Source organism: Camelus dromedarius, chromosome 5, assembly GCF_036321535.1.
Source record: "Camelus dromedarius isolate mCamDro1 chromosome 5, mCamDro1.pat, whole genome shotgun sequence".
In the NCBI taxonomy this organism is placed as follows: domain Eukaryota; kingdom Metazoa; phylum Chordata; class Mammalia; order Artiodactyla; family Camelidae; genus Camelus; species Camelus dromedarius.
The window spans coordinates 91,043,154-91,286,946 of record NC_087440.1 but is presented as its reverse complement, the minus strand read 5'-3'; the positions used below and the strand labels follow the sequence as shown (position 1 = coordinate 91,286,946).

The following is a 243,793-nucleotide window of genomic DNA, read 5'->3' as shown; positions in this document are numbered from 1 at the left end:
CAGAAGTTGCTGGACACTGCAGCTTCTCCCCGGTTTCAGGACAGGAGACAAGGGAGGCCCGGCTAAGGACACAGCAGACTCTGGGCTGCACCAGAGCTGAAGTGTCTCCTGATGCCCCCAGGGAATGGGGTGTGTGTGGTTCCTCAAACCCCGTCACCAGACACGCGCCACTGCACCCCAGCTCCAAGGACAACTTCTGCACCTCTGCCACGGTGGGGGGGGCTAGTCACAGGGACGTCTGACAAGCAAGGAAAGCGAGGGGCACCATCACAGCCCACCTGCTGGAAAGCCAACCAAACGCACCTGGGTGGGGAGGGTGTCCTCGCGATGACGGAGGGGCTTTATTCTGGGCCCGCTCTCAGTGACCCTGCGCTAACAGTGTAGGTGAGGATCGCACGCTGCCCAGTAAGGGGGTGGATCAACCAGGATTCCAAACTCCTATTCTCAGAGCCCATGTTCGTACGACTTTAATGTCTCTCCAAGAGCAATTTTAGGCACCACAGTTAGGGCTCAAATAATTCCACTTCTATGTACTGTATTCTGCTTCACACTTGCCTACTTGCAAAACGAGAGGCGGCTGAGGGGAGCGGTAGAGCGCGTGCTTGGCATTCACGGGGTCCTGGGTTCACCCCAGTACCTCCATTAAATAAACAAACAAACAAACAAACAAAAAAAACCTAATTCCCCCTCCAAAAAAAAGTAAATAAAAAAAGAGAGGTGGTCGATAACAAGTCACCTCTCCTGTCCCCATCAGAGGAGTGGACAGGGAGCTTGTGGGAGGCTCCGGAGAGACCTCGCCGGAGTGGGCAGCCCAGTGGGCGCCCGGCCTGGGTCAAGTAAGGGACGCGTGCCCCCGGCCAGTGCCCCTGGCGTGGCTGCCCTGCCCCTGACTGTCACCTGCTAACGGTCAGGACCAGCTTGCCCGACATCATGGCTACATTTAGTGTCATGATGCGCAATAAAATTCACAGGTTCTTTATTTAGTCTGTATAATACACCATCTTTAGAGATTTTTTTTTAAATTAGATAAAAGAGCATATTAAATGGCAAGTGTATGAAGTTTCTCTTCATAAACAATGTGTCAAAACAAAAAGTTCTGAATTACAAAATGTTAAAAAATACGTCGGTACTTAACATTTCACTAAAGCATCAGGTTACAGATATTTTCTAAAGAAAAATAATTATGCCACTTACCTATTTTTGCTGTTTCTATGAACTTTTTTTTATTCTGTACATAGGACATTTTGTACAAAATATGAAGTCTACATTTTTATTATTCATTACCATAAAACAAAGATACAATGTATGTACAATATTAAAAGGAAACCATACTGAAGCCGCACTAAAAAGACACTCGGAATAGTGACGTTTCTGATGTACAGATACATTTCGGAAAGAGTGAAGATGCCAAATGCAGAACTTTATGAAGAAAAACAGTCACCAGTTTATTTTCCATGTAGTACTTCTGAAATCAGTTTGGTGCAGAATAAACAGTGTATCTATATAATAATACGCAAGTTGGACAGTTAGCGCAGGGACTCCGAGTACTGACTGGGAGCCTGTAAAAGGCCAAAATAGTAAACAGTGTCTCTTGTCAAAGAAAATTAGTTTCTCTCAAAACTTTCCCCCTCCTTTTTTGGTGAATGTTTGTCTTCAACAAAGAGCATAAGTAAGACCTAGACAAAAAGATGTTCTTATACGTTGAGCTTTACACATCACCCAAAGAGCGACAATTTGCTTTTTCCCCGGGGCCAAAGGAGAGGCTTCCCAGAAACCTCGCTCCCAAATACGCTGAGCATCCAAGTCAAGGATCTTTGAGAATCTATCAGCTAAAGACGGAAGTTCAAACAATGGTATATCAAAATACGTAAGACACTGCTTTATACAATAAAAAGCACCCTTTTTCCCTCAAAAGGAGAAGGCATCTAAACTTCTTTTAAATGATAAATTTCATAATGGTAAAGTGGACAGGTGCTTGTCAAGTTTCTCAGGAAGTGCTTCTCACCTGGCGGGCTTCTCTGCTTTCTGCCGGGGCAGCCTTTTCGTCAACTGCTTGCTCTTAACACAAGAAATCCACCCCCTCCCGCCCAAAATGGTTTTCCTCCAAGACACAAAGAAATAAACATTGTCAGCGGATTTCAGTGAAACCACCGGGCGGCAGGCACCATGGCTGCGCCGGGAACCACGTCTGCTTTTCACAACGTTTCAGTGGCTTCCCGAGACCTCGACTGAAAAACAGATCCTAAAAGAAGCCACGTTTTATCTTTGATGCATCAAGACATTTAACGTGAAGTTATAGCATCTTATGCCGGAGACAGAGGGAACTAGACCCACATGGTTAGAGGAGTGGTGCACATCTCAGCTCGCTTCCAAGCAGGAGAAAGAAGTCAAAACATTGGCCACCCTGAGAGAAATACAGAACACACCGAGCGCTGAGTTTAGAGATTCTTCTCCTAGTGCTGTCCCGTCAAAAACGAAAAACTCCATACATGTAGGGAAGTCTGAAATACACAGCAGCATCTGAAAACTGGTGAGAACTCAGACACTGTGTTTCCTGTCTGAGGTGTCTGTAACGTGTGCTCTTTTCAACAGAAAGAGACTCGTTTGAAGCCACCCCCGCGGCTGCCGCCTCTGAGCTTGGGGAGCCCGGCTGCGGCGAGGGGTCGGGGCAGTGCCGTCTCTCCGTCTTTCCGCCCACTGGGACCAGGAATGGCCTCGCTCAAAATGATCTCCTCCTAACTTTTACAAAGTGTGGGATTCTCAGAGAAGATAATTTTTACTAATCCAAGAGCCTGGTTCAAGGGCAATGACATGTGAGCGGAGAGAAAAAAAAATTCTGCAAGCAAAACCAGGAAAACATCACTGAAAGACTCCAATTCCAGGCAAGAGAAAGCTCTTTTTAAAGCAGATTTCTCCTGTGAGCTTGCTCCTGGGGTCCGGGCGCGGGACCCCAGACGTGGGGATATGGCTTTAGCTCTACCAGGAGGAGGACGTGGTGCAGAGCGACCCGAGCCAGGGAGCAGCGGCGGAGGTGGCCGCGCCACCGTCCCCGTGAGCTGTGTCAGAAACATGGCAGCAAAGAACCACTTCAATGAGATTAAAAAAGAAAAAAACCAAAAAAACCAAAAAAAGCCCCAAACCCAAACAAAACTCCCCCCCCCCCCAAAACCCAGAAAGAAACGGCTGGCGTGACAACCACTGGGATGCAGTCTCAAAGGCTGTAAAGTCTTTAAAAACACGTAATACTTTTTAAAAGTGTTCCTTTGATTCGAAGAACAGGGGTATTACAGCACAGGGCCGCCTGTCTGGGATGATGACCAATTCCGTTTGGGAAGATGCTGAGCTGGGCACTTTCCTTAGCTCTGCCTTGGGGACACATCTTATCTGGGGCCGTGCAGGGTCGCGGGGCCCTGGGTCAGCCCCGGGAGGTCACCATTGTTTGAACTCCTAGTCTCGAGCTGAGGCGGAGGGACGTTATTGCGCACAGAACAGGGTCGGGGAAAGCCTGGACTTTGAGTGTGACTGATCGGTATGGCACGAAGAGCCTGGGGTTCTACGGAACCGGAGCCGCGGCGGGGGCTAGCGCCCGTCCTGGGGCACCAGGTCCTCGGCTCGGCTGTGGGCCTCCAGGGCGCTCTTGGTGTGTAGGTCCTCGGGCAGCTCGGACTTGCGGCGCACCAGGGGCCGGTCCTTCTTCAGGTCCTTGTGTGCCTGGAATGAAAACGCAGCGGTGTTGGCTACTGACCTCGGGACACGCACTCGCTCTGCCTGAGCCCCGCGGTGCACACGGCCCCGGTACCTCTTACCATCCCGTCAAGCAGGCAAGTTTGTCTTGTCCGTGAGAAGCCACCTGCTGACTCGTGGGAAGGGTGGTGTGCACAATACTGGCATTTTGCTCTCCTAAAGTGTGTAGCTTTGTACAGGGCACTGGCTGCCTCTACTTGGCACATTCACCAGTTCTGATAAATCCCATAAACAGTAAAACCTTCCTATTTCATAAAATGTTACCGAAGCCACTGTATGGCTATGTCCATTAGGGAGGCATTTCAGGAAGTTGAAATTTTCCTTGGAGGTAAATAAAAAAGAATAAATGACAAACATATTTAAACTGCGTTCAAAGCCAATAACAGTCCTAAAACTTCTATCAAATTTGAAAAAAGATACTAAAAATGAAAAGTATTAAATGGGTCGTGCAGGAAAATAAACCCTCTGGAACTCAGAAAAACTATATTTGATTATTTACATAAAATTTCCTAATATTAAGGGTAAGAAATAAAAGACTCCCCTCTCAAGCCCATTTTCTTCTTAAAGTTTGGACATTTTGGTTTTACTTAAAAAAAATTAAATGAATCCCCTGTTGTATGAAGATTTAGTGAACTGTGTCTGCAAAGAAAGGAGGGGCCTGATAAGGGGCATTTATACCCCGGAAGTGCCCATTTCCATGAATAACTGTGAAACAAGCTGCTCAGTTTTGAAGTAGGACCACCACATTAACACCAGTATCCCTGAAACAAAACAACAGGCCCTCTGAGCCACCAACACACAGCGTGCGACCAGAAGATGCCAGGTCGTGAGGACCTGCAACCAGACCACGTCCTCCTTTCTGCTTGGTGTCTCCAGCAGAAGAGAGACAACGTTCAAAGAGAGGAAGGCTTCCCTGGTGGTCCTCCAACGTCTACTGGAAAGAACTCGCACTAAGTCAATTGCTCGGCAATAAGAACACGTCCCCACCGACTGCCCCGCGCGTCCGACGTCCTCGGTGTGATGTGCACAGCGCACCTCTCTTTGCTTTAATGAAAAGTCCAAGGACCTGCAGAAGCCCTACGCAACAAAGCCCACACTTCCGCAGAGTTAATATTTCTCAGGGTCCTTTGCAGATTTATCTAAGAAAACCGCAACAATGTCAAGGTTTGGAAAGAATTTTGGGTGTCATCATTTGAGGATTATTACCAGAAATGTTACTTGAACATTAACGGTCACTCCTGGTAAAGGCAGGAATTCTCTGATTTTTCCCCCCTGGGAACCAGCATAACATGGCTTCAGGACAACCGCCCCGACGGGAGACTGCGGAGGACGACCCTGAGGGGCAGGCTGTCAGGGTCACAGTCCCTGCAAGAGCCCTCTCATCTCCGAGCCACGAGAAACTCAGAGGGAAAATCTGCCCTGAGTTTTACGTCTGCCCCATTCTGAGCTTTAGAACAAGCAAAGCAAAGCAGAAAAAAACCCAAGGCTTTCATGTGCCCGAGGCATTTCAGCACTGCCACAACAGGTGCTCCAAAGAGAGACATTCTGATAGAAAAAGGCAAAAGCAGCAACCTAGGAGCTGGAACCAACAGACACAGATTGAGAAAGCAGACGTGACCCCGGAAGCTTCCGAAGGGCAGAATGTGATGAACCCGCCTGAGCATCTGTGTAGCCGTTTCAAAGCGGTGTGCAAAGCAGAGAGCAATTTCACAGACCACAAGAGAGATCAGGAAAACAGGAGGCAGGAGAGAGAGAGACGGGTGTGAGGGGGCACCCCGAGTGAGTGACTCTTGGCGGAGGGCCGTGCGGGCAGACAAGCAGTAGACGGTGGGGCACACAAGACAGACGGAAACGATGCCCCAGACGTCTGGGCGGGGATGCGAGCAGGGGCGCCTCGGCCTCCGCCTGCAGCGCGGTGGCAGCTCCCAACGGCTGAATCCACATGGCAAGCGGGAAACCGCCACCAGGGCTGGGGCGTGTGTAAGACCGCACGCTTTCACTGCTTAATTCAGGACAGAACTCATGAACATCTCTTGAGGGGCCAGATGTCTTTGTCTTCACCACCACAGGCTGGAGTGACAGGGGAAAAAAGGGAGAATGCTTCATGTACATAACACCGTCAGCTCTTTCCCAAAACATAAAAGCCTAAATACATGCCTGCGTATTGAGTGAGGAATACCTTCACTTCCCCCTTCCTCATCTGCGTGGCTGATGGTGTTTCCCCCGAACGACTGTTAAAAATGAGGAATGCAAACACTTCCAGTGTCTCTGATTTAAATGTCATTCACATGAAATGCACTACAGTTTTTTTTTGGAGGGTCTACGTAAGGTTACATGGTTCTCAAAAGAAACCCAAATTATGGTTCTGACAGGTAAATACATAGTTGAGTTTCTTCCACAAAATTCCTACCACTGACATTCTACCAGAATTAGGGTCTCCTCTGCCAGCTTCTCCTGTAAGACTGTCATTTACCTCACATGTGTCCTGAGCCAATGTTTGAACCATTTCAAAGAAATGTGGAATTATTTCTGAAAAATAAAATTAGTTGAAAATAAAGGGGCATCGAAAATGTTCACATTACTAAATATAAAAGCTGAAAAGCCCACTTTTTAGCTATAACTTATGTCAATTTGGTCTCCATATGATGCACATAAATTTTCCCTGCATCTCAGTACCTTCTTTTTGCTTTAACAGTGTTTTTGAGAGTTTCAGGGAATGACTCCAAATGTCTTCAAGTTAAGAAGAGTCTGTCATATCAAATATTGTACCTCAGAGACTGTGCTATAAATATCTTCGTCTAGAGGGGTGGATATTTGGGGCTCTTGGCCTCCTGACTTTATTTTCTCTCAGTTGTTTCGGCTATTCTAGGTCCTCTGCATTTCCATGTGAGTTTTAGGATCAGCTAACTTATTAAAAAAAGAAAAAGCCTGCTGGGGATTCTGACTGGATTGAGTTAATCTCGAGGAGAAGTGGTATCTTAACAGTGTGGTGGTCTTCCGACCCAGAAACGTCGGCCGCAGAAATCCAAAGGTAAGTCTGGGGGAACAACTGTTGTGAGAATGTCAGGGACACAGAAAACTCAGTTAGAGGATCTAATTTCAAGGGTCATGGAAACACTGTGGAGGTGGTTTCATAGGTGTGTACATCTATCACAACTCATCCAATCGCACATTTGACACATGCGTAGTTTACTGTGCAGAAACCATACCACAATAAAGCTGTTAAAAAAAAGTCATGAGAACAAACCAGCAAGCTGTAAGAGTTCTCCAGAAACATCCTGTCTGCATGTCGTGGCTCAGAACCAGCGAGGAGGTGACCACAGAGACTGCTTCCTTCGTCACACGTTCCCCCCCTCCTCCACGGGCTGCTGGAGGCTCCCCGGCAGTGGCCACCACGTGCACACTAGAGCCGACTTTCAAAGGCAGTTCTACTTAAGACGAGAACACTGTTTGGACTTGTGCTCTCGGTGCCCCAGAGCAGGTCCTGAATCACTGACACGTCCACAGACCACGTAATTGTGTAATATTTTCATTGCCCTTTTGGGCATAGTTTATTCTTTTCCTGTCTTTAATGATCAAGTCAAAGTCTGTACCAAAAAGAAAATCCTTCAGCACTGAATTATTTACTGTGTAAGGACTGGCTTGAAAACCACCGATTTCCTTTTCTTCTCCGTATGGCCTGAGCGACTTAAAGACTGACGTGTGGTTACAAGCTCACAGGCAGACCTGCTGGGAGGAGGGACACTGGTTTTGAGCTCCTCTGTCTGCAGTAATGAGGCTGGCGTTCATGTCCAGCACATTTGAAGCCATAAAATCAAAATGTTAATCAAAGAGGTGACCTCAAATTCTTTCCCAAGTTAAATAAAAATCAAGAAGTGGGAACAGTAACACCCCTATAAGCAGAAGAATGAAAAACAAAGATTGTCATGTTTTTGATCCAATCAGTTCATTGCTAAGACTATTAGTTGTGAGGACATTACGGAATCAACTGGATTAAGTAAGAAGCGAGACACTGATGTTTTCCCACTGCATTTTTAGTGTTTGCATCCACCTGTCTCTGCTTTAACTTAAGACCAAGAACTAGCTGGGTGGGGACAGCCACGGATGAGTCCGGGCAGCCTCTCCTGCACGAAGGGTGCCTGGACCAGTGCGGTCCGGCTGGAAAACAAGGCCAGCAGGGGGTGTGATTCTAAACTTTCTAGTCAGCCACGTTAAAAGAGTGAAAAGCAACAGGAGAAATTTACTTTAAGAATGTTTTTCATTCAACCTGGCATATCCAAAACAGCACTGACACATTATCACGAGCAGAAGAGCACGCAGGAGGCGTTCCCGGGGTCTCCTCCTCACACAGGCTGGGCTGTGTCCCGTGTGCCCTGGGCAACGCCGTCTGCATGGTCTAGACCACGGGCTCTTGGCAACGCCTGAACCTGTCTGATCAGGTGGGGGATACAGTTTACTTGAATTAAAAACAGACAAGACAAATGTCTTTCTCAGCATCTGCACATCTTCAAACAAAGGCCCATCTGTGTCCACTGCCACCTCTCTCTGTTTAACTGAGCTCAGAACGACGCGACCATCTATGACCCCTCTGCACTCAACCTGCAGCAGGACTCTGGCCTCTCTAACCTGTTACATTTCGGGGCTGTAGCGCTGGACGTCTTTCAGAACCTTTCCACAGCTCAAAGGGGATTAAAGTTTCAGAGTCAGAAAGGGCCACGTCCCCAAATCCAGCCAGCACTACACAGTCTGCGTGGACTGAGAACGGGTGCGCTCAGGGGCGCACAGCACAAGGGTCCTCCCTTGGGCAGAGCTCCGTACACTACCCTCTGTGAAGCCTAAATCGAATACATTCCCAGTTTAGTGACAGGAGACTTTCTTTAGATCAGTGGTGATCCTAATGTGTATTTCCACAAAGGGGAAACAAGGAGGGTCCTGACAGAGCCCTGGCCCTACCACAGTGCGAGAGGCTGCGCGACCCAGCTGTGGGCAGGGCCAGGGCTCTGCCTGGGGTCCTGGGGCCTGGGACTGGCAGTCAGTCACCCTGTGGAGTAGAAGGGCCAGAGCAGAAGTCAGAGGGGTGCAGAGGGGCCCAGAGGGAAGACGCAGCTGCAAACCTGAGTTTTTGCTCTGGCTAACATGTCAGGAACAGTTAAGACCTGGGGCCGCTGCTGTGAAAATAACCGAAGAGACACCTGCAGGCACACACTTCATCCTTAAAACCTGTTCCTACTGATGTGGTCCCTAAGATGCATGGATAGCACTTCCTGGCAGGTGACCGTACGTCTTCGCTGTGGCTGACACGGAGGCATGGTGTCTGTCATCACTGGAGCCACACGCATGTCTTAAGCAAACCTCTATGGGGCCCCGTGGGCCCCAAGGGGCTGTGTGCACGGTTACCTGGCGAGACTCTTCGTTCACTGTCTTTCTCAGCATCTGCACATCTTCAAACAAAGGCCCATCTGTGTCCATTGCCACGGGCACGCTCACGGTGCTGGCCTGGCTATACACCGCGTACTGCAATGCAAAGCGCGGAGTCACTCTTGGTCAGCGCCCGGGGCTCAGCTCCAGGGCTTGTCCTGGCCGGCAGGGGTCCCCACCAACGCCCTCCCCGGGGCCCCTCCTGAAGAAAGCCTGTGATGGGAAAGGTGCTGGCCTACATCGTGGGCCCTGTGGTCTCCAGACAACCAGAGCCCTGGGCCCTCGGGCAGGGACAGCAGGGCTGGCCTCTCAGCAGGCAACACCCCGCCCTTGATTTGGTCACAGGGTCTGCTCCCCGTGGAAACTGCCACCTCCCACCTTGGCGCACAGCCTTTCCCTCTCCTCCACTCCACCACTCGCTCCTGCTCTCCACTTTGAGACTTGCTTAAACCGCATCACCCATTACACCCTTCATCTACACTCTCTTTGCTCTCATCCCAAACTGCTCACATCCCAAACTGCTGGCCCATCTGGGGAACTGATGCGCCCACAAGTCGGTGGGGTCCCCTCTGCTCCCCACTCCCCGGGGCCAGTCAGGTTCTGCGTGAGCAGGAGAGATTTCTGGCTTTGTTCTCCCCAAGGTGACACCGGGAGATCACTTCAGAGGCAGCTGTGATGGTTAAAATGGGCTAAGGTGCACGTGGTGGCCTGACAGCCTGCGGTGCTCAGCATCCACTCCATGCCTGCCACCAGCCGGCCACTATTCCAAGTACTCCACACATCTTGCAACCAACCTATAAAGTGTGTGCTATGACTGCACTCGACCAACAGGAGGACTGAGGCACAGACGGGTCAGGCACCTAATGGGCTCCCAGACGAGGCCCCAGGCCAGGAACGGGATAGATGGGACTCAGAGCTGGCAGCCTCGTCCCCCCTCCCCCACCGCCACTGACCCCACATGCCTCCCTGGTACCCTCCTGCCTCAGTGGGAGGGTGTCCTGTCCACTGTGACCCCCTCCACCAGGCAAGCGTCCAGGAAGAGCAGCTGTCTCCTCCCAACCTCTTGGCTCGTCACCGCCTGCTTCGGGCTCTGGCCTCTATGTGGGACCGCGGGCACCAGGCTATGACCTCTCAGTTGCTAAGCTGTTTTGGGTCTCATCCTCCTGGACCTCTCCTGCACCATGGAGTGAACACAACTGTCCCCAAGCTGCACCGTCCCCAGCCTCTGTGATGCTGGCCTCTCCTGGCTCCTCCCCCACCTCCTGCCATCCTGGCTCCTCTCCCCTCTGCCACCCTCTCCTGTGGGTCCCCGACCCTAGCCCAGACTCTTCACCGTCCTCAGAAATGGGCTGATCACTTGCGGGAGCCGCACCCCTGACTCAGCATGGATAGGCACCCAGCTCCCCTGGCGCCCTCCGCCTACCTTTTCCATCAGCCCTGCCTGGCAGCAGGTTTCCCTATGTTTCTACAAGAAACGGGCGGGCCCCGAAGAGCTTACCCGAAATGCACGACGGGGCCACTGCTCTGGGTGATGCTGTACACCCGTATGGTTTTGGGAGTAAAGTCCATGTCTCCACTCTCTCCCCAGCTTCCCTCTAACACCACACCCAGCCCCCAGGACTGAGACTCTCTCCCCAACAGCCCGGCCTCCCTTCTCCCTTCTCTGCCCCAACCCCCTGGCTGGTTAGCCCCCCACAGTGGAGACTGCAGGGGCGGCCCCTCAACAGGTCCCGGTGAGTGGCGATACCTCGCCAAGGCCAGCCCACAGCCCCAGCGCTCCTTCCCGTGACTCTAAAGGCAGGACCCGGCCTCCCGCCAGCACATCCCTCGAGTGTGTGCCGTCACCTGACTGTGTGGATTGAATTCTCTTGGCCTCCACCTGGCTCCCCTCCTGGACGGCCAGCTCCCTGAGGCCGGGGGCTGTGCCTCATCTCTGAATCCTGGGAAAGTTCCAAGATCGGGACCCATCTGCCCAGAGGCGTGGCTGCCCGCTGAACACAGGGAGCTGGGGGCGTGCACGGCGCCTCGTCCTCAGGGGCTCAGCCAGGGTCGGGAGGGGCAGACAGAGGCACCATCACCGCAGCTCTCATAAGGTGGTGCAGGGGTGGCTTCAACCAGCCTGCCAGCTTTTGGCCACGCCAAGAGAAAACCAAGCTCTCCATAGAACCCACCGGGCTGAGAGTGGCCGGGGCTTTAGTCCCTGCTGGGGCTCCGGGCAAAGGAAGCACGAACGAGGATGGTACAAAGTGTCTGCGGGACATCACGTTGCCAACAGCCCGGGCAGCGGAGTCAGACCAGGAGTAAAAACCTTCTTGGAGGCTGAGTTCACAGCAGGTGAAGGAGCACCCACTTCCTTCCCCAGCGAGGCTCCCCTCCTGGGGGAGGTGGTGGCCGGACTCTGTGCCCTGGGCCGCCTACGGTGTTGTCTCGTCACTGCAAGGGGACAGAAACGCTGAGCCAGGGCCACACGTCAAGTACGCAGTGGTGCCTAGTCTTCACGTGGTCCCCATGGAGGGAGACGGGAGTGGAAGTGTCACATGGCTCCTTTGGTGGACCAGGAAACACACAGTTACGTTAGAAATCCTCAGTGTCTCACGACTTAGAAACACTAAATCATGCCTGACATTAAAAAAGCCCAACCGTCGCGGCCAGAGCTGCTGAAGTGCGCACGCGGACTCCTGAAGGGCCGGAGCGCGCCGGGCCCCAGCAGGCGGCGCGGGCCGACCCTCCCGTCCCCCAGGGCGAAAGCCCTGGGGTGTGGGGCCGGAGGGCTGTCGGCAGGAGGGCCTCCAGCCACACGCCGGTGAACAGGAGTGAGGCCCTGGAACCCACCTGAAAGAAGGAAGCTACCTAATCATCTCTCACGAAGGCGAATCTGACGCGGAGAACCAAGCCTCCAAAGTCCAACTGCGTGTTTTCGTTACAGAAACAGGAAGCAAACGGTATCACCCACAGGATTATTCACCTTTTGCTGCTGTAAGTGGCAAGCAGTGACTAGAATTCAGAAAAGTTTCCCTGGAGAGAACGGACGGCAAGTACCAAGGCCCTAAGTTCCAGCCCCAAGACGGCAGCCCAGGAAGTGTTTTCTGTCCCGGCCAGCGCACCGCAGCCGGGCGGGCGGCCGGGACCCGCTGGGGTTGAGTCACAGGTGGTTTCGACACAGACATGAGGGACCCGAGCAGCGCACACAACGCAGGGGCACGCGCAGGCAGGACCCACCCACCTGCGCCGCCACTCGAGACCCGGGAAACAGAACAGCCAAAGCAACAAGGACGGGATGTAAGAACGTGCAGGAAAAGTTCAGAAGAGGGGAGGCAAGGGCGATGTGTACTGGAAGGAACGTCTGCTGCAGCGCAGCACACAGCAGTGAGGCCAGGCCACGCCTGCCAGAACCACCAGCCAGCCCTTCTTTGTTTGCAGTGTAAAGTTTGATGCCATGTTCCACAACGTTGTTCCCACGTTCTAGTAAAATAGATAAAATCAGGCCCTCTGGTCTGGGTATGTTTTACAGACTTCTCAAGGGAGCTGACTTTGCGGGGGGGGGGGGGGGGGGTGACGGGGCCCCTGGCACGGCCACCAGGACAGAACAAGACAGCCTGGGCCCAAGGCAGCCCATCTGCCCACAGCGCCCCAGATGGACGGTTTCACTGCGTTTTCCAACAAACGTCTGTATTTTCACCTCACTTTCAACGTGAATTCTGTTCTTGAAAGTATATACCCACAGCTCTCTACGTAAATTAACTACTACAGTTTCACAGTGATCTTAAAATACCACTTGTATGTAAGAGCGTGGAATAAAAAGGACTAGAGAAATGCCAGTTACTTGTTTCAGGAGAAATTGAGGACATACACTTAAGGATGTCAGTTTCCCACACTTTGTCTCGAGTGTAGTTTTATCAAAGGGAACACATACCGATATGTTATCATGCAGGTGAAACACGTACTTTCAACTCTGTGCTCATGATCGGTTTTTATTAAATGCCAGAGAGACCGGAAGCCTGTGGGGCAGCTGAGATGATGACGCACAACACCTCTCAGCGAGGGAAATCGACAGCCGCTCGTGATCTGGCTTGCGCTGCTCAACCTCAGGGAGTAAAATCTCTTCTGGGGAGCTGAGGACAGCCTGAGAGTTCTTAGTGTGGCAAAGACTCACAAAGACGGTTCTCAGCGACGCTCAGACGGGCCCACAGCACCAGAGAACGTCTGCCTGGACTAGGCTCCAACCACGCAGCCCCGCGAGACCGCAGCTCAAAGCCCCCGGGCCCTGGCCGCCTGTTATGCGGCCCCCTACCCCGCTGCTCGCAGCTCCAGGGGACACGGCCTCGCGCCCACCTGCTGGGCGGCCCGGGATGGGGTAGGGGGGAAGTCAGGTGCTAACAGGGCAGGGGTCAGTTTTTAGTGACAAAAGGCGCGGCCCACAGAGTCCTCGTTTTAGGACAGAGGACATCCACTTCATCCTTAATCTATTCCAGATCTCACTGCTTTCCTTTTAGAAGTAATTTGATATGAAAAAAAAGGAAAACATCGTTTGAGCTAGAGCAGCTATGACATTCGAGAGAGAGAGACAGAGACAGAGAGCGAGCGAGTGAGAGAGCAAACGACCATCTTGGCCCACACCAGAGGCTGCGTCCTGGCGGTCTTTTTACCACAGCACGTTCGTAAGGTTCATATCTCACTTAAAAAGCAGAAAAACGATGTCAATTCTTGGTAAAAACTGTGTGGGGCAAAGGAAGCACTTGTACAAAAGCTGGGAAGTGTTTTATTGCAGGTGTTTTCATTCACAACGTCAGTGAGGCCAACCCTCCCCGGCCACGAGGGGGCCACATCCTGTCTCATAAACCAGTCAAGTCACACCCCAGACGTGTTCACATTACTCTCTTTTTTAGTACCTGGGGGTTCGCTTTGGCTAGATTTTCTATTTTAACCCATGCTTCTTCTCGTTCTTTCATTTTTAGCTTCTCTCTGAAAAATAGTAAAATGTTGTTGGTGTTAGAGAAACAAATCAAATTCAGGAAAACATTTGGGGGGAAACACGGACATGGCCAGCAACGCAACCCTGATTTTTCCTCTGTCACTGTCTGGTCTGTTCCATGCAGGTCACAGCGGTGGTCACAAGGTACGCATTAGGGGCTGGGGGTTAACAGATACACACTACTGCGTCTAAGATAGATAAACAAGGACCGACTGTACAGCACAGGGAACTACATTCGACTTCTTGTCATAACCTGTAACAGAAAAGGACCTGAATGTGTATACGTGTGTATGTCTATGTAAAACTGAATCGCTATGCTGTATGCCGAAACTAACATTGTTAATCAACTAAGCATCAATAAAAAATTAAAAAAAAAACAACAAAAAAGCAAGGTATGTAACAGGAAAAAAAAAAAGAAAAAAAGCAGCCAGGACTTAGAGAAAAGAGTTAAAAATATAAAGATGGCAAGACTGCGGCCGGCCCAGGAATCTGTTCTCAGGAGCACCAGAACGAGTGCGTCTCTGTCCCCTCCTCCCTCGTTTTCCTGCTTTGTCACAGGACGCACATCACCTGGACGGGAAGGCTGCGCGTCCAGGGAAAGTGAGCCGACTCCGCAGTGGGAAGGGACCAGGGGAACAGAAGTCCCGGCGCTGGCATCTGGACAAGGCGCAGCCCACGGGGCCCGGCTGTCAGAGCCTCGCCAGTGAGGCACGTGACCTGCAGTGACTCACTTATCATGGACCCAACTCTTTTTTTTAAAATCCAGAAGTGCAAATGATCTTTAAGGTCCCTTTCAGAGTGTGATGTTCCATGAGGGAGGTCCTGCCATCAGAAAGGCCCGGTGGTCACTGCCTCATGTCTGAACCCTGCAGTTGGCGGGGGCGGTAACGGGCCAGGCCACCGGCAGGTGGAATGAGGTCACCGAGCGGCTCCGACGCCCCCGCTCTAGACCTGCCGTGGTCTCTCACACTCTCCTTGTCACCCATGCTTCACTGTATCAGCTCTCCATGCTGCCTAGAATGTCAGCCCCATGAGTGCAAGGATTTCTGTTTGTTTGTTGTGTTGCCAGAACCTAAAACGGGCCTGGCATCTAGGTCAGCACATGCTGTGTAAGGAATGGGCATGGCCCTCGTCACACATGTGCTGTGACCTGACCTACATCGTGTGGCTCGTCCACCCCAGGCAGCTTCAAGTGACCAGCACAGAATCGACTCTGTGTAGTCCATATGGACCCTGAGGGCGTGATTCTGATCATTAATGAGTCACACGGCTCAGCACAGCCCAGGGTCAGTCATCTAGAAGGATCCCGCACAGCCTGAAAGCAGGGCCCTGATTTTGTGCAGGACTCGGGTGCCAGACTCTGGAGGAGGCCTGTCTTCATGGAGATGGACAAATGAGAACAGTGAAGCCACGCTGGATGGAGACTCCTGCTCTCTCATAGGAACCTTACAGGACAAATCCAAATTCCTGCCTTATCGACATGAAACATGACTACACATTATTGCCTTTAAGTATCCTGAGGTGCAAAAAGCCTGAAAGTTCAATTCCTGACAACACATGCGCCTTCTGCAGCGCTGACGAAGCCAGCAGCACCATGGAGAGAAGCGCTGACTTGGAACACGTGCTCTTTGAAAATAAGTTCTCGTCACAAAGGTTCCATTGGCTTTCCAAGTATGGAAGGGCTGATTTTGCTTTAAAGTGAAGAATTAGTTTTTAGGGCAAACCGATGGGAGAGCTTTATTCAGGACTCAGGGGGAAAAAATCCTTGAAAGAATAACTTCTGAAAGGAGCGACTCACTTCAGTTTCTCTGCTTTGAACTGCTGGGTGCAGTCATCGAACAGCTTCTGGTTCATCTCCATGAAGAGTTTCAGTGCGTTGTATATCAAGCCGTGTATCGTCCTGAAACGGAAGCTCTGTGTTGACACCTCCCCACCGGCTCCTGACCCTCCTGGCCGCAGCTGCTCCCCCTCCAAGCCCATCGGGCTGTTTCAACAGCCTGCCTGCACCTCGCGAGCCTCCCGAGCCTTAGAGGTAACGCCTGTTACTTCTGACTCGTTCGTTTTCCTAGAGACGGCCACACCGTCCGCCGAGCCCAGCGCTGGCGGGCTGGCTGTGGCAGCCCAAAGCCACCCTACTCAGAAAACGAATAAAAAATGCTGAGACTCGAATGAACACGGTTAAGGCAAACTTGATTACATAGCGGACAACAACGGAAACCTTTTCTTCCTACAAATGTCAGCTTCCTCTCACTCTTCCTCACTGAGCCCCGAGGACGTGCGGTGACCTTCCACGACTCTGGAGGGAACTTAAGAGGGGCCGGGGCCAGGATTTGGGAGTGAGGCAACATGCCCAGAGCGGCCTGACCCAGGTGAGGAGGCAAACAAGAGGCCAAGACACAATGCACACTCCTGCCTGACTGCAGCCCACGGAGAAGTCAGTGCTCTAACTGACATCCAGACTCACACTCAGCCCTAACCGGCGCACCAGCAGAACATGGCAAGCCCCTGAGTGCACAGCCCGACGCGGCTGCTGGGCCTTACTTGTTCCAGTGGGTCTTGGAGTTGCGGTACAGGGACGGGAACATGATGGGCAGGATCCGGGCTGCATTGTCGCTGATCAGGCTCATGATGTACTCGTTGTTCCAGTAGTACAGTGCGCGCTCCGCCACCTGGGGACAGCACCCGCCTGCGTGTGACGCCTGCGTGCCCGGCCAGCGCCCGCCACACGCACACGCGGGAGGGGGCAACGAACTGCACTGGACTGGAAAATCATTATTATTTTTACAGATTCAAAGTACCCTAGACTGTAACCTTGAAGGGTCTTCAGCAAAGAGGCAGATGACCTCTTGTGTGTCAAGATCACGATCACTCATTTATCCACGACTCCAGCAAACATCTCTGCTGGACGTGGGCTGGATGCCGAGGGACAAGCCAGATGAGCTCACCCGCCCCTGCCGCAAGCTATCCTCCCCAACCATCCCCCACCTGCCTGTTAGGTGTCTACACCACAGGCAGTGCCGCCTGGCCGAGGGTTCCGCAGTGAACCAGGAGAGGCAGACCTCCATGTCTCTGTGGAGCTTACACTCCATGGCTACCCAAGTGATGGGCGGGCTGTTTGACTTGTAAGTGCTAAGTCCTGTGGCGAACAGCAGCAGGGTAGGGAGGGAGTGTGTGGAAACGTGGCTTTGATTTAAAACTGGTGGTACGGGGAGGGGATAGCTCAGTGGTAGAGCACATGCTTAGCATGCAGGAGGTCCTGGGTTCCATCCCTAGCACTGCCATTAATAATGATAATAATAAAACAAAATAGTCAGTGGTGGTGGAGCATGTCTGCGCAGAGGGTCCCCGGGGAGGGGCGTGAGATGACAGCAGAGTGAGTAACCCGGGGGCAGCGGAGGCCGCCAGGTTACACAGGAAGCAACACAGGACCAGCCACACACTGTGACCCACCCCCTCCAAAGGGACCCCCGAGGCGAGCCCCCGGCCCGGCCCGTACCTGGAAGTGGGGGCTGGAGACGCACTTGGCCAGCTGCCGGAAGAGGGGCTCCATGATCTTCACAAACTCCGACGGCTCGATGACGTCCAGGATCTCCTCCAGCTCATTCAGGAACATGACCTCCTTTGGACTGTGAGTCTTGGGCCAGTACTTGAGAAGCGCCATGACCACCTGCGGGAGGGACAGCAGAGCGTGAGGCCGCGCCTTTGCTGAGGGGTCCTCTCGGCAAGGACAGGGGAAGTGGAGCTTTTTCCTTGCAGAAGGAACAGTGACTCAGTAATTAGGACGTGGGTTTGGGTTTTTTTTTAATTAGAGAGGTAGGCCTAATACTGTGTGCTTCAGAACCACAATTTTAATTTACGTGATCCCCTCTGACGAACCACAATTTCAGTGAGAGTCAGTTTCTTTAAAAAAAAAAAAAAAAGACAGGAAAAAGGCAGCTAGGCGAGCTCGGAGAGAACAGGACGAGCGGAGAGACACAGAGGTGAGGGTCCACATGCGCCCCGGCGCGGGCTGGCTCTGCGGCGCGGGCTGGCGGCACACGCGCACCGCACACTCTGCTTCTCTCTCAGGCTAACCGGCCGCTCAGGTGTGTTCACACACCCACACACACAGAGTGTGTGTGCACACAGTGCTTTCAATTGTGCTAAAACACACCCAAAAGAGAGACGTAAAGCCAACTGATGTTGGTGGCAAACCCCCTGTGCGTGGCGTGGCTGGTGCCCCCGAGCCCTCCTCAAAGAGGGGCTGCCGAGAAGACACTGTTACTAAACCCATGCAGGGGCCTGAGGAGAGCCAGCCGGCAGTGAGTGGGTGGCAGCCCGGCCCCAGCTAGGACCCCCCATCCCTGTGAGGCACGTCCAGCCGGGCGGCCACAGCTCCTAGGGGTGAGCGCCGGGCGTCCTGTTCCTGGCCCGTCACACCGCAGACCATGAGTCTCTGCCTTTCTTTACCATGTTCCTGCAGCCCCCAGACTTCCTCCCACAACCAAATCAGTAAAGGCTGTTCACCCCAAACACCAGATTTGGAATGCAGATTAGAACTTCTCCTAGACTGGAGCTACCTTAAGTCTAAGCCAGCACAACGATCCAAACACTTCTGTGCGGGTACGTAAAGCACACACACACTTGCACACGTAACCACAACGGCCACCTGGCACTCAGAGCAGCCGCTGAGCCTTGTCGCAGCGATGTCTGGAACCACCACCGGCCAAGCAGCAGGACTGCGGCACACGTCACCGCGAACTCCCGACTCTTGGGTGGGCTGGTGGTCCCCACTCGGTGGTCGCCTCCAGCCCCGCAGATCACACCACTCTGCTTACAGGCCGGCCTGTTAGCCCTCACGTGGTTAAAAACAAGGGGCTTTTGAACAATATCTGTTTATAGCAAACTGCTTTTGATGCTTTTGGTCTTTAGGCTCCTGGATAATCTTTTATGATATTATTACACTTTATAAAACTCCAAAATTTATTTAAAAAGTGCTCTGAGTTTGGAAGTATGATGTAAAAATTTAAAACACAAATGTCTTTAAAAAGGAATTATTTTAAAAAATGCATCATTTAATGATTTTCCTCCTACTTTTTGCTAAAATCATGTAACAGACACGAGTGTCTACTATACTCTGCGTTCTGAAACCACTGCTAAGAGAGAGCAGAGGCAAATCGCTTCACAGGTCTCTCATTCCTTGTCATTTGGCAAATGGAGTTTTATTAGAAGAAATACGTTAACTTGTGAGCTACAGGACCAACTGATGCAGCTGTTCGTGTCTCTGGAAAGGGATTACTTCCGGTATCGGTGTCACGTGCTGGGCTAACTCTGCATGCTGTCTGGAGTGACCTATGACCAATCCCCAACCGTCTCAGGCTTCTGTGGGTGACAGAGGCATTTTGCACAAGTGGGTGTCTGCTGGGGGTGCTCATCTGAGCCAACCACGTTGCTGGCTGCTGGGGGCACGACCCTGAGCTTTCCTGGGGGAACTCAATGGGCTGCCCGCCCCCTGGAGAGGGCTGGGGAGGGCAGGCAGCCCCGCCAGGCACCCTGGGGAGCCCCGCTCCATCCTGGAGGTCTTGGAATACCAGGGAAAAGAGCTCCCACCAGGCCACGGGTGAAACTCCGTCCCCTTAACAAGACAGGTGGGCCGGAGCGGAAGATGATTTTACCTCCCTCTGCTCTTTGATGAGCTTCTGACCCTCTTATAACAACAGTGCACATGCTCCCCATGACCAGAAAGCACTGTACAGGTTTCAAATAAAAATATTAATCACAGATTATAAATGGGAGCAACAAACGTCTCTTAAATGGAGCAGACTTTAAAATCTCCTGAGCCTGAGGGAAGGATATAGCTCCACGGTAGAGCGTGGGCTCAGCATGCTCCAGGTCTTGGGTTCAACCCCCAGTACCTCCATTAAGAAAAAAAAATACATAAATAAAACAAAAACTCCAGAGCCAAACACGCACTGACTCGGGGGCGCCATGGGTGCAGAGCTGCGGGACACACGCGGACGCTGAGCTCCCTCCCTGGTGTTTACACCACTGTCTCACGCGACATGTGCTCTACGCCCAAGTGAGACAAACTGGCCGTTGAATTTTCATGGTACGTGAATTTCAAAGGAAGGGATTTACTGAGGCCAGGGTCTGAATATTTTTAATGCACAGAAAATGAAATCCTCCTGTGGTCAAGAGTCCTAGTGTATTATCTGGGTTACAGGAAACTAAGAAACGAAGCGGTTCTGGGTGGAAATACTGAGGATGGGTGTGTGGGGGCTTGAAGCAGCTTTTTGCTCGTGCGAAGTCAGAGACCTCTGCCTACTATTTCAGCCAGAAGGGCCCAAGCAAAGCCAGTACACCGTCTCCTGCCTTCTTTCAGACAACTGCAGTTAGAGGCTCTCGCTCCTGCAAAGCTGTATTAGCTGCATGAATGCGGATTCATATGCTTTATCAGCCTTCAGGCCACTTTCAGCTGAAAGAGAGGAGCTGGGCTCGCTCCTGGGCCAGGCCGGAGCGGCACTAGGACGAGGCTCCCAAGGACACGGCGGGGACAGGGACGCGCAGGGGTGGCCGGCGGGAGGAGCCCTAGTCTGTGGCGAAGGCAGAGTGATGCTCGGCGAACTCTCCAGCCTCTGGAGAGTATGAGAAATACGCACAGAGAAAAATCGTGGAAGAAAACCGCACACTCCTCTTTCTGTATTTTTCTCCCCCTTTTTATTATTGAAGCAGGAAAAGGGCGGCGTGCGTGTTAGGATTTCTTCACATGGTACTTTCTCCAGTGAAAACTCTCACCCTTCCGCTTGGAGAAGGCCTTCAAATACAGATAGGACTCAGGACATGTCACCACTGGAGAGATGCTCAAAAGGCTTTTTGTTTCTTATCCGTGCCACGTCATTTTTCTTTCCCTATCTGAATGTGTCTTCAGTTTAGTCAAGGAGGATAAAATAACATACCCTCACCCCAGGCTGGAGTAAACACTGTGTGTGACCCTGAGGTCTGAAGACGTGGTGCATCTCCTTGGGGGATTCCAGAATGCTGGACAGGAGGAGACCCCAGGGAGGGTGCAGGGCAGCCCCGGTCACCTCCATGGCAGTAGCTGAGGGATGGGACCAGGGGCTTTCAGGCTTTCCCTGAATTTGTGGGTGAGATGGGGAGACCCACATGGAGAATTTAAAAGCTCAAAAGAAAGCAGAGATCAGAAGCAGTTTAATTCAAGAATACAATATTAAGAATTTCTTTTTTTTTTACTATAAAAATTACCATCTCACAAGAAAACTGTGAAAAACTATGAAGGGGAGGGAAGACTCAGGAATTAACAGTATTTACCTTTTCTAGTCCAACAACGACTTTTAAAAGAGTGTTCAAACATTTAAACTGGCACCTAATACTTTTTGCTTTGTTACTGGCTCTGTTTTTACTTGATTAAAGAAAACTCAATTAAAAAATGAATTTAAAGATATTTCTCCAAAGAAGAAACACAAATGGCTGACACACACATGTACAGATGCCCAACACCACCAGTGACTGGGGAACTGCAAGTCAAAACCCACAGGGAGTGGCCACTCCACACTCACTAGCACAGCCGTCGCCAGACACATGGAAAACAGCAAGTGCCGGCGAGGGTGGGGGCGCTGGAAGCCCTGTGCACCGCGGCTGCGGGTGCGAGGTGCTGCGGCTGCTGCGGGAACCCGTCCGCACTTCCTCGAAAAGCTAGCACAGAGCTACCACACACACGACTCGGCAGTCCCACTCCTGGGTACACACCCAAAGGAACGGAGAGCAGGGACATAAAGGAACATCTGCACACACGTGCTCATACAGTACCACTCAGGACAGCCCAAATGGGGCCCCGCACGATGGGATACTGTTCAGTCATAGCAAGAAACGACGTTCCGGCACACGGGGCGAAACGCGTGGACCCTGAGGACGTTGTGCTGAGTGAAATGAGCCAGTCACAAAAAGGACAGATCGTGTAGATCCCACTCACGTAGGTCCCCGGTAAGATTCAGAGACAGAAAGGACCTGAGAGGCCACTGGTGGGCAGGCAGGGGGGCAGGGGGGGCTAGAACTTAACAGAGACAGAGTTGCTGTTCGGGGCAATGACCAAGTCTTAGAAACAGTGGGGACAGCTGCATGTTATGAATGTAATTAATGCTGATGAATCGTACACTTAAAACAGTAAAGCTTACGTTACACAGGATATTTCACCACATTTAAGCAGCAGCATGATACACCCAAAGCCACGCAGTGGTACGTGTTAAGTGGGTGTGTTACGTGGCACGTAAGGCACATCTCACGAAAGCTGTTAACAGAGAGCGCATTCAGCGCTTCACCCGGCACCTGACACGGCCGACTTCGTAAATCTGGGCTACAGCAGCCTTTCTGTTCTTAGTAAAGATAAAATGACAAGCAACTTAGAAATCTAAGCACTGACTGGTAGCACTCTAATGTTCATTTATGATGCAATGACCAGACAATAGTTACACTCTAGCTTGGAAGGAATTTTCAAGACAGTAAAACCTCTTTAGTGTAAGTGCTTGAGTCCTCACTACAGAAAATACGCTGCGAAACCAAGCACCAGGGACACATTAACCCGCATGTGCCTCAGCAGCCTCTCTGCTCAAGGAGTAAAACGCAGGAGGGGGCGAGATGGCATCTTGTTACCTAAAATACTCACTGCAACGATGAACTTGACACTGAAATGACTGTAGCTTAAGCCGTTGTGACACAGGAATGAGCTGGGCCTGGATTTTTAGTGTTACAACAGCTACTTGTCCAAGCAGTCAGACCGTGACCCTGACACCCAGGGAGATACACTCCCCACCCCAGGGCCCGGGCAGAGAGGGCGCACTTACTGGTTCAGTGAGGGTGCTGTCCTTTTCTAGAAACTGCACGACACAGTACGCCAGCTACGGGAAGAGGAGACAGAGCATTAATGTTCCATTTTAACAAGGAAATGCTGGGTCGCTGGTAGATGCCGTCCTTCGAGGAGACAGGGCCAGATGTGTGTGCCCCCCGCGAGGTGGGCGTGAGTTCCCCCACAGGCCCTGCGGAGGCCCTGCGTGTGACTCAGGAGGACCCCAGGACCAGCGTGCACAGACCATCTGTAGAGGGAACACGGGAAAGCTGGAAAACCAAGGGACAGTCCTTTAGACCAACACAACAGGTCAGCCGGGCGGGTGGGGACTTCTCTGGCCTTTGTGGAGATGGTAATAGACAAGTAATGCAACTGCTGGGAAAAAACAAATTAAAATCGGTTTCTATCTTATATCCCTAAACTCTTAATTTCTAAGATAGAACAACTAACAGATAACAAACTGGCTGAATGTAAAGATGTTATCAGCTCACAGCAGTCAGAGCAAAATCTCTAAGCAAAACAGCTTCCAGGAAGCCAGTGTCCTCAGAATCACGTAAAGAACACGCGTTCTGTTGCTGACCCCACAGGCAGACTCCCCGAGGGGGCTTCCTGGTTCGTGGATCCGGACACGGGCTGGTGCCCGGCCCGCGAGCACTGACGAGAGAAGCGACACCCGCCCGCAGTGAAGGGGGCCGTCTCCCTAAACCTTCTCTGTGTTGCCGTCAGTGCAGCGTCAGTCCTGTCTACGCAGAAGGCAGAAGAGTAAGAGGAAGGAAGGACCAGATCTCCTTGGTAAACGTGGCTGACCAACCGGCTAGAAACCACTTACGGACAAGTTTCCAGTATAACTGTAAACAGATTTTCACAGAGTTAAAAACGCCCACAGCTTAAAAAACAAAACAAAACTTTTTCTTAAGCCTGTTATTGGCCACAGACATACAGACTTTTTCTCTAATGCCCTAGATTTTAAATTACACTACAGGGGACTTTCCTGAGAAGTCTTCCTTGACTCCTTCATCGAGTTGGCCATTCCCTTCCTGATGCTTAAAAGTAACTTCGAAATTTTCCGTTCCTGAGATTTTTGATTTTTCTTAAAAGGCATCTCCCTTTAACTCTTCTTCCTTTCATCATCACCAGAACCCTGACACCTCAGTCCACCATGTGACGTAAGAAAGCAAACACCCCCTACTAAGGGGCTGGTGTTCAGCGTCTCAGCGTCTCAGCTCACTGATGTCCAAGCAGAGATGACCGAGCTCCCCCTGCCCGACATCACGAGAGGAGCCCCTACTTACCTGAGGATGGTAGACGCTCAGAGACTTCACTTTGTGCAAAGGTAATAACACCTTCAGTAAGAAAATCTTGTGCTCTTCTTTTAGTGGTAAGGCAAATCCATTAATTATACTGTGAAAACAGAATTGATTCAAAGTTTATTCAAACTATTTACAAATTCCAGATTAAAAAATCTATCTTGCTGTTTTTCGTTCAGTTTTTGTTTTTAGCATGAAACCCAGCAAGCAAACGATGTGTGTCAGAAAAAAGGAGGGAGGACATCAGGAGAAAGTAAGAGGTCGTTAAATACTTTTGAGGAAGCAGCATCATTTTTATCTTTGTAACTACAGGGTAATTTTTAAAGTTCTGAGTTTACAGGGCGCTGTCCGGAACTGCAGGAGTCTCTGGGGGCAAACCTCCTTCCTTGGACGGAGACACGGAGACCAGATGGCTTGGCTGGGACGTCAGCATCTTCTCCATCTCTGGGGACTCCCACTTCCCCAAACAAAACATCGTATCTTGGGTTGGTGCTGTTTCCCTGTCAAAGATTTCAGTCTTTCCAGGTTTGCACGCAGACTGAAGCACCTCAGATGCCGGGATGTGTACCGGCACCCTCACGGATTATGTCCAAGCCCCTGTTTAAGTGCTGTCATGGAAGAGAGGAATGCTGCCCCAGTACTCTCCTGCCAGCAGAACGGTCTGAGTGGGCAGAATGGACACTGTTTCAAAATCAACAAGAAACTGGGTCCCCTACTCCGAACCTCCAAACTGAAGTTCTGTCTGTAACATCAGGTAGTTGATCTATTTGGATTTATACTCAGGCAAGTTCCCGAGAGCCACAGAGGCAATCAGAGTGATTTCTAAACTGGTCCCGCACTGCTCAATCGCGGGCGTGTGGCGCTGCAGGCAGGGTTAGTCTACGTGGCCATCGGGGACCACGTGGGGGTAAAACAGTCTGTCCTGGGAGTGGAGGACCACGGAGCCCCTGTGCCCAGAGTGGCAGGCTGTCCGGACCCTTTACTCAGCTCGCCCTGGCCTGGCAACTACCTCGGACGCGAGTGTGATTATCGTCCCACTTTACAGCGAGGGAAACGGAAGGTGAGGGTGGTTAAGGCCGTACAGGGAAGCAGGGAAGGCTCCTACTCCAGCACTCACTACGTCCTGCTGGGAGACAGAAACCCAGAGTGCACGGAGACCGGTCCGGTTCTCCACGCAGACTGACGGTCGTTGGACATGGCGGCTGACTCAGCGAGGAGAGTCTGAACTCCTGGACCACACGTCCACCAGATGACGACAGATTCCTTTGAAAAGCTGACTGTGCTCAAACCGTCCTGGGAGTTGCCAGGTCAGATGAGAGTACAGTCTCCTTCCCACAGGGCCCCTCAGATCCTTTAGCTACTAAGGTGCACTGAACCCCAAGCAAGGTGTTGGGGAAAAATCACTTCCAAGCTCATTCAGCCGTGGAGCCTCAGGGAACTCTGGGAACCAGGAGTCAGGAGGTCTGATATAAAACCTACAGGTCATCGATTAAAAAAAATGATAGCAGGTCCTGGGTTCAACCCCTAGTCCCTCCACTAAAAAATAAATAAGTTAACAAAAACCTAATTACCCCCCCAAAATTTTTTAAAAATTAAAAAAATGATAGTAAGAACTCTATTTCTATTAAGATGAGATTTTTGAAATTATTATTATTTTATAAATATACATAAGAAAAATGTATAAAATCAAAGTGATTTGAAATATTAGCACTTAATACCCAAAGGTACAATAAACGATCTATTCTTTTAAGTGTCAAACATAAACCTTTTTAATGTAACTATTTTTAACACTGCTCTTGAGGAAATAATTGAAATTGTTTCCATAGTAATGCTACTGAGGTATAAGAAAGAGAATCTACACATGGAATCACGAACCGGAGAGACTTGTTAGTTAGCATGTTCTGAGTCAAGAGCTGGCACTAAGTGAGCTCTTATTTAAGGTCTTTTTGAGAACGGTTTAAACTGCCTTCCTTTGGGGAGGGGTGGGTTGAACACAACAAGCTGGATCATTTCAGCATAAATTCCATCTAAGGCCACTCACTACCAGCAAAGAGAGATGACTTACCTTCCCAATATTTCCAGTAATTCTGCTATGCCATTGTGATGCTCTGTTTCATAAATAAATCTAGAAAAAGCAATTTGTCACTTAGAATTAGACACTGAAATAATGACTCGAAAAGACTAGAAAACACGCAGCTGGGCAACACCAAGCTCTTCCTCTGTGAAAACTGGTCCTGGGGACCCCGCCGATCATCACCGAAGAGAGTCCGCACAGCCTGGATGCGCAGACACTCGGAGGGACGGGAGGGTGGGCATGCTCGAGTCTCTCCCGAATGTTTTATGTTCAAAGTTTCAAATGCAGAAACGTGGAAAGATTTTTACAGCTGAGCACTGCATTCAACCTCCCAGATCTGCGGGCGGACAGTGTGCCGTGTGCTTTATGACACACACACCCTCCATCCACCCCAACCGATCTGCTGCTTTGCCCAGTCCCACCTGCGCTGACTTCGTACTCACTTCTGAAGCCTCCAATATTGGCGCAGTCTGCAGAGGGACAAGCTCCCTCCCTCTCCCTGGCCCCAGGCTCTCCCTGCACTGTCTCCAGGGCGGTCCTCTTAGCACTACTACCCCCGCCTTGGGGCTCAAGGCCTTGGGGCTCGATGCGCGTCCCCCAGAAGCTGCCCCCCCACCCCTCGCGTGCCCCCTGGGGCTCCCAGCACCCGCAGCCGTGTCATCTGAGGATGGGGACGAGGACTCATCATCACCGTATCCTGGGCGCTAGGACTGCCCCTGGCATCTGTCCAATACCTGAAACACATCTGCTGACTAAACTAGGGCCGCGAGAGGGAACAGGAACAGGGAACAGGGAAGGTCTGCTCTGCAAGGGCCCCTGGGGACCAGCGGCTCCCACCCCACCTTGTGTGCTCTGCCTGACCCAGAGGCTTCCGACAAGGGTCCTGCCTATCAGATGAACTACTGGTTTAGAGACAGTTCTGAGCCGAAAATTAGAGTTTGTGATGATTAAAAAACTTCACTGCCCTTGTCTGACACGAATAGATTAGTGCCCGTAAGGTCAAATGCCCAGGTGTGAGAAATTGACAACATTGTAAACTGACTGAAAAAAAAAAAGCCTAGTGTGAAGCCGGGATAGGGCCCGGTTTCCACATTCTCCAATGACCCAGCCCTAAAGGAGGTTTTGACAAATTGTTAAAAACGAGGGCAGGGGGCTGGAGGGGGAGAGAACAAAGGCCTGTGACCTGGCGCAGGTGGCTCGCAGGCTGGCGGGCAAGGTGGACGCGAGGCTTGGACACCAGCTTAGGCCAATTCGATTCGAGCTGACAGGCATCAGGGGTCAGAAGCCCCAGAAGCAAAACACGGTGACCACGCACAGAGCCGAGGCAGGGAGGTGCCATGACGATCACGGCTGCTGGGGTGGCAGGAACAAGGGCATGGGCCCCGCTGCGGGTGGGGCAGCCCCATGCCAGCCCGGGACCCGGGCGCCTGCCGCTGCCCTTGCCCTGAGATGGAGAGCTGGCCTGGTTGGGGGGGGGGGGTCCGGCCCCTACGGGGTCAACACATTAGTTTACAAAATTCAGCCTGAGGTTCCCTCTGCTCCCCTCGTTTTATCTAAAATATGGCACCTGGAGGGCTGTGCGGCAGCAGGTGGGGGCTCCTGCAGGCATGGGCTGTACCCCCCACCCCACACCACCTGTGATCTCTTCCACCAGCTCTGACGCTTAAAAGAAGGATGACCTTTAGCTAGAATCAACTTTGTTTTCCTAAACCAACATCACTAAATTCTTACCGATAAATTCTTAGTTTCTGATTATTCTAACACCATTTGAAGTAGGCAGAGAAAAGAGAAAGCAAGTGTAATTCCTCTTCTTCCTTCTCCGGGGGCAACAAGAAAGCTGGTGCAGGACGAGAGGGCGCCACAAAGATCCAGACATAGGAGGACACCAGTCTCCCTCTCGAGGACTCTCCACAACCTGAGCGGGAACCTGCCGCCCGTCATGGACGGTCTCCTGAACGACACCACCAACTCCTCCCTCCCCGAGGCTGTGTCCTGCGCCCGCCACGAAGAGGCAGAAGCCACCCCGCCTGGAGCTGGGCTGCCCTCAGCACCGGGACTCGTTCTGACCGATACAGAGGGAAGGAGTCAGGCTGCCCAGGCCTGGGCCCTCCTGGACCCGCATGGCACCAACAGTCCCTGGAGCCTGGGGCAGGTCACAGGATGTGAGACATAACAAGGTGGATTTAAGCCCCCAAGCCATGGGGGGAGGGGGGCTGCGGCAGAGAGAAGGAAGCCCGGCTCCACCCGCCCCGCACCGCCAGGCAGGCCCCACTGCTGGCCAGAGCGCCGCTCAGCTCACCCACGGGGAAGCTGACCAGGTGAGAGGCCACAGAAAACAGCAGCATTCACACCGACAGTGCCAGCAGGGTGAACCAAACGCGCCTGAAGCACAGTCTTAAAGACGCAGCCGCACGCCGCGGAGCACACGGGAGTGCCGCTCCTGAGGCCCTTCTCAGCTCTCCTCACTGAGCTGGAGGGGGCGGTGCCAAAGGCGGAGGCCCAGGCCGGCCGTGGGAGCCACAGAACCCGCTTCCTTCTGGCCGTGTATATCAGGACGAGTTGTTACGGAGAAGACCACTGAGAACAGAGGGCAACAGCACACACTCTGGCCCTGAGAGCTCAGCGGGGGCCCAGCCAGACTCTGTGATAACTTCTGAACGAAACCTGTTGAGGTATTTCAGCTATGAAGTCATACTTCCTCAAGGTACGAGGCATCTCCATCTTTCAGCCGTGCTGGCTGGCGGTTCGGAACAAGGCCTCGTGTGCGGGAGTGCGCCTGCCTCAGGCAGGGCCCTGACTCTGGCCTTGGAGACGGGAACTAAGGGCCCCATTCTCTGCTGAGTGAACGGTGTGCTGTGTTTGGACAGCGAGAACATCAGTCTGGGGACGGGCTTGTTAGAATGGGGACACCCAGGAAACATGACGCCGCCCCCATGGTGGTGTGTCCAGCCAGGGCTCGTCAGGCGAGCAGCATGTGGGGAGCTTGGGGGGAGCTGAAGGGACGCCACGCCCTAGCCGGATGGCTCTGGGGGCTCTGGCCTGAGATGCTGCACGGAGTGCAGGGGGAGGGTAGGCGCTGGGCCCTGACGGCTGTGGGTGGGTACCCCCAGGGCGGGATGTCTGTTGGCCTCAGCTGTAGAACCCCATTTACTGTCCACCCTCTTCTTTTCCCTGCTTGGTCATGGCAACTAAGATGGCTCCTGCTGGGCCTGCCCACAGTGCCCTGGTGATGCTTCCGGGCCACCCTCTCCCCGCTGCAGGCACCTGCACCATCACCTGCCCCTTCCCTGCGGGGATCAGTCATTGACAGAGAAGGCCTGGAGTCGGGGGTCTTTGAGGCAAGCTGTCCTGAGATGCTGAAACTCAGAGGACACTGCTCAGCATTAAGCTTTGCAGGGATGGAAAGAAATGACACTGACCACTGCATCTCCTGACATCCTGGGAGGCTGGGTGGGGGCTGTGTGACAACCCTCGAGCTGGGGCGGAGAGCAGCCGGGCTGATGGAGAAGCAGTGAGGATGGTCCAGGCTAGGCTGAGTGTGGGGGGAGCCCAGAGCACAAGGGGCCCCCGAGGGTTCGCCCAGTCGCAGGTGTTCAGACCATGAGACTCAGAGAGGGGTTGAGGGCGCAAGGGACCATGGGGCTGGCTGGCAGGGGACATTCTTCCATGAGCCCTGGGCGCCATCCTCCTCCACCGGGACTGCTGGAAGCCCTGCCGCCTCACCCGCCACGGCCAGCGGGTGCACGGTGACTGCTCAGCGGGCATCTCCAAACCTCCATGAAAGTTCCAGGTCTTCTCAAGATGCCCCGCTTCACTCCTCCCTCCTCCCTCCTTCCGTGGAGACTCCGAGGGGAACAAGGAGCAGCATGCGGGGCAGGGAACCTGCTGGCTCTGACTGACCGACTGACCGACTCCTCCACACCCATAGGGACCACACTCAGCATGAGTGGGCATTTGGCAGGGGGAGGGGGAGCCAAAACCAGGGCAGGGTGCGCGAGGCACGGAGTGCGGGCACCCGCAGTGACAAGCAGGCTGCTCAGAAATGGCCGCACCCCCTCGGTCACTTTGCCAAAGGAAGGGGTGGGGGGAGCGTGAAGTGTGAGCACGATTACCACCTGCAGAAAGCAAGGCGTCCCCCCACACTGACTTACCTATAAAATATATTATTTATCTGTTTTCTGATGTAAGCTCTTAAGCCTAAGAATTTCCCATAGATTCTGTGAAGGGTGGTTTTAAGAAAATCTCTCTCTCTCGGATCTTCACTGTCGAACAGTTCTAGAAGCTTCAAGAAGAAAAAGACACTCAGTGACTCAGTATTGTCCCTCTGCAGACTAGAGCTTTTCAGCTACTTTGTCCCTTACCTGCAATACAAACTTCTGATCAATATATTTCTTCGCTATATTAGGCTGGAAATCTGGAGACTCTAAAAATCTTAAGAAAAATTCATAAACAAGCTAGGAGGAAAGAAAAAAACACAATGAGTCAAATAACATGTTTATTAAGTGGAGATTAAAAATATACCATAAGTTGAATCTTTGTCTGCAAATATTAGCCTTAAAAAGTAAGAGCATGTATCTATAGAAATTATGCCAAATTACAAAGCTTTATTATAACTGATGACAGCAATTGTTGTATTTAGCTAAGAACCACAGACTATACCCTTAAATGGCATTTAAAAAATGACTTCCATGGCTGACGTCACCAGTGCTTGGAGGCCACAGTGCACAGCAGCCACCAGCCTGGCTGGGACCAAATTCCAGGTGGGTTTGCAGCCTGTCACCTTCCAGTGTCCTGGCAGAAAGCCAGGTAGCTAGGAAGGTGGGCCTGCCTGGTGAGCGGATCACAGACATAGTCACCGGGGCTGGGACGTCCCTCCCCCTTCACGAGTGGGCTGCAGGCTGCCATGGTCACAACAGCGTCCCAGACGCCGTGGGAGGGCTGCTCTGCTGCTGAGGTGGCCCCTCCATCTGCTCCCCCTCCAGGTCCTCCCCAGGCTTCCCACCTCCCCGTCTCCCCTCCTTCAGCAGATCTGGACTGTCCGATCGAGCACATGGTCTCAGTGCCTCTTGGGTGTCCTGCCCAATCTCCCTTTCCCCTTACAAATGCACCAGAAGAAGGCTTCAGTCAGCAGGTGAGCCTTGGGGCGCAGAGTGGGCACCCAGTAAGTCTAAGCACTAAAACTGAGAATGTCTGCATGCGTCCTCCAACCTCAATTCAACGGTCGTTTCCACTGAAAACACAGAGACAATTCCATATCTTTGTAGTTTATGTCAAGTGTCCAAACAAACAACCATCAAATGTTCTCTCTTCTGCTGGAACACTTTTCTCGTACGTACAGGTCTGCCAGGTCTATGACACCAGAGCTCAGAGGCCCGTGTGCGACCAGCAGAGAGGCCCAGGCCCAGCACACCTGCTCTGGGGAAGAGCTCCGCGCCCCCTCCCGCCCTCTGCCTCTGACCCGCTCCCAGTCCAGTACCTGGAGGTGAGGCCAGGCTGCTTCTAACGTTGGCTCGTCTTCCTCTGGGTCAAATTCTGCTCCCGTTGGGTTGGAGGAAGGTGGTAACGTTCGAAACATGTTAACTGCAAACTGAAATCCACATATTCTATAATTACAACCGGACGTTACCGTATTTACAGAGAACACTTAAAATTATCTTAATTGTAATGATAGCTGTTTCCAGTGCTCTGGCTGGTTCTTATTCTCAAAATTCAGACGAAAGGTGGGTCCCGAGAGCTTAGGTCAAAGCCGTGGCCAGACCCCCAGCTGTGGACAGGGGACATGGAGGCTCCTGCCGGGCTCTTCAGACAAACTAGGGCTGGCAGATGCCGGTGGGCAGGGAGGCCCCCCAAGGCCTTGCTGTGTGTGGTTAGTGCAGAGCAAGGAGAGAGGTCAAAGGGGAGACAGCAAGAACTGCAGGGTCACCGAGGAAACGGCAGAGGCCACACCGTGTCCTCTGCAGGGTCAGGGATGGGGACAGTGACGAGGATGGCCACAGCCAAGACACAGTGGCTTCTGGGTGGGCGGCGAGAGGGTCATTTCCAGAGAAAGAGTGCATGTTAGAGAGGAGAGGGGTCATCATGTTGCAGGACATCCCAGCCCCGTACAGCCAGGGACTGGCCAAGACCTACAGAGAGGGGACACGTGGAGATGACACTCCTCTGGGGTCTGGACAATTCCCCTGCAGGACTCAAGACCTCTTCTCTACTCCCCCTACTACCACCCCTACCCCAGGCTCCGGTAATTTTGATTTCATAAAAATCAGTGTGTTTTAACAGATGTTTTCTGTATAAAATCTGTAATTCTTTGGAACGCAGGTACATTTTACTGCCTGTGTAGTTCATATTGATAAAGCACAACATATGTGGACAGGTTCCTGATAAAAACGCAGCAGTTTCGTTTTCCTGTTTCTTCAATTTACAGTCACCTATCTCTTTGCCAGTCAGTTTACGATCAGTTGTATCGCTGAATCTCTGAACCTGCCACACGCGGTTACAGAACTAGTGATCAAAAAAGAAAGAAATCATGCCGTTCGCAGCAGCATGGATGGGCCCAGAGATTATCAAGCTAAGCAAAATAAGCCAGAGAAAGAAAGGCAAGTGCCATATGACATCACTTACACGTGGAATCTAAAAAAATGGCACAGATGAACTTATTTACGAAACAGAAACAGACTCACAGACATAGAAAACAAACTTATGGTTACCAGAGGGGAAAGGGGGTCAGGGATAAATTAGGGGTCTGGGATTAGCAGGTACAAACTACTATATACAAAATAGATAAGGATTAAGGTCCTACCATATAGCACAGGGAACTATATTCAATATCTTGTAATAACTTACAATGAAAAAGAATACACATATGTATAACTGAGTCACTATGCTGTACACCAGAAACCAGCACAACGCTGTAAATCAAATACACGTCAATTTAAAAAAAAGCCCTCTGCCCCTCCAGCCCAGAAGCAGAGAACCAAAATGTGCGACACACCAGACAGAATCTTTGTCCACGATGACAGGGAGGGTCGGCAGAGAGCCCGGGCAGACCCGGCTGCTCAGTGTCAGTCTCGTAAAGACCAAACTGAGACTCTGCGTCACCTGTCTTGCCTCCTTTTGTCCATTATTAATACTGAACCACTATTTTCCGTGAAGAATAACACCCCGTCCCCAAGCCCTAGAAGTCCCGGGCACCAAATGTTTGCTCCCTGCCTCGTGTGAGAGCGCTGGACACGGACAGTCCAGGAATGGGAGGGACCAGAATGGCTGGAACAAGTAGCTGAAAAAAATCTTCCAGTAAAAATACAAGAAATGGTCCTAAGATGAAAGTAGAAAGAAGCAGAGGTCCGGGACCTGTGAACGCGGTGTGTGCTCAGGGCCCGCGAAGAGGCCTCCCAGATCACAGGTAACTGGACAGGAGAGGCTGGGATGGGTGTTGCCAGGCAGAAGGGGCACGTCCTCTGCTGCTGCCCCCAGGCCCCTGACCCCAAAGCCCACAGAACAGAGCAAGGGGATACTAGGAGCCCACCCACTCAGGAAAGGCCACACCCAGGTGGCCACTGTCTCCTCCTGGCTTGCAGGGGGCAGATGGGGGAGAGCAGCAGAACCAGCCCAGTTACCACCGGCCACCCCCTCCTCCCTGGGCTGTGCAGTGGGGAGGAGAGGGTCAGAAAGGAGCCTGGAACCTTTGTCGAGGTGTGGCATCCCTGAGCTGGGCTGTCCTATCAAAGTCAAGTATTCAGGGGGCACCAAAAGAATCACCCAGAGATAGGGGGCCACTTAAAGAGAGGGAGGGGTACATGCTGTCCTTGGGGATCAGGACTGCAGGGGCACAGGCACGGGTCCCTGAAGGTGAAGGCATTGAGCACGGGCTGTGCTGCTGCCCTGGGAGACCTGCTGGAGCGCCCATGATGGCGAGTTGCAGTGTACCTGGAGGGAAGCACACAGGCCGCCTCCTGTGAGGTTCCCGTGGCTGTAGGCGAGGGACACAGAGGCCAGAGCGGGGAGCAGGAGCAGTGGGCGCCTAGGAACAGCCAAGGAGCAGTCAGCGCCCCTCCAGGAGAGGAGCTGGAGGCTGGGAAGTATGGGGACATAGCTGCCCCTCAGGGAGGGTCTTCTGTGAAGCTGAGCACAGATGCCCCCCAGGAGGGGCTGCCACGGGGCAGAGGCACAGGGGGCCCCGCCAACCCTTGGTCCCTCTTTGCCCCCGTCAGGTCCCCCACTGGCCACACTGCCCTCGGGGACAAGGCGACAGATGAGGTTCTGAGTCTGGGACTGAAGCGTTAAATCAAGTGACCAGTTGTAATGAGAGGGGCACGAAAGGGAGATAATGGTTAAAGGCAATGGTTGAAAAAGACCTGTGTGACAGCTTAGTCTTAGAGCATCCACGATTTAACCCAGTCATCTGAGCATCACCGTGAAGGCATTTAGTAATTATGGTCACATCTATGATCAGCTGACTTTAGGTAAAGGCGATGGCCCTCCAGAATGAGAGTGGGCCTCATCCAATCAGTTGAAAAGTCTTCTAAGAGCAAAACTGCTTTACCGGAGGAAGAAGCAATTCCACTGTGGACAGCAGTGTCAGCACCTGCTCCATGGAGTTTGGATTTGCCCCGTCTGACTTTGCAAGGCATGAGACCGTTCCTCAAAAATCCATCGATTGATCCATCCATCCATCCATCCATCCATCCATCCATCCATCCATCCATCCCCTTCTCTCTCTGTTTCTGTCTCTATCCTACTGGTTCTGTTTCTCTGGAAGATTCTGATCTACCTGGTCAGCTAAGATTCCTCAAGGATCTGCTGTAGTGAAGCTACTGATTCCAGTCTTGAGTTGAAGCCCCACTGCCCAGAGCTCCGTCAGCCACACAGCCCGTCCCCAGTGTGGCACAGTCACCAAATCCCTGGTGCTGAGTTAGGGGCCTGCAAGGGGACACAGATGAACTTGCTTTCAATGCTAAGGTCCCCCTGTTAGTGTTCCACAAGAGTTTTACTACTGGCCAACTCTAACTGATAAACTTATTAAAAATTATTTCTTTCATGCAACAACAAAAATCTCACACCATAATTTCTACCCTCCTTTCCAACTACATCACATCACATTAACTTGATGCTTATCTCCAGAAAAGGCCAAGACACTAAAACTAATAAGGAGACGAAAGTGAGTAAGGCGAAGCGCAGGCCGCCTCACACTGCTCCTGGCTTCCCACCCACCACCGCTTCTAAGCACAAGAGCTTTGGGGGGCAAATGAGCGGCGCACGTGGTGCTGACGTCAGTGTCCTCGACAGCGGGGTTCAGTCTGAGGGCCACGGAAGGCGGTGGTCATCACCACCATGCCACGGAAACCAAAGGGACCCTGCTTGGACTGTAGGTCCAGGCAGCCTCAGGTCTGGTGAGGGTCACCCAGATCCACTACAACATTTACGTTTCAGCTGAGACACTGGTTCAGAGTCCCCCCCAGTCCGTGGACACAGAACTAGAATCAGGTCTCCCACAGAGGGAGGCAGGGTGGCCTCGTGGGGACAGCCTTCTTGGGCCCTCTCCTTACCCAGAGCAGGACCCGAGACCGAAAAACTGCTCAAGCCTCGCCCTTCTCCCTGGCTGAAGGAGGGTAAATCTGTCCTCCGCACTGGGCCCGTGGGAAGCGGAGACGTCACCGCGGATGCAGGCCCACATGTGTGTGGCCACGCGCCCGAGTGTGGCGTGGACTGACTGTGCCGTTAGGAAGCACCTGCTTTTACAGCTTTCTTGATGTTTCTACTCTCAGTATGCAAATCACCCTGTACATGTTCTTCCAATTGCTAAATTTATTGAACAAATGCAAACTGAAATGGCTCGAGAAACAACTATGAAAAACTCTCACAATTCAGCAATAACATACTGTCTTTCTATACCTGTACCAGGGGGTGAAGTAATAAAATATTCACGCAGTACCGGAGAACACATACAGGTTTAAGACAGGAAGGGATACACTCCAAAGGAAAGCACTGATAATCCAATTTCAGAGACGAGGAAAGAAAGGTTGATTATTCACCTCTCTGCTTAAAACCACATGGGTTATTCTGCTATGTGATGGTTCTGCTTTACTCACGTGAGTAGGATTTATAAAGGTGAGTCCACCAAAGGCCAAATCACAGCTCCTCCTCCTGCAAGGGGAGCGCCGGCTTCTGAGGGTCATCCTCCTCCTGCAAGAGGAGCGCCGGCTTCTGAGGGTCACCCTCTTCCTGTAAGAGGAGCGCTGGCTTCTGAGGGTCATATCGCTAAGAGACACATTTCAGGGGGAGGCAGGGAGGGGTCCATCCACACTGTATTTTAAATAGAAAGCTGTTTTTTGGTTCCAAATGGTATAATGTATCTGGGAAAACCAAGAGACAACAGTCAGACCATCAGAGCTGGGCCACCGATACAAAAACCAAAAATACCAACCCCACAGCAACCCCCTCTCCACTAGCGACAGGCGACCAGGAAGCAGCACTGGCAGAAGGACCCCAGGCACGCGGCCACAAAATGACAACGGGCCTAGAGACTCACGGCCCAGTCACAAGGCCTCAGCGAGCACATGGAAGCCTCAAGAAAGGCACTGATGATGACCTGAGCAAGGAGGGACCTTCCCTGCTCCAGCGAGGTACGTCACGTCACTAAGATGCAACTCCTCCACAAAGCAATTTATACCTTGAAAGCAATCTTAAACTCTCATTGGATTTCTGATGAACTCAATGAATGTGATTTAAAATTCAGGTGGATAATAAAAATCCTAGTAGCAACGTTAAAGGGAGAACCTGTCCGTTTCCTCCCTCGTGAAGTCAGGTCACTCTGGCTTCACGGCAGATTCAGGCGTCACCTGGGGAACACTCCCTCGGCGACCTGCTCACTGCTGAATCTCCAGCACCTGTCGCAGAGCCCAGCACCTAGCAGGTCCTCAAAGAGGACATTCTTATACATTTGCTTTATTACATATTCTGATTTTTTTTTTTTTTTGCAGACAACTGTGAGAAAGTTTAGGAATTCTCTAGAATTCTGCATCCTACAGGGCAGTAATAAACTAAAAAGGGAAGCTGAGAGCAAGTGTATCCTTTGGGAAAGGCACCATCAGTCACCTCACTGGCTGCAACACCAAGAAGTTACCCTGAAAACTGTGAAAACCTCCTGATTAACCCCAGCTCTCAGTTGCGGTGTAGCTGGAAACGGAGTCTCCCTGACCCAGCTCCAGGCAGTCCCTGATTTCAAGCTCTTCCAGCAACCTGACCACTTCCTTTGTGATCTCTGCCTCAAATATAACTGGATGGTCAGGTAATTCCTGGTTTAAGGTCCTCCCCTTCCTGCCGGTGCCACCTCCCCAGGGCCTATCACACCACTGGGCACAGAGCAAGCACTTAATAAAGACACCAGGTGAGCAAAGCTGGGTCTCCTGTTCCACGAATCAGCATCGCTGCTTTCTCTAAGGCCAGAGGTGCTTTCAAAGAATGCAGCTTTACCTCCCAACAGATGCCCAGAGAAAGAACTACAAGCTAAATTCTTACTCTGAATAGCTTGCTATTTTTAAGCTCAAATATGTTCTTAATAAAAGTTAAAGATATGAGAGCTTCTTTTTTTTTTGGGTGGGGGGTAATTAAGTTTTTATTTATTTATCTTTGATAGAGGTACTGGAGATTGAACCCCGGACCCTGTGCATTTTAAGCGCACACTCTACCACTGAGCTATACCCTCCCTCGCCAAAAGTTAAAGATATGGAAATAAAAACCTATAAATTTTTGTAGAACGTTTAGTAAAGGAAACTCAAAATTTCAAACAATGGATGTTTTAGTTTTATGACTATTTCACTACCATCTTCAAATGAAAATATACTTGTCATTTATAATTATGCATGAGTTTATTCTTTAATTTTTATTTTTGAGTTTGAGAATAGAAAATTTACTTACACAAGACAACCAATATTTTGTAATACTTATGATTCAATTCAGTTAGTGTCCCTTAAAGATTACACTGGGTCTGGAAGTCTCTCTTAAGTTATTTACTCTGGGCCAAAGGTGAGTTTTACACAGTTTCTGAATAATGTATTCCCCAATATCTTGTTATGAAATACCTCAATGCAAAAAAATGGAATTTTATAGTCAATAACCATATAGCCACCAACCAGATTTACCATTAATATTCTTATACATTTGCTTTATTACATATTCTGGTTTTTTTTTTTTTTTTTTGCAGACAATTGTGAGAAAGTTTCGGGATGCTCTGTATTCTGCATCCTACATGGCAGTAATAAGCTGGAAAGGGAAGCTTCACAGCTCAAGTGCTTGTCATTTCCTGGTCACGTGTACAGTCAACCGTTTTCTTGCTATGCCCCTCCCCCATCACACAGTTACAGAATTATAAATTATGCAAATAACCTTTGATCAGTACTTCTTTTAGAACGTACTGGATCACCCATGTGGATGGAGTGAAGTATTGTGTATCTACTGTAAATGGAGCAGAGACTTACACTTCTGGACAAGACAGACTAACAGGAATGGGATTTACCCTACTTCTTGAAACAATCAAAAAAACCAGGGAAAAATATATAGAATTACAGTTTGCAAGACATGGACTTCGGACAGTGAAAGACAAACATCCTTGAGAAATGGGAAACAACTGAGTTGAGCCCTACCGCTGCCCAGTTTTCTGCCTCCACACAGTGTCCAGGTGGCAGCACAGGGAGGAAGAACCCAGGTGAGCCCAGCAGACACAGCTGGTTAGAATCTGCAAGGCAAAGTCCCAGAGAGGAGAGAGCTGCACAGAGAACTATCAAACAGAGCACTGATCAGCATATTTGTGTGAGAAAACTACTGGAGGCTGCATGAAAGAACCACAAAGAGATCAGACATACCCAGTACTCGCCCAGGGCTGGGACAGTGCCTCTTCCCACCAACCAGACTGGAAAACTCGTAATCCATGGAGCGCGGGGCGCATAATCAGAAGAGTCTGGTCTCAGCAATGGGTGATAATTAGCCATAAAATGACTATGACTCTGGTCCTTCCTCAGACATTTTAAAAGCAAGAACCAAAAGGATCAAACTGTTTCCAAGTAACTTAACTGCATCCCCAAACAATTCTCAACAACATCAACAGAAGTAAGTATGCAGCACTCAATCAAGGCAAAATTCACAGTGTCAGGCATCCGACAAAAAATGACCAGACATGCAAAGTGGCATGAAAATATCATTTATAATGAGAAGAAAAACCAATCAATTGAACTGATCTGGAACTGACATAATGGTGGAATTAACAGACAAGGCTAAGACTTACTCTGTCCAAAAAGTTAGGTGGAGGAGACGTGAAGATATAAACAAGACAAACTACACGTGATGAAAACTACAATGTGTGAGACGAAAAATTTACTGCACGGGAATTTACACAAGATGAGACATTGCAGAAGGATGAATGAACTTGAGGATGGCAAAGGAAGTCACCAAATGAAACGCACAAAGGAAAGGACTGCAGAGAGTAAAGCACCAGTGAGCCGCGGGACAACTGTCAGAAGCCTACACACATGTCTCTGGAGCCTCTGGGGGGCATGGGGCAGGGACAGAAACAAGCATTAGAGGAGCTCATGGCCAAATACTCTCCCCAGTTGGATAAAAGCTATAAACGAACTCCAAACACAAGAGAAAGAAGGAAACTACAACGAGGCACGCCATCATCATATTAAAAAGAACAAAATAAAAACTCTTAAAGGTAGTCAGAGGGAAACCAGACACGCTCTGCCTGGACGAACAGACAGAGGAATGGCAGCCGATTTCTCATCAGAAACAATGCGAGCAGGAAGCTGGGGAGCAGAATTTTTAAGGGATAAAACTTCGACCTGTCGCTCTGTACCTAGCAAGCACAGGCACACCCTGGGGTGTTGTGGGTTCTGTTTAAGACCACTGCAATGTAAGTGAGTACCACAATAAAGCAAGTCACATGAAGCTTTTGGTTTCCCAGTGCATATAAAAGTTATGTTTACACTATACTGTAACCTATTGTATGCAACAGCATTATGTTTAAAAAAAAAAAGTATATACCTCAGTTAAAAAATACTTTATTGCTAAAAAATGCTAACCATCATCTGAGCCTTCAGTAAATCAAGATCTTCTTTCTGGTAGAGGGTTTGAAATATTTCGAGACTAGCCAATATGTGACACAAAGACACAAAGTGAGCAAATGATGTCAGAAAAATGGTGTCGACAGACTTGCTCGATGCAGGCTTGCCGCAGACCTTCAATGTGTGAAAACACAGTATCTGCAAAGTGCATTACAGTGAAGCATGATAAAACCAGGTGTGCCTGCAGAGCTCTCAAAGCAGAAGAGAGACAAAAGCTAAAAGAAGTCATCACCAGTAGACCTGCACTACGGGAGATATTAAGGAAAGGCCTTCAGGTAGAAGGAAACTGGAGTGGCTCTTAATATCGTGCAAAGCAGATTCAGAGGAAATAATATTACCAGTGACAAAAGGAGCATCTTACAGTTATAAAGGAGTCCATCTGACTAATTTTTATTAAGTTATTATTTTACTGAAATGTATCACTGAGTAGCATGAAGCATTTGGTAAAACTGCAAGAAACAGACAATAAACAAATAGAAACAGAAAATAAAAAACCTCAATTACAATAGCACCAAAAAATCAAATACTTATTTATGAGACTAAAAAAATACATCTGGGATCACCATGCTGAAAACTACAAAGCAAAGATGATCAAAACGGGGAGAAACACTGTGTTCACGGCTTGAAAGGGTCAATATCGTTAAGATATCAATTCTCTCCAAATGCATATATTCAATAAAATTCCAATCAAAACCCCTGAAGGATGCTTTGTAGACCACGACAAGCTGATCCCACAATTTATATGGAAAGGTAAATTACCTAGAAAAGCCAAATAATTTTGAAAAAGAACACAAAGGTTGGAGCATTCACATTACCTGACTCAAATTTTAGCATAAAGTGACAATAATGAAGGCGGTGTGGTGTAGACAAGCAGAACCCTAGGCCAGTGGAACACAACACAGAGCCCAGGAATCGACTCACAAGTATAGCAAAGTGATTTTTGATGAAGGTGGAAAGGCAAATCAATGGAGAACAGTTAGTCTTTTTAACAAGTGATTTTCAACAAATACTTGGACATCCATATGCCAAAAAATGAACCTCAGACAAAATGTAAAGCTATAAAGACTTCAGGAGAAAATCTTTCTGAGTTTGGGCTCGGCAAAGACTTCTTACATATGACACCAAAAGCACCATCCATGAAAGAAACACAAATTAGCCTTCATCTCAATGAAATACTCTGTAAAGACGCTGTTAAAATAGAAAGACAAGCCACAAACTGAAAAAAAAAGTTTTTTTTAACAGCAACATTATTTATAATTGCCAAGATATGGAAGCATCCTAAGTGCACCTCCGTAGCTGAATAGATAATGAAGATGCAGCATATATATGTATAATGCAATACAACTCACCCATAAGAAAGGACATTTTGCCACATGTGGCCCTTCATTCACTTTTTTTCCCCCACTTCAAAAACCAGAATTTTATAACCGGCGTAAACATTTCCATTACATCAAAAACAACAAAATACCTAGAAATAAACTTAACCAAGAGGTTACCTATACTCCGAAGACTGAAGTGACACAAACAAATGGAAAGATTTCTTGTGCTCTTGGATTGGAAGAATCAACCCTATCACAATGGCCACACTACCCAAAGCAACCCACAGATCCAACACAACCCCCATTAAAACACTCGCAGCATTCCTCACAGAACTAGAACAAACAATTCCAAAATTTGTAAGGAACCACAAAAGACCCTGAAAAGCCAAAGCAATCTTTTGTAGGTCTTTTTTCCCCCCTTTTCTTCTTTTTGTTCTCTTTTCTTATGGTTTGATGACTAGAGAAGGTCCTTTAACATTTACTGTAGAACTGGTTTGGTGGTGCTGAAATCTTTTAGCTTTCGTTTATCTGTGAAACTTTTGATTTCTCCGTCAAGTCTGAATGAGAGCCTTGCTGGATAGAATATTCTTGGTTTTAAGTTTTTCCCTTCCATCACTTTAAATATGTCGTGCCACTCCGTTCTGACCTGTAGAGCTTCTGCTGAAAAGTCAGCTGATAACCTGATGGGAGCTCCCCCGAGTGCTGTTTGTTGCTTTTCTCTGTAAGTATTTTCTAATGTAAGTATTTTGTCCTCATCCTTAATCGTTGTCAGTTTGATGACTGTGCGCCTTGGCGTGCTTCTCTCTGGGTTGATCCTGTGTGGTACTCCCTGCGCTTCCTGGACTTGGGTGACTGTTTCCTTTCCCAAGTTGGGGAAATTTTCAGTGATTATCTCTCCAAAATTTTTCTCAGGTCCCTTCTCTCTCTCTTCTCTTTCTGGGACCCCTGTAATGCGAATATTAGTGTGCTTCATGTTGTCCCAGAGTGAAAGAAAATATTTGCAAATCACACATCTGGCAAAGCATTTGTATCCAGAATATGTAAAGAAGTCTCACACTCAATAATGAGAAAATAACCCAGTAAAAAATGGGCAGATGATCTGAACAGACACTTCACCAAGGAAGCTATACAAGTGACAAATGAACACAGGAAAAAGTGCTCAGGGTCATTAGTCACCAGGCAAATGCAACAAAGTCAAAATGAGATAAAAGGATGAGGACGCCAAATGTTGACAGAGAGTGGAGCAACCAGAACTCTCACACACGCTGGTAGGAGTGAAAAAAGGGGCACATCTACTTTGGAAAAGAGTCTGGCACTTTCTTAGAAAGTTAAACTCGATACGACTTAGCAGTCCCATGCCTACGTGTCTACCCAGGGTAAATAAAAACCCACGTCCAAGACTTGTACATGAATATTTATAGCAGCTTTGTTGCCAAAAACTGGAAACAATCCAAATATTCCTCAGCTGGGGAGTGGATAAATCATGACACCTCTATAATGAAACTGCTGAGCAATTACAAGGAACAAACCACTGACACATCAATGACAGGCTGACTCTCAGACACATCCTGCTAAGTTAAAGGAGCTAGACTCAAAAGCCTACATACTGTATGAGTCCACCTACATGCCACCCTGGAAGAGGCGAATGAAGCACCGGAGGACAGATTAGTGGTGGCCAGAGAAATGGGGGAGAGGAAGGTCTGACTACAAAGGAGGAGCATGAGACACTTTTTTGAGGAGGGAGGTACTGAAACTGTTCTCTGTCTTGGTGGTGGTGGTGGTTACATGACTGTAAGTTTTCATCCAACCTCAGAGAACTGTTCACTAAAAAGTTAACTTTGCCATATGTAGATTAAACATTGATTTAAAAATGTTATGGAAGGATATTTACTAGGCTGTACGTTTTCAAACCTTCTTGGTTCACAATGCCCTTTGTGTCTTACTGTGCTCCTAGACCAGAAGAAATACTCATCAATTTAGGAGCCTGAAAAACCTGAGTTTTAATGAGGTATAACTGACATATGTAATTGCAAGCATTTCAAGTGTACAATTGATACGTTCAGCATCCGTGCACATCTGCAGAACCACCATCCAATCAAGGTAACAGACATCCATCATCCCCAAACTTTCTTAGTAGACTTTTGGAAAAAAAAGTACATATATGTTAGTTGGCTGGAGGTAGGGGTGGGTGTAGGTGGATCTGGGGAGAAGTGGAGTAAGGAAGGAGATGAACTTTTCCTTTCTGTGTTTTTGTATTTATTTCACTTATTTAAAATAAGCATGCATTTAAAAAATAAATTAAAAACACCAAACAAAACAAAGGGAAATTCTCTCAAAATAATAAGAACAAATCTCCAAGAAATAGCTCACTGATACTTAAAGTAGAAAACTCATTCCCTGCACTAATGAGCTCATCTACAAAACAGAAACAGACTCACAGATATAGTAAACAGTCTCATGGCTACTGGGGGGAAGGGGGTGGGAAGGGATAAATCTGGGTATTTGAGATTTGCAAATGTTAGCCACTACATATAAAAATAGACAAAAAACAAATTTCTTCTGTACAGCACAGGGAACTATATTCAATATCTTACAATAACCTTCAATGAAAAACAATATGAAAATGAATACATGTATGTATACGTGACTGGGACATTGTGCTGTGCATGGGAAATTGACACGTTGTAACTGACTGTACTTCAATTTAAAAAAAAAAAGAAAAATCATTCCCTGGATTTCAAAAAGCACTTTAATCATCCCTTAGCTCATCAGTGATGTCAGTGCATCTTTACCCTACGTGACTGTGACTTCGGCAAAACAAAAACAACTAAGTGAAAAGGGGAGTGTGTGGTTTAAATCAGCCCTTGAAAGAAATCTGTAGACTATCTGAAGCTTCGCTGGTTAATATACTACCTTCTTTAATTCAAAGCATTCTTTCCTCTCTCACTTCCGAACTATCTTTACCCTTAAAACAAGTAATACTTTCCAGAGCACACTGTAAATATCAGATATAAAAATAGAAGAGAGTGTTCAATGTCAATCCTTCAGTGAAGCACAGGACAATCACCCCGGGGATCTGGCCATGAAACTTCCCCCAAGGACCCAAGAAAAACTCCTCTGCCCTTAACAGAAAACACTGACTTGAAACCTAAGCAGAAAAGAAAAGGAAACTTGTAAGGCAAACTGTCTAGTCAGTTATAAGCAGCACAGATGAAAATAATGTGAGGAACTCATGTTCCTGGAGGCTCAGCATGGGTCTCGAGGAGCACAGCACTGCTATTACGCTGCACACGAAGAGTTCAGCTCTGCTCGGCTCTGCTTGCTTGCTTGCTTGCTTGCTTTCTTTCTTTCTTTCTTTCTTTCTTTCTTTCTTTCTTTCTTTCTTTCTTGGAAAACATGTTTATTGATTTTTGATGATGGCAAATGTGATACATGATCATTATTAAGATTTTTTAAAATTACAAAAATATAGCAAAAGTGGAAAGTCTGCATAATCACACCATTCAAAGGCAGCTACCATCAACGGTCTGCTCTGAATTCCTCTAGAACGCAGTCCCCCAGGCAGACGAGCAGGGGTAGACCGTGTTAGGGCAGAGGCTGCCTCTTTCTCATCAACTTCTACATGGTAACCCAGCACCACAGACATGGGTGTTTCGGAAGAGGTCCATCTTGACATGAAGCACTTCTGAGCACCAGCTCGTTCAACCATGGCCCTCACCACCTCCTTCTCTGACGTGCAGGTCGTATGTCTGTGACCGAGACGAGTCTCAGTGCCCCCAAAAGCGCAGGGAACCATCAGGTGGGTGTGGGAAGTTAGAGCTGCCTCGGGTGGTGTGTCAGGGTTTAATGTAAGGAGCAGGGCAGGCAGGCCGCTCAGAACCTGGAGAGCAGGTGCAGGCCCAGTGCTGAGACCCAGGGAATGCCGTCCGGCCCTGCTCCCAGGCGGTGCTGGGGCTGCATCTTGGAGCATACTCTGCGAAGAGTGGTTCTCACACTTTCTGGTCTCAGGACCCCCTTTATGCCCCTCAAAGTTATTGAGGACCCCAAAGAACTTTCATTTATGAGAGTTATAGCTATCAACATGACTATCAGAAATTAAATCAGGGAAATTTAAAAAACATTCATTCATTAAAAAAATAAATCCACTATGTCAAAATAACATAAATGTATAAAAAATAACTAATTTTTCATAATAATGAATATTAGTTCATAAAATAACTCATAGTAAATAAAAGTATTTCCCAAAACAAATACAAATTCAGTGAGCAGCGGCACTGTTTCACATTTTTGCAAATCCCCTTACTGTCCGGCTTAATAAAAAACAGCTGGCTTCTTATACCTGCTTCTACGTTCAGAATGTTGGTTTGGTGGAAATACATGAAGAAAACCGTTTGCAGCAGACATGCAGGCGGAAAGCGAGGAGTGCTTAATAGCCCCTTCAGGTGACCGTGGGCCTCTCTGGCAGCACCCCACACCGGGCAAGTGGTAGTTTACTAAGGGCTAGCGATTCGGTGGAAATCTCCAATCTTATCAATGAGGGGTCGCTACCCTAGTGGTGTGTCTTGCACTTTGAAAGGCTCTGCGGCCCCCAGATGATTCTGTGACACCACGCGTGGTCACCGGTGCACCGCGTCATGCGGCTGTGCCAGCGTGGGCTCATGTCACCACGTGCAGCAGAGACCCACTGCGTTTGTACCGACACCAGGAAAGCCTGGGCACCGGGAAGCTCAAGCGTGCCCTGGCAGGTACTAGTTTTCCAAGATTCAAAATTTTGCCCAAAACCTCAATTTTACCCTTGACAACAAGCAGTGTCAGTGCTTCTCCTTGAAGTGACATTCTCATTTTGTTTATTCTCTGAGGAAATGCTAAACAGTCCAGTCTGAATAACCTGCTTGTCAGTCACTGTTCAAGTAAGAGCGGTGCTCCGTGAAAAAAGTGGCTATGCTGTTCACCTGGTTTTGCTATCAGTGTTTGGACTGTAAGAAAAATGCCAATGGCTGAAAAAGAGTTTAATTAGATAATTTAATTGAAAAAAACAGATGGCTGGTTATATTTTTTAAAATGGTGGAAATTAAGAGATAAGGAGGTTATGCGATTTAGGCCTGAGCATCTAGCAGCCAGGAGCTTCCCCTGGGTTTTGCTCCTTCTCACCCTCATCTTCCTGAACCTAAGTTCTGTAATCTGGCTGATGATCTGTGCCGTTCTGTTAACTTCCAGGACTAAAGTCTATGAAGCATAGAAACAGACGGCACCCAGGAAGCTCTGCGTCGTTAGTCAAGAGGGAGATGCAGATCAGAGCCACAGGGAGATGCCACTGCGCACCCCCTACGATGGCTGCTGTCAGACAGACAGACAGACAGACGGTAACAAGTGCTGAAGAAGAGGCACTGCTGCGGGAGCGTGAGGTGTGCAGCCTCCTTGGAGAACAGCCTGGAGGCTCCTCCAAATGCGGGGCGCACAGCGTGGATGCGCGGCTGAGCAGCTGCGCCCCCAGGCAGACACTCAAGAGAAACGGGGATGCGCACAAAAGCTCGTCTGTGAGTGCGCACCGCCAGGGAGCAGACAACCCGCACGTCCACCAGTGGACGAGAGGATAAACGTGGTGTCTATCCATATAGTAGAACATTCTTTAGCAATAAAAAATCCTGACACGTGCTGCAAAACGGATGGAACTTGACAACATTCTGCTAAGTGAGAGAAGGCCACACGTGGTATAATTCCATTTCTGTGAGACAGGCCAGGCAAGTCTACAGGCAGAACGCGGATGAGTGGTCACCAGGGGCTGGCGGCCACTGGTTCTGGGTAGGGGATTTCTTTCAGGGGCGACAGTGTTAGGAAGACAGACGTGATGACGGCTGCACAGTCTTGTGAATGTATTAACGACAACTGAACTGCACATTTTAAAAGGGCAGATTGTATGATATGTGCGTTCTCTCTCAATAGATGTGTTAAAAAACATATAGCAGCCCAGTCTGAAAGGCAACGTATGAAAGAAGTAGAGGGGAGGGTACAGCTCAGTGGTGGAGTGCGTGCTGTGCTTTTAGCACACATGAGGTCATGGGTTTGATCCCTAGTACCTCCATTAAATAAAAATAAATAAACAGACCTAATTAACCACCCCAAAACAAAACAAATTATATTTGAAAGAAGTAAATATAAAGAGCATAACATCTGTAGCGCTTTGGATTCTTCAAAGTAAGTGGAAATTAATGTCTTTAAAAATACTACGACAAAACACACCCACACACCCACACACATGCGCGTGCACACACACACACACCAGTCCTTCAAGAGAGCCGGCCGCGTGTGGCCTCGGCGGTAGGCGCACCAGGGACATCTGGATGGAACCACGAAGGGCCCACATCTCCACCTGCTCCGCTGGGTCCAGGCCTCGCACCGGCGGCCGGAACTCTGCACCCACTCCCCACTTTGTAGAAGGTCAGAAACCACCGCCAAGTACCATCCCCACCACACTCTTTCTTCTTCATTATACCTCTCATCAAAGCCCTCTGTCTATAAAACAAAACAATAGCAAATAAAACATAAAACAAAAATCCTGTCTGCCCCCCAACCCCTCATCCAAACTCGAGGTAAAGGGGGAGGCCGTGCCCTCCGGCACCCGCTGCCGCGGAGCAGAGGACGGAGCGCACTGTCCCTGCGCTCTCAGCGCGGCGCACGGAGCTGCGCGGGACAACCGAACTCATCTCGCGCTGGACGTCTCTCCGCGCCTCCTTCCCCCACGTGGGCACCCGGCAGGCCTGCACCTCTACCCGCCTCCCGTTTCAGCCTCCTTCACGCATCACCGTAACCCAGAACGACGCGTTCCTGGTGGGAGCTTTGGCTGGGCGGAGGTCCTGTTCACACCCCATTTCCTCGCCTAAAAAGTGCTCAGAGGACGCACAGTGTGGTCTGCTGCGAGCTTCACAGGAAAGAAGCCCAGTAGTCGGAAGACGGGTTGAATTTCCAGAACAAAGCTAAGATGGCGGGAGGAGAACGCAGTTACCACACGGTTTTAACAGGGAGATGAGAAGTTAGGATTATTTAATCTAAAAAGTCTCAAGGGCGGTAGGTTTCCTAAGTGGCTCTGGTGACGTGCATTGCCTCTGTGAAGCACAGGAGAGGCTGGTTCAGTGGCAGGTGCTCGATCCAAACCCAGACAGCCCAGGTCTCTGCTCTCTGCGGCCCCTCCCTCCCAGGTTAGGATGGGACTCAGGGACTTCGGCAGCCAAGCCTCCTTTGAAGCAGAAAGACCGTTCCACAAGTGTTATTTAATATAGAATAATTTATGTGTCTGTAAAGTTAATAGATAACATATTAATAAATTGAATTCAAAAACAGGATGTATTTAATATGTAATAAAGAAACATTTAAAGTCAATGGGGAAAATGGAATATTCAACACATGATATAGGGGCTAACGACTTCTCAATTTCAGAAGACAATAAAGTTATATCCCTGCCCTATGGATTGCAGGAGGGCTACAAAGTGGACTGTGAGCAACAGCATTACGGGAATGTTAGGAGAAAATATGAGAGATTTTTCTTTGCGATTCTGGGGCTTGGAAGGCCTTCCGGAATAACTGAGAGCTGAAATTAAGTAAAGAAAAAAAGATACGTCCCACTTTTCCTGGGACTGAATGGGGAGGTTTTAGAACGTTCACTGCCCAGCACACGCCTGTGACTGTTCCTCAGGGGGACTCTGGGGGGAACCCTCAGGGCCCTCACAGCCCCAGTCTGCTGTTCCAGAGTCAGCGATAACCAAGTCCATCTCAACTTCTGGCGCAACAGGCTGTGGACTAACAAAATTAACACGACTTCCACTTCTTTTTCCAAAGAAAACATACTAAGGGAAGAAATTAACATATTTTAGGTCAACAAGTCTAGTCAATTCTGAAATATGTAGTTTTGGGGAAAAAATCAAGAACCTGAGATCAATGGAAATCAAGGTTTATCTTCCTGTCTGAGGCGACAAGGGCTGCCTAACGACAGGGGGATTAGTTTCAAAGGCAGATAAAACACCAGCAATTCAAACGACAGGAAACTGGAGCTCAGGGTCAAACAGTAAATGTTTTAGTGATGGCATCACGTGAAACGTTTCCAGGTGGGACTGACTGGGGTCACAGTGGGACCTGCAACGGACGTGACACAGACTGTGAAGGGTGAGCCTGAAGAAGACAGAGACCTGGGGGCTGAATGGAAGCAGCTGCGAAATACCTGCAGGATGACGGGGTTGGTGCCCCAGCCAACTGGGGTAGCCTGTCCTGATGCCAGCGTGGTCCCACCACTGTTTTAACTCCTCCTCATCATTACGATCTCCCCTTACATGTATGAACAGCATGTTTACTTCTAAATTACGTACGGGCACTATATTAATGTTATACATCTTAAACAAATTTAAAGAACAAATGAAAATTGTAACACTTCTACCCCACAGAGGAGTTGTGCAGATTAAACGAACTAACACACGTGGGGCACTCTGGTCCCTGGAAGGCACTGACTTCCCTCACTGGTATTATCTCTGTAAGCCAGGACATGTTACAGAGATTTGCGTTCTGTAAGGTGCAAGTACAAACTTCTGAACAGGAGGATTTTTTTTGTGGCAAGTGTCAGGCTCAAATGTCTCAGCAGACGCTAACTAAGAACACCAGAGTCCCGTCTGGAAGTCAGGGCTGAACACGCGGGCTGGACCGCAACCACTCACCATGTGGACCACTTCTGGGTAAACAGGCTCTGTGATGACATTCCGGTTGTGGGTGATGTATTCCACCATTTCACTTAAAGCAGCTCGTTTCACTTCCTTCCACTTTAGGTCACTTAGTGGATCGGAAACAAAGTCAAAGAGGACACAACACTGACGTAGCTTCTGGATAAAAAGCTTCTCTTGATCAGCAGGAGGAACATCTGAAGAGGAGAAAGCAAAGTATATTGACTACGAAAATGCTTAGCCCAGAATTACTGTGGGACATGTGTAGACTTCTACTATTTTTATTTCAAATTAATGGAGATTCAAGAAACAAGAGAAGGGGTAGGAGTGAACAGAGGTTTAATAATTTGTTAAAGAAAACGAAAGGAAAAAAAAACCAGTCGCTGCTCAGATCATATGCTTCATATGATAAAGTTTCTATACTTTTTAACTCTCCAAAGCCACGTCGAGAGTACTGTTCCAAACAAACCCCTTCTAAGTGCACTCATTCAATAAACACATCTGAGCACCAGCGATCATGCGCCGGCACTGGGCTGGGAGTGAACAGGAGGCAGAGCACGGCCCAGTGCGGGGTGAGGGGCAGGGACAGGCACCGCGTGACAGCTGCGGCCAGAGGCACAGGCGAGGTCAGGGGAGGGCACGGGAAGGACGTTCGCTCCAGTCTGCTGCTGCTCTAAGTTGTCAGGGGAGGACACGGTGGCCGTGCCCGGCTGGCCAGCAAGCAGAAAGTGGAACCAGCCTGTGTGCTGTCATCCACGCACCGTGCAGGTCTCCACGTGGTCCTCCACGAAGCACATTTCATCTCTCACTCTGGGCTATGGTCAACACACAGGACGACAACAATAAAGAAAAGTACAAACAGGGACCACACTCAGAGTGTGATTCCGGGAGTGCTCGCCTGGGCCAGGTACTGTGCTAAAAGCCTTACGTGTATTTACACAGACTTCTCATGTCATCTTCACAATAACACATCAGGGACAAGACAGGCTAGAGGTTCAGTGTGGAGCCAGAAAGTGGTGGAGTTCTGGATGACTCTCCAGAACTCTGGGGAGTTTGAAAGCCTCCCTCTGCCAGGGTGAGCTTGACAGCTTTTCTGGGTGAGGAGGAGATCAGTGGTGGTATCAAGGATTGGGCTTTACTGACACATTGACTGAAACGTGTCCAAGATCTGTAAAATGCTTCAGGAGATTTGCACCAAGATCTGTAAAATGCTTCAGGAGATTTGCATAACTCAGTGAACCACTATTTTCCATGTGATCAACAAATGGTGTCACAGTATCAGTCGAAGGCAAAAGAGCCACTCAGAGCGCCAGACCGCGCACTGGACGGTAACGCTGTAACACGTACAGGCGGCTTGATGGCCTGGTTTCCGACTCTACCTTAAAGGTTTCTTCAGGAAACTTCTCATCTGTCAAGCTTTGGTGTAATGCCAAGCGAGATGTCCACAGCTACCTGGAAAGCCTGTAGAAACACTCCTCTTTCCCCCAAGCACGTGCCGCCTACACGCCAGCCCAGCAGCTGGCAGCACACGGAACGCAGAGGCAGACAGGAACGCCGGTCTCCTGCCAAGCCAGACGCGAAAGAGACTCGCAGACCTATGCAACAACGCCACCCTCTTACTGCATTTTTGTTTTAGGAAATATGACTTTTATAAAAAATGTGTTATGTCTGTTAACATGTAATAGGTTTATTATTTTTAATGAATTAATAAACACATTTTTCTGGTTTAGTTTTGATTGTGGACAATACTGGTGGCCAAACCCATACAAGCAAAAGCTCTCCAGGTCCCACATCATTTCTAGGGGTGTGAAGGGGCCCGGAGCCCAAAGCGTCTGAGCCCCTGCCCTGCACCACTGGCACCGCAGCCCCTGGCTCCCCTGCTTCCACTGGCCTCTCTCCACACGGGGGCCCGCCTGCCCGCGCACTCCTCCTCCCTGGCCCCCCGCCTCCTGTGGGGGCTCTAGCTCAGGCCCCTCACGTCGTGGCCAGATGGGGCCGGCCCCGGTGGTTGGTTAGTGCTCCTGCTGCCTCAAACAGTTAGCTCCCTTGCTGAGCATTTCTTCCCCAACTAGCTGCTTTCTGGGGGCAGGTGCCTGGAGATGGTTTTCTGGTTCTCTGTGCCCCCTGAAGCCGAGGGGTGAGCCCTGCAAACAGCAGGCACTGAGCACAGCACCCAAATGGCCCATTTCCTGGGAAGGTGTCTGGTTCCGTAAGGCGTGCAGAGGTCAGTGGAGCACAGCTGGGCCACAGGATGGACTTGCTGTTTGGAGGGGACTCGGGACCACGGGGACCGAGATGTGGTCCAGAGACATTCTGTGTCCTTGGAGACTGCCCAGTTACTTAAGTGGATAGTAGGTACTACAATATTTGGGCCCCTTTACATTCAAATATCCAGCCTTTTTTGATGAAAAGCTTTCATTTTCTGAATTACCTCCTTGCTTGACTTCAGTCCTCACTCAATTCTACACCTTTGCTCACCCTCCACTTTGCCAGGATCACCTTAAATGAGGGTCGTGTAGTCACAGCTTGTGTATCTGGAACCTTTTGGCATTCTCATGTTCTTGGTGCTGCAGAGACCCAAGAAGCCCGCGTTTACCCCTAAGAGCCTAGATATGACCTACTATGATTAAGAAGGAAGAGCACAGTAAAATCCTTTTTTTCCCATAAAATTTCTACCTAAAATTCTTCTAAAAGGCAAGAAGATCTCACCTTTCCAGAAATTATGTCAATTCCGCCAGAGTTCCAGACAGTTCGGCTGTTACCGTACTATTTTTGTTTATAGTTTATAAAAAAGTTTGTGAGTATAGACTCATGGACTCTCTTAAAAATTTTTTTTAAAACCTCACTTGGCTATTTTTACAATTTCACTGTTTTTTGTTTTTAATCTGGTGCACCAGTCAAATTGAGTATAATAGTAAAAATATTGCATCCACAGCCCCGATCAAACATTTCCATGTTTTCTGAATGCAAGTTAGTTTAGTTTCTTATTGGTCAGCACATCGGAAATGTCTTTAATTTTCTGCTGTGTTAGGACTGCCGACTGGGGGATAAAAATGAGTGGGGGGTGGAAGACTGCTTCACACCTCATGTACTCTGACTTTTTAACAGTGTGAGTTATGTCTGTTAGTCTTTAAAAACTACGAAGTCAGCATTGCTGATCCTTTCAGGAGAAAAAAGGTCCGACAGAACACAGCCCGTGCCTGACTTGATTTCTCTGATCATCACCTAACGGGAGCCAAATGTTAAAGCCCGACCAGGACTGATGCTGGTGCACCACGCTTCAGCACTCAGCGTTCAGGATCGCCGGGCTCTTAAGTGATCAGTCACGACCCTGAACTTGACCCAAATCTTACAGTTACTTCTACGAAGCAGAATAAAAAAAAAGAAGAAGAATGGATTTTGAATTCTGCCCATGAATAACAGTGGCTGACTTTAATTTTAAATTATGTACAGACTAATAACACTTGTTTCAGGACGTACATTTGAGCAGTCTTGAGCCCAACAGAGAGTATCAACTGAACGGCATGACATGAGGCAACACCCTGCAGCCTGCTGGTGCTGCCAGGACCCCCCGTGAGCTCCTCGTTAACTAGAAAGGGGTGTGAAGAGGACAGCCGCCCAGTACAAGTCCCTGGACACCACCAAAACGCCCAACCCTGCTGAAACTGCTGGCTTAAGAGACAGAGGGACACGAAAGAGGCAGTCACAGGTTTGGCTGGAGAACACTCTTAGTGTTATTACTGCTTCCTTTTGCTGTTTTTTAAGGGCTATCACATTCTTCCACACATACAATATCACAAGCATCTCACGTCTGTGTATCTTTTCGCCCCCTCCTCCTCCGCAAGTATTTTCACTGATGCGTCATTGTGAACTTGGGATACTTCCCAACGATTTCAAGGTAAGCCCCTGATGATACCAGAAGCTAATTGTATGGACTCACTTGTGCAAAACCTGCAGGGGCGAGGGGCAGAGAGAAGACCCTACCCCATGGATCTGGAGATGAGAATCCATCACTCTTCTGAAAGCACACTTCCTACAGAGAAGCCTGTCATTAGCTCATGACAAGTATGGATGCCTAAGGAAGGCCACCGTCAGAGTAGGCGGGGGCCCTGTTTCTGGCTTTGTGAGTCTTCCTGGTCCCACAGTGACGGAGGGCAGTGTTTTTACTCCAGTGGCCCCAGAGCAAGCTATGGGGGGGTACCTTCCACTAACCCCAGCCTCCAAAGTGGGGCTGAGCCCTGGGGGCACCCAAGGTGATAGCAATACAACCTTTACTTGCATTTTCTTCCACAAAGAATAGAGAAGTAAGATGCACTGATATTGAACACAGGGGCTGACACACACTGGAGGCGTGTACTTGCTTTGCCACTGGGCAAGTGCGGTCAAGGGTCTGGAGGCCCCTGCCGGGCAGGGAGGGCCTGCGGCCGTCCTCGGAGAGCCCTGAGCCACTGACCGCAGCGCAGCCAGCTTCAGAGGTGGCTCCGGCACACGCCCCTCAATTACAGGAGGGCCAGATGAACGGTAACCACCGAGCCACCGGCTAGGACACGAGGCTGAACCACTCAGCTGTCACTGTGTGCGAACAGGCAGCATGTGAATTGTTTGTGGGAAGAAAAATTATTAAAGGGAAAAAAAAAAGCCAAGCCCACTTCTACGTGATAATCTTGGCGGTGAAGAAACACTCCAAGACACAAAGAGGACCAGCTTCCCTGGCAGTGGCAGACATGACAGAACCAGGCCTTTCTGGTACGTTGATGATGGCTTTTTCCAAGTAAACTCAACCCCAAGGAAACAGAGGTAGAGCTGCAGAGACTGCAGGCCTGGAGACGGTCACTGCAAGGAAGGACCCCCAAGGCACAGCCACGAGGGTGGGGGTACTTTGAGGTCACCCATGGGACACCCACCCAGCAGCGCATACAGCAGCCTGATGCTCAGAGACCCTGGCGCATCCTGACGGCCCAGCGGGTGGGACCCGGCGCCTATGATCATGGCTGGGCCTGCGCCCCCAGACAAGAGATGCCCTATCCAGAATGGAAACCAGTGATCTCCCCCAGAGGAAAGGGCCAAACCTTCCGCTGTGGCGTCCTCTTGTCTTTCTGAAGTATTTACTCTTGATGCCAAGTGGGCAGGACTAATGTTGACTCTGACGACCAACGGTCTGGAGTAAATGTGGGACTCGTCATCAAGGCGCACTCCATTCCACTCAGCTCTGGGTCCCCTACGAGGACACTGAATAGATGGCACGGTGCCCCCACCAGCAAAAGTTCAACAATATTGGCTGGTTTTGAGGGAGAAAATTCAGGCACCGTGTTTTGAAAGACCATTTGCCCCAGTGCCTCCTACATCTCCTCTGTCCCAGATCAAGTGTCCACAGACACCAGGGCCAGGGCCCCTCTGCTACACCAGCGCCTCTCAAGGCGCCAACAGCCCGGAGCCTCAGAGCCTCGAATGAGCCTTGGTGCCCGTCAGACGGAGTCCCTCACCCTGTGCTGCTTCCTATCTGACTCTTCACGGATCTTTTCAATTCCATTATCGACTGGGGGGACGGATGTCTCTGTGATACTGACTCTGTCAATCCATGAATATGGAATATTTCTCCAATTACTCTTTTCCTTAAATGTCTTTCAGTAAAAATTTACAATTTTCTCCTAAAAATGTATTACACATCATTTTTTAGATTTATTCTTAGGTATTTGTTATGTTCTGGTGTTATTGCAAATGGTTTCCTTAAAAAAGACACAAGAGTTTTCTAATGGCCACTGTGACAGAGAGAATGATTCGGGGCATTACTTCTGTACCTAGCTACCTCTTATTAATTCTAGTGACGTATCTGTCAGTCCCTCCTGTTTCCGGTTGTGCCATCCCTTCCCCTGGGAGCTCCGACACTGCTCTTCCCGCCTGAGCAAGGCTGCGAGGAAGCGGTGAGTGCAGCGCCTGCTCCCTCCACCTTGGGGGGATGGGGAGGCCCTCAGTGGGTCACCACCCAGTGTGACGCTTCTGCTGGACTCCCTCATTAACACCGACTAGGTTAAGGAACCGGGTCGCTATACAGACTCAGCGCCATCCGAACCCACATCCAACAGAGACGTCTGTGAACTGGGTACGTGGGCTCTACAAGGTATGTGGAAATACAAAGGGTCGCCATGAACCAAGACCCCTGGAGGAGATCAATGTTGGGGGGAACTCGCTGTTCCAGTATCGAGACCCCCTGGAAAGCTTCATGAGTGAGAACAGTCCAGGCCAGTACTGTGGCCGAGAACGGGGGCTGGACAGGCCTGTGCAGGTGTGGATACCCGACTCCTGCAGAACCCGGTTATGGAACAGCAAGGAGAGGTCAGCTTCAACGATACAGCTCTGGGACAAGCAGGTGCCCAGGGACAGAAAGGGTGGAAGGAGAAAGAAAGAAGGAACTGGACCACACTGTATACAAAAATAAAAAATCAGCTCCTAGAAGGTTAGCACTTCAACCTGAAAGACAAGACTCTGGCAGATAAGACTCGGGTAGAGAGAGGAGAGAAGGACCTCTCGAGCCCTAAGAACAGTCATCGTTAAAAGGCAGACACATGAACTAAGGAAAATCAAATGCTTTTCTTCATCAAGACACCACAAAGAATGAAAAAACACTATTGAATACGTATAGCCAGTGAATTAATGTCCAGTAAATACATATATTTCTAATTTATCAGTGAGAAATACCCAGTGGAGCAGCAGAAAAGTAGGCAACAGGCTTCACCAGGCGCTTCAGGAGTTCGCTCGAAAGCTCATCACTCCTGAAAGGACCGTTGCTCCTTAACGCCCAGAGGAGCGCAAGGCGAAGCCGCAGCGAGGCTCCTGCGGCACCCAACTGACGGGCGGAGAGTCTGACCACCCCGAGCGCCAGCAGAGCCGCGCTGGCCAGGGGCCGGGGGCTCACGCAGGCCGGGCGGGGCTCGGGGTCCAGTGCAGAGGCAGGCAAACCTGCCCTGCGCGCCGGGAACTGCACTCGTGGGCCCCGAACCCGTGAACTTCACACACACGTACCCGCCACCGCCCCACGGCACTTGGAGCTCAAGCTGGAAACAGCTCAAGTGTCCACCAGTCGTGGGTACGACATCACACTCCGAAGCAACGGAGATGAACGGAATACAGCGACACAACACGGGCACACCTCACAAAACACAGTTGAGCGAAAGAAGCAAGACAGAAAGGATTGACTCAGTATGACTCCATTCACGCAGAATCTAGAAACCGGTGTCTCTGAAACACACACAGGACCTGCAGGTCATCTCGGGGGTTGCTCGGTGGGGGTGGCTGGTTATATGAGTATTTGCTTTGCAATTATTCATTACACTTTATATTTGTTGTCTATGCTTCTATGAGTTACAATACAAATTTAAAAGGCTACAGAATACATGCATATGGCTAAGACAACCAAACCAAAAAAAACAAAAAAACAAACAAAAAAAACCCCCAACAAAACCTCAAGGGCACGTAAGAACACAGAGTGAGACGTGAACCTCCTCCCTCCACACCCTCCACACCCATCCTCTGCCTCCATCTCTCCTCCCAAAGGCAGCCACCGGGGCCAGTGCCTGCAGCCCCGAGCCGCCCTGCGCGCATGCAGACAGGGATGCCTCTTCCCCGACGGCTTCGAGGAGTCAACACGGACAGCCTCCAGACTGACCCTGACCTACCTGGGACTGGCACGTGCACACGCACACGCATGATCCCAACGCATTTTCTAACGTCCCTCCACGTGCTATTTATGTTGAAGAATTTAAGCTCTGAGTATCTCTTTTTTTAATCGAAAAAAATTCCCAACCAAGACGAAGTTTTAAGTCATCTCTAATTTTTTTCTAATGATACAAAGTTTCTCCCTCACCCTCTCTTTCTTTCTCTGGTTGATGAATTTCAAAATTACAATAAATCTTTCTGAATGCCAAAATGCAAGTATCACAGTTTATCTGTTGTATTCAAGGTTTCCAGTGTAAATATCAGATTTCCCACCTGATGTCCCACAAAGCAGTCTGCAGGTCTCTCAGTGGTTTTCTCTTTCTTTCTTGGCCATCCTTAAAACATGGTTTGACCTACAATCACCAGTGTCCTAGACTTGATGGGACGTGGTGGTTTAGCTTCACCCATCCTGTGCCCCTGGTCAGGTTTCCTGGTGGACAGTGCTTCATTCAAACACAGCCCACGCGATCCCTGCCTCACGCTCCGTCTACATGAACACAAGGAGCTGAGTAACCACCAGGTAGTGCGAAGGGGGCAGAGCGTCCAGTGGGCGCACCTGTAGCTCCCCTGGCTGGTGGTGGGCCCAGGGTGACAACGCTAGGCAGACGCCCTAGCCCCTGTCTGCGGTGCTGGCCCCCCCCCCCCCCCCAGTCCTGCGTGGAGTTCCAGTGCTCGGGCAAAACCGGAGCACTGCCCGCTGCACCAACCTGGGTGTGAATCTGGTGACGACCTAAGACTGCCCAGCAGCCACTACACCAACACTCTCGTTTTACACGTTTTGCTAGTGACAAGCTGTAGCTCAAAATCCAGTATGAACGCTCCCTTTTCAAATCCCAATTCCGTAGGTTATGGGCTTGGCTGCACACATCACAAGTTCACACGCTCCTTCCCACAAGGAAGGACCTGCCACCTCGGGCTGTGTCAGGGGTGGGAGTCTGCTCAGGACAAGTAGGTAAAGCGCTCCACCCCCACCCCCTCTGGTTTCCCCACACACCTGGGGCACTGCTCCCTCCAGCCTGAGATCCTCCCTCCTCTGGCTGGTCTGTGATTCCTCTGCTTCCTTTATTTGCGCACAGAGAAACATTCACTTTCCGCCACCCACCCCAGCCCACCACCCCTCCCTCCTGAAGCTACAGTGTCATTTTGGGAGCCGGGTATTTTCATCTCAGTGAGCGGCGGCTGAAGCCACGGTCCACTCATTCAGTTCTCTGCCCTGAGAACTGGCAGCCTCGGCAGGGCCTGGGCGGGGACAGATGGCAGCGGGCGGACAGAGACAGCTTCCTCAGAGGAGCTCCTGCCTACAGCAAGTGAGTTTTTCAGTGAAGAAAGCCACGTGGAAGGATCAAACTGATTTTGAGCCTGGGCTCCACCATAAGGACGCAGGGGAGTCAGGACGTGGTTCTAAGCTTCAGCTTCCCTCAACTGCAAAACCTCCGGTGGACACACGCACACGCACACACACGGATATTCAGGACTGTCTGCCTCCTCCTGGTGCAGGGGACACACAGGGTGCCGGCTGAATTAAAGCCGGGAAAGACCAAGACAAGTCAAACTCCGAGGAATAAAGACACAAATTCCCAAACGGTGTGATATGAGGACAGGGGCCACATTTCCCGCTGAGGAACGCAGCTCCAGAACGCCCGTCGGGGATGAATCGACTCACCGTCAGTACAAGTTAGCAAGTGCCCGACACCTCTGGTCATGCTGCTTCACCTTCACTCAGACTGCGTTTCGGATGAAATACTAAATAGCGCTACCGCACCTGGTGCCCAACCGGCTCCAGCAACGGAAAGCTGCTCTTATCTAAAGCCCAAGGGCAGGGATCGTTTCAGGAAAAACAACTGCTTTTATTACACTTGACAAATAAGAGATGGCCAAAGGAAGGTTCCAGAACTTTTAATATGTTTACCTGCAGACAGAACAGAGCTGGGAGAAGGAGATGCTGAAAAAATACATATAGTTTTTTCCAATTTTATGTTCTCAGCTCCCTTGCTCTGCATCTCGGATAGACAGGAGTGGCTCTTTCCGTACACGGGCTCCCTTATGGTGGACTCCGGCTCCTCACCGCGTCTGGCTCAGGGCACAGCAGGAAGCACAGGACCCTTGGACAGCGAGTCCGGGACTCAGGGCCCTAAGGGGACACAGGCACCCAGACACCGGGGGCCTTGGGTGCAGGCATGCGTCCACCCTCTGGGGAGTCTGAGCAAAGATCGGCGCTGGCCCCACTGGTCCCCTCCTCGGGGCTGCCGGCCTCCCGTCTGCTCACAGGGCCCATCCCTCAGGTCCAGGACTAATTAACTAGTGTTAATAATTAACCCATGCGCGGCTCTGGTCTTCACCTCACCTGCCCACCACCTCATCCCTGCCAAGAGGCCAGTCACGGTAAGGACAGCAGCCAGTGAAGAGCGACCGCTCCTCTGTCTCCACGGCCCAGTGCACTCTGAAGACGGGAGTGGCCCACGTCCTCCCAGGGACAGGGAGCTGACCGCTCCCCTCGGGGGCTTTCTGACGTCTGACCCTGAACTTGGCCTCCTTTGGGGAGGATGGGGGAGATGAAGAGGGAACACAGCATCCTCCACCTCTGCTGAACCCTCCGCAAGGAACAGGTGGTCGACAAATGTGCTGCGAAAACCAACGACAAGGTCCTTAAATGAAACTCACAGTCTTCAACTGCAAACAAATGATGCACTAACATATATTACACATTTTTGGAGAATTTTGTTTTCAGAACAATACATACTTACTGTAAAATAAATAAAACCCAAACAACATAAGAAAGGAAAACTCAGAGAGCAGCACTGTTGGCATTGTGATGCGCACCTGCCTGGGGGGGGGTCTCTCTGCACACAGATGTGCTGAAACGTTTGAACGAGCCGCTGAAATTGTGCTTTCTTCACTTCTCTGTTTTTTTTTTTTTACCTTACTCAACCCTCTGTCAAGAATGTCCCGTAGATCAAGAAACCAATATCTTTAATTGTTTGGTATTCCACTGTCCGTGTGTGCTATAATTTAATAAATCAAACCTTATAAGCATAAGTCTTCTCATGGTGGTTTTTAAAAATAACATTATAAAAAATGCTTTAATTTATGATTAAAGACAGAACACATTCATCTAGTTCTGCTCCCTTCTGAAGGCTCACTGAAAGGACAGTGAATTTTGTAATGACTTAACGCCTTCAGGGCAATGGGGATGCTGGGTTGGAGAGCAGGTGGAGGAGGGCTCTGGCCGGATGCCCGGGAGAAAGGGGTGGCGGACAGTGGCATGGCTGTGGGACGGTGGGGGAGCCCGAAAGGCCCCAGGAAGGACGGCCACAGGTGCCACAGAGCAGGGGTGTAGATGGGCCAACAGTGGGGAACTGGGGGATTGGTGGAAAGGTGCTTAGTGTCATCCTCCACAGACCCCTCTGCCCTTGACGCAAAAACTACAGGTCTCTTCTCTGCGGAGCCGGGCTTTCCTTCTGGAATCAGCAGAGTAGTAATAGCCAACCTCTCACTGTGGCAGCAAAAAAGCTTGAGAAAACATTTTTTAAAAACCTGTTTAAGGGCATGAATGAGCTCATAAAATAGCGAGGATTTACAGGACCAGCAAGGACGGACCACTGAAACCCAAAGAGATGAGCCCTGCACCAGGGGTCGCCTCCTAGGGGGAGCGAGGCAACACTGGACCCAGGGCCCAGGAGGCAGGGAGGGGCTGGCGAGACCCCCGTGCTCACCAGATAAACACATACACGTGAGACAAACGGCGGAGCCAATGTGGCAAAACGCTGACCTGTGGGTGAAATGTGATAAAAGAAAATTCTTTGTATCACTCTTCAACTTTCTATAAATTCAGAATTATTTCAGAAAGTTAAAAGTCAACAAAGCACAATCAGGAATGGAAGCTGAGTTTTACCAAATGCCATCTTCAGGTCTGTCCAGATGCTTGCATTCCTTTTCCTTGACCTGTTAACACCTCGCCCCTCTCCTTCCCACCAGGCTGGCCAGAGGTGTCTCTCCCCTTTCCTTGCTCCTTCCTCTGCTGGGGGCCCTTCCAAACCCTGCTCTCGGGTTTCATCCCTCTCCCTGCCCCAATTGCCCAATTAATCCGTTTCTGCTTCTATGTTTACAGAATTCAGGATTCTTTATTTTGGTCCTTTTCTTTCTTCTTAAGTGTTTTGATGATTCCCTCTCATCCTCATTTAACAACCACGTCACGCGTCACCTCCGCAAGTGGTCACGTGTCTTGTTCACTGGCTCCCTGAGGGCATCCTGGTCCAGCCTGGCCGGCCCCTCCTCCTACCCGCTGGCTGCCTCCCTGGGCCCAGCCTGTGCTTTGGCCCCAGCAGTCACCGAGGACGTCACCAGGGACAGCGACGGCGTCAGGAGGGATAGGTAACAGATGGGATGCACTCAGGGCAGCCCTGCAGCTAGGCTTTACTACTACCGATGGCCGTTCATTGAGGATGGAGCTTCCAAGAGGCTGGAAGGTCCTCTTTCATGGTTTAACTCAAGTCTGGGAGACAAGCAAATACAACCCCAAACCCCAAATCCCACAAACAAAGTGATGTTAGGAAAGAAGAAACCCTAGTGATGGGATAGATGGGTGGGGAGGCCTGGCCATGCTAAGGAGGAAGCAGCGGTGGCAAGATCCAGCTAGGCCACGCCAGCCAGGGACACGCCACCCGGTCCAGGCCAGCAGCACCACCCCCTCTGCCCTGAGGGCCTCCTGGGGAGGCCTGGCTTCTACCTTCATACTTATCCTTGTTCTTACTGCATTTTGAGGAGAGAATAAGGCTTCTACTATTTCATCTTGTTGGAAACTCAGCAGGTGTCCCCCATGCACCCTTACATGTGAGACGTAAGGGCTTCCAGAGCACTTGTCGTCTAAGCCTCTCTGGTTCGCGGAGATAACCTGTGGTCATCACCCGACTGGGGGTGGCTCCCCTACCGGGCCCCCCGTCCCACCAGCTTTCTCAGCTCTGTCTTGCTGTCCCTCTAGCCCTGGACGCCAGATCGTCTGGGAGAAGCACACACGCCCATGGCAGGTCTGTCACCCACGACGGTGCTTCGGTGCGATGAAGCAGCTCCGTCTCACTGAACCACTACCGCCATGACCCTTGTTTTTTGTATCTGCCTAACGTAGTTTTACTCTCTCTTTTTAAAAATACCCTTTTATGTATTACCCATCACATTTTAGGATTTAAAGCGGAAGTCAGAAGAATCAAATTTGTTCAATTTGTTACATACAGTAGTACCCATATAAGGGTGAATGTAACTTTAAAAATTACAGAAATAATCCTTAAATTTTGCTAGTCTAGAAAAATGTATGCAACACCGCAGCCAGATGTTTAACATGAAATAGTATATTTAAGTAAATTCATTTAATTTACGTAGCATTTTGAAAAGAACTACCTTCAGACCCTTGAGATAAAATCCTTGAAATATAACTTTTCAGAATAACAGGATGACTCACTTACAGGAACAATAAAACTAGCTGTAAACGTATGTGTGATCCTAGAAGCTGTAATTCTGGTCCCAAACTGGCCGGTTGGGAGCCCAGGAGGGAAGGCTGCGCCTGGGGCCACCCTGTCCCCGCGGCTGCAGGTCCCGGGCCGCCCAGCCTGAGCGCCCCGTCCGCAGCTCAGCTGAAACCCCGTCCACTTGCTGGCCTCCATTGCATACAGCGTTTCAGATGCGTTTTTGCCGGAAATCTGATCCTATTTATTTTCCCTTGGGGACTGAAGAATTTCCTTAAACAACTTTGAAAATCTAATTTCCTACTGTACTTTATCTTGCTAATTTTCCATACTATCTTCATTTTTAATTCTTTTAAGGAATGCTGACCATTCTTGAGTGCTTCCTATACGCTAGGTATTATTGTAACTCTTCTAAGCCCACAAATCCTGCTACACAAATGAGGAGACAGATGCACAGAGGTTAAGGTGACAGCTCAGAAGTGACAGGGCTGCTGTCTGAGCCTGGACACTGTGGCTTCAGAGGCTCTCGATGGCCCGTGGGAACAAGCAGCCTGCCTGTGAGGGGAGAGTTCCAGTCCACGCTGGACCGTCCAGTTGGCCAGGAGCCCTTCCAAACCTCCCAGGCTGGCTCCCTGCATGCCACCTTCTCCTTTCAGGGTGAAGCGTGGCCTTGCTGTCCTTGGTCAAGATAAGGATAATCTGTCCCCCAGCCTGTAAATCGTAACAAAACCTTAACAAAATATTATTTCTAAGACCTTAAAAGCTCCTCAAAAAATATGTAAATTAAAAAGTCAGTGGTGCCTAATATAAATAACTTTGGTGTGGGCCAAGGTCCCCATTATTTAATATCCTAGATTGCGGTGGGGGGGAGGTGGGCAGGGGTGAAATTAAGGAATCCTTTAAACAAATTGTCAAATGTGGGATTTTTGCCTTAACTCCAAGTCTGACCTAGTAACATTACCACCGACCAACTATCCAAATCATCAACTTTTCCTTCTCTTGAATACTTAGCTGAGTGTAAAATGTGCCCCAAGCTGGAAGTCACCAACGGGACAGAGCGTTTCAGTTCCTTAGTGTAATTCACCCACAAGCTCTCAGCCCATGCCCACACCTCAGGCACCCCCGCATCCCGCAGCCCACTCGTGGCCAGGAAACATCGCTGTCACAGCACCTACCAGTCTTCCTTAGATGCCCTGGCTAAGGAGCTGTGCTCCTCGCATTGTCCAAGGAACAGTTCTGGGGCCACCAGTCAGGCTGCAATCGGAGACCCGAGCCCTGAAGACAGAGGCTGCATTTTCCTGTTACTGTGAATGTGCTCTGAATACACTCCTGAAAGTAAAATGCTTCTCCAGGAATCTGGCAAGAAAGAGAGGCAAAATAGAAGCTCCTGCCAGACCGTCTAACCTTTCCCTGAGTCTTTTTTTTTTTTTTTTTTAATATCTTGTGCTTACAAGTGAGCTGTGTTTAAGAAAGTGAATCTCCAAGATTTGAGCACTTTTTTTCACAGATTTCTGGCAGAGTCATCTTGGGAAAGGAAAGGGCAGAGGTGGTCAAGTGGAGGGTTTATTCGATTGTCCCAGCATATGGTAAAGATTCACTGCTCTAATCCCCAACCAGAGTCCCGATAAGACCAAATTGGTATCTTAATGCATAAATCCCTTGTACAAATGCTGCCAAGCAACTTGACAGCCCTTGGGCACTGAGTGTGTGTTCTGTGACCTCATCATGGGCGAAGGCTCTGAAGTTTCACCTACAGGACCCGAGTCTGGGAAGAGAATTTCTCTGGAACAGCCTCCTGAGCTTGAGAGGGAAACACTTACTCAGATCAATTACTGGCAGCCTGTGGGATGTCAACAGCCACACTCAGATGCCTAATTAAGGGATCAGTTAATGTCACCATCTTTCTTCCTCTCCTTTTTTTGAGATGACTATTTTTGGTCCAGACCACAAAGACCACTTCCTTCTGAAACTGGCCTCCATGTTGCTGTCATCACACACAACCTCAGGCCGGAGCACGGAGATGAGGCTTTCCCGTCCCAGACAGGCTTCCGGGGGCCATGCCAACAAGCACCCTGCCTAGGCTCGCAGGCCCACCCTTTGCAAAAAGGGATACCACTGTCCTTGCTGGGCCACATGTGGTCAATCGGAGGAACAGAGGAACAAAATTTGGGTTCAGTGAAGATGGAAATCAAAACCAAAGCACTCCAAACCGTATTAGAGAGAAAATTTGAAACACAAACATACTTATAGTGCTTTGATGTTTCTGACAGTTATTTATAGACATTATGCTGCCTGGCCCCTGACAATCCCACAGGATCTCTTCTGGATGAGTTACTCGCCCTGACGATCGGCGGGGAGAGACAGAACTCGAACCCAGGCCCTCTACTCAGGACACTGCGTCCTCGCAAACAGAAAGCAAGTGAATATACGGAAGGGGTCTCAGGCCAGATGATCGGAGCCGGGAATGACTGTAAAATTAACAATGGTCACCCATGGTGGTAGCTTCCACCATGCCACAGACTTATTAGATCAGGCACTCCAGGCAACTCTGCGATCCTACAACAACTTGTGCCAAACTTAGAGAGTGTAAGAATCTCCTCGCCAACCTACAGTAACCCCATCTCCTTAAAACATCTGCTCTGGCCAGACCATGCTGGCCAAGCAGGGCTGGGTCACCAGCAGGGCCGGGCGCCGTCTCGGGCTAGTGGGGACCCTGGTACAGGCCCACTGTCGGCCAGAGGGGCAAACGTGGGCTGACCTCTCTCACACCCGGACCCCACTCTGGGCAGCCTGGGCCAGAAGTAAACAATTTGATCCCAGGGCGACCTTCTGCCAAGTCAAAGCTTTTCTCCTGAAAACTGAAGTACCAACCATTAGTTTTCACTAGTTGGAATTGGAATTTGGAAGCAAGGGAAGAACCGGGCAAGTCTGATGACCCGATCGCCACTGCTGACATGACTGATGGTGGCATGTCTCAGACCCTGGGCCAGGTGCTCTCACCCTCACCTCCCTGGGCCCCACAACTGCTCTGTGAGGCCAACATATCATTACCCCAATTTGCAAGTGAGGAACCAGTTACTTGGCGGGGTGAGTAACTTGCTCGAGCTCCACCCCCAAGCAGAAGCTCAGAGACACACAGAGGAATTGCCTGGCAGATGAGGCACAAAGCGGCAGCGCCGGAGAGGCCGGATAGGACGGGCCCGCGCGCCGGAGCGTGGACGGGAGTGAGCAGACAGCTGCGGCCGTGGCCCAAACCCTGTCTCCACCTGGAGCTGGAACCTGAGAGAAGGGCCTTCTCGGTGGGCTCCTGGACTCAGTGGGCCCATCCCAGGTTGCGGGGCCTCAGAAACTCACCAGCACCTCCGGACGCTGCTGCATCTGTGCGGTCGTGCTGTCATCCACTTGGACACACTTTTTACGAAGCCCTGTCCTAGGCAATGACAACCCAAGGCATTGTGGATTTGACAGGCTAATTATATATTTTAATGTTCATCGATACATAATTATTAAAGGATGATCAGCTCTGAATCACTTAAAATCATCTCTCGTGCCACCCATGGTGGGTGCCGACTGCACCTGGAGGGATCCTGGGCTGCACACGGTATAAAGAACACAGCAGGAGCTCCTGTGTGGCCGAGCTCACACCCTCCATGTGGGCTCTTACACCCAACAACGTGCAGCGAGAAGCAAGATCATTCAATCCCGACCCGACAGTCTACTTCTCTCACTGAGAGAATAAACAATTCCTCTCGGTCTCCACTGACCCGTGGCCAGGCTGTGGTCTATAAATAAATCACTGTTTAGGAACCCAGTGTTAGAACCTCCCCACGGATCCTGGGCTATCAGTTAGTTCTTCTAGGTTTTGCCTTCAAATCCATATCATAATGTTGCTGCTAAAATAGGAACGTCTTTGGACAAATTAACTCAACTTTAACCAGTGGAAATAACGATGAATTCTTCTACTTAAGGAATGTGCTACAATAGGGGGGCACGTCCGACTTCACAGAACAAGCAGGAAGGCAAGCACCTTCCTCTGCACCTGCTGCAATGGTTTGGGAATCACAGGCCAGAAGGCTGCTGAGAAGGCTGCCACGCCCACTGGCCCACTAGCAGCACGAAGTTTTTTCTGAGGTTGTGCTGAATAGCTCCATTCAAAGGTTGAACTGGCCCTCAAAACTGGCTTGTAATACTTTTTTTTCTTTAATAGACTGCTGTATGTGTTCTAATATTTTAGGCCATATCCAGTTCTTTTTTGGAAACAGCAAAAATATCAACAATATAATGTCTATATAAAATGCAAGCATGTCTTATACATTAAACTAGCATAAATACCAACAGGAGGGGTCATACTTCATTTGTGGTAAAACCAACAAAACACACTGAAGTGGACACGGTGCACTCCCTGAGGCGGTTCCCACGGGGACTGTCACCTTCAGCCGGGACGATAGGGGGACACAGAAGTGCCTGGGCACCTGTGCTGGGTGAGCGCATTTCCAGAAGGCCCCACCGCAGCCGTCTGCCCAACCCCTACCCGCACTCCTGCGTTTCCTCACCTTCCTGCCCTTCACTCTGCCGAGTCCCCCATCCCATGCTGCCTCGAGCCCAGCCGGCTGGCAGACGCCCCCGGGCTCACTCTGTCTGTCTCCACCGTCCCCCCGCAGACCCCCCGAGGTGTACAGCTCTCTTCCCATCACTCTGGGACCACAGATGCGCTGAACGCAGGCCCTTGTGTGGATCTGGGGTACCCTGCTTCATCCATTTACGCCGTTCCACTCAAGATTCAGGTACAAGAGCTATAATCTGATCCAACTGGATAGAAATCAAGCACAGCCGTGATAAACCTGAACTGAGCTCCTTCACTAGACACAACGAATCACACTGGACGGATGCTCGGCCAAGGCAGGGCCCCCACTTCCTGTCTGGTTATCCCTGCTGCTCCCGCTGATCTGGGCCAACTCTCAAAGCAGCAGCGCACCAGGTCAGAACCTCCAACGCCACAGCTGAGAACTGGGCACCGTTCCGAGGCAGACCTTCCCTCATCAGTTTAGGCGAAACCCTGGTCTGGTTTTGAGACAGCAGCGCATCAACCCTATGCAATTCCACCTGTGATAACTGCAGTCGTCACTGACGTGCATGGTTACAGGGGATGTAAAATACGACCTGTTAACAGAACCTGAGCTGATGGGTGCAGAAACCCCCTGTCCTGGGGACTGCAGCCCACTGGGAGGACGAGGCAGCAGCGGTGGCATTTTTAGGGCTTACACTTCAGTTTTCCTTTGAGTCACAAAGCCATCTAGCTAAGACCTCTGCCCTGACGGCAGGCCTGAACAAAGCAGATGTTTTCTTTACAAAAGTAACATTCTTTTTACAGAATGACACTCACAGACCCTGAGGTTCAGACACCACCAAGCATGCCCTCATTTCAGTTCTAGCTCCAAAGAGGCAAGGATGCTGAGCTGTGGCAGCAGAGGACAAAACAGAAACGACTTCTGAAACTTTTCTTTTTTGTCACTAGGGACACTGAATCAGTGTTCAGTTTCGAGTACAATTTCAATGCTGCAAAGCAGAGAACAACCCTGACAGCAGCAAGCAGACAACAAGTGGGTCTGGGCAGCTAGCCTGCGAGGAACTGGATTTGGAAGGTGCCACTGCAGGGTGACGGTGGGGGCTGGAGGGACCTGCCCCACAATCGTGGCGCTGGGTCTCATCCTCCCCTGTGTGCTGAGACCTTCCCTCTGTGATCAGGGCAGACACACAGAAAACCATCCAAACGCTGACAAAACGCAACACGTTCACAGAGTCAAAGTTAAGTGGAAAACTGCCTTCTTGAAAACACCCCTTCGCGGATACGAGAGCCTGACGTTCTGTTAAAACACAAGCACAATCAGGACATGCGTGAAGGTGAGCTGAGCTCAGTTACCTCAGGAGACTTTGGAAGCTGAACAGTGCTGAGCGTGCAGGGCACCCAGAACCCCAAGTCCAGGCGGGGCCCTAACCAGGCCTCTCCCTCCTGTGGGCTTCCTTCTCGAAGCAGCAGGACAGAACGTCTAACAAGACCCAAGGCTGTACTCAGAATCCATAATAAGAGTTCTTACTTAAAAATTACGTGGAGTCTTTTCCTTTCCCCTCCTTTCTTCTTCGGGGGGAGGGGAGGACAAGCTCACGTCCCCCTTCCAAGGCTTACAGGACAGAAGTCCAGGGACGGCCCGCAGCCGGTGGCCGGCGTCCCGGTGAACACTAGCAACAGAGGCACGGGACACAGCAGGAAGAGGAATCTTACTCAGATTTCTCCTGAAGGTGACTTCAAACTTGAACCTTCCAATGTTCAAGGCTGGAAAAGTTGGTGAATGTATACTGTTTGTGAGGTGAGAATAAAGAATATCTTTGAGTTTCAAGGGAGGGTTAAAACAAACTTTTCTGCTCTCCCAGAGCAGACAGTTTGTCTACCTAATTAGCTTCTAATGATTATGCTTAGAGATGCAAACTAATAATGTATACCTGGGTGTAAGCATATATCCTGTGCTCACTTGGATTCATGTAACCTGATAAGACACCCCCTCTTCTGGCCTTATATATAATTATACCATTGAATAAAATGGACTTTTACAAAAACAGAGGGGAAATGCACATAACATACTATTAACCATTCTAAAGTATATAGTTCGGTGGCATTCAGTGCATTCACAGTGTTGTGCACTCAACCCCTCTCTCTAGTTTCAAAACCTTTTCACCGCCCTAGAGAATGCCCTAGAAGAACACCGGCGCCCTTTAAGTAGTCACTCCCCCTCCCCTCCCCCCAGCCCTCAGCAACCACTAATCTGCTTTCAGTCTCTATGGATTTGCCTGTTCTGGACATTTCATATAAAAGAAATAAAAAACAGGCTTTTAAGTTACATAAATTGTCTGAAATACTATGTGGTAATTCCAAATGTAAACAAGGTATAAATCTGGGATTTGCGGCTTAAAATAATGTTCTGGAGTCAGGATTTGACAGACCAGTAAAATTTCACAAGGAATCTTAAAGATTACGGTTGGCTTACTTAAGTGACAAATAAGAACATTAAAAAAAATCATAAAAGATATTTTAATACCAAAAAGGACAATCTGAGAATAAGGATAGTCCTACAAATCAAATAAATTTAGCTTTATGAAAAACTCACACCACATCAGCTTTATTTTTGCCGGGACAGGTAAAAGCCTTGCCACAGAGCAGCACAGGCATTTGAAAATGACCCCGGGCGGTCAGTGTCAACACCTCTGAACCTAGAAATACTAAGCTGTACGCTCCTGGCTAAGAACTTGACCTTCCAAACAAAGGTAACTTAGGGATGAAAGGGGTTTCACCCTGTAGGACTCTTCCTGATGGCCAGTACTGACAAGGTCTACACCTATCCCAAGAACCAACAGAAAAGGACGGCAGCTTTGCAAGAGACACCGCGTACTGACAACCAGGTAACCACTACACCCAGGTGGGCGAGCGCCAGCCCCGGATCTGGGGAGGTTACACGACAGATGGTCCAAGAAACAACCTTTACAGACACCAGAGCTGAAACAGGCATGCTTCCCCCAACTCGGCCTTTTAAACTGGGGCAAGCACTCTGAGCAGGGCCGGGTTGGGGGAGTCACAGAATAAACACAACCCACTTCCTGGAATATCAGTTTTACAAAGCAACTGAGTCATGTGAAACATACACCTTGAACTGTGATTATTATGAAGAAGAATACAAAATTCAAACAGCTTTCTGTGACAAAATCCGAGGCCTCAGGAACTTGAACATTTTGGGGGTTCTCTCTAGACTACACCAGGCCGCAGCCCCAGACTCCCAACACGGCGGGTTCTCCCTGTCACAGGCGCTGCCAGCGGTGTGGAGCACGCCGCCCTGACCTAACCGATTCTAGCCCGACAGGGCTACGCAGAGTGGCGGCCGGGAGCCTGACAAACTGGTCCTAAACCTCGCATGGGAATGAAGGGACCGGAATACAAAACAACTCGGAAAAGGAAGGGCGGGGCTGGAGGACTCCCACTTCCTGACTGGAGAGCTTCTGGCACAGCTACAGCAGTCACGATGGCGGTACAGACACACAGACCAACGGAACAGAACAGAGAGCCCAGAAATAAACCCTCACGTTTATGGTCCACTGATTTGCAACAAGCTTGCCAAGTCCACTCAACGGGGAAAGAACAGTCTTTTCAATAAACAGCGCTGGGAAAACTGGGCATCCACATGCCAGAGGGCGGAGGTGCACCTCTGCCTTGCACCACGGACAAAACTGAGCTCGGAGTGGCTCAAAGACCAAATTTAAGAGCTAAGATGGTAAAACTCTTAGAAGAAAACAGGAACAAGTCTGCGGGTTAAGCAACGATCTCTGAGACAGGGCACCAAAAAGCACAAGCCATAAAAGACAGATTAGATGAACTGGACATCACCCAAAGTAAAAACTCCTGCGCTGCAAGTGATACTGGCTGGAAAGTGAAAGGACAGCCCGCAGCCTGGGAGACGTCTGCAAAGCTGCCTGTGCTAGTGGATCACGATGCCACCCCGACTTTGCCCTGCAGGCCGCCCCACACTCAGCGGCCCTGTGGCTCCCTCTCACCCCGCTCAGCTCCCAGCTCGCCACAGCCTCCAGTCTTCTGCAGGACCTCCCCTCCCCTCGTGTGTCACCAGGAAAACCAGAGTCACTGGGCCTCACCCTCCCCAACCTCCTTGTTAAACCCCCTTCCTGCCCCGGAAATTTCTGAAAACTCTCTCTCTGCTGAGGATGAAACTGAACGTCTGGTTTTCAGCAGGTCTGGTTCTGACAGCCTTACCATTCCCACAGCAGAAAGCAAGAGGGCCGACCGCACAGTGACAGTGCTCAAAATACAGCAAAACTGGTTCCTTCAACTAAAGGAAAGACGACAACGAAGGTCAGTTCAACCAGAACCCAACGGTGTGAGTGAAGGAGGCCTTGGCCGGGAAGTGGGGGCGAATGAGCTGCCTGCCTCCTGCACACTGCCCGCTGCCCTGGCGAGTGAGGACGTAGTCACCCCGACTGGGTGAGGGCTGCAGGGCGCACGCTGGACAGGGACTGGCAAAGTGAATTTCTGATCATGTCTCAGGTCCAGGCCCACGACGGTGCTCTCAGGACTGTGTTCTAGCCATGCAGAGTAAGAGCAGTCACTTCAAAGATGCAGAAAGGCAGCAGCACCCCTCTTCTGACTACGAAGCTGTCATTGTATGTGCCCGCCACTTCTAATGCTATGCCTTTCTGTCACTTTTTGGAATAGGTAATATGTTCTCACAGTTCAAACACACGCGCACACACACATGCACACACGGTAAAAACCCTGCCTGCCCCTCCCATCGGAAGGTGTCACTTCCAGCTTCCTGCCGGTCTTCGAGCCTCACTAGGAAACCAGGATGGAAGCCCCCGGCCCTCAGTCCCTGAGCCGTGACCAGGCAGGTGCTCCCTGCCTCTCCCCTGAGGGCTCTCTGACAACCTCCACTCATCAGTCCACACAGAGATGCTACTGACTCGATATAAACACTTTCCCAGCATCTCTCTCAGCACACCGCCACGCCCCACCCACAGCACGCTCCCCAGCATGTGAAGGGACCACCCCCGGTCCCTGCTGGCGTCCCGGGATCAGTGGGAGCTTTTCCAGTCTGACTTCTCCCGTGAGGCACGCCCTCCTCCTTGGTGCCTTCTGAGGACGAGCTGACATGCACCTCCAGCACCCGGCACAGGGCCAGTCACCAAGGCGGTGACTTCCAGATATTTGTCAAAGGAAGGAAACAAAGCTTTAGGTGGCTGCAAGGCAGAAGGTCGAGACTAAATTTTGTTCTCCTTTCTATTGGGTATATTCCATAAAGTTTTCCTTCTTTTTGAAATGAACTCAATTAACTAAGAAGTTTTTGCCTTGATTTCAACCTTATCTGGCACAACAGAGGATGCAGGGCTGCCCCCCACCGGCGCTGAGGCCAGGCGCACGTGGGCAGGGCGCTCTGAGCAGGGACAGGGAGGGAAACGTCACAGAGCTTTGTGAAAATCAGGAACGTGGATTCAGGCTTTTAAAAACTGCAAAGTAAACATCCCCTCAACTGTGCACATCACCATGGGGCAGCGGTCTTCGCTACCGCTCCCTCTCGGACAAACGCTTGCATGAAAACAGCCAGTTTTCGGACAAAGTCTGCCTCTCCGCCCGAGAGCTCCGTGTTCTAGTATTACCAACACAACAATATAGCTCATTTTGTTCTAAATTCTAAGAATTACTCACGAGGAATCTTTACCAGCAGTAAGTTTATGTTTAGCGCTGAAATACTCCTGTCAACTATGCTGAAAATGCAGCTTCAGCGTGAGCCCCTCAGGATGTGCGGGGCCCTGAAATCAAGTGGAAAGCAGCCCTGGAGGCCGCGTCCGGGCTCTGCTGGGGGAAGGCGGGGGGCCCTTCAAGGCTCCGCTGAGTTCCTCTCACCCACACCCACAAAGCCCCATGGGACAGCCTTACCTTCATGACCCAGAATCTGCATCTCCTGTTTTTCTAGATGCCACCATGAGATCAACTAACCTGGTTTCAGCTGCACTGCGCTCTGCGCCACTGTGAACACCTGTGAGCAGAAAGTTCTGCGTAGACAGATCCCTGTGATAAAGGGCCCACGCGGCCTGTGCGCGTCCAGGGAGGTGTGAACCCAGGGCTGTGAGTCAGAAAACCCAAAGGCTTGTCCTCTGACTTCCAGCAAGCCGGGGAACCTCTCGGCTTTGGCTTCCACAGCTGTAAAAATGGGGCTAATGATACGTGTTCACTGCCTGGTGGGGAGGAGGTGGTTAATGAACACCTGTGCAGAGCTCTGAGATGAAAAAGGTTCCGGGCGCTAATGACAAACGACGAGTCTCCATCCCCCTCTGGGTATCGGCCACGCGGTAGCCGGGGAGGACCAAACCACCCCGAGCAAACTGGTCTTCCTAAACGACCTCTCTTAAGGCCTCACAACCTTGACAAACTCTGGAAGAAACGAAGGGCAGCGGCGCACGGTGTGCCAGACGTGTGCAGGGATGCATGCACCATGGCGGGCGCCCGAGCTCCACTAGCTCTTGGGCTGCTCTGCCCGGGCTCTGCACACTCCTGACTGGTACAAATATTTACCCGGGCGGCGTGTTTGGTTACCATGGATGCCATCGTTAAGGCTATTACCTGGCTGGCAGGCCCGTTTCCTGCCAAAGAACACTGCACTGAATATGCGCCTTAAACTTCCCTTTCTATTTTTAACATTTAAACATGATGTATAGTGTTAAAAATTATTTTAGGGGCTCCAAGTTTAGCTTACATTTCACTTAAAGGCTCTCCTCCTTTTTTAAAATAGAGAAATTTCTCAAATAAGCCAATGATGAAGCCCATATACTAAATAACAAGATGAGACTGAAATGGTTTTTGTAAGCTGATATTTGGCTTTACATAAACACATGTGGGTGCACACACGCACACGTGCACACACACACACACAGGAGTGGAATGACATACAGCAAACTCAAAACAATTCACTCGGAGACGCCAGAAAAGGTAGAAGACTGAGTTGGGGGATAAGCTATGGAGAATTCTAGTTTTATTAGAAAAATTTACATTTATTTAGAAAAATTTACAAGTGGCTTTTTTTTTTTTTTTTTTTTTTGGATGGAGGAAGAGAAAAAAACACGGATGCTTGGTAAAAAGTATCCAGCTCATGTGGGAGAGATTTCCTAGGCCAAGGGTTTTCAATTATTTTTGGTGTCAGAACTGTGTCCTCTAAAAACATCTGGAGGACCCCAGAGAGCTTGGATCACGTGGGTTCCACCTACTGATACTGACCAGGTAAGAGAATGCGGAAAATGTTTGCTTACTAATCCACTGAAGCAAATAGGAATGGGCTCATGTCATGTTAACTTGAATATCATCACGAGAATAACTGCATTTAAAAAAATTAGCAAGAAGAAATATGCTGGTTTACATTTTAGCCTACCTCTTTAAGGTGTGACTTAACAGAGGCCAGGCAGATCTGCATTTCTGCTTCTGCATTCAGTTTGTTTGCTGTGCTGTTTTGGTTGAAATATATGAAGAGAAGTCCAACCTCACCTGACTTGTTTAGTTGAAAAAGAAGGGTGTTTCAATGACTTTCAAAAAATTGTGGATAATTTTCTTTGATTCTATGCTAACATCCAATAAATGGTAATTTCTTAAAAGACTGGCGGCAATGTGCAACCTGAAGTCAGCCTGGTGGGTGTTTTGGTGACAGCACACCCCGTGGTGCGCCCTGCACCTTGAATGTCCCCCTGCCACGCGCGTCTGCAGCACCCTGGCTGTGACCTGCCGGTGGACTCATCAGTACGCCCGGTCTGTTAACCTCACCAGGCGGTGTCAGCACAAGGAGCTGTCTAGCTCATGCTGGCAGATACATGTTTTCCAAAACCCACATTTTTGCCTGCAATTTGAATTTTACCATGGCCAACAGTGTCACTGCTGTTTCCCCCCGAATCAACAGGGTTCCCTCGTTCCTTTTTGAGAAAACGTCTGACAGATATTCAGGTCTTAATAATTCAATCTGTCTGCTTTTTGTTCCTTCAAGTAAAAACGATGTTCCTAAAAAAAGTGGCTGGTTTGGCTTGCAACGCACACAACCGCACAGCGTTCCTGGGGAGGCCCCTGTACACAGCGCTTGGCCAGGGGCTTTACATGCGCCCTGCAGGTCATCCACAGGAGGATGAAGGGAGTGTTTGCAAGGACTGAGACTTAGTAAAACCAACCATCTCGTGCACCATCAGGGACACTCTAAGATCAGATGGCGTGATGTGGTGGAGCACATGGTGGCTTCCAGCTGACACCCTGTCTGCTCGGTTGAAGGAGCGGCTCTCCACCGCTTCCTCTGCACCACTGGGCAAAGGGCCACACAGAGGAGGAGGCAGAGGTGGCCCTGTATTCTTAAGGAGACAGTTCTGGCCTTGCAGGCCCCTTGAAAGCATCTCAGGGACTCCAGGGGCCCACCGACCACACCTGTGAAGGCTGCCCTGTGCAAAGACCAAGGACTCCCCCACAGCTCCAGAGTTCTAGAAACATGGCTATCATATGTCAGCCTTGATAAGCTTGGCTTACTACCTGGAGGGGAAGAAAACAATTTCTAGTTGTCTGTGTACCAAAATGGTCTACAAACGCCAATACACACATACACACACATTCTCCCCACCCGTTCCTCCCTGAAGCCTACCACGAACAAAGGACCGGGAGTTTAGGAAAAACTGGGTTTGTTCCCTAGAGCGAAACATCACTCTTCTCATAACTTTGTAAGTCAAAATACTGTAACTAGAACACACTGCTCATGAAAAACACACCCAGCAGACAAAAATCCAAGTGCAGCGTAAGCAGCTCACACACATCGATGACAAAGAGGGGACGGGAAAATCCTAATCGAACAGTGACCGCTCAAATGCTATTAAAAATACCACAATATTAAAACTTATAACAAAGTTATAGCTCAAATACTCTTTCAATTAAAAAACCCCAACACAAAAAAGGAATTCAGAGGAGTTTAAGGTCATGAGATTTGACAATAAGACAGTAAATGTTTAGAAGTCAAAAGGCTGAAGCCTCACCAAGCAGCACCTGCACTTAAAAACAACTCCAGGGAAATGACAAGTGAGGTCGCCCCATCTGGGACTCATCACAGATGAAATCTCTAACTTCTAAAAATAGAATTCCTTATGAATGTTATGTAAAGAGTTAAAGAGGGGGTGAGGATGTATAAAAGTGCTGATTTCTTATTGTGCTGAACAGCCGGGTCCATGAGAACGGCAGGGCTGAGCGGGACTTGGTAAGCACGCTGAACGAGCGGCCCGGAGACGGCGCCTGGGACGGTGTGACTCGCTGAGTTTGTGCACAGTGCACCAGCGGGACCCCGTGCGGTCCGGGTTGTCGACGATGCCGGTTTCTTTCAGGTGGTGAAATGACAAGCAAACTGCGAGGCTTGGTAAACGGGGGAGGGAGAGCAGACAGAGAGACAGAGACAGGTGAGCTGCAAGAGGAACAAACATGGGGAGCACAGCGTCAGAAAAATAAAACAAGCTGTGGTTAAGATGCTGGCTCGGAATTACCACAGTGACCTAGAAAGGGGCCGATAACCACGGCGACCGCTAACACTGCCAGCGTCTTACGACATTCTGGGCACCATTCTAAGCGTTTTATATGTATTCACTCAGTCAACCCACATGAAGTCCAGAGGGGTACGTCCTTTTACTGCCACCCCATTCCCGTTTCCAGGCTCAGAAGTGAGCAACCTTGCCCGAGGAGGCGCAGCCAGCCTGCGTGGGGTGGGGGTGGGGGCGGGATAGGACCCTGGCCCTGTGGCTTCAGACCCCGCCTTTAACCACTAAGCATCCTGTCTCTCAAGGTCAGAGAGAACCTTGCTTCCACCTTAGAGTGTGTCTTAAAGGCTGTTACACTTTAAAAGACCAATAAAAATGGCAATAAACATCAAAAAAGGTGTACACCCCCAAAATCCCATTTGGTAAGATGGTGCAGCTGTCTGTGCGGCCACTGAGTTAGCCGCGAGGGGACCATGCTGGCTGGCAGGGGGCCACCGACCAGGCACTGGGCTGCAGGGTTTCCACCTCACCCCACTCATGACGACCAAGCCCCCGCCAGGTTATTTCACCAATGGCCACTAACTTGTCAACAGTGGAATAAAAGGAAAAACAAAGGAAAAGCCAAAACTTGAACATAAAAGACCACTACTCTCTATTTAGGAAACGATTTCTAAGTAATCACATTTCCTTTGCACATTTTTTTCTAAAGCGGAACATTTTAAAGATGATTCTCTCAAACGTTACGAAAAAGTTTAAACCTACATTAGAAGCTAAATCCCTGGATTCAGCTTTTGTACCTGCACTCGTGTCCCTGGTTTCAGTGACTACTCTGGTATCAGCACATCTGCTTTGCAATGGTTCTTCTCTTTGTTATTTGAAGTCGCAGACATCATGATACTTCGCCCCCAGATGCTTCCATCTGCAGTCCCCAAGAATGAGGACAGTTCCCACACTGCCACAGTCCCTGTAAAACTAGAGTAATTCCACATCGTTCTGTATTCAACTTTCCAGAGGCCACAAGAATGTCTTCTGCAGGTTCGATTTTGTTTCAGAACAAAGATCTGCTTCAAAAAGACACCTGCACCCCAATGTTCATAGCAGCACTAGTTACAATAGCCAAGACATGGAAACAGCCTAAATGTCCATCAACAGATGACTGGATAAAGAAGATGTGGTATATTTATACAATGGAATACTATTCAGCCATAAAAACCGATAACGTGATGCCATTTGCAGCAAGATGGATGTTCCTGGAGAATGTCATTCTAAGTGAAGTAAGCCAGAAAGAGAAAGAAAAATGCCATGTGAGATCACTCATATGTGGAATCTAAAAAAAAAAGAACATAAATACAAAACAGAAACAGACTCATAGACATAGAATACAAACTTGTGGTTGCCAAGGGGGAGAAGGGTGGGAAGGGACAGAATGGGATTTCAAAAACTTGTAGATACTGACAGGCATATGTAGAATAGATAAACAAGATTATACTGTATAGTACAGGGAAATATATATAAGATCTTGTGGTAGCTCACAGAGAAAAAAAATGTGACAATGAATATATGTATGTTCATGTACAACTGAAAAATTATGCTCTACCCTGGAATTTGACACAACATTGTAAAATGACTATAACTCAAAAAAAAGTTGAAAAAAAAAAGAACAAAGATCTGATACAGATTCACTTGCTATATTTGCTACATCTCTTTATTCTTTTTTTTTTTTAATAACCAGAACGGCTTTTGATTTATGAATAATTCAAGGGCCTAAAACAAAGCCAGGTTTTACTTGCTGTAGTAGTTTGTCCTTGTGGACTTGAGCCATAATGTCTTCTTGAGATTAATGAGAATTCTCTTCCTTAAGCACATTAGTGAGAGAAACTATTTTGCCCCATTTCTTTTTTTCTGAGTTCTTCACACCCTTGGTGGTACTACTTCCATCCGACAGGAAGAGGAGACTTAGCCTGAAGCCAGGCCCAGAACAGAGTGGTTACCTGTGTCCATGTTTTCAACCGGTGACCTGTGTTTATGAGCTTGACCAGGACGACTGACCGATCGAGTGATTAGCCAGGAACACACCAAATAACTACCACCTGAGTGGTCATTCAGGGACGTTACTTTACTTTCAACTCACCACCGGCGATGCGTGCTCACACTCTAGGGATGATGTCATGAGAACCCAGCTGACCATGACCTTCCTCAGCAAGCTTACGATTCAGGGAGGAGACAGGAAAATTAGCCAACAGCTAACACCTGGCAGACCTGGTAAGTGAACTGGGGCAGCGGGGAAGGAGACGATCAACTGTCTCCACACCGAGAGCACATCATGGAGTTTAGCAAACTCACGGAACCCCGAGATGAACTGAACTCCAGACACTCAAACACACAGGCTACAGAAAACGGGGCAGGTCAGAAGGTTCACGGGACGTGGAAGCCACCTCCCAGCACTGGGCCCAGGTGACAGCACAGGGCCTCAGACCCATTTCATTCATTCCTGGGGCCAGGCCAGGAGGCCCCCTCCTCTTCCAGAACTGACTGGGAATGACCAGGTCACGGTGCAGGGCGGATTCAGTGCGAGAAAAGAGGCGGGGGATCGGCCCGGCCCTCACAGCCTGATGTGGCCCCTCCTTCCGTCTGGGATGGCCACCAGCTGCAGCCTGGGGACACGTATCTGGCGCGGGGCAGGAGACATGGACGCAGCCTGCTCACCCCCCAGGCAGGTGCTGGGGGGACAGACACGTCAGGCAGGGCTCCCGAGGGCTCGTCACACGCGCTGCAGGACCCACTGCAAGAGGATCACCAGAACCCGGTGTGAGGCACCCCAACTGCTCCGGCTGCCAGGACTCCGTCCTGTCCCTGGGGTTAAAAACACACCCCCTCTTCTTGGCTACTATCCTCACCTCTTTATTTTTGTCTTATTCTTCTACACAATTAACATCTTTTAATGAAAAAATTCTAGGAGTTTAGCTTCTGCTGCCGGGCATGAGTCCTGATCAGCTCAGGGAAGATGCATTAACAAAGGTGTGCTGCGTCCCCAGAGTGTTCTTGTTACCCTGGCTACATTCCTCACCATGGGGACATGAGGGACAACTTCACACAGAGGATCCCTCCATGTAGGCTTTAAAGCTGTATTTCTAAAAAGTCACTTTGCAGAGGGACAGGTACACAGCACACAGGAGTTTTAGTGAAGTAAAATCCCTGACTTGCGCTGACACCCTATTGGAGAGGAGTCCCCGGATTGATCTTTTGAGGGCACTTTTATTTCTGGTCGTCACTGAAATATTTTTCCTTCCTAATTCTGGGGGATGAGGACAGACTCAGTCCCCACGGCATCTACAGATGTGCATCAGGCAGGAGCGTCCCACGCCTGGTGGCCCACGTGCGTGTGCACAAAGGCATGCCTGGTGGCACTGGCCAAGCATTGGATGGGCGGAGGGAGAGGAGCCCTTAGGGTCTGCCTTCCCCACGGCCTCCTGCAGGCTGGTCCCTACATTTTTATTGGAAAGGTAAAGACTTTCATTGACTTGGTGACTCAGGAATACTCATGAGAAACAAGTTCTCTATCATCAGACCTCCTAGCCCAGGAAAGCTGAAGAAACCCATACAGGGGCCCTGGTCCAGGAGGGGCCCAGGAAAAGGAGAATTTGCTCTCCAGCTCCCCACCAGGCTGCAGCTGCTCCTCAGTCTTCCAAAGACAGACTCATCAGCCGAGTGTGTTTACTAACGACTGCAAGATCAGAGCAGTCAACTTTCTCAAGGCCAGAATAAAAGCCAGCTGGAAAAGGATGGAGATCGCGCTCTTCCTCTCTGGCCATTAACATCGTTCTGGCTTGGCTATTCTTATAGCCTTAAACATGGCTCAGGAAGTGACATTTATTTTACTCTACTTAACAGGCAATTAAAAAACTCAAGGAATAGTCTAGAATAGGGTTTGGGAAATTATGTCCCATGAGCCAAGTCTGGCCCGCCGCCTGTTTTTGGAAATAAAGCTTTACTGGAACATGGTCATTCCTATTTATCTACTTACTGTTGGTGGCTGCTTTCACAGTCAGAAACATCTACTCTCCAGACTTTTCTGAAAAAGTTTGTCAATCCTGGTCTAGAACAGTGCTGTCCAGTACAGCAGCCACTAGACACACGTGTCTATTTAAACTTAAAATAACTAAAATGAAGTAAGATTTAGAATTCGGTTTCTCAGTTGCACTGACCACATCTTAAGTGCTCAACAGTCACACGTGAGCAGGAGCCACCGCAGCGGACAGGACGGAGGACATGCCCGCCATCGCAGGCAGTTGTCCTGGACGGCACTGGAAGCACAGGCTTGAAGTCATCGAGCTAAATTTACAGCCATCAAGTTCCAGGTGACTCGCTCTCCTTCCACAGGGGGAGTTCAGACCAAGTTTCAACAATACGCCGTTTTTGCACTTGAACTTTTTAGGATGTGGGAATTCACTATATTAACTGCAAACTCTAGACTGTTTAATAGAAGATGACTATCAAACCAAGGACCACTGACCAGCTGAGTGAGCCTACTGGTTTGTTTGTTTACTTGATTGCCCCACCCCCCGGGGGACGTAAACTCTTGAAAGCTGGGCCTAGTGCTTGCTTCATGTTCCAAATTAGGAACCTGCTTGGCATGTGGTCGTAGGGACTCGACAAAAATTTGTAAAAATTTGCACCCTAGGCACAAAAGCTGTCACACACGAGAGGCCACTGAGACAGATGGATGTTGATAAGGCACTGGTGAAAAACCGCTAACATATAACCCTGTGGCAAAGGTTCTACAGACAGCCAAAATTTCTATTTAAAAATGATTTTTTTTTTTAAAGATTCCAAACAAAACAACACAACTGCCTGGGTCTGGGTTCTGGCCCCACCACTTACAGAGTGTGTGACCTCGGGCCAGTATTTCCCCCTGTGCGGAAGGCCCCTCCTCCCTGAGTGGAAACTCAGTGTCCCAGAAATGGGTCTGTGCCTCTGTGCTGCCCACCCCCACCTTCCAGCATCACTGTTACACCAGCCCTGCTCTCCCAGCACCTGCCCAGGGGCAGCTCTTCCTGGGCCTCCTGGACCAGGGCCCCTGTGTGGGTTTCTTCACTAAACCATCCATTTCTCTGGGGCGGGGACCCTCAGCACGGGACACACAGCAGAGCTGCTGAGTGGATATTAAATTGATCAAGACTCTAAAAAGCCAATATAAATAAAATAAATTCTGCTGAACTGCACATTAACATGCTTGCTCTAAAAAGTCCTTATGAGTAAATCAAGCATTCTTCAAGTTTCAAAAATTAGGAATTACCTCCACTGTTTGAACTAGAAGTTAGCTCTAGGCCCTAAAGGTTGCCCTTTCTTAAAAACTCAAGGCTCTTTTAGATAAATACACTTCCCTACTTTTTCCCTCCAGAATTAATTAGATAGCAACCAACCAACCACTCAACCGACAGCAAAAAAAAAAAAAATCCAAACGGGTCATAATAAAGCCTTAAAATTTTTAAAAATGTGGTATAAGATATAAATCAACTGATTCCACTGCAGAATAAATTCATAGTTCAGAAAATGACTAGTACATTGTCTAATAAAATCAGAAAATGCACAAAAAATCTTTTATAAGAAGATAACTTAGAAGTATAAAAGTATACATCTTACATGCAATAAAATTTTCTTATTCCTAGCTGGTTAGTGTTTAAGAACCAACTTAAACCTTAACAATTACATTCTATTTTGGTCTATTCAGTTCCTGCAACTAAAATACCTAAATGTTATCTGTGGTCAACATTTGCTTTTTCCTGGGTGCGCTGCAAAACAATGAATTTGTAGCCTGACCTACAGGTTGGTCATCGTGGACATTAATTTCCACCAGCTTCATTAAAGAGGGTTTGGAGAGAAAACCAACACCCATTTTATTCCAAGAGACTGGGCATTCATGTGGTTTTATCGTCCCTGGGTACACCCTAGGATCTGAAAAATCTTGTCTGGCATTTTAGTCATACAGACTATTAGTCACCTAAAAATCTTGCCCCCACCCTTCCTGAACATGGGTCCTTAAAGGAGATTCTAACAGGGCAGAGCTATGATGATATAAATTTTAAAGTGATTTGATGAAGCTTAACATGCATTTTCTATTTCACCCAATTGTGAACAAAAAATTTGTAGAACAGATATTTTTAAAAGCTAAGAATAAGCATATGATTACCCTGATACGTATATTTTAATATAATTATTAATTACTATGGTAATTGTGCTTTTAGACTAAATTTTGAACCCAAATTTTGTATAAACTACAAGCAGCAAACTGTAATAATTAAAAGTGATCTATATATACATTGAAAACTTGTTGCCACTAAAATTTTAAATCAAATGTCAATACAGAGCCTATTTAAATGCCAACTGTTTCCTACTGTTCCATGAAACCGCTAACATCTCAGAAATTACGACCCACAATGGATTTCAATATTTCAAAGCAGAAGTATATTTCTTTCAGGCTCCGTGGCAAGAATGAAAACAATCCTCCTAAAGGAAGTTCTCCTCTAAGCACTTCTGCATATTTTCGGGCTGCGATTCATCTTTAATTCAGAGCTGTGTCCCCGGTGAAACCTGCGGGGTGTTAAGCAACGCAGATGTAACAGAAACTCTGCGTGCGGACAACTTGGCCAGGCGCCGGCGGCCCGCCTCTCCTTCCTCCCCCCACCCAATACCTTCCCCGGGCAGTGACTTCACATCCTTTGACATCAGCACGGCTCTGAAAGGGGGATGGGAGAGCGAGCAGAAAGCAGAAAAACCAGCTTTCAACTATGCATGCAAGGCCTCTCTCAAGACTCAAATTCTGTAAGTAGTTCGTAAAATGCCAAACTGCAGCGACACACCCAACCTCCTTGGGTCAGCTCGGCCACCACGCGGGGGGAGTTCTGCTGGAAAGGACTTCCTGCTTTTCTTATCTGAAGCACAATAGCCATTTATTAACTAACCACAGAAGGTTCCGTCTCAGTGACACACACAATAACTTACCTCGAATGTGGAGAAGGGCGGCGGGCGGGAAAGGCCCGTTGGAGCTGGCCGCGTCCACCACCATCCTGCTGCCCGCTCTGTTACATGTCAACATCTAGACTCCAGCGGGAAGGGCAGTGTACTCCTTAAGGCAAGAAACCAGCCTCCATTTTAGTTAAAAAAAAAGACACACTGAAGCTCTCTGCAGCTGGAGGGAGCTGGCCGCCTCGTGACGTCAGCAGGCACGCAGCCGCTGATTGGCCCAAAGCTGCAACTTAAAATGACACTAAAAAACTGCAAATGGAAAGAGCGCTCTTGTTTGGCTGTCAGTGTGCATTGAAAGCCTGGACATTTCTTGGCTTTCTGCAGTCTTCCTTTCTCAATAACTTTTAGGCAAGGATCCCGTCTCTGAAGGGGCAGGACTGAGGCCACAACCCGGGCCAGACTGTAAACAAATGATTCTCAGAAAGCCACCAAAAAAAAAAGTGTGCATATGTGTCTATGTGAACTTTAAATTTTAGCATTTCCCTAAGTGGTACCCCAAATTCAATGGTACTTTATACCCACCCGGCCACCTCCGACATTCTATTGCAAGTGCTGCCTGCATCATACTTAGCATTTTGACACCCCAGTATTTCTTAAGTAAATGGCTATTCAAACATGACAACCCCAATTTGTTAGTTTGGGCTCCCGTTCAGTCTCCTTACTACCCAGTTACAAACTAATGATCCTCAAACACTGGCTTTTCTCGAGGTCTAACTTTATTATTGGAAATATTCAGTTAAAAAATTGTATTGAAAATGAAAGCTTCTTTAATAGCTAAAGTGCTACAGATTAAAGTCTTTATCCCACTTGGCTGGGAAAAATTTTAAAAAAGCCATAAAATGAAATGTAAATGTTTACGGTGTCAACATATTACCTTAATTTTTCATATTTTGTTTAAATTAAAACTTTTTTAATTAAAAAGAGATATTTCACTTATTTTTATGGGGCTGGTATTAAAAGCTATTATTCGAATCTTAGTTTCCTATCTTCAAAAAGGTTAATGTAAAAAGCTGTTTCAGGGAGAAGGACATCATCTCTGAGCTGGAATATCCTGGGGGGCGGAAGTGTGTGCTGGAGAGAGGACTCCCCACAGAAAGAAGTGTGATGACCATCTCTAAAAGAGAACGAGTAAGCTCTGAGAAAAACAGCTCTGCCCGAGAGAACTGAAAAAATTCCTCACTTCACACACACACACAACTAAGTTTGTCCAAACCACGTCTCCTCTTTTTATAATTTCTCACACAGCCCCCCCACCCCCACACCTCACTTCCCCAGCTTGTGAACAAGAACCAAAAGCTCTCTGGTTCTCAAACATAATTCACAAGAATAAGAAACACCCGAAACGAGCGGGGTTGGCAGGTACATCTGTGGCTGGCACTCGACACATTTCAGTGAGCGAATGAACTCAGTCCCCCGCACTAGAAAGAATGTAGTTTTTACTATGTGTATCAATAGCCGTTTAAAAAATAATCAAATAAAAGCAAACCAATTCTACCCCACCCCCTCCTTCCACAGAGCTGAAGGACACTGCTGGGTTCCATAGCTGGCCATGAATTTAATTACAACGGAGGGGAGTGGGCTCTCACTGCCAGAGCACGCCTGGCCTCACACCTGCCTGGCTCCTCTGCTGTCTGAACAGCCTGGGCTCTGGGTCAGGTACTGGGGATCTGGATCCTGGCCGCCGACCCTATGAGTTCGTCAGGTGCTCGAGAGGGCTCTCCTTGGACTCCCCATCATCTTACTCAGGGAGTGATGCCAGAAGAACTGAGACTTAAGTGCAGTTAGAACGAGGCGTGCAGGGGGCTGGGTAAAGTGGTCAGGAAGCAAGTGCTCGCTGCAGATCTGTGCTTTAACAAGAGAGAGGGAGCTGCCTTCAAATAATTTAATGTCTCATAGGAGATGGGATGGGAAACGTGTCTGTCCTGAGACTGTGCTGATGAGTGGAATGCCGAAATAACAGGGAGAGACTCCTAGAATCTTTATATAAAATATAGAGATAAAAGTCAAAGAAAAACTGAAGACACTTCTTGATGTATTTTTCCTAATGATCTCACATCAAAGGCTCTCAACTTTATTAGTGATTTTCGCCCCCTGCTCTTTTGAAGCCTTTTGCATATAAAGTAGTTCTTTAAAGAACTCAAAGTCTGTGATCTGGAAGTCACTGATGAAACATACTCTAAAATACAAAATAAGCAAACAAATAGATAAATAATATGGAGGAAAAAAAGGACTTGAACATATAAAGCTAAGGTGTGTTTCTGGACTAGAAGCCCACATACTGTAAGTATGATGATGTTAATATTTCCCCAAATTGATTTATAGTTCTAAAGCAATTCTAGTCAAAATTCAGATGAGTCACTTTATTTTTCTGAGTATCTGACAAAATAATTCTGAAAGTTCACTTGGAAAAATAAAAGGCAAGAAGAACGAGAACACTTCTTATGAGAAAGGCAGGTCCTACCAACTATAAAGCTGATGAATGAAGGGCAGTGTGACAGGGGCTTAGAGGCATGTCACGGAGCAGAAGCAACAGCCCCAAACCAGTGAGTGTGTTCACACAAGTGTAACAGCGTAACGAAGAGAACTCCAATTGATGGGAAGGGAGCTTCAGTCAGATAACTGGCTGGCGACACGTGAGCAAAAGTCAATGTAAGTCTTCACCTCACACCAAAACAAAACCTGAGGTGGGTTGAATAAAAGACAAATACAGTTTGAAATGCAATCCGAAATTTGCCCCTCTTGCGGAGTGATGGAAATGTTAGCTATCTTGATTGTGGCGGTGGTTTCATAGGTGTGCACATCTATCAAAATTCATCAGCTGTACATCTGAAATATGCGTACTTTACTGCACAGAAATTATACCACAATAAAGTTGTTAAAAAAAAAGACAAATAGTTAAAATTTTTAAAAGTCAAAATCATGCCCCGCTCTCTCCGCACCCCCACCCAAATCCCCACAGCTTTTAGAAGAGGGAAGTGGAAATTCTCAAGCAAGAAAAGGCCATTTAAAAAACACTGGGCAAACCCTTAAGGGATATTCCTCACATTAAAAAATTTACGAATTTCTCTATGTTCCCTTCAAAAATCAAAAGGAAACATAAACGTTATATGTACGAATTAATATTATGCTGTAATGAGGGAAAAAAACTGAGACCTCTGTATTTAAATGATTCAGTTTACAAAAGGACTGTAACTGTTCAATAATTGAGTGAAAAAAATATTTCTTTGCCTATCAAATCAGCAATAATTTTTAAAATGATAATTACTCAGTACTGGTGAAAGGCATATTGTAACCCTGCCAACAAATCTGTAAGTTGTTCCGATCCTTTCGAAAAATAATTTGAGACTATGTACCAAGATTCTTTGTTTAAGGATGTTTACTTTTGGGAATCTACTAGCCATGAGTGAGCATCGTGTTTTAAAACATCTATTTTAAACATTGTGCTAAAACACATATAACATAAAATTTACCATCTTAACCATTTTTAAGTGTACAGCTCTAAGTGCATTAGGTACATACATGACCACCATCCATCCCCAGAACTCTTTCCAACTTGCAAAACAGAAACTTCCCCCATTAAACACTTCTTCCCCTTCCCTCTCCCCCAGCCCTTGGCAACCACCATTCTACTTTCTGTCTCTTTGAATATGACCACTCTGGGTACCTGATGTAAGTGGAATCCCACTGTGACTGGATTACATCACTCAGCGTAATGTCCTCAAGGTTCATCCATGCTGTAGCAGATGTCAGAATTTCTTTCCCTTTTAAGGCTGAGTAGTAAGTGTATGGTACGGGGATACAGCACACTGTTCTATTCATCCCTTGATATATATATATACAATACCCCCTGGGCTATTTCTGCTATAATATGCTATAATACTGCTGCTATAATACGGGTGTACAAATATCTATTTAAGTCCTTTCTTTCAAATCTTTTTGGTAATACCCCAAAATGCTAAGTATGGTAATTCTATTTTTAATCTTTTGAGGAACTGCCATGCTGTTTCCCATAGTGGCAGCATTGTTTTACATTCCCACCAGAGGTGTACAAGGGTTCCAATTTCTCTGCATCCTCACCAACACTTGTTATTTTCTGTTTTGTCTTGTTTTTTTAATTGAAGTACTGTCAGTTACAATGTGTCAATATCTGGTGTACGGCACAATGTGCCAGTCATGCATATACCATACATATATTCATTTTCATATTTTTCTCATTAAAGGTTATAACAAGATATTAAATACAGTTTCCTGTGCTATACAGCAGAAACTTTAAAAAAAATCTGTATCTAGTGGCTAACATTTGTAAATCTCAAACTCCCAAATTTATCCCTTCCCACCCCCTTTCCCCAGTAACCATAAGATTGTTTACAATGTCTGCAAGTCTGTTTCTATTAAAATGTAGGTGAGTTCATAGTGTTCTTCCCCCCAGCTCTTTTTTTTTTTTTTAAGATTCTACATATGAGTGATATCATATGGTATTTTTCTTTCTCTTTCTGGTTTACTTCACTTAGAATGACAATCTCTAGGTCCATCCATGTTGCTGCAAATGGCATTATTTTATTCTTCTTTATGGCTGAGTAGTATTCTATTGTATAAATATACCACATCTTCTTTATCCAGTCCTCTGTCGATGGATATTTAGGTTGCTTCCATGTCTTGGCTATTGTATATAGTGCTGCTATGAACGTTGGGATGCATGTTATCTTTTCAAATTAAAGTTCTCTCCAGATATATACCCAGAAGTGGGATTGCTGGATCATATGGTAAGTTTTTAGTTTTTTGAGGAATCTCCATACTGTTTTCCATATTGGCTGCACCAAACTGCATTCCCACCAACAGTATGGGGGGGGGTTCCCTTTTCTCCACACCCTCTCCAGCATTAATTGTTTGTAGACTTTTTAATGATCGCCATTCTGACTGGTGTGAGGTGACATCTCATTGTAGTTTTGATTCCCATCTCTCTGATAATTAGTGATATTGAGCATTTTCCATGTGCCGATTGGCCATTTGTGTATCTTCACTACAGAACTGCTTGTTTATTTTAGGTCTTCTGCCCATTTTTGGATCGGGTTGTTTTTTTGACAATAGCCATCCTAATGGGTGTTAAGTGGTAACTCACTGGGGTTTTGATTTGCATTTTCCTAATGATTTATGATGTTAATCATGTTTTCATGTGCTGATTGGCCATTTGTATATCTTTGGAGAAATGTCTATTCAAGTCCTTTGGACATTTTAAAATTGGATAGTTTTCTTGTTGACTTGCAGGAGTTCTTTATACATTTTGGATATTAATCCTGTATCAGATAAACGATTTCCAAATATTTTTTCTCATTTTGTTGGTTGCCTTATCACTTTGTTGACTGTGTCCTTCGGCACAGAGAAGTTTTAAAATTTGATGTAACTGTTGCCTGTGCTTTTGGTGTCATATCTGAGGAATCACTAACAAATCCAATGTCATGAAGCTTATCCTCTATGTTTTCCTCTAAGATTTTACAGTCTTAGTCTTATATTTAGGTCTTTGATCCATTTTGAATTAACTTTTGTGTATGGTGTAAAATAAGGGTCTACGTTCATTCTTTTGCATGTAGAAATCCCTTTATTCTAGCATCATTTGTTAAAAAGACTGTTCTTTCCCCACTGAATGGGTGGTACCCTTGTAGAAAGCCATTTGACCATATACGTGACAGTTTATTTCTGGGCTCCCTACTCTACTCAATTGGTGTATGTCTGACTTTATGCCAGTGCCACACTGTTTTGATTACTGTAGCTTTGCAGTAAGTTTTAAAAAAAACGTTAAACATACCTTTTATGCAGTAAGTTTTGAAACCAGGAAATGTAAGACTTCAGTTTTGTTCTTGTTTTTCAAGATTGCTTTGTCTATCTGGGGTCCCTTCATGAGATTCCATGTGAATTTTAGAATGGATTTTTCTACTTCTGGGAAAACAATTGTTAGGATTTTGATAGAGATTGCATTGAATCTGTAGATCTGTCTGGGCAGTACTGATGTCTTAATACTATTAAGTCTTCCAAACCAAGAACACATATCTGTCTGTTTATTGGTATCTACTTAAATGTCTTTCAGCCATGTTTTGTAGTTTTTAGCATACAAGTTTTTCACCTCCTATGTTAATTCCTAAGCACTTTTTTCTTTTTGAAGCATCACATTTTTATTTATGATTCTAAAAATACTGGAAACTATCTTAAAGTCAAAGGGATTATCCCATACAGTGAAATATTAGATGTCCATCAAAAAATTTTATAAATTTGTAAAAAATATAAGTGAATAGGACAGTATATAATTTTTCATATACAGTATGACTATAAAAAGAAACATTCCCTGGTGCAGCCACTGTGGAAAACAGTATGGAGATTCCTCAAGACTAGGAATAGACTTACCATATGACCCAGTAATCCCACTCCTGGGCATATATCCAGAAGGAACCCTACTTCAAAAAGCCACCTGCACCCCAATGTTCACAGCAGCACTATTTATAATTGCCAAGACATGGAAACAGCCTAAATGTCCATCAACAGATGACTGGATAAAGAAGATGTGGTATATTTATACAATGGAATACTATTCAGCCATAAAAACGACAACATAATGCCATTTGAAGCAACATGTATGTTCCTAGAGAATGTCATTCTAAGTGAAGTAAGCCAGAAAGAGAAAGAAAAATATCATATGAGACTGCTCATATGTGGAATCTAAAAAAAAAAAAAGAACATAAATACAAAACAGAAACAGACTCATAGACATAGAATACAAACTTGTGGTTGCCAAGGGGGAAGGGGGTGGGAAGGAACAGAATGGGATTTCAAAATTTGTAGCTACTGACAGGCATGTGTAGAATAGATAAACAAGATTATACTGTGTAGCACAGGGAAATATATACAAGATCTTGTGGTAGCTCACAGCGAAAAAAAATATGACAATGAACGTATGTATGCTCATGAATAACTGAAAAATTGTGCTCTACCCTGGAATTTGATACAACATTGTAAAATGACTATAACTCAATGAAAAAAAAGTTAAATAAATAAACAAATAAATGGGAAGAAAGAAAAAAAAAAAAAAAAAGAAACATTCCCAAAACGTCAGCCGTGATCACCGCTGCGGTTGCAGCTATGGGTGGTGGACGGTTTCCCTTTCTGGAACTTCTCTGTATTTTCTGGTATTGCTAAATAAGCACACAATACTTTCATGAAAATTAAAAGTAACAATTTAAAAAAGACATAAAGATTAATTTACAGCAGGGAGAATCCCTCCCTGAGTGCTGCCCTTCAGGCACAGGCTACGAACAGGGAAAGGGCTGTGATGGGAACCCAGGAAATACAATGCAACAGGTTTGCGTGGTGTGTAAATGAGATCAAGCACATAAGAACACGCATGCAAAATGACCCTCAATTAGGTAAGACAACCGATCCACCAAATCAGAGGATGTTGACTCCCTGCCTCAAAGAATCAGCTGTGTCCTAACTCAGATTCTCACTGTTGGGGTGGGGGTGCAGCTCAGTGGTGGAGTCGGGGCTCGGTGTGTGCGAGGTCCTGCATTCAATCCCCAGAGCCTCATTAAGGGCAAAAGAAAATTCTTGCTGCGAGCCTGCACCGCTCTACAGGCTCATCTAAGCCCTGAGGCTCAGCTCAGCCCCGGAGGACTCTACTCACCGAGGAGTAAGCACTCAGCAAATGCACCCGGAAAAGGCTCGGCGCAGCCCCCTCACTGGCCTGGGCGTAAGCTGCAGTGAGGCAGCCCCGAGTAACCCCAGGCTGGTTCTTCTTTCCTCACTGCAAAGGAGGCGTCCGCGATCTCCCCAACTCCTAGATCTTCCGAGGCGCAAAGGCCCCTGGTGAAGAGGGGAGCTCAGGAGGGCGCAGCTGCGACCCAGGCCGGGGCCCCCCGCATGGTACAAGTGAAGAACACGGCCCTGACTCACCCCTCGGGCAGGCGTCCTCTCCCTCCCTGGACAGGATGCACCAGCGGGGCTCTGTCAACTCTACTGAGTGAGTGGCCGAGACAAGCAGTTAACACCCAGTTCTGACCCCACAGAGCTCCGCACTGCTAGACAACTCCTCCCTGGACTAAGAGGGACATGCCACACCATCACCTGGAGAACGACACTGTCCACCCACAATGCGGAGCCCCATCCAGCCCCCACCATGCCCTCCAGTACCTTCCAGATGGCTGACTTGCCTCCATGGCCTCTAGACCCTCCCCTGACAACCAGCCCCCTAACCCCCGCCACCGCTGTGCAGGCTCCTCCCAGAACTGACAGCGGACAGACCACCGCTCTCCATGCGTGGGCCCACCAAGGACCATACACAGGAGCATCGCTGTCCCGCACAAAGACCACGGTTTAAAAAGGAGTTAACTCTTTATTGTCTGCTTCCTCCACCATTTTGTTTGGGTCTTTATTTAAAAACAAACCACCTGTAAATACATTCCGTGTGCAGGCAGCACTTCAGAATAAAATTTTCAAATTTTCATTTCTAAATTCAGCTGAAGGTTTTATTTCTCATCTCCCAGGCAATTTTATGGGCAAGTTAAATATGCTCATACTTTGGTGCAGACGTTTTGCAGTTTCTTTCTTTAAAAGAAGGCTGTGTTCTGAACACAGAGAATTGCGCGACCTGCCTGCGATGCTGTCGGCAGAGCAGACTCTTAACTGGAGACCGAGTGGGCACCCGTCACACGCAGGCACCAGTCATGTGCTTTGCTGGGTAAGAAACATAACCTAAAAAATCTGGCTTCACTTACAGATTAAAACAGACTTCTTCCTTCAGCACCTTAGATTTTCTACTCAGCAGTCAGAGGCTGCCAAGCGCCGCTGCGGCCAAGGGCAAGGTCGGAGGGGCAGGCGCAGCCCGTCCTGGGAAGGCTGGCGAGCGCGTGGCCAGGACCTGGGAGGGGCAGAGCCCGCCCTGAGCGCAGCCGGGGCCCTGGCTTACTCCTGCTCTCCCCGCAGCTGGGCTGGAAGACCTTCAGAGCCCGAGCAAGTCCTCACCGCCCTTCCCCGTTCTGAGAAGGCAGGAGACCCACACAAAGTGCGGAGCAGAGGTGACCTGTCAGCAGCGAAGCTTGTTTCATCAAGACCCTGTGGCGCAGGTGGGGCGAGGCTGGGATTTCTCAGTAAGAAAACGGAAGGAGGCTGGAAGGACAGGAAGGGGGCTTTTGATTCCTTCAGCAAGCCTGTGTCTCCTGGGTCCCTGGGAGATGCTGGGCTGGGCAATGAAATACGTGTGAACAGCCTCTGCCCTCAGTGGCCCGGAGTGGGTGAAGCCACCTGTAACACGTCCTGCAACCTGGTGTCCATCACGATGAGCAGATCAATCGGCAGTGGTCCATCCACATGGTGGAATGTTCCTCAGCCTCAATGACCAGACACATGCTCCAACATGGACAAACCCTGAAGACATTGCTTGAGGGGGCAAATTCAGTATGCTTCCACTCATCTGAGGTCCCTGGAGGAGTCAAAACCACAAGCAGGAAGGAGAAGGAGGGTGCTGTGTGCGGGGGAGGGAGGGATGACAGGCACGGGGTTTGCTGGGGTGCTGAGCAGACAGTGGGGATACTGCATGATTTAACAACACTAGGCTTTACACTTATAATTGGTTAAAACGATAACTACTGTGCTATGTATATTTTACCACAATTTAAGAAAAAAGATAAGGTAGGCTTGAGCCAGGGGTAACTCAGGAAACACTGGAGGAGGCAGAGCCAGCAGGGGATGGGGGCTGCCCCGGAGGCAGAGCAAGGAGAAAACTTGGGCCTGGGATAAGCGTGAGTGTGCACGAGTGTGTGTGCGTGATAAGCTGAATGTAAGGTGCTGGGAAGAACCCAGGTGAGGGCTGGGGAGGCCTGAGCTCACACAACATGTGAGATTCAGCTGCAGTTCAAACCACACAGCCCGGTTCTGGTCAGAAGGGACTCGCAGGGTATGACAGGCAGAGGCCCGAGACAAACCCTGGGGTAGCAGCCACGTTTGTGGCCTGAGGAGAGGGGATGGCAGCCTAGGGACCAGGCTGCAGCTTGGGGTTGGGTTCCGGCTGCCAGGAGAGCAGCTCCCCATGGCCCTCTCTGGCCCAGCTGCAGAAAGAATGCAGCCAAGAGGGGCTGGAGCTGGGAAACTCAGTGGGTCTGGGTCTGGGATCTCCCTGAGAGCAAGGGCCACCTGTGTCATCGTCACCACCCTGACTGCCTCCCCATGCTCAGACCACTCAGGAGGTCAGTAAACATTTGCTGTGAACTGGTGCCTGCCTCACCAAGCTGTCTCCTCCTGTTATCGTGGGCAGTCAGCAGAAGACAGAGTCCAACTCGCCACAGAAGAGAAGACTGATGAAAGCAGAGGTCCTGAACCAGGAGGAGAGCAGGCACTCTGCTAACTTCTCACACTCCATTTTTATTCTTCAACTAAAGGGCAAGAGGCAAAGCTCCCCTAAACAGATGTTAATTCACCTTCAAGCAGTAAAAACGACCCGCTCGTATGGCATGACTTTCAACTGTATCAGAAAATGAACTGCTTTGAATGAGCCTGAGGTATTGTATTTTCACAAAGAAGGCAACAAATATAAAATAAAATTTTAACTGCCATTCAAAAGCCAATTTTTAAAAATTCATGTGAGTTCTCCTAACAACAACATAACAACTTCTTTTGCAAAAGCCCTGACACTTAGCAGCTCCAGATTCCTGCCCCAGGGGCTCTAGCCTGTTGTTACTAAGCTCTAGTGGTTTCGCTATAACTGACTTCTCCCCAGGCCTTTCTTCTCTAAAACAGAGAGAACGGCCTTAAGAAACAACGTCCACGATCCATCAGTCAACTAAAAAATTGTCTCTTCATTTAACGCTTCTATCTTCCAGACCAAAAATATGAAAAGAAGGGACTCATTCAGAGAAATGTTTGAATGAACTGGGCCTGAAGACTATATTCAGCCTCATGGTTAAATAAATAAATATAGGAAATAGTATTTTCCACCTGACAAACGACTAAAGCCCTTAAACAGCCCCAGCACTGGGAAGGCGCAACGGGACAGGCGCCTCCCACGCTCTGGGCACACGTGCACCTGCTGCCCCTCTCTGGACAGCATCTGTGAAGGGTTCTTGAAAATGCGTGGTCTTTGATCAGCACCTCCCTTCCTTGATTTCTGCTTAAAGAAGGGTTCAAAGATGTGAACAATAAGAGACTTAGATTACAGCACAGTCTGTAAGAGCTGAAGATCTGGGGAGTAATAGATGCCATTTAAACCACGCTTCTATTCCCAGTCAGGTCAGGAACACGCCAAGTATGCCTGCTTACACCACCACACACAACATCTTACTGGAACCTGCAGTCGACTCAAGAGGAAGACACTGGAGGGATAAGAGCTGGGAACAAAGAGGTGAGATTACTTTTACGTGTGGATCTAGGTAGACACCTGGAACACCCAAAAGAATCAGGTGAAAACTACTGCAAACCGTCAGGAAATTCAGTAAAGGAGACGAAGACAGAGAAACCAACAACTTTCAAACAAACAATAAACAACGACTTAGAAGACATAACAGAAGAGGAGACCCCATTTACAACAGTAACAATAATGGAATATTTGGGCACACACTTACAAAGAAATGTGCAAAAACCCACACGAGGGAAACTTAAAAACACCCCAAAAGGAAATGAAAGTGGCTTTGAACAAACAGAAAGCCAGCACACTCTTAGAAAAGGAATGAGAATATCCTGAAGATGCCAATGTCCTTGGACATTAAAAAATCTGATGGGATCTCAACAAATATACCAACAGCTCTTTTTTCGCAATGAAATGAGCCAACTCAAAGTTCCTGCTGCCTATAATAACATCACTGTTGCTGTGAATTGTTTTAATACAATACAGCAATAATTGTATCTGATATTAGAAATCAAGAATTTTCAATGTAAGATAGATAAAACTACGACAATTCAAGAAACAAGTGAAAACACTATAACGTTGAGGTTGAACTGAAAATATCCATACGAATATATATTTATATTCTAGCCCTCTCCATTGAAAGCACCCAAAAGCAACATCAGTCCGGTAGCAATAAGCACCCCTGGCACCCAGATTTTGGTCTCTAATATCATTCCCTACCAGGAGGAATCAGGGCTCTTTGAAAAATGGCTGATTCCAAGCCTGAGGCAGGGAAGGTACAAACAAGCCTGGGGAACATCTTGCTGTGTCGTAAGTCAAGGAATCAGAAATACACGTGGCCAGGCCGAAAGATAACAGGAGCTAGCCCAAATGTCACCCCGAGGTTAAAACCATGCACCTGCACATCAGAAAGATGACGATTTCAGTAGACTAAAACAACTGAAATTAATGAAACACATTAGTTAGTCATGACATTCAAAAAGGAGACCCCCAAAACCTTTAGTTTTCACCATTTGAGGGAAATTGGTAACAAAAAGGCAAAGGATTTAAGCTTATCCTCACTTTCCAGGAGGAGCTATATGTCAAGATAACCAAATATCTCCAGTTGGTAAGAAATCTCTCTGTTCTTAGAAGAATGCCAGATTAAATGTTGAAATCTCTATCGAAACTACTGACTCAGGTAAGGATTATCAGGTGGTGTTCAAAGCATTAGCATATGGCTGATGGGGAACAGACAGTGGTAGGGTGCCAAAATACACCTTGTGGACCACCATCCTTGTGGACTGCCATCCTTGTGGACTACCATCTTTGTAGACTAGACTACCATCCTTATAGAATACTATCCTTGTGGACCACCATCCTTGTGGACCGCCATCCTTGTGGACTGCCGTCCTTGTGGATTACTGTCCTTGTGGACCACCATCCTTGTGGATTACTGTCCTTGTGGACCACCGTCCTTGTGGACCACCATCCTTGTGGATTACTGTCCTTGTGGACCACTGTCCTTGTGGACCACCATCCTTGTGGATTACCGTCCTTGTGGACCACCGTCCTTGTGGACCGCCATCCTTGTGGACCGCCATCCTTGTGGATTACCGTCCTTGTGGACCACCGTCCTTGTGGACCACCATCCTTGTGGACTACCACTGGTGCTTTCTGAACTGCAAAGGGGATGTCACTGGACAATGGAGAGATCAACCCACCACCACACTGATATAACACTGCAGTAAAATCCAGTGCCACTTATGAGAGTTACCAGATGGGATGCATCTCACAAGAAAGACAATACCTCCTGAGTCACACAGCATCACCTCTGACATGTTCTACCCAAAGAAGGCTTCCATTTTCAGGAACTACAGGGAATCGGGGGATATTTAACTGGACAATGGCATGGCTTATTTAACAGGTCATAAACTAATGTTGTGGGCTATGCACTCCCAGACTAGGAGTGACCCCAGATGTCTGGCAGAAGCAGAAACCAATCCCTGTGGAAGAAGATGCTTTCATCTTAGGTTTCAACTGATTTAAAATATTTGAGTACAGTGACCAGCACATACTAAAAAAATAGGTACACGGGGAAATAAGACACCATGAGCAAAATATGACAAGGACTTCAGATATTGGTATTTTCTGATACAGACTATAAAGTGGCTATGTTTACTATACTTAAAGAAATGATAAATTTGACGGTATCTTCAAGAGAAGAGTAAAACATTAAAAAAAATCACTGCAGATTAAAAATAGAATTTCCATAAATGAAAGAGTATATCTGAAATTTAAAATTTTATGGCTATATTTTATATTTCATTTTTATAGTAATTAATTTTTACTGTATTTTATTAAAGTATTAGTCCATGAAGGGTTGAAAATTTAAAAGAAAATTGGCCCTTCCCCATGGATCACGTGAAACTCTGATCAAGCAAACAGCACGGTAAGTCACAAAAAGGCTGAAAATACAGATGAGGATTAAAGACAGACAGAAAATGAAAAAGTCCAACACACACTTGATTAGAGCCAAACAGAAGAAAAAGAAACTAATACAGAGATAACTGAAGAAACAATGGCTGGGAACCTTCCACAAACGAGGGAACGTGACAACCCAGAGATTCAAAAAGAGCTGCAAAAAAGACAGACACAAAAGAAGCCCACGCCTGGACACCCAGCAGTGGAATCACGGATACGTCGGTGTCGGAGCGCCGTCAGAAAAGGGGTCAGAAATCACAGATGGCACCTTCAGAAAGAATGGAGGTGGCTTCTCAACCCTAGTGGGAGTCAGAAGGTAATGAAATCCTTATCTTCAATGTACTGAAGGGACGTAAGAATCTACAATTAGAATTCGGTGATTATCTTTCAAGAATGAGGACAAAACGAAGGCATTTTCCAGATAAATAATTTGCCACCAGTAGACTCTTATTAAAGACAATTCTAAATCATGTATTCAAACAGAAGAATCTGACCTCAGATGGACAGTCTGAGATGCAAAAGGAACATTTACCTACTGAAGGCCACCCTGATTTCTTCCAAGTTTTGGATATTATGAAAAGTGTGCCATAGTTTTTTAATCACTCCAAATTCTTGCATAAAATCATGCAGTACAACTAAGATGGCAAAACCAAACACCCATGGCCAACACCTACAGCAGAAGTAGGTGGAATGTGTCCCCACGGGCACGTGGGCACGGGGACGGACCATCAGCAGCACAGACCTGTGTGCTCTTAGGGGCGCAGGGAGGACGGCAGAGGAGCAGCGGGCAGAGCACGGCGGCAGGAAGCGGAAGGGGCCCCTGGAGGTCCCGTTGCGGGGCAACTGGTGGGAAGGGCCCAGACTGAACGGCAGAGGGACAGGGGAAGGGGACAGGAAAACAGAAGCAGGGAGAGGGAGGATCAGGGCGCTCAGAAGGTGAGTGACACGTTTCTGAAAATTTCACAAAAATAACTGAAACTAGAGCCCAAGTCTCTCTTCTGTAATCTCACACACACGAGCACAAGGAAGGATGGAAGTTGAGCCCCACAGAGTTCTTCCAAGGAAAACGCGCAAGGGAGCAATGACAGCCCCGCGGCTGTGGGAGCAGGACAGACATGCCCCGCAAAGACAACACGACTGGAGTTTCAAAATGAGACACAAGGCATTAAAGGAGTAACACAGTGTGTCAAAGGACTACATGAATATAAATAGAAAAACTCAGAAATAGGGAGTAACTCTGTAAAGAATTAAAAATAAAAGCAAGAATGATTTCAGAAATGAAGATTAACAAGAGCAAATAATCACAACATAAAATGCCTTACAGGGAACAGTCCATGAAAGAGAGAAAAAAATTAAATCAAAAAGAAATGATAAAAACACAGAGAGAGACAACAAATATAAAAACAGGCAAAGAAGAGTCAATATTTATGCACCAGGAGTCTGTGCAGGAGGCAGCCACAGCAAGGAGCAGAACACACCCTCCAAACAACAGCCCAAGAACAGGAGACCCGGCACTGCAAACTGGGAGAACACAGCACGCACGTGGGAAGGTCAGCCCAGAACGACACAGTCTGAAATGATGGGCCTTTAAAGAAAAAACCCTATTTAGGCATCAAAGCAAGCAGACAAAGCAGCCTGGAGGGGAAGGAAAAGTGAACTGACCCTGGAGCCTGACAGTAACGCTTTATTACAGAAGGAAGTGGGGCAACAATCTTAAGGTGCTCGTGGAAAGACAACACAAGCCCAGGACTTTCTGTCCAGACATCTCTGAAGCCTGACGTAGAACCTGTGGGAGAGGAAGCGTCGCACCAGCGCGCCTGGAGGTGGGCGGCTAGTGCGGGCAGCGATGCGGGGGTCCAGGGCCCCGACAATGAAGAGAGAGCAGAAAACCAGGAAAAAAGAAGAAAGGGAGGAAACGAAAAACGCAGAAATCTTAACCTTTCAGTCATTATATTGGTCACAACGTTGGTATGATTTTCCTGAAAATACAATGTGGCCCGGACACAGCGCAGACAGCCGTGGGGTGAGCCGGAGCCCGCAAGTGGACCTGCACCCCGCAAGTGGGCCCGCACTCTGGCGGTTCCTTATTTATGACAGAGGGGTGTGGCGACGAGCGAGGGGAGGTCTTTTCAACAAGGCTGCTGTGCCGAACGGGGAACCGCACGGGGAACCGAACTGTGGCCTCTGACATCACAGCAGACACGAGACTTAACTCCACGTGGACTGCACAGCTCAGGGTGAAAGGTCAACTAAAGGTTTAGGAAAAAAAGACCTAGGCTAACACCTTCATTACTTGGTGGGAAGCAAAGATTTATTAAACAGGGCAAAGTTCTCTCAAAGTGCTAACGTCTGAGAGTGAAAATTCAAGATACAGAGTAGAAGAAAATGTGTAATTCTCATATCTACAAAGGACCTATATCTGAACTCCTACATATCTATTTTTTTTAAAATCCTACAACCTCAATAGAAAGAAGGGACTTAAATTGGCACTTCACAGAAGAATATATCTGAACAATTGATAAACCTACAAAGAAATGCTTAACTTCATTCATCACTAGTTAACTCTGAAACCAGCTCGCCAGAATGGCTAAAATGAAAGACAAACTGTAACGGAAAAGGGGTTTTCCATTACATATATAAATAACCAAAAGAGTTCACATTCAGAATAAAGAACTCTTAAACAAAAATTAAAAATGTCAGGCAGTCCAATGGAAAAGGGTCAATAAACATTTGTAAAGTACCTGACCTCACCACAGAAATGGAAACTAAAACAATAAGGAGACAGTGTGGTACTGGCGTAAAGCAGGCATGCAGATGGAGGTGATAAAATGGTGACTGGATAAAGAAGATATAGTCATATTTATACAATGGAATACTACTCAGCTATAAAAAAGAATGAAACAATGCCACTTGCAGCAGCATGGATGGACCCAGAGATTATCATATTAAACGAAGTAAGTCAGAAAGAGAAAGACAAATACATGATATCACTTACACGCGGAATCTTAAAAATGATACAAATGAACTTATTTACAAAACAGAAAGAGACTCACAGGCATAGAAAATAAACTTAACGGTTACCAAAAGGGAAAGGGAGGGGGAGGGATAAATTAGGAGTTTGGGATTTGCAGATACTAACTACTATATATAAAACAGATAAACAACAAGGTCCTACTGATAGCACAGGAACTATATTCAATATCTTATAATAAATGAAAAAGAATATATATGTATAACTGAGTCACTATGCTGTATATCAGAAACTAACACAACATTGTAAATCAACTATACTTCAATAAAAAATTTTTAAAAATATATCTGATAAAGACTTACATCCAAACTATATGAAGAATTGTTGTAACTCAGTAATAACAAGATAGCCAATTTAAAAATAGGCGAAAGATCTAGTGTGACATTTCACACAAATGGCTAAGAGGTACATGAGAAGATGTTCAACACCTGCAGTCATTAGGGAAACGACAAAACCATAAGGAGGTAACAGTACGTTCCCGTAAGAAAGGCTATAGTCAAAAAGACAGACAATAGAAAGCAGTGGCAAGAATGTGGATTCACTGGAACCCTCACACATTGCTGCTGGGAACATAAAATGATTTGGAAAACAGTTCAGCTGTTTTTTAAAAAGTGAACATAAACTTCCCAGGCAAGTAGCGCCACTTCTAGGTATCCACCCCAGAGAGATGAAAATGTATGTTCAAACAAAGCCTTGTTTTGTTTCGTTTTTTAATGGCAGTACTGGGGATTGAACCCAGGACCTCATATGCTAAGTATGTGCTCTACCACTGAGCTATACACTCCCCTCCAAACAAAGACTTGTTTTTGAATGTTCAGAGCAGCATTATTCATAATAGCTAAGAAAGAACTCAAGTGTCCATCCACTGGTGAATGGATAAATAAAATGTGGGATATTCATACAGCAGAGAATATCATTCAGCATTAAAAAGAAACAAACTACTCGACATGGATGAACTTAAAAACATTAATTTTAGAGTCAGATGTAAAAGACTACATATTGCCAATTTCATTTACATAAAACATCCAGAAAAGGCAAATCCAGAGACAGAAGCAGATCAGCAGCTGCCTGGAGTTAGGGGTGGGAGTGGGGGCTGATGGCAAATGGGCATAAGGGAACTTTTTGTGGGGGTTGACGGAAACATCCTAGAACTGTATTATGGTAATGGTTGCATGTTTATTAAAATAATAAAATTTTCCCATTACAATGAGGGAATTTTACAGTAGGAAAATTATAACTCAATAAAACTCTTTAGAAAAGTCTATGATTTGGGAAAGAAAAATCTATTGATAAAGCTGAAGTTATATCAGAGGAATACATGGCTTGAAATTAAGTGAACTCTGTATTTAACTCAATAAATGAGGAGAAGAAAAAAACAAAAGAAAACAGACTAAGTAACTAAGATAAAAGTAGAAATGAAACATATTGAGAACAAAATATCAAAAGAATAAATGAACTTATACGGAGACATTGCCACCAAAGGTACGGAAGAAATTAAAGACTCATCAAAGAACGTAACGTGATAGTACATGACCTACTCTACGCTGACCCAACGTGGAAGGAATCTGCAGACTTACTCACTGAGCAAAGCACGAGGCCCAGCTGGGTTCTAAGTCAACCTTGTAACCCCGTCATGGACTGTAAGACGGCACGCTATTCCACATTTGACTTTTGCTAAAAATCCAGGTGCACCTTAAAATCTGTCATCAGATGGGAGCATGAGAGAGCAGCATAAAAACCTATAGACCACCTTCAGGAAGGACCACAGTTGCCAGTATCAGCGCATCTTAGAGTTTATAAAATGCAGGGGTACAAGAAAGGAAGACAACTACAGACCAGCTTCACATAGTGAGTATGGAAAAGAACTCGAACGAAAATTAATAAACTGAACCTGGCACATATAAAAGTGTAATATACTGTGACCATACTGAGGTTTACCCCAGCAATGCAGGGATAGCTCAAAGCCACAAGATCTATCAACACGGCACTTACTACAGCCACATCTTAAGGAGAAAAATCATGTGGCATCTGATAAAAGTCAGCAGTGGTGCTAACACGACACCAACCAGTCAGGGCGGTGCGGGTCAGAGCCGAGCAAAGGTGGTCTGTGCAGCGGCGGCGGCCGAAGCCTCTCACCAGGATGGGAGAAGCCAGGGAGGCCTGCTCTCACCTTCTCACCTGTTTCACTGGTCCTGTCTAACGGTGTAATACAGTGAAAATAACCAGCGCATGCTGGTATAAATATTAGAAGAGTGATAAAAGTGTCTAATTATGAAGGACAGGACTATATACGCAGACTCTAGTAAAAAAGGTACTAAGGCTAACAAGGAAATTTGGTAACAGTGATAGAATAAGAGAACATTAAAAAACCAACCGTTAGATTAGCAAGAACTACTTAGAAGCAGAAATGGAAAAAATATGACCATGTCACAAGAGTGACAAAAACTATAAAGCACTTAGGAATAAATTTACTGCAAAGGTGAAGACTCCCAAGAATATCATAAAATCTTACAGAAAGTCAGGAAACAAGACTTAGAAAAATGAAGGCAATGTTTCCTCTTCATAGATGGGAAAAGAGTATTAATAAGATCAGTCTTCCCCAAATTAATATGTCTTTAACGTAATTCCAACTGATTCCCACTTTTTCTGGGCTAGCTGAAATTACCGAGTGTGCATCAGACGCTCTGATGCTTCAGAACAGCCGAGAGAGACGCACCAGCGAGAGCAGCGAGGGCCGGCCCGACGGCGTGGAACCCCCCGGCTGTGTGGGTGTGCGACACAGAACCCCCCTCCGACAGGCAGGGGCCAAGCTGCCGCCGGCACGGGCACGAGGGATGGACCTGCGCCACGAAGGCTCAGCGGTAGTTACCGGGAGCCTTTTCCACCCCAGACATTCACGTATTCCGGCCGGGCACCCTCAGGGCACTGGGAGGAGTGACGGCAGGCAGGTGACCCTCTGCTTGCTCACAGGTGGTCTCCCCACCGTGGGAACGGGGGATGCTGGCGCCAGCAGAGCAGGCCCCTGGTTTGGCCTGAGGCGGTACCCCTAGAACCCGGGGCAGGTGCTCCTCCCCAACAGCGGGAAGGTACAGACCACCTGGGAGGGGAAGACTCCTCAAACACAATTTGGTGTGCGTGTTACCTACACACAAGCTAAACCAAACACAGGCCAGAAGCAAGCTCTGTAAAAGGCAGCGAGAGGAGAGCCTGTGGTCCTGAAGCCCTCATGCCTCCTCGCACCCGCTCTCCCAGCCCCGGGCCGTGCTGGCCGGCACACTGGGCTCTGCCCCACCGCGGGGAAGGCGCTGGAACACACCGCCCACACCTGCTCCGAGCTCACACGTGACGAGAATTAACTGTAGAGACCCGCTCTCATGAATGTAAGGTGTGCAAAATGTCTGATGTTTCATTACACTCGTCTTACACTTTGGTAAATGTAAAGGTTTTCAGGGGTTCACATTTGATTCTGGGGTCCTTCCTCTTTTCCCCAGATAAGGTTTTATGTACTTCAACCTCAAAACCTCCCAGTGGGACTGAACACCCTCAGGTGGAAAGGGGTGGCTGTGCTGTGTTGGGGGAAATCTGAAGCACAGAGCAGTGCTCCCTGACTAATCTCAAATAGGAACCCTGGGTGGAGGCCACCCCCACAGACTCCTAAGCAGGAGGCCCATGAAAGACTGGTCACAGTCCTGGCTTCTCCGACTCCCGCGAACCCAAGAGGCTCTAACCGCGGTTTTCACAGTTGCTCTACCTGTAGTAACTTCCTTCTGAATTGTTAGAGTGCAGAGACAAAGGAGAGACTAGAATCATGTTAAGAGAAAGCCGGCTAGTGCAATTACAATTAACATGAGAAGATTTAAGTCTTTCCTCTGTTTTTTTTAAAGTGTTTTATGCCTGTGATAGTCTCACGATTACATTTTTATCTTAAATAGCTCTGGAATTTGAAATATTAGTAGGGTAAGTTAGTGGCATTCAATCTAAAAAAAACCTCAACAAAGAAGAAAAAAGAAGCCAACAGAATTTAAATACAGCGAGATAAGAAGGTAGCAAACTATCAAAACATTACTCCTTCCCCCGAAAAGGGCAAACTTGAACTTTTAAAAGACAAATAATAAAAATTACCTTTTAAAGACGGTAGTTTTTGAAGTTCTCTATTATTGCTGGCGCTAAACCTGGAAGAATTTTGCCGTCTGTCTTTCTTCACTACAGGCTGAGGGACTGGCACTTTTATTTTACTAGATACTGCAGACGGGGCAGCAACAAGGCTGTTTTTCCTGCTGGGAATCTGTTTCCAAAATGAAAACAAAAACAAATGAATACGTCAAATGTCAACATATGGTACCTCATAGCACCATTAGAACAGGAAAAAATACACATAAACATAAAAGTTGTACTCTGGGACAGTCCCGCTCATTCTACTGTGAACAACTTAACTCCTTATAGTTGCTGGAGTCCGAGGCTACATTCCACTTCTAGTCGTGCTAGATTCCGACGTATTTCACAGACACACCTAATCTCCTATCTTCTTTCAAACCTCTGACTATCGGGCTGATGTGTATGTGATGACAGTGACCTTCCAGGGATGTTCACACCCTCATTCCTGGGAGCTGTGGATGTTTCCTTACCTGGCAAAAGGGGCTTTGCAGGTGTGATGAGGTTAAGGATCCTGGGCTGTCAGGGGGGCCCCAGGTAATCACACGGGTCTTTGCAAGACAAGAGAAGGCAGTGAGGTGACAAAGAGAGTCAGAGAGACACTGGAAGATGCTACGCGGCTGGAGCACAGAGCAAGGGGCCCTGCTCCACGAGTGCAGGTGGCCCCCGGAAGCCGGGGAAAGGCCAGGACACGGACATTCCTCGAGTCTCCAGGAGGAACCAGCCCGGCAGACACCTTAATTTCAGCCCCATTTCAGACTTCTGAGCCCCAGAAGTGTGAGGTAAGGAGTTTGCGCTCTCTCAAGCAGCTCAGTCTGTGGCCGCTTGAGCGGCGGCAACAGGACGCCAGCACAACTGGACGGCTGGTGAGTGACAGCTTCCCCTGAGCCTCAGGAGAGGCTCTTCTTTCCAGCCTCTCTCCCTGCCTTCGACCCCAGGTGCCCCAGCTGAGGAGTCTGATGTTTATCTGAAGGGACAGGAAGCCAAGGAGAGGGTTTGGGTAGGGCGATGACACAAAAAGTGAGTTTTCCTCTTTAAAAGGCCCACAGGCTCAGGGTGGATGGCGACTGTGGGGGGAATGGAAGCCCAAGATGCACAGGAAGGCCTTCCTGGTTGTCCAGATGGGAGTGAAGATGTTCCCCTGGACCCCGGCAGGAAGACAGAGAATCAAATGGAGGATAGGACAGGGGGACTGGGGTGAGGGCGGACGGAGCCCACAGGTGGGATGGCGAGCCTTGGAGCCCGGCCTCTGCAGAGGGTGGACAGTGGGATGAGTCATCTACACGGGAAGGAAGGAAGCTCAACTGAGAAAGCACTGAGTTGCAGTACCCGTGTGGCTACGCCACACGCGGGAGACGAAGAGCCTGAAGTCCCGCCTCTCCAGTCCCTCCACCCCTCCAGGACAGTTTTGTCTCTGCATCACGCTCCTAGCAACTGAAACTCTGTTTTCCTGGTCACTGTCTGTCCCACCCGGCCCTGCATGCAGTGAGACCAGTGAGTAGCCTGTCCCGTCTGTCCTTCAGCCCAGGACCCAGGGCTGGACAGGCAGTGTCCACACAGCTGGCACCCAGGGACTGTCAACCTATCGAATGGTTACCGACATCAAGGAACGAGTGAGTGAGGGCAGGGGGAGAGGAGGCAGGCGAGGGAGGGGAAGAGGGGGATAGCCAGCGACGCAGGACAGGATGAAGGTGGGATGGGGGATCACCCGGGCTGAGGGAACAGAGCCTTCCAGGGAGGAGAAGTGCCCACCCGTCTAACGCCACCAAGGGCAGGGCTCTGCTGGACTCGGCCTCGCGCAGGTCTGGAGGCGGGTGAGGCACAAGGAGGCCCTTGGGCTGAGGATGAAGCAGGAAGACCCGGAGTATCCGTGACTCCTTGGGAAGAAAGGAACGTCGGGGGAAGAAGCAGGTGGAGGTGGGCTCTCTGGCTGGTGGGAGACGAGGGGCCCAAACACGCTGAATGCTGACTGGGAGGCCACAGGGGAGGGAACTGGGCCCACCTGCAGGGACAACAAAGCAGAGGAAGAAAAGGACGGGTCTGACAGGCCAGGGCTGTGCATCCGATGGCCTCCGAGTATGTGTGGGAGGCAAGGCCTGAGGAACTGAGGGCCCAAAGAGGTCGTGGAGCAGCAGAGAAAAGTGAGGGGCCTGGAGAAATGGAGAAGCTCTGAAGACATCTTTCTCTCCAGCTCCAAACATCAGCGGCCACTGGGATGAGTAAGTTAGCACTCAAAGGGGGGCACTGCCCACACGGAACTCTCCAGATGTCCCCTGACAGTCCCTGTGACCCCCCCAACCTACCCACAGCCAGCTGTCCCAAGCAGTGTCCAGGTGGGAAGCAGAGTGGGAGCAGCTGTGACCCTCCTCAGTCCCACAGGGCACCCTAGGGCCCTGCTCTCCAGGCAAGGGAACCCAGGCTCGGAGCACAGGGCCATCCCCAGGATCGTGCAGCGAGTGGTGGGGCCGGACCTTGCTGGGTCGCTGGACTTTAGACACCACCTCCCTCATCCACACCCGAGCAGTTCTCCTCTCCGGTGTCCTGCAGACCTCTCCCCTTCTGCGACCTTAAGAGGGATGGACCACACTACCATGACTGCATGCCGGAGACTCCGCGACACCAAGTGATGCGCTGCTTATGGACACCCGTTTCTGCATGCCTCTTGAGGTCTTTAAAAGAGCACTTTATCACAGTAATGTGGTGCTGGCATGAGGACAGATATGTAGACACGGGGAACAGAACTGAGAGCCAAGACCACTCAATGGGAAAAGACAGTCTCTTAGACAACACGGTGCTCGGACAACTGGATGACCACATGCAGAAGAGTCAGGCTGGATTCCTACCTCACACATTACAAAAATCAGCTCACAACCTAAACACAAGAGCTAAAACCATAGAACTCATAGAAGAACGCAGAGATAAATATTCATGACCTTGGATTTGATAATGGTTTTTTAGATATAACACCAGGAGCAGAAGCATCAAAAGAAAAAAATCTAAGTTGGACTTCATAAAAATTGAAAACTTTCGTGCATCAAAGGACACTATTAAGAAAATGAAAAGACAATCCACAGAATGGAAGAAAATATTTGCAAGTTATACATCTGACAAGGGTCTAGGACCCAGAATATACAGGCAGAGCTCAGAGATACAGGAGATATTACAGGTTCTGCTCCAGACCACTGCAATGACACAGATACCACAATAAAGCGAGTCACGTGAATTGTTTGGTTTCCCACTGCACATAAAAGTTATGTTTACACTACACTGTAGTCTATTAAGTGTGGAACAGCATTACATTAAAAAATGCACATACTTTAATTAAAAAATACTTACTGCCAGAAGATGCCAACCATCATCTGATAACAAGGGTTCCATAGCTCAACTTTTTAATAAAAAACACTATTGTGCAAAAGTATAACAGAGTGAAGCACAATAAATCGAGGTGTGCCTTGCCTGTGTTAAGAACTCTAGCAATAGAAAAACACTCATTTAAAAAAACGGGCAAAATACCTGAACAGACATTTCTCTGAAGACAAATGGCCAATATGCACATGGAAAGAGGCTCACCATCTTTAGCCATTAGGGAAATGCAAATAAAACCCACAGTGTCCTACTGCTTCACACACACTGGGGTGGTTATAATTAAAAAAAAAAAAGGAAAACAAGTGTTAGGGGGCATGTGGAGAAACGAAGACCCTCAGACACTGCTGGTGGGAATGCAAAAGGGCGCAGCTGCTGCGGAAAACAGCCTGGCGATTCCTCAGCAAGTTACACAAAATTACCACACAGCCCATCAAGCCCACTCCCAGGTGTACACCCAAAGGAGCTGAACCAAAAACCTGTACACCAGTATTCAAAGCAGCACCATTCAAAATAACCAAAGATGGGAACAACCCACATGCCCATCAGATGATGAAACAAAATGCAGCAGATCCCAACAACGGGGTATGAAAAGGGAACGACGCACAGATACAAGACACCAGGCGGACCTTGAAAACATCTGCAAAATGAAAGCAGCCAAACTGAAAAGACTATATATTATGTGATTCCGTCTGCATGAAATCACCAGAACAGGAAAATCCACAGGGAGAGATGGCAGATGAGTGGCTGCCGGGCCCGGGGTAGCGGGAAGTGAAAAGTGACAGCCTGATGTCAGGGGTTTCCCTTTGGGGTGAGGAAAACGCTCTGGAACTCCGTGGAGGTGATGGCTGCACCGCACTGTGAGTGTACTAAAGGTCACTAATGGCAAATTTTGTATCATGTACGTTTTACTGCACATGAAAGTGTTTCATCTGTTCCTTTTCAGCTTATTTAGGGAGAACTTCCCCACCTTCGCCCTGCTGTCCCAGGCAGAACCCGGAGTTTGTTCTCCTGTGACCCCACAGACCTCTAAACGGAGCCTGGCACCGGGATGGCGGGTCTCTCTCCAACACAAGACTGGGAGCATTTTGAAAGAGCTTGTCTTTTTAACCATGAACTTGGGTTCACATCAAGAACGGTGCCGGGCACGCAGTAAGGGAGGACCCAGTGCAGAACGACAAATCCAGGCCACAACTGCTTAAACCGGCTCCTGAAGGGCCCTGGCCCCTCCAGGCTGACTGTCCCTTCCAGGGCTGCCTGCGCTCTGGGACGGGAAGGCGGTAATGCTGGCCCAATGGTGAGGGGCAAACAAGGGGCGTGCTTCCTGGTTTAGGGGTTTGGTGTTAACTCACAAAACAACAAATGGATTCTCTGTCTTGTGATTACAAGAAATTTCTGTAAAGAAGAATGACACCATCTAGCTACTTGACTTGGGTAAGACCTCAGACAGACTTACTGCTTCCCTTTCTTGTCTCTCCTGGAATGGAGGCCCTGGATGGTTTTGTTTTCATCTATTTACTCAGCGAGGGGAGAGATGTCCCCAGGATTTACTTCAGGCCTCTTTATTTTTGGCTCAGTGGCGGGAAGTGATCAAACTCAGTATCATTTGTCAAAAGTGCTGCCCTCTGCCTTCCACCGGCAGCCCCTGGAAGTCGGCAGCCCCTAGACATTTCAAAGCGAGTGTGTGCCCCCCACCCCAGCATCTGGGGAAAGCTGCATTTCCAGGTGGGAGCTGGGGCGGGGGGTTCAGGATGATCTGAGACTCACTGAAACCTTGTCGGTGAAGCAGGTGCTGTGCTCTGCCCTTCCCAGGGCTGTGTGGGCTCTCGACGCGGGCCTGTCACCATGGGGCGCTGGGATCCTAGGGCCTTGGCAGTGGGGTCTGGGAGGGCTGGGAGGGGGAGTCTGGAGCCCGTGTCGGGCGCCAGGGTGTGGAGCGGCCCCCCACAGGAAGGTGCAGAGAAGAGGCCCCCAGCTCTTCCATGGCAGCCGTGACCATGGCTGCACCCTGGAAGGTAGACAGAGCAAGACTGCCCGGCCTCCCTCACCCTCGGTGGCTTCCAACATGCAGTGCGACGAGCCTGAAAGTCCCTGTGCCCAGCGGTACCCCAGACCCCAACCTCCTACTGAGCCACACTGCACCCCTACAAGCCCAGAGTGGAAAACAAATCTGGGCAGCAGATATATGGGTGTTTGTTAGATTCTCTGTGTTTTGAGATATTTCATTCAAGCAACAAAACAGGTAACTGGACTTGTGACCAAGCCTCTCTCCTAGAAGTTCTCCCGCATGAGGGACCTCAGGAAACACGCGCCTCCTTCCATCCACCCGAACACTGTGGTTCTGGACGCTCACAGCTAGAGGCATGCCGTCTGTACTCAGCTGCGCAGGGCCAATCGCTGGTCTCTCAGCAGCTTCAGGACGGTGAATGGGGTCAATAAAAGGAATATCTCCTTCCCGGAGCACAGCCACTGCCGATTTCGGAGAAGAGCCCAGAGATCCACAGGACAGCAAAAGTTCCCAGTCTCTGGCCAAAGGGCTTCTCTCAGTACTGATTCTGATTTGGGTTCCACTAAGCCAGGGGTCTGCAAGCTACGGCCCACGGGCCAAATCTGGCCCCCTGCCCGTTTCTACAAATAAAGTTTTACTGGAACACAGCCAGGCCCATAGACATCCTGTCTACGGCTGCTCACTTGCTACAACAGCAGAATTGAGCAGTTGCGACAGAAACCATGTGGTCCCCAAATCCTAAAATATTTACTAACTACCCGTCACAGAAAAAGTTTCCCCTGTCCTAGGGCCATCAATCCCTGGCTAAGAAGTGAAAATAAAGGAAGAACAGAAGAGATTTTCCGGATCGCGGTCAGCCATGCACTCACATTATCAGCAAAACTCCTGAGCCTCCATTACAAGCGACGGTGAAGGATGGGAAAGTCACACCCTCCAGTCACAATGAGCGCCACCGGGAGTCGCTGCTGCACCTGAGGACAAGAGTGTTCAACAGACGTCTCCAGAGTGGAAAGCAGACAGAGGTGTGGGGCCCACGGAGCAAGACAGAGGCCACCTCCATCTGGAAACCACAAAGAGGGGGAGGCTGGAGGGAGAGGGCAGGTGACCTTCTTCCACTGGGTCCCCAGCAGGCCCAGGACTAGGAAACTCTGGGTACACTGGCAGCAGGAGAAAGATATGCGGCTGAAAAGGAGATTAGTTTTTGGTCTGAACACTGACCTGTCCACAGCCACTGACCGTGTCTGCACAACACCGGGGAATCAGGTGTCTGAGGGAAGAAAGGTATGCGCCAAAGAAACCAGACTGTCTGGGAAAAACCAAGGTGGCAAGTGCTGGAGCCGGCCCTCAGAGCAAAGCCGGCTGCATTCTGGCCTTTAGGGGTCGGCAGCCTCAAGGGCCAGCTCTCAGCGCAGGCCTGAAAAGCAAGCGTGGGCTGACAAGCGCACCGGGAGCAGGCCCGCGGGCACGGGCGCGTCCAGGAGACCCTCCTGCGGAGACTGTCTCCCTACTCGCAGGCCCTGTACTTGAGTCAGATCGTCTCACTTCCCTGCTTCCATCATCCTTAGAGTGAAAATCCCCAACCCTGCCGATGGCAGCTGAGACCCCGCTGGGCCTGGCCCGCAAGCATCTCTCCAACCTCATCCCTCCAACTCGACACGCTTCACTTCCCTCCAGCCAAATGGCCTTCTGTCTGGAGGACACACCAAGCTCACACCTGACTCAGGGCCTCTGCGCTAGCAACCTACTGGTCTCTGGCATGGGGGCTGCCAGAGCTGGTCTTGCCTCACCAGGGGTGTCTGGAAACGTGTGAGTCCAGTTCTGGTGTGACAAAGAGCCCCAGGGCCACTCCTCTGCCCACTCCTCTGAGACGATCTCACACCAATGCTCCCAGGGCCCCTTAGAAACACGAGTGCACGTAGCACTCACAGAAAGCACAGCGCACACGTGCAGGGGCCCCGCCGTGTCCCGGGCAGCGCTCAGCACACAGCCAGGTGCCCAAGAGCGCGTGAACTTGCGGCAGGGAGGCCGGCAGCGTGCAAGAGAGTGGCCAAGATAAAGGGAGGAAGGCGACCCAGGACAGACAAAGTCCATGGCCGGAGCAGAAAGACCTCCTCCTCCAGACCCGTCCTCCCCGGAATGCTGGTGCTGCCTCCCCTGGGTCTGGGCTACGGGGCACATCAGAGCAGCCCCGGGAGGTCTGTCCCGGGGTGCAGGGCTGAGGGGGGCCAGGTAAAGAGGGAAACACAGACTTTTGAACTGTTTCATTTTTTAACTATGTACGTTTTGATCTCCCCCAAAATAAACATAAAATGTCTAAAAAGAAAGACAGGAGGGACATGAGGTTGCTGCGTCCCTGGAGCCTCTCTGGGCCCACTCCTAGGGGGCGGCGTGGCCTCGTCTGTTCTGGGCATGGGTCTGCAGGAATTGGGCAGGTCTGGGAACAAGTGGTCACTGGGGCCTCCTCCCACCTCACCAATGAATTCCCTTTTCTTCTCACCTTCCTCTTTTCCCTAATTTTATCCACTTCCTTCTTTTTGTGCCAGTCTATATGTCTTCTTTCCCCTTCAATTTAATCTGAAGTTTGATATTTCATATTAAGAAGAGTGATAGCTAACGAAGTTAAGTTAAATGCACTCACGTTAGAATTATTTTGAAAAACACTGCCAGGGTCCAAGGCAGCTTGTCCAACAGAACTTTTCTGTGAAACGGGAGATGCTCTCTAGCTGCTGTCCAATGTGGCTACTGAGCACTTGAAATGCGGAACTGAATTCCTCAACCCAACTTAATTTTCATTCATTTAAACTTAAATAGCCACCTGTGGCTAATGGCTAGCATCTGGGACAGCGCAGGTCCGGCTCAGGGCTGCCAGGTACTTAGATATTCCCGCTGGGAGAAGCTGCTTTGGGTCGGAGCTGACACCCCTTTGCAGCGCTGCTAAAGCTCACCTCTAAAAACACGGATGGTGAAGGAAAATGCAAAGTCCTCAAACTAATAAAGCTTTGTCTCTCCCCCATGGAGAGTGGACCTTCTCGCCTGCTCTCTCACGCCCCCAGGTGGAGAGAACTAGGAAGACACGGTGGCTGGGGCCCGGGAAGCAGCACTTCCCCACAGCGGCTGTTCTCAGATCTGACCAAGAAGCAGCCCCCCGACCCCGAAGCCTGTGCCCACCACAGCACCCAGCCAGAAAAAGCAGGGCCGTCACCGCAGGACTGGCCAAACCAGAGCACCAGCCCTGACCCTGGCAGGTACCCAGGATCTAAGGAAATACTGAAGACTGTTTATAGCTGCAATCTTTCCGAGGAGGCCTTTCCCTGTGACTCAGGAAAGCACCCTCATGGTGGACGTGGGTGATGGATGTGGCTGCGGGCTGGCTGGCCCAGCTCGCCACACGCAGGTGGCCCCATCACCGGGCTGGCTCTGGGCCTGCACTCACTCCGCACCTGCGGTACCATGGGGACTCTCTGCTGCCTTCATGAACTGGCAACACTTTAGATTATTGCACATAAGTCGCCTGAAGAGGTCTCTCTAGAATTACACACTGTGAAATGGAGCTTTTTTTTAGGAGGGAGAGGAAGATGACTGATCTTATTTGCTGGCTTTACCCACAACACACCCCCACATTCAGCATGCATTCGGGAGCCCCATAATTTAACGTGACCTCTGTTTGCTTAGATGCTTTAGAATATCCGTCTCTTCCCCCGCAGCTCCCAGGGCTCTGCACAAGGACCTGTGAGAGCCGAGAACCTGGTCCACATTGTCCCACCTGCTCCGCAGGGATGGGGACGGCTGAACAGGGCCAAGTTACTCCCAAGTCCCCTGCGTGTCCAGAAGCAAAAGGGGTGACACTTCACAAACAACACAAAAAGGTGCTCAACGAGTAAGGACAACACAAAAAGGTGTTCAACGAGTAAGGTGGGCTGAACGCCTGGAGGCAGAACCACAGACACGGAGGAACCTTGGACAGGAGGGGCTGACCGCAAATTACACTCGGATTGTGACTGCACAGAGTGCCAGCACCCTGACCTCCGTGCTGCCCGAGGGTCAGCCGTACTCTGCTTCAAGCTTTCACAAGGGGAGGGTGTAGCTCACTGTAGAGTGCATGCCTGGCATGCCCAAGGTCCTGGGTTCAGTCCCCACTACCTTTATCTAAGATAAATACAGAAACCTAACTACCTCCCCCTGGCCCCCCACCAAAACAATTTTAAATGTTTTTAAAAAAGTTTTTCAAATGTTGAAAAAAAACTATCACAAAACGTTAGAGAAAGACATAAGGCTATCATCTTCTGCTTTAGTGTAATGCTATTTATTTGAAATAAATTATACTGAATGAAAATTCTGCATTAAAATTCTCTTAGAGGATCAGAGAGGCAATAAAATAAGCCTCTTAGCAAAGAGAGATTTTTTTTTCTTTCGAGTTGACAGTATCAGGAAAACCAGCAAGCTGACTGGTTTGGAGCTCTGCTCCTTGCTGGGCACTTTTAAAATCCAACAACTACTGCCTCTCGACTCCAGGCCCTAACGTACACGGCAAGTGCAAAGAGGGGTCAGGCTGAGGTGCTGTCCTCAGGCGCCTTCCAGCTCAGGAGGTGAGCCACAGGTAAGTGAAGATATTCTAAGGAGTTGGAAGAGCAAGTCATCACTATTAAATTTAAAAGATGGTAAAAAAAAATATATATGTTCCAAGATGGTGAGAAAAAGCTTCCCGTAAGTTTCAGAATAAATCAACTCGAGTTGGAGTTAAACAGATGAAAGGATTCGGAGAAGCAGGAGAGGATGGAGAGTGTTCCATAATGGTTCTCAAAGTGGGGTCCCTCAGGCACCTTCTGGGTCTATTGTTTTATTTATTGATTGATTATGTATTATTTATTTACTTATTGCTATACTAAGACACACACTGCCTTTATAACCATCATTATGATGATTTTTCACAGGCTACCAGACGTGATATCAAAAGGGACTGAATGCGGGCACGGACTCTGCTGCTGGGCCAGACGTTGAAGAGATTTGCAAAAACATAGACCTATGCCATTTTTCTCAGTGAATTTTTGTAAATAGTTATTTCTCACAAAACAATCTATTTATGTGAACACATAATGGGTGTGTTATTATTAGATGATTTAACGAATATTTAAAATTTTCAATTTTAGCTTCTAACATGGAAAATACCACAGAGCTACAGTCCACCTAAGTGAAAGCCCTCTGAGACCCAGGACTTTCTCAGAGCGCAGAGCAGTGCTGATGTCCCTTCTGTGCTAAAGGGACCACTTCGCTCACAACGTGTGCAGGTGTGATTCGCGAGCAGACACACCTGCTTTGTGGAGGGTCTTTCTAGAGTAGCGGTCGCTCTGCCCTCCAGGAGACACTGGGTGGCGCCAAGGCACTTGTGGTTGTTACCACTGGTGGGGATGGGAAGCTACCACACCAGTGGGGAAGGCCAAGGATGCGGGGAACCCAAGGCAGCCCCACAGCAGGCACCTGGCTCCACACGTCCCTGGTGCCGAGGGTGCGCTGCCCGCTCAGGGTAGTGGGTCTCAGGTGGGAGGCACTCAGGGTCTATCGGGCATCAAGCCTGTAACAGGACAGGAGTGGGCGCCGGCGAGGGGACAGCTCAGAACAACCACCTGCCACCTCACTCCCCCACCCGGAGGGCAGTGAACTCAGGGCACCTCCTAACCTCAAGACCCTTCTCTTTGCAGAGCCTCCATCCTTCCTAAATTTACACTGGGGCTCTAAGCAAAGACAATGCGCTGTGACTGGGAAGAATGGCAGTTAAAAGCAGGAAATTCCATTTCCTACATAATAATTACACATGAATTTCAAAAAAGTTTTAAGTGCTATTCCTCTGAGTCCTCTCTGAGTTTCACTGAGTCCAGTTTAGGGTTGCACTGGAAAAAGTCGAGAAGAGAGTGATGACAGTGTAGCACAGGAGGCCCCAGGGGAAGGGTTCAGCCTACAGACAGCAGCTTTGCTGTTTTGGGGAGGGGAATCGGGGACTTTCTCCTCAGAAGGGGGCAATCATGGCTGCCTCCCCAGAAAACAGGCACCAACAAAACCACTGCCAGTGTCCTCCTCCAACTTACTCAGGTGAAAACTCCGCTACAGTCAAGTGACTAGAAGGCCAAAAAATTTTTCCTGAAAAGGTAACTTTCATAAAAACATGTGAGGGGTGTTATTGTTATTATTAGATGAATTAATAAATATTTCCAAAATTTCAGTTTTACTTTCTAAAACACGACTCCACCACCTACACCTCTGGGACCACAGCAAGCCTGGCTCTCCGTCTCCGGAGCCCCGGGGGAGAGGGCAGGGGAACGTAAAGGGACAGATTATCAAGAGAAAGAAAAGTTATTACTAAAGGTGGATGGTGTCAAAATCAGCCGAGCTGGAGAGAGGTTGATCAGCTTTCCTTTCAGCAACAGATGTTACGTAAGAGTTGCTGTAGGGACTTTCAAACAAAACTACACTGAAGCAGGAGAAGTAAGACACACAACTGGAGAACAACACTCCAACAGCCTTTAATGTGCTTAAAACAAAAAACTGCTTTAGACAAAGCATTAGCACTTTTAAAAACATAACTGTGGACACAGCACATAAATTAAAACAACAATAACAAAAAACATGACGGCATGTCCGACCCTCCTAAACGGACTTCAGCAATCACTGAGCGATGTACTAAGGTTCTAAATGTTCACCCAATGAGCCCAGCTACGTTTCTACAGAGTTGCACATTGCACGGAGAACAGCTGCTCAGAGATGTGACCACCTCCACAGTTCTCTCACTTCCAGTTACCGTGAGCCCATCGGCAGCCTCACTCCTTAAAATGTGCTATGAAATAAATCAGCAGGAAGTACTGGGTGGAAACCCGGATTCCCAGGACACTTGTGGATAAGCAAGTAAAATTTAAACATTCCATTTGAAACAGAAGTGAAGAAAAGAAAGATGTATTAATGCACATTGTTCAAGAAGCAGAAATTTCTGCTAAAAGATGAAAGCTGCATGACAGCAGTTTGACTCTGGTTATATTCTGCTACGTGGAAGGGTACACCCTGCCATCCACCTTGCAAGGAAAGCTCCTTCCAAGGGGATCGTGCCTAATCTATCCCATATAGTCAAAAATGGCCAAATTCGAAACTCCCTGGGTCATTGCAGAGATGCGGGAACAGGGCCACAGAAGTTAGGGGCCATCGTGCAGGGCAATCAGGGGTCAGCATTTTATTAGCCACCCGCCTGGCTGGAGCACTTTCCCCCTAATCACTCTATCCGCTACTGCAGGGCTTCATCCTCTTGTTAAAAACCCATGCCATCAAACGTTCCCTTGTTCTAGCCACAAAGTGGTCTGCAACATGGGCCACCTGCTCTGTTCTCTTCCATGAGGCCAGATTATTGCCGGCCAGGACTTTTGTACAAGGACTTCCCCACATGTGAAGTGGTGTATGAAGGGCAGGCCAGGTTCTTTAAGGTTTTCTCTGCTGGGAATACTCCCCAAACCTGGCTGCTCGGCCCTGGACAAGCACCTGCTCGGCCCCTCTCTCAGGCCCCAGATGTGCTGTCTTCACACAGGTGCCTCCCAAGTGTCACCTAAGCCGATGCTGTCTGGGATGGTGACGTGACATCAGGAAGGTCTAAAAAGCAGCAGGTGAACTGCAGACCTATTTGAATGGTTCAGGTGAACACATTCAAGTTTGGAGTGATGTTGGCAGACAGGTGAGGAGGAGACTGGGTCTAGTAGTTTAGTTCACTTGCCTGACTCAAGCGTGTTCGGTGAGTGAGTGGGACTAGAAGTGAAGAAGGGAGAGGAAGACCAAGGGGAGAGAGACAACAATGGAGAAGCAAGGATGAACTCAAAGTTCAGAGGGACGGAGTGTCTTGATCTGTGCTCCTGCAAAATGATTCACACAGAGACCTGCCAAGGGCCATGCTTAATATGCCACGTTGCCCCTGGGACCCTTAGGAGGATGGGGTAAGAGGCCCAACATGGCAGTGGTAATTTCAAGCTCCGTAGCTCCAGCTCCTAGACAGTAACGCTAGAATAAACACAGAAAGACAAGCGGGGCGTCACACTCAGACGCTGCAGGCCACCCCTCAAGAGTCTTACGCAACTGACAGTCTAAGACCCCAATCCACCTGAAACACACATTTACTCATTAGTGGCTGTGGTATCTTTTGAGTTGACAGATTTTTTTCAGTTCAAACGTAACATTACCCATCCTTACAGCCAGCCAGGTTCTTGCCCCTAAAACAGGAATAAACGAACCATACACCTTAATTTTGTTGTGTGTGTGACACTAATGGTGAGAGGCTGGGGGCGCACTGGGAAGTCTTAGCAGTTTTAAGGAAAGATCAATAAACCAAAAAAAAAAAAAAAAAAAAAAAAGAAAGAAAAGGTACACATTTGCACAGTGACTAAATTTCATTTAAATCAATTTAGTCAAAAGAGTGACACAGAAGTAAGCAAATCAACTGCAAGATGCCACAGTAAATCTTGATTGTCTGCTACAAAGAAAGGGCAGGGCAAGGCTGGCACAAAAGTATTCATATTTAAGGAACCTTTCGGATTTCTGCTTTTTGCTTCGGGGAGGGCAACAGATTTGCTGGAATAAACCACCTGCTGAAGAGGAGGGAGGCTTAGGATGTACCAAATGATAAGGAAAAGATAACCTGGGGCTAAAAAAAAAATCAGGCAACTGCAGATAACGGCCTTTAAACTTATTTCCCAGATGAAACTGAATGAACTCTATTCTAATTTGGCTTACAGGAAAAGGTCTGACACTTGAAAATTACTGTCATCTGTGATAAGACCAGGGACCTCAATGATCCAGCTATGGAGAACTACGACACCGAATCCAGCAGTTTCTCTGCCACCATCGATTTGATAAAGGGCCTATTAGCTCTGCCTGGGTCCATGCAGCTCCCGGACCCTTAGCCTGAGATGCTCCAGGTCAAGAACTAGGCACAAGGGACAAAAGGCAGAGTCTAGTCCTGGCTCCACAAATGCTCTCAAAACACAATGCCTCCAGGTAGACACAACCCTCATGGAGCATTCCAGCTGTTCCTCGGTGAATCCAAGTCAAGAAGCAAAAGAAGTCAGAACTGGCCAATGCACACAGAGGGGGAAAAAAAAGGTGAAAGAGGCTAGAAGATTGCATAAAAATACCAAAACTAGATAAACCAAAATCTACCAACACTATGGGGGAAGAGTCTTAGGTGATCAGACATCAACAGAGAAAAGGAGCCAGCGCAGGGTACCAGCAGCAAAGGCTGCACCCAGGAAAGCAAGGGTGATCGGAGGAGGGCGATGCAGACGGACCTGGCAGCCTGCAAAGGAAGGGGGAGGTGGGAAAGCGAAAAGGAACTTGAACAACTCACTCCAGTTGGAGAGAGCCTGTGAAACTAGTCTTCACAGGAGGGCTGCTAGATTTAAGGGGCGGGGTAGGGGTGAGGCTGGGGAGAGGGATGATGTACTTGAAAATACCAGCTACCCAGACAGGCACAACTCTTGCAAAAACATTCATATTGCCCCAAAGATGAATAATGAACACCTAAAGAAGTAAAATGGAGAGTTATACAAGACACTAGGGGAAAAAAATCTCATAGAAACATTTTAGAAGACCGCAGGTTTTCTCACCCTCCATTAAAAGGGATTCATGAAGGGGAGGGTGTAGCTCAAGTAGGAGAGCGCATGCTTAGCCTGCACAAGGTCCTGGGTTCAATCCCCAGTACCCCCTCTAAAAATAAACCTAATTACCTCCCCCAGCACCTCCCTACCCCCAAAATTAAAAGGTGTTCATGAAAAAATGGAAAGTGAATATTTAGTAAGAGTTACCTCTGATTCTATTATGTCTTGTCCTTCTTTTGAACTTTTCCCACTTTTCCCTGCTTTGGGTGATTCCTGGGAAAGATCAAGCAAAATCAAACAGGCTTCTCAATTTTTGACTGCTAAACATCAGATAAACCAAAATGCAGTTTTTAAATTACGGATACAATTTAACTATGACTTTTGACAGTCGTAATCAATACCATTAAAAAATTCTACATCACATTGTTTAGTTAGAGGAACGATATTGTGATGTGACGCCCCACCCACCCGATTCAGAACCTCGTTTTCTTCGTCTGCATTATTTGACGTTGAAAACTTTAAGCAGAAACAGGTACACCCACATTTATACAGCGCTCTTGGCATTTCGAAAGATCCACATACGTGCCTTTTTTCCTTCCCATCCTAAACCCTGTGAGAGAGGATTTCTGGGGAGGTTCTGAGACGCTACAGAGCTCCACCTGAAGCAAAAAATATCCCCGCGCTCCCCCTCAATGCAAACGCAGCGCACTCAGCCATCGCTGCAGCCGCCGCTGCCACCCAAAATAACAATACTATTTCAGAGCCCCAGAACGTCCTTTTGGGGAGCAGACAATTCTACCTAAGCATTTAGCGGGGGTCCATTTGCCCCCTTTCTCCCCGGCCGGGGGGTCCCTGCTAGGGTGTGCACCCCGCGTCCCAAGCCCCTGCCCAGGCATCTGTGAAGCTGGGTCAACCACCTCCGCGGCCCCACCTGCCCCCTCACGCCCACCGCGCGCTGCCCGGGGGCGGGCGCCCACTCCGCCCCCTAACCCCGCCCCGGCCGTCAGGACCCGGGTCCCGGCCGGGGCACCGCGGCCCCGGCGCGACCCGCCGCCCCCGCCCCACCCCGGAACTGGCAGGGAGCGCCCCCGCGCCCGCGAGACCCCGGAGCCCCGCCGAGCCCCGCTCCCGGGCAGTTTCCCGCCGCCCTCCGCGCGGCCCCTTCCCTCCCCGCCCGGCCCGTGCGGCGGCCCGGGCCCCGACTCACTTTCTCCTTCTTGTTTTTATTCGGCATGGCTGGTGCGGGCCGCCGCCGCCGCCGCCGCCGCCCCCACCGCCCGCCCCCCGCAGCAGCAGCGCCCCCGCCCCGGCCGTCGCGCCCCCCCGGCCGCCACCGCTGCCGCCGCCGCCGCCGCCGCCCGGGGACTGAGTCGTTCGCTCGCTCGCGCTTCCCCTTTACCAGGCTCCCTGAGGATTCGGCAGCCGCGGCGCCGGCGGCGGCGGCGGCGGCGGCTGCAGCGGCGGCGGCGGCAGCGGCAGAGGCGGAGTCTCTCCGCCCCTCCCCCGGCCCGCCCCTCCCCTCCCCCAGCCCTCGACCCCGCCCCGTCATAGCCCCGCCCCGCCCCGCTCTGGCCCCGCCCCACCGCCCCCAGACGCCCCGCCATAGGCCGAGGCGTCCTCACGTGCCCTAACGCTCTCCTGCATCCCAGTCCCTGCACGCGGCCTAGTTCTACCGCGCCGCGTTCCGGCTCGAGTCCGTCTCAGGCTGGGCAGAGGCGGCGGCGGCGGCGGTGGCGGCAGCAGCGGCGAGGCACCTGCTGGGGGAGACGAGCCGAGTCTGGGGAGCGAGAGTGGGGCTGAGCCTAAGGCGACAGGCCGGTGACCGCTGTGGAGGTTCGGGACGAAGAGAGCAGGGGGCAAGTGAGGCGTGGAAAAGGCACGTCTGAATCGGATGGCAACAACTTCTGCAGCCGGCGGGGCGCGGCCCAGCGCGAACGGCAGCCTCTGGCCTTGTCCCCTCGCCGCCGCGGCACTTGCCGACTTCTGAGGCGGTGGTGGCGGCTGACGGGGCCCAGGAGCCAAGCGAGCAGCGGTTTCGCGCGTCCTTGCTAGGCCCCGCCCACTGGGGAAGTCGCCCCGCCTCCTCCCGCGTCGGCACCGCCCACCGAGGCCCGCCCCGCCTCCTCCCGCCCCGCAGGTCAGGCTCCAGCTACGCCAATGGGATTTTGTTTTATTCTTTAATTTGGCTTGATCATAAGCATATGAGGGATCCGCTGCATAATGCCCAGGAGTCACGTGATTTCTTTCCCCTCTCTAGTAGCTCTGGGGAGATTATTGAAGGGAAGTTTTTCAAGGGAAGAAAACTTTTTGATATACTACTTCCAGTCTTGCTATTGCAGAAATACATTAGGTATTAAGACTAGATGTGAGCGAATTTCAGGTGTGGGAAGCATTGCTTCTCTTAGGCCGCGGTTTTCACTCTTGAAAGTTTCCTTGCAAAGCATTTTCGATTTTTCTGTGCTGCTCTGCTAAAAGCTAAAAGACAAGAAGAAGAAAAAAAAGATCTGAAGTGAGGTGTATCGTGGGAGGTCCTGAAAGTAAGTTCTGCCTGCAGGTGTCTGAATGTGCGCCTTTAGATGAGTATCTGCAGGTAAACTGCACAGCCTCAGCTATTCGTGCAGAAGAAATGGTTTTTGATTAGTCTTTTGAGTGGGTTGGTAGTTTCTCCAAAACAAATAGTTTTTTAAAAAACCGTGGGAGGAGGGTAGAGCAATGCTTCTAGGCAATAACTTTTCATTTTGCAAATAAAATATCTGCTGACAATTTAATAAACCCAGTATCAACCTATATCAAAAGGGATAATTTTCAAACTATTAGTTCATGGCCAAGGAGTTCTAAGGGGGCTGAGGAGCTCCCCCAAGACGAGTCTCTGCCGCCAATATCCTTATATCATAGCCCTTAATGCAGTGCTGTGCATCGTTCATTCATTCAACATTTATTGGACGCCCACTGTGTGCAAAGCATGGTGCAAGGAATTCCATGGTGAACAAGGCACTACCCTTGTCTGCAAGCATTCCACATCCTTGGGGTGGAGACAGAAGAAAGTCAGGAATCAGAAGACGTGACATACGACACGACAAGTCTGTGACGACTGGGGTGAGAGTGGTCTGGCTTGGGAGCATGAAAGAACATGGGAGTATTTTGTTATGGCCGGAGATGAGAGTGAAGGAACAAAGACTTCCAATTAAGACTCCTAGGCTTTGGCGGGGAATTGGCTTTCTTTTTGAATGAATGCAATTCAAGGTCACCGAAGGATATTACACTGGGGAGTGACTTGCTCACATTTGTGCTTTTGAAGACATCCGTGGCAGGAATGTTGGGGGAGAGGAGCAACCAGCATCTAACTGTGGTCCAGATGTGTGGCAGTAACAGGAGGAAGGATCACAAATACTCAGGAGGCCGACTTGCTCCTTGTGGGAGGGAGCCAGCATTGGAGATAAGAGGCTCATGCCCGTGTTTGTATTTGGGGCAACATCGTGATGAGGGACACGAGTGGAGCGTGAGCTTTTGAGGGAATGTGATTTCAGTCGTGGGACATGTCAAGTTGAGCTGCATCTGCTACCTACCAGTCAAGGTGTCTTATCTGGCAAACAGAAATGCAGATCTGACGCTCAGAGGGTCAGTGCATGTCTGGGAAGGTATTTATCAGCTCAATTTGACTTTAAGGGAAAGTCTAGGACAAGATACCAGAAAAGCTGCCTCATTACCACCCAATGACCTTGAAACCGTAGTAACCAGAGAAATTGGAATCAACACTGTCGCCTGGCACATGTGTTCCTCAATGGCCATTGAACTGGTTTTCATTTGCCCACATTGACAAGGGCTATCCCAGATCCAGTGTTAACCAGCAGTTGGTTACAGAATGTTCACAGGGGACCTTGGGTACCGAGCAGTGTCCTGGCTGCTGCAGCATTTACAGGAACGCTAAGGTACATGTAGCTTCTGCTCGCAGAAGAAGGGATTCAAAGTAGACTGTCAATGGGATATAGAGATCGTGTGTGTGTGTGTGCTCATACTCAGATGTGTGTGTGTGTTGTAAGTGTGTGCACACGTGCCTGAGGGTTACCTCTTCTGCGATGCCCCACCTTCCTTCCATGTTCATATAGGCCCTGCCCGTGTTACACACAGTGCCTTCTCTTCAGACCCCACCTTCTGGAGCACTTCTCTGAGATGGCCCGTAGTAACTGAGAATTGCTTTTTCTACGTCTGGCTTCTCTGTACAATGGATTGCTTCATTTGTGCCCCTGAGGTCTCTCTGAGGCTCAGAGAGGTCCCAGAGGACATAGGTCTTTGGCTGCACTGCAGTCACCAGCCACAGGGGCACAGAGTCCTGTGGCCTCACTCACTCTGGGGAGTAGGTGGTGCAGATTAGCAGGGCAGAGAGAAGATGGCCCTTGACCTGGAATTGGCAGTCTACCCTCAGAAGCTCTGCTCACTCGCTTGTCTTGGAAGGTGTCCATGACGGGGGCCCCGCCCTCACCAGGTCCTCTTGAGGCTGGTCCCAAGTTGGTCCTGCCTGCCAGGCTGCAGCTTTGACCTCCCTGACCCAGAGCCCCATCTCCTGGCTCTCTGGACATTAGCCTGAGTTTCTGCATGTCTGTCTTGCCCTCTGGGCTCCTGGATGTTGAGGCGGTGCTGCGCACTTGGAGTTTGGCTGAGCTTCCTGGGGCGGTGAGAGTGTCGTAGGCCTTCTGTGTTTCCCAGTGCCTCGTGCTTGTGGAAGAGACGGATTGCCCTGCTTCTGTGGTTTGGCTGCCATCTCAGACTGTTCCACGGTCTCCTGCTGCCTCTCTCTGGCTGTTGTCTCCCCCTCAGCCTGGCGTATGCCTATCAGCCCCCACTCCTCACCTCTCTGGCGAAGGACTGCCCACGGCCTGGCCCGGACTGGAAGTAATGTCTTCAAGGCCACCCTGAGGCCTTCCCCACCCTAAAAGCTCAACTCACTTACTGCCCGCACCCTTTCCTCAGTTCATTTCCACAGGTATGTCATTACACACTCATTTCTTGTTGAGCTTGGATCTGATTCCTTCATGCACTGCAAATTTGCCTGCAGATTTGGGGTGGAGGGTGGGGTCTACATTTAAGTCAGATTACGTGGATAGGACATACCCACGTAGAGTACTGACCACGGTGCCTGGCGTATAACGCACTCAGTAAGTTTAATCGCCACCACGTGGACAATGATTTGATGTGAGGTGCTGTTCAGTTCTGGGGATCCAAGGACACACCCCAAAGTTACCAACTTTAGGCCCAAGGGCACCCCAAGCACTTTATGAGACTAAGGAAAGCCTCTTTTTAAAAACATTATTCTATTCTATTATTTTATTTTATTTTTAACACTTTTATTGCGGTATGATTCCTGTACAGCATACTATACATATTTCATACTATACAACTTGATGAATTTTGTTAGATGTATACACCAATGAAACCACCACCACAGTCAAGATAGCTAACACTTCCACTACTCCCCAAGAGGTGCAAATAGGAAAGCCTCTTGCTTAGCCCCCGAAGAGCTTTTGATAAATGCCGCGGGCCAGTTGGTCCCACCATCTGGGAATAAATACCACCCAATCCTGCAGCGCATGCCCAGAGTACTTACCCTCTGAAAGCCAAAAGGTGAGAAATTTCTGTAGGTTCTAAAAACCTGAAGTTTCATAAATTGCTCTAAAACAATCTGTGAAAGTTCTAAAAATAAAATAAGTTCTAAAAATATTTTTAGTAAATTTCATATCTAAATATTGAAGAAAAATGGGCAACAAGACAAAATAGAATTTCATTTTCATGTGAATACAATCCCTTTCTTTTTTCCTCCCAAATCCCTAAGTCTAGTGGGGGAGATCAGACAGGACAGAGATAACCTGAGCTGGAGAGAGCATGCTACCAGAGCATTAGAGACCCGGGGCGAGGGGGTTCAGAGAGAGGAGGGCGCGTTCATGGGGCGGCAGGAAGCAGGAAGCTTGCTGGAAGGCAGGGCATTGGTGAAAGCTGGAGTGCACTCAAGTGCTGAATTTGGGTTCTTGTCCTAACTTTGGGGTTATTGGCTTTAACAGGCAGGACACAGACGGCCCAGTCAAGTAGGTCTACTAGAAATAAATTAACAAAAGCCGAAAGCTCTATGTATAGAGACATGCAGGGGCCAAGCAAATGGCTGAGGCAGAGCAAAGCACCCCTGGGAGGATGCCCTGGGAGCTGTCCTACGCCCACCCGGGCAGAGGGAGGCAGTGGTGCTCCCAGAGCCTGGTAGAGTCACTGTCAGAGCCCTGTGTAGGGAGGGAGGCTGGGGAGGGGGAGTAAATGCTCTAAACTCTCTCCTCTCCTTTCCTCCGCCTCTACCCTGCCCCCAGAATCTCTCTCCCCAGTGCTTCCCATTGGCCTAACCACCTGGGACCAGAGGGCCGGGGAATGGTGATGTGTTCCTTGAATGTCCTTTTCCAGGGCATGGAGTGGGACAGATAAGTGGGTGGGGTGGGACAGCTCTGGAGGGGCCTTAAGTGGAGAATAACCCTGTATCTTGGTGGAATAAGAGATTTGGAATCAGAAGACTCGGGTCTATGTGATCTTGGCTCAGACCCTCTAAACCAACGGTTTCCAAACAGGGATGATTCTGACTCTCCACTCCCACATTCCTCCGGGGACATCTGGCAATGTCTGTAGACCTTTCTGGTTGTCACAACTGGGTGGGGGGTGCTCCTGGTACCTAGTGGTTAGAAGCCAGGGATCCTGCTAAACATCCTACCGTGCACAATGGAGAATCCTCCTGCCCCAAATGCTGACACTGCTGGGTGGAGAATCCCTGGTCTAAATCCCCGTAGAAGGGATATGATACCGCCGGCCCTGTTCCTTCCATGGGTACTGTGAGCACCACCGAAGATAGTGGGCGTGAAAGCCAGAACTGAGTCCACAGATGTCACTTAAGAAATTCTCCACCTGGACAGAACTCTACAGTTTGCTGAATGCACTTACAGACACATACACACAAATACACACACACACACACACACACACACGTTGCCATCATCTTTCCGCCCTTTATGTGGAAAAGAGAAAAACCTCAACTATGTCTTAGAAAGATGAGCTCACTCAGCCTTGTCTAGTGAGCAGAGTTCCCTTCCAGGCAACGACCCTTCCCCTGGAGACCTGAAAAGACTGCCTTTCTGAAAGAACTGCCATCTAAGTTTTAACTGAAAGGTAACGAGGCCTCTCAAAAAAATTGTTTTAATTGTGAAAAGACGCACAACACAAAGGTTACTATGTTAACCCTTTTTAAAATACACAATTCAGTACCGTTATGTATACTCACATATTCACATCCAGAATTTTTTCATCTTGCAAACCTGATACACCTGCCCATTGTCCCCTCCCCCAGTCTCTGGCCAGCAAGCACCATTCTACTTTCTGTTTCCATGAATTTGGCTACTGTGGTTACCTCATCAGAGTGAAACCACTCAGCAGTATGTCCTCAAGGTTCATCTATGTTACAGTATATGCCAGAACTTCCCTCCTTTTTAAAGCTTAGTAATAGTCCATTGTGTGGATAGACCACATTTTATTTATTCATTTATCCCTCGATGGACACAGATTGATTCTACTTCTTGGCTATTGTGAATAAGGCTGTTATGAACATGAATGTGTAAATATCTCTTTGAGACTCTGCTTTCATTTCTTTTGGATGTATACCCAGAAGTAGACTTGCTGGATCATATGATAATTCTATTTTTAACTTTTTGAGGAACTGTTACACTTTTACCATAGAAGCTGCATCATTTTACATTCCCACCAGCAGAGCACAAGGATTCCAACTTCTCCACATCCTCACCAACACTTTTTTAAAAATTTAATTTAATTTTTAAAATTATTTTTTCTATTGAAGTATAGGTGATTTACAATCTTGTGTTAGTTTCTGGTGTACAGCGTAGTGATTCAGTTAGAGATAGATATTCTTTTTCATATTCTTTTCATTAGAGGCTATTACAAGATTTTTAAAAAATAAAACTTACTTTTTAAAATTTTATTTTTTATTGAGGTGTAGTTGATTTACAATGTTACTTTCAGGTGTATAGCAAAGTCATTCAGTTATACACACACACACACATATATATATATACTATATACACATATATTTTCAGATTCATTTCCATTGTAACTTACAATGCTGTGCTATACAGTAAGACCTTGTTGTTCATTTGTTTTATATATAGTAGTGTGTATCGCCAAATCCCGAACTCCTAATTTCTCCCTTCCCACCCACTTTCCCCTTTGGTAACTGTAACTTCCTTTTCTATGTCTGCGAGTCTGTTTCTGTTTTGTAAATAAGTTCATTTGTGGCATATTTCAGATTCCACATGTAAGTGATACCACGTGGTATTTGTCTTTCTCTGTCTGACTGACTTTTCTCAGTTTGATGATGTCTATGTCCACCCATGTGTTTTTCCTTTTTGGCAGTAGCCAACCTAACTGGTGTGAGATGGTATCTCATTAGACTTTTGATTTGAATTTCCCTAATTATTAGTGATGTTGAGCATATTTTCATATGCTTGTTGGCCACTTGTATATCCTCTTTGGAAAAATATCTAGTCAAGGGCATTTTTCAATCAGGTTGTGCTTTGTTTTTGGCTGTTGAGTTGTAGGAGTTTCTTATAAAATTAGCATATGAACCGCTTATCAGAGATATAATTGGCAAATATTTTCTCCCTGTCTATAGACTGCCTTTTCACTCTGTTGATTGTGTCCTTTGATGCACAGAAATTTTAAATTTTGATATAGTCCAGTTTATCCTTTATTTCCTTTTGTTGCCTTTGCTTCTGGTGTCATGTCCAAGGAATCATTGACAAATCCAATGTCATGAGGTTTGTCATCTATGTTTCATTCTAACGGTTTTATAGTTTTAGCTCTTCTGTTTAGGTCTTTGATCCATTTTGATCAATTTTTTGTATATGGTGTGAGATAGAGGCCCAGCTTCATTCTTTTGCATGTTGGTGTCCAGTTTTCCTACCACCGTTTCTTGTAGAGACTGCCTTTCCCCGTGAGTGGTCTTGGCACCCTTGTAGGAAACCATTTGATCAAATATGTGAGCGTTTATTTCCACTCTGTATTCTATCCCATGGTTTTATGTCTGTCTTTTTGCCAGCAGCATGCTGTTTTGTTTACTGTAGCTTTGTAAGATGAGAAATCATTTATATAAAGTTCCCAGGAAGGGGTCTGCTCAAGGCTTCACAGGCCTGCAGCCTGTGTGGTCACATGAGGCCCATGTGCCGAAGGCCTCACGCTTTGTTTGATGCTCAGACATTATTGTTTTGAAATTATTAATATTTCTGAACAAGGGGACCCATGTGCTCATTTTGCACTGGGCTCCCCAAGTCATCGCAGTCCTGTGTCTGGGGTGTGACCACGGAGGTGGTGGTTGTTCCTGCCCTCTCTGAACCACCCGGTACCTCCATGTCCTCTCCTGCCCCTCCCCTTGGAGCCCTCAGAGTCCTGGGAGGCTTCCTGGGAGGCACATGAGAGGGCATCCCCCAGCTGCCGTGGCCTGCACCTGCCCTCTGAGTCACGACATGTACACGCCCAGACGTTGGATGCCCTGGGGTCCTGGAGCCCCTGCACCCTGCCTGGGGTGGTGAGAACCCCAGCCCTCTCTTTTCACTGCCCTTTTTCCTGCTCCCCAGTTTCAGAGCAGGGCTGCTTCTCTGCCTGGGGCTCCTCAGATCTCACAGTGATTCTAAGGAAGAAGCGTTTCTTTTTTTTTTTTTAGTTGAAGTACAGTCAGTTACAATGTGTCAATTTCTAGGGTACAGCACAATGTCCCAGTCATGCATACACATACATGTATTCGTTTTCACAATCTGGGAAGAAGCATTTCTGATTGTTACTTTCCTTAGGCTGTGGGTCTGAGCCTGTGGGAGCACATCTGAACCACAGTATCACAGTGACTTATCCTAAAGTTAGGCCTCCTGCTCCATGTGAGATGGAAATGATCATAGCCACCCCTCCAGGCTGCTGTCAGGCTTAAACGATATATGCCTGGCGCATGGTTAGGAGTTGCCTAAAGAACTCAGTCACAATATCAATAAGATCAGCTGCCACTTAACCAATTGTGTGTGTGTGTGAGTGACTGACACGGAAAACAAGATAAAAATATCATATGATACTTGTCTTTCTCTGTCCAACTTCACTTCCCTTAGTATGATCATCTCTAGGTCCATCCACGTTGCTGAGAAAGTTTTCTTTGGGTGACCCTAGTCTCCCTTCTGCTCCTTTCTTACCTACCTAAGTGGCCCTAATGCAAACCTGATCTATGGGAAGGATTTATAACTGTTCCCACCAAGATAGAAGTATGCCCACTTAAAACTCTCTCTGTGCTTTGCCTCTTTCATTCTAAATGAGCTCTGTCCCAAGCATGCGCAAAGTATTGCTCAGGGTTCCATGGTTTCAGCTAACAAGAACCACTCTATGCTAACTTGAGTGAAGGCTGGAGCTTTGCTGGCAGGGTTCTGGGGAGCATGAACACGAAATGAGAGCAAGTCTGGCACCCCCACATTAAGAGGTCTGGGCAGTCTTTTGGGGACAGCCCCCTCCCTGCAGGACCCAGCTCCTGCTTCTCCACCCAGGTGCTCAGACTCTGTAGAGTTGGGGGATGGGGAAGGGGGGCTGTGTTTGACAGCCAGTCCCCAGTCCCCTGAATTACATGAAATTAGGGAGGGAGAATTTCATCAGAGGACAAACGAAAGAGCGACAGATACCCAGGGCCACACTTTGCCGTTTTCCTGGCCTTTTGAACCCAGAGCGCTCATCTGGCTGACGGTGAGCGCTGGGCCTGTCCTCCACGGGGCCTGCCTTGTTCTCAGAGACGTCTGGTACCACCTTTCCCTGCAGCCACAGCGAGCTGGCCCAGAGGTAGGGGACCCACACAAGGGGAGCCGATCTGCAGTCTGGGCAGCAGTGTGGGACGCATCCTGGTGTGAGAAGTTTTGCTGGACCATCTGAACTGAGTGATTTGGAGAGAATGCGGCAAAGTCAGAAGGGCTGTGGCTGAAGACTTAGGAAGTACGGGGAGCTGGGGAGGCCATGTTGGTCGCAGTCAAGCTGAACTTGTGAGGGACGGAAGTGAGAGGAAAGATACAGAGATCAGAGATCAAGGAAGCCAGGGGCAGGGGGACTGGAAAACCCCAGACACATTGGAAACAGCATTGCAGAGGTCAGAGATGGCTCAGAGCTTCCCCTGTCCTCCAGCCCCCAGTTCCCAGAGGCCAGGCCCCATCAGAGCTCCTGCCCTTGGCTTTCCCTATGGTTCTGACCTCTGGGCAGCCTTACAGTGGACTGTGCTTTGGGCTAGTCTGAGTGTCTGTCCTGTCAGCCGAAAGGTCTCATGGTAGCACTGTGAACTGAATGTTTGTATCCTCCTCAAATTCATATGTTGAAACTCTAATCCCCAACTTACGGTGTCCGGAGATGGAGCCGCTGAGCGGTGGTTAGGGCAGGAGAGTGGGGACCTCAGGCTGGGATTAGTGCTCTAATCAGTAGCACAGGTAAACTTGTGGCGTCTCTCTCTGTGTCTCTTCCTGTCTCTGCCATGTGACCACTCAGTCGATCAGGAAGCGGTCTCTCACCAGACACCAGATCTGCTGGTACCTTGATCATGGACTTCCCAGCTTCTAGAACGGTGAGAAATAAGTTTGTAGCTTAAACCACCCAATCTTTGGTGTTCCATTGTAGCAGCCCAAACTGCCGCAGTAGTAATACAGGTAGATTGCATTAATGGCCTCAGTTCTTCCCTCCTCACACTTTTTATCATGTGATTTTTGCAGGGCCCTCCCTCTGTGGGTGGAGCATGCTTCTAGCCTTGTAACCTTGGATTCTGCCAAGGATTTGTGATGGCCAGAAGGATGAGACAGAGTGAAGGTGTTTCAGTTCCAAGCCTAAGCTTCAATGGGCTGGAGTGCTTCTGCCTTCGCCTTGGGGTAAATGTGCCCAGACCAGCTTCTCTTGGTGGCACATTGTCCTTGGAGCAAGGCCTTCCCTGCCAACTCCACCTGCATTAGCCACCCCTAGGCAGCCACAGGTGTGGGAGTGATCTCCACCGAGCCCAGCCTGGATCAGCTGACTATCCTGTAACCCTCAGGTGACCCGCAGATCTGAGATGAAAAGATGTTTGTTTAAGTCTTTGAGTTTTGGGATGTTTTTGTTACACAGCCCATTTGGCAAAGCTACATGATACAAGATCTAACCAAACTATCAAAGGAAATATAATAACCTTCCAAGTCCACCTTTCCTGCTACTATTTGTTCATCATTTATTACACTCCTCGTCTGTGTCTCTGGAGCTGAGTTTACAGCAGATAAGAAAACAAGCCCTTCCCTTGCAGAGCCTGCGCCCTAATGGGGGAAGACACACAACACATTTGCTGGCAAGCAGATGAGTGAGACCATCTCAGATATTGACAGGCTATGAAGAAACCAAACCCGAAACAAAGTGAGGAATGGGTTAGCCCATGCTGTCTAGTACAGTGGTCACTAGCCACATGGGCATTTATTTTTAAATTAATTAGAATGAAATAAAATGGAAGATTCAACTGTTTAGCCACACCAGCCATATGTCAAGGATGCAGTAGCCACATGTTTCTAGTGGCTACCACATTGGACAGCATGGATACAGGACATTCTCATCGTCCCAGAAAGCTCTATGGAGAGTGCTAACTAGATTAGACTCAGTTAAGTGCCTGTCAGGGGGCAGTGGTGGCTACTTTAGCTACAGTGATCAAGGAAGGCTTCTCTGAGAAGGCAACATTTGAAGCGAGACCTGACAAGGGAGTTAGCCATGTAAAACTTTGGGAAAGAGCATTGCAGCCTAAGGATCAGCTGGTGCAAAGGCCCTGAGGCATAAATCAACATTGGTGATGCAGTCTGACTTAGACTGTGGAAGGACTGCTCTGGCTGATGGATGAGGGTAGATGTATGCAAGGGTAGGGGCAGGGTAGGGTGGGCAGAGGAAGCCAGATGCTAGTTGGCAGCTTTCACAGTGGCCCTGGCTGGACATAAAATTGACCTGGGCTTTTTCCTCCATCACAAATTGCCACTTTTACTGACCTGGATAATGACATATTCTCCTTACTTTTTGGGCTGTTCTGCTCCTGACAGGACACTGACCAGCATGATAATACTGTGTTTCACAGATGGTTATTTGACTCAGCTTTGACAGGGTGGGGAAGGCCTGGTGACAGGTGTGTGTCTTTTCTCCTTTTTTTTTTATTTTCCAAAATCTCACTCAGTCCAAAGGTAAAATATTCATGGCACAGATTTTAGCAGGCACAGGTAAATAAAACAAAGAAAAGTTTTTAAAAAATTATAATCTCATCTTCTAAAGACAATTGTTCAGCTTTGTGTATATCTTTCCATTTTTTATATCCTTGCATATACATATATATAATATATATCATTCAAGTATAGTTGATTTACAATGTATTAGTTTCTGGTGTATCTTTCCATTTTTTCTATGCATATACATACATGTTTATATTTTTCATTGACACAAATAGGGTCAATGAAACCTGTAGGTTTAAAAAGAATTCTTTTTTAATTGAAGTACAGTCAATTACAATGTGTCAATCTCTGGTGTACAACACAATGTCCCAGTCATGCATATACATACATATATTCATTTTCATATATTTTTTCCATTAAAGGTTCTTACAAGATATTGAACTTAGTTCCCTGTGCTATACAAAAGAAACATTTTTTAAAAAATTTATTTTTATACATAGTGGCTAACATTTGTAAATCTCAAACTCCCATATTTATCCCCTCCCACCCCCTTTGCCTGGTAACCATAAGATTGTTTACTAAGTCTGCAAGTCTGTTTCTGTTTTGTAGATGAAGTCATAGTGTCCTCTTCTTTTTTTTTAGGTTCCACATATGACTGATATTATATGGTATTTTTCTTTCTCTTTCTAGCTTACTTCACTTAGAATGGCGGTCTCTAGGTCCTTCCATGTTGCTGTAAATGGCATTATTTTATTCTTTTTTATGGCAGAGTAGTATTCCATTGTATAAATATACCACAACTTCTTCATTCAATCATCTGTCGATGGACATTTAGGTTGGTTCCATGTCTTGGCTATTGTATATAGTGCTGCTACGAACATTGGGGTTCATGTATCTTTTTTACAAAGTTTTTAAACAATTTTTTAAAAGATTAAAAAATGTTTAATCTTATTTTATTTTATTTATATTAAATTATTTTGGAGGGGAGGTAATTAGGCTTATTTATTCATTATTATTATTATTTTTTTAATGGAAGCACTGGTAATTGAACCCAGGACCTCATGCATGCTAAGCATGTGCTCTACCACTGAGCTATACCCTCCTCCCTGAAACCTGCAGTTTTATAACTGATTTTCATTTAATGTTATACCACGTTATAAGTCGTGGCAACTTAACTTGCTCCTGTGCATATCTCTTGGATGCTCCTGCCAGGAAATTGGTCTCTCTGTTTAGTCCCTCCCCATGTGAGAGTCACTGCCACCCTTTTCATCCCCCTCCCTGGTCTGAGTCCCTACCCTCTCTCTCCTGGACTCCTGACGGGGTTCCCACTGCTGCTGATGAGCACCGGTAAGCACAGGGCAAAGACCCTCCAGCCCATGTGGGGATCTTGTCCAGGGAGGTTTTCCAGCCCTGCCTGTCTTTTGACTCTGCCAGGGCTCCTCTTTTCATCCTTAGACTAGTAGATGTGAGTTCCCTGACTAACTTTTGGTGGCCACTGAGAAGCTCACCTTGGGCCCTCCCTCTGGGTCTTTCCACCACTGGCTGCCTTGGGTGGAACATCCGCTGTCTTCCTGGTCCCTGGGGCCTGGCCCCCGCCTCCTTGGTCAGTGTCCTGGTTGGGTCATCTTCTCCCTGTAAGAAGGAGCTGGAGCATCAGTAGCCTTTTAAATGGCCCCCAGATGTCCAACTTTCTTACCTTCAATTCTGCACACCATTGTTTCCTCAGACATGGGCTGGATCAGGTCACATTCCCCCTTAGAGACTGTCCTGGAACCAACAAGACCAATCTGACTCCCCAGCGTGCCGGGAGGCCCTCTGAGCTCAGCCCCTGCCTCTGCTTCCCCTGCACCCTGCCTTTGCTCTTGCCTCCATCCGCTCTCTGCTTCCCCGACCTCCCTGCCTACTGAAATCCTCCTCGCTTTGCCAACTCAGCGCAAAGTCCACCTCTCTTCTCTGGGTTCCAAGGACACGGTCTCAGCGCCCCCAGAGAAACATTTTCTTCGTCCTCCAGCATTCCTGCTGGCTCCTTACCCGTCTAGCCCCCTCTTCTCTTACCTGAGATGTCCTCTATCTCTTCTGTAGAGATTCCCATTTAGCCTGGTGCACAGAGCACAGACAGGTCCACCCTCCTCCTCCTCCACTTCCTAACGCCCGCCGCAGGGGAGCAGCTGAACCTCACGCCACAGTTGCCACATCTGTAAAGTGGGCGTAGGAATTGTGCCTCCTTTATAGATTGCTTGTGAGTGAAAGAGAAAATACCTGCCTCTTTATGAATCTCTCTCCCCCGTGAATCTATAATCTCCTTAGGGGCAGGAATCATGGTGTATTTACCTTGGTGCCCCCTTCCTCAGTGCTCCCTTCCTCCCTGCCCCCAGCTGAGCGCAATGCCTGGAATACGATCATGGAGCTGGACTGTCAGGCAAGGTTGTATGCTTCTTGTGTGAAGGACCCTTCCTGTGTTTCCACCGGCCCTGGTACATGGTAGGCACTCAGTAAATGCTTTTTGGACTGAACTTGAAACTGTGTCCTTATTTACTTCTCATGGCTCAGGATGCTGTGGCCAGCTGCTAATTCATGCTGGTTTCTTTGGACCCTGAGAAACAAAGAAAAGTGCACGAAGGCACAAAGGGGCCGTATGCCCAGCAGATTCTCCCTGAGACACTGGCATCTATAATTATTCAGTGTTTGCAGGGAAAAGATGGCATTCTAATTTATGCGCTTGGCATTCTCCTTGTCCTGCTGAAAACCCTTCTGCCCAGCGTCACTCAACATCCACACACTGCCGAGGCTGCTTTTGCCCCAAATTTGTTGTGCACTTTTCCTTCTTTCCTTCCTTCCTCCCTTCCTTCGGCCAGTTTTAAATGACCTACAGGGTTATAAAAACTAAAATTCTGAATGATGCATTGCATGAAGTGCCTTCTATCTACAGTCGGCTACCCCCAGAAAATGTAACCTCATTTCAAAACCCCCTCCAAAGCCACGATCAGCACCCATGCAAGGTGGGATAAGGCTGGGAAAGCAAAGGAGACAACATCACTTTGGGCCAATATCCTCCACCCGCCCAGAACAAAGTAGGCCTGTCGTGCTGAGAAATAGGAGGCTATTTTGGACCTAAACTGTGATAAGTGTTTTCAGGATGTTGCTGAAGACAAGATAAGATTCAGCAACACCACGTACAAACTCGTACATTAAATAATTTGCAGCTATTACAAATCTATACGAAATGCATCCTATCAGCATTTATGAAGTACCTACTGTGTGCTTAGTGGTGAGCTAGGAGCTGTGAGGACTGTGGGCGTTGGAGACAGATTCCACTGAAAAGGTGACGACCGGAATGAGACTCATATAAAGGCAGCAAATGAAAACTTGGCGAACAGTGGTCACACAGACCCCTGGCACTCAGTAGGCCACGGCACACAGTAAGCACTTGATAGTTGCTCATGGCATGAATGAATCAGGACACTTGCCCTTCACACAGCACCTCCGTGGGCCTATCTCTGTTTGGGAAGTCGCCTGGACAGGCCTATTAGTGTCCTAAGAAACGCGCGCCAGGAGGCAGAGACAACAGAAGTCATTGCCTCACGGTCTGGAGGCCGCAAATCTGAAATTAAGATGTCAGAGTCGGAGTGGCTTCCTTCTGAGGGCCGTGAGGGAAGCCAGGCCTCTCTCCTGGGCTTGCTGATGGTGTCTTCGTCTTGTCTTCCCTTTGTGGGTCTACATCCCATTTTCTCCTTTTCAGAGGACACTGCTTGTAAAGAATTATGGTCCACCTTAATGAGCTTGCTTGAACGTGATGACCTCTGCAAAGACCCGATCTCCAGCTAAGGTCACGAGGAGGGAGAAGGCTGTGTGTGTGGGGAGCATGACCCTCGTGGAGTGGAGGCCCGGTGGTGGGATCAACGTGAGAGTCCCGAGACTGCTTCCGGGAGAGCTCGTGTTGCAACTCTTGTCCACACCTGCTGCTGCTGGAGCGGGTCGGCCTCGGGGCCGCAGGGCTCGCCGTCGGCCCTCCTGCTTTTCTTTCATTTCCCATCTCTGCTGATTTGACTCTCAAATAGGCAAAGGCCCAGTGCTGCTGCCACTGAATCCCAGTTGTGGTCTGTTTCCCATGTTTCCAGGGACAGGTGTCCAGACTAGCACTAACCTGTGTGATGGCGGAAAAGCCTTCTTATGTGGGACAAATCTACTAGCCTCTGAAGCAGCAGCAGCTCCTGGGGTGGGGCGGGTATGTGGGGGATGAATCTGCCCCAAACTATGACAAAACTGCTCTCCCTGGAAATAGTGGGAAGAAGATAAATTGGATGGTGCAAAGTCAGAATTACAGATTATTATCATTCAAAGAAACTCATGCTCCTTAGTTGTAAGTTCATAATACGGATAATGATGACTCCCAGGTTCACAAACAATCACCCAGCGGGCCTCCTTAGAGACCAAACTGAAGGGAAATGGAATGATTGACTGTTTGTACCTGGAAGGTATGTGCTGCAGATTGCCTGTTCCACTGGGGCCCCGACAAGGTTTCCCGGCCCGCGTGCTATTTTTGACAATGTGACAATGACATGCCTCCCTTCCAGAGGTGGGATATATGCTCCATTCCCTGGAAACGGGATGAGTCTGTGACTGTGGTGGGAGTAATGCTGTGTGACCACTGAGGCACTGTCATAAAAGGCTTTCTGTCCCGACGTTCATACTTAGAACACAGCTGCCACCAACAGGAGCACCACGACTGGCTGTGTGAGTGAGGAAGCGGCCAGAGAGCCCCGCCCCAAGCCGCTGCCTGGGACCGCACCAGCAAGAACTGCCCAGCTGCGCCCAGGGAGCCACCGGCCCCGGGGGGCTGATAATGCGACACTTGTACAGTGAGGCATGATTGTTACTGCTTAAGCCACTAGGTTTTGGGATGATTCATTAGGCAGCAATAAATAACTGGGGGAGATGAAAATGGCGTAGAAAGCGAGCCGACCCAGCGAACACAACTGATTTCATCCTGTTGCTCACACCTGACATCCTTGAACGTGCACACATGACGTCAGATGCGTGATTACACCTGCCACGTAATTATGGGCAGAGCTCTCCGGGATGCGTGGGCGCGGGCTGCTGCAGAGATGCAGGACGGCGGTGGGCCGGAGCGCCCAGAGGCAACGCAGTGTTCATCAGTGGGGAAGATGTTGTTCAGTGTGTTTACATGAGAGGAACACCCTGTGAAACAATAAATCTGCTGATTTCTATTCTTCTCCCTTTGCAGACTGTGTGTTTTTTTTTTTTTAAATTTTGATCCCAGCACCAATCAGAAAACTGCACTGTCTAAATATTGAGATGCTTTGCTTCAAACAGTTGCTAAGATGTACTGGCAACATGTTTTTCTCCCAAGAACCCTCAGTTTTAGAGAGAAATCCAGATGACCCAGGTCCCTGTGGTCAGGGGTGATGCCATCCAGTGGGGGTTCCAGGCACCAGCACCCAGGTACCTCCTGGGTGCACAGCCATGGCTTGTTAAATCCCTAGACAATAACATGGTTGTTTTAGTCACTGTGGCCCCTTTTAGGGGTGGGTCCAGTTTTGTGAATCCTAAACCTTTTAAGTTAGGATGGCTCCTCGAAGGGAAAGAATACATTTTAGAATACAAAGTGAGGTCCAGAGCCTTGGGAGGCCGCATATAAGCCAGGGGCCCTGCAGGTAAGCGGTTTAGCTTTCCAGTAAATGTACCTTTGAGCTTATAAATGATAATACTGGAATTTGGACCGTAGTCTGTTGGGCACAAAGTCCGTGGTATTTCTGTGCATCGACAGTCTTCCTGAATGATGGGGGACAGCAGGCCACCAAATCCAAACTAGGAATGCATCACTTTCTAAGGAAGCAGGGCTGCAGGAAGGTCAGTGCAAGCTGTCTGGCTGTCAGCGTGCCTGCTGCAGGAGGGCCGGCTGCTGCCAGCATCCCAGCAGCTCCAGGGCACGTGCCCCATCATCAGGGCCCTCTGGTAGGTGGCTTCCCCTTGGGGACTGCTCCAGCTACTCCCCTGACATCCATCCCAGGGTTCAGCTACCACAGGCTGGCAAAGGACATTCATTCCAGCCTCTAGTCCTCTCCTCCCAGCCCTCAGAAAGCATGTACGTGAGGAAGGTAGGGACAACGTGATGGTTCTGCTGTTGACAGGTGGCCTTCTCTTCCTTCTGAAAGTAGAAGCAGGCTCCATCTGGCCTGGCCGAGGCTGTCTGGTCCCCACTGGGCACCACGGGCACCGGGGGAAGCCCGTCTTCCTCCCACGCCCTCCCCATCCACGCCCCTGGTCCATGGATCGTGCTTGAAATGCCTCCGTGAAAGCAGCTCTTTCTTTTATTGTTGAGCATTGTCCTCCTCTGGCTCCTCCTACCCAAAAAGCACCGTCTGGGAGGAAGTGCAAAGCACCAGGAGAAGGCACAGGGAGCAAGGAGCGGAGGGCAGCCTTCCACTCGGGGCCTCTTACAAACAAGTGACCCTGGCTTTTTAAACCAAATTGCAGCTGGGTCCCAAGGGGTCCCCCGCCCCAAGCCCATCCCCCAGAGAACGCTGAACTTTTCAGAGGGCGGGCATCCTCAGGACAGGGGACGGGTGGGTGTCTCAACATCAGCCTGTCCAGGGCATCAACATTCAAGAGCACATAGTCAGGGGAGCAGGACGAGGGAAGGGCACCTCCTCACGTGTGGGAGTCTTCATATTATTTTTGCAACAGCTGTATTGAGGTTTAATCCAGTGACATACCATAAACTGCATGTAATTAAAGTGTACAGTTCGATATGTTTCGACACAGACACACAACTGTGAAGCCATCACCATAATCCAGGGAACAGGCAGACCCGGCACCCCCCAAAGTTTCCTGTGTCTGTGAGGAATCCTCCCTCACATTTCCCTGGTGCTCCTCCCCCAGGCAACCACTGATCTGCTTTCTTTCTTTTTTAAAAATCTTTATTACTTAACCTTTGTGGTTTTATTTATTTATTTATATTTATTTATTTAATTGAAGTATAGTTGGTTGCAATGTGTCAAATTCTGGTGAACAGCATAGTCTGATCTGCTTTCTGTTACTACACATTACATAGATTTCCTGGAATTTTATACAAATGGAATCACGCAGTGTGAACCCTTCCTATGTCTGCTTTCTTTCACTCAGCATCATGATTTTGAGATTCATCCATGTTGCCACATGTATCAAAAATATAACTAATATTCAGGGATAAGCTCTACCTGGTCCCGATGGACCATCCCATTCATTTGCTGTTGGATTGTATTTGCTACAATTTTGTTTGAGTTTTTTGGCCTATGAGTTTGGTCTTTGAATTTTTTGCATGAGAAATACTGATCTGTAGTTTTCTTCCTTCCTGCCTCCTTTCCTTTCTTTCTTCTTTCCTTTTCTTTATATCTTGGTTTTAGTATCAAAGTAATATTGATCTTCTCTGTAATACAAAACTTCTATGAGTGTTAAGTTGGGAAATACCCTTTTTCAATTTTCTGGGAGAGTTTCAGGAGAATGGGTATTATTTCTTCCTTAGGTGTTTGGTTGAATTCACCAGTGAGGACATCTGGGCCTGGGGTTTTCTCTGGGGGAAGGTTTTCCACTATAAGGGCATTTCTTTAATAGATAAAGGTAATAAAAATTTAGTAGATAGAGAATAGATTAACCTAATCAGGTTATCTATTTCTTCTTGAGACAACTTTGATAGTTTGTGTCAGTCAAGGCGTTTGTGCATTTTTATCTGAATTATTTAATTTCTGGGCATAAAGGTATTATAATGTTTCCTCTTTATCCTTTTCATATTTGTAGAGTCTTTGGTGATATCATCTCTCTTATTTCTGATTTTGGTAATTTGTGTCTTTCTTTCTTTCTTTCTTTCTTGTTTCTTGCTTCCTTCCTTCCTCTCTCTCTTTTTCTTTCTCTCTCTCTTTTTTCCTCTCTCTTTCTTTCCGTTCCTTCCTTCCTTCTTTCTTTTCTCCCTTCCTTCCTTCCTTTCTCCCTTTTTCTTTCTTTCTTTCTTTCTTTCTTTCTTTCTTTCTTTCTTTCTTTCTTTCTTTCTTTCTTTCTTTCTTTCTTTCTTTCTTTCTTTTCTTTCTTTCTTTCTTTTCTTTCCTTCTTTCCTTCTTTCTCTTCTTTCCTTCTTTTTCTTTCTTTCCTGTTCTTTTCTTTCTTTTTCTCTTCTTTCCTGAGCAGTCTGATAAGAGGCTTATTCATTTTATTGTTCTTCCCAAAGAGTCAGCTTTTGGTTTTATTGATTTTATCTACCGTTTTTTCTGTTTTGAGGACTTCCACTTTAACCATTATTATTTCCTTTTTTTCTAGGTTAAATGTGCTCTTCTTTGGTTTCTTAAAGTAGGTGCTGAGGTCATCAATTTGAGGTTGTTGTTCTTTTCCAGTATAGGCATGAATGTTATAAATTTTCCCCAAAGTACTGTTTTGATGGTGTATTTGTCAGCTCAAGTGGCCATGACAAGATACCACAGCCTGGGGGAGGCTTGAACACAGAAGTTTATTTTCTCAAGGTTCTGGAGGTAGACACCCAAGATCAAGGTGCTGTTAGGGTTGGTTTCTGGTTCTATAAGTCCATTTTGATTCCTTTGTTGATTTGTTTTTGGCTATGAGCCTTTGTTTTGTTATCTTAGTGACTGTTTTAGGGCTTTCAGTGTACATATGTAACTTATCACAGCCTACCTTCATGTGATTTTATCTCTTGTATATTCACATATATTATAAGAAACTTTTAATAATATACCACCAAATCTCCCCTCATGGTCTTTATGTTGTCAAACGTTTTATTTATACCTATGTTATAAAATCTCACAGCACATCATTTTGGTTTTGCTTAGATAATAAATTACATTTTAAGGTAGTTTAAATAATAATAAAACTTAACTATGAACCCACATCATTAACATTTCCAGTAGTCTTCATTTCTTTCTGTAGATTCATATATTTGTCTGATACCATTTCCTCCTGTGTAAAGGACATTCTTTCACATGTCCTAGAATGCATACCTGCTCATAAATTCTTTAAACTTGTATGTACATCTGATCATTTTGTTTTCATTAAGAATTAGTTTTGCTGGGTGTAGAATTCCAGGTTGGCAGTTTTTTCTTTCAGTACTTTAAAGATGCTGCTCCACTGTCCTCTTGCTTGCATTGTTTCCGGCAAGAAGTCTGCTGCCATTCTTATTTTTGTTCCTGCGAACATGCTGTGCTTATTTTCCTCTGGTTGCTGTAAGATTTTCTCTTTATTACAGGTTTTGAGCAGTTTGATGATGATGTGCTTTGATAGAGTTTTCATTATGTTCTTTGGACTTTGGATTTGTTGAGATTCCTGGATATGTGAGTTCATAGTTATGAAATTTGGAAGACTTGGGGTCATTATTTTATTAAATATTTTTGGAACACCTCCTGTCTTTCAGTGACTCTAATGATATGTATGTTAGGCCACTTGAAGTTGTCCCACAATTCACTGATGTTCTTCCCACATGAAAATTGTGTTTTTTTCTCTCTGTGTTTTATTTTGGGTAGTTTCCATTGCTATGTCTTTGAGTGAACTGATCTTTTCTTTTTAAATGTCAATTTTCCATTAATTTCACCCAGTGTTCTTTTTATTTCACACATTGTAGTTTTCATCCCTAAAAAGTTGATTTGAGTGTGTCTTTCATGTCTCTACATAATATTTAAACACAGTTTTAATAACTGTTTTAATGTCTGCTAATTCTAACATCTCAGTTCTGAGTTGATTTCAGTTGCCTAAGTACTCTTCTCCTTATATTTTCTGGCTTTTTCCCAAGTCTGGAAATTTTTGATTGGGTGCCAGGTATTGTCCATTTTATCTTGTTGAGTGCTAGATACTTTGTATTGCTATAAACATTCTTGAGCTTTGCTTTGGAATACAGTTAAGTTGCTTAGATACAGTTTGATCCTTTCTGGGCTTGCTTTTACGATATGGTAGATGAGTGCATAGTAGCTTTTATTCTAGGATTAATTATTTCCCCCTACTGAGGCGAGATCTTCCTGAGTACTTTAATCAATGCCCCATGAATTGGAGCTTTTCCAGGCTGGCTGGTTGGAACAGACACTATTCCTAGCCCTATGCCAGGCACTGTCACCACTAATTCTTTCAGATGGCTCTTTCCCCAGCCTTGGGTCATTTCCTCAGAAGCATGAGCTGATCAATTCCCTGCTGAATGCTTAAGGGAGACTCTCTGCAGATCTCTGGGTTTGGTTTATATGCAACTTTCTCTTCTTTCATATTCTGTCCTAAGAGTTCTTACCATCTTAGTCTCCCTTGGCCCTCAACTCTGCCTTCTCAACTCAAGGAGTCTGTCTCTTTCCACCTGGGTACCCCTCTCTGTGCCATGGCTTGGAAACCTTCCCTAGGAAGTAAGCTGGCATAATTGTGGAGTTCACTTCAGTTGGTTTCACATTCTCAAGGATTACAGTGTTTTGTTGCCTGAAATCCAAGGAGTTGAGAACTCTGATTTCATGTATTTGGTCGAGTTTATTTTGTTTTTCTCAAGCAGGAGGGTAAATCCAGTCTCTATTACTCCATCTTGTTTGGGAGTGAAAGTTTCCATCTTCTTTCAAAATTGAAAATACTCTTCCAATTATAAAATTAGGTCATACTCATTGAAAAGAATCAGAAAATAACAAAAATATAAAGCAGGAAATAAAAAATTGCTCCTAATGTCTTCACTTATCCATAAACACTGTTAATATTTTGGTCTGTATTCTGTCATCTTTTATTCTGTGCATATGTGTGCATGTAGCAGGGTCACAAAACCACTCACAATTCATCAGATGTGCAAAGAAAACAGAACTCCTTAATTTTTCTACTTAATTAATCTGATCTTTCTTAAGAGGTACCATCTGCTAGGTAATAAGAAGAGGGGAGAACAGGAGTCCATTCTAGCAACCGTAGTCTAATGATAATTTAAGGAGTTCTTTGAGAAACTCATCATTCTTAGGCTAAAACACTTGACTTGAGATTGTGGCTGGTGTATGGGGGAAGAGTGGTAGGATTTCCGAGTCCTCTCGGTAGCCAGGAAGAAGGGGTCCTCTGGTCCACACATGTTCTCCAGGTTCTCCCTGACTTGGGCTGTGAGAACAGGGACTGGAGGTGAGGGAGGGAGACATGGAGGTCTTATAAGAAGGATGGAGAACTTGGAGAACTCGAGCAGCCTTTTAACTTCTGTTGTGGAGTTTGGAGAAAGGGGTCGCATATTTAATAGGATTTTAATATGCATTTCACTGTATCATTGTTATGAGTCACCCAGATCCCTCTTCTGGGAAGAACCTTTGCCCCAGTTGCTGGGAGTGCTTTCAGCTCAGCCCCTTCAAGGATTGCTCAGCTGCAGAGCCACCTCACCCAAAGTCATGACCCTTCCCGTGGCAGCCTCATGCCAGGACACATCCGTGTTGGGTGATAAGGTCAGCCAACTCCACCCAACTCAGGACAACTCTTCGAGGATGATACCAGGTCCCGCACACCCTGTAGGAACCGCCACTGGGTCTGGATTGTAGTTTCCCTCCTCCCACTGCCCTATGCTTCCCTCCCCTCCCTTCCACAGGTGTCGATCCCAAGGCCAGTCCCTAATAAACAATCCCATTGTCACTAATTCCATCTCATACCACTTCCTAAAGAACCCAACTTGCAACGCTTACCCCAAGGAGACAAATTCAAAAGAGCCAGTTTGATAGCGTGGAAAGGTGCCTTGTTTGAATTTGCCTCTGATAACTGTTGGGGTGGAACCTCTTTTTTTTTTATAGGCATTGACTGAATTACTTCCTTTATGGATTGCCTTTTGAATTGCTTCCTTTGCTTGTTTTTCTATTAAGGTGTTTGTCTTTTTCTTATTGGTAAGAATGCCTATGTGTATTACAGTCATAAAGATATTCATCTTTGCTTTCCGTATACATTTCACAGAATATTCTCAAGATTCCCAGTCTGTGATGTGTGTTCTTTTGTGGTTAAGAGTTCAGACTCGGTCACAAAGCCCTATTGCTTCCTAACTGTGACTTTGGGTACATTCCTTCACCTACCAGAGGCTTTGTTTTTTCATCTATAGATGAAATCTGTAATTTTCATTGATTATTTTTTCATCTATAAAATTAATATTCTTTAGGCTTATTATGGGGATTGAATGAGTGAATAACATGCTAAGGACAGTGCCTGGAATATGAGGTAATTATTTGATTTTTTATTAGTATCTAATATATATTTTTCTGATTGGCCACATAGAAATTACATTTTATGCAGTAAAATGTAGCTAACTTTTATGGATTTTGCCTTTGGAGTGATATTCAGGAAGAACTTCAAGATTATATAAATATTTACTACTGTTTCCTTTTAGTACTTTGTTTCATTTACGTATGCATATATTTGAATCTCACATCCATCCAAAATCCAGAATGTATTCTGATGTGAGGTTTAAGACTGTGTATAGACACATATTTCTTGCCCAACATTCCTTTAAGGATCTCTATTAGTATTCTCCAGAGAAATGGAACCGTAGGATAATTGTGTATATAAAAGGGGATTTGTTATGAGGACTTGGTTCACCTAATTTTGGAGACTAGGAACCCCCAAATTGGCTGGATACCCAGGAAAGGAACTGGTGGTGCAGTTCAGTCTGAATCTGAAAGCCCAAGAACCATGGAACCAATGGTGTAAATCCCAGTCTGACGGCAGGAAGAGATGGTAGGAGACGTCTCAGCTCAACAGCGAGGCAGGGAAACCAGAGAGGATTTCCTCCTTCATCCACCATTTGTTCTGTTCAGGCCCTCAGTGGATTGGAAGGTGCCCACCCGGAATGGAGGGCAACTTACTTTATCGAGTCCACTGATTCAAATCCTAACCTCACCCAGGAACACCCTCATGTCACCCTTGGAGATCATGTTAAATCTGGGCACCCCATGGCCAGCCAAGCGGACACAGAGCTAGCCATCACAAGTCCCATCTTTGTCAACCTGGCACAATACAAACCTTCTAAAATCACACTTTAGCTCCAAATACACAATCACAAGATCGTAATTCTGCCTAACACGAGATAGCTACCCTGCGTACAACAGAACAACACTAACTCCTTCCCTAGGAGGGGAGGTAAAGTCCTTGAATCATGTTTACTCTTCTCCTTGATATCCTGTAACTTAAAACCATGATGTAGAATGAACAGCACTTAACTGCCATGATGCAAAGTCAATATATCTTACATTATGTGATAAGGGCGTAGGAGAGGAAGGAAAACACATATACACATTCACAGCAAAATATGGAGGAAATGCTGATGACAGTAACAGTCCTTGTCGCCGTAACTGGTCGCACGATCGTAGGTGGTATTCATAATGGCCTCCTTCCCCCACCCACTCTGTATTCTCTTTGCCTTCAGTGAGCCCCTTGGCTGGTCACGGTTCTTCATGTGGTGACCCAAACCCTCATTCCCGCAGGGGCTGGGCCATTGGCAGTCCTGCCTGGGTGGGGCTGTCATAGTTTCTCATGAGCTACACTAATCCCAGAGACGCCCTAGGGGTCTCCTGCATTCCAGGCGTACTCTCCCCCACCTCCCTTGCGGGGTAGGAGTCCAAGTTCCCCTTGAGCTCAGGGTGGGCCACCCCAGCCAGCACCAACACTGCCTCCTGCACCTGCTGCTTCAGAGGCAGGAGGAGCCCCAGCAACGGCACGACGGTCTTAACTTCCAGTTCGATGGCCTCATTATGGTGTCTCCCAGCAGAGGCCTTCCTCCCTGTGGAAGTAAGACCCCTCGGCCCACAGATCGTGAAGTCAAGGGAACAGGGAACAAACTTCTGCTGGTGGGTCACGAGAGGTCTAGTGGGTGGTGCCGCTCCCATTTCCACATCTTCAGTCCTGGACCCGTGGATCCTGGCTGTCAGAGGCTCGGCACCACTCTGATTCAGAGCTCAGACAGCCTTCTGGAGGACTTCGCTCCAGCCCTGCAAAGTACTGCTACCTAGCTGCCCTGGAACCAAGGCTTTAAAGGGCCATTCCGCCCCACTATCAAGCCGGCTGCTTCAGGATCGCGGGGAACACGGGAAGACCAGTGACTTCCAGGAGCACGAGCCCATTGCTGCACTTCTTTGCTATGAAGTGAGTTCCTTGATGAGAAGCAGTGCTGGGTGGAAGTCCGCAGCAGTGGATATGGCGCCCTGTAAGTCCACGGAGGGTAGTTTTGGCAGAAGCACTGCAAGTTGAGAAGGCAAATCCATATTGAGAGTAAGGGTGTATTCCAGTAAGAACAAAGCACTGCCCCTTCCACAGTGAAAGTGATCAGCGTGGTCAGCCGGCCACCAGGTAGCAGCTGGCTGACCGCCCGGAAATAGGACCAGATCAGGCGCTCAGCGCTGGGCTCAGTGGCCGGCAGATGGGGCATTCTCCCGGACTGTAGCCTTGGTGAGTGAGGTCCGTGTTGCTGGGCCCACACAGAACCGCCATCCCTGCCACCCCAGCCACTTTGTTCACGAGCCTGTTGGGTGATGGCTGGGGTGGTTGGGGAAAGAGACCGCCATTTGGTTATTAGTCTGTCCACTTGATAATGAAAACTCTGCTGAGGCACCCTTGAGAGCTTGTTTGGAGGTTCCAGCAGGGGAGCGCAGCTACTCGTATACCCTTGACCTACAAGAACAGTCCTCCTCTCTCGGGGGTGGCTGTCCTCTTTGACCGAGCGCGCAGCTTCAGGAGGGATGCACATGGAGCTGTGAGGGAGGAATGGGACCCTCGCCTAGCCAGCCAGGTCAGCCGAATCAACTCTGGTGATCGATGGGGTGACAGATGTCGCTGAGGGCATCCTTTGGTGAGATTCCCAGAAGATACAAGTGTCTTCATGCATTTTGCCCATACCTCCTCCCCAAGTTTGTCACCAATGTTCCAGTCCCATTCCTTCCAAGTCCCTGACCACCCAGCCAAACCACTGGCCACAGCCCAGGAATTGGAATATAACCACACACCTGGACAGCTCTCCTTCCAAGAGAAGTACATAGCCAGGTGCTTTCGCTGCCGGAGGCTCTGCCCACTGGAGGGTTCCCCTTCACCACTGTCCTGCAGGGTGTCCCAGGCAGGGCTGGAGTGTGCGGCCGCCCGCTGCTGGTGGAGCCTGCACATAGTGCTGGTGCCATCGGACCTGCTGCACCATGTGGCCCAGGATGCAGAGCATCTTGCATGGCAGCCCGGACCTGCTGCAGAGGTTTCTGTGGTTCTGGGTCCCACTTAAAACTAGCTCTCGGGTCCATCAGTGAATGGGCAGCACATCCAGATGAGGAATATGCTGCCTTCAAAATCCAATAAGGCCCACTAGAGATGGTGCCTCTTTCTTGGCTGTAGGTGGGCTCGGATGGAACAATTTATCCTTCACCTTTGGAGGGATATCTCAACATGGTCCTCCCCACTGGACCCCAAGAAATTTCACTGAGGTAGAAGGCTCCTGAGTTTTAGTTGGAATTATTTCCCACCGTCTGATGTGCAAATGTCTTACCAGTAAGTCTGGTCCAATCAGCATAATGTCATCCATAAAATGGACCGATGTGATGTCCTGTGGAAGGCAGAGCAGTCAAGGTCCCTGTGAACTAAGCTCTGATCTAGGCCAGAGAGCTGACACACCCCGAGGTAGGACAGGGCGGTGTGTTGTCAGCCTTGGCAGCGGAAAGCATCTGGCTTCTGCTACACCTTCTGGGCGGGGATGGAGGGAAGAGCACTTGCCAGATCAGCAGCTGCATCCCGGGTACCAGGGGATGCGTTCATTTGCTCAAGCAATGAAACCACATCTGGTGCAGCAGCTGCCATTGGAGTCACTGCCTGGTTAAGCGAACAATAATTCACTGCCATTCTCAAGGTCCATCTGTCTTCGCACAGGCCAAACAGGTGAGTCACATGGGATGAGGTGGGAATCTCCCCTCCGACGGCTCTTCCGTCTTTGCTAACGGCACCAGTCTCTGCCTCCCTCTGGGGATGTGGTGTTGCTTTCGTTCACTCTTTTCCTAGAGAGGGGCAGTTCTAATGGCTTCCACGTGGCATTTCCCATTCTAACAGCAGGTCAGGGGACCAACCTGGGCATTCTGCCTGCTGGTGAATGTGTCTTTTCCACTGATGCGGGGGACTGGGAGAATAACCACAGGGTGGGTTAGGGAACCCTCTGGACCCACTGTGAGACAGACTGGAGCTAAATCTCCATGGACCACCTCCACAAGCCCCTGCTCTGACTGGAGGGCACAGTGGCATTCGGGGGCCGCTGGAACCAGTGTCAGCTCAGACCCAGAACCCAGCAGTCCTCGAACGAGCTGATTCTCCCCCTTTCCCCACAGACCGTTACCTGGGGGGAGGCTGTGAGGAGGACTCGCGTTGTACGTTACCAGCAGTGCACGGGGTACTTCCTCACGGGGACCTGGCCTCCCCTTCGTTCAGGGGCCCTGAGTCTGTAAACTGGCTCAAGACCAGGAGTGGATTGAGGGGTGTGACTCTGTGTTCATGATTGTGGGCAGAACTCTGTTCACGTGACCTAGAAATGCTCTGCGTGTACAGGCCAAGTAACAACCTAGCAGGCTTCCCAGCCGTTCCCTTCTGGGAACATCGTGAGCTTTGAGCCAACACTGTGGGTCTGCGTGAGTCAGACGGTTCTCCCTGCTGTTTTGAGCCCGCTGTCCACTCCAGTATTTTTCACTCCCCTTGCCCACATTTTACAAGTTTGATGTCCTGTCCTCTGATGTCTTTCTTTTGCTATTCATTGTAGCCAAGATCTCAATCAGTTTCCAATTGTGATTTTCTCTTTTCTATGGATTCTTACATCTTTTCTTTTTTTAAATTAAAAAAAATATTTTTTGTTTTTCTTTGGAGGGGGAGGTAATTAGGCCTGCTTATTTGTTATTATTATTTTTTTATTAATGGAGGTCCTGGGGCTCGAACCCATGACCTCGTGCGTGCTAAGCATGCACTCTACCACTGAGCTACACCCTCCCCAGTTCCTGCTCCTTTTCTATTTATTTATTCAATCATTTGTATCCGTATGGACTCCTGGGTCTTTATGTTCTCCTTTGGGCCATAATCCAATGCTAGGTTATTTATTTTCTTGCTCAGTTTGTTCGAGCAATGGCCATTGGGTGCTTTCACTCGGCTCCAGGGTCCCTTTGTTGTGATTGTTGGGTTTTTTTTTCTTGAGCTCCCCGTTTCATGTCCAGGCCTTGTGTTCTTCGGGTGGGGTGACCCTGGCCACCCCTCACCCCGGGTGTTACTTTGGCCTCAGCCCCTCAGCACCTTGGACCTGACCTCCTGCCGGAGATGGTCCCCTTCCATGGAAGTTGCTGTTGTGGCCAGCAGCACCCGTGCCAGTGAGGAGAATTAGCCAGGACAGAACCACCTTGTGGAGAGAGGAGCCAGGAGAGGCAGATGCAGAGACGGAAAAAAAGAAAGAACTCCTGGGTCCTGTGGTACCCAGATCTTGGACTGCTCTGTTATCAACCTAAGACATTTTCTTTTTGTTTAAAGTGGTTTTATCTGAGTTTCTGCCACTTATAACAAAATGATTTAACCAGTAAGGCTTTGTTATGGGCTGTATTTTAATCTGCTTGGGCTGCCATTAAAAAAAAAAATACCCAGATTGGCTTAAACAACAAAATTTTATTTGCTCTAAGTTCTGGAGGCTCGAAGTCCGAGGTCAAGGTGCCACCGGGGCTGGTTTCTGGTGAGACACCTCTTCCCGGGTTGCAGACGCTGCCTCCTTGCTGTGTTCTCACGTAGCCTTTTTCTGGGTGTGGAGAGAGGCTGGTGGTCTCTGTTTCCCTTCTTAAGGACACCAGCCCCGTAGGATTAGGGCCCTGCTCTGATGGCCTCGTTTAGCCTTCGTTACCTCCCTAACAGCCTAACTCCAAATAAAGTCATGCTGGGGCTAGGGATGCAACACATGCATGTCAGGGCAAGGGAGCACAGTGCAGCCCACAGCCAGGACCTGAGCCGTGTCTCCCCACAAACGCACGTGCTGACATCTTTACTCCCAGCTCCTCAGTGTGACCTTGCTTAGGAGGAGGGTCTTTGCATTAGCGTGGCCCCGAATCCACTCTCACTGAGGTCTCTAGAAGAAGGGGAGCGCTGAGCACAGGTGCGCACCATGCGAAGAAGAGAACAGGCAGGGAACCGCCAAGCGCTGGGGGCAGGCCTGGCCACGGCCCTGCTCACATCTTGACTTCCGACTTCCAACCTCCAGGCCTGTGGGACAAGGCGTTTCTATCCTAAGCCACTGGGTCGGTTTGCTCAGGCTCCCGTAACAAGATGCCACTGACTGGGGGCCTTAAACGACATGTGTTTATTTCTCCCAGTTCTGGAGGCTGGGAGTCCTGGACCAAGGTTTTGGCGGGGCTGGGTTCCCCCGAGGCCTCCTTCCTTGGCTGTGGACGGCCGCCTTCTCCTCCCGTGTCTTCACGTCCTCTCCCCTCTGTTCTCGAGCATTCCTGGTGTCTCTCTGCAGGTCGGATCTCCTCTAGTTACAGGGACACCAGGCACAGGGATTAGGGCCCACCCGTGTGGACTCATTTACCTTTAATCACTTCTTTAAAGGTCCTGTCTCCCAACAGTCACCTTTGGAGGCGTTGGGGTAAGGGCTGCAACATATGGATTTCAGGGGACACAGTTCAGTCCAAATAGCCCTCAGTTTGTGGCACTTTTTACAGCAGCCCTCGGAAAGAATACGGTCTCTAACTTACCTGTGTATCTCAATGGCTGGCACGTGTCCCAGCTGTGTGCAGTCCCAGCAGGGCTCTCTGGCGTCTCCACTCCACTCAGAACCTCCGGGCAGCTGTCCACCTGTCCCCCCATTGCCACGGGCCCCTTTCCGTCCCAGCTTCTCCCTTCAGCCCCGCCACACACCAGCCCCTCCCAGGCTGGTCCACGCACAGGTGCCTGCCCGTCCCCATTTCTCACGTCCATGATAAATGAAGCACTTATCGGGCACCTATGGATTCAGCACAGCAGACCCATCCCTCCCTGGTGGAGCTCACGGTCTGAGAGGGAAGTCAGACAAGTGAAGAACAGATCGCAGATGGTGTGGTAATTGTTGCCAGAGGGCACCGTGTGGGGCTGACACCCAGCCCACCCTCCTCTACACCCCTCACCTGCCACCATCCAGGGGGCATCTTTTCCTGATGGGCAGAGACTCGGAGTAGGCCAGCCAAGGGGCGGGGCCAGGAGGGCATTCTGAAAGCTGAGGGAGGCTTCCCAAGGGGGGGGCCCTGGGCTGAGTCTCATTCTGGGGCACCTGCCCGGTGGTAGCAAGCAGCTGGGGTGCTGACGGGGCACTTAGGAAGGAGGGGTGGCGGGAGAGCTGAAGGCCCGGGTCGGACCAGGGCTCTGGAGGGGTGGAGGAGACACGGCGCGGACCCGAGCACCACGGGGGGAGAGGACAGCTCCCGTGAGGGGGTGAGGGGCTGAGTCCAGCAGGGGTCTGGGAGGGAAGTGACCTGTTAATGGTTCCACGCAGCCTGCTGTAAATCCAGTACTCCGCAGCTCCAGAGGTGGAGAGGACCACAGTCCTGCATGGAGAGGACAGGCTGTAGCCTCTCCCTGGGCCTCCTCCCTAGACCCCCTCCCTAGCCAGTCCTGTTTCACAGAGGGTCCTCCCACACCCTGGTCCCTGAGCCCTGCACTGGGCTCTTCCCCAGGGATGGATCCACTTCCTGCCAGCACTCCTGGGTCACTGTGACCTGGGGATGTGTGTCTGTCAAGCGTTGCCGCCGGCCTCCTTTGGGATGAACGAATCCTGGGGCTAATGGGCCGCAACCTGCAGCCCCTGTGAGGCTGGCCCTGGCCGGGCAGCGGCTTAGCCCAGGTGCGACTCCGGAGCTGCTGGCAGCGTCCCCGCTCTAGAACTCGAGGAAGGATGTGGCTTCTTGGAACTCCCCTTCTTCTCTGGAATCTTGGGAAGAGGAAGTCATTTGACCCCCCCCAGCCCCCCAGAGAAAAGTGAGGGCTGTTGGGGGCGGCAGTTTCCCCAGAACTGGACATTGTCTCTGCTCCAGCCTCACTGGTGTTCCCAGCCCTTCCCCTTCTTTCCCAGACAAGCTTTGGAAAATCTGGGAGAGAAGGCAAGTAGCCCCGGCCCATCCCAGCCAAGCAAGAGCCTCCGGAAACTTGGCTCACAGCCCTGCTTCCGCAGGTGGCCTGGCCCGCCCCACCTGGTGTCACTCACACTTGTGTAACTCATCCACCAGCCTGGCGTGCATGGGGGAGGGGAGAGGTCTCACAGCGCCCGCAGAGCGCTCACACCAGAGGGCCCCAGAGCTCTCTAGACCTGTGCCCTCCAACAGAAATAGAGTGAGAGCCATATATGTAATTTAAAATGTTTCCATAGGGGTTGGGTATAGATCAGTGATAAAAGGTGCTTAGCATGTAAGAGGTCCCAGTACTTCCATTAAAAAAAGATAAAATTAAAAAAATCAAGGACCCCCCTCAAATGTCCCCTTACCAACACTGAAAAAGTAGAAAGAAGCAGGTGACACTAATTTTAATATATATTTGATTTAACCAATACATCTGAAGCATTATTTCAACATGCGATAAGTATAGAACATACTAATGAGATCTTCTGCATTCTTTTTTTTTTTTTTTTTAACTTTCTTTACTTTCCAGGATGTGTTTTGTATCTACAGCTCAGTTCGGTTCAGAACCGGCTGGAAAGCCACACGAGTACAGTGCAGCTCTGGCCCAGCCTGGGAGCGGAGGAGGCTCAGTAAGACCACAGCACATAGATAACAACCCCCACGTGGAAGGCTGGTGAGGCCGCTGTTCCAGGGCCCTGGGTCCTCTCCGAACCTTGGTCTCCTTTTCTGCCCCATGATGGCTCTGGCCTCACAGGGTGATTTTAAGGACTGAGTGGGCTCCCAGCCTTCTCGTAGGCAGGGCACACCTATTAGTCTGAGTGAGTGAGGGGAAGGCTCAACAGGTGGGCTCTGGGCCCCCCACCCTTTCAGCCAGAGCAGCTCTGCTTCTGTCTCTTCTGAGCGTGTGGGTCCCACCGGAGGTGTCTGGGGCAGTGGTGGGGGTGGCAGGGGTGGGTGCCCAGGGAAGGGAAGGGAAGGGAAGGGCGCAGGCCGAAGTGTTAATTCCAGCTCAGCTCTGAGCCGACCTCCCCCACCCCAGTGCCTCCCAGCGGGGAGCAGATGCTGACCGCACTGGTGGGAGTGAGGGCTGGTCACACTGCAGTTCGTGGTGTCACTCACTTCCTGGATCCCGTGCTGACAGGTGGAAGGGAAGCAGGTCCCGAGAGCTGGCCTGGCTGCCGTCCCTCCCGAGGGCTATGGGCAGGCCCTGGCAGCCGGGCCAGCGCGGCTGCGGAACTGGGCAGAGCATCCTTTCCCACTCAGCCCTCGGCTGCGGCCTCCGGTGGTCGAACCAGAGTAGTGGAGACTGTGGGGGAGGCATGTCACATAATTTCAATAAAGGCAGAGCTTGAGTGTGGGCTGTCTGCTGAGTGGAACTTTTTGTCACAGCTGCTGTGATTTTACCCTCAGGCCCCATTCTCCCTGTGATCTGTGGGCCCAAGAACAAGAGATTTGGGGCTTTTGGAATCTGAAGTGTAAGTGGCGTGAGATTGGCCCCCCCCCCCCCCCCGTTAAGTCCTTCCTTCTGTTTGGTGCCCGTCCCCAGTCAGGGACAGCGCTGCGTTTTTGTGTGTGTGTGGGGTCCTCTGCTCCCAGCCGTGTCCTCAGCACATGCTCCAGCTTCTCCCTACCCTCAATCCTTGGTCCCCGTCTTCACCTACACTCACTCCCTTGGAGGTCTCATCCACGTGCCAACTGGGCCCAGACAGACCTCCCGGCCACCCCCTGTGGCTGCTCAACGTGGCTGACGGCGTCACTAACTTTCCAGCCCCCAACGCAGCCCTTGTCTTTTGCCCCTGCCTCCCCCCACCCATTTCTCCTGCAGCCCCCTGCTCTCTGACAGTGAAGGGCAATGGATGGCAACCCCACCCTACCGTGTGCTCAGGCCCAAACCCCGAGTCACCCTGCTGGCTCTCTCTCTCACATCCTGGGTGGAAGCCACCAGGAAACCCACTGGATCCACTTTCAAAATAGGTCCAGAATCTGACCAGGACTCACCGGCCCTGCAGCCCCCACAAGGTCCTGCCACCGTGGTCTCCGCCTGCAGCCCCACAGCAGCCCCCTCCCTGGGGTCCTGGCTTCTGCCTTTGCCCCTCGACACTTCTCAACAGTGGTGGTGGGAGTTTAAGGACCGGGTGAAGACAACCCTGACACTTCATCTTCGGGCTGGGCTGAGACGGAGGAACATCTCAGGAGATAAGAAGAGAATTTCAGCTCTGCTGAGCAAGCCTCCGCTGGCTGGCCGGCAGCGACCAGACCCTCGGCGGATTTTTGCATTTAAATGGAGCTTTTTCCTGGTTTGCGGCTGCCTGTGCTCTTTCCTCCCAGCTCTTTGTGAACGCGGGGCCACAAGGAAATGCTGACTGAATGGCCAAATGAATCAAGAACTCAGGCCACCACTTAGGATGAGGATGGTAAATTCAGGCTGGGCCTAAGATTCCTGGAGCACCTCACTACCAACCAGTCAGAAGAAAGTCTGCGCACGGTGGAAGGTAACGAAGCCTCTGACCCCCTCCCCAGATGATACTCCCTTTACACTTTCAGGCGCAGCAGAATCTTCAGCGCTGTTTTGGACACCAGTCTGCCATCTCCCCAGGTTGCCGGCTGCTAGTTGCCGGCCTCCCGAACAAAGCGACCTTTCCGTTCCTGTCAGCACGTGTCTCTCCAGTATTGGCTTTTGAGCAGCGAGCAGCCAAACTAGTAACAAGAATATCTCTAAGGCAATTGATTCCTATTTTCACTGATAAAGAAAAACAACAAATCATTGTGCAAATGTGAGATGCACTAGGAAACTCTTTCCCCCTGTAGCATTAGTGAGATATAATTGACAAATAAAGTTGTCTATATTTAAAGATTAAAAAAAAAAAAAAGAAGAAAGGAATTTTAAAGGCCCAAAGCTGGAGCCTGTGGGCTCTGGATCAGGTGTCCCAAGAGGCTGGGAGCAGGACCTCAGCCCCTCAGGGGACCTGGGCTGAGTTTAAAAACAGGAGTTACTCCAGCAAGCAAAGCAGGGACGGGAACAGAGGGGCGAGACCCTGTTCCCTCCAACCTCATTTGCCCACTCTGCCGGCACAGGGGCGGAAGGAGGATGGGCAGTGGACCCCAGGGGGCCTGGGGACAGAGGGGGACAAACAGCAAGAGGAAGAGCCCCAGGGCTGCAGGAAGAAGGCGGGGAGGGAAGAGGCTTTGGTGGCCCCTGGGAGACTCGAGGGACGTTCTGGAGCTGAGGACCAGACAGGTTGTGAGGAGTAAGTAGCCGTACACGGAGGGTCATTCCTAACTGGGATGAGCTCAGGGAGCTGGGAGGACTCTGCCTGGGAGCAGTCCCATCCACAAAGGAACATTCTAGAGAGGATGTGGCAACAGCCCCAGGGCCAGGGCAGAGCTGGGCTATAGCAGGCCGTTGCTTCAGGGCCCATGACGTCTAGAACTTCCCTTGGAGACCTTCCTGTTGTGTGTGCACTAGTATGTGGTGCCCTGTGCATGGGGTGGGGTCAAAGTGGAAATAAAAACAAGGAGTTTTTAAACGTCCAGGACTCTGAGAGGAAGAAGCTTCACTAGTTATATGAGGTTCAGAAAATCTGACGCAGCCTTACTAAGGTGAAAAGGGGTCACAAGAGCTGGAAAGCCCAGATCTGGCCCCACTGAGCTCAGCGGAGCTCTCAGCTGGGCTCCTTCTGCCACCGGAATGTGGTCCTGGAGCTTCAGGCTCTTACACACTGAAGCCCAGGGTGCCCATTCTCTTCCCAAACCAACAGGATGTTCTAGATTGTCATCCCTGGGTCATCACCCCCTTGTAGTCTGGGGGTGGCCTCACCACAGGCATGGCTGAGAGGGGGGTTCCTCCCAGGAAAATGAGGTCCAGTTGCTGGGAGGATGGACGTTGGGGCACAAAGCAGAAGATTCGCTCCTCCCCCAGGACTTGAGATAAAGTAGGACATGAGGTGGCAAGAAGGAGGAATGTGTCGAATCCTGTTTTCCGGGAGAAGCAGCCACAGGAAGGCGGCTTCCCGGTCCCCCTTGCAGGGGGTGGGGGGGCGATGGTGCAGGGAGTGGGGAGACCCTGCCTTTCCTTCGGCTGACCTGCGGTGTGGTGGTCTGCCTTTATCATCCTGGCCACTTTGCGGACCTTCGGGGAGTGTATGACTCCTAAGGCTGGTCAGTTCCTCCTGTGGAAGTGATGCTGGGGGAGGCCCTGCCCCGACTGGCCTTGGCCACACGCAGAGTCTGACAGGCGAGTCTGCCAGAATTTGGCAGGGGTAGGGGGCTTTCATTCCACTGAAACTTCAATTCCTATGGGAGATTTTTGGCTTTTAACTTCTTCATGGTAACTAACCAGTGGGAAGTGCTTCACAGGGGTTCATCTTGCATCGTTTTGGATCTGGAACAATCTGGGCTGGGCTCTCCTCCGGCTCTTCCATGAGCTTGCCTGGCCCCGGGGCTGAGCATCACTCAAACAGGACATAGAATGGGTGGGGGTAAGACTGGAGACGAGGTTCTGGTGTGCCTTAGAAGTAAGATAATGGTTGCCTTATTTTGATGCATTTCAGACTTTTAGGGGACAACAGAATTGGTCATATCATTGGTTCCAGAAGGACACCAAGGTGTGAAGGGATGAAGAAGGTGGGAATGGGTGCCCCCATATTTATCCTTCTGGAACCAATAAGATGACTGATTCTAGGGGTGTCAGCACCCCTAGTTGACTCCACACTCTTCAAATAAACACAGGGGGCAGTCAGAATGCATAAAAAATGAGAAAACGGTTCTGGTTTCTGGTCTGGCATGTAAGAAGCTTGAAGTTGCCGCTTTGTCTTAATAACAAATAAAAAGCTGAAAAAACCTGCAAAAGCAACAACTCTTGATCTGCCAGAGAAGTGAGGTCACAGGGCAAACCACGGACAGGTAAATACAGAGACTCACAGAGCAGAAACCTGTGAGCAGACACCTCCAAGAGGACCAGTGCCGGGCAGGAAAACCTGAACAGGGATGCATGGGTTTCTGGAAGCTCTGTGTGGGTGATCTGAGAGCTGAAACCCAGACCACCCAGTCATAGGAGGACCCCTACTCTTTTGTAAGTTTTACCTCCAGGAGCTTGAACTGATTCTCACAGTTAATATCAGAGAAAAGTCCCTCATGATTCTGGCAGGAGGAGGCGAAGGTGAACCATCTTGAAATACGCCAGACACTGCGTTGCCCTCAGGAGAAACGGCTAACAAGACCCTAACCTGCCGGGCTTTATCAGAGTCTAACTGACCTGGGGGAAGGAAAACACCCAGTTCCAGCCCACTCTCGCCAGCCTGTCCCACCTAAGGGTGGGGAGGTAGGGCGGGGCAGAGAAAACTGAGAAGCACTCGTGAAGTTCGCAGTCCAGAGGCACAGGCACACTGCAGGACTGAGACCTACTCACAGGCTGTGGAACACTTCCCCTCCCCCACACCTCTCCATCACATTACTTAAGACCTATTTACAAGAAGTTCCTTTTACCCAAGACATTATGTCCTGCTGCTAAGAAAAAATGACCAGACACACTAAAGGGGGGGGGGGGAACTTGAAGAAATAGAGTGAGCATCAGAAACTGACTCAGATGTGGCAGGGAGTTTGGAATGATCAGCCCAGGAAATTAAGATGACTGTGAGCAATACGCTAGGACTCTAATGGGTAAAGCAGACAGCATGAAGAACAGGTGTGCAATGTACGCAGCGAGATGGAAGTCTTAAGAAAGAACCAAAAAGAAATGCAAGAGATCAGACCCTGCATCAGAAATGCAGAAAGCTTTTGAGGGCTTATGACTCTGAGCTTGAGAGTATCTCAATAGTAACCTTCAAAAATGAAAAACCAAGAAAACAAAGATTGGAAAAAATCGAACAGAATATCCAAGGGCTGCGGGACAACTACAAAAGTGCAGCAGATGCATAACAGGAACACCATACCGGGGAGAACAGAGAAGGGGACAAGAAACCCGAAATAACAGTGGTGACTGAGAAGCTCCCCAATCAATGCCAGACACCAAATCACAGATACAGGAATCTCAGAGAACATCAAGTAGAATAAATACAAAAAAAACAAAAACAAAAACAAAAAAACCCAAACCAAACCCCCAAAACCAAAACAATGCTGAGGCGTATCATTTTCAAATTACAGAAAATCAAAGATTAAGAAAAAAAAAATCCTGAAAGAAGCCAAAGGGGAAAACACCTTACTTGCAGAGGAGCAAAGGTAAGAATTAAGCCCAAATTCTCTTCAGAAACCACACAAGCAAGAAGAGAGTGGAGTGAAATATTTAAAGTGTCTGGGGGAGGGTGTAGCTCAATTGGTAAAGTGCATGCTTAGCACGCATGAGGTCCTGGGTTCAATCCCCAGCACCTCCTCCAAAAATAAACAAACCTGATTACCCCACACCCAGGCCAAAATAAAATAATTAAATAATATGATGATAAATAAATGAAAAATATTAATAAAAAAAGATACTCCAAAGTGTCCAGAAAGAAAAAAAAACAACCAACCTAGAATTGTGTACCCTGCAAAATTATCCTTCTAAAGTGGAGAAGTGAAAGCTTTCTCAGACAAACAAAACAGAGAATTTGTTGCCGGTAGACCTGCCTTGCAAGGAATGTTAAAAAGAAATTCTAGAGAGAAGGAAAATAATATAGGTCAGACACCTGGATGTACATAAAGTGAGGACGAGCGTGGGGCAGGGAACAGTGAAGGTGAAAATAAAATCTTTTATTTCTCTTATTCTTAATTGATCTACTTCCTAATTTATTAATTGATGCATAATGTATATTTTTTGCATATTTTTAAATGGAGTTACTAGGGATTGAACCCAGGACCGTTTTGAATGCCAAGAATACACTCTACCACTGAGTTATTCCCCTCCCTCTGCCATAATGTGTGCTTATGTATAAACAAAATTAATGACCGTAATGGTACAAGGGATGGAAAGGAGGAATTAGAATTATTTTGTTATTACAGGTGCTTGCAGTACCTGTGAAGTGGTGTAGTGATATTGGAAAGTGGACTTCAATTAGTTGAAAATGTATATTACATATGTTAGGACAACCACTAAAATTAGTTTTAGAAGAGTACAGCTGATACACTAAACGAGGAGAGAAAACAGAATCATATAAAATGCTCAAATAAACCACAAAAGACAGAAAAGAATGGAAGACAAAAATAAGAACAAAGAAAAAGGGCAATAAGTAGAAAATAGCAGCAAACTTGGTAGGTGTTAGTCCAACCATATCAGCAATCACTTTAAACTTCAGTGGTCTGCATGAATCAATTAAAGACAGGGGCTGTCAGAACAGATCAAAAAACAAGACCCAACTATATGTTTTCTGTAAGAAATCCACTTTAAGTAAAAATTAAAAAAACAGAGATTTACAAAAACAAACAGATCATAAATACAAAACAGAAACAGACTCATAGACATAGAATACAAACTTGTGGTTGCCAAGGGGGCAGAGGGTGGGAAGGGATGGATGGGATTTCAAAATTGTAGAGTAGATAAACAAGACTATACTGTATAGCACAGGGAAATGTACACAAGATCTTATGGAAACTCACAGGGAAAGGAATGTGACAATGAATATATGTATGCTCATGTATAACTGAAAAATTGTGCTCTACACTGGAATTTGACACAATGTTGTAAGATGACTATAACTCAATAAAAAATGTTCAGAAAAGACTGTATCTATTAAAGTAATTGAATCAATAATTAATAACTTTCCAAAACAGAATGCAGCAGGCCCAGATGGGTACACTGGTGTCATACCAAGTATTTAAGGAAAAAATTACACCAATTCTCTACAATCTCTTTCAGAAGACAGAAGGAGAGGGAATACTTCTTGTCCCATTCTGTGAGGCCAGCATTACCCTAATACCAAAATCAAAGACATTACAAGAAAGGAAAATTACAGACCAGTATTGCTTATAAACATAGACGCAAAAATCCTCAACAAAATAGTAGCAAATCAAATCTGACAATGTACAGAAAGAATTACAGACCACAACCAGGCGGGATTTGTTACAGGAATGGAAGCCTAATTCAACATTTGAAAGTCAATTAATACAATCTATCACCCCACCAGCCTAAAGAAGAAAAATCACACGACCATTTCAATGTTTGCAGAAAAATCACTGGACGAAATCCAACACCCTATTCATGATAAAAAATCAGTAAACTGGGAATAGACGGGTATTTTCCTCAACTTGATAAAGAATATCTTCAAAAACCTAGAGCCAACATCATACTTCATGGCGAGAAGCTTGAAGTTCTCCCACTAACATCAGGAACAAGGCAAGGCTATCCCTTCTCACGTCCCTTCCCCTCGTGCTGGAGGTCCTGCCTAACGCTGCGGTAGGACAAGAAAAGAAGACAAAGGTATACAAATTAGGAAGGAAGAAGCAAAAATGTCTTTGTTTGCAGATGACTTGATTATCTACTTAGAATGTATGAAAGAATTGATAAAATGGAATAAATTATTACAGCAATGTTGCAGGATACAAAGTCAATGTACAAAGGTCACTCACTTCCCTATATACCAGTAGCGAACAAATGGAATTTAAAATTTAAAACACAATGCTATTTACATTAGCACCCTCCACATGAAATACTTGGGTTTATAACTAAAAAATTAGGTACAAGATCTACATGAGGAAAACCACAAGACTCTGATGAAAGAAATCACATGATTAAATGGAGAGATAGTCCAAGTTTATGGATAGGAAGACTCAATACTGCAAGTTAGCAATGCTTCCCAACTTGATTTATAGATTTGATACAATCCCAATAAAAATCACAGCAAGTTATCTTGTGGATATTGAAAAGCAAATTTTAAAGTTTATATGGAAAGGCAACACCCCCCCACCAGAATACTCAACACAATATTGAAAAAGAAGAACAAAGTTGGAAGACTGGCACTGCCCAATTTCAAGACTTTCTATAAAGCTATGTAATCAGTGTGGCACTAGGGAAAGAACAGACCAATAGGTCAACAGAAAAGGACAGAGAGCCCAGAAATAGACCCATATAAATACAGTCAGGTGATCTTTGACGAAGGAGCAAAACCAATACAATAAGGCAGAGACAGTCTTTCTGACAAATGGTACTGGAACTACTGGACGTCCACATATAAAAAAAATGAATCTACACATAGACTTTACATTCTTCACAAAAATTAACTCAAAGTGGATCATGATTCTAAATGTAGAATGCAAAACTATAAAACTCCTAGAAGATAACACAGAAAAAAATCTAGATGACTTTCAATTTGGTGATGACTTTTAGATATAACACCAAGGTTTGCTCCATGAAAGAAAGAATTGATAAGTTGGACTTTGTTAAAATTAAAAAACAAAAGACATTTTCAAGAAATATATATGCACCCCAATGTTCATAGCAGCATTATTTACAATAGCCAAGATATGGAAGCAACCCAAGTGCCCATCAACAGATGAATGAATAAAAAAGATACTATATATCTATATATTTGCTTATATATATATAGAAATACTATTCAGTCATAAAAAGAATGAAATTTGCCATTTGTAACAACATGGATGGACTAGAGAGTATTATACTTAATGAAATAAGTCAGACAGAGGAAGATAAATACTGTATGATATCATTTACATATGGAATCTAACAAATAATACAAATGAATATACATGCAAAACAGAAACAGACTCACAGACAACAGAAAACAAACTAGTGGACACCAAAGGGGAGAAGGAAGGGGGGAGGGGCAAATCAGAAGATGGGATTAAGAGCTAAAAACTACAATGTATAAAATAAATAAGCAACAAGGATACATTATATAGCATATAGCACAGGGAAATATAGTCATTATCTTGTAATAACTTTTAATGAAGTATCATCTGTAAAAATACTGAATCATAATGCTGCATACCTGAAACTAACATCATATTGTAAATCAACTATACTTAAAAAAAATTATCAAAAGAATGAAAAGATAAGCCACAGACCTGGAGAAACATTTGCAAAAATATATATATGATAAAAGGCTGTTATCCAAAATATACACAGAACTCTTAAAACTCAACAATAAGAAAACAAACTAATTCAACATGGGCCAAGGGTCTTAATAGATATTTCATCAAAGAAGATACACAGATGGCAAATCAGCTTATGAAAAGTTGCTTTATATCATATGTCACCAGGGAAACGCAAATTTAAACAGCAATGAGATAAACTACACACCTAGTGGAAAGGCCAAAATCCAGAACGCTGACCACATTGAGTGCTGGTGTGGACGCGGGCGACAGGAACTCTTGTTCACTGCTGGTGGGAGTGCACAATGGTGCAGCCACTTTGGAAGATGGTTTGGTTTCTTACAAATGAAACATACTCTTACCTTACGGTCAAGCAGTTATGCTCCTTGGTACTTACCCACAGTTTTCATTTATGTACACACAATGTTTACAACAGCTTTAGTCATAATTGCCAAAATTTGGAAGCAACCAAGATATCCTTCAGTAGGTGAATGGATAAATAAGCTGAGTACATCCAGATGCTGGCATATTACTCAGCATTAAAAAGAAATGAGCTGTGAAGCCATGAAAAGACACAGAGGAAATGTAAATTTACCTCACTAAGTGAAGGAAGTCAATCTTAAAAGCCTACATACTGTATGATTCCAACTAGAGGACATCCTGGAAAAGGCAAAACTATAGAGGAAGTAAAAACATCAGTGGCTGCCAGGGTTCGGGGGAGGGAGGGAAGGGCTGGCAGAGCACAGAGGGCCTCTAGCACAGAGAAACACTCTGGATGATAATGTAATGATGGGTACGTGTCATTACAACTTTCCCAGACGCGTAGAATGCACAGCACCAGAAGTGAGCCCTGATGTCAACGGTGGGCTAGGGGTGATTATGATGGGTCGGTGTCGGTGTGGGTTCATTAACTGTAGCAAACGTGCCCCTCTGGTGTGGGACGTTTATAATGCAGGAGGCTGTGCCTGTGTGAAGAGCTTTTAGGAAATCTCTGTACCTTCTGCTTAACTTTGCTGTGAACCGAAACTGATGTAAAAAATAAAGTCTGTTTTTAAAAAAAGGGCCAAAGTTGGGGAGATGATGCCCCGTCCACATCTCTGCTCTCTCCTTGAGGGGGTCAAGTCCCACCCTGCCTGGCTGCCCTTTCTAGCCTCCAGTCTCCATGGGGACAAGGGGACTCAGTGACTGCCCCCGAGGGCCTGCCTGCACCCCAGAAGTGCGCCCTGGGGTCCTGGCCATTCCCTCAGCTCCACACGATGGCCATCTGCTTCCCCGGGGGAAGCCAGCTGGGGTGACCCCACTGCACTGCCCTCCGGGGCGGCGGACTGGATCTCAGCGTGGGCACCTGGCAGGTGTCCTTGTGCAACGGAGACCCTGGCATCCACTTGCGACTGCTGGCCAGCACAGGTGGCCACATCGGGGCAGCAGAAGGAAGCGTTCACGGGCTTCGGACCTCTGCCCAGAGGTTTGTGCCGCTGCCCGCAGGTGCTCAGTGCACCCTCCCCAGGCTGAGCTCTGTGTTTTGAAGCTGCAGACTGAGGACAGTGGGGCCAGAGGATGGTGGGGACACGTGTCTTTCAAACTCCAACCAGTTGTCCCAACTGCCTCCTTGGCGCCCAGCCACGATTTGGGGTGGCCTAGCTTCCCGTGTCTGGAAGTCGGCCAGTGGCTCTCATAAAGTGCTGGGGACTTCAAATGTGTCCCTGCCCGCTGGCTAAGCGGCTGACCCTTTGATTGCTGCGCTCCCTCTTTGAACTTCGTGTCTCATTGTCCTGCCCTAAAGATCTTTGTGAAGTGCCGCTCTTAGGGGTGCGCTTGCGCGTAAATGTGTGGCAAGCCCTGATTTGTAGCGTCTGCCAGCTTCCCTGGCGTCAATACACCGGCCGTGGCCAATTTCAAACGACATACCTGGAGTCACTGAACTGGGATGGGGCAGGGAGACACAGCAGTAAACTGGTCTATGGTGTTTCCAGTCTACAGATGAACAGACGGCAGGGACCTCAAGAGCACAGAACGCGGCGAAGTGTAGTGAAATGACGAGGTGATGTTCTGGATATTTATTACTTTTGTTTTCAATGTAATTTATTATTATTGTTTTCAATGTAAGCTTACATAATTTACTTTAAAAAAGTTAGTCTTTAATAACCAAAATTTATTCACTTTATACCTAAGGCTCTAAAGTAAGCCCCCATTATTTGCCTCAGAGTTCTCTCTCTTTCTGTATTTTTATTTTTTTTATTGAAGTGTAGTCGATTTACATTGTTAGTTTCAGGTGTACAGCAAAGCGGTTCAGTTATACACATACATATAGATACATATTTTTTCCCATGCTTTTCCATTATATGTTATTACAAGAAATTCAATATAGTTCCCTGTGCTATACAGTGGATCCTTATTTATCTATTTTACTATATAATTTACTTTTTAACAATGTGTAGGTTAAAAACCTGTCTTCGAAATTCCTAAAAATGCTGTAGTCAGCTTTTGTCAAGAGCTGGGACAAGCACCCCACAGCTGGAGGAAAACCCCAAACTCCTCCCCTTCATTTCCCCCTGTGCTCCTTGCCGGTCACAGAGACACTTCCCACCAAACTTGCTACTCCTGGGGCCAGCTCCTTGGAACCAAGTGCAAGTCCCCAAAAGGACCTTGCTGTGTTCGCTCCTGCTGCCCTCTGTCCCGGACACCCTGCCTCTGTTCCTTGCTCTCTCCTCGCAATCAGGAACCTGCAAACACTGGTGGGGAAGAGGGAGCCTGGAGGGTTCTGTGTGCCCCAGGGCACAGTGGCCCTTCCTCTGGTTTGGACCATGTTTGCCCTTTTGCATTTCAAGTTAAAGTTTGGCATCTTAGGGAGAGAATTTGCTAGAACATGAACTTGAACACCCAAAAGAGCATACAGGGCAAATGGAGAACAGTCTAGTGGATGCAGAGTGCAGACTGGAGACAAGGCCTGGGTGTGATCCCATCTCCATGAGTCACTGCTGTGTGACCTCATGCAGGTTACTCAAACTCTCTGAGTCTTGTGTTCTTCATCTGTCAAACGGCACAATATCTCATAGGGTGGTTGTGAAGACTGAGTTAATAAAGAAACACACTTGTTTAGTGTCTTGCGTGAGCTGAATGATCAATAAGTAAACCTTGTTTCTCTTTGGCCCCCATGTACATACACCATAATTTTTGTGATACTAAAAGCAAAGATGATCATTGCCCGCCATCTGGTGGTCAAAGTTCATCATTACACCCTAGGTTGTGCACAGGAGGGTAATTTTTCACTTGTGATCTATGAACCCACCAGCAGCTGCTGGTCCTTTGTCCTCCTCCCCACATCTCCACACGTTGGCCCCTGCAAGAGGAAGCCTCCTTAGGAAAGAGGAGGATTTGACTGGACAGGCCTCTTCTCTCCCACCCTTTCCTGGGCTCTTCAGAACTAACTTCTGTCCCTTCCCTGATGCCTCGGTGAGGTCCTCACAGGGCTGATTAACAAAGTGGGTCCCTGCAGCGGCCCGGCCAGGACTGCGGGTGGCTAAGGGGCCTTAGAGACGGGGGTCTGCTGTGAGGGTCCGTGTGTGTGTGGTAGACCCAGCCCTCATGTCTCTGGCATGGCCCTCCTTCTTGATTTTTCTAAACCCAGGTGAGGCTAACCTGCAGTTCTGCTGTATCTCTGTGGGTTCCCTACACCCTGTCCCTACTGTGCTGCACTGTGCAACAGTCCTACTGTGGGCTGGGAACTGCGCTGGGTGCTGGGAGGGACAGCAGGGGACGTGGGGCTTGATGCTTATGTTTTGAAAGGGAAGTTTCTGTGGAGACGGGAGAATCATCACTGTTACCTGCCAGGCAGGTAGCTACGGACGGAGACCCTGAGCCCCGAGTTTCTGCTCCGACCATTTGTATCCGATGCGGCCTGAGGGCCGGAGTGGGGCTGGAGGATTAGAATTCGGAGGGACTTTTAGTCAATTTTGTTACTGTTTTTAAACTCTATAGACCACACACCCCCTTACTGCTCACAGAGGGGCTGGGTGGGCAGAACATTCTAGAAGCCCCCATCCACTATGGGCCCTGGAGCAGCGACCTGGTCCATGGCTCATGCTTTCTGGCTCTGTGGTCCTGCATATGCCAAACTGTCCTCCTTGGCAAAATGGGGCAGTGACTGTGCCCCCAACGTGTCATCAGAAGGACTGGTTACAGCAATGCGGAGGAAGTGCTTTGCCCGGTGCCTGGCAAACAACAGCGACAACAGCAATAATCATGGCCAAACTGCTCTCATCCTGCAAAGTCCGGCCAGGTGCCACCTCCTCCAGGACGACCTCCTTGCTTTCCCTACAGGGCAATCCTCCTCTGGACCTTCTGACCTTAAGGGAAGTCTGTGTTCCAGTCTGTCCCTCCCTGTTGATGACACCCTCCCCTGCCTTGTCCCCATCACTCAACCCCGGGCCTGGCTCCCAGGAATTGTCAGTGAACTTTTGTGAGTGAGCAGGGGCGTCCTTATTGTTCCCAGACTCAGTTTCCCCAGGTGCTCTGGTACCCCTCCCTCCAGTCTCCCCTGTCCTGCTACCCCCAACCCCTGCCCATCTGCTGCAGTCATGCCTCCTACATGGACCCCAGGCCCACAGCCTCCCTTGGGAGGACACCCCCAGGCTGATGGGGGCCAGGATTCCATTTGTGACCTCCAGATCCTGCCCATGGGACAGAGGGCCTGCCCTGGAGTGGCGGGGGAGGGGGGTCTAGACTAAATGGTAGGGTCCCAGGGAGGTCAGGCAGGGGCTGGAGGGAAGGAGAGAGGAAACCCTGGGGAGAGGGTGGGGCAGAGAAACGAGGGGCTCGGCCGTAGCCTGGCCGATCAGGGAGCAGAGGGAGGGCAGGGGCGGCCAACGGTCCCGGGGGAGGGCGGTGACCCCACCAGGGCCTGGAGGTCTCCCCTCACTGAGGCCGACATGCCCCCTTCTGCCCCGTGGTTGGCGGCCGCCATGCTGAGAGGGCTTCCTGGATGGCGGCCGGCCCGGGGCAGCTGGGCCTTTCGGGAACCTGCCCCCTCGTCCAGAGCGTGTTCTGAGTCCCAGAGTGAGACCCCAACCACCCTTCTTCTGGGTCCGGGTGGTATGGGCGGGGGCAGTGCAGGGGATGGGGTGTCTCCCAAGCCCCAAACCACCTGGGAACCTGACTGTGGGCCCCAAATCCTGCTGGCCTTCTCCCCAGGGACCTGTGACCGCCTGGAAACTCTCCCTCCAGGTGCCCTGACCTCCCTGGGTCCCCTGGGGGGCCCTTTCTGCTTTTCTACCCCACCTCCCACCCCTAGCTCTGCAAATGGCAGCCTGAATGTGGGCCACTCCCAGGGAGAGCTGTGCTTGAGAGGGGCTGAGAATTGAACACAAAGGAAGGAGTATCTAAGGGGAGAAGCTGCAGGCTGCAGAGGCTGTGAGTGCGTGTGCGTATGCATGCGTGTGTGTGTGTGTGTGTGTGTGTGTGTTTGGATGGGGGAAAGAGGGCTGAGCAGGGAGAGGCTGTTCTTAGGCAGAGGAACCGGGGTTGTGTCAGTGGAGGCAGAGGCGGATGGGGTGACGCTAGGTGAGGCTCCTGGGCCACCCCCACCCCGTTCCCTGGTTACAACCTCCCAAACCTTCCCTGTTGCCACGCTCACCACCTGCACGCGTGGGCTCCGTCCTGCCTCTTCAGTCCATGGTCCACCAGCAGCTGAGACTTGGGCGGGGGTTGGGGGGAGCTTTTTAAAAAAAAAAATTGATAAGAACAAAATTGCTACGCTTGCAACAAATTTTTAAATGCACAACACAGCATTGTTAACTGTGGGCACAGCGTCGTACAGCAGGTCTCTAGAACTTCCTCATTTTTTGTTACTAAAACTTTATACCTGGTGAATCCACTTCCGTCTCCTCCCAGCCCCCGGCAACCACCGTTCCACCCTCTGTTTCTTTGAGTCCAACTATTTTCGGTTCCTCATATAAATGGAGTCATGCAGTGTTTCACTGGCTTATTCACTTGGCATAACTTCCTCCAGGTTCGTCTGTGTGGTCACAAATGGCAAGATTTCCTTCTGTTTAAAGGCTGAACGGTGTCCTAAGGCAGGTGTATACCACCTCTTCCTTACCTGTTCATCTATTAATGGACGTTTAGATTGCTTCCACATCCTGGCAATTGTGAATAATGCCTCAGTGAACACGGGGTGCAGACATCTCTTTGAGATACTGATTTAAATTCCTTTAGATATATGCTTGGAGGTGGGATGGCTGGATAACATGGTAGTTCTGTTTTCAATTTTTTGAGGGATGTTTATACTGTTTTCCATAGAGCAGTGTACAAGGGTTCCCCTTTCCCCACATCCTTGCCGAGAGTTGTCATCGTTTGTTTATTTGATGACAGCCGTTCTAGACGGTGAGAAGCAGTATCTCATTGTGGTTTTGATCTGCGTTTCCATGATGGTCAGTGACGCTGAGCGTCTTTTCACATACCCCTGTTGGCCACTGGTGTGTCTTTTGGGAGGAGTGCCCATTCTTTAATCAGGCTGTTTGTTCTTTTTGCCATTGCGCTGCAGGACTTCCTTATATAGTTTGCATGTCAACCCCGTATCAGACATTAGTTTGCAAATATCTTCTCCTGTTCCGTAGCTTGCCTGTCCACTCTGTTGAGTTTCCTTTTCTGTTCAGAAGCTTTTCATGATGTATGAAACTTGTCTGTTTTTGCCTTTGTTGCTTGTGTTTTTGGTGTCATATCCAAGAAATCAATGCCAGGCCGTGTCATGAAGTTTTCCCCTAAAAGTTTTACAGGTCTTACCTTTAAACTTTAATCCATTTTGAGCTGACTTTTGTGAATGGTGGACGGTAAGGGTCCCAATTTCATTCTTTGGCACGTGGCTGTCCAATTTCCCCAACACCATTTGTTGAAGAGACTGTTCTTTCCACATGGTGTGTTCTTGGCCTCGTCATTGAAAATCAGCGACTGTGTACATATGGGTTTGTTTCTGGACGTCTATTCTGATCTGTTGACCTAGATGTCTGTTTTTATGCCAGTACTGTACTGTCTGAATTACTGTAGCTTTGTAGTATATTTTGAAATCAGGAAGTGTGATGCCTTCAGCTTTGTTTTTTCCTGAAGATTACTTTAGCTATTCAGGGTTTTTTGTGGTTCCATAAGAATTTTAGGATTTTTTTTTCCGTTTCTGTAAACAGCGTCATTGTGATTTTGATACAGATTGCATGCAGTCTCCAGATCACTTTGGGTAAATGGACTCTTTAACAATACTAAATCTTCTATTTCATGGACACCTTCTATTCTGTTTCCTAATATTTGTGTCTTCTTTAATTTTCTTCATCAATATTTTATTTTTTAAAATAAAAAAATCAATTTTTAAAAGTTTATTTTATTTTATTTATTTTTGGGAGGAGAGTTAATTAGGTTCACTTATTTATTTGTTTATCTATTTAGTTTTTAGAGGAGGTGCTGGGGATTGAACCCAGGACCTCATGCATGCTGAGTGTGTGCTCTACCCACTGAGCTATACCCTCCCCCCATCAATGTTTTACAGTTTTCAGTGTACAAGTCTTTCATCTCCTTAGTTAAATGTATTCCTAATATTTTATTCTTTTTGATGCGATTGTAAACGGAATTGTTTTCTTCATTTCCTTTTTGGATAGTTCATTGTTAGTGTACAGAGACACAACTGATTTTTTTCCCTGTTGATTTTTGTGTTCTGTAACTTTACTGAATTCATAGATTAGCTCTAACAGTGCGCGCATGTGTGTGTGTGTGTGTGTGTGTGGTGTCTTTAGGATTTCCTACATAGAAGATCATGTCAACTGCAAACGGATACTTCTTTCTTCCCCCATTTGGATGCCTTTGATTTTTCTCACTTGCCTGACTGCTCTGGCCGGGACTGCCAGGACGAAGTTAGGTGGAAGCGGTGAGAGTGGGCATGCTTGCCTTCTTCCTGCTCTTAGAGACAAAGCTTTCACGTTTCCACTGTTGAGTATGACATAAGCGGTGGGTTTTTCATATGTGACTTTTATTATGTTAAGGCAAATCCTTTCTATAGTTAGTTTGTTGAGAATTTTTATCATGAAGACGTGTTGAATTTTGTCAAATGCTTATTTTTCGTCTATTGACATGATTGTATAATTTAAAATTTTTTTCCATTTTGTTAATATGGTATATCACATGAATTGATTTTCATGTGTTGAAACATCCTTGCATCCCAGTGATAAATCCGACTTGGTCATGGCACAGTACAGTACTGGCATGTGTGATTTAATTTGGTTCGCTAGAACTTTGTTAAGGATTTTTGCGTGTCTATTCATCAGGATTATTGGCCTTAGTTTTCTTTTTGTGCAGTGTCTTTATCTGCCTTTGGTATCAGGGTAACGCTGGCCTTGTAAAATGAGGTTGGTGTTGTTATCTCTGCTTCAGATTTTTGGAAGAGAGCAAGAATTGATGTTAGTTCTTTAAGTGTTTGTTAGAATTCACCAGTGAAGCCATTCTGGTCCTGTCTGTTTCCTTCTTTGGGCTGTTAGAACAAGGCTGCTTTGCACATCCGTGTATAAATCTCGGTGTGGACGTGTACTGTCGTTTCTCTCAGTAAGTGCCTAGATGTGGGATGTTTGGGCTATGTGGTTGGTGCGTGTCTAACTTGAACCGGCCTGGGCAGACTAGGCCTCACCACCTACAGCGCCCACTGCTGCCTTTAAAGAAGTGCGTCCGGCCCGTGATCTGTGGTCTGGGGGGACAAAGGGGCTGAGCGCGGTGGGGCGGGCGGGGCAGGTGGGGCTTTGCTCCTCAGAGAAGTTGGCTTTGACACAGAACATGTGTAAACAGTGGCAGACCCACAGTAGGTGCACGATAAACGTGACCATGACCACTTGCGTGGTGCAGAACCCAGACGCCAGAGGACAGAACAGAGTGAAAGGCCAGCAGGTTATGGGGCAGACCGGGCACAGCCTGGCTGCACACTAGCCCTGTGAGATCAGGCAAGCAACTCATTCATGCTGTGCCTCAGTTTCCCCCTCTGTGAAATGGGCTTAGAACAGCACCTGCTCAGAGGGCCATCAGGAGGAAGCGAGATCGCGCAGTGCAAAGGCTCAGCGCCACGCCGAGTGTAAAAGGGGGCCTCCTTTCAGTCAGTCAGGTTCATCCTGAAGCCCCTGCCTGGACAGTGTAACGGCCCTCCGCAAGGCCTGGGGCCCCCAGCGCAGCACAGAGGTGTGACTGTTTGTGCTAAACGGGACCAGCAGCACCTATGAACGGTTTCACACCAGGTCAGATTTTATCAAAAATGAGTTTGGGTGTCAAACTTAGGAACCACTTCTTAATTCTCAGACTCTTCTGGATTGCAGACTGCAGGTGTAGGACTGTGGACTGGGTGTGACTTGGCGATGATGGTGAGAAGGGCTGAGGTGGGGGCAGGTGCGAAGTTGGGAGGGAGGGGGTGGGGCCTGGAGATGCTGGCCTGGGTCCTGGGGAGGGGGAGGGCTGGCAGGGAGGCCAAGGGGCCGAGACGGCTGAGGGGCCGGGGTGGGCAAAGCCGGAGGCAGCAGCAAGTACAGGGGCCCTGGCTCTGGGGGTATGGAACCCGGGCGGAAGGGAGGTAGGGGCCAGGCCCTCTTGTCCTCTGCCCTCTGGCCCCTGGCCGGACCTTTCAGTCCCAGGGGCTCTTCCCACTGCCCCCTCCTGCCCCTCCCTACTCGCTGGAAACCTCCTGTCCTGGCCTCTGGCATCATTCAGGAGCAGAACTCCTGGCGTTCACACTGCCTCACCGCATCGGGGATGAGCCCCGGGCTGAGTGTGGGAAGAGGAAGATGCCAGGCTGGGAAGCCAGGCCTCACCCTTGTCCACTGTCTCTGTGAGGAGTCAGGTCCTCTCCAGCGACCCAGTTCCTGTCGCCATCTCGGGGGCACATGAGCAGGCAGAGGTGGGCAGTATGAGCGGCCTCTGCTGGTCCTGGCTGTGTCTCTGGAGCCAGGTGGCCCCTCTGGAGCTGGAGCCAGGGGTGCAGGCCCCAGACTTGGTGGATGAAGCCTCGTGGTGGTGCCTGGGGGACCAGCTGCAGGAGGAGACTGAGGGTGGGGCAGGGGCCAGGGCCTCCAAAGGAGGCATGAAAAAGATGGTGGCCCTGTGGGCTGAGGACCCGGCTCCTCCCCTGGGCCTCTGGGGCCACATTCGCTCCTGGAGTCCCTGGCAGTGAATGTTCTGCCTCTGGGGTCGAGCTTGCGGATGCACCATTGGGAGCTGCAGGTGAGATGCTGTGAGTCCCCCTCTCTGCGGGGACGGAGTCTGAGGCCCCTCTGCGCCCCGCTTTTGACTTGGTCCTGCTTTGTGCACCACCCTCTCTGCAGTGCCCAACCTGGTCTGGATGCTCTAGTTGCTCCCTGAAGGGTTGTTGTGTGAATGAATGAGCACAGGCCACCTGCACAGGGAAAGGTGTGTGTGCCACATGTTATGTTTGGGGACTGTACAAAAAATTCTAAATCCACAGAAAAATGGAACGCCTGGATGCCCTTCATACTTCTTCGTGATCGTTAGCTTCTGCACACTGTGCTGCGTTTCTGCTCCCTCATTTTAGACACACACGTTTCCCCCAAACCATTGGAAAGTAATTTGTAGACATCATGACACTTTATTCCTATAAATTTCCCTCCGAGCCTGTATCGCCTTAAAGTCCTCGATTAAAACCAAAGTCAGGTTTCAAATAAATAATCTAAGCTTCTGCATTAAGAAAACTAGATAAATTAGGGGTTTGGGATTTTGAGATACATACTAATATGTATAAAATAGATAAACAACAAGGTCCTACTGTAGAGCACAGGGAACTATATTCAACACCTGTAATAGCCTATAATGAAAAAGAATATGCAAAAAGAATATATATATGTATGACTGAATCACTATGCTGTCCACCAGAAATTAACAATATACTGTAAGTCACCTCTACTTCAACTTAAAAAAACAGAAAAGAAACTATGTAAAGAAGAATAACCTACATCCAAATCAGACAGGAAGAAGGAAATCATGCAAATGTAGAAACCAGTTAAAGGGACAACAGAAAAGAAACAGAGAAAGTCTACTTTTAAAAAAAAGCGTTATTATTTCATCCATAACATTTAGATCTGCCATCCTTCTGGACTTGGTTGCTGGGCATGGATTGAGTTAGGGGGTAAAGACAATTTTCCCCCCAGTAAATATCTAGTTAACCCAGCATCATTTATTGATAAGAACCATCCGATGCCGCCTCGCCGCTGCGTCTCTGTGTCACCGTGCTGCGAATCTGCTTCTAGAGTCTGTGCTGCTTTGTTCTTCTCTCCGTGCACAGGAATCAGTGTCTTGACTACATTCCCTTCTCTCCTCGTCCTCCTCTTCCTCCTCTTCCTCCTTCAAGGCCACTTTGGTTGTTCTTGGCCCTTTGCAGTTTCATATACATTTCAGAACTAGCTTGTCATTTTCCACCAAAAATGGTTTCTTTTGGGATTTTGCTGTGGTTGTATTAAACCTTTAGATTATTTTGGTGAGAACTGACATTAAAAAAAATGGAGACTTCCAGCTAGTTAGCATGTCGCCCTTCACCGATGAATGGTTATACTCTTCTGTCTGTTTGTCTTCAGTTTCTCTTGATGAGGCTCTGAAGCTTTCAGTGCAGAAATCTTGTGCATCTTTTGTTACATTTGTTCTTCAGTGTCTTATGTTTTCAAATTAAAAAAAGATAATGTTCCTAACATACCATGTTCTGTTTGTTGCTGGCGTAGAGAGACACAGCTGATTTTCGTGCATTGACCTTGTATCGGCACCATCACTGAATTCCCTGAATAGGCAAAGTCCTTTGTCTGTAGGTTCATTTGGGTTTTCTAATACACGACCACGTTGTCCACAAATAATGGCAGGTTTTCATTTTCCTTTTCAGTCTGGATGCCTTTTGTCTTCTCCATGACTTACTGCTGCTGAGAATAGGACCTTTGGCACAGTGTTGAATGGAAGTGGTGACAGTGGCCATCCTTATCCTGTCCTTGAATTTGGGGGGAAGCTGTCAAAATTTTACCGATTTGTGTGATGGTTTCTACAGAGTTCTTTCTCAGACTGTGGAAGTTTCAGTCTATTCTGAGTTTGTTGTGGGCCTTCATTGTTTGCTTTGTTATGTACTTTTTCTGCATCTACGGAGGTGACCATAGCATTTTCTTTCTCTCTTTCTCTCTTTTTTTTTTGTTCCTGTAATGTGCTCTATTAGTCAGAGTTTTCCAGAAAAACAGACGCAGTAGAATGTATAGATAGGAAGGGATTTATTATAAGGAATTGACTCATGTGGTGATGGAGGCTGAGAAGTCGCAAGCTCTCCCGTCTGACAGCCGGGGATCCAGGGAGATGCTGTCTTGTTCTCATCTGAGTCCAAAGGCCTGAGAACCAGGACAGCCGGCAGTAAGTCCCAGTGTGAGAATCAGCAGCCTTGACCCACGTCACAGCTCAAACAGGCGGGAGGCGCTTCCTCTTCCTCAGTCTTTTTGTTTCATTTGGGTCTTCATTTGACTGCATGAGGGGCCGGCACGTTAGGTCCACCAGTTCAAATGTTCATCTCACTCAGAAACACCCTCCCAGACACACCCACAGTCATGTTTAACCAAATACCAGGCAACCTGCGGGCCAGTCACATTGACACATAAAATTAATCATCACAAGGGGTGAATCACTCTTTTTTAAAGACGTTGAAACATTTTTGCTTTTTTGGCATGAACACTGCTTGGTTGTCACAGTTTATCCCTTGCTGGTTGGTTGCCACATGTTGCCCCTTCTAAATTTATTGCTGGATTTGGTTTGTTAAAACTTTCCTTAAAATGTTTACATCTCTGTTCATGAAAATAATTGCTCTTTATGTCTTTAAAAAAATTCCTTTAATATCATTCTCAGGATTATGCTGGCCTCATAAAGAGCTGGGAAGTGCTTCCTCCTTTTCTATTCCTTGGAATAAACTGGATAATATTAGTGTCAGTTTTTCTTTAAACATTTGGGAGAATTCACAAGTGAAGCCACGTGGTTCTGGGCTTTCTTTGTTAGAAGGTTGAATGAGTTCAATTTCTTTTTGGACTATTCAGATTTTTTATTTTCTTTTACTTTTTTTTGGTTTTAACAATGTGTTTTTATTTAATGAACACAGTATTTGCAATTTGACAGCCGTACACCCTCCAATTTTACTTACTATTCACTTTACAACAAAATATCAACAGATACAGGATATTTCTTTATGCAAATTGTGAGAGTATATACATAGAATAACACACACTCCAGAAATCAGTATATATGCACATTATTTACATATTAACTATATTTACTGTAAATAGAAATGTTTCCCATTAGATGAATTGTTTGAAGAATATGTTTAATCTAGCTTGTCAAATTTATTGGCACTTTGTTCATGGTATTCATTTTGTTTTTGGCGTTTGTATGGTCTGTAGGTGTTCCCTGTTGTTGATATTGACAGTTTGACTTTTCCCCTCTTTTCTTAAATCGCTTTTCATAGGGTTTAAAATTTTATTTGTTTTTTCCCAAAAGATCAACTTTGGTTTAATTGATTATATGTGAATTTTCTATTTCCTTGATTTCTGCTCATATGATCTACTTTCTTTCAGTTTGTTTTTCTGTCTCCAGGTTCTTGAGATTAAAACTTAAATAACTGCCTTTGAGCCCATTAAAAGTGATAATGTATGCAATTAAACTATACATTTATTTTTAAATATTACTTTAACTATATTCCCCAAATTTGGAGATGCTCTATTTCTATTATAATTTAATTCAAAGACATTTTCTAATTTCTCTTTTTTTTTAAATGGAGGTGCTGGGGATTGAACCCAGGACCTCGCGCACGCTAAGCACGCACTCAGAGCTTTGCCCTCCTCACCCGTGGCATTTTCTAATCTCTATTTTGATGTCTCCTTTGACCCAAGGGTTATTTTAAAATGTTGTTCAACCCATGGTTGGAGATGTTCTGATTGTCATTACATAATTTATTTCGAATTTAAATCCACTGTGGTTGGAGGACACAGTCTGATTGATGTCACTACTTAGAAATTTGTCAAGTCATTTGTCTTCTTTAGTCTGACGATACGGCAGAGTACGCTGACTGATTTTCAGATTTTCAAAGCTGAACCAGCTTTATACTTTTGGGATAAAACTGACTTGGTTGTGATTTTTTAAAAATATATTGCTGGAATCTATTTGCTAATATTTCATTATGGATTTTTGTGTCTGTATTCATGAGGGCTATTGGTTTTTAGTTTTCCATTCTCGTACCAGTTTTGTCTGGTTTTTCCTTTTTTTTTTTTATACTGGGGGTAACGGCTCGCCTCATAAGGTGCATGTGAACGTGTTCCTCTCTTCTCTGACTTCTGGAAGAGGCTGTAGGACGGCTGCTATTTCTTCCATAAAAGCTCAGTCGAACTTGCCGGTGAAACAGCACCGGGCCTGATGTTCTCTTTGCTGGAACGTTTTAAACTGCAAATTCAGCTTTAAAATATGTAAGATGGTGCTCCGTACACCTGTGTCTTGTTGAGTGAGGTTTGGTAGATTGTGTCATCTGAGGAACTGGTCTGTTGTGTCTAAACTGCTGGACTCGTTTGGACAGAGCTGTTTGTCTGTCCCTCTCGTCTTCCCCTCGTGTGTGGTGGGTGGAGCAGCTTCCCCTTTCCTTTCTGATCCTGGTAATTTGTATCTTTTATCCGCTTTATTCTTTGTTAGTCTGAGTACCGCTACATCAACTTTACTGATCTTTTCAAAGAACCAGCTTTTGGTTTCATTGATTTTTTTTTCCCTATCATTTTTTTCTGTTTTCAACTTAGGTGATTTCTGTTCTTATATTTATTATTTCTTTCTTCCTGTTTACTCTGACTTTATTTTTGCTTTTATTTTTCTTGTTTTTTAGGGCAGAGATTTAGATGATTGATTGGAGGGCTTTCTTTTTTTTTTTTCTAATAAAAGAATGTAATGCTATAAATTTCCTTTAAAGCACTGCACTAACTATATCCCACCAACTCTGATGTGTTGTATTTCATTTTTATTTAGCTTGGCTGGCTCTTTTTACCTTTTAAACATTAAAAAAAATCTGTTCATTTTCTCTTTGATATTGTTTTCACCATAGATTTGTCTTATTTATTAACCTGCTCAAAGAACCAATTTTTGGCTTTTTCCTTCTTTTTAATTTAATCTCTTATGTTTATTACTTTCCCTTATTTTGTTTTGGCTTATTCTGTAGTCCCTTTTCTTCTCCTTAAATTGAACACTTAGCTCATTAATGGACAGTCTTTCTTTGCTGCTAATATATGCACTTAAGCCTTTAAATTTCTCTCTCCTGCATTTTTTTTTTGCATTGCACAAGTTTTGCTATGTAGTGTTGTAATTACAGTTCAATATTAATTTTTAAAATTTCCATGATCATTTCTTGGAACCACAAGCTCTTCAGAAGTGTATTAAATTGTTTTTAAAAAATGAACAGGAGTGTTTAAATTTTTACTATGCTTGACTCCTGTAGTTGTGGACCTCCTGGACCCAGTCCAGTGTCTGATCAATAACCAATGATTGAAAAATATTTGTGAATGAATAAATGGCCCTATAACTCATGAATATTGCCTTTCTGGACCAGCTGCTGAGCAGTCAGGAAGAACGGCACCTTTTTTCCCTATTGAGAATATTCAAAATTGGTCTTAGAAATAATGAAACGTTAGCAAATAAACAAATACGTGCCACGTATCATTCGGGAAACCTAACCTAATCTTCGAAACAATGTTTGAAATGGTTAAACACACACACACACACACACACACACACACACACACACAAGATGAAAAAAGTGAGACATGCAGAGTTTAAGAAGCTTTTCCATAGTCATGTGACTAGAAATGGACAGAATTGAGGTTTCAAACTAGAGAGGCCAGCTCTGGGCATGTGCGTCTCATCATCACGTTGGGGCACCTCTCTTGAAGTCATTACACATTAAACACAAGGACCTCCCTGAGAAAAGTATTTATGGAAGTGTTGCATACAAAAAGCTACCTGTCAGACGTGCTCAGCTCAGTCCGATGAATTTTCACCAACCGAACAGCATGCAGATCAAAAAAGGTAACATTACCAAACCCTCCAGAGCCTTCCTTATGCCATCTTCTGTTATTAACCCCCACAAAGGGTGACCTCTCTAGATGCTGAACATTACAGATTAGTTTCGTCAGATTAGAACCTTCCTTAAATAGGACCGTTTTCTACATACTCTTCTACATCTGTCTTCTTGCAACACCATTGGTTTGGGATTCATTCATATTGTGTGTCATTGCATTTTGTTCTTTCTTCTTTCTGTGTGGTATCGCCTTGTGTGACCAGAGCGTAACTGATGTATTGACCCTTCTGCAGGTAGACATTTGTTCAGTGCCCAGCTGATAGTGCAATACGAATGTTCTAAATGTTTTCTGCACCATTTCAGTCTGTTGCTGACACGATGCCCCATCACCCCAGTCGCGTAGTGCACATTTCCTGCAAACCAGGACATTCTCCTACATAACTGCAATGCAGCAATTAAAATCAGGAAGTGATCGCAGGTATGTTGTGGCCGTCTACTCCCTGCCCCGACCCCCACCCATTTGACGGTTTTCCTAATAAAGTAGAAAGAGCCAGTTCGGAATCACACGCTGCATTTAGTTTTCATGTCTTTTTGGTCTCCTTCAGTCTGCAGCAGTTCCTCAGACTTTCCTTGCGCTTTTGCACGCTAAACCCGGTCATTTTGTAGAATGTCCCCAGTGTGGGTTTGCCTGATGTTTCCTCATGATTACATTCGGGTCATGCATCTTTGGTGGGAAGATCCCAGGAGTGACCCTCTATCACCTGTTGGTTCTCCTTCTTTGGAGAATCCTGGCTCCAATGTGCCTCCACTCCTGGCCTGTCCCAGGTGTGGGCAGAGGGCCCCTGGGGCGAAGATGCAGGAAGTGGCAGTGGAGGTCCCCTGCAGCGTGGTGAAATGCAACGTCCGCGGCAAACGGATGGGCGATGATGAGGTTTGCTCCACTCAGCAGCCTTTCACCTAGTGGTTTTATTATTCATTGAAGACTCTCACCTGAATCAGTCATTACTACTCCTAATCCAATGAGTGAATCGTTTATCAGTTATTGGTGGTTTCAAAGTTGTGATTTCCGAAACCCATTATTTCTTCTAGATGGATTGGCTGGCATTCTTCTGTAAGAAGCTCCTTTCCATTTTTCCTCTTTCTTTCTTTCTTATTTTTTTTTTTTGAATGTCAAAATGGACACATAAACTTTTTATTGACTCAAAATGTTAATTAAGTGTTGTGTGAAGCTGGCTTCCTTGTCTTTTGGCAGGAATCTAATAATCTTCGAGCATTTCCTTGGTTTTAGCACAGATGTCCCAGCCTCATCTTGCCATTCCCCACCCTAGACCTCCAACCAGTCACGGCTTGGAGGAGGTTCCCTTTGGAGGGAAATGGTGTTTAGAAACCAAGGTCTGGATGCTTGGTGTGTTCACCGTAACTGAGGTACCATTGCTGGCGGTCTTTCCCTGGTCCTTGTGTTGATATTTCTGCAATTATTCTTGATTAAAATTTTTGGTGGGTTTATTAGGTTTATTTACTGATTTAGGTTTATTTATTTGTTTATTTTTTAACGGAGGTACCGGGGATCGAACCCAGGACCTTGTGCCTGCTACTGACCATGAGCGCTGCCGCAGAGATGCTCCCTCTCCACCAATTACTCCTTTTTCCCCAATTCACTTTTATTTTTATTTATTTATTTTTTGCACATTCATGCAATTCACTATTTTTAAAATTTTTAATTACTTAATTAATTTTTAGTATTTGTAAACACCTTTATTGTGTTCAAGTATTCTTGATTCGTTGTGACGACACCCTGATTGCTTTAGACCTTTTGCACGTGTTTTTCTATGTGCTGGTATAACCGACACCAGTGTCTTTGGGAATCTGAATGTGCTGCTTGCTTTTTCCTTCTGCTCTCACCCCCATGTCTCCTCACATGCTCGGTGATCTTTGATTATGAACTCCTGCAAAATGCCTGGCACCAGCACGTTCTGCTCAGGAGGAGGTTCGGGGAACAGTTTATCTACCTGTCTGTTCCCAAATCCTGTTCATCAATGGTTCTCCCCAGGGAACATTAACTCCCCACACATATGTGAGTGCTGAGCAGGTCCTGGGGCTTTTCCATGCCTCGGTGGTGCCAGGGAAGACTGGGCCAGAGCAGGTGGCCCCAGCGTGGGCCTGAGGTGCAGTGCTGCAGGGGCCATCTAGAACCGGTGACAGCCGTGCTGGCTGAAGCCAGGCAGATGGCCAACGACTCTGGGAGGGAGGAGGCCAAGAGAGCCTGCGCTGGTCTTTTTTTTTTTTAATTGAAGTATAGTCAATTTACAATGTTGTGTCAACTTCTGGTGTAGAGTAATGCACTGGTCTTGAGGTGTGTGATAACAATTCTATTTTTTTCTTTTTCCAGTTTTCAGATCTCTGCCCCAATACTCACTCTTGTCTTTTACCTCCTTAAACAGAGAAGACATATTTATTTTGAGATCTGTACAGGATAATCCATGATAATTTAAATGTCTGGGTGCCTGTTGGCGCATTTTCTCTTCTTTTCCCATGTATTTTGTCTTGTCTCCTCGTTGGCTTATTATGGACCTTGTATTTACTATGTGATAGAAATACTTTTAAGATATAGGAGGTCTTCCTCCATGTGATGGAGATTTGCCTCTGCCAGGCACCAGGGGGCACCAGAACTCTATGAGCACCTTAATCTAGTTGCAGGGAGTAAGAGGGAAATGTGAATTTTATCTCCCCACCTGAAAAAGGCCGAACGCTTCTGGGTTACCCTTACACCGCACCACCGGTCCCCCACCCAAAGCAAGGGAGTAGGTCCCAGAGCCCTACCCCTGGTGGGCCCTGGACTTCTGCCCCTTTCCTGTAAGCTTACAGCTGCTTTTCAATAGAAGAAAGGAAGTCGGAGGCAATAGAAAAACAGCAGCCGAACTAGGAAAGGAACTATCCTTCGGGACTAAAGGTAACCTGAAGCTAACCCAATATTGTAAGTCAACTAACTATACTTCAGTTAAAAAAAGACTTAAAGTAGAATAAAGATATTTTCATATGAACAAAACAGAGAGAGTCTGGCATGAAAAGATTCAGACTAAAGAAAATTAATACTAAGAGGTATTTGTCAGGCAAAAGGATGGACTCAGAAGGAAGGTTAGAGGCACAGGAAGGTATAAAGAGAAAGAGCAACCGAGCAGCAAGTACACAGGTAAGTACAGCCCCGTGTTGAGCGTACAGGACAGCAGTGGCATCTCTTCGGGTTAAAAATACAGACAGGATGAAAATGCACGGCAGCATTGGTCTCAGGTTTGCGAGACGGTGGATGGAGTTAAATGTTCTGAGGTTTTTGCAGTGTTCATGAAAACAGCATTTAATATTAGACATTGATGAGTTCAGGAAGCATGTTATAATCTCTAGGGTAACTCCTGAAAGAATATAAAAGACTGCATGATTTCTAAGTTCATAGAGTGAAAAAAAAAGGAATAATAAAAAATAATGCATCCAGAAGTAGAGAATAAAACAGAGCAAGAGGAATACAGAGCAAGCATTAAGGGCTCACTAAGCCCAATATGTCAGCATGACTAGTGAACTTAAATACATCCATCATCAATATGTCAATATGCCAATAATTACAGGACGTCAGGAATTACATTCTACAGGAGCAGCTGGAGACTTCCACTTCTAACCAACACGGGTAACAGGTCGGATATGCTCTGTCATCTGAATCAACTAAAGAATGGGCAAAATATGTGAAACAATGGGTTTTAAGACGCAGAGAACCAGGCAGCAAGGAGCCGCGGTCCGGGAAGCAGCGGAGGGAAGCCCCTGCTGCCCCAGCTCACTGCCTTGATAGCTCCCGAGGTGAAGGTTGGTGGCGCCCTGAGTTGAGGAGATGGAGCTGAGAGTCTGCGTTTGCAAGACAGACAACCTGGGAGGAGAGACGCACAGAGACCCCCAGAGAGCTGCACAGGGTCCCCCTCGAGGGCTCAGCTTAGCAGTGAGCAGTGCAGGCATATGAAGCTGAAGTCTGGGGAAGGAGCTACCGAAGGATTAGAGGCGATAGTCCTCGGTGATCGCCTCCGAGCGCGTTTCAATCAGCCTTGCTGGAAAACCTCAGGGCCGCGCGGGGCAGTGGGTAGACTCCACTGGGGGTTTTGTCTCAGTTGTGGGAAATAATTAATCCCAGGCCAAGCACTGTTCAGCCCCACCTAACAGATCTTCAAAGGGAAGACACAAGAGGACAAAAATGACCAGGGGTGCAAAAAAGCAGAAAAATACAGCCTGTGATGGAGAGACAAAGCAGCGACTGCAGCCCAGCACGGGCGCAGGTGTGAGCGCCGGCGGACGGAGACGTGAGAGTGGTTATAACTGTATCCATGTGTTCAAAACCTTAAGTAGAGACATCGAGGATATAAGTGGCTCAAGTCCAACTTCCCTAGATGAAACAACAGTTTGTGAGATGAAAAATACACTGAATGGTATTCACAGAAGTTTGGACCTTGTAGAAGAGCTGTGGGACAACTTCAAGTGGCCTAATCTATGGGTACCTGGAATCCTGGAAGGGGAGGAGGGGGAGTGAGACATAAAAGATATTTGAAGAAATAATAGCTACAATTGTTTCCAAGGTTTGATGAAAACTATAAACTTACACCCCCTACAAAACTCAACAAACTCCAAGCACAACAAACTTGAGTAAAACTACCTTAAAGTGCATCATAATTAAATTGCTCAAAACCAGTGGTAAAAAGAAAATCAGCCAGAGAAAAAAGACATGTTACGTACAGAGATAGAAAGCTAAAAATGAGATTGCTCATCAGAAGCAATCAAACAAGGAAGAAAACAGTGGAGTAACATTTTTTTAGAGTACAGGAAAAAAAAATCCCTAGAATTCTTTATCTACAGAAAATGTCTTTCAAAAATGAGAGTGAGATAAAGACCTTTTCAAAAATACAAAAGCTGAAAAAATTTATGAGCAGCACATTTGTATTACAGAAAATGTTACAGGAAATGTCAGAGGTAAATGGTACCATATAGAAATGCACCTCCACCAAAGGAACGAATAGTCTCTGAAATGATAATGACATTGGTAAATATGTAAGATTTAAAAAATTACTTACAACTTAAAAATAATAACAGTATGTTGTTGGTTTTATACATTTACAAAGGAAAAATGTGTGACAACAGTAGCAGAGAAATGGAAGTATGTTACTGTTGCTTCTTATTTTTATGCATGAAGCAGTATATCGTTACAGGTAGATCATGGGAAGCTAAAGATCCATCTGTAGTATTTAAAGCAACCACAAAAATACTAGAGAGACCTAAACAGCAAAAAAAGGAGATTAAGTGGAATTATGAAGAATACTCAAGTATTTCTGCCTAAAGATGGCAGGAAAAGAGGTTAAGAGAACAGAGACCAGACGGAGCAAACAAAACAAACAACAGGTAAGCTTAAACCTAATCAAAACTCTAATCACATTAAATCTTAATCATCTAAATACTTGACTAAAAGTCAGAGATGTCAGACTGGATAAAAAAGCAAGAGCCAACTATCTCCTGTCCATAAGAAATTCATTTACATGTAAAGACACAAATAGATTAAAGGAAAAGAATGGAAAGCATTATGCTGTGCAATTGCTAATCAAAAGAAAGCTGGAGTCACTAAATTAGTAGAAGACAAAGTGGATTTCAGAGGGAAGAATTTTACCAAGGATAAGGAAGCTCATTTCATAATGAGAAAGATTTCAATTCTTCAAGAGGACGTAATCCTAAACATTTATACACCTAATAACAGAGATCTGAAATTCACGAAGCAAAATCTGACAGAGCTGCAAAAAGAAATAGATACAGTGAAACTCAGATTGCAACACCTCTTTCTCAATAATTTATGAAAGCAATTAGACAGAAAATCAGTGTGGACATGGAAAACTCGAACAGTGCTATCAATTAACCTACTTGACATTTATAGAACACTCTACCCAACGACTGGAGAACACACATATTTTTCACGTGCACCCATAATGTTTACTGAGACTGACCACATTGTGAGCTGGAAAACAAATCTCAACGCATTCAAAAGGATTCAAGTCGTCAAATATGCCCTTTGATAAGAATGGAACTTAATTAGAAATCAGTAACAGGAAGATCTCTGGAAAATCCCCAGATAATTGGAAACAAAATAGCTTGTAAATAATTTGTAGATCAAAGAAGAAATCAAAACGGAAATTAGAAAGTACCGAGAACTGAATGCACACGAAAATAACAGATTTGTGGGACGCAGTGAAAGCACAGCTTAGGGGAAAATTGATAGTAGTAAACATATGAATTAGAAAGGAAGAAAGGTCTCAAATCTGTAATCTTAGCTTCTACCTTAAACCAGAAAGATAAGAGCATTTTAAACACATGTATACATATACTGATGAAAACATTATTTATAGTATTTCTAAACTGGGAACCAAGACAAAACCTGGACAGAAACAGAATCAAACTTGATCTAGATACTGGAGCTAGCAGATACGGACTTTAAAATAATCATCATCAGTATGCTCCGGGAAACAGAAAAACAGATCCAAAAAGCCCATGAAAAGGTGGAGAGTTTCAAGACAGAAATGAAATCCATCGAAAGAATCAAACAGGAATTCTAGAACTGAAAAAAATACAGTATCTGAAATGAAAGAACTCACTAGAAGGATTTTACAAAGGATTAGATGAAACAAAAGACAGAATTAATAAATTAAAAAACAGATCAATAGCACATACTGAAATTGAAACACACAGAGGAGGGAAAAAAGAAAGGAAAACAGAAGGAGAATTACAGGCATGTGAGAGAGAATGAAAGGTGTAAACTGATTGAAGTCCCAGAAGAGAGAGCGAGGAAGAAGTAATATTTGAAGTGATACTGCTTAAGAATTTTCCTAAAACTGATGAAAGACAGAATTCATCGATTTAAGAAGCTTGCAAATCTTAAAGAGGAAAAAATTACACCTAGGCAAATCATAGAAGACTTCCAAAAGCCAAGTGTGAGAGAACAGAAGACCAACTACCTCCAAAGAGCGTCAGTGAAACTGAAATATGAATTCTCCACAGAAATGATGGAAACCAGAGACAAGAGAAAGGCTATTTATGTATGTGTGTGTGGCTGAAGCATTGTGCTGTGCACCAGAAACTGACACAACATTGTAAACTGACTACACGTCAATAAAAAAGAAAAGAAAAAAAAGAAAGGCATATTTACATAGCTGAAAGAAAATACATGCTTGCCCATAATTCTATATGCAACTATTGTTTTGGCGATTTTGGGTCCCTTGAATTTCCATATGGAATTTAGGATCAGCTTAAGTTTTACAAAGAAGCCGGTTGAGATTCTGACAGAGATGTCATTGAATCTGTAGATCAGTTTTGGGACCGTTGCCATCTTAACAGTATTAAGTCTTCTGATCCATGAACATTTATTTAGACTGTGCTTAATGGTTTTCATCTATGTTTTGTAGTTTTCAGAGGAGAAATTTTGCATTTTTTAGGGTCAGATTTATTCTAAGCATTTAATTATTTTTCCACGCTATTGTAAATGGAATTGTTTTCTTAATTTCATTTTTGTGTTGTTCATTGCAAGTACATAGCAACAGAACTTTTAGAACACCACTTTCTTTTTTTTAGTGGTCCCTTAGGATTTCCTATGTGCAAGATCATGTCATCCATAACTAGAGAGAGTTTCACTTCTTCCTTCCAGTATGGAGCGCTCTGGTTTGTTTTTCCCACGGAATTGCCCGGCTGGAACGCCCAGCACAAGGCTGAGTAGATGCGGTGAGCGCGGCTACCCCGTCGTATTCCTGAGCTTGGGGCCAGCACCTAGTCTTCCACCGTTAGGTGTGACGCACTTGGTATGAGGTGGGTTTTCATAGGTGCCTTTTACCAGGTTGAGCGTCTTCTTTTCTGTTCCCAGTTTACTGAGTGCTTTTTTTTTTTTTTAATCATGAAAGGGTGTTGGATTTTGTCAAATGCTTTTATTCTCTCTATTGAGATAACCATATGGTCTTAAAAATTCTTTTGATATGGTGTACTACATTAATTGATTTCTGTATGTTAAACCAATCTTGAACTCCTGGGATAAATTCCACTTGGTTATGGTATATAATCCTTTTCATATATTGATGGATTCAGTTTGTTGATATTTTGCATCTATATTCACAAGAGATATAAATCTGTAATTTTCTTGTGATGTCTTTGATTTTGGTCTACTACTGGGTAAGACTAGACTCATAGAATGAGTTAGAAGTGTTCTCTTTTCTCTTTTTTGGGAAGACTCGGTATTAATTCTTCTTTAAATATCTGGTAGAATTCACCAGTGAAGCCTTCTGGGCCTGGGCTGGTCTCTGTTGATAGTGTTTTGATTACTGATGCCATCTCGTAGCTTGTTACAGGAATAGTCAGATTTTAAAATTTCTTCTGTAGTCAGTTTTGTTAGTTTGTACCTTTATAGAAAAATTTCCGTTTAATCAAATTGGTCTACTTTACAATTGTTCATAGTATTACTTTATAATCCTTTTTATTTCTGTAGTGCCAGTAGTAAAGTCCTTTCTTTTATTTCTGATTTTCAGAATTTGGGTCTTTTCTCTTCTTGTTTTGGTCACTCTAGCTAAAGGTTTGTCAATTTCACTAATGTTTTCAAAGACACTGTTTTGGGTTTTGTTGATTTTCTCTGTTTTTCTATTCTTTATTGCATTAACTTCTTCTCTGATCTTTATCCTTTCCTTTCTTTTGCTTGCTCTGGGTTTAGTTTGCTTTTCTTTTTCTAGTGTCTTAAGGTGGAAGGTTATTTGCCATCTTTCTTTTTTCTTTTAAAAACATAGATTTATAGCTGTACACTTTCCTCTAAGCACTCTTTTAGTGGCATTGCATGAGTCTGGGCATGTTGTGTCTTCATTTTCACCTTAAAGTGTTTTCCGATTTCCCCTGTGATTTCTTCTGTTGGTTATTTAGGAGTGTGCTGTTCAATTTCCATGCATTTGTGAGGGTCCCACATTTCTTTCTCACTGGTTTCTAATTTCATTCCATTGAGGTTAAAGGACATATTCTGTATTATTTCAATCTTTTTAGATTGATTGAGGTTTGTTTTATGGCCTTAACGTACGGCCCATCCTGGACAATGTTCCACGTGCACTCAAGAAGAATGTGTATTCCGCTGCTTTTGGTGGAGTGTTGTGAAGTCCATCCGTTCAGTGTGGTTGGTTTGCTGTGTTGTTCAGATCTTTTACCCACTGGTTTACCTTCTGTCTGGATGGGCTTGGCAGACTGCTCTGGGGTTGGAGCTACATATATAACATCTGGGTGCTCTTCTTCAGCCCATTACAAGCCTTCAGCTCTGGTTTAGGGCCAACTGTGTGGGCTTTCCAGAATGACATTCAGCAGAAGTGGCAATAGTGAATACTCAGATCTTGTTTCCAACCGTAGGGGAAAAACATTCAGTATTTCACTGGTAAGAGTGATGTTATCTATAGGTTTTTGGGTAGATAGTCTTTATCAGGATGAGGAAATTCCTTCCTGCTTACGGTTTACTGAGAGTTTTTTTTTTAATCATAAAGAGGTATTTGGTTTTTTATCAAATCCTTTTATGTTTCTATCGAGATGATTATATGGTTTTCAACTTCTTTCTGTTAATGCAACGAATCACATTACGTTGTTTGATTTTTGAATGTTAAACAAACTTTGCATTCCTGGGATAAGTCTCATTTGGTCTTGATGTATTACCCTTTAAAAATACATAGTAGTTTTTTGGGGTTGCTAATATTTCTTTTAGAATTTTTTTCTTTCCTTTTTTTTTTTTTTCCTCCAGCAAAGATGGGTTTATATGAGGTCAGCAAAGAATTGCAGCTTGGGATCTACAACCATGAGCCACATGCAGGTTTCTTTCATGTGTTTTTACGGGAGGTATTGAGCTGTGAGTTTCATTTTGAATATCCCTCTCATGTGTTAGTATACAGGCTATGCTGCCCTCAGAAAGAATCAGGAAATGTTCCTCCTTCTTTATTGTCTTGAAGAGTTTGTGCAGTTTTGGTGTTTTCTCCCTCAAATGTTCGGAAGAATTCTGGAGTGAAACCTCTTGACTGCAGTTTTCTTTGCGGGAAGTTTTTTTTTGTTTTTTTTTTTTTTTATGGATACAATTTCTTTAATAGATAAAAATTCTATATTTCTTCTTGGGTCATTTTTGATAAGTTGTGTTTTACAAATTGTGTAATTTTACACTTGATCTTAGCCAAAAGGCCGAGAAGCAATCAAATTGTGTAATTTTATTCATTTAATTTAAAATTTCAAGTTTGTGCAGAGTTGTTCCCAATATTTTATACTATCTGTTTAATTTGTGTAGGGCTTGCCGTGGTGTCCTTTTTTCATTTCTTTAATTCATTGTTTGTGTTTTCTCCCTTTTTGAAACTCAGCCTTGTTAATGGTTTGTTTTTAATCTTTCCAAGGAACCAGCTTTTGGCTTTGCTGGTTTTCTCTGTTTTATGTCTGCTGTCTGTTCTGTATGTATGTCTGTTTTATATTTTTTGATCTCAGTTCTTACTTTTGGAATTTTATTTTTTTAATTTCTTGATTTAATTTGATGCTATACTTTGAGAAGCTTAGATCATTCGTTTTCTAAAATATACACTGAAAGCCTGTAAGCCCTGGTTTAGCTGAATTCTAAAAGTTCTGTGCTTGCACTTTTATTATTGTTCAGTTCCAAGTATTTTCTCATTTTCAGGGTGGTTTATTCTTTGATCCATGGGTTATTTAGAAATGCACTGCTTAATTCCTAAACACTTGGTGGGTTTTAGTCATGTTTCTGTTGTTGATATCTGGTTTAGTTTTATGGTGATTAGACAGCATACTTTGTAACATTTTAATCATTTGAAACTTATAAAGATTTGATTTATGACCCAATATATGGACTATTTTGAAAAATATCCCACATGTTCCTTAAAAACAACATCTATTTGGAGGTTCCAGGAAGTGGTGGTGTGTGTCTGTCAATTAGGTTATTAGTCATGTTGTTTCTTATGCATTTATTTCTTCTGTCTGCTTGTTCTGTCAATTTCTGTGAGAGGAGTGGTAAAATCATCTATTAGGATTGCAGAGGTTTTTTTCTCTTTTTCTTCCTGTCAACTTTTGCTTTGTCTTTTTTGAAGTTATATTATTAGGTGCATACACATTTAGGATTTTTTAGGTTTTCCTGTTGAATTGATGCTTTAATCATTATGGATTTCCCCTCTTTGTTTCTAGTAATACTTCCGGCCTTAAACTTTACCTGGCCTGATGCTACAGTCACTCCAGTTTTCTTTTGGTTCGTGACGGCAGGGCATCTTCTTCCATCCTTTCACGTTTATCCTTTCTGCGTCCGTCAGTTATCTTATACGTAAAGTGTGCGTCTGGTACACAGCATACAGCGGGTCTTGATGTTCATCCACTCTGTCATGTTTGTCTTTTACCTGGAATGTTTATTCCATTGTATTTAATAAAATGAACTGATGCTGTTGGGTGTGAGGCTGCATCCTGCTCTGTTTTCTGTATGTTCCGTCTGTTTCTTGATCCTTAGCTGACTTTTCCTATTTTAGGAATAATCCAGTATTTGTATGTTTGTCTATTTAGCTCTTTACTTAGACGTTTTAATATCATTTTAGTGGTTTCTGTGGACTAGAGATTTCAATGTGCATTCCTGATCTATCACAATCTGCCTCACCTTAGTTCTTTGATCATTTCCCAAACAGTGCAAGAATCTTACAAAAGTTTAGCTACATTTATCCCCTTCTGCCCTTTATTTTAATGTTTAATCTAATTTTACTTCTCTTTTATAACCCCCACAGCACATTATTATTTTTGTTTTAAGCAGTCAACACACATTCATAAAAACACTGCAAATACATTTTTAACCACTTATGTGCTTTTCCCACACACTTCTTTCTTTCCCATGATTCTGTGCTTCCATCTGGGGCTATTTCCCTTGGGCCTGAAAAAAAAACAACAGCAAATCTTGCCTATGATTTCTTGCATTGCTGGTTGGCTGCAGACAAAATCTCTTAGCTTTTGTTTGTCTGAAAATTGAAAATGTCTTTATTTCACCGTCAGCTTATGGATTACATTGCTTAGTTATTTCATAACCTTCCTGTTTTGTTGTTGTTGTTGTTCACTTGACTGAGAGTGGTGTGTTCAGTTCCCTGTGAGCACTGCGATTTTGTCCATTTCTTCTTACATCTCCTGTAGCTTGTGCTTTATAGAGGTGGTCGCTGTGCTAGTTGTTGCACAGACATTCCTGTTAAATCCCCTTTGGCCTAATAACATACCACCTTTGTCACATTTAATGCATTTTTGGCCTGAATTCTACCTCGTCTAACACCAGAATCGAACCCCTGCTTGTTTATTGTTTCCATTTGCTTGTCCTGTGATTTCCAGTCTTTCTGAAGCACCCTGTCTGGAGTCACGGCTTGCAGCTCTGCAAGCCGACTTGAAACCCTTTTTTCTTTTAATAGGTGAGTTAAGTCGGTTCACACTCGCTGCCGTGACTGATAGGCTGGTCTCCACGGTGCTGCGTTGCTGTGTGTGGTATTTACTGTGTGTAAGGTGTTCCATTTATTCTATCTCTTTCTCTCTGTGTTCTGTTTTCTTTGTTCTTATTTTTCTTAAGCACACCTTCCTTTATTTGTATATTTTTTTCCCTTTTGTAAACAGCTTACTTGAGATCTATTTCACACACTGTACAATATAGCCATTGAAAGTGCAATTCAATGGTTTCTGGTATCTTACATTAGTAATTTTTAAAATTTGTGGTAAGTATATAGAATATAAAATTTATCATTTTTTTAAATGGAGCACTAGAGACTGAACCCAGGATCTCATGCATGCTAAGCATGCGCTCTACCACTCTGCTATACTCACCCCCCCAAATGGATCATTGTAACCATTTCAAAATGTATAAAATGTGTGGCGGTGGCATAAACTGCACTTACAATATTGTTCAGCTGTCACCACTATTTCCAAACCTTCTTCATTACCCTGAAAGGAAATTCTGTCCCCGTGGCTGCAGCCGCCCTCTTTACCTCTCATAAGTGGAATCGCACAGAATGTGTCCTGGTCTGTCTGCCTCATTTCATTCCGCGTGCTGTTTTCCCAGGTTTATCCTCATCGTAACATGGTTCTATTTTTGCATTTCCTTTGCAAGTCAGGGGAGCCTGTGTTTTGGTTTGGTTGGTTGTCTTTATCCTAGTATCTTTTATAATATTTAATTAGTGTGAGTCACACAGAACTGGTATTTCTGTAGGTTAAAAATGGTCAGATATTGGTCATCTGAGGTGGTGCAAACCAAGATTATTTGGTTTGTCAGCGTTAAGTGACATCCTACGTCTCCCACCCATTATTTATGTGACAATCAATGAGTTTATTCCATTTCCCCCTTTTGCTCTCCCTATTCTTCCCCCTTTGAGTTGCATTGTTTCTATTTTGTCAGGACATACGACATCTCTGGGTACCCTTCCACTCTGGTCTCTGTCTTGATGTTAGTCTCAGCTATGCAATTAAAACATATCTAATGCTCACCACCAGCCTTCTAGGAGAGTCCCTGGGGGAGAGCTTGAGAGCATGCTATTTCCTGGATTCTTGGCCATTCGAAACTGTTTTTCATAGCCTGGATGATTGAAGGACAGCTCAGCCTGATAATCCTTGCAATTTCCCATTAAGTTCATTCAGGTGTCCCGTGATGTCAGGTTAAGTACACCATTTTTTTGATGCCAAGTACGATCTGCTAAGTGAGTCATTTACACTTTTCCGCCTCCATTTCCTCTCTTAGCTCTTAAACTCTTGACAATCTCATTCTTTGGACAGCCGCTTCGATATGCAACAGTCAATCCTGCGATTCTGATGCCATTCTTTTTCCCCCGACATAACATTGAAACAGACAGAGCTGTCACAGCTGGGATTTTATTAGTGTCACCCGTTTGATCATGTCATTTAATGTGGAAGTCAGATCTGCATGCAAACTTTTGATCTAAGAGGCTGCGAGTAATTCCGTGCATTACTTGAATCTCAGGGCTTTTTTCCAGAACAAACTTTTGGTGTGGAGTTGTTACACCTTCCATCATTACAGCACATCTGTGCACGACACAGCAGGGCCTCCAGAATGAGCTTTCCGTCTCAAAGTATTCAGTTTACCAGTTTGAATGTTTCATTCCCAGTAATCTGTTTTGGGACTGTTTTAAAGAGCAAATCCTGTCTCCCTCATCTCTTTCCTTCAGGGATTCCAGTTAATGCCATTAACTGAGTCCAATTAGTAATGCATTAATATACAGGTTCATCAATCAGCAATGAAAACTTTTTTGGTCTTAATAAACCCCTGGATCAGAGTTGTCTTTGTCATCTGACATGTCGTCAATTCGTTTACTAATAACATTATTCGAAAATGTCACCTTTTCCATTTCCTTTGCTTCATTAGTCTCAGACACAGTGTTGACAATTTCCAATCAGGCTGCTAAAATGAGCGATTCTGCAATTATGTGAGTCATTTCGGCTTTAGCTCTTAATTGCTCGACCTTGTAACCAGCTCCTTGGGCTCCATCGGGTACCGGGGCAATCGATCTCGGCAAAGAACTTTGTTCCTTAATCCGTGCTTGTGGATGCTGATAAAAGGTCACAGCTTTTTTCTGCACAACACGCCTGGTGCATGGTGAGGTGCTAGCGAGGTCTGCTTGGCTCTCTTCCTTACTGGATAATTCTTCCAGCCAAATAAGACATTTAGGCCGAGGGGGCGATAATTGTCAGGGCACACGCATCCCAATGTGCGACAATTCTCATTATGTTGCCTCATTAACGATTCAGACTTTTGTGGGGAATAAGGGCTTGTCTTGTGACTACGGTAACTTCCCGGCTTTAATTAAACAGTTGTCAGTTATGGAGGGAATATAAATATCTGTAAAAGTACATCCCTTTAGATATGAAATGCATAAGGAGACCTGAGGCCTTTGCAGCTTCTGAAAATCAATTTTCCAAGGGTTTAAAAAAAATGTTGTCTGCCATTATTAAATGTTTAAAAACCAAAAATTGAAATAAACTTAAGCATGTGATAAACAAAATACGATGTATTAAAATGTTGATTTGTATTTAATTTAGGGATTGAATTTCAAAGAAATTCACAAAATGTGACAATTATCTACATACATGTATAATAAAATACATTTTGAAAAGATAGATTTCCTGTTCCTGTAAATGCCCATCATCTTCTGTAATGAACTGATTTGCTTAAAGTTTGTTAAAGTATTATTTTTTAAACATGTAAGCATTGTTTCTTAATAGCCAAAACCAACTAGTAATTCATTATGAAATATCAGTAAGAATCAGACTTTGGCCAGTTGTAGATATCAGCTTAAAAAGGTAAATTAAAAATGAAGTAGCAACTGGGAAAACTGGCAAAGCCGATCATGCTTTATTTGGAAACAACCTAACACCAAGATCCACCTCCATCAAGATAAATGGAAAAAATCATGTAGACCTTCAATGATAGAATTAAAAATTGTGCAAATAAAAGCAAACTAAAAGGATAAGTACATTATGGAAAATAATATGGAGATTCCTTAAAAAACTAAAAATAGACTAACCATATGATCCGGCAATCCTCCTCCTGGGTATATATCTGTAGGAAACTCTAATGGGAAAAGATACCTGCACCCCAATGTTCACAACAACACTGTTTACAATAACCAAGACATGGAAGCAACCTAAATGTCCATCAACAGATGACTGGATAAAGAAGTGGTACACACACACACACACACACACACACACACACACAGAGGAATACTATTCAGCCATAAAAAAGAATAAAATAATGCCATTTGTAACAACATGGGTGAACCTGGAGGTTGTCATACTAAGTCAAGTAAGTCAGAGAAAGGAAAATACCATATGATATCACTTGTACATGGAATCTAAAAAATGACACAAATGAACTTATTTACAAAACAGAAACAGACTCACAGACATAGAAAAGAAATTTGTGGTTACCAGGGGGAAAGGAGGGGTGGAGGGATAAATTGGGAGCTCGTGATTTGTAGTTACTAGCTACTACATATAAATTAGATAAATCACAAGGTCCTCCTGTATGGCACAGGGAACTATATTCAATACCTTATAATAGCTTATAATGAAAAAGAATATGAAAAGGAATACATGTATATGTATAACTGAATCACTATACTGTGCACCAGAAATTAGCACTGCATTGTAAATCAACAGTACTTCAGTAAAATTGTTTTAAAAAGCAAAAACAAAAAGGAAAACTAAATATTTTCATACCTTTGCAAAACAAACAAATTCACTGATAAACAGTGGTGACCGAAGTCATAATCTGACCTGTTGATTGATTGATGGGATGGCCACGGTCATGCCATTGGGTGTAGCCTCAGGGGTGCTCTCCGGAGGAGGGGCTATATATACAATCTTAGGTTCCAGAATAATAGGGACTGAAGTAGGAAGTTAGGCTACATTGAATCTAGCCTCGATTTCTCCCAAAGAAAAGGAGCTGCTGAAATAGATGTCAGGTCCAGGTACAATGACTGGGGTGGCAACCGCTATCTGGGTTCCAGTTTGCAGACCAAACCAATGCTGAGAGATGGGAACACAGAGCAGAGGGATGGACAGCACCTGGGTCTCTGAAGACAGCCCTGAGCTGCTAAATCAACCCACTCCAAAACCCGCTCAAGCTCTGGACTCTCCTGTGAAGCAACATGTGCTCTGGTCATCTTAGCTTGAGCCAGGGTGTTTTCTGTTCCTTGTAGCCAAAGACATCTTAAATGGAGGTGGTCCTCAATGAATGTTTTTCCAATAGACAGATGGGAAGGTGAATGAGAAGAAGATTATTAAGGGATTAAAGTATAAGCTTTGTATGGAGAGAGAGGGCTCGAGTCCCCCTTCCCCAGGAGGAGGCTGGAGTGGCTCCTGGTGGGTGACGGGGCCCTGCCCACCCGGCACTTAGCAGCGGTGTGTCAGAAAGTGCCTCAGCTTTCACAGTGGGGCTGGTGAGAGAACCCAACAGTTTTGCAAAGTTTTATTGTGACTCAGAAAAGAGCGGCAGTGTTTTGGTGTGGGGGCGGGAGAGAAATGAGTGATCACTCTTTTCCGAGACAGGTTTCATCATCCGAACATTCGATCAGATCATGAATGATCGGTAGGTATTAAAAGCTCACCTTTAAAGGTCAGTACACAGACAGGCGGGCCTCGTGGCCCAGCCGTGTGCCTTGGGTAACAGCGGCAGAATTCATTAACTTGTCACAGCCGTCTCAGGGCCTGACAGACATCCTTCCACGGGATATATGCTACCCTCAGTGACTTCCAAACTGGCCAGGCCAAAATGTGAAGGCACACAGACCCTGAGAGCGGGGACCGGAGGAGAAAGGACGGGCAGTGCTTAATCCAGTTTCATTCACTTGGTTCTAGAACTTTACCAAGAATAACAACCAGCCCACACTGGGCGCTTACTGTGTGCCAGCGCTCTGCCGAGCTCTTGAAACTTAATTTGGTTTTTATTGGTGATTTCTGCCAGCCATTCCTTTTTTTTAAATTGAGGTACAGTCAGTTTACAGTGTTGTGTCAGTTTCTGGTGTGCAGCACAGTGCTTCAGTCGTACATGAATAGACATATATTCATTTTCATATTCTTTTTCACTGTAAGCTGCTACAAGATATTGAATATACTTCCCTGTGCTGTACAGTATGAACTTGTTTATCTGTTTTACATACACAAGTCAGTATCTGACTCTTCATTTTTATAACCACTCTGGGCGGCACAGGGAGCTGGTCCCTTCTGAAGACAAGGAGACTTGGGGGTTACAGGGATGTTTCTTAATGTCTCAGGGACAGAACGGGAGGTCACACGCTGATGGTGTGGCCCTAGAGCCCCTCCCCAGAGCCCTCGGGTACTCAGTCGGTATTCAACACACATTCAAAAGAATGGTTGAAAAATCACCTTTTCTGACACCAACAGAGATGCCATTTCACTGTGGAAAATTTGGAAGGTGCTGAAGCGGATAAGCTAGAACATAGAACTGCTCATCACATCCCTGAGAGGCGTGTGGGGGCCTTGTGCGCTGCCTCCTCTCCGGCTTTCTTCTCGCCCCATCTCAGGGTCCCTCCTGGGTCGACCACATTCCACTGACCCACCGTTTACTGAGCACCTCCTGTGTCCCAGACGCTGACTCCCCCTGATGCCTTCCTGGACTCGGGCTGGAGAGGGAGGGGACGGAAGCAGGGACAGGGACAGCACTGGTCCACAGGCACGCCCCGGAGCGGGGTGGGGGTGGGCGACGGGGGGCTGCTCCGAGTGGGGCAGGCAGTCGGAGGAGGCAGCGTCTCGGCAGGATCTGAAGGGCAGGAGGGAGCCATGGGAGTCCCTGAGAGAAGAGAGTCCTGGGCGAGGGAGCTGCCCGGGCAGAGGACCTGAGGAGCGAATGCGCTTGGCGGTTGGGGGGCAGCAAGTGCCCCCATGCCTGGAGAAGGGGGAGGGGGTGGGAGAGATGGTGAAGGGGCTGGGGGGGCAGAGAACCGGATTCCCAGGGTGCACGCAGGTGCGCAGAGGGCAGGGACTCTGGAGACAGCCTCTCAGAATAGGTGGGATGAGGGCCACTTGCCTTAGAGGGAGGCAGCCTCTTCCTCCCAGGGGTCTGGACCTGCAGGGACCCACTTGGTTGGCTTAGAGGCCTAGGGAGATGCTGCACCTGCGCACCTGGAGCCTGCCCCGCTCGCCCCGGCCCCCTACCACGTCCGAAGGGTCCCACCTGTGCCCCCGCCCGGCCGCACCTGCCCTAGTGGATTCTGCGCGGCCAGTTGACTTGGGATCATGATCCTCCTGGGTCTGGCGAGGCAGCATTCCCAGAACCTGGGTTTTCTCTTTTCTGCAGTGGTGACTGCACCTGGCCTCTCGTGGAATCCCGAGTTCAAAGCAACTGCCTCCAGGACCTCCCCCCCTCGGAACCCCTCCAACTCTAACTCAGTGTCTCCAGAATCGCGACACTCTGCAGCCTGGAAACCTGCTCCTCCCCCAGTGTCCCCTACATCTGGGAACTATCTGCGCAGTCCCTCAGGCCAGAAACCTGGGATCACCCCAACATCATGCCACATCAAAGGCATCAATCAAGGTCTGTGTCCAGGTTTTTCAGACACCACCTCCTCAGGAGTGCTATAGTTGGTCCATTTGGCTCCTTCTGCCTTGGTCTCCAGCGGAATCCAAAAAGTATTCTCTCCCTGGGCCGCACCCCCAGAGCTGCCGTGTGGGAAGGCACCTCCCCTGGGTCCCTCTCAGTCTACAGGGACAACACGGGGAGTTTTTAAACCAAATACTTCTCATCTTGCCACCTTGCTTGAAACCCTTCAATATTAGGCTTCCCACTGCTCTTAAGATAATGATCAAAATCCTCAACAAGGTCCCCCTGGTAAGTGCTCTCCAAGTGCCTGTGCAACATCGCTCCTCAGTGTAATGAATTAATCATTGCCCTGTTGCAGTGAATTAATCGTGTGTGAGTGTTGGCTTAATGTCTCTTCCCTACTGGAGTTCAGCTGTCTCTGCTGAATTCTCAGCACCCAGCACAGTGACATGTTTATATGTAGAAAAACAAGCGAATAATAAAAACAGCTAGCATTTTGGGTATTTATTATCCTCTAGGCAGTGAGCTAAGCCTTCTGCTGTCACCTCAGCAACCCCATGAGGCAGGTGCAGCCCTCATGTTTAGGAGAGGAAACTGAAGCACAGAGAGGTTAAAGAACTTGCTCAAGGAAGGGTTGGACCCAGGCAGTCTATCCCCCAGGTCATGAACAGCGATAAGCAAAAAGATATATTTATTCATTGTAGGGAACATCAGAAAATACAGAATTAAAAGAGAGAAGTCACTCAGAGATGACCACCATTAACATTTTGGTGTATTTCTTCCTAGACCCTTTTCCATGCTACTGTGTAAGTTATAGATTTTGATGTCCCGACTATTCTACTGAACACAGTTGGCAACATGCTATCCATCGTGCTTTGTCATCTGCTTTTCTCACTGGAAACCATCTTTTCAAAGTATCATCTATGGTAATATTTGCATTCATATTCCAGGGTGTAGCAAACGGCAATTTGCTCATCTCAGCCCCTCTTGTGAACATAAGGCATGGTGTGCTTTACCTGGTCACAACATTGTAGCAACAAACACAGGAGCTAAGTCACTCTGCCCGTCTATACTTACTTCCTGTGAGGTGGAGTTGCAGAGCCCAGTGGCGTGCAAGACCTGGGATTGGTGGTGCCAGAGCCCTCCAGGAGGGGCAGAGGAACCCACACTCCGGTCCTGCTGACTTACATCACCTCCAAGTGCAAAGTCAGGTCCACATCTGGCACCCCCCCCACCCATCTGGGTTGCATCTTTGGCATGCAGGTATGTGGAACAGACTTGCAAAGAACCACCTCCCCCATCTTCCTCCAAGGCCCATGCGCATGCTGTCCCTCCCAGGCGGGTCCCCTCTGAGGCCAGCAGCCAGGCTCAGGAGGCTGTCCTACGACTTCGAGGGTGGCTCATTGGCACAGAAGCCGGAATGTCTCTCCTTTCCCCCCTTCTCGATTGCTCTAACTCTAGAATCCAGCCAGGATTAAGCATGTTTGTCAGAAACCAGAAATGAGCTTTTTTTTTTTCTTTTTTTTGCTTTCACTCTCCTCTCTTTTTTCAGATCTGGAAAATTCCTCTGGCTGCTGAGTTAGGGCTTTTAAGAAAACATTAGATTCCTATTAAAGACAGGACTTCGCTTTTTTTTTCTTTTAAAGAAAAGGTTTTATCAGTTTTAAAATACCATGGAGCAGCTGAACAAACTCAGCACAAAAGTGGGTCCTGGGGTGGCCCCTGCTGGTGGGGTTTAAGGGGACAGAGGCTTGGGGTGGAAGTTGCTGGGCTTGGGATCTGGGACCCGAGGAAAAGAAGGCAGCCTTGGAAATGAAAAGGCACTATTTTCCCTGAGATCCTGTACGTCAAAATGAGAAAGTGCCAGGCTAAGTTGCTCGCTGGCTGTAAAACAAAAACACCACCACCAGCAGCACCAGGCAGGCTCTGTGAGCCACTCACAGGGAAAGCCCTTCATCTGGGGTCCTCCTGCTAGGCTCCTGAGAGGTCTGCTGGGAAAGAGGAGGGAGGTCATAGTTTGGAAGGAGCTCGTGGGTGATCGGGCATTAACTTTTAATGCTGTTTCCAATCCCAGGGAGAAAAAAAAATGAGTGCCTTGTGGAAGGCATGTCCCTCACCATATGTCCTGTAATCCGCACCTGAAGCCTGCCAAGGAGGCGTCACTGCACTCCCTGTGCATGTAAGGAAACTGAGGCCAGAGAGGCGAAGGGGCATGCCCAGGAACACCCAGGTAAGTCAGGCTGGGATGGGAATCCGCCAAAACCCACCTCTGCAGCCTCCGCACCCTGAGGTTAAACACGCAGCAGCCCCCTCTCCAGCCCTTTCTTCTCCTCTTCTGCAGAGGGGGCTCCTGGGGGCTCTCCAGGGAGAGAAGTAAACGCCAATTTGGGGTGCTTTGCCTCCACATTACCTGAAGTGAAGAATGGGACCCTTCAATCCGAGATGCCTTTTTTGGGGGGGACGGGTAATTTCGCTCCAAATAGGTAGCTGTAATTCCTACTTCTGCCAGCAGGGTGCCTGTGTCCCCACACCCTCCCCTTGCCAAGGGAATATATTATCTTTATTTTGATGATAACCTGATAGATGAAACATAAACCCTGTGTTTAAAAAAAGTCACGGTTTTTCTATTAAAAAGCAGCATATCCTTATTAAACACATTTAGGAAACTGCAGAAAGTAGAAATAACTGCGGTGTTTCCAGTGCCCTGAACAGGTGCTCCCGGAGTCTCTGTTGAGTAAGGCACGAGGAGCAGAGCAGCGAGTCCGCCAGCAGGAACCGGCTCTGCCCACATGTTGGTGTGTTTTTCTCCGAGTGTTGTTTCCCGACATGGTTGAGGTTTGTTTACGTTCATTATGGTCTCTCGGGCAGACGCAGTTTTTATCCCGTTTCTTTCATTTCACATCATTTGACACAGGCTTTCCTCTTCCAGGTAACATTTTAAACGTCTCAATAATATCCTTGCCAGTGAGCGAACCACAGTTTATTTGAATCTTCTGCTGTTAAGCTTTCAGGCTGTTTTCAATTTTTCTCTTTATAAATGATGGGCTGATATCTCTATGCAGAGAGCTGTTTACAGATTTCAGCTTATTTCCTAAGGAGAGAGTTTCGGAAGAAAGATGACCTTGGTCAAAGATTTTTTAAAAAAATCTAATTTCATATTTCTTAAGCGTGATGCACCTTATGAAACAACTTTATATCTGTTGGGAACCCTGGTTAAGTTTTTTTTTTAATATTGTTTTTAAAAATGACTTGTTCTGAACAATATCCCGTGCTTTCAGAAAACAGCGGCGGTTATGAAAGGAGATTTGTTCCCTGCGAGCTCTTAGGAAGAGATCTGGCTCAGGAAACAGACACATCAGATCCGTGCGTTAATCTGATGGTTGCTATGGGAACAAGCCTTGTAACACAACGCTCTGGTTAAAGCATTGATCAATAAGGGAGGGGCAGGATTGAAACAAATTAGCTGGTGTCTGAACAGCCCCGAGAGATGGTAACAGCAATAACACAGAACGTTCTATCTTCCTCCCTCCCGCAACAGGGGCCCCGGCAGGCGGAGGCAGGGTTGGGATACAAAGGGAGAGAACAGAGTCATCTCAGGCTGAGGAAAACTCTTCCCCAAACCCGCTATTGGGGCAAAAGGGACCTGAGACAAGACTGGGGACTAGGGCCCCCAGGGGCAGAGGGACAGAAAGCCATGTGGGAAGAAGCGGGGATGGACCCCTGGGTCTGACACAGCCAGTCCAGAGAGGAGCTGTGACGCGTTTCTGGCACACAGCAGCTCCTGGCCCCAGACTCAACTCTCTGCAGGGGTGGTGTGGATACAACGTGCACCCAGCCCCACATGCCCTCAAGGGCCTCCCAGCCCGGTGGCTGGAGGGTGGGTGGCAGGAGTGGGAAGCTGACAACTCCCAGTGCAGCCTTCAGGTGTTCATTTATTCATCCAGGACACTTCCTGAGCATGTCTGGGGCGCTGTGCCTGGGCAGACAGCAGAGACCCACGGGGAAGCAGCCTAGGCCCCAGGGTCTGATCACTGCTCGGCCACTTGGCAGCTCTTAATCTGCAACGTGTTAGCATTAATGATGTGAACGAAGCCTTATATCCAGGCCTGGGGAATCGGAGCTCCCGATGGCCGTTGCTATGACAATAATCTGGAGGAGAGGCGGAGTCTGATGGGGGTCAGGGGGGCACTCACCAAGTACTGAATCCTGAAGGTTGACACGGGGCGGGGGTCAACACGATCGGGGAGACTGTTCAAGGACCACAGAATGGCCTGGCATTGGACTGGGATTCCTTGGGGAGCAAAGGCACGACAAAGTGAGGGGATTAGGGACCACCTGTGGTTGCGCCTGTTTACCTCTGACCCCAAGGAAGTGGGGAGGGTGGGGATGATTCAAGGCGGGCAGTGCCCCTCCTGAAAGATCTGGGATGACTAGCCGAGCAGCTGACTCGTAGGCCAGCTGGGTTTCCCCAGCACGCCAGGCTGGGTGTAGAAGGGGCTTCAGCACCTGTCACAGGCTGTCTCTCGGGGTGCCCAGCATCGTGGGGTGGAGGGGTGAGTGGGTGAGAGGCCCTTCCCAAATGGGTGTAAGCTGGGACACACTTATTAGAAGGCAGTTTAGCCACATGCATCCCAAACCTAACTGTCCCAACTTTTGGTTTTAGTAGTTTGACTTCTGGGAATCTTTCCTAGGGAAACAGTCCTAAACCCAAAGATGTCCACTGCAGCGTTCTTCATAGCAGGAGCTGGAACGACCTCTGCCCCACATCCCGTGTTGCTTAAGTAAATGATGATTCATTTTCTTGCTTTCACTTGTTTGTCTGCCAAAGGTGCAGCCACTGACCCTGTGCCCTGTGTTCTGGGCATGGATGGGGGCATTCCCTCTCTCTTCCTTCTGGGAACCAGAAGGACCTGGGCTGGCCTTGGAGTGGTCAGGGCTCAGACCCTGTACTTGGCAAGACTTGGTTCTAACTCCTACCTCCACTTCCTCGCTGGCGAGCTGGGCAAGTCACTGAAGGCCGTCTGTGCCTTGGTCTTCTCAGCTGTAGGATGGGCAGAGGGAACTGTGCCTCTGTCATTGGAAGTAACCATGTAAGTATCTGGCTTGATGCCTGTCTGAGTCAGCCCTCAGGAAATAATAACCTTGTACCCTATTTATACCTATCTGTGTACCTGGAACAGGCTCTGAGGGGCCAGCCTGGGAACCTGACTGCCACTGAGGCCACAGGCCAGAAGGAGAAGAGAACAGCCCTTGGTGCCAGGCACTACTGGATTCTGGCTGTGTGACCTCAGCCAGTCACTTAACATCTCTGAGCTTCACATTGCTCATGTGTCAAGTGGGGATAAAAGCTCCTTTCTCTCCTGGGCGCTGAGCACAGGGATTAGTGGAGAGCATGGCTCCGAGTCCTGCCCCAGCCTGACGCAAGCAGGAGCTGTATTTTTCCCTTAGGGGAGCAGGCTTTTCCAGGGCCAAACACCCCACTCTTAATAGATTTGTGCCGCGGAATTCATGCGTGACACGGGGTACTGTCTGCCAGGCCAGGGGGCCCGGCACTCGGAGCCGATGAACTGCTTCTGGAAAGAGCCGGACGGGGCGCCCCGGGCTGGGCCGGCTCCCGCCGCGCGCCGCTGCCCCTCGCGCGGCCGGCAGGGGGCAGGATGTCCCCGCGAGCTGGCCGTGTCCTCGCGTCACCCCGCCGCCTGCAGCCTGCGCGCCTCGTTAAAGGGCCACGCGGCTCGTTTCTGCCGAGAGAGCGCCGGCGGCCCATCCCGGGGGAGCGCTCTCCATCAGCGCCGGGGCCAATAATTTACATTTAATTTGTGAGCGGTTTAATGTTTAATTTTAAAAACTGAATGATTCATTACCATATTAATAAATAATAACATTTATTATTCTCCTAATGAGTGTCCAAAATACAAAGGCAATTACATGTCATATATTTTCTCATAAATTGAGACAGCGGAGCGTTAATTACGGAGCCTCACGCATGGACCATGTTCTGATCCGGGGTCCCGATCCTGCCCTTGTCTCTGTCTGAACCGGCTGCTAGCCCTGCCTCTACAGCCCTTGGCATTCAGGGGATGGGGGATGGGTCCCCTGTCCCTGCTCCAGTGTCCACAGGACCCCACGCCTCGGACCTGAAGCTCAGTTACCTGGAGTCCCACAGGTGCAGAGCTGTGGTCCTGCCTCCCCACCCCCCCCTCGCGGTCCCCTCTCCCCTGAGCTGCAGAGTTGCCCCAGTTGGGTGGCTGGTTTAGGAAGTGGGCCTCCCCCAGGCCTGGGAGAGTCAGGAAGGAGGTTAGTTCCTTCCTTTCACAACTGTCGGTGGGGAAACTGAGTATTGCCCAGGGGAGCTCCGTGACCCCCAGCTGGGGCGAGCAGAGCCGGGCGCCAGCTCCACACGGTCTGTTGGCTTCAGAGCTGGTTCTTGCTTCTGCCCCAGTGCAGGTTGGAGCAGGCCCTGTGCAGACGGGCATGAGGGCAGTGGGGGTCTGGACAGATGCAGAGCCAGCCAACGCCCCTGGCTGGCTTCACCATGGCTTTACTTCTTTTCCAATCAACAAAGTTGCTCTTGCTCATTGTAGACGATGCGGAAGGCTGGAAGGAAAAAAAAACCACACAAACACAAACCCAGAGACAGCAAAGCAAGTCTCTATAAGCCCATCCCCTGAGGCAGCAGTAGGGCCTGGAGGTTGACGCAGCCTGAGTTTAAAAGGGTAGGGCTCCTCGTTAAAGGGCCCGGAGGGGGGCCACCTCTCTCCCCGGGGTCCCTGACCTTAGCCACCCACCCCCTTCTGGGAAGGCAGGGTGCGGGCCCTCCCTACCTGGTCCCCAGGAGAAGAAGGTGGGAGACGGAGGCCCGCCCAGGGCCGCCCCTCTGGTCTGCACTCCATGTGGATACTGCAGAAAACTCCACGGAGTCCCCCACCTGCCGATCACCAGGCGTTTGGACACGTATCCTCCTAGAACCTTTTCCATGCAGATGCGCAAAAGCAGACCTTTCCCCCAAAGGCATGAGATCTTACCCCACAGGCAGTTTCCTATCTTGATTTTTTCACCCATGTTTTATGACAGGCATTTCCCCAGGCTTATCATTCTCCAACACCTGCGTTTGCCTGGCTGCATAGTATTCCACCATAGTATTCCACCATCGTTTGGCCCTTTCCCCTTTGCGGTGATATTAGAATGGCCATCCTTGTGCGCAAGTCTCTGTGGGAATCCTTGATTAACTCCTTAGGGTCCATTCCTAGAAGTGGAATTCCTGGGTCAGAGGCATGAGTGCCTTGAAGGCTGCTGGCTCCCACTGCCAGCGTGCCTGCCAGCGGGGCACGCCCATGCATGCCAGGGCAGGCTGGCAGTTCCTGTCTCACAGCCATGCCCTTGGTGCCCTTGCCAAAGCTGACATGACCTTCTGACAAGCTCTTTGCTGCACGTGCCGTTTTCAAGGTGCTGCCTTTTTGTCCTTTTACCAGCATATCCTGGGAATCCGGAGACAGAGGCAGGCTGGCTGTTTCCTCACTGTTTCATATATGGAGAGACAGGCCATCGAGGTCGAGTGCATTTGGCTAATAAGATTTTAGAGTCTCTTAGCTCTCAGGGGCCATTAAAACCCCCTTGTATTTCAGATGATGCAGAAAGACTCAGTGAGCTGTCATAGGGAGAGCACTGTCTCGAGATTCCATCTCTGTGCCTACCCACCTACCCATCTGCTCATCTAGGCATTCATCTAGGAACTCACCCACCCACCCATGCATCCATCCACCAATCCACTTATCCACTCGCCCATCCATCCATCCACTCATCCACTCAATAAATATTTTCTGAGAACCAGCTCTGACTCAGGCTCAGATGTAGGGAATTTTGCCTGAACAGCTGTGACTCTTGCAGGGAAGGCAGATCATAAAGAAATGACCCCAAGTGTGATGGTTATGACTGCAAGGTGAGGGTTAGGTTGTCACAGTAGCGTCTGATAGAGAAGCCAGAGCCAGCTGGGCAGGGGTTGGATACCCTTCCCAAGGAGGATGAGCCTGGCCCCCACTGGTACTGTAAGCATTACCCCACGTCTCCCACCCTCCTTCCTGCTCTGAACCATGGAGGAGACCAGCCCCAGTTTACCTGTTTGCTGGGAGGTTGGTTGGTCAGGACAATGAGACTGAAGGGGCAGGTCAGGGAGTGGATGGGAGGTACAGCCCTCACACTGACATTCGTGTGCTGGTTATTCTCGGGGCTGGAAGAGTTAGTGAGAACTAACTCGGGGTCAGAGCCAGGTACCATCTTGCTCAATCCACACGGAGCCCTGAACTTGCCATCGCTATTGTTACTGTTACTGTTATTATGTCTACTAATACCTTCTGAATTTTTATCCTGGGTCAGGCATTATGCTGTCATGTGTAAATTCATTTAACCCACCACCAGCCCTGTCGGGCAGATAGAGGTCGCTATGTTCACTTTAAAGACGAGACCACTGAGGCACAGAGTAGTTATGTAACTTGCCTGGGTCACGCAGCCAGTAGGTGGGGGGTCTGGAATTTGAACTAGGCCACCTGATACCAGAACCTATGCTTTTGACCCTATAGTGATGTGTACCCTTCTTACTCTTTTTAATTCTTATTTTTTATTGAACTGTAGTCAATTTATAATGTTAGTTTCAGGTGTACAGCAAAGCGACTCAGTTACACCTATACACACGTCTATATGTGTGTATATATATTTTCAGATTCTTGTCCATTACAGCTCATTACAAGAAACTGAACATAGTTCCCCGTGCTCTGCAGTAGGTCCTTGTTGTTTATCTATTTTGTATATAGTAATGAGTATTTGTTAATCCCAAACTCCTAATCTATCCCTCACCCCCTTCCCCTGCAGTAACCACAGTTTGATTTCTATGTCCATGAGTCTATTTCTGGTTTGTAAATAAAATTTGTACCTTTGTTATTTTAGATTCCACATATAAGCGACACCATAGATACTTGTCTCTGTCTGACTTACTTCCCCTAGAGAATCTCTAGGTCCATCCATGTTGTTGCAAATGGCATTCTTTTTGTTTTTCTTTAATGGCTCCTTCTTACTCCTGTTCTTATTGCAGGAAACTACATCTTACATATAAGGAAACCTCACTTGCCCAGGGACCCAGTGAATAATTCAGGCCTGTGAGATCCCCTGCCCCACCTGCCCTGTGTCCCCTGGAATAGCACCTGAGGAGTCTCCGTCCCTCTAGCGTGAGATGACATTTCTCCTTATCCCACAGGCCCTGGAATCCTCAAAACACACCCTAAACCCATGAGGGGAGGAGGGAAGTCCAGATAGACCGAGGGACAGAGTTTGAGCTGTGTGGCTTTGCTCAAGTGTCTCACCCTCTCTGAGCCTCCCATTCCTGAGGGTGATCCAGGGAAACCATGGATATGAAAGAAAGGTGTGAATAGGAAAGCACCAGGAACATCAACTGAAATTGTCATTCATTCATTCATTCATTCATTCAGTGAATGTATATTCTCCCCAATTATGTGTCCTTCTAGGTGCTGGGGTTCCGGCAGTGAATAAGACAGTATGACCATGACCTCAGGGCACTGACAATCTGGAGAGGGAGGCAGACAGTGAATAAGTAAACAAATAATTCCCTAATGTAATGTGACAACCAAGTGGTATGAAGGAAATCTGGGTGAGGGGGACTGAGAATAATGGGAAGGGAGGTCCCAAAGGAGCCAAAGAGGTGACTTTAAAATGGAATGAATAGAGGGGCAAGTCACATGACTGTCTTGGGAGAGAACTTTCCAGATCAGGAATAGCAAGTGCAAAGGCCCTGAGGCAGGCATTGCTTAGTGAGTTCAAGGAACACTGAGGAGGCCAAGGAGGCCAGGGGAAGGAGACAAAGTGGTAGGAGATGAGGTTGGGGTGGGGTAGGGGGTTGGAGGCTGGGTTTGTCTTGGCCCTGGTGTGGGGACTGTGGCATAACTGGGACATCCCTGGTGGGTTTTGAGCTGAGCAGTGATGGGATTTCAGGATGCTTCTGGGTGAACAGGCTGAGAGTGGGGAGGACAGAGGCAGGGGCCCGGCTGAGAGGCACTGCAGTGATCCAGGTGAGAGGCAGCGATGGCTCAGACCAGGTGGTGGCTGTAGAGGTGGGGGCTGGCTGCATGTGGGTAAACTCTGGGCATGAAGGAGACAACAGAACTACGTGATGGGTTGGACGAAGTCAGAGGTGACTCCCCAGTTTGGGTCTGAGCCTTGGAAGGAAAGTGGTGTGGCTGCTGAGATGTGGAGGACAGGGATGCAGCAAGCTGGGAGGGGACGAGGAGCTGGCTGATGTCAGTTTAGGATAGAGCTGCCCACTCATTGTCTCACCGGGTGTCCAACAGGCAGGTGGCCACGTGGATCTGGAGCTGGGGGTAGTGGCATCCTAGCAATGGAAAACAGGAGTCTGTCCGAGAGCTCGGAGCAGTCATTCCTTCCTCCCCATCCTTGCTCTGAGAGCCAGGAGTGACCTCCGGGCTCCAGACCACCAGCCCCTCGGCCTGTGCCATCCCTACCTGTCCTCATGTCCCCTTCTCCTCTTCCAAGCTACTGACCTCTTACCCCAGAACTCTCTTTCTAAATGAACTGACCAGATGCCTTCCTGCCTAGCACCAACTATGGCTCCCTGCTGCCCCTGTGACCAGACAGGTCCCCAAGGCCTCTGCCCCTTCTCCAGCCCCTGCTCTCACCACTCTTGGCCACCCGCTTATGCTCTGTCCAAACTCCCTGAAGCCCCCCCCCCCCAAAGTACCCACCCTCTTCCTGCTTCCAAAGCTGCTGTTCCCTTGGTCCCCTCCACCTGGATCTTCCCCTGCACCTTCTTCTACCTGGCTCTGAGTGCACCGTCTGTGTGACTGGGGCAAGGGACTTCTGCTTCCCAAGCCCCAGCTTCCCCATCTGTAAAACCAGGGTCATAATCATTGCACCTGTCTCACAGGTGCTGGGAGGCGTGAGTGAGATAACACACCTGGCTTGGCTAATCCGATGTCTCAAACATGTGCCTAATAAATATTAATTTACAAGAAAACAGAGCTCGGGTGTCCCTTCTTCCTGGAAGCCCTCCCTGGCTGCCTCAGGCTCTCCTCTGAGCCCCTGGTGTTTTCATACTTCATGCCACTGTCTGGTTGATCTCCCCCCAGGAGCAACCTGAGGGCTCTGTCTGATTTCCATTCTCAGGCCTGACCTGGGCCTGTCATATGGCAGCGGCGAAAGAAAGAATAACACAGCTGAGTGCCCTGTCTTCAGAAGTGGACAGGCTGTCCTCCCCCTCCCTGGGTCCTCTCAAAACCCCCGGGGGGCAAGGGTCTTATTCCTCTGTACACATGAAGATGCTGGGGTCTGGAAGGGCGGGCCCACCATCTCACAGCCAAGGGTCTCTGGTGCCAGGTCTGACCTCACAGTCTGGGTTAAGACAGCACCTCAGATGACCATGGGAGAGGTCTTGGGAGCACTGAATGGCCCAGCGCTCTTCCTTCCTGCCTGGGGAGATACAGAGCTTCCCAGAGGATACCACGGATGAACCAGTCCTTGAAGAAGCAACAGAATTTCACCAAATGGTGAGGGCAGATGGACATTCCAAGAAAGGGAAACTGCATGAGCAAAGGTGTGCAGGTGGTTGGTGGGACAGTCTCCTGATTGGCGGGAGGGACTATAAGGGGCTCCTGATTGGCTGGAGAGAGCATGACGTTCACCTGATTGGCTGGAGGGAGTGCAAGGTTTTCTGATTGGCCTTGGAGGCGTTCCTCCCCCCAAGGCCTCAGGTGCAGGGCAGCTGGGGGAACAGCCGCCATCATGGTCGCTGTGTGTTGAGCGCCTTTTTCACCAGCATCAACATGCATCCTTCCTTCAGTCCTTACCACACTAAGCGGGCGTGCTGCTCGTCCACTTCCGAGACGAGGAAAGCAGGGTCGTACCTGGTGTGATCAGAGCTCTGGGAGAATGTGTTCTGCGGTTCCCTGTGGGGTTTTGGCACCCGAGAGTGGTTTAGAGTGATGTGTGGAGAAGACATGCTTTCTTTCATGCACGTGAAGATGCCTCTTGGCACGCAGGACCCACGTCCTCCTGCTCAGGTCTGGGAACCATCCGTCTCTGTGCTCTCTACACGGCCAACCGTACTGTTCCAGGTAAGAATTTCAGATCTCCTACCTGGAGAAACAGCAAAGCTGTCAGGACTCACGGGGCCAGGACTCCCCAGAACCTGTTTGCATTGAAACCCGGTGGGCCCCCTTGCCCTCGGGCCCGAGTGCTGCTGGCTTAATGCTGACTGTGTCCCCTGGGGGGCTGAGCCCTCCACTGACCCCCAGGACCCTGTGAGGGTGGGCCTTCCACGCTCTCCTAAGGGTTGTTGCTTCTCTCTGTGGATGATGACCACAAACGCGAGTCGTGCCCGCACGACGCAGGAACATGGGGGCTAGTGTGTCTTCTGGTCATGTGAGCTTTGCCACTGGGAGCGGCAGAGCTGACGCAGTGTAAACACACCTCCTCTAAGCGTGTCCCTGCTTGAGCTCTGTAGGTCCCAGCTGCCGCAGTCTTGGAATGTGTCCTCTTTCTGTGCCTTCCCCGCATCACGGGGGAGGTGGGGGGTGGGGTGGGTGAGTGAGAGGAGCCTTCCCAGTCATGCAGGGACCGCCTTCTGTACAGCCTGAGGCAGACCTAGGAGAGCACGGCAGCCCTGCCCCGCCTCGGGACAGGAGAAGACATGGGTGGTGAGGCTGTTGGTGTTGTGGGTGGCCATCTCTGAGGTTCTAGGAGGAGATTGGCATTGCTGTGGACAGAGTGGCTGCCAGCACAGGTCGCCCAAGTGACAGGCCTGCTGGCACCATGCCCCTCTCAGGTGCCACGGCTAGAATAGAGAGGGAGGAACAGTACCTGGGCTCCCAGTATGGCGCCTGGGCCCTGAGCTCTCCTTGTGTTGGATGTGAATGAGCCTCACCCCAAATGAGAGTGTCGGCACCAATCTGGTGGCCTAGTTTCACGTGATCCTGTGAAAGAAAGGGTGTGCCAGCCAGTAGGAGTGATCAACTTGCCAGGCCTCCCTCCTAGACCTGGAGTTTGGCATCAGCCTCAGTGTAACCCACAGGTAGCATGCCCAGGGTTTGCTGGGACATCTGGTCTACTCCACATGGCATGGCCATGCGGTAGAGAGTTGACGGGAGCTCCAAATGGGGAGCGATGGGAACAAGGGCCCGTGGAGGCCCTGTTCTGGGCTTATGAAAATGTCATTGGAATTCTGACAGGGATTACAACGAAGCTGTAGATCTCTTTGGGTAACATGGATATTTTAACAGTCTTAAGTCTTCCTATTGTCTAATGGGTGTGGAGTTTCCGTTTTACAAGATGGAAAGCGCAGTGGATGTGAACAGTGGTGGTGGCGGCACAGCAGTGTAAGTGTATTCACTCCACTGAGCTGCACTCTTAAAATGGTTGGGTTAGTTAATTTTATGTTATGTGTATTTTATCACAATAAAAAAAGAGAAAAACAACCTTAACTCTCAATTCATGAACAGGGTATCTTTCCATTTATTTGTGTCTGGTTCAGTTTCTTTCATCAATATTTTATAGTTTTCAGTACAGCTCTCTCACCTCCTTAGATAATTTTATTCCTAAGTGCTTGATTCTTTTTGGTGCTATTATATACAGGGTTGTTTTCTATTTTTTTATTCTTATTTTTTATTGAAGTGTAGTCAATTTACAATGTTAGTTTCATGTGTACAACAAAGCAATTCAGCTATCCATACCCATATATATATATATATATTTTCAGATTGTTTTCCATTACAGCTCATTACAAGAAACTGAATATAACTCCCTGTGCTCTGCAGTAGGTCCTTGTGGTTTATCTATTTTGTATATAGTAATGTGTATCTAACCACGCTGTGTCTTTATATTTAAAGAATAGCATTTGTAGAAGCCTATGGTTGGTTCTTGCTTTTCTGTCCATTCTGACAATTTCTGCCCTTTTTTTTGGTAATTAAAAAAAATTTAATACAATTTAAAGGTTACTTTCCATTCACTAATTTCTGCCTTTTAATTGTAGTGTTTAGTATATTTATGTCTCTCATTTTATTATTTGTTTTCTGGTCATTACCTTTGTTTTTGATTCCTCTGATTCTCTTTCTGCCTTCTTTTGGGTAATTTGCATTATCTTTCAGAGATTTACTTTAGTTTATCTGTTGTCATTTTAATTTTTACCTTCTTATATTTTTAGTAGTTGTTCCAGGGATTAAAATATACATTCTTAACTTTTCACAGTCTGCTGGGAATGAGTAGTTTGCCACTCCATGTAAAATCCAGAAATCTTGCAACCATGTGATGCATGCCCACCGTCACCGCCCCGTCCTTTGTGTTATAGTTGTTACGTGTCACATATCAACGCACGTCAGAAACCTCTTAGGAAAATGGCGTTTGCTTTAAAAAGCCTTATCTACTTTTAAGAAATAAGAGGATTTTTAAAAGATATGTATCATCTTTCGAGGCTCTTTATTTCTTCCTGAAGACCTAAGTTTCCATCTGGTATCACCTCCCTTCAGCCTGAAGAACTTCTTTTAGGATCTCTTGCTTTGTAGGTGTGTTAAATATGAATTATCTTTAGTTTCCTTTGATCTGAAAATGCCCTTGTTTCACCTACTGTCTAGAGGCATGTTTTCTTGGGCTTTATATCTGAGTTCTAAATGGAAGGCCTTTTCTTTCAGTGTTTGTAAGGTGTTATTCCGCTGCCCTCTAGTCTTTACAGTTACTGACGAGGAGTCGGTGGTCACTCGATTGTTCTCCCCCTGCATACACCTGTGTGTTCCCCTGGCTGCTTCTACGCTTTTCTCCTCCATCTCTGGTTTTCAGCAGTTCAGCTGTTGTGTGCGTAGGTGCTTTGTTCTTGTTGTTGTTGTTGTTGCTCTGCTCGGCGTCTGCTAAGCTTCCCGAATCCTCACATTTTTGCCTTTCACCACATTTGGAAAATCTCAAACATTATTTCTACATTTATGCTTCCTCATTTTCTCTTCTTTCTCTTTTTGTGACTCCAGTTGCGTTTATGGTTGGCCTCTAATTGCTCCGTGTGTCCCTGAAACTCCGCTCACTTCTTTTGAATCCTATTTCTCTCTGTCCTTCAGACTGGATCGTTTCTGTGGGTCTGTTTGAGGTTACTGGTGCTTTTTCCATTGTATTACAATTAATGAACCAATACGGCGACATCATTATTAACTAGTGACTGTGGTTTACCCCGACTTCATTAGTTTTCATCCAATGTTTCCTTCTGTTCCCGGATCCTATCCCACTGACTTTTCATGTCTCCTTAGGCTCCTCTTGGCAGTGAGAGTTTCTCACATGTTCCTTGTTTTTGATGATCTTGATACTTTTGAGGAGTACTGGTCAGGCATTTTGTAGAATATTCCTCAGATGGGATTTGTCTTGTGTTTTTCTGATGATTATACTGGAGTTACAGGCTTTGGGAGGAAACCCAGAGATAAGGTGCCATTTTTATCACATCATGTTAAGGGTACATCTTGTTAATTTTTGTGAAAGGTGTAAAGTCTATTCCTACATTCTTTTTCTTCTAAAATATGACTGTTCAATTGTTCCAGCACCATTTGATGAAAGACTATACTTTCTCCATTGTATTGCCTTTGCTCCTCTGTCAGAGGTCAGTTGATCATATTTGTGTCAGTCTGTTTCTGGGTTCTCTGTGCTAGTCTGTTGCTATGTCTGTCTGTTCATCCACCAGTACCAGGCTGATATGATTACTGTAGCTTTATGGCCTGTCTTTTTTTTTTTTTTTACATCCATTTACTTTTATTTATTTTTTTCTTTTTAAAAAAATTTTTTTATTGAGTTATAGTCATTTTACAATGTTGTGTCAAATTAAAGTGTAGAGCACAATTTTTCAGTTATACATGAACATATATATATTCATTGTCACATTTTTTTCGCTGTGAGCTGCCACAAGATCTTGTATATATTTCCCTGTGCTATACAGTATAATCTTGTTTATCTATTCTACATTTTGAAATCCCAGTCTGTCCCTTTCCACCCCCTGCCTCCTTGGCAACCACAAGTTTGTATTCCATGTCTATGAGTCTGTTTCTCTTTTGTATTTATGTTCTTTTTTTTTTAGATTCCACATATGAGTGATCTCATATGGTATTTTTCTTTTTCTTTCTGGCTTCCTTCACTTAGAATGACATTCTCCAGGGACATCCATGTTGCTGCAAATGGTGTTATGTTGTCGCTTTTTATGGCTGAATAGTATTCCACTGTATAAATATACCACATCTTCTTTATCCAGTCACCTGTTGATGGACATTTAGGCTGTTTCCATGTCTTGGCTATTGTAAATAGTGCTGCTATGAACATTGGGGTGCAGGTGTCATTTTTATGGCCTGTCTTGATGTCAGTATCTGTCCTCTAATTTTGTGCTTCTTCTTCAGGATTATTTTGGCTATTCTGGGTCTTTTGTATTTTCATATAAACTTTTGAATCATTATTTTTCAATATTGACAAAATAGCTTGCTAGGATTTTGTTACTGCAAATGGCACTATTTTATTCTTTTTATGGCTGAGTAGTATTCCACTGTATAAATATAACACAACTTCTTTATCTAGTCATCTGTTGACGGACATTTAGGTTGCTTCCATGTCTTGGCTATTGTAAATAGTGCTGCTAGGAGCATTGGGATGCATGTATCTTTTGAATTAAAGTTCTCTCTGGATATATGCCCAGGAGTGGGATTGCTGGATCATATGTTAAGTCTATTCAGATCATATGGTAAGTCTATTTAGGATTTTGGTTTGAATTGTGTTGAATGTATAGATAAAGTTGGGAAGAATTAATGTCTCAAAATATTGACTCTTCTAATCTTTTAAGACAGAATGTCCCTCGTTTATTTAAGGATCATCAATCTATTCTTTGATTTATTTCATCAGAGTTCTGTAGTTTTCTGCATATTGATCCCAAACATATTTTGTTAGATTTATACCTAAGTATTTCATTTTTGGTGTTGTTTTTAATTTCAAATTCCAATTGCTCGTTGCTGGCTTATAGGAAAGCAAGTGACTTTAGTCTATTAAAGTTGTATCTTTTGACTTTGCTATAATTGCTTATAGTTCCATCTCTGTGTGTGTGTGCACGTGTGAATTTTTTTGGGGTTTTCTTTATAGATAATTATGCCAACTATGAACAAAGACAATTTTATTTCTTCCTTGACAGTCTGTACATTTAAAATTTCCATTTCTTAGAGCAACGTCTGAAACTACCAGTATGATGTTGAATGGATGTAGTGAGAGGAACACCCTTGCCTTCTTCCCAATCTTAGAGGGGAAGCATCAGTTTCTCACCCTGAAGTATGATGTTAACTGTTTTTTTTTTTTTTTTGTAGATGGTCTTTATCACATTGAGAAAGTTCCTCTCTATTCCTAGTTTGCTGAGAATTTTTGAAAATCACAAATGAGTATTGGATTTTGTCAAATGCTTTTTCTGCATTAATTAATATGGTCATAATTTTTCTTCTTTAGCCTGTTGATGTGGTGGATTATATTCATTGATTTTTGATTTCAATAGGTTGATTTCAAGTTATTGAATCTGTATTGCATACCTGGAGTAAATACCACCTGACCATGGTACATAATTCTTTATTTTGTTTTATTTTTTATTTTTATATATTTAATTTAATTTGTATATTTTTATGTTTTATCTTTATTTTTGCATATATTTTACTTTATTATAATTCTGTTTTCTATCATTGGATTCAATTTAATACTATTTTATGGAAGATTTTTATCTTTATGTTCATGAGACATGTTGGTTGGTAGTTTTCCTTCCTTTTAACATGTTTCTTTGGTTTTGGTGTGAGGATAATGCTGGGCTCACAAACTGCATTAGGAAGTATTCCCTCTGCTTCCATTTTCTGGAAGAGACTTAGAGACTCAGTGTCACTTCTTCCTTACGTGTTGATGGGGTTCAACAGTGGAGCCATCTTGGCCTGGTGCTTTCTTTCTTTGAAAGATCCCTAATTATTGATTCAGTTTCTTTCATAGACAAGCCTATAGAACAGGCCTATTTAATTTTTTCAGCTTTACTGAGATATAATTGACAAATAACAATAGGTTTGTTTAGGTGATCTTATCCTCCTTATGTCAATTTTGGTAGATGTGTCTTTCAAGGAATGTGTCCATTTCATCTAAGGCACCACATTCACGGACGCGGAGGTGTCTTAGTAGTCCTCCATCGTCTTTATCCTTTCACTGTCCTTGGGGTCAGTTGTGATTAACTCTCTTTCACGTCCATTGTTAGTGGTCTATGTCTTCTGCCATCTTTCCTTTGCTTAGCTTTGCTGGGGTTTATCAATTTTATTGATCTTTCTGAAGAACCAGCTTTTGGTTTTGCTGATTTTCTCTGCAGTTTTCCTGTTTTTGATTCCATTGATTTCTGCTCTAATTTCTGTTGTTTCTTTTCTTGTGCTTGTTTTAGCCTTAAATGGCTTCTCTTTCTCAGGCTTCCTAAGATGGATGCTTAGATTATTGATTTTAGATTTTTCTTTTTTAATACATGCATTTAATGCTATATATTCCTCTCAAAGCATTACGTTCACTGCAACCCACAAATTTTGAAAGTTGTATTTTCGTTTTCATTTAGTTAAAATATGTAAAGATTTCTCCTGAGACTTCTTACTTGACCCATGTGTTATTTAGATGTGTGTTGTTTAATCTCCAAATAGTTTTGGATTTTCCAGCTGTCTTTCTAATATTGATCTCTTATTTAGTTCCATTGCAGCCTGAGATGAAATTGTGTATGACTTCTGTTCTTTTAAATTTGTTAAGGGGTGTATTATGGTCCCGAATGTGATCTGTCTTGGCGAATTTTTCATGTGAGCTTGAGACAAGTGTGTATTCTTCTGTTGTTGGAATGTTCTAGAGGTGTCAGTGATCAAGTTGATTGATGTGCTGTTCATGTCAACTATATCCTTCCTGATTTTCTGTATGCTTCATCTATCAGTTACTGAAAGAGGGATGTTGAAGTCTCCAACTATGATGGTGGGTTTGTCTATTTCTCAATGTAGTTCTGTCAGTTTTTGCTTCATGTATTTTGATGCTCTGTTGTTAGGTGCATATATATTAAGGATTATTATATCTTCTTAAAGAATTGATGCCTTTATCATTATGTAATATATCTCTTTATCCCTGATAATTTTCCTTGCTGTGAAGCCTGCTTTGCCTGAAATTAATAAAGCTCCATTAGCTTTTTTTTTGAATTTGTGTTGGCATGTTAAATCTTTCTCCATTCCTTTGCTTTTATCTATATGTGTCATTATATTTAAAGAATGTTTCTTGTTGATACCAAAAAGTTGGCTCTCGTTTCTTTAATCTACTCTTTAATAGTTTTATTTAGAGCATTCATATTTACAGTGATTATTAATAAAGATGGGTTAATGGCTCTCATATTTGTAACTATTTTCATTGTACTTGTTTTTTGCTTCTTTTTTTCTTCCCCTCTTTTTCTGCCTTCTCTATTTTTAATTAAGCATTTTTAGTGGCTCCATCTTCTCTCCTATCTTAGGCATATCAATCATACTTTTAAAAAATTTAATGGTTGTGAGTTTGGAATTTATATTTATAACTAATTTAAGTCCACTTTCAAATAACATTCTACTTAACATGTAATGAAAGTGCCTTATAACAGAATATTCCAAATTTCTCCCTCCTATATCTTTTAAGTTTGCTGTCATTAATTTTACTTATTCACATGCTAATAGCACAAAATATGTTATTACAGTTATTACTTTAAATAAACATTTATCTATCAGATTATGAATAAGAAAAATAAAATATTTTATTTTACCTTTAAAAAAATCCTTCTCTGATACTTTTCCTTTTTTAAAAAATGTAATTTCAAGTTTCTGACCTTTATATTTTTTAACTTCTCCTTGAAGAACTTCTTCTAACATTTTTTGTAAGGCAGGTCTGGGGAGGAATTCCTTCCACTTTTATGTATCTGAGAACCTTTTTGTTTCCCCTTCATTGTTTTCTTTATTGAAGTATAGTCGATTTGGAATGTTGTGTTAACTTCTGGTGTACATCATAGTGATTCATTTATACATCTATAAATACTCCTTTTCACATTCTTTTTCATTATGTCCTTCATTTTTGAAGGATAGTTTTGCTGAAGATAGAGTTATGGGTTGGTGGGCTTTTTCTTTAAACACTTAAATATTTCACTTTATCCTCACTTGTTTTTTTCAGAGAAGTCTGATGTATTTTTAATCCTTTTTCCTCTCTAGGGAAAGCATCTTTTCCCTCTTGCTTCTTTCAAAATTTTCTCTTTTTCTCTAACTTGACTATGATATGCCTAGGTGTCGATTTTTTGATATTTTTCCTGCTTAGTGTTTTCTTAGCTTCTTAGATCTGTAGTTGGCTGTCTGGCATTAATTTTGGAAAGTTCCCTGCCATTATTACTTCAAATATTTCTTCTTTTCCATTCTGTCCTGTCCTTGTGGTATTGCAATTATGTACATGTTACATCATTTGAAATTATTCCGCAGTTCTTGGACGTCTGATTTCTTTTTCTTTTCTTTCTTTCTTTTTTTTTCATTCTTTTCGTCTTTGCATTTCAATTTGGGAGGTTTCTATTGACATAATTTCAGGCTCAGTATTTCTTTCCTTGGCCATGTCCAATCTACTGATGAGTCCATCAAAGGCACTGTTCATTTCTGTTACAGCGTTTTTGATTTCCAGCATTTCCTTTTGACTGTTAGAGTTATCATCTCTCTGCTTACATTGGCTACTGATTATTGCATGTCGTCTCCTTTTTCTGTTAGAGCTATTAGCATATTGAGCATAGTTATTTTAATTTGTTCATCTGATAATTCCAAAATCTGTGTCATAGGCAAATTTAACAGGTAAGTGACAGATGAGGGGAATATACTTGCAACATCTAAAACTGAGTGGGGATTAATGTCTAGAATATACAAAGAGCTACAAGAAAAACCCTGGAAAGCCACTGGAAGAACTAGTGGTCAGTAGTAGCTACTATTTATATAGTGATCACTATTCTAAGCACTTACACAAATGTCAGAAGAGAATGCAGTAAAAGCAGTGAGAATCATGAGGAGAGAGGCTCTACATCCCACTTTGGGTGGTTGGTGGTGGGGATTGGGAAGGCCTATCTGGAGGTTCTGGGTTCTCAGAATAAATAGGAGTTTGCTGGGGAAGGGGGTATGGTACAGGCATTCTAAGCTGGGGGAGCAGCCTGAGCAAATGTGTGGAGAGAGTATTGTGCAAGTCAATTTCTCACAAATATGTGAAAGACAGTGGCGATGAGAGAGATAGCCAGAAAGGCAGGCTGAGGAGCCAAAATGTGATCCTGTGGGCAATAGGGAGCCATGGAAGGTTTTTGAGTAGGTGCACAGTGAAGTAAAAGTGCTAGTTATAAATACAAATGGACAGTCAGAGTGGGGAGACGATCCGGGCAACATGGCCAGGTGGAGATTGTCCTCAGGCCTAGGGAGGGTTGTGGTTGGGGGAAGTAGAACCAGCAAGACTTTCTGGCTTGGCCTGAGGGCTGCAGGAGGAGTCAAGGGCTGTCCTAGGGCCTCTGACCCAGAGTGGTAGGCAGAAGGAGCTGTGGTCAAGAGGGTAGAGGGCAGGTGGGGGACATGAAGCGAACAGGCTGGGGTGGGTCTGGGGAGCCAGGGGCGGCCAGGGGCTCGAGAAGGGGTGAGGGCAGCTGTTCTTGAGGTGAGTGCTGGAGAGTGAAAGGGAGGCCTTTTGGGGAAGATCTAAGGGTCGCTTGTACTCAGTGGGTAACTAGAGGCCAAGGAGGCGGGGCCAGAGGAGAAGGCATGGCTGGGGTGGAGCTTGGCCACCTAGCTCCATGATGTGGGATTCTGGCCTCTCTGTGGTGACCAGACCTGAGGCCAATACAGCTGTCCCCCACTTCCTGGGCCTGGGGTGGAGGTGGTCAAGCCAGAGCAACCAGGTCCTGCCTGGACCAGAGACCCGAGACACTTAACGGCAACAAGGAGATTTGGTCAGAGGAAGCCAGGGAGGGGGGCACCCCAGGACCACCTGCTTTGAGAGAAAGGAGAGCCAGGCTCACCCCAGGGTCTTCACACACCCCCATAATTTTTATGCTGAGGGGAGGGGCCTGGGCTCAGCTCCAGGTCCCTCTGGGTCCCCGGCACCTCTGGGTAGTGGCCAGGGTGCCACCGCAGCCCATGCAAGAGCAGAGGTGTGTATGGGTCTTGATCTACATCTTGGTCTCTGTCCTCCCGTCCTGGGCCCATTGCTTCTGCAAACCTCAGCATCCCTGCCCTCCGGCCCAGAACCTCCCTTAGTCCATTTCCTCTTGGTCCACGCTTGAGATTTGTGGTTTGACCTCCAAAGGAGGCCCACTTTTTCTGCTTCTTCAACCAGCCCTCCCCTCTCTCTTACTTTCACTTGCCTCTTTGCTGGAACATGCTTAGCCGGATCCCGACTCCAGGACTTCGCGCCTGCTGTTCCCGCTGCGAGGCACCCTTTCCCCCTTGACTGGTCTTTCGTGTCCTGCTCAGGTTAGAGCGGGCCATTGTCATCACCCATACCTTGCTTTCCGCTTTTACCTGTGTACTTATTGTCACGTCCTGTTGGGTGAGTGTTGGTGTGTGGTTGGGCTTTAGATCTCGTAGTCATTACATTTGTAGAATAAAGCAAAAAAAATTTTTAACCTAAAAAGACCACTGGAGGGGTGGTCTTGAATTTGGGGACCAAAATCCTGCAGTGAGTTGAAGCAGTAAAACCATAAGGTAGGTTATGTGGCCTTGCACCTCCTCTGCTGAAATGTGTGCTTTGACTGAAAATAAGAGCCACAGGGATAACTTCAGTGTAAATGATTTTAAGCATGATATTGAAGAGATATTTTAACATGCCATTGGGAGAGTTTCTGATAGCCGCCAGTAAGGGGAACCGGGACAGAAGTGTTTAAACCTTTAGCGATAAGCTCGTCCAACTTGTTCTCCGTGGCCCCTGTGGACAGAGCCAGGGCTGAGGTGAGGGTGGCAGAGTTATAGAGCAGATCTAGCATAGCCCAAAGAAAAACTATCTATCTGTGAAGAGTGAGTCAGAAGACCATGTGCCTCCAGGCTCTTGGAGGTGTGAGATCTTTGCCCTGGAGGAGTGAAGGGAGAGGGGTCTACAGAGAGTGTCCAGGATACGGACACCCCTAGGTTGGGTGGAGGGCCCCCCCAGTTGGAACTTGTGATTTGCAGCTTCTCTAGGCTGGCCCCAGGGACTTGGATCTCAGAGTCCAGACACAGGGTCCTCCTAGGAGGACCACAGCCCTGCACCGATCTACCAGCATCTTCCCCTCCCCTGACCTAGAGTCCCAAACTTTTTTCTCTACAGTTTCCCTCACCCCTGGTTTCCCACAGAAGAAATTGTCATTGGAAGCCATAGTGCAGGTAAGACATGGACTTTCTAATGGGCTGGGAGGGAGAAGAGCCTCTTGCATTGCTTTTTCACAGGCTACTCCCTCTGCAAGGCCCCTCAGTGGGAACTTGTACTTCAGAGACAGCCTGGGATAAAGGCCTTTCTCCATCTGGGCCCAGTGACTGAAGACCTGCTGCACCCAGCCTCCTCCTGTGCCCAGTCTTACCATCCAGTCTTACCAGATATGCCCTTTCTTATCCCTCACATCTTTCCACTTTAAATGTCCAGTCCCATTCTGCCTACTGGATGAACTCCTACACATCCTTCAAAGCCCAGCCTGGTTTCCCCCTCTCTGGTAAACCTTCTCTGCTTCTATGCAGTATTTTTAATTCTCCCCCTAAGATCCCCCTACACCGCAACTCTCCTGCGGCAGGCATTGCCCATGTTATCATTATGTGCTGATGTATCTGTTGCCAGCGAAGGACCATGTTAATACTTCTCTGTGTGTCTCTGGTGTCTCAGAGCTGCTGGGGCCAGGACGGTCTGGCAAGAGCATGTGTTTAGAGAATATTGATTCAACACTTGGCTGGCTGGCTGGATGGCCTGGCTGAGCTCAGGCAGTGGGCCTGGAATTGTGTGTTCCCTGAGCACCGATTTCTGCCCCCTTTCTCCGTAGGGGCAGAGAACACAGCAGTCTCTGGGACGGAACTTCCCTATCACAGGTGCGACTTGCAACCCCCCAGACAACCCTCAGCAAGCTCTGCTCACCAGGCCCCAGACCCACCTGCCCTGGTTAATAGGGAACCTCCCTGCCCTCTAGGAGTGAGGGAAGGAAGAGTGACAAGGCCTTCCCAGAGAAGGATTAAGAGCTGGTTAGCACCCAGCTGAGCCCCATCCTCAGGGAAGGAGGAATTAGGGAAGTATTCGGTGTGGGAGCCAAGTTCAGAGAGTCTCGGGATGTCTCCTGGGGGGTTCTGGGAGCGCGGTCTGCTCCGGCCTGGCCCCCTGGCCGCTCTCCAAGGGCCCTCAGCCTGGGGCGCCCTTCCGTCCCTTCGCTCCCCTTCAGTTCTCCTTTTCCTCCCTCCCTCCCTCCTCTCCTTCTTTTTTAAAAAAATTGACTTTGTATGTTTGATTTACAGTGTGTGTTATTTTCAGGTGTACAGCAAAGTGATTCAAATATACATACACATACATTTTTTTTCATATTCTTTTCCACTGCAGGTTATGACAGGATATTGACTATTGTTCCCTGGGCTGCAGTAGGACCTGGCCATCTATTTCATATACAGTAGTGTGCCTGTGTTAATCCCAGACTCCTAATTCAACTGTCCCCCCTCCACCCCTCTCCCCTTGGGTAAGTATAGTTTGTTCTGTATGTCTGTGAGTCTATTTCTGGTTTGTAAATAAGTTAATTTGAATCATTTTTTTAGAACCACATATTAGTGATATCATATACTTGTCTTTCCCTCTCCCTTCCCTCCCCCTCCTCTGTTTGCACAGAGAGACTTGCCATGAGGTCAGACACCCAGGGTTCGGTCCTGCCTGCAGACCGCAGACCAGGCTGGAGGCCAGCTGTTGGGAGGATCAGCTGTAAGGCAGGACATAAGTGGCGGGAGAGCCCTGCATGGGGTGGACCTCGGAGGCCCTGGCTGCTCTCAGAAGCACTCTTTTCCCCCCTAGGGCCACGTCACTTCAATTTAGCAAGGAGGCTGTGGGCAGAGGTTCAGTGCTCAGAGATCCCTAGCCGCCTTGGTCCCAGGGCAGTCCTGCTGGGTTGCTGCCCCTCAGGATGTCCTCATCTGTAAAATGGGCACAAGAGTTGTTGGCTCCCTCCTCCCCTCCCTCTCTCTCTCCTCCCTCCCCTCTCCTGCCTCTATCCAAGGCCTGGTCTGGGCTCCTGGCTTGGCTGCTGGGCTCAGGATGAGCATCTGGGGCTGAGCTCCTGGTGGCGCTGCTGAGGCCTGCAGAGCGTGTCCTGTTCCCTGGGGCGAAGGGCACGGGCAGCGGGCAGTCACCCCAGGGTAGGGAGCGGGGCCGGCGCTCAGAGGAGGAAGGGCACATCCAGCCAACGGGCCATGGAGCTGGGCTTCCACCCGGCGCCCGCCTGTCCGGAGTCGCTGCGCCGCCACTGTGGTGACCTCTGCACCCCCAGCTCAAGGAAGCAGCCCAGCTTGGAGGAGGGCTTTCAGGGGCCCCCAAAGAGCCCCTTTCCCGTGCTTTCCCAGAACACCTGCCGCCATTCCTGCATCCAGACGGCTCCCTCTGGTCTCCCTGGGGCCGGGCTGTTGGTCCTGCTTCCTGCTTCCTCCATGGCGGGGAGGGCTGGGAGGCCACCCTTGGCAGGGCCGCAGGTCACTCCCAACCTGGGTCATCCTTAGGCTGGGCGAGGCCTACTGTTCCTGTGTCACAGCTAGGGAAACGGAGGCCCAGAGGGCTGGGGGCTCCCAAGGACTCTGAGGTGTGGGGAGCAGCTGGGAGGTGGTCTGTGCCTCCCCTGATGGCCCCCTCCCCAGGCAGGGGCTGGGGAGCCAGAGGTCGGCACCAAGACTGGCTCCCAGAGGCCCTCAGCACAGGCCCTCCTGTCCCCGGGGCTCTCTGGCCACCCCTCACTGCTAGGACTCTCATCCACGGAATCTCAGTCTCTTCTGTAAAGTGGGTGTGGCAGCTCCTCCCTCTGTGGGCTCCGGTGGGGCCAAGGGCTTGGCGTCATGCCGGCCCCACAGCACGGGCTTTTGTTGTCTGGTGTGACAGGCAGGAAATGGCAGGGGTGGGGATGAGGTGGCCAGTGTGGCTCAGGGTGGCTTTAGGGCGGTGGGTCTGGGCCAGGCTTCCAGGGGCCTTAAACTGCGTCACGTGGTGAGGCAGCTGCCTTTGCCCTGAGGCAATGGGGAGCCACAGCAGGCTTCATCAGGGCTGTGATGCCTTCAGGTGGCCTTTGAAAGTTCACTTTGCCTGAGGAGTGGAGGCTGGCTTGCTGGGATGAGAGCGGAGGCCATGAGATGGGAGGGACGTGGTAGCCAGGCCCAGGGCAGTGGCAGGGGCAGCAGAGAGGAGGGCGTGGCTTTGAGGGAGATGCAGGAGGGGAGACACTAAGGGAATGGATTTTCCAGTCTGGTGATCTCTGAATAGTGGCTCTCTGGGCCACTAGCTGTGTGATCTTGGCAAGTTGCTTAACTTGCCTGAGTCTCAGTTTTTTCAACTGTAAATCTGCAGTCACGATGCCACCTTCCTGGGTTTCCATGAAGAAATACAGACGAGGAGCTCAGTGTGTGCAACCAACACCCAGGAGCCGGCAGCTGGGGTTATATTTTAATGGCTGAGGCTTACCCGTTGAGACCTCCCAGGTGCTGGCTTGGGGGGTGAGGGGACAGAGTGGCCATCCGTTGAGATGACATCTTATTTGGGACATAGGTTGGGCTGGATGAGACAGACTTAAAATAATTGCAGCTAAACAGGGTAGACATTTATTTCTCTGCCACAGAAGCCAGGGTTGCAGGGCCAGCTGTGCTCTGTGAAGCTGTCATGGCCCCTGCCATCCCTGGCATCTTGCCCTCATCTGCATGGTCCAAGGTGGCTCTGTGTTTCCCCGGGTGAGAGGAGGAGGAGAGGATAGGAGCAGACCCACGCTGCCCCTTAAGAGCATGACCTCGAAGTGGAACAGAGACTGCACCCTGTTCACAGCCCATTGGCTAGAAATTAGTCACATGGCTGTACTCAGCTGCAAGGAATGCTGGGAAATGTAGTCTTTATGCTAGGTGGGCATGTGCCCAGCAAAAATCAAGGGTTCTATTATGTAGGGGGAAAAAGGAGAACAGGAAATCTCTGCCAGAGACAGGGAATGTGGAAAGAGGAGCAGATTGGAGTGGGGAGGGTGGGGACAGTAAGTTCCTTTTGGGCTGGCTCAGTCTCGGGAAGAGATAACTTACTCCCATGGTCTCTGGGGCTGCACCATTGGTGTGCCCCCCCCCACCCCTGCCCCGTGTTGTCCTTCCTCCTGGACCTTCTAACCCATGAATCCTTCTGTATCACATGACACATGTGAGTCACATTCCAGGGACATTCTAGGCGGGAATCTGGGGTTTACTGGGTAACTAATTACTGATAATTTCCCAGTTACTCTATGGTTCCATCTTATGGCCGCCCCACTGATTTCTTTTTTCTCATTTTAGGGACTCCTTTCCTGGAGCAGAGTCCCCAAAGGAGGACAGACAGTGACAGGCTTGAGCTAAGCCCCCTTGTCCCCTGGCTACCCTAGAGAGTCAAGTAACTGCCAAGGAACCCTGGTTCCTCTGCTCGCCTGATCAGCTCCAGGGGCTTAAAACATAGAAGCCCTTCTTCTCCAGGTGACAGGACAGTTTTGTTTTGTTTTTAACTGAAGTATAGTTGATTTACAATGTTAGTTTCAGGTGTACAGCATAGTGATTCAGTTATACATATATACTCTTTTTCATATTCTTTTTCATTATAGGTTATTACAAGGTACTGAACATAGTTTCCTGTGCTCTACAGTAGGACACTGTTGTTTATCTGTTTTATATGTAGTAGTTTGTAACTGCAAATCTCAAACTCCTAATTTATCCCTCTCACCCCTTCCCCACTGGTAACCGTAAGTTTGTTTTCTATCTGTGAGTATGTTTCTGTTTTGTAAATAAGTTCATTTGTGCCATATTTTTAGGTTCCACATATAAGTGATATCATATAATATTTGTCTTTCTCTGTCTGACTTCACTTAATATGATCATCTCTAGGTCCATCCATGTTGCTATAAATGGCATTATTTTATTCTTTTTTATGGCTGAGTAGTATTCCATTGTATAAATATACCACAAATTCTTTATCCAGTCACTTGTTGATGGACATTTAGGTTGCTTCCATGTTTTGGCTATTGTAAATAGTGCTGATGTGAACACTGGGGTGCATATGTCTTTTTGAATTAGAGTTTCCTCCAGATACGTGCCCAGGAGTGGGATCCTGGATCATATGGCAACACTATTTTTAGTTTTTTAAGGAATCTCCATAGTTTTCCATAGCGGTTGCACCAATTGACACTCCCACGAGCAGTGTGGAAGGCTCCCTTTTCTCCACACCCTCTCCAGCATTTATTGTTTGTAGACTTTTTATTGATGGTTGCCTGACCACGCTACCGGTTGAAGATGCGTGGCCACTCCTGGTAGCGTGGTCAGGCATCCTGTCTTTATTTTGACCAAATAATGCTCCAGGACTTGTTCTCCAAAAAGTGTAATTCTCTGTTGTGGATGGCCTGGCCGTGCTCCGGAAGCTCAGGAGCCTGTGCTGTGATGGCCCTCCTTGCCTTCCCATGAACGCCAGTGACATATTTTCCTGCCCCCTTTGCCTGCACCCAGTAAAGTCCGCTGGGTCCTGTGGCCTGGGATGCAGCTGGGACGTGCAGCAGAGCCTGCTCCTGACCTGAACCCTGCACAAGCTGGCAGCCTTTCGCTTAACACAGGATCTGGGCTGGAGCAGTGTCCCTTGGGGTGGGGTAGGGGTGAGTGTGCTACCTCAGGAAACTGAACCCAAGAGTCATGGTGCTTCCTTTGTGGCAGGAGATGCAGGCTGCAACAGCTTCGCTTTTACTCTGGAGGGATGGCCCGAAATGTGATCCTGTTAATCTGCTCTAGAAGAGGCCCCCCACCCCCACCCCTGGCACAGCCCTGTGATGCAGGCTGTCCCTTAGTGAAGCCTGTGGTGCTTACATCATCCTCCAGGACGCTTTAGGCTTCTTTTCTCTCTTTCTTTCTTTCTCTCTTTCTTTCTCAGCATTTTGAAGTCTCCTTATTTCAATTCTTGAAAGATAATAAAACATATCCAGTATGGATACTTTTATCACTTTTTAAAATTTTATTCTTATTTTAATTTTTTTTAACAAAGTTTATTCTAGGAAGAGCAACTCATTGAGAGAGAAAACCATTTTAAAATGTACACATATGTACTGTTCATTGTTTCTAAGAACAGTTTAGAGCCTCAGCTTTTTAAACTTACATAGTTATCAAAGGAATAAAGCCAACCACAAAATAAGAATCAACAGAATGCAGTGATCCAATCATAAAGGACAGTCACATGTGCTCACACATATTCAAGAAATCAGTCATCTAAGTTATATATAATAATGAGTTCATTTGTGTCCTTTTTTTCAGATTCCATATATAAGTGATATCATATGGCATTTTTCTTTCTCTTTCTGGCTTACTTCACTTAGAATGACAAACTCCAGGTCTATCCATGTTGCTGCAAATGGCATTATTTTATTCTTTTTTATGGCCGAGTAGTATTCCATTGTATGAATATACCACATCTTCTCTATCCAGTCATCTGTTGATGGACATTTAGGTTGTTTCCATGTCTTGGTGGTTGTAAATAGTGCTGTGAACATTGGGGTGCAGGTGTCTTTCTGAATTATATTTTTCTCCAGATATATGCTCAGGAGTGGGACTGCTGGATTATATGGTAAGTCTATTTTTAGTTTTTTAAGGACCCTCCATACTGTCCTCCCTAGTGGCTGCACCAATTTATATTCCCATCAACAGTTTAGGAGGGTTCCTTCCTCTCCACACGCTGTCCAGCATTTATTATTTGTAGACTTTTAATGATGGCCATTCTGGCTGGTGTGAGGTGATACCTTATTGTAGTTTTGATTTGCATTTCTCTAACAGTTAGTGATATTGAGGATCTTTTCATGTGCTTGTTGGCCATCTGTCTGTCTTCTTTGGAGAAATGTCTATTTAAGTCTTTCGCCCATTTTTTGATTGGGTTGCTTGCTTTTTTTTTTTTTTTTTTTTTTTTTTTGATATTAAGGACGCTGTAGGTTTCTGCTCAGGCTGGGCTGGTGAATGAACCAGAGACTTGCTGGCCACCAACACGCACCCTTTATCTCCTTAAAAGTGGCACTAAGCTCTGCCATCCCCTTTCCTGGGATGTCATCCTGTTTCTGATTTATGATGTTGGCCAAGGAGGGGTCAGTTCCAAAGCCTTCCAGGTGGCCTCCCCCACCCCCCAGCTCTCACCCCAGAGACCAGGACCCAGTGCGGGAAGTGCACCGGTTGCTACGTATGCCGACTCCCACAGCTCCTTTGGGAATCAGAGAAACCCCTTCTCGGTGGGACTTCAGACCCCATGGTCCACATCAGGTGGACCTGGGACAGGACTCCACCTGTTACCCGGCCTCCATAGGCCATGATCTAGTCGAGACCAAGATGAGATGACACGTCACGTCCTTGGTACCCAAGCCAGGTCAGGCCCTGTGTCCAACATCCTCAAATGTCTGGGGGTCTCCCTTCCACTATCCTGTTATTAGCCGAGCAAGTGGCCATAGTCTCCTTTGGAAGAAACTTGGGGAAAATGCCCCCATGGATACCTGCTGTTTTATCGTGGGGTCCTTCTGCCGTGGGGCCCAGCCTCCTATCCAGGCAGTGAGTTCTGTGTCTGAAGCCTGATTCGAGAATGGAAGCAGTTGGGCACAGTTCATGACGTTATATGTGGGCCCGTCTGTCAGCCTTCGGTGCATCTGTACTTGATTTTTTTCTGTTGGTACAATAAGGAATGCCCTCTTCTGTCCTGCCTGCTCTGGCTGTTGGATCATAACTCCCCGCGGGCCTGGCTTCTGGGGCCGCCTTCTAACCCAGCTGGCCATCGCGATGACTGCGGGGCCCGGCTCCTGTGGCCAGGCGCCAGCCCTGGCCTCTACTGCTTGGACGCTGCCTGCCCGTGGCTGTCAGCGGACCGGGTGCTGCGCAGCTGCACCTGCCGTCAGCCCTCCTCCTTCCAGAGGACGGCAGCACCGAGTGCCGCGGAGATGCGGGTGCTGCTCAGGTCTCTGCAGATGGTGCATCCTCCCAGCCTTTCCCTGGGCAGAGCCACCCGGCTGCCCTCGGCCTGGCACAGCGTGTCCACTGCAGGTGCTTGTTTCCCCGAACCTCTACGTCCCTTCCTCACTGTCTGCTGCAGCCATCCTGGCATTTCAACTTTAACCAGAGTGGCCGTTGCTGGTTCTGGCTCCCAGGAGCCCCCCGAGAGTGTCTCTACACCATCTTCCCCACATCCTTGCTGGAGTTAATCCTGTGTCTCAGGAGAGGCTGCAGAGTGATCAGACTCCTTCCAGACAGTTCTATGTTCTGGCTCTGACTCGACAGAAGCCCCTATGTGCCCCTCACCGGCCCTGCCACTAGTGCTGGCTGCATCCTGCACTTCCTCTGGGGCATGTTTCCTTTCCTCCCTTATCAGGCCAGACATGTCCCTAAACCTCATCAGAGGTGGCAGAGGGCGGGTGGGGCAGATCACGGTGGGGTGCAGGTTGCCTTGAGGAGGACCGCCGTCTGCGTGGGTCCCTCTGCCATTAGCTCATCCTCAGGAGGGCTGGGCAGCCACCTCCTCAGGCTCTGAGGGCCGAGTCTCTGGGGAGCAAGAACCTTCAGGTTGTCTGCCTGTCTCATGGCTCAGGGTCCCTGTTCGCCCAGCTTTGGTGGGGCAGCCCGCCTCGGTCGGTGTTTAGTCTCCTTTGAACTCCAGCCACTCGGACTCCTGGGTCCTGGGCTTGGTCTGCAGCCTTCTCTGTCCTGCCCTTGCAGGAGAGGGGGGCCTCAGAGAGGCCCCTGGGTTCACACAGGCTCTCCATCGCCTGTTACTCACCAGCAGCTGTTGCCACCTTTCCCCGAGGCAGCGTGGTGCTTAGCAACAGCCACCCCTCCCGGTATCTCCATGTCTCCTGTGTCCCCCACGTGTCTCAGATGCGTGATCCACGACCCACGTCAGAGCTTCCCTTCCACCGCTGCCCCCCCGATCCTTCCCAGTGACTGCTTTAGACCTGCTGCCTTCACCGCAGCTGCTGGCCAGGGGACCTCTGTGCCAGTCGGGGGGCTGGGCACCATACGACCCACCTCCCTACCCTCTGCGGCCAAGCCCGCTGCCACCTGTCTCAGGCTGGCTTCTGGAAGTAGATGCTGAGATGGCTGTGGGGGCGCAAGACAGTGGTCAGGGCCGACCCCTGTGAAAAGGAGGGGGAAGGAGTGGGTTTGGACCGAGGAGAAAGTCAGGCTGGGAGGCAGCCTGGATATGGGCTGCCCAGTGGCGCGGCCCGGGCGAGGCAGGCAGGGAAGTGGCAGCGGAGCCTCTTGGTGGCCGCACTGCTGTGGGGAGGATGGCGGTCTCTCCCGGAAGGGGCACAGGGACAGCGCATCGCAGTGGTCCTGCAGCGAGGCCCCAGGGCGCATGGCTATGGGGCGCCACCTCGGTCTCCCCACAGCCTCTCTGCCTCGGACGTACTTCCATTCCCCACGCAAGTCTCTTCTCTCCTGCCCTGGCCTCTGTCACATTCGTCCCTCTCTGGACCCCATGCATCAGGGCCCCCACCCCGTCATAGCCTCTGCTGCACTGAGTCACAGGTCCTTAGCTTCCGCTGATTGGCTTGACCTCCGTCTTCCACAAGTACAAGCATCCTGGCGGTCGTGCGGCCACCGGTCTCCCCAGGGGTGCCCACAGGGCCTGGCACAGAGCGGCAGCTCAGTATGTGTTGTTGAAGACAACGCTGAACACTCACGCTGGGCCGGCTGTGCCCAGTGCCTGAGTTTACTTCCCCTTCACCTGGAGCAGGTACGGTATCCCCACGTTACAGGTGGGGAAGCTGAGACCCAGAACTTCCTGCCACCAGGCCACCGCCCAAAGAGGCCACGTCGGGGCTGGACCCTGCACAGCCCACACTGGTGCCAGGGGTCTGCTGTTTGCAGATGGCCCCTGTCACACACCTCTGCGCCCAAGTGCCCACCCCCAGGAGAGGCGGCAAACCTCGGCCTCAGGTTGTCTTTGAAAGACACCCCCAAAGCCCAGCTGGCTTTGTCCTTGGATGTCCTACCAAGGAAAGCTGCCCGTGGAGGGGTTTGGTCCTCCTGCGGGGCCTGGAAGGTGACTGGGGACTGTGGTCTAGGTGCTGGGGTATTGGCGCCTTTAGAACGGTTCACTGGGTTTCCTAAGAGGTGGAGGATTTGAAGGAGGCCTGGCAGCCTGTCTCAGGGCCTGGCCCCTGATGCAGCCCCCTGACGGAGCTGACCCGCGGGCGGGCTGACCTTCCCTGGGTCAGCTGCCACCTCCCGCAGCTGGCGGTCCCAGGTGCAAAGTGCTTCCCCGCCAGGTCAGGACCCTCCTGTGGCCCCCGTCTGGGTCTTGAAGAGATGGGAGGTGGCTTCGTTACAGCAGCTCAGTGGGCCCCTCACCCTCCCGGGTCTTGGCCCCCTCCCTGTGTGAACTTGGGCAAAGCTCTGCAGCTTCATCTGTAAACTGGGGCCTATCCCACTGAGAAAATGCATGAAAAATCTCAAGATACTTTCCAGTGCACAGTTCCCCCTTGGAAGAGTGAAAAGGATGCAATCTTTGTAGGGCAACTGTTTTACATGGGAAGTGCCTGACTTCTCCTTTACCTTGAGATGGGACGGGGGCGTGGGGTGCTGGACCCTGCCTTTGGTGTGGGGTTAGGGGCAGACAGGAGCGTGCTACAGAGGCCGAAACCTCCTTCAGTGCCCTGCTGCCCTCTCTAGCCTTTAAAACGCACCATCCACCCTTGCTGGGCCCGGGTGATGTGCTCAGAGAAGAAGCAAGGTGGCCCGAGACAGGCAGGCGGCCACTGGGCTCTGTCCTAGCTGTGGGGCTGGCTCACCAGTGACCTTGGGCAAGTCGCTTCTCCTCCCAGGGCCCCCGTCTCTGACCTGGGGCCCTGGGGGTGCAGGGAAGAGCTGCACAAGGCCCTCAGCCTTTAGAGACCTTAACTGCCCCCGCTGTGAGTGGAGATCCGAAAGTGCCTGCCTTCCTTGGCTGTTGTGCTGATTAAATGAGATGACGCACGTGCCCAGCACTCAGCAGGCTCCTGGGAAGTGTTAGCTGGTGTAATCATGACTTTTGCTGTCATCACACGTGCCACTTTTGCAAAAGGAAGGCCAGCGTCGGTGGGGATGTGCGGTACAGGACTGTTCCCTGCCTCCTCGTGGGCACGCAGACTGGTGTGGCCGTTCTGCGGAGACAGCGGGTGAATGACCCATGTGCCTCTCCACCCACAGGTGGTGGTCCACTCTGGGAAGCAGCCCAGCAGTGGTCTGAGCCACCCCACCGCCAGGGGAGCGTCCAGAGGTGTTGGTGGGGGCAGAGATGGGTGTGTAAGACATGCTCCGTGGAAACCGAGCCTGGCTAGAACCGAAGAGACCCAGCCACGCAGACTGAGCTGACCAACACCGAGCCGAATGGAAAAAGGAAGCCTGTGAGCACTACGCAGCGCTGTTTATGTCGACTGAAATGACATGCAGACCAAACACCGAGAACCAGTCTGCAGGAGCACGTGCGGGCCAGCGGTGCTCGGTGCTCAGGAAACGCGGGGGCAGGGCTGCCCTTGGTGGGGGTCGGGGAGGAGAGGGCCTTAAATAAAAATAAACTGGGTTGACTATGTGCTGTGAAGCTGGGCAGCTGATTAACTTGACCTTCTGCAACTGAGGTTAAGAGGAAAGTGGAGAGAGAGAGAGAAGAGGGGCAGAGAGAGAAAGGGAGGGAGGGAGGGAGAAAGAAAGAAAGAAAGGAAGAAGGAAAGAAAGAGGGGCGAAGTGCCCCGTTAGCGGTGCTGTGTGCATTGAGGCCGGGAAGGGGTTCTGGCCCAGGTCTGAGATGCGGGCAGCAGCTGGGGGGCCCAGAGGCCCAGCAGTGTCCCACAGGTGACAGTGCCAACCACAGATAGGGGAACATATCTGCCCGGCTTTTTGCACTGACAGCTGTTCCTCTTTGCCTCCTGTCTCCAAGGACAGGGACTTTTATCGAGATCACAGCCCTCATTTTACAGAAGAGGAAGCTGAAGCCTGGGGTGGGTGGGGTGACCCAAGGTTATGCATCTTTAAGGGCCGGAGGGGAAGGCGTTCTCACCGGAGGCTGACTCAGAAATCCCATGCTTGCCTGGGGCCCGGAGCTGGCAGGGCTTGGGGGGAACTGCAGTCGGCTTGCGGCCTCCAGCTCCCGTCCGCGCCCCCTCGGAGGCGAGCATTCATCTGAATCGCAGCAACCAATGCACCCAGCAAAGCGTGACAACACACGCCTGCCTTTCCCCCGCAGCCCACTGCACGGGGACGATGGGTGTCTACAGCAGCCCTGAGATGCTGCTTCAGCCTCCAAGGCCTGCGGCGTCGCTGAGGACAGTTCCACAGAGCGGAGGGGGGGTTTTAGCGGTGAGCGTTGATGGCATCAGCGTTCTTGGAAAATGGCAAATCCCCGTTACCTAAAGCAGCCACATTAGTGAGCGAGTGCCCGGACCCCCACATCTGGATCATCCTTGTGGACTCTTTGGAGCTCTGCTGAGGATGTTCTGCCTCCGGCCTCCCTGCCTCCGGCCTCCAACTCCTCCAGGCCTGTTTTTGAGCTTTAGCTGATGTCCAGAGGATGTCCAATGTCTTCACCAGGATATTGAGCCCCTGCACCCACCCCGTCTACAGGCTGTCACCCCATCTCCCCCGGCCCCTTGCCTCCACCTGCAGGCCCCGGCTGGTGGTTCCTAGAACGGGGCCAGCGGGGCTGAGCGGGCCCGGCCAGCCCTCCTCCGGCCCCCAGGCCTTTCCTCTGGATATTTTCACTTGGTTTTGTGGGTCAACTGAGACACTGTCCGTTGGCTGGAACTGGCAGGCGCATGCAAAGACCTAGTTCACCTGCCTCCGCCTGCCCCCGGCACAAGCTGGGGCATGACAGTCACCCCTTGACCTTCACTGGGTGCAAGATGACTTCCCCGGAGGATGGAGAAGCCCCTTCTCTGCTGATTTTGTTCCAGGGCCACCTGCAGCTGAAGAGGAGAAGCTGGCATGGTTCCTTCCTGGGGCTGGGGTCCTGGGCACAGCCAGGCCCAGAGGCTCCAGTGACACTGGCACATGATGTGGTGGCAGGGCCCATGCTTGGAGCAGGGTCCCTAGGGCAGAGCCGGAGATAGAGCTTGGGTGCCAAGCTTTCCTGGGGATAGGAGCGGGGCTGGGTGGTGCAGCAGCAGGGAGGGAAGCCCCCACCTCAGGCCCACAGGGTCCTCGGGGAAGATGCCTCGATGTCTTAGGATCATGTGTCCCCGGGTGAGGGGGACCAGGTTCCCGGCTCTGTCCTGCAGTGGTCAGAACTGCCCCGAACTCTGGGTTGACACATGTGATGCTAAGTGGGTTTTCTGGGAGCTTTGCCTGGGTGGGGCCAGGAAGAGAGGCTGGAAGGCTCCCAAGGTGAGGCACCTTCAGGAGGCCCCGGGGTGGACGAGCGGAGCCCTTGTGGGGCTCGTGACCACAGCTGTGGCCGAATAAGAGGTGACCTGAGAGAGTCTCTGATGTTGCCCAGGGCAGGTCCTGTACTATGGGCCCCCGTGCTGCTTTATTTATTTAAAAACAAAACAAAACAAAACCAAGAAAAAAACCAAACACTTGCTCTGTCCTAAAAAATTTGGAAAATACAAAGAGTATAAAAAAGGAGCTAAAATTTTTCTGCAGTTCCTCCAGTTAATGCTACCTTGTGTTTCCTTCTAGTTTTTTTTTCTCTGTGTACGTACACTTCACACATGGGGTGTGTGTGTATATATATATATATAGAGAGAGAGAGAGAGAGAGAGAGGGAGCGTGAGAGAGATGAGATGGTGCAGATTTTGTAATATTGACCTTGGATTTCATGCAGCTTTATTTTCCCTTTGATAATAATTTCCACTTCTGGTTCTGCTTTCTCTTTGCTCTTTGACACCCCAGGCACCCCCTGGCCACCCATCAGCTCGTGTCTGCTGCCTGAGACCTGCCCCTGGCTGGTCCTACAGAGACACTGTGCTCACTGCTCACCTGGAGAGCGGCTTTGCCGCTACTGGGGCCCAGGGCTGCCCCCCACCCCACTGGACCGCGAGCTTGCGGGCTGCGGAGCCATAGCAAGCATGGGAGAAGATGTATGAAATGCGTCCTGATTAATTCTTGGCACAGAGTGGGTTCCAGAGCTGTTAGGTCCACCTTGAAAGGGGAAAAGGAGTGTAACTGTTTGCACAGAGCAGAGGGGGTTTCATTCATCCCTGTGTCTCAGTGCCCAGCACGGATCTTGGCATACAGCAGGCACTCAATAAATGTCTAGTGTCTAAGTAAGCATTTCCACAGTGTATCAGAACACTCTTTATCATCAACAACAGAAACACAACTCAGACTAGTTTAAAAGAAATGGCTTCCCAATCAGGGACATTCATGTGCAGGCTGGCTTCAGGAAAAGCTGAATCCAGGAGGTCAACCGACGTTACTGGGGGTCAGCTTCTCTCTTCCCATCCTGCTTGCTTCTGTCTTGACTCTCGGCACAGGGGGACAAGAAGGCCTTAAAACTATTTTTGCTGTAGTTTACAGCAAAGCTAATCTCCAGGAAGAAGGAAAGGCCAGGCCTCAGTCACGGGCCTGGTCCTGTGGCTGGCAGGGATTAGCTTCCTTGAGCCACCCTGAATGCTCTTCCTACAGGAAAAGGGGTCTGTCATTAAAGGAGGGGGAGGGACACTGGACAAAATGCCACAAACCACTTCCTGTGGATCAGTTAAAACGTGGCGTGTAGGACGCACATCATCGGGATGGGGCAGCGGTAGACTTCTCCGAGGCGCCTGCACTGGCGACCCTCCGACCTAGTCCACCCTCCGGGGAGTGAGTCAGCATTACCCGCCCAGACCCCACCTGGAATCCCCAGACCCAGTTCTGCTGGGGGCTTCTGGGAAGCTCCTTTCTCTCCCAGGATCCCCGGGAAAGAGACGGTTCCTCTCTTCCTCCTCTTCTCCGCGCTTTGCCGGGCCCGGGGCCCTGGGGGGCCCCCCGCACCTGGCCCTGGAGCTCTCCCTGCTCCTGGCTGTCAGGAAACCCATTTAAATTCGAGTCAGCCGTGACTTGAGGTCAAAACAGCTCTAATTGATAACAGCCGTCATGCTTCCTGTGGCATGGAACAGAACTGAGAAGTTCTTACTGGCAACTTACACAACTCACAGGCTGAGTTCATGAGCTTCGTATCTGTGTTAAAGGAATCCCATTTCCTTACCAACTTCTGTGGAATTTCACAGATGCTGAAATCAGCAGGCGGAGCAGGACTGCAGCCCACGCTCCTCCAGGGCTTCGCAGTGTTCAAGCTCAGCGCAGACCACGAGGCTGGGCAGCACGGGAGGCTGGGGTGTGGGAGCTACCGTGATGGTCTTGTTAATAGTTTCAGTCCCAGGGTCCAGCCCAGAGCGAGGGGTCACTGGAATATACGTTGAATTGATTATCTTACTGCAGCCAGTTGGATTGTTGAGTTGAGTGGGTGGATGGATGGGTGGGTGGATGGATGGATGGGTGGGTGGGTGGATGGATGGTTGGATGAGTGGGTGAATGGATGATGGACTTTGGCTGATTGGATAGATGAGTGGAACTTTCTGAACCAAGCTCTCTGATTCGGGGAAGCGGGTGCTCAGATCTGGTTCTTCCAAGGAAGGGCAACATTTTTGCCTCTAGTCAAGGAAGGTAGGTCTCCTCATCTACATCCCAAGCTCTGGCGGCTCTCAAAGAGGGGCAGGTGAGGATTCAGTGCGCTAGCTCAGGGCCCACCAACCTCACCTGAAAACTCCCCAGGCTCTGTGTGCAAGGCTGGGGGTGACGGACAGGAATGCAGTGCCTGGGCAGATCCCCCCCCCCCCCCATTCAGGCCCGTGCTTGTAATCCAAGAGTATGTTCTCCCAGGAGTAAGTTCCAGGATACTGGATGGAAGTCAGGGAGCTGCTGCTGAGGTGCAGGACTGAAAAACACAGGTAGACCCAGGGACACAGCAGGGAAAATCCCAGGCAGATATTTGAAATTGGAAATTGGACTCTGTGGTCATGACATTAGGAAACGGGGGTTTAGCATCCCACACCCCCAGGGGGCGCCTGCTGTCCGGTGGGAACATCTCCCCCGGGGTCATGTAGTGCATCAGCTGAGCATGTGGAGGTGGCCTGTGTCCCCTGTCGGGGGACCTTCCAGGCCTGCTCACCCTTGGAGGACACTGAGCCCGGGAGCCGGGGGCTGTGCGTGTGCATGGGTGCGCGCCGGGTCTCCGGGGTGGTTCTCCTGTGTGTACACACTGCCCATGTGTTGTCTGGGCTTGTTTGCATGTGTGTGTCTCTGTGTGCAGCAGTGAGGAGACACGTCTGAGCAGGGGAGAGGCCTCAGAAGTGCCTGGAACACGGCACCCAGACAGCCTTCCTTAATGGGTCTGCTCAACACTAAACTGAAACTCTCCTTTAGGCTCTAACTCCGTGTGACTCAGATCCGCTGACATCTAACCCAGCCGAGTCCCCTCAGCCTGCAGGCAGCCAGGGGCTGTTTCTGAACTTCTTGAAAGCAAGAAGCCACATGGTACACACAGCTGAAGTCAGCCTGGCCACAGAGGAGGGCTTTTTGGGACGGAGGGTGGGAGTGACTTGGGGATGGGACAGAGTGGCAGCCCCTGGCTCCTGAAGCCTTTGTCGTCAGCCCCAACCCCGTCAGCTCTGGGAGGGCCCGGGGCCCTGCGGCCACCCCGCAATGGCACGGTAGGTCCAGGGCATCTGACCAACGCCCCCGCTTTGGGCCCCTGGCTCCTGTCTCCCTGGGGACCCTGTAAGCCCCACCCTACTCCCCGCGGCGGTCTCGGAGCCCTGGCTTTCCCTGACTCAGCTTCCCCTGACAGGCTGCAGCTGGGCATGGGGGCCAGTACCTGCTCGACTCCCCCTGTTGCTCATCTGCTCTCCCCAACCACAGCTAGAATGAACCCCCACTGAGTTCTGTGAAAACCGCAGCTAGATGCTGGGACAAACTGCGAAGACGACAAGGCAGGTCCTCCACTGCAGGAACAGCAGACAGTGAGCCCGGCTCTGTGAGCCACATGTGTCACCAACACCCATAACTACCTTCGCAGCCAGGTGCCTCTCTCAACCCCATTTTCCAGAGAAGAAATCACAGCACAGAGAGGTTAAGTCACTTGGCCAAGGCCACACCACACAGTTACAAGTAGGGGACTGTAGATTTGAACCGATCTCTGAACAACTCAGACATGCTCCCCCATCTCCTGCACCTCCCACAATGCGCCCTACCCCCCACAAACTGAGGACCCATCTCTTGCTGCCCTATTCCATCCACATCTCCAAGAGCTGTTCCCTGCCTCCCACGGGGCAGTCACCTGGGCCGGCCCGCCTAGGCCCCAGGTGGGGACCGCTCTGGCCAAGGCATCTCTGTGCACCCGTCTAAGGGAGGCAGCCTTGCAACAACCTCTCTAGCCTGACTCAGCCGGGGGCTGGTGCTCGGGACACGTGGGCGGGACCGAGCTGACTACGAGCAGTTACAAACGAGGTGGGTGCGGACGGACAGAGAAATGCTTCCTCGTCAGAAGCCGAACCCTTAGAGCGGGATGTGCGCCCGCCAGTTGTTTGCTTAGTCAGACTCTGCCCTCCTGGCCGTATGACACAGGGTCTAGGAGCCCCAGAAAGTCCCAGGCTTATCTGTTTATTGGTGGAAGGTGCCTGTCTCTGGGAAGACAGGCACGTTATGGCCGTGGAAACAAAGCTGGTACAGAAAGGAATGTCCTTCATCCTCCATCAGTGAGAGGAGAGATGTCCCCTGCGACGGCCCCTCTGAGGGCCCCCAGTTTGGGGAATGTTGCCTCCACACTGCTCCCAACTGCCACGTGGGGCCTTCTGGATGCATGCAGCCCCTGAGTGACCTCTGTGACCCCTACCCCCGCTTATATTTGCAAATCTTAGCCACTATATATAAAAATAGATTTCAAAAAAGTTCTGTATAGCACAGGGAACTATATTCAATACCTTGTAATAATCTTAATGAAAACGAGTATGTGCATGTACATGCGTGACTGAGACATGATGGTGCACACCAGAAACTGACACATTGTAACTGACTATGTACTTCAATGAAAAAAAAGTGAATCCCACCTATGGATGATTTTTCTCCCACAAGGGCTGCTCCCCACCCCTGTAGCCAGCTAGGGTCTGCAGCGATGGGAGTTGTGGCGAGGGTCTGGGAACCACGGTTGTGTCCTGGCATCTGGGCAACCCTGCCCCTCGGCTCTCAGACCAGGGGCAGCCCTTGCAAGATGGGGGGCTTGGATAAATTTCTCTCCCAGCCTCATTCTGCTCAGGCATCTAGACTATTTATAACTCTAAGAATTATTTGCTGATACCCGCAGGCTGCTTTCCCTTCTCAAGTGGCCTGTGCAATATCTGAAAGAAAGAAAGGCGATTAAAAAAAGAAAGAGAAAGCCTCCTTCTGTAAATGATTTATTTTCTAGAAGTGTCATGGCAATTGCAAACATTTCTGACATCCGGAAGCTTTTAGATCTGGGCCATATTGTTCAAATTGGGTCTCGCTGAGGAGTCAGGAGATTTATCTGGCGTGTGAGCAGTAACCCTAACATCACGGCAGTAGCTGCAGCCAACATCTGTCGGCGCCGTGTAGGGGCACTGCCATTGTCGGCTCCATCAGTCCTCACAGTGATCCTAGGATCTAGGTGCTATTATTGCTTTTATTTTTTAACAAAGAAAATAACTTTCTACAAATAAGATATATGTATCTTACAAATAGAAAAATTCTTCTTACAAATAAGGAAACTGAGGCACAGAGAGAAAATGACCCTTCCTTGGTCACACAGTTCCTAAGTGGTGGTGCCAGGAGTGGGCCAGGGCAACCTGTGTGCTGCGGTGACTCCAGGGGGAGAGAGCTGGCCTTGGGTGTGGTCCATAGCCCAGAGTTCAAATCCCACTTCGGCTGCTTCCTGGGCCCCAGGCTTTGCACCTGGAAGCCTGCAGGAGTCCTGCCCAGCTGGGCTCTGTGGGGCATCTGCTGCTGGGGGCCAGCTGTGGGGTGGTCTGTGGGGCTGCAGCCCTGGGTCGAGAATCTGCAGCATTCTTCCCAAACACCTGGGGTTGCATTTATCTCCCAAACTAGGAGGACTGTGCTCTGGGACCCTGCCCTTCAGGAGCTGCCCTGCAGATGGGCCCCATGCAACAAAGCTGTCAACCAAGACCACGTGTTTCCTGCTGAGAGGCTCAGTGTGGATCCTGGGGCTCCTGCAGCCTCCATCCAGGAAAGGGGAAGGGATGTCAACCTCTCGGGCTCCAGATGGTCTGCCCGCCCCTCACACAGATGGGAACAGAGTCCAGGAAGGGAAGGAGCTTGCCACACTGATGTTAGTGGCAGCAAGAGGTTTGAGAGACTGGCTCAGGCCTCTTCACTCACTGCCTGTGATATCTAGAAATATCCACCAGCCTTGGATCTTTGACGGGCACCAGTTTGTTCAGCTTACATACGCAGTGAGGCAGGCAGAGCCACCCCATTTCACAGAGGAGGAACACCGCTGCCCGGGGAGACTGCAAATGCCTGTGCCTTGCACTTTCTTTCAGTTTGTGCAGATGTCCTGGGGCTTCCTAAAGCCGCGGGTCTTGATTCATTCTGCCCCCCACCCCACTTGCCCCTGCTGCCCCTCCAGTGCCCAGCTGGAGTCCTGAGCTCCAGAAGTCTTTCCTTCCTTATGAGTCAGTCATGGGGCGGCTTCACTGGTAGGAGGCAGAGGCTGAAGCAATGGAAACTCGCAGCACAGCTCAGTGGCCCTGCACCAAGGTTCGGAGAAGCGGTTTGAAATTCCTCCTCACCCATGTCTGTGCACGAGTTAGCCTGAGTGCAGAGCGACCTGGGTGCGTTTCACGGGGGGTCATGGAGTCACCCTCTCCGGGGACCCCAGTGGAGTGGCGTCTCCCCTCGGACTGCCTTTTCCTATGGCTCGTCCCAGGGAGGGTGCTGGAATTTTGTAGAAACAAGGCCCACAGCAGGGCAGTGGGTTTGGGGAGAGTGGTATATATTCTGGCAAGGAAGTGCCGGCCCTCGGGGTGGTACAGCCCAGCCTGCGATCACAGGGACTTGATGGGGACGATGTCCCAGTTTGCTAGGCAGAGGAGTCAATGCAGCTAAGCCCACCCTTGGGAGCCCGACTGCCTGGGGCAGAATCCTGGCTCTGCTTCTCCCTAACTGGGTAATGTCACCTCCTGTGCCTCAGTCTCCCCACCTGCAAAATGGGGATTTCAATCAGGTCTTCTTCAGAGGGCGCCGTGAAGATTCTGTTAGGGAGCCCGTGTGAAGTGGTACCCAGAGGTGCCCAGCAGTCAGGCGCCAGCTCCCCCGTGTCTGCTGCAGCCCAGACCCTGCTACCACCTGGATCCAGGGGGCCCCTGGAGAAGCCCTCTGCCTCCATGAGACCCAAGTCACCAGTCAGAGCGGGGGGGAGGGGGCTCCTAGGTGCTGAGGACTTACTTCTCTCGTCCTGGGGGTGACGTGTGGGAGGGGCAGGGGGAGTGCCCTCTGCTTTTCGTGTTAAGTTACGGAATACTTTAAGCTGACCAAGAAATACAGAGGAAAACATAAATGCGACCATGATTCTGCTACTCTGAGTCAACATGTAGCAACATTGGTTTCTGATTTTTAAACATGATATCAACATTAAATGCGACAGAAGCCCCACTGTCCTCCTTCAGAACGTGCCCCCGCCCGCCTGTCCCCAGAGGAGACAGCCTTGTAAGGGCTGCTTCCGTATCTCCGCACAGGTGTCTGTGCCCTGCCTGTCTCTGTGTGCAGGTCCCTAAGTGTATTGCAGATGATCTGTGCACTTTCCATGTGCCCAGAATGGTTTGGGACACACTTTTTTGCAACTTGCTTTTTCTACTCTACATGATTTTTTTCATTAAGGTAAAACTCACCTACCATAAAATTGACCATTTTAAAGTGGACACCTGGGTGGCGTTTCATGCATTCACAGTACGTAGAGTTGCCATCACCCTGTCTAGTTCCCGAACATTTATCTGCCCGCAAGGAGACCCCACACCCAGCAGCAGTCACTGCACCCGTCTGCTCTTGTCTCTGTGGGCTTCCCTCTTCCAGACCTTTCATCCAAACGGAGTCGTTTCAAATGCCCATGCCGTGTTTCCGAGGCTCGCCCGGTGAGATGTGTGGATCTGGTTCGCTCGTTCTACTGCCCAAAGGGGCAG

The 243,793-nt window shown here is 48.0% G+C and overlaps 1 protein-coding gene across 5 annotated transcripts; it reads right to left on the bottom strand.

The window, feature by feature from the left end:
- Positions 1 to 1,197: 1,197 nt before the first annotated feature.
- On the bottom strand, positions 1,198 to 122,060 carry PPP2R5C (protein phosphatase 2 regulatory subunit B'gamma). 5 transcript variants are annotated; one of them, XM_031454323.2, is made up of 16 exons: positions 121,994 to 122,060; positions 120,994 to 121,059; positions 105,769 to 105,931; positions 50,487 to 50,686; positions 31,831 to 31,941; positions 30,716 to 30,808; positions 30,506 to 30,636; positions 26,346 to 26,405; positions 24,266 to 24,374; positions 22,972 to 23,025; positions 17,631 to 17,801; positions 16,676 to 16,803; positions 15,933 to 16,034; positions 14,052 to 14,124; positions 9,142 to 9,258; positions 1,198 to 3,711 (listed from the first exon to the last, which is right to left on the bottom strand). In XM_031454323.2, exons 1-16 carry the CDS (start codon positions 122,018 to 122,020, stop codon positions 3,580 to 3,582), a joined length of 1,737 nt encoding a protein of 578 aa, XP_031310183.2. In that variant the 5' UTR covers positions 122,021 to 122,060; the 3' UTR covers positions 1,198 to 3,579. The 5 variants fall into 5 exon arrangements, with proteins under 5 accessions (XP_031310183.2, XP_031310185.2, XP_010997728.1 ...); XM_031454325.2 differs by lacking the exon at positions 9,142 to 9,258 and having other exon boundaries at positions 121,994 to 122,059; XM_010999426.3 differs by lacking the exons at positions 105,769 to 105,931; positions 120,994 to 121,059; positions 121,994 to 122,060 and adding an exon at positions 84,749 to 84,942.
- Between the last annotated feature and the right edge of the window lie 121,733 nt (positions 122,061 to 243,793).

Excerpts from the sequence above, each read along its gene's own strand:
- PPP2R5C (XM_031454323.2), bottom strand. The coding sequence starts at position 122,020 with ATGCCGAATAAAAACAAGAAGGAGAAA. Across the intron at positions 31,942-50,486 it reads ACCCAGAAGTGGTCCACATG|TTTGCAGTTAACATGTTTCG; the intron begins GTGAGTGGTTGC and ends TGTGGATTTCAG. Across the intron at positions 16,035-16,675 it reads TCCAAGACCCACTGGAACAA|GACGATACACGGCTTGATAT; the intron begins GTAAGGCCCAGC and ends CTTCCGTTTCAG.